We start from the raw sequence: 269,219 nt of genomic DNA on the forward strand, positions 1-269,219 counted from the left end.
CCTGTTCCCAGATTATAAACACATTTCCCTGTGGTTTCATTTGGTTTTACATTTAAATTTCTGATTCATGTGGATTTTGTTCTCTTGTATGGTGTGAAATGAATGCAGCTGGTGCCCCATTGATTAAAAAGTTCATATTTTCCACTTCTGATTTGAATGCCACCTCTTTTTATGTTGTATTCCCATGTAGACTTAAATTTATATCTTGATTTTCTGTCTAGTCTTTTTATGCCCACTACCACACTCTTTAAATTATAAGGAGACTTTAGGAGAGTTTCAAAGTTTCCCTCATAGAGGTTTTACACATTTCTTGATAAATTTATGCTTAGGTATTTTGGTTTTTTTCTTGGTAATATACTGGGGCTGCCAAAAACATGTATACAAGTGGACACTTTGGTCAGTGTTGCCCAAGCAGTAGTTTGCTGTAATCAGAAATGTCTGGACACTGATGGTAACCATTTGAGCACCTCTTGTAATTGCAGACGCCAAACGTGACTTGTGTTCATCTTTTGTTTTCGGTATATATTGAGTATTACAATTTTAATAGGTTTTTCCTTTCTTAAAATGTGTATACATTTTTTTTGTACCCTCTGTATATGGGATCTTTGATTCTCTTTTCTAATTGATTATTGTTTGCATGTATGAAGATAATTGATTTCTGTATGTTAATTACTGTGTTTTTGTTTGTAGTGTTTTCCAGACATCTCCTGAAAACCAAGCTATCTTTACCTCTTGTTGTCCCCCAATTCTTATGTCACTCTTTGCTTTCTCTTGTCTAATTGCGTGGCTGCTGCCTTAAGTAAAATATTAAATTGTAGGAATAGTAGATATCTTTGTCTTGTTCCTGATTTTCATGGGAATGCCTCTGGTTTTACCCTATTAAATAAGATGCTGGGTTTTGAGCTGGTGATGTACGAGGTCGGACAATTAAGTTCAAGAACTCATCCTAGAAAAAGTGATACATACTTCATTGCTGAATATCACTACCGTCACCTTTGAACTACTCCCCTTGGGAAGCTATGCCATGACGCCAGTGCCTAGTCCACCCTTCAAAGCAATTTTGGAACTCTTTATCTGGAATGGCCATCAGAGCTGTCATCGTAATTACCCTTGAAGTACTGAATGTCATCAAACTGTCTTCCTTTCAATATTTCCTTTATCTTCAGATAAAGAAAGAAGTCATTGGGGGTCAGATCAGGTGAGTAGGGAGGGTGTTCCAATACAGTTATTTGTTTACTGGCTAAAAACTCCCTCACAGACAGTGCCATGTGAGCTGGTGCACTGTCGTGATGCAAGAGCCATGAATTGTTGGCAAAAAGTTCAGGTCATCTAACTTTTTCATGCAGCCTTTTCAGCGCTTCCAAATAGTAAACTTGTTTAACTGTCCAGTTGATAGAAATTCATAATGAATAATCCCTCTGATACCAAAAAAGATTAATAACATCGTTGCAACAAGTTCGTGAACTTAATTGTCTGACCTGGTATGATTACAGTAAAGTATTATCTATATATCTAATTAAAATTATTTTATTGAGTGCTTTTTAAAAAAATCATGAATGAGTGTTTAATTTTGTCAAGTGACTTTTGGTATTGATGGAGATTGTGTTAGGGTCCAGCCAAGGGACAGAAACCACAATTATTTTATAAATTGTTAACCATGTAATAAAGAACTGACAACAACAGAAAAGGCAAAAGGGGCCAGTGGAATATAGAGGAAGTAACTATAGGAAGCACCCACCACCTCTGAGGCTGAGGGAACAAAAAGAAAGGATGGAATTGAAATTTAAAGACTTAAAAGAAGAGTCCCAGGAACCTTGGTTGGTGTTGTTTCCATGAAGGGCTATGACAACATTGTTCTGATAACGTGTAAAGCTGGGAACTGGAGCCATCTGTTGCTACTGAAATAATTGCTCCTGCCGGGTGAACCATTTCTGTGGTGATGCTGACAGGAACAGGAAGCAAGCAAGAAGTTGGAAATTTCTCCTTTCTCCTGGAAGTCTGGAAAATAATTAGTTTCGTTCCATTTGAATTTTTTAAAAAGAGTTATAGCACAGATTTCAAAAATGTAAAGGTAGACCCAAAAAGTTAACAGTGGTAAATTCTTAAGTTGTAGACTTACAAGTGGTTTTTATTTTTATGCTTTTCAGCATTTTCCAAGCTTTAATTTTCAAAAGTTTTCCAAGATGTTTTATATTTCTGTTGATATTTACCAGATAAACTTGGTAGTTATTTCCTGGATAAACTGAATAGTGATAAACTTTAAAGTTTATCTCCCTTTCAAGGTAGCTCTTGATTTTAAAAATAAACGAGTAATTATTTCTAAAACTGTGAGATAAAGTTGTAAACCATTCGTTGTCCTTAAGGTCCTTTCCTGCAAAGTTGAAATAAATGTGATTGTATATTAACTACGAAGGTTACAGAACTGCTGCAGGCGTTGTGGGAGGAGAAGTACAAAACAAACAAAAAAAGTTCCTGGACTTAGAATCTAGCTGGAAAGCCCCTTCAAATATGTAATACTACAAGGCGTCCATAGAGGTCGACATAGGCCCTGCAGGCCCAGCTAAGAGGCTGGAGAGGCACGGACGCCAGTTATTTCTGTCCAGCTGTCGCGCTGCAGTCACGTCCTGACATCCTGGGGAAGAGTTCGTGGAAGCCGCTAGCCGAACTTTGGGTCTTCATCAGGACTTCTTCCACCCGGCTCGGTTGAACTGTAGGCTCCAGCCGTCCGCTCTCACTTGCCGGGTCAGCGTCGCTAGGTCCCGCGTGCCAACACTCCTCAGAGCCCTGGGACCCCAAGTCCCCGCCGTGGGACGCGCGGCTCGCCACCATGGACGGGGCGACCGAGCTGCTCTTCTACGTGAACCGCTGCAAGGTGAGTGCGTCCGCGGGCGGACCGGGCGCCTGGCCCCCGCGTGGAGCTGCAAGGAGGGTCTCCTGCTGGGTCGCCCTCAGACTTAGAGCTCTAATGCTGGCATCAGCGCTTCCGGTTTGCGAGCAGGTTTGCTCGTGCGTCCCCACCTGCACCCCCAGGGCTGGGAAAGCATGAGTATTCGGGGACTGGCCGGGATCTTTGTGCCCCCACCTTCCTGATGTTCCTTTCCCCTCTCTGTCCAGAACGTGTAGGCTAACTACAAACCCCGCCCCATCCCCATAAACAAGAGAAGTAGCTATTACTCATCAAGGTCGGCACTCCAAATCTTCCCTCCCTCAAAATCCGCCCAAGAGGAGAACGTCTTTCAATAGACTGAGTGCAGTTTAGACCTCTGAGCCTCAGCTTCTCGGGGTGTGTTTGGATGAGCAGGGAGCAATTTAGAGTTGGGACAGAACCATAGAGTTAAACTAATTGAGGCCACGCCCATCATTCCTGGGATAACGAAATAGTAACTTTCCATAGTCCCAGGCAGTTCCTGGTAGAGCTGAACCAATGCCAGGCTCTGGGGAATTGAAAGTCCTTACTGGGTCCATTGCTAGAGTGGCGTCCTGTCTTCTCAGAAGCCTAGGTCGCTCTGCAGCATCTCGGACAGATCTAGGCAATGTGGACATTTGGGGGAAGCAGAGCCCCTGGGCATTTTTAAAACAGGTGGGGGGGAGGGAGGGAGGGAGGGAGCTCAGCATATTGGCCCCACTTTGCAAGAGGGAAACTGAGGCAGGAAGGTTAAGGGGCTTCCTTAAGAGCTGACAACCAAGCAAGGGCCATGCTACCTGCCTTTCCACAGTGCCAGGGCCTTCAGAGCCACCTGTGATCCCTGCTTCTGGCTCACAGAAGCCATAGCACTTTCCCCAATTGTTGCAAGAGACTCACCAGGAAGCTAAGGAAAGACTAGCCTCAGGGTCTCCCACTGTGAGACCTGTTCTAAAGCTTAATTTTGCATGTATGGTTTTGTATTCTTCTTAAAGGGGACCATGTCCACCCCTGCCCCCACTGTACAAGTTCTAGGCTCCATAAAACCTTCTGCCCCCTGCTGCCTGGTTTTCAAACTGGATGAGTTTCATTTTCCTGATCTGTAATGAGGTCTATTATGATCCCCTGACAGGACTGCTGTGAGAATGACATAGGGCAGTGGGGCAAAATGTTATTATGTCACTTTTTCATTGTTTGCATAACTGAATGGTACAGCAAACACAACCTTGGCCTTTTTATTTAGACCAACAAGGGTTCAATCCCTGCTCTAACCCTTCTTGAGATGCCCTAACCTCTCAGAGCCTCAACCTCTCTATTAAAAGGGGATAATACTAATTCGCAAAGACTGATAATGAGTATTTAATCAGTATTTTTGTTAAGGATCTTCTCTACGCCAGGCCGTGTTCCCAGCTCAAGGATTTACAGCAGAGCACGGAAATGACAAAGGCAGTTTTAAGGACTAGGATAAAAAATAAAGCAAAATAAGGGGACAGACAGTGGTCAGGAGCTGATACTTTAGGTGGGATGGATGTTGTGGCCTCTCTGAGAAGGTGACATGTGAGCAGTGACTGGTATGAAGTAAGGAGCAAGCCATGCAAATATCTGGTGAGAGAGCATTTTCTTATTTAGTTTTTAAAAAATTTTATAGTAAGAGCAGCAAGAATAGCACACTTGTAGAAAATTTGAAAGGTATACAGTAGAATATACATTAAAATCTGAGTTTTCCCCAATAAGTCTAGTACCCACCTGACACCATACATAGTTATAAAACACCATGACCACCTAGCAACCACCAATTTGTACTTCCCAATCCCTCGACATTTTTCATCCAGCTCCCCAAACCCCTCCTATCTGGCAACCATCAGTGTGTTCTCTGTATCTATGCATCTGTTTCTGTTTTGTTTGTTCGATTATTTTGTTTTTTAGATTCCACATGTAAATGAAATTATGTGGCATTTGTCTTTCTCTGAGTTATTTCACTTAGCATAATATCCTTTTGGTCCATCCATGTCGCAAATGGTAACATTTCATTTTTTGTGTGTGGCCAAGTAATATTCCATTGTATATATGCACCACAATTTCTTTATCCAGTCTTTTATTGATGGGCTCTGGTTGCTTCCATATCTTGGCTATTGTAAATAATGCTGCATTGAACATAAGGGTGCGTATATGTTTTCAAATTAGTGTATTGGGTTTATTCAGATAAATACCCAGAAGTGGAATTGCTGGGTCATAAAGTAGTTCTGTTTTTAATTTTTTGAGGAACATCCACACTGTTTTCCATAGTGGCTACACCAATTTGCAATCCCACCAACAATGCACAAGGGTTCCACTTTCTCCACATCCTCGTCAGCACTTGTTTGTTGAGTTATTGATGATAGCTATGCTGACATGTGTGAGGTGATATCTCGTTGTTTTAATTTGCATTTCTCTGGTGATTAGTGCCGTGAGATTGAGCATCTTTTCATATGTCTACTGGCCATCTGTATGTCCTCTTTGGAGAAATGTTCATTCAGGTCCCCCGCCCATTTTTTAATTGATTGTTTGGGGGTTTGGAGGTATTAATTTGTATGCATCCTTATAAATTTTGGATATTAACCCCTTTTCAGATGTATCATTGGCCAATATCTTCTCCCATTCAGTAGGCTATCTTTTAGTTTTGTTGATGGTTTCCTTTGCTATACAAAAACTTCTTAGTTTGATGTATTCCCATTTCTTCGTTTTTTCTTTTGTTTCCCTTGCCCGAGGAGATAGATTAGAAAAAATATTACTGAGAGCAATGTCAGAGTGTTTATTGCCTATGTTTTCCTTTAGGAGTTTTAAGTTTTGGGTCTTATATTTAAGTCTTTAATCCATTTTGAGTTTATTCTTGAATACGGTGTAAGAAGGTGGTCTAGTTTCATTTTTTTTGCATGCATGTGTCCATTTTTCCTAACACCATTTATTAAATGGACTATCTTTACCCCACTCTATGTCCTGCCTCCCTTGTCATGCATTGAATGACCATGTAGGCGTAGGTTTATTTCTGGGCTCTCTATTCTGTTCCACTGATCTATGTGTCTGTTTTTATGCCAGTACCATGCTGTTTTGATTGCTATAGCCTTGTAGTATAATTTGATATTAGGTAGTGTGATACCTCCAATTTTGTTCTTTTTTCTCAAGATTGTTATGGCTATTTTGTGTCTTTTGTGGTTCCATATATATTTTAGGATTATTTGTTCTAGTTCTGTGAAAAATGCCATTGGTATTTTGATAGGGATTGCATTGAAGCTATAGACTGCTTTGGATAGTATGGACAATTTAACTATGTTAATTAATTCTTCCTGTCTGAGAGCATGGAGCATGGTGTATGCTTCCATTTATTTGTATCTTCTTCCGTTTCTTTCTTTAGTGTCTTATAGTTTTCTGAGTACAGGTCTTTTACCTCCTTGGTTAAATTTATTCTTAGGTATTTTTTTCTTGATGCATTTGTAAATCCAAATTTTGTAAATCCAAAATTCCAACAATTTTGGCATCAGGGATTGTTTTCTTAATTTGTTTTTTCTGATAGTTCATTATTGATGTATAAAAATGCAACTGATTTCTGAATATTAATTTTGTATCCTGATACTTTACTAAATTCATTTATCAGTTCTAATAGTTTTTTTGGTGGAATCTTTAGGGTTTTCTATATATCATATCATGTCATCTGCAAATAATCATAGTTTTACTTCTTCCTTTTTAATTTGGATGCCTTTTGTTGCTTTTTCTTGTTTGATTACTGTGGCTAGGACTCCAATACTATGCTGGATAAAAGTGATGAAAGTGAATATCCTTGTCATGTTCCATATCTTAAAGAAAAGCTTTTAGCTTTTCACCATTAAATATGTTAGCTGTGGGTTTGCCATACATGGCTTTTAATAATTGAAGTATGTTCTCTCTATTTCCACTTTCCCAGTTTTTATCATAAATGGATGCTGGATTTTGTCAAATGCTTTTTCTGCATCTAGTGATATGATCATATGATGTTTATCTTTCATTTTGTTTATGTGGTGTAGCACATTAATTTATTTGTGGATATTGAACCAAACTTGCATTCCAGGAATAAATCGCACTTGATCGTGGTGTATGATCTTTCTAATGTATTACTAAAGTCAGTTTGCTAATATTTTGTTGAGGATTTTTGCATCATTGTTCATCAGGGATATTGACCTATAATTTTCTCTTTCTAAAATGTCTTTGGTTTTGGAATCAGGGTAATGTTGGCCTCATAAAATGAGCTTGGGAGCCTTCCCTCCTCTGTAATTTTTTTTTAACATTGAGAGGAATAGGTGTTAATTCTTCCTTGAATGTTTGGTAAAATTCACCCATGAAGCCATCTGGTCCAGGACTTTTGTTTGTTGGGAGTTTTTTAATTACAGATTCGATTTCATTAGTAGTTATTAATCTGTTCGTTTATTTTCTGTTTCTTCTTGACTCATCTTGGAAGATGGTATGTTTCTAGGAATTTATCCATTTTTTCCAGTTTGTCCAATTTGTTGTCATATAATTGTTCATAGTATTTTCTTATAATTCTTTGTATTTTTGTGGTGTCAGTTGTCACTTCTTTCATTTCTGATTTTATTTATTTGGGTTGTCTCTCTTTTTTTCTTAATGAGTCTGGTTAAAGGTTTATCAATTTTGTTTATCTTATCAAAGAACCAGCTTTTTGTTTCATTGATCTTTTGTATTTCTTTTTAGATTCTATTTTGTTTATTTCTGCTCTGATCTTTATTTTCTCCTTATACTCACTTTGGGCTTTGTTTGTTGTTCTTTTTCCAATTCCTTTAGGTGTGAAGTTAGATTATTTATTTGAGATTTTTCTTGTTTTCTTGTTTCTTGTTTAGATTATTTATTTGAGACTTTTCTTGTTTGTTTCTATGTATTAAGTAAATTTGCTTCATCTCCCAGTCTTAGCAGTATGGCCTTATGTAGTAGGTGTCCTGTAGGGCCCCAGTGGTGCAATCTCCATGGTCACCTGAGTCGGATGTTCCCAGAGTGTCCTGTGTGTGGGTTGTGTGTGCCCTCTTGTTGTAGTTGAGACTTGATTGCTGTTGAAATATGTGTCAATGCGTGAAGTTGACCCTTAAGCTGACTGGCTATGAAGATTGGCCATAACCACAGCAGGGGCTCACCCTATGGAGCAGGATTCACCACAGCTGGGCTCTGGTGCCTGACTAGACCACTCTTTGTGTGTTTTGTTTATGGAGTTAACTGAGTGTGACTGTGTTGTGGTCTGAAACTGGCCACTGTTTGTGTTGCTTCTGGGGCCTCTTGGGAGGGGATACAGTTCAGGCCGAGGTCACCTGCTGCCTATGCATAGCTCGTGGATACCGGCTTGATGCCACAGAGCAATCTGCAGTTTGCAGCTTCCTGTGCTGGGCCTGGAGGCCCATAGAAAAGTCTATGCTGCAACCAGAGGCTGGCTGCCACCTGTGCCAGGCCTGGGACCACTCAACTGGAGGCACAGGGCACACCATTGCCAGCTACTGCCTGCCTGGGGCCTGCAGAGAGTTTTTAAGAAAATTTGCAGTGCAGGCCAAGGCCAGCTGCCTACGATGAGGCACAGCCACTGGAAGAGCTAAGGGCTGTGTATGAGTTGGGCGGAGTGGGTTTCAGGGCGTCACCAAGGTGAGATGAGTGGTGTTCCCCATGTTAATGCACATTCAGATTTGGTGCCCACCTGTTCTTGCAGGTTGTGTGGGGGGAGGGCTCAACACAGGGACAATGGCAGCCCTCTCTCATCCTAAGGCCACACAAATCAGTTTCTCCCTGTATGTCTCTGGTGCCTTTTGAGCTGCTGTGCCTTCACTGGAGCATAGGGTGAGTGTTTGTGAGCAAGTCAATCTGTGCTCAAGCCCTTTAAGAGGATGCCTGGGTTTCCAGCAGCCCTTCATCTCACTGGGACAGAATCCTCACTGATTTTCAGAACCAGCTATTGTGGGGATTCCTCTTCTCAGCACTGGAGATCTGGGCTCGGGAGCCTGGTGTGGAGCTGGGAACCCTTATTCCTCAGGAGGGACCTCTGCTACTGACATATCCCTCCCAGTTTTCAACCACCACATGTGAGTGTGGGACCCTCCCATTTTATATCTCCATCCTTCCTACCAGTCTCAACATGGGTTCTTTTGTATATTCATTCAGCTAGTTTTCAGATGGTTCTCCAGGTTGATTGTTCTATAATTTGGTTGTAATTTTGATGTGGTCATAAAAGGCAGTGAGCACAGCATTTACCTACTCTGCTATCTTCACCGGGACTTTCCGGGGGAAGAGCATTTTAGATGGAATGGAGGTACTCAGACATGAGGATTTTTATATACTCAGGGGTTGGCAAAGAGATTGGAGGTTGGTGAGGCTGGAGATGTAGCCAGGGTGAGATTACTAAGTCTTTGTAGGCAATGGTAGGGGTTTTGGTTGAACGAGGAAACAGGTTTTGAGTCTAGCTTCTTTTCTGCCACCCCCATTCCCAAACAAACTTCAGTGGGATTTTTAATATAATGGCTAACAATAGTTTCCACTCTATTGATTTTTAAAAATAGATAAGCTGGGCCAGCCCAGTGGCTCAGGTTGTTGGAGCGCCGTGCTCCTAATGCCAAGGTTGCCAGTTCGATTCCCACATGGGCCAGTGGGCTGCGCCCTCTACAGCTAAGATTGTGAACAACAGCTCTTCCTGGAGCTGGGCTGCCATGAGCAGGGGAGGTTGGCATGAGCTACCGGCAGCCAGTGAGAGCTACCATGAGCTGCTGTGAGCGGCCAACCCATGATAGGCAACCAACTGCCTCAGCCAAAAGGGGGGTTAGGGGTGCTCAAGGCTCATAATATCAGCATGGGCCAGGGAGCTGTGTCCTACACAACTAGACTGCGAAACAATGGCTTGAACCGGCAAGGGGAGGGAGGGGTGGTGGTAGGGAGGCAGAAGAGGGGGGAAAAATAGATAAGCTGATTCTAAACTATGGGCTTGATTTATAAGTCAAATACCCTGTGATTGATAACGAAGTACACTAGATATGTTGATTCAGCTTTTGCAATTATCTTGTTAAAGTAAATCATGTCACCCTTTCCTTTTCCTTTTCCCATCCAAATTCTGTTAGGTGTGTGCTTCAATCCTAGCAGGCAAGCCTGATTGCTATTTGGATAGAATTAGAATACGGTTTCTGGTGCAGAGGTGAGGGTCTGTTGAAAAAAGTGAGAGAGAGAAACCGCCAGGGAAGAGGGGTCTTGAAGTGAAACATAACCTCAAGAATTAAAAACTTGCATTGGAAAGGAAGCTTAGAAGCCAGTTAGGATACTGTATGTGACATGACTGGCCTGTGGTCTGTGCTTTTTGTGAAATCCTCTCAAGTCTTCAAGAAGTGTGGTTGGGCAGGGGCTGAAGCCATCCAGAGGGGAGGCCAATGCCCATTGGTCAGATATCTGGTTGCAGAGATATTTCTGAAGTCTGACTGGCTCCATCAGGGGCCCCCAGAACAGGTGACCCAGTTAACATGGAGTTTGAGGGGGAAGGAATAAAGCCCATGAATAAATTATACCCTAGATGCCACTCTCTAATATAACTCAGGAACTGAAGCATATTGGTCTATGAGGCAGTGAGGTGTAGCGATCAAAGGTGTGGCTTTGGAACCAGTTAGACATGGGTTGGAATCCCATGCCATCTGCTCTGCCACTCCACAGCTCTTGGACTGTGGGCAAGTTGCTTAATATCTCTGAATCGCAGTTTCCCCCCTTTGCAAAATGGGGCTGATAACAGTACATTCTCCCAAGGAATTGAAGATTAAATTCCATGAAGAGTGGTGAGCAAGGTGCTTGGCACACAGTAAACGATTAAAACTAATTTTAAAGCAACCCGAAGCTCAGGCAGAAGTATCCTCATGGCTGTCCCCCTGGGCCTCCTTTTCTGTTCTAAGGCTGTGGTGGGTTATTGTTCTTCTCTACTAACCATGTCCCACAATACACATGTCTTCCTTCTTTCTTCTACCTCTCAGCCATGTCCTTTCACACGTACCTCTCTCCCTTCCTCATTTGCATTTTCACCCCCTTTTTCTCTCCTCCTAATCTCTTTTCTCTTTCCTCTTTCTGTCCCTGTCTTCGATGTGGCAAGGCCCCCTCGGGTACTAGTCACCAGCCCTGCACAGAGGAAAGTAATTTCTCAGCCCTGTGAAACGTGAACTTGAAATCTTTCAATGGGCTGATGGAGATACAGAGGGACGGACTCTGCCCTTGCAGCACCCAAGACTGTCCTAAGACAGGAATATACAATGACCCTGACCCAAGAACTAGCCTCATCTCTCCAAACCAGAGTTAGTGAGAATAACTCTGTTCCTCACTCCCTCTCCACCCCCACCCCCCAGCCACTATCTTGGTCATGACCGTCCTGATTCAGTCCAAGACCTGCCAGACTATATCCCTCCTCCTGCATCCCTCCTCCAAATATGCCATCTACCAAATCAAGAAAAAACATATTTCAAGCCAGTAGCACTTTGAGCTAGACTCTAATCCATCTCCTGGAACAAATAAGGCCTGCTGCTTCTATTAATTCCTTCCAAAAGATACAGATATCTCTCAAATCTAAAATGCTGTTCTTTGCTATCTAGGCTGCCCAGATCCTGTCGCTCCATTACAACAGAGCTTCTGTGGATTTGCTATTATCTGTATTAATTAGGATTCTTTTCAGCTACACGTAGGACAAACTCAAACCTAACAGTGGTTCAAACAAAATACAAGCCATTTTTACTTTTAAATAAAGAATATCCAGGGATAGACATTGCGAAGCTGATCCAGAGGCTTTATAGTATCATCTAGGACCCAGATTTCTTCTTTCTTTTTCCTCTGATGTCGTTAATGTGTTGCCTTGGTATACAGTGGCTATTGGAATTTTAGCCATTTCATCCCTATTTCTGGCAGCAGGAAGGAAGAAAGGGAGAATGCATGCTGGGATAGACAACCAACAGTTCTGCCACCATTATTGGCACAGCCTGTGAGAAATCATCCCTTCCTCTTTAGCAAGTTCTCATAGCAAATTGTACATATCATGTTCAGGCTAGTCATTAAATTAATTAACATTTATTATCCCCCTATGATATATCACCAGCACCTAGCTCAGTGTTTGACACAAAGAAGAACAGCAGAAAATGGTTTCTCTCAGGGATTAGGAGACACTATACATACACAGGGTAAGACATTCTGTGAAAGGTATTGGCATGGAGCACAAAGGAGGATGGCTACTTGGAGCAGTGTAGGAAGGGTATATTAGATGGTAGCACCCCCCCAACAGGAGAGGATATTGAGCAGGGCTTTGAATGACATACAAAATTCTGTCAAACTAGAAGAAAGGGAAGACTTTCAGGACAGACGGAATCCTGTATGTAAATGTGGCGAAAGATAAAGGTCCATGCACTGCTGTGCTTGGCCAGTTCTCTAATGTGACTGGAGTTCAGATACATGGGTTGAGAGGCAGGAGATGATGGGCTGTTGATCAAAGAGGCCTTGTGAGCTATGCTGAGTTTGAACTTCTTGTGTTCCAGGAACTCTTTAATATAAATGTACCTGAGGCCCACTCAGTTTGCTCATTAACGATGCACATTTTCTGGTTCCCTGTCCCAGATATTCTGATTCCACAGGGTTTCACTTTAACAAGTACCCTGAGTGGTTCAGGAATTCCCAGCATGGTGGTTTGGCAGCCAGGAGCTCATGCTGAATTTAGGCAGATACAGGAGATGATCAGACTTGGATTTTAGAGAGGTAGCTCTGGTAGTAGTGTAGTATAGAGGGTAGGTGGCATGTGGGTGCCGAGAATGGAGGCAGGAGACCTGTTCGGCCGCTGTTACAATTGCTCAGGCAAAAGATAATAAGGGTTGATTTTGGAGAGTGGCAGTAGAAATGAAGGGTGTTTAGAGAATCATTTTGGATGTGTAAGTGGCAGGACTTGGTGAAACTGATTATGACAGGTTGAAAAAAAGAAAAAGTTGAAAATAGTTCAGATTTTTAATCTTAGATGACCTAGCAGATGGCAAGGCTATTAAACAAGTTAGGGGAAAGAAAGGAAGAAGTTTGGGAAAGAAAATGAAGAATTCCACAGTTCTCCTTGTACACACACACACACACACGCACACACACACACACACGCGCACACACACACACACACACACACACGCACAAAACGACATCTTTCTTAGTACTATATTGCAGACTCCTTTAGGGCACAGACCTGACCTTAGGGCACCTAAAGGTAATTGGCACATGCCTCACTTTGCCCAGCATGCGGCCACTTAGAATTGAGGGTAAGGAGGCAGCCTTAGAATAGGCATATGTTCCCCACCACCATCTACTTCCCAGAATGTGAAAGAGGAACTCTCCTGAAATCATGAAGCAAATCATGCTTTTATTTATGAATCTAAAAGAAATCCACATTTTTAACCAAAAAAAGAGAAAAAGTGATCACTTTGGAAGACAGCCAGTCATGACATTTCATTCATGCCCCCTCACGTATGCTCTTTTCTGCTGTGCTGCTGGGCTGCCCACACAAACTTGCTTCTTAGGGGTGTCCTTGCTTACCTATCTTTGTATCACTTGGCATATCTGTTTTCTCTTCTCCTTTGTTTCTTTGATTTGGGGGCCATGGTTGGTTGTGATCTCTTTCTGGAAACTGTATTTCTTTGAAGATGATAGGCAAATGAGTCTTTAAAGAAAAAAACTATATCAATTTCTCAGAGGCTATTCTATTCCAGCAGTTCTCTCTCTCTCTCTCTCTCTCTCTCTCTCTCTCTCTCTCTCTCTCTCTCTGTCGCTCTCTCTGTCTCTCTCTGTCTCTCTCCCTCTCCCTCTTCTTCTCTCTCTCCGTCTTCCTCTTCCTCTCTCTCTCCCTCCCCATTCTGTTCTACTTATTATCTTTTCCTTCACCTGCTTCAGACTTTCTACAAGAAGCTGGACAGGAGTCACTCGTGTTTCTATTAGGAGAAAGAACCACTGCCTTAGACAACGGTTAATGGTGATGATTCAGGAGCAAGGACAGTGACAAAGTGGTGGTGGGGTCATTTTAAACTACATTAAGAGAGGTGATTTGTGTATCACAGATGTTCCTTCAACATTAAATCAAGTTGCAAATATGAGTAGAATAGTTAAGTAATATGCATTGCCATCAAGTTAACATAAGCCTACCAATGCGAAAATGACACTAGCTCTCAGATTTGTGTGCATAACTCTTATTTTTCCTTCTGGTACAGGTGACAGAAAACAATGTCGATCCTGAAACAATGCTATTACCATATCTGAGGAAGAAGCGTATCCTTTTTTATGGTTTTATATTCTCCTTTGAGAAAGCCCTACATCTTAGTTTTGTAGGCAGTGCATAATTGCGGCTGTCGGAAGAACCAAGTTCTTTACAGTCTCTGTTTTGGCACTTGATATATTGTGTAAATGGAAAAACTAGCAATGGGAATGAAAACAATGGATGTTAAAAAGGTTTAATTAAACACTCTGTAGAATTAAGAGTCACAATATTGACACTCTGTATTCGAGGACTAATTATGCTCATTAAGAAAGAGAGAACAGAAATCTGAAATGAAAATAAGAACAATGAAGAAATGGAACGTGATAAGGTTGCCTCAGAAAAACTTTCTAAACCAAAGTCATTTAAGGAAGGAATTCTTAGCCTGCTATGCATGAACTCTATGGGCTTCTAGAGTTCTGTAGACCCACTAAGTTATATGCAAAATTATATGACCATGGGAGTTTGCACACTTTTTCCCCTGGAGAGAGTAAAATGCCAAGAAAGTACACATCTCAAAACATCAATGAATATCTTCTGGAAGTCATTCAAGATCTTTGGACATAAAAACAATGAACACTGATTTCGTGGTTATCCATGGCACCAATGTGTAATATTTAAGATTTGGTTCACTTGTGAGTGACAGAAAATCCCAAATAGCAATAAATGGCATGCAGCTTTCTCCTCAAGTTCAGAGATGACTAACTGAGGTCGAGCGATCATAGCTGAATTCCAGAAAGTAGGAAGAAGTAAAGGATGAAGACGCAGGAACCCTTCTCTTTTTGAGGCTATTTCCCTCCGGGAAGTCATGTATACAACACTTCTGCTTACATCCCATTGACTAGCATTGTTAATGGCCCCATCTAGCTACAGAGGAGGCTTTTAAAATGTATTTTTAATTCTTGGCAACCATGTTTGTAACTAAAAATTGGGGTTTCTATTACCAAGGAAGAATGAGACGACAGATATTGGGGAACAACTAGCAGTTTCTGCCACCAAGAAGCAGAGAGAGATATGGCAAATGTGCATAGTATGGCACAAATATTCTAAGAATTGTTTATGATTTGACATTTTACTGTGTATGTCATCAGAGACACAGATAAGTTGAGAACAAATGTAGAAGGTACTCATGCTTTCAAATACTCAAGCCCTTATATGTACAGACTCTTCCTTTTCTTAGTTTGGCCCAATTTTTGGCAACCTGAGGTCCAGTTGTTTTGAAACGGAGGAGACTAGATATAACATACACATGAAAATCAAGAATTTACAAGATTCTAAATAATAGCAGCTAAGACATACATACATCATTTGATATGTATTGAACTTATTTCTATATTTAAGAGTCTTTGATACTGTTGTTTCTGAAGATCAGCGCTATTCTGGAAAGAGAATTATGGAAAATGCATTATCCTTAATTGTGCTTCTTCCAGTCCGACTCACAGGAACTAAGTATGGCTGTGGAGGGGGAGGCTGTGGTGCCTGCACAGTGATGATATCACGATACAACCCCATCACCAAGAAGATAAGGTACTTACTGTGCAGCAAAATCCAGATATGATTGAATTTTTGTACTTTTGAACTTTGTTTTGTTCCTTTATTTGGTAAATATGCATTGAACACCTACTATGTGACTGGAACTATGCTAGGTACTGGGGGTACAATGATGAAAAAGACAGACATGATCCCAGAACTGTGAATGGATTAGAAAACAGTGTACCATCAATGAGGATAACATATGGTCAGAGAATCCCCTGGTGAAGTTGAAAGGCTGTCTGACTCCCTGTGCTGACTGGGGAGGAAAGAAAAGGCTGACAAGGCAGTGAAGAATGACGCCATCATCACTCTCTTATATTACAGCCTACTAACTGATCTCCATGCGCCCACCCTTGCCCCATGTAGTGCATTCTCCATACATGAGTCAGAGAGATGTGTTTCAAGTATAAATCAGATCACGATACTCTCCTACTTAAAAAAAATCACCAATGCTGTCCAATGACATGTAATGTCTCTTTCATGTTTGCTATTTATCTTTCTTCAGGTTTGCCAAGTTTCTTGATCTGTGGATTTATATCTTTTATCAGCTTTGGAAACTTCTCAAGCCATTATCTCTTCAAATATTTATTCTCTCTCTCTCTCTCTCTCTCTCTCTCTCTCTCTCTCTCTCTCTCTCTCTCTCTCCTCTCCTCTCCTCTCCTCTCCTCTCCTCTCCTCTCCTCTCCTCTCCTCTCCTCTCCCCCTCCCTTATTCTTTCCTGGGACTCCAATTATGCATATGTTAGACAATTTTACATCATTCTACAGATCTCAGAGGAGGGCAAAAGATCTGAGCTCTGGTGAGATTTCAGAGATCTGCCTGTGTTCCACAGCCAAGCCACCTGCTTCCTGAACCCTGGGACATACCTCCCTGCTTTACAGTCTGGCTGCCCCCCACCTTTTTTTTTTTTTTTCGTCTCACTAGGGAGTTCTCTGTGCTCTCCTGTCTCATTTTCTATGCTTTGGGCGATCTCTTGCAGCCATGCCACCTGCCGTTAGCCTCTGGAGGGTGGCAACTGCCCTACGCTTCTATGAAGCCTGAGTGCTTACAGTTTTCTCTTGGTTTTCCTGCTCTCTCTCAAACAGCCTTGTCTAAGAGCCAATGTGCCTAGAGAGTTTCTTTCAGCCCCAGTATTCAGCCTCCCTGCCCTTATATTTAGGGCATTACCCTCAGCACTCAGTGAAGTCTGCGGAGGGGAGAGTTTGGGGATAGTGAGCCCAGCTTTGTATTTTAATTTTTTACATCAGCCCACGTGTAGCTATGAAACGTTTGGTGAAAGTTGGTCTGGTTTCCCCGTACTCCTCTCTAACTAAGGCAGATTTCTTCTCTCTGTCCATTTCAATTGGAGATGTGAACAGTTTTATCTCTTCTGTCTTATGAAGGGCTTGTACTTGATGGAGTCTAGTTCACTTACGTTTCTTCACATACTCAGTATTTCATGATTTTTAAAAAAAAACTATATTATGAAGCTTATATGGCTTATTTTGGTTTTTTGAATGAGAGTAAAGGCCTCTTACAACTTTCTACATCTGAACTGAAGGATTTATTATTGCCTTTGGATCAATATTCAGACACCTGTCCTTTACTATCACCTACCTTGTTCCTGCCTGTCTCTCAGCTTTGAATCCCCCGTATTCACTATGCTCCGGCCTCACTGGCTTTCTTTCTGTCCCTCTTTCTGCCCCTAAACATCCCAAACTTATTTCTGCCTCAGGGCCTGAGTGTGTGTTGTCCCTCTGCCTAGAATGTTTCCTCCTACAACCTTTCATGTCTGACTCCTTCATACGATTCATGTTTCAGCAATTCTCATCCCTCCCTGCTCACCCCTTAATAGCAATCCCCCTCCTCACCTCTGCAATTCCCTATTCCTTTAGCCTATATGAATTTATTTATAGCACTTCTCACCATCTCAATTTATGCATGTCAGTATGTATTGTCTGTGTACATAAGTATTATCTACCTTCCTTCCACTAGAATATACACTCTACAAGGGAAGGGATTTTACCCAATGAATCCTAGCATCTGGGACTCTGCCTGCCACATGTAGGCACACGAGAACTATTTACATATATTTATAAGTGAATACTATCCTTTTGATCTTTCTTTTGCATGTGGACATATGGAAGCATACTGCATAACTGTTTAGAACCTGTATATCTTGCTTAACTTCTCATGAATATTTTTTGAAAATAATAAATATTTAATTGTTGTATACATTCCATTGTTTGGGTATACCAAAACCAACCCCCAAATAGTGATCACTTAAATTACTTTTAGTTCATTATCATAAGCAATGTGGCAGTGGTGTGTGTGTGTGTGTGTGTGTGTGTGTGTGTGTGTGTCTATTTATGATACATCCATAGAGGTGGAATTGCAAGGTAAAAGAGTATATGCGTCTTAAAGATTTTTATGCCTTCCAGCAAAGGGTCTCCCAGAAGAGCTCTGTCAATTTACATTCTCATCCAACAATACATGAGTTTTTTTCCCAAAGCTTTGCTAATAATGCATACTACAACTTTTAAAAATATTTGTCCTTTTCTTTGATAAAAGTTGTGTTTCTCATTGCTTCATTTGAATTACTCTTTATTATTTTGAAGTTGAACATATGTTTCATGTATTTATTGGTCATTTATAGTTCTATTTGGTGGATGAGAACATTTTAGAAGTCATTTTGCGTTGGACATTTTCTGTAGGTTGTGGGATTGAAGAGTTCTGTATCCCACATCCTATTTCTTCTTCTGAAGCACAATTTCAAGTTCACTTTATTCTCCAATGAACCCCTGGCTCAGCACCTGCCTGGATGATAGAATATGCCCTAGGTGATTAACCACAGGTGACAAGAGAGGAGAATGTCAGCCCCTCCTCATTCAAGAGAAAACACAAAGTTAGTGGAACCTGTTCTGGAGTTAGAATTTAGAGGTCTAATTTGAATCCTGTCTCTGACACTCCAGCTGTGTCCCTGAGCAAATCACTCTGACCTTCATATTCTACTTTTATAAAATGGGCAGGAGCTAAGGATACAAATATATATTCAAAGTCTGAGACAGTATACAAAACCTGTCATAGTAAAGGTGCTCAGTGAATACTCCGTCCTCTTCCCCACTGTACACAATATAATTTATGCTTCTCTTTTGCATTCTGAAGACATTATCCAGCCAATGCCTGTCTGACCCCTGTCTGTTCTCTGTATGGTGCTGCCGTCACAACAATAGAAGGCATAGGAAGCACCAAGACCAGGATTCATGCTGTTCAGGTGAGGGTGGGCCTCTGCTTCATAGGATTTCTGTGCTCTGAAAACCATTAATGACATAATGAGCCCCTGAGATACATACAAGAGTGCATTCTAGGCCCCGCTGCTTGGCCAACAGATGAAACCAAGTGGGGACCAGGAGTAAAACCTGGGCCGTGTGGGTATTTTGTGACTGACTTCTTGGTAAGATACTTTCAGAAAACTAGAGAACTTCCTCTTTTTAAAGAAAGCCCTGACATCATTGGGTTTGTTTTCTATGTTCTAATTAGATAGGACCTATCCATCTTACATCTTCCAAACTTATAAAGAAATGAGAGCCATGTGCATTGAGGGATATAATTTTCTTCTTTTTAATAATAAAGTGGAAAATAATATGATTTTAAAACTGAATGAGAACCTCAGCTACCAAAAACATTTGTTAAATTTAGGATTTGTTCAGAAGACAGACGATAGGAGTTGTCAATGAATTTTGAGGCTTTTCTCTTAAGGCAGCATCTTGTTAGAACTTTGCCTCAAGTGAAAGGCACCTCAGACGCCTGTCTCAATTATTTACACATTGTCCATAAAAATGCTGTGGCTACTTGTTTTTATCTAAGTTGATGAGCGTCAACTACCTTATGGAGAGAGTAAAAGAGGGAAAAGACAGGGATGACTGAAAATGGCCAAACTTCAAATTTCCTGGAGTTAAAGGAATCTTGGGTTCTGTTTATTTTCTATGAAACCCCATTACCTAGAAGGAGTGGATTCTGCTTGATACCCTTGTGAAACTTGACTATTTAGAGGCGTGAAAACACCCTTTCATTTAGCAACTGCTGCTGAGTTCCTGGTTATGATGCAGCCAGAAGACAGCTTCCAAAATGGGGTTGCACTTTTGAAGTTAGACTCCAAATAGAACATGTTTGGGGAGAGGGGGGAAAGGTTCTGAAGTGAAATGCCTGTAAAGACAATGTTTCCTTCTTGATTGTTCTCTGGATTAATGATGGCACTTTGTAAACAAACTTCTAGGTGTTAAAGCTTTATGGCAGTAGTGGGCAGATAAAAGCACTCAGGAAATATTTGGAGCTTTTTTTGTGTGTGTTGTTTTTTTGTTTTGTTTTGTTTTAAAAAAAAAAAAAAATATATATATATATATATATATATATATATATATATATATATTAAAATAAAATAAAATAAAAAATAAATAAATGAAAAGCTTGGAGCTTTTTTTGTTTTTGTTTTTCCCTCAACTTGAGTGTAATTTAGTTCATTTCTCTGTAGAATTTCCAGGGACCAACCTTTTATCTCAGTGATTCCCATTTGGGACTACAAATTGAAACTCCCTGGGAATCTTTATAAAATATACGTCTGCGCCCAAGCCCCAAAGAGTCTCAGTCAATTGATCATGGGTACTACTTGAGCCTTGGAAATTGTACAGCTCCCCTGGGGATTCTGAAGGCTGAGAACTTTCTTTTCTTTTCTTTTTCTAAATTTATTGGGGTGACAATTGTTAGTAAAGTGACACAGATTTCAGGTGCACAAGTCTGTAAGAGAACTTTCAGTGGAGCTCAAAGTTTGGTGAGGACTAGTCATCACAGCCTCCCAGACCAAGACAGGGAGAAGCCGAGGATGAGAAGGATTTTCTGGGGCCTCTCCTCCAACTTGAATGTGCATATGAATTGTCTGGGAATCTTGTTAAAATGCAGGTTCTGATTCGATAGGTCTGGGTTGGGGCCCAACATTCTGCATTTCTATCGTTTCTGTGCTTCTAGGAAAGGATTGCCAAGTGTCATGGCACCCAATGTGGGTTCTGCACCCCTGGGATGGTGATGTCCATCTACACGCTGCTCAGGAACCATCCAGAGCCCTCTCTGGATCAATTAACTGATGCCCTTGGTGGTAAGTTACGTGTGTGTGTGCTTTTATTTTCAGATGAGGATGACGACAGCAACAAGCACTGATATTGGACATACCATGTGCCACACACTGGATTCAATGCTGTATAAAGATTATCTCATTTACCATTTGCAATGGCTTTGTATATCCACCAAATATCCCAAGTTGCTGATAAGAAAAATCTGGCTTTGTAGGTTTTAGGTGGACTGACATGTCAAATAGGGCTGCCTTCTAGGATGAGGTCCTTATTTCCATCATGCATTTGGCAGTCTGTGCCTCTCTCTGGGTTTCTTGATTAACAGAGCTGGGTTTTTCTCCTTTAGGTAACCTGTGCCGTTGCACTGGATACAGGCCCATAATTGATGTATGCAAGACTTTCTGTAAAGTGAGTAGAAAAGAACATAATGTTGAGTATATTGATGAAACAGAACAGTAAGGATTGTCAGATGTGATGTGAGTAATAGCCATTGTTACTGATACAGGGCTACTTTTTTCTCAAAGTCTGTAATAGTTGTTTGTTGTTTGATCTTGGGCAGGGTGCTTATCTTCATTCTCTAAGCTTGCCCTGGTGGTGACATAATGGTCACTAAGCCCTTTGATATTGGCTGTGGGTTCCAAGGGGTCTTTCCTGATCTGTTTGTCTGAGCCAGGTACCCCGGTGCTCCTGCAGCCTTCTGTGCCAGCCCCCGTCACGGCGTGGGCCACACCAGATGTCACTGCCCATTTGCTCTTCTGTCTATTCACCAGACAGCAGTCTGCTTAGCAGTAAGGGCTGTGCATCTCCAGAGCTGGGCACCATTCACTGATTGAGTGGGTACCACTCAATCAATATTTGTTGAATGAATAGATTAACAAACAACCTTGAATTGAGGGACATGAGATTTTCCTTTGGAAGTTAAACTATGAAATCAGTGCATCATAAATAAGAACAGTGATAATAATACTTGTTAACATTCATTGTTAGTAAGCTATTAATATTAACCATAAACCATTGTTAATATTTATTGCTATGTGCCAGACTTTGTTATAAGATTTTTACTATGGTGATAATAGTTAATAATGCTGTGTTGTATACTTGAAATTGATTAAGAGAATAGATCTTAAGTGTTCTTACCACACACATACACAGTGGTAACTATGTGAGGTGATCAATTGTTAATTAACCTGATGGTCGTAATCGTTTAACAAAATATCATGTGTGAAAGCATCACATTGTATACTTCAAATACATACAATTGTATTTATCAGTTACACCTCAGTAAAGCTATAAAATTCTTAGTAGAATCAGCAATAAAGTCCTGGTTATTTGTTTCTTTTTTCACCCACTAGACTTCTGGCTGCTGTCAAAGTAAAGAAAATGGGGTTTGCTGTTTGAATCAAGGGATAAATGGATCACCAGAATTTGAGGAAGGAGATGAGGTTGGTGAAATGTAAATTTTTAATAAGAGTTTCTCAGGCATGAGCAGAGACCAACTTACTTTCAGGAAGAATAAATGACTGCCCACATTGATTAACTTGAGGTGTCCCCTCTCCCATTCTCACTCCATCTGTTAAAAAATAAAATAAAAATCTAATAGCTTCATCCCTCCTTCCAGATATTCCTCTTGTTCAAGTCCAGCTATCTATAGGAGAGAAAACACATCGGTATCTGAGTTTCTCTTAGTTTAAAAAACAAACAAACGAACAAACAAAAAACTTCCCTCAAGTCTTTTATCGAGGGCCAGAAGCAAAGTGGAAAGATATTAGGGAGAGGGAACAACAGGTAGTGATAAGAAGAGGTGGCAGTTCCAGGAAATGTTTTTGTTCTCTGCCGTGTCTGGTGTTGCTCCCTGCCTCCTCTGCTTTCCCCAGACTCCAGAGAAAATGTTCAGGATGTGCAGAGCTTCGGAGGCTCACTGACATCTGTCAGAGCCCTGCCTTGACTTAGAGCCCAGGGATTGTGGCCGGGCCGCTGATTTGTTGTCTCTCTTCTTCTGACCTCATTCCACAAAGAACTTAAAGTACTGTAGTTAGAGTTGCCTGATGACAATAACTTCTGGTACTTTCTATTTTTAAGACAAGTCTAAAACTCGTCTCAGAAGAGGAGTTTCTGCCATTGGATCCAACGCAGGAATTGATATTTCCTCCCGAGCTAATGGTAAGTAAGACAAAGGTGAGCTCGTCCTAGAAGAATTCATGGTGAAATAACAGGAAGGGTATTTGTTTATGGATCCTCTCAAAAGCTGATTGACAAGTAGGCCATCTGTCATCCTTAGCCCAAGGTCTAAAGAGTAGGACCGAGGCAGAGATGAGGGAGTGAGGGTAGTGTCACCCCCAAGGAGACAGTTGAATGCAGTAAGTATCAGGGAGGACCTATAAAAAATGTTATGAAATGACATCATAACATTTGTAGATTCAGACATGTTTTCTATTATACTTCCAGTTTTGCTGAGTTTTATTCTTCCATAGAATGTTTTGACAAAAATTAAGCATGTTAAAATATTTTTAAACATTGAAATGAATTCCTTTGAGATATAAAAGCACCAAAAGGAGACATATTACTAGAACAGTCTCCAGAAGGAGTAAAATATTGTCATATTTTTATTCTGAACTCTGATTCCTAGTGAAGCAGCTTTACTTTTAGGTCACTTTTATTTTAGTTTTAAAAATGATCTGTATTTCCTGCCTCTGTTCCTACAAAGATAGAGCAGAAACAGGTAGAAATGTTATCATGAGATGGGCTCGAATCCCTGTTGCTTTTTCAATAGATAATGGCTGAGAAGCAACCACAAAAGACCAGGGTTTTTGTTGGCGATAGAATGATGTGGATTTCTCCAGTGACCCTGAAGGAACTTCTAGAAGCTAAAGTCAAGTATCCCCAGGCCCCTATTCTCATGGGGAACACCTCTGTGGGTATGTAGAACCCCAGGGACTTCTTTTGAGGAAAAACACTTTGGGGGAGAGAACCTCATATATGCATTTCTAAGGAAAAACAGTCTGAGATACTATGTTTATTCATGGAGACTTGACTTCCTCAGCATTGCTCAAGAGACTTGCACGATTTCCATTATGAAAGTGAATTCCTATTGCCCCTAATCTGAGCAGTGCACAGTTACACCCAGGAGGCCTGTTCCATAACAGATTAGGAGCCAGAGAGATTTGGCAGTGAACAGACCAATAGAAACATGCAGTTTTTATATAAAGACATCAATTTTCATCACAATCTCAAAACTTAAAAGACAGTTAGTCCCCTTTATCCTAGTCTTATTTTTTTCTTTTCTAACCCTTTAGGGCCTGAAGTGAAATTCAAAGGTGTCTTTCACCCAGTTATAATTTCTCCGGATAGAATTGAAGAACTGAATGTTGTAAAGTATGCGGGTGATGGTGAGTTCTTAAAGACCATGCTTTCTTAGTTAAAAGCATTGATCAATTTATTTCCTTTGCCCCGCAGATAAGCAGAAAAAGAATTATTTCTAATTATGATATACAGAGATTCTCTTCTTACCAGCATAAGAATGATAACATTGTGGAGGCAGCTCAGGGAAGAATTCTCTATAATTATACGAGCTACTAATTGTCTGAATAGTCAGATTTTTACTGAAGAACTTTCTATGTCTGCCGTATCCTAGAAATGTCACTGTTCAGTGAAGGGTACTGTACTAAGTGCTGGATAAAAGATAAAGATGAATAGATCACGGGCTTTGCTCTCCAGGAACACAGTAATATGCAAAGCAAGTTTATGTGTTAAGCAGCTTACAGACTGTTTTTTCTTTTTTTTTTTTCATTCTGATAAAGGAAGTTGATTTAATGACAATGATGAGAAGCAATATAAATGTGGCTTTGGAGTTTGGCTGTGAGGTCTAATTCTTGACTGTACAAACTTAGCCAAGTTTCTTAACCGAACCTCAGTTTCGTCATCTGTGAAATAGGGCTAAAAATATCTCAAAGGCTAGTTAGGATTCAAGGAGAGTCTGTGGAGTGTTCAATATAGTGCTTGATACAGTGAATGTTCCAAACATTTAGCCCCCATCACCTCTATCACCGTCACCACCACCTCCATCGCCGCCATCACCACCATATCCACCAACAAGCAGGGCAGCATGTATCCAGCATAAAGATCCCATATCTGTAATCTGAAATCTAATGGACATTTCCAGGTCACCAGTGATCGCATCGCATTATTTACAAATGATTTCATTTCAGGGCTGACCTTAGGTGCCGGCCTCAGCCTGGCGCAGGTGAAGGACGCCCTGGCTGACGCAAGCCTAAAGCTCCCAGAGGAGAAGACGCAAACGTACCATGCTCTCTTGAAGCACCTAAGGACTCTGGCTGGATCCCAGATTAGGAACATGGCTGTATGTATTTGATGACAGTAAACTCGGGTGTGTGTCCCTTGAATGACTCTATCCCTGACGAATCATAACATTTTCATTCTTTTGGAACAGGCAAAAAGAGTAGTTCTCCAAAGGCTTGCTTAATTCTTATTTTATCACTTGTGTTTTCATAATTATACAACTGGACGGAAAATAACTCATTATTGTAAACAGTCTCTAGGGGGCCACATTGTGAGCAGGCATCTAGATTCAGATCTAAATCCCCTCCTGGCTGTGGGCAACTGTACCCTCAACTTGCTATCAAAAGGTAAGTGATAGCTCCTTCTTGGGGGTAATTAAACCTACTTCTCCTATGCTTTGTCTCACTGGAGATGCAGGAAGTCCAGTTTTGACTGTGACTATTCTTTATAATATTAGTAATTCTCTCTATTGTTCTGACTCGTGGAAAGTTAGTCAGTCTGGTCCTAATTCCGCACACTCCCAATGTCTTCATCTCTTTCTTGTTGAGGACTTGTGCTGGATAATTTTCCCTACTGGTCACCAAACATTGAACATGCTTGTGGTGGTAGTATCCTCGATGTAATCTGACGAGTGGAGAGAACTACAGGCTGTTGAGATGATCGGGTCCCTTGGTTGAAGACTTTCTCCAGGTGGTGCAAGAGGGTGGTGGCACCCACATCATGTTGTGTGCTCATGCTTAAGTTGTCTTTGATGGAAGCCTACAAACTTTTTTCTGTTGAACAATGGTTGGGCTTCATTTTATATTTATTATCTTGAGTTTTGTTTTTGAAACTAAGTTCAGGACTTTTAATTTATTTCTCTTATTCCAACTTGGTCAACAATTATTGGGAATTTCTAATTGATCCTCTATAAATCTGTTTTCATTTAAAAATATGGACTAGATTTCTATTACCTGCATTGTTAAATACCTACTCTGCATATCATCTAAACCACAAAATTATCTTAAAGAGGAAGATTTGCATTCATAGTTATTAATTTAATTAACATCTCTTTTAAAAATCATATAATGAGAAAGAGGTTTTGTGATGTGAATATAAAAATAAAAAAATTCTTAGTTTTCATCTCAAAGTCTTATTTCTGTTTCTCCCTCCAATATATTGATTAAGGAACAGAAATTCTTTAGGTACTAGAAAAAGATGTAAGCAAAATGATATCACCTCACTAGTAGAAAACTTCATTAAAGACAATTGAGTTATTCACTACTGTACCTAATAAGGGTCCCAGTTATAAACTATAAATGTTTGTTGAATGACTTCATCAGAATATCAACAGGGATATTACTACTTACTCCCTATTCACAAAGCTCGAGATTAATTGTGCTGTTCAGGAAGAGGACTGCTAAGGTCCTGTTCTTCCTGACCTCTGGGCTACTCTGCTAGATATTTTTACGTATAAGCAAAGAAGGCAAAACAAACAAACAAACAAAAATGGAACCCAGATGGGAAGAAACCTTGCACAGTACCATTATGGGGTGAAAGATTTGTTAAGCACAGAAAGAACAGTTCTTTTCCCAGTGTTTCCCTGGGGTTTTGGTAGAATTATTTCCCAAGTTTTGGAGATTTGATTGCTTAATAGAACATATTCCAGGGAAAGTGTCATTTCTTTCCACAGAAGGAGAACGACAGATTCCTTTAAATGAGCAGTTTCTCAGAAAGTGCCCCAGTGCAGATCTTAAGCCTGAAGAAATCTTGATCTCAGTGAATATCCCCTACTCAAGGAAGGTGAGAATGTCCTATCAATTTCTTGTTTTTACCTGTGAGCCTACAGCTTGTTAATTCCCACATATAGTAGGTTACATAAAGGTATTGAGTGTTTACAGGGGAGATTTATGAGGACCAGTATTCCCTGCCTTATCTATGGTTTCACTTTCTGCAGTTTCAGTTACCCGTGATCAACCATGGTCCAAAAAGACTCAATGGAAAATTGAAAAAAACAATAACAATTCATAAGTTTTAAATTGCTGTTGTTCTGAGTAGCATGATGAAATCTCGCGCTGTCCAGCTTTGTCCCTACTGGGCTGTGAATCATCTCTTTGTCCAGTATATCCACACTGTATATGCTCCGGTACATTAGTCACTTCATAGCCATCTCAGTTATCAGATTGACTATCATGGTCTCAGAGCTTCTGCTCAATAACTCCTGATTTTATATACGAACAGCCTGAAGCACAAGAGTAGTAATGCTGGCATTTCGGATATGCCAAAAAGAAGCCGGCTAGTGCTTCCATTAAATGAAATGGTAGAAGCTCTTGACTTAATAAGGAAAGAAAATAAATCATGCGCTGAGGTTACTAAGATCTACAGTAACTACAGCATTACTTTTTAATGTATGTTACACACTCTTCTGTCATTTCTGGAATCTGGAGACCTCTGTCTCTGCCCCCCCTCCTCACTCTTCATCGCACCCCCCCCAACTCTAAAGTTACTTTCTTACTGATTTTTAAAAATTCTTTGTGCCATGAGGCTAAATATTTTTCCCTAAATAAGACTTGAAAATATATCTCTCTACCTTATATCTTGGCGTTTGAAAGAGGCTAAAACTAACACATTTGCAATAGAACTTAGTGGGAAAAAGGTCTTTGGAGTTAGACTCAAAATTGAATCCTAGTTTCCAAATCTGTTGTGACCCTGAACTAACTGCTGACACACTCTGAGCCTTTGATTCCTTATCAATGAAATGGGAATAATCAAGCCTGCCTTGGCGGGTATATTAGTCCACTAGGGCTGCCATAACCAAGAACCACAGACTGGGTGGCTAAGCAACAGACATTCATTTTTTCATGGTTCCGGAGTGTAGAAATCTGATATCAAGATGTCAGCATGGTAGGTTTCTTCTGAGGCCTCTCTCCTTGGTTTGTGGATGACCATCTTCTCCCTGTGTCTTCACATGACTTCCCTCTGTTCATATTTTCTCTTCTTATGAGGACACCGCCATGTTGGGTTAGTGACCATCCTAATGACCTTATTTTAACTTAATTGCTTCTTTAAATATCTCTATCTCCAAATGCAGTCACATTCTGAGGTACTGGGAATTAGGACTTTAACGTATCAATTTTGGGGGGACACAATTCAACCCATAACAGAGAGTATGACCAGGATGTATGAGGCAACATAAATAAACTCCCTAGAAACTCAGTGCGTTTCTACTTAACTTGTGCTTTCAGTGGGAATTTGTGTCAGCCTTCCGACAAGCTCAGAGGCAACAGAATGCACTTGCAGTCGTCAATTCAGGAATGAGAGTCTTTTTTGGAGAAGGGGATGGCATCATTAGAGAGTTGTCCATCTCGTACGGAGGCGTTGGTCCAACCACCATCTGTGCAGAGAATTCCTGCCAGAAACTCATCGGAAGGTATGGCGTCCTGTCCTTAGACTCCAAGTAATGGAGTAGTTCTTTTAGTGATGACATGCTATTACAAGGAAAATCCTTGCTACGTTTTTGTTTAATGGCATGGAATTCCAATAAGATTTCATCATTACTTCGATATGCCTTGGTTTTAGTAAATTCTGAAGTTGGAATCATATAGTCTGTGTATACGTGCATGTGTGTATATGTGTGTGTGAGAGAGAGAGCCTATATCCCAATGGCACATAGAGACAGTAAGCAAAATGAGTAGACTTGCCTTGTTGTGAGCAAATAATTTGCCACGATGAAAAACAGATTATGGGAATTTGTTTTATAATAAATTGCTAAATGCATTTGCTTACCTGACTTTTCATTTCTAGAGGTAATGCTGATGGCCAGTATTTCTTGAGTATATACTAGGTACCAGTTACTATATCATAAAGAGTAGAGAGTAATGGTTAAAAACACAAACTCCGTTGAGCCAGGCTGCCTGGGTCCAAATATCAGTTCAAGCCCTATTAATTATGTGATCTCAGCTTGCTTAACATTATGACACCTCTGTTTCCTTATCTATCAAAGGGGGATAGTCATCCTCACTTTACAGGGCAGTTGAGAGGATTAAATGAGTGAATACATATAAGGAGTTTAAAACAAAACCTGGCTTGCAGTAAACATTCTAGTGATATAAGGGTCAGTTACTCCTGGGCTAAGGACTTAATACAGGTTGTCATTTCTTTTTTGTGACCATTCCATGGGGGGAGTGCCACTATTATTCCCCATTTACAGATGAGGAAGTGGTAGCACTGGGCCGGGCACCTTGAGAGTGGTGGACACTCTGGAGCTTGTACATCTAATGTCCTGCATAAGCTGTAGCTATTTGTCTCACACACTAGCCGAGCCTATGAGTTCGTGAGTCCTGTCAGGCTAGGAGTCTTCTGTTTTGACTCTCACAGGCCCTGGAATGAAGAGATGCTGGATGCAGCTTGCAGGCTGGTTCTGCAGGAAGTCTCCCTTCCAGGCTCAGCTCCGGGTGGGAAGGTGGAGTTCAAGAGGACTCTCATCATCAGCTTCCTCTTCAAGTTTTACCTGGAAGTGTCACAGATTTTGAAGAGGATGGTAAATGGAACTGACCATGTATTACCTTTCCCAGTCTTAGGAGTTATGGGGAGACCCACAATGGAGGTGACAACCCCCTGCCAAATAGCTATAGAATAGAAAAGAAAACCCAAATTAGAAACACGTGGGCTTGCCGGGAATACTTCAGGCTGTCTGTTGATGGCTTGTAAGTTTGGGGAAGGATTGCAAGTAGAGCACAGAGTAGTACAGGACTTTGTTGAACACCCCTCAGTTATTTTGTTTCTGACCCAATGTTTGTCCAGGCAGTGTGCAGAAAACTTGGTAAGGGTTTGAATGTATTTTCTCTCCGTAAAGCACTTCCGCCCCTGGTTGAGGGTTACCTTCGTGCATTTGGCTTGCTTCTCTGATTCAGCTTCATTTCTCTCACCTATGAGATGAGGATGGCAGCCACTCCAGAAGGTTATTGGAAATGGGCTATTGTAGGAGAAGGGCTTAGTACGGTGCCCAGTGCTACAAAGGAACATGATAAAGAGTGCCTAACGCTAGTCTTAATAATAGTAGTCATCATCCAGCCATTTTTATTTATTTATTTATTTTTTTGCCTATTCTCCCTTATGACAGACAATTAGTTACAAGATTGTTGGCTAGGGAGGACCCAACTAAAAGAATGTCTCTGAATAAATGTGCTAAGGGAACTTGAGCCATATTGGCCTGGTTCATCCCATGCTACAACCAACTGACCAAACCAGAAGCCAAGACCATTCATCACATGGTATAGAAATTAGTGTGATCACTGCCAGTAAGAGGCACAAAGTTCTCTCCTATTGCTTCTGAGGGTATCTTCTCATTACACGTGGGGAAAACTAAGAACCAGAACAGTTGTATCGAATTTTGAGACTAGAAACTTGAAATCATGTATAAGTGACATATTGTCACCAGGTGAAAAAAAGAGAGAAAAGATAACGCCCATTGTAGACTCCTCCAAGTAATAGTAAACTAATACAATTTCTTGGGTGACTCAAGTGATATAACTTAAAGCTTCCACTTTGTCATCTCATACTTTCAATTCAACTTCCTCTGTTCAATATCCCTCTACTCTTAAAAATAATAGCCTTAGTTGGCTTTAATTTTGTATTACAATTTTTTTAAATATAAAAGATAACCATCAAGTGTATTATTTAAAGCATTGTATAAATTACCCATTTTCCTACATTCTAAGACGTGTGCTTCCTCCTATGGGGCTGCGGTCGGGATACGGCCTCTGCATTTTCCTTTCTCCCAGGTTGGCCAGGTGGTACAGCACAGAGTTTTAATCACATGCACAATGGTGTGCTTTTGACTTTTTCCTGGCTTCAACAATTCTGTTCCTTTCCATTTTATTTATTTAGCTTCCCTCTTCCTGTTTTATTGGTTTGTAAGTCCTCAATGATTTAGGAAAGCATGTGAGAGAATCCTAAGAACACAGAGATGCTGGAAGTCAGTGATCTGCTACATTCACTAGGCTCTTCCTAATGTGTAGACCTTCCAGAGCGTGTGTCCCAGGGGTCCGGGAGCTGCTTGTACCTCCAGAGTTCTGAACAAGACGAGTGCTTAATAAATGTTAGGCTGCAGAATACAGCTGCGTGTTAAGAACCGTGCTAGTAGCCTCCCTTCCAAGACCACTCGGGCATATTTAAACATCTGCTATGGTTCTACTTTTCAGGACCCTGTTCACTATCCTAGCCTTGCAGACAAGTATGAGAGCGCAGTAGAAGATCTTCATTCCAGACATCACTGGAGTACATTTAAGTACCAGGTTAGTGGCTGCTTTTTTTTTTTTTTTTTTTTTAATTCAAAGGGCCTGGGCTCTAACTCCTTCCCCTGGACATTCCCAGTCTTTTCTCAGTGATTCTCAGTGAGCTCCCGTTCTGGTGAACTCACAGCTTCCTTTAGTGTTAAACTTCAAAATCAAAGAATTGTGACTAAAAACTAAGTTAACAATGGTAATTTCTTTTTTTAACATCTGTTTTGATCCTCAAGGCCCCGTGTTTTGTTCTGTGGTCTTGTACCATCCACATGAATACGCGGGCAAGCTTGCCACATACTTCTGCCCTTGGCAGCATCAGTCAGAGCACAGGGCTCAGATGACCCATGAACTACAGTGTGGGGCAACAGATGGGGCAGGAAGGGGAGACCTCCATAGCTTTTTCCAGGCCTCACCTTGGCTGACCCACTGTATGCCTCTCACCCCAAGTCTTCCAGAGAAAGCCACCGGCAGCCTGGCCTCAGCCCTAGTATCAAACGTTGACCCCATGACTTGTGGATGGGGCCGCCTGCACAACGTAGCAGGCAGCCAGCCCCTCAACCAGGGCTCCAGACCCAGAGCCTCCTTCTTCTTTTAGAGAGTAGTCAGATGGCTGCTTGGCTGGCAGTTTTCCTGGAATTTCCATTTCCCACACTCCCTTAGCAGCCACAGCCTTCACCTGAGACTCTGAGCTTGGCTTATCATGTCTCTTAACCCCTTCTTTCTGCATGCCTCCAGTTCTTCTTCCACCAATAAACAACCAACTAGGAAAACTAACAAATCTCTCATTTGAAATACTGAGGGTGATGTCATGTTTCTTAATTTCTACTTTGGTTAATGAAACATATTTAAGGTATTTACAGAACCAATAGCAAGAAATTCTACCCCATGGGTCTCTAAGAAAGAATAACATTAGTGAATCATTATTCAAAATGCATCTCCCTTAGGCTTCATTCTTTATCAGGAGTATCTAAGTTAAGAGTTTTACCAATTATTTCTTAGACTTCTTCACTCAAAATAGAAAAAAAAAAAAAAATGGGCTCCCTGGTTGAATACATGCTCCCAATAGTTTCTATAAACAGTCATGATATCATCATGCTCTTCTGCAAAAATATTTGTGCCACTCTTAGATACAAACAGTAAAATAATTTAGAACTAAAATTTAGAGAAATACATGAGCATTAGCAAGAAGACATAATTTCACATTACCAGAAAGAAAGATTTATATTCATTTACTTTTACAAATGGAATTTGCATTTGAAATGTTTGTGGTCTATATTTTTAAAAGTGGGAAAAAATAGGGACAGCATCATGCCTATACATTCATCCCCGTTTCCCTGTTGACTTATTGAAATAGGCTAATTGTCCTCGTGTTCGTATCAATAGTGACAGTTTCCATTTTCAAAAGGGTTCTGGTTTGGATGTACGTTATATAGCTACCCTCTTATGGGGGATGTCCATACAATGATTATAAACATGGTGTGTTGGTTATTGATTAAACAGAATGGAGAACCAAAGAAGCTTTCTCAAGACCCGATTGGCCGGCCCATCATGCATCTGTCTGGTATTAAGCATGCCACGGGCGAAGCCATCTACTGTGACGACATGCCTGCCGTACACGGGGAACTTTTCTTGGCTTTTGTAACAAGTTCAAGAGCTCATGCTAAGATTGTGTAAGTGGTAATGTTCTTACCCAAGAGACGTTAGCGATTGCCTTTTCATCTAAGTCCCATTAGCGAAAAGTAACGGTATGAGGAGGGTAAGCTCTCTGTTGGCGATATTCAATGCAGATGAGAGGTGAAATGGGATCACAATGTGGGATTTACTACAGTTTGTGCCTCCATCTAATAACTTCATTGTCCCAGGAATTTCTTCCCAATTGTGTATCGGAGAACTATGGAAGGATTCTTGGACGTATCTTTCTTCTCTCATATCTGATTCTTCAGTTAAGCCCATTCTCCTGGGCCTTTGGGCTGTGGGGCTGCTCTGAGGAGCCCTGCTCTGTGTGTTCTCATCCAGGTCTATTGAACTGTCAGAAGCTCTCAGCCTGCCAGGCGTGGTGGACATCATGACTGAGGAACATCTTCATGGCGTAAACTCCTACTGCTTTATAACCCAAACTGAGAAAATTCTGGACTCAGCTGAGGTACTGCATTTTTGCATTCTGTTCCTCCATTAATGGCACTTCATATTTTCTTAAAGATAAGATCGCATTTGGAACATTTTAAAGGATTCCAATATTCTATGAATGCTTAATATAAAACATTATATTCTAAGGGTGAATGAATTCAAATATATTCATTTTCCACATAAGTAAAAAAGTTGACCAGTTGTATGAAAGATACTTGATTGTTTTACATTTTCCTGTAGTAAGATACTGTGCTACTAACAGTATGCAACCACAAAGGAGAACAGAATTATAACTTTTATTTACTAATATCTCTCCTGAGACTCTCTTGCCGTTGCCTCAGTCAGTGCTTCCAAAGTCCAAGTCCAGGTTCAAGTAGGTCTCCACCATGAAGCCTCTCCATATTCTTTAATCCAGGAGTTCTCTCTCCCTCTCTGAACTCACCTTTACTCATCCATTCATACTGCCATGTATTCCACAGATATTTTTAAGTCAGCACTTACGATGGCCGGTCGCTGTAGCTGAACAAGACCCATGTGGTCTTTCCCCTCAAAGAGCTTCAAGTCTAGAGGAAAAGGCAAAATGGACCTTTAATGCGCTTTCTACCTTGTATTAAGCTTACTTATTTTTATGTCTTACGTATTTCCCCTACGTAGTAAAAGTCCTTGAGTGAGGCCCCATGTCTGATTCATCAGTATATTCCATACGCTGCTTCCCATGGAGCAGGATAAATGAATAGAGGAACAGCTGGCATTGTTGCCATTTACAAGTTTCAAATGATTAAGACTTTGGCTACTGTATCCTCAGTTATCAGAAAATGCTGCAAAGGCAATGCAACAGGTTCTGTGCAGAACTCAGGCTTCTCGGTTCAGTGTTCACCCAAAAGAGCTTCATCATTTGAAACAGTCCCTACCTCTGGCTCTTGCTGGCAGATTTAGTGGATAAACATGAAAATTTGATGATTGAGAGTCTCAAGTCAAGTTTGAAACTTCCCCAAGGCATCTCGGGGAGGCATTGGCAAAAGACAATGAGAATTATGGCCTTTGCATACATGTTAACTAAACAAGCAAACCCATTCCTGTTTGTACGATAGTACCTGCTCTCTGAGGTGTGGGTATGTGGATTACGAGCTTCTGGGCGCCGTGCCTGTGTGCCAGGTCACGGGCAAAACCAGCAAGAATGGAGAACAGGGGCGATGTGAATGATTGCCTTTGTGAGTTTAATTCCTTTTTTTAACATTTGTGCATAACATGTTGTGCCTTTTAAAATTCTTTCCACTGTAGAAATTTTAAGCATACACAAAAATAGAGATTCAACAATTACGAATGTTTTGCCATTCTTGTTTCATTTATCTCCCCACTGCCCCCATCGACCCACACCCAACAAAAACCCTTGCGTGAGTGTGTGTGAATGTGAGTGTGAGTGTGAGTGTGTGTGTGTGTGCCAGTTTTAACATTTTTTACTACTATATTTTCCTAATGATAAAACTACTATATGCTCATTGTAAAAAAGACCCAATAGTCCAATGTAGATTTTCAAAATGAGTGGTTACGTTTTAACTGTGATCAAGGTATAAGGTGGGAGAGAACTAAACAGTCATGGTGACTTTTTCCAGTCCTGATTATTTTACCTTTCTGGAGCCTTCATTTCATTCTTCTCCCATCAACTTTCTGCCCTGGTCCCTCTGTGAACTCCTTGGGTCGCCTACCTGCCTGCAGGTGAAACACAAATGCTCTGTGTTTGGTCACACCTTGGCTGGCACAGTTTCTTGTCCGTCCCTGAGAGCCTGTGCTCCACCACAGTGGGGGCACAGATTTGCTCACTGGCAGGGTTGTGTTATTCCTCCCTCTCTCCTTCATCTCTGGCTGAGCTGGGCTGTGACTTCCGGGCCTTCCCAGTCCATGAAAGCAGAAGCCACCTGTCAGAATGGCCCTGCTCATGGTGTGGCAGCCACAGGCCAAGCTGTGGGACTGGCTCTGTGAGGCTACTTGGCCTTCAAGCAATCCTGTCTATTGGGCCTGGAGCCCCAGTCTGCTGTGCAGGAGGCAGCATAACTCCTGCCCCTCTCCCGCGACCACTGCCAGTGATGCAGCAAAAAGACCTGAATTTCCACAGTGAAATTCCACAGGCCGACTCTGACAAATGCACTTGCCTCCCGAAGCCTTTGTTACCCACAGCACTGCAGTGGGGACACATGTGAAGGGCTTGTTTATTGTGTGTCTAGCTCTGTGCTAAGAGGGAGGAGAAAAATGGACGAGAGGAGAGGACCTGGTACCTGCTTTCCTTGAAAACAAAGGCCTTTGCTGTGTTGTAGGTATTTTGCGTGGGTCAGATCGTCTGTGCCGTGATTGCGGATTCTGAGATTCATGCAAAGCGAGCTGCAAAGCGAGTGAAGATTGTTTACCAGGATTTGGAGCCCGTGATCCTAACAATTGAGGTAATGAGTTCAACGGTGGTACCAGAAAAGCAGATGTCAGTGGTGTCGTCATAAAATGCTTTAGACTACAATAACAGGAAAGAAAACCTGACTCGAAGTGACTTCCAAAGCACAGGGGCTTTATTGGCCCAAAACCTTTATCAGTGTTAGCAAGAAACCTGATTTCCTGCCTCACCTCTCTGCTGCTCACAGTACAGGCTTTATTTCCTGTAGTCACAGGCTGGCAGCCAGGAGCTTCTAGTTCATATCCAAGAAGCAAAAGAGAACAGCATTGTCCCTACATTCCATGAGTCCTGAAATCCACCTGCATCAGACCACTCAGTCATATCCAATTCTGCATTAATGACTGGCCAGAGGAATGGGGGAGCTGTTGGTTACTGCTGGGGTGTCAGATTACTTTGAAGTACATGGGCTGTATGGGGGAGTGGTGGAGACCCAAACAGAAATCTGAGAATTGTTTGGAAGGGGACAGGTGAGAAGAATGATGGATGGGCAACCAACAATGTCCAGCAGAGGGGACACACCCTATAACCCTGTATAGCAGGTGCTTGAATAACATCATTCTGTTCAACGTCACTTGTTATAACGTTGATGGGATGCTTAGGAACTTAACCCTTGTTTCTGTCAATTAGCCTATAGTAAAATTGGTTTTATTATTTGTCATTTGGCCACAGGTCCAAGAACCTGTCCATGTTAGGTGAGGACTTACTGTATTCACCTTCACCCAGACTCTCTCAGGCACATAGTGAGAACCAACAAGATGTTCTGGGAAGCAAATATTGGAGACGCCATTTTTACATAGATCCTTTAATGCATTTCGTAAATGAGTATGAGAAATCAATCCTATGATGCCTACAGATATTTCAGCAACTTAAACAAGTTGGAGAATTGCATTTCCTATCCCGTTGTTTAAAAAGGAGTTTGAAATGTATGAAAGTTTTAAGATTCATCTCCATGTAAGGACAGAGTCTTCTTCTGCATATCATTGGTTCTTATAATTTATGAAGTAGTAAAAGCATAAAAGTTGGGAAAGCAGCAATGAGGCAGAAGATGAGGCAGTGACTCAGCCAAGGTTAGTGCCCCCTGGAGAACTGGGCCTCTAGTGTGTCTCCTCTCATGATGCTTTATACCCAGGAGCTCAGCGTTTGTTTCTGGACCATGTCCTCAGTGTTCTAAAATTAAAATAAAATCATGTCAAGAAGACAAAAATATAGGAGTCCGGTTGGAGTCAGAGGGGGATTAGGCCTTCTAAATTTTCCTGGCCAGTTTCAGATTCAAATATTCTGTTCCCTTCTCAGACCCTTTCATTCCTATGTTGCCTGCTGTGCTTCCTTACTGTAATATATTCCTTCTCTAACATTTTGTTTTAGAGTTAGAATTACTTCTTTATAAGAAATCATTTAGGTGATGTTTCATCAAAAATTCTGTTTGTAATCCTTTGCCCAATACCAGTGATTAGATAGCATCCCTTCCTTGGCTCTACCTTCCAGCCAAATAAAATTCCTAATAAGCAAATTGATACGACTCGCTTCCCACCCTCCGCAGCTGCTCTCAGTGGATCTCTAATTGTCTGCCAGAGAATACCAGCATCAAATGCCAAACTTTGACGTTGTGGAGTAGAACTGCCTCATGTTTTTATCAGGTTAAGCTCTCCAAGCTCAATCAACTAGATCAAAGTAGATTGAATCCATTTATTTATAGCAAGGACATATGCCAGCCCCCTACACACTGACATTCTTGTATCACTTCCCTGACCAGGAAATTAGCCCAGAGTCACTCAAAGACAAAGCAGCAAGTGAAGCAGAAAAAGATTAAACTTTTTAAAACAAGGTTTGTGAAACTTAACTTCTGTTTCCTACCTGGAATATCTGAGTCTTGGATTAATAATAAAATCACCTGAATTGATTCCAGTAGAAAGTGTGTCACCAGTCAAAATAGGATAAGAACAAATGTATCTCTGTCACTACTCTCTGAGGTTTAACCTAGCTTATGCTTTTTAGAGTTTTTAATACATAGTTTGAATAGGAAAGCTCTTGGTTCAAGGGGTCAAGCTGATGACCACGGGGAGAGAAATACGCTCTCGACCAGAATCTCTCATCTATCATCATGACCAAAGTGACCATAGCCAATACCTACACAGAGCTCACTGAATAGTTGCATAGTCCTAAGCAGGTTTCATACATCAACTCACTAAATCCTCACAACAGTCCTATGAAATAAAAAATAGTTATTATCCCCATTCTAATGAGGAAACTGAAAGATGGGGTTACCCAAGGTCACACAGCTGGTCAGTAATAGAGCAAGTCAACAAACACTCTATAAAGAACCTGGGCCCCACAATGGCTAAAAACAAACCAGCCCACTTTCTGAATGGAGAAAATGGCAGGGACACCACAGAACATCCCTGTAAGGTATGTGGACAGGTCTAGACCCTACTGCTGGTCAGAGGGAACCAGGGTTAGGAGAATTCCCAACTGCCAACAAGCTGGAACTTCATGGACAGACAATAACCCATGGTAGATAGTGCTGGCAGGAGCTGGCATGTCACACTGGCCAGTGAACACAGGGATCACAGCAAGATAAATTCTGAAGGATAGGTAAGACAACCAGCCTAGATCATTATAGCTGCATCCCTGATTCTGTGTTCCCACTAGTGTACCCCTCTGCTGGGCACAGGGAAAGCCAGTAAGAGCCGGTGTACAAGTGGATTTGTGGTGCCCACACTGGACTTGTAATGGAATCTGAGACCAGGAGTGGACGTCCCAAGGGCTCATCCCCCCAAAGCAGAAGCGTGGGGCTGATGGGCAGGGCCTTCACAATCCTCATTATTAGAGTCTTCTCATTGACCCGGCACTGATTACATGTCATGTAAGCTCTTTATGCGCCTCGTTTCCTTTTATACTCTCCACAACCCTATCAGAGCTATGTGTCCAACTACACCTCCATTTGACAAATGAAGCTCAGAGAGGTGAAGTCATAGACCCACAGTCAAACAGCTAGTAAGTGGAGTAAATGGACACAACTCCAACTGGGTCCAGAGTTCAAGCTCTGCGTGACCCTGGCTGCATAAAATGGGTTGTGGAATGAAAGGAACAATCTGCCTGGAAAATAGTAGTGCCATTCTGGGACCACCTAGGTGCCAGGTTTTTTCTGAGCATACTGTTTCTTTTGACTCAATGAGGACGTGTGTATTTGCTCTGTGGGGAGTCTCTGAGGCCTGGTTCTTAGCTCAACTCATGGGGTTGTGCCGAAAGCGCCTGGGATGCCAGAGAAAAGGAGACATGCTGCCCAGACTCAAACGATGCCCCCACTGACCCACGGCCCACGGCGTGTGTCTGCTGCCGTAGGGCTGGATGGTATGCCCCAGTGACCTCACTTTTCTGTTTTCTTTCTAGGAAGCCATACAACACAATTCCTTCTATGAGCCAGAAAGGAAACTGGAATGTGGAAATATTGATGAAGCATTTAAAGTGGTTGATCAAATTCTTGAAGGTAAACTATCTGGACAAAAGAATAATGATGAGAGGGGAAGCAGCCCTGGAAGTCTTCTAAGCCTGTCTAGTTTTATGCTGCCTTTGCCTTCTAGAAATCAGCCTAGGTGGGTGTGCTCCTCGGGGCAGGCCCCTCATTCACAGATGTGTTTTCCTCTGTGTCGTGTGTGTGTGTGTGTGTGTGTGTGTGTGTGTGTGTGTGCGTGTGTGTGTGTTGTAAAGAGCACAGCAGCAAGCCAAAGTGGTCAGGGCCGTGACCACTTGCCCTGAGAGGAAACTGGAATATGGAAGTGTTGATGAAGCATTTAAATTGGCTGATCAAATTCTTGAAGGTAAAACTATCTGGAAAAAATGATGACAGGGGAAGCAGTTGCGGCCCTAGTCATTATATAGAGGTTGTCTTTTTCCTGCTCACAACCACCCTGCAGGTTGGGAAACTGAGGCCCAGAGGGGTTAAGGAACATGACCACGGTCATACAACAGTTCCATATGTTTATGGCGTCACTCAGACGTGTTGCAGGTTTGCTTCCAGGCCATCGCACTAAAGCGAGTCATCATCTTTTTGCTGGTGGAGGGTCTTGCCTTCAATCTGTAGAACAACACAACCTCTGTGAAGGGCAGTAAAGTGAAACGCACAAAAAGGAGGTGTGCCTGTACATGGATAAAATAATACCGGTCTCGAAGGGCCTCTGTGAACATTATAAGAGATAATATACGTGTACTTGGCCCATAGTAACAGGTCCACAACTGTGAGCAATAATTATTATTAGGTTTAGATGTTTCTGTTGTTCTTCTCTAGAATAGGTTGTCTGTTACTGAGCTAATGCACTGGCAGGCGTGCATTTATCGAACCCAGTGTTTCCCAGTTTTTCACACTGTAAGATGCTTAGGAAAGCAGCCTGGAGATTCCTGTGCCCCTTTCTTGGGATTCTGGAGTTGGAGGATCCAGGGTACCCCAGGAATCTGTTTGTTTGACCAGTTTTAAGAGTGCTCCACGTGATTCGTAGGATTAATAAAATGTGGCAAACACTCGAAAGTTGAGTTTGTTTTGGGGAACGAGGAAGAGGGAGCATTTTTATCATAGAGAATGAATCCATGGTGTGAAAATCTTGAAATTATCAAGATTTAGGGAGAGTTCTTCCATTTGTGCCATAATATGTCCTAGGCTCTGTTCTTGCCACAATATGTTTTTATATGAGAATTTAATTATGGTATTTTTCCCTTCACATCTTAATGAATTATTTAATTCAGTTTGGTAGTTTATTCAGTCTGTCTCTTACTTGAATTTTAACTGGCTACTTGCATCAGACCCTGTTAAAAAGGATAAAACCTATTAATTAACAGGAAGCTTTAAAAGAGACACATATACTACTTTTAAGTTTCATTCTCTTAACTCACTGGTTTGAGGGTTTTTTTTCTTACTCTGCAATTGTCATTTTGATTAAGATTTTTTGACTACTTGTTTCACTGTGAGATAATTGGAGTTAAGAATTATAATACTTTATCTGCCTGTTAGGATAATAAGTGCTCCAAAAAAATTTTTTTTTAAAGATACAGTATGTGGAGCATTACACCAAGTCTTAGACTGCGTTCTGGAAGGGAGTGGTGTTATTGGTTGTTTTCTGGGCTGGGAAGATTTCAGCCCTACCCAAGCCTGGTGTCATAGCTCTAGATGGGCGTTAGAGAACACTGTTTACAAATGAGCCAGCTGAAGCCAGAGAGGCCTGTGGTTGACCAGGAATCACATCTGTCCAAGTTTCCCAACTCTGAAGTTAGCACATTCTCTCCTCTACATGAAGCTGCTTCTCATTTATCTCTTTAAAATTCCATTAGCTGGGATGGGCTTTACACTGGAGAAGTAGCTGGCAATCTGTCTAGTGGGATTTGCAAGAGACCTGGAACTGAGATTTTCCTCCCACAACCTGTCCTGTTGGGCATAGTACAGATAAACTGCTTCATGTCTTAATGGCTTTACTATCTTTAAGGGCCTCTTCTTTTTTTTTCTAAAGATTTTTTTTTTTTTTTTTTATTGGGGAAGGGGAACAGGACTTTGGGGAACAGTGTGTACTTCCAGGCCTTTTTTCCAAGTCAAGTTGTTGTCCTTTCAATCTTAGTTGTGGAGGGTGCTGTTCAGCTTAAGTTGTCCTTTCAGTCTAGTTGTGGAGGGCACAGCTTGGTTGAGAGCCCGCGCTCCAACCAACTGAGCCATCCGGGAGGCAGCTCAGCTCAAGGTGCCGTGTTCAATCTTAGTTTCAGGGGATGGAGCCCACCATCCCTTGCGGGACTCGAGGAGTTGAACGGGCAACCTTGTGGTTGAGAGCCCACTGGCCCATGTGGGAATCGAACTGGCAGCCTTCGGAGTTAGGAACATGGAGCTCTAACCGCCTGAGCCACCGGGCGGAAGGGCCTCTTCTTAAAATGTAAATATGCCGGGAGGAATCACTCCTACACCCTCACTGGGATAACACTTTTATCTCAAGGATTAGTTCCAGCTTAGAGAGCTGAGAGCGCCACCCTCGGGTGAGCAGAGGGCAGTGTGGTGCAGGGCTGTGGGGTGGGCAGCACGAGGGGACAGGGCTCTGGAGCTTTGTCTTCCGCACGGGTTTAAACAGAAACAGCTGTCTCACATGTTTTAGCTCTGTGTTTTTTAAATGAAGTAGATGTTTAACCAAATAAATTCTTAGGGGTAATCATTAATACTAATAATATTAATGTAATAGTTGTATTCTAGTTTTTTTTTTTAGCCTCTGTTTTTATTTTTTTTTCTGCCTTGCAATGGGTTACTTGAACATTTTTTTAGAATTCCATTTTGATTTATCTGTAGTGGGTTTTTTTCTGGGGGGGGTAGGGGAGGGAACAGTTTTATACGTTTATTTGGCAATCAGAAGTTAGTTCGCATCCACATTAACTGTTTGTAGATTTCTGAAAGTGGTGACAAGTACATACATAGGTAACCAACATACAGAGCTTATTTGGTGAATCTTCATCCTCATTATATTTTCTGGACAACTTCACCCAAATGCAGCATGGGGCATTTTTTATTCCTTTGGCCCAGACATACTCTCCCTCATTTCTAATTGTCTTTAAAATGCTCTTTGCATACATTGAAAACCACATAAAGCAATGCTGTAATTTTGCTTCAAACAGAATTTGGAAAACTCAAGGGGAAAAGAAAGTCTATTGTGTTTGCCTGTATTTTTATTCTCTCCATTGCTCTCTTGCCTTCCTGATGTTCCAAGGTCTTTTTTAAATCATTTCCTATCTGTTTCAAGAACTTCCCTTAGCCATTCATTATTTTAGGATAGATTTGTTGACGACAAATTCTCTTACTTTTCCTTCATCTGAGAATGTATTGATTTCTTTTTCATTCTTGAAGGATATTTTCACTGGGTATATAGAATTCTGAGTTGACAGGTCTTTTAGCACTTGAAGAAAGATGTACCGGTTCCTCTGGCTTTCATGACTTCTGACAAGAAATCTGCCGCCATCTGAATGAAGTATTTTCCTGTATAAATGAGGTAGTGTTTTTCTCTCTCTACTTTCAATATGTTTTCTTTGTGTTTAGTTTTCAGCAGTTTGACTGTGATGTGTCTTGGCATGGAATTCTTTGGTTTATCCTCTTTGGGATTTACTCTGCTTCTTGAATCTGTAGGTTTATGTGTTTTACTAAGTTGGAGAATTTTTCAACTATTATTTCTTTAAGTACGTGACTTCAATGATGCAAATTTTAAGTCTTTTATTTTAGTCACATAGGTCTTGAGGTTCTGTTCATTTTCTTTCAGTCTATGTTCTCCTGTTGTTCAGGTTGGGAAATTTCTGTTGTTCTTTATTCTTGTTCTTGGATAATTTCCTCTGTTTTCTCTATTATGTTGTTGAGCTCGTCCATTGAGCCTCTTGTATTTTAGCTATTGTATTTCTTAATTCTAAAATTTCCATTTGCTTCTCTTTATATCTTCTGCTTCTTTGTTGAGATTGTCTATTTTTTTCATTTATTTTAAGTATTTATGTCAACGCTCATTGAAGCATTTTTTATGATGGCTACTTTAAAATCCTTGTCAGATAATTTCAGGATCTGTGTCATCTCAGGGTTGGCTTCTGTTGATTGTCTTTCCTCATTCAAGTTGAGTTCTTGGTATGATGAGTGATTTCCGGTTGTATCCTGGTCATTTGGGGTTTTATGTTGTAAGACTCTGGATCTTATTTAAATCTTCTACTTTGCCAAAGCTCCTCTGACCCTGTGTTGGTGGGGGGAAACAGGGTGATGCTTCATTATTGCCAAGTGGAGGGCGGAAGCCCAGGTTTCTGCATGATCTCCACTGACGCCACCCCAGGAGAGGGTTTGGGGTACCTCATTATAACCTGATCATGGCAGAAGTCTAGGCTCGCCACTCAACTTTTGCAGATAAAGATTGTTCTGCAGTTTTTTCTCTATTGTTTGGCTGGAGTGCAATCGTTTTTATATAACAGCTTTCTGTCTTGCTAGGCTTCTTCTTTCCTCATCATTTATCTAGAGAAAGTAGGTTTTTCTTGGGGTTTTTTTTCTGTTTTTTCCTGCTAGTGGTTTTGGGTTTCTGGTATCTCTGGCATCCAGTATGGGCTCTATGAAGCAAACAACAGCAACAAAACCCGCTGAACTCACCACTGTGTCTTTCCTTAAGTCCCAGAGTCCCTAGCTGGTCTGCCTTCTCCTCTTTACCTTTCAGAGTCTTCTTATGTTTCTTTTATGTATAATGCCCAGGGTTTTTAAATATACTTAGCAGAAGGACAGGGAGAAAGGTATCAATACCATCTCGTCTTGGAACTAGAAGTCTCCCTGCCATACTATTTTGATTCTAGAGAGTTACACACCTTTCCTTAGGACTCTGATCTATTGTATTGGTAGACATGACAGATTCCTCTACAGAACTCTACTTCAAATCTGCAGGTATAATGAAAGCTAAAGATGGTTGTTTCTGGCTCTTCACCATACAGCCTGCTGCCCCAGCAGAAGCATTGTCAGTGGAATGTCTCCATAATGAGATAACAGCTGAAGCATGCTACCTGTGCTATGTGACAGCCTTCTTGATTCTCATGTATTTTCCTCTAACAGGTGAAACACATATGGGAGGTCAAGAACATTTTTATATGGAAACCCAAAGCATGCTTGCTGTTCCCAGAGCAGAGGATCAAGAAATGGATATTTATGTGTCTGCACAGGGTCCCACATTCATCCAGGTAACACCGGACCATTGTGGAGGGGATGTGGCTAAGTGGTTTCTACCAGAAAACTATACCAAGAATAATTAGAGACAAAAATGTCATTTTAGAAACTGAAGGAATTTGGAATACTAATAGCCATGTCCATTTGGTTATTAATAGGCATACAATTTTAAAGCTTTTAAGTTAGTATTATAAAAGTAGAGCTCTGTTTGTGGATGTATAACTTTAAAACAGTTATGAAATTAGCAGGTCTTTTTTTGCTATACTCTTGATACTGTTAAGAATACAAAAGAAGTGATGACCAGCACTTAAACTGTTGAATGATAATAAAGGAAAGTTGTTAAGAGAATAATCCTAAGAGTTCTCATCACAAGGAGAAATTTTTTTTCTTTCTACTGTACCTGTATGAGATGATGGATGTTAACTAAACATGTTATGGTAATCATTTCACAATATATGTAAATCAAACCATATGCTTTCTTTACACCTTGAACTTATACAGTGATAAAGGACCAGGAAAATGGAGGCTAGCAAGACAGAAAGCTTTTGTACAAAAACTGCTCTACTCTAGCCAAATGCTACACACAAAAAAATCGCAGACCAATATATTTATTTCTCAATAAAACTGGAAAAAGAAAAGAAGCCTATAAGACCCAAATCACATGAAGCAGTTAGGAAACCGTATTGGGCAGAATGCAACCTAGTAGAAATCAGCTAAGTCAGAATTTACACATGTGGGAAAATTAAAAGAACATAGGGCTACTAAGAGCTAGAATCATCCAGAAAGAGCCATGAAAATGAAGTCTTAAGTTTGGATTTATACTGAGAGTGAGGTTTGTCTAGATGGTGAGAAGAGATGCCATTTCCAGACAATTCCACACAAAGATCAAATGCACTCCTTCCTTCCTCCCTCCCTCTCTCCCTTCCTTCCTTCATCTGTCCCTTCTGCAAACACTCATTGCCTGTGTCATATACCAGGTAGCATGCATGTAGGAAAGGAGAGATGGTACAGGACTACCCAAGCTGGGATAGAGGATGCACTTAGGGGTGGCTAGTTTAAGCATCAGGGTGAAAGTAAGAGAAACAAAGCAGATAGGTCTTGATTCAGTAGGTCACGAGGAGCCAGTATTGCTGCCAGAGCAAGTAGGAATGTGGAAATGTAGAGAGTGAGGACTTTAGAAGGTGGAACACTAAGGAGGGTCACATAAACTTTATTCCAGTCCTGTTTTGCTCCTCACTTCATCTCTCTTGGGCTCCCCATCTATAAAAATGAGTTGTTAAGACTAAATGACCTCTTAACATTAGGATGACAAGAAAGAGCATGACCTACCACCAGGGAAGACCCACTGGCCAACTGTAGCAGTAATCCAAATGGGAGGTGAGATGTATGCATTCTCCAGTGGAGAACAGGAGAGTGCAGAGGAAAAACCCAATCTGAGAGAGGTTTGGAAGGCCACAGTACCTCACTGCTTCAGGAAACAATCCCCAGGGATTCGTGTGGAAAGGATATTTTGGGTATAGCTCATGATGAAATTTTTTTTTAATTATTAGCACAGAAATGCCTCAATGCTATTGAAAGGATTACTCAACATTAATGAGTTTTGGCAATGTCATTATAACCAAATACCACTGAGATCAGCGTGGATGCATGCCCAGGTTATTGGAAATCATCCCATTAAACTGTGTAAAACCACACAGTTTGTGTATCATGTACAACATTATGGAATCAAAATGTGTAAGGGCTGTCCCACTCCCTTGCGGCTTATGGGTCAAATTAATAAGAACTGTCATCATTCACAGGACATAGTTGCTTCAGTCTTGAAGCTCCCAGCTAACAAGGTCATGTGTCATGTAAAGCGTGCTGGCGGGTCGTTTGGGGGGAAGACGTTAAAAACTGGCATCATGGCAGCCATCACCGCATTTGCCGCTAACAAGTAAGTGAAGAAAATCTCCTAAATAGGTTAAAAATAAAATGAGGTTGTGCTGAATATTAGCAATATTGGAATTAAGGACGAAGACGCTGGGTCAAGATTATTTAAAGTCACACGTAACATAAACATATAATATAAATGCAAACAAGTTACCAGCTTATTACAACTTTTTTATCTTATCTTGTCAACCTATATACTATAAGAACCAAAATGAGAATCAGTGACTGAAAAGAATTTAAAAACAGTGAAAATACTATAGTACTTGGAGTAGACAGAAACAGGTCTTGAAAGGGTGGAGGTTACTTGTCCTTAGCGTGTGCGTGTGTGTGTGTGTGTGTGTGTGTGTGTGTGTGTGTATTCCCTTGATTTACATGGAGATTTTGCTTTTGTTATGCTTACCTTTATTTATATTACCATTTTCCTTCTAGAATCTCAAAATATTACCATAGGAAATTGTCTTTGGAGCAGGTACACCCATAAGGCTTCATTTCTTTGCTCAGTAATATAGGTCAGTTCCTCTATCCCATGGTACAAAAAGCCCTTGATTCCAGACCTGTCCTATCTGGGAGCACTTGACAGTCACACCCCACCTGAGTTCCTCCATTTGTAACCAGTCTATAATGTGGCATTTGGACTATCTGCCTGTAGCAGAGGTTGTTATTACAGTGGGAAATACCCAGAAAACAATACTCTGGAGACTCTGGCACCCATGAGCCTCTCTCCCATAAGTAGAGAATGCCAGGCATTGTGCCAAAGGGAGGGGAGGCCACTGTATATGCTTCAGATTCACACAGCCTGGACTCAGGAGGTAGTTGTGTTGTTCTCTAATGTGTATGGATGCCACTCAAGCTGTCACTAGGGGTTACATAAACCCCAGATAAGACTTACTTGGTAAAAGAGTTTACTTACAGCTCTTGCTTTTTTTCTGTCTTAGACATGGCCGTGCAGTCCGCTGCATTCTGGAACGAGGAGAAGACATGTTGATAACTGGAGGTCGCCACCCTTATCTTGGAAAGTACAAAGTGAGTCAAAGGAGGGCAGAGGAGGATTCATGTTGTAAATATAACATTCCATAAATGCAGAGGGCAGCATTTGGCTACTCTCTAGTGGGGAATAACAATGAGCACATCAACAAACTGCATCTGTTTAACTTTCTATTTCTTGTGCTAATTGTTTGATTACTGTCTGGTTTAATTAGGCTTTTCTGCTTTGCTCAAAAATGTCAGTTTGTGAAAACGTGCTACTGGTATTAGCTGCTACACAGTGAATAACCAGAAAACACATGAGTATATAGGTCCATGAAAATAGATCTGATAACCATACTGTCCCACATATAAAAGAGGTGAAAATAGAATAATTCCTATAACAACAGCGTTATGTGAAATTATAATTATTTGACAACAGTTTCCTTATTTTTAAGTGTACCAAGTGTATTTTTATAAAACTCTGTCACAAAAATCCCTGGAAAATTTTCCATAGCTGAAAGTAATTATTCTTTTGCTTTCTAAGAAATAAGTTTACTTGTCAGAGTGGGCTAGAGACTCTAACAAACAACTGAAAACTCTCAAGGACTTAAACCTTTATTGTGTTCATTTTTGCTCAAGTAACAGCCCAGTGTAATCTGGCTGGGAGACGGGGGGAGGAAAGGGGCGTAAGAGGAGAGGACTGCCCCACAAAATCATTCAGGGACTCGGGCTTTTTCCATCTTAGGGCCACCATCGTCTCCTCGGACTGTACTGTCAAATATGGAAGCCAGTAGGTACATATGGCTATATTTAAATTTAAATGTACTAAATTAAATACAATTAAAAATTCAGTTTTACAGTTGCGTTAGCTGTATTTTAAGTGCTCAGTAATCACATGCAGCTAGTGACTGCCTGCCATATTCTATATCCAGACATAGAACAGCACAGAAGTTTCTATTGGATAGTACTGCCCTACGTACTCTGACTCCTCCACTGGGTCTTTTGCAGTGGGCAGCAGACAAGGGAAGAAAGGGAGCACAGAGTGTCATGTGGGTAGTGTTTTAGGTACCAGGCCTGTAAGTGGTGAACCTCACTTCTATCTGCCTATTATTGGCCAGAACTTTGCCACCTAACTGCAAGGGAGGCTGGGAAATGTAGTCTTCCTGTGTGCCTAAGATGAAGGACAACAGGATTTGTTGAACACATAGTATGGTTTCCACTACAAGTGGTGTACCAGCATACATATTTTTAGAAGATAATGAATGTATCTACTTCAATTCACATTCACCCTAGGCTATTATTTGAATTTAGTTTAGTTCAACAAAGATTTATTAGAGTGAACTTTGTCCTGAAGGAGATTACATTTTAGTGGTTGAGGACGAAATAAGACTTACACGTATGAAGTCATTATGAAAACATAATAATTTCAGGTTAAAAGATGAGGCACACATAGTAAACTATAGGGAGAGAGATGAACATGAGTTGAAGTGTTTGCAGGAGGCTTCTTAGAAAAGGTGAAACGTAAACAACCTTCAAGAATGAATAGGCAGAAAGAAGGTATACCAAGTTGTGGGAATAGTAAGAGCAAAAATGCAGAGGTGGGATGAACATTGCATGTTTGATGGGGGCAGGAATAAAGGGAGAAGGGGAATTAGAGCACAGAGTGGAAAATAAGATTGTTTGGATTAGGTGATGCCAGGCTGAGAGGGGCCTGAGAATCCCAGGATGGAGGTTTAAACTTGATCTCATCAGAAAGAGTGAGACTGAGTAGATCCTTGAGCAGTCAAGTGTCATAACCAAACATGGGTTCATTGGGGAGAGTGTTATCATGGCACTGGGCAGGATGGCCGAGGAAAGCGAGAGGATGGAGGCAAACGGACCACCAGGAGGCAGCTGATACATTCAAATATGAAGCAGTTGAGGTCTGAGCTATGATAGTAGGATATAGAAAAAGAGATGAGTCCAGGAGCCATTATTAAAATTTGGTGACAAACTTGGCAAAATACAATGCAGAATAAAACCACACACATGACTTGGAGTTTTCTAGTAGAAAGAGCCAAGTTGGGAGAAGGAACCAATCTAGAGGGGCAGTGATGAGTTTGTTTGTGTAAGTGTTGGGGAGGAAGTGACAACAGGACATTTAAGTAGAAATGTCCTTCACCAATGAGACTTCATTGAAAGGACTGACTTATAGTTACAGAAGCCATCAGCATAGTGGAGATTAAAACTATGAGAAAGTAATGTTTTCTGATGGAGGGTAGTGTGAGGACAGAAGATGATATTAACAATATTTATAATAGTAATATCAATAATTTACATTTAGAGTACTTGCTATGTTTCAATCACTTGCCTATGATTTTCCATGCATTACCTTACTTCCTGCTGTTTCACAGATAGGTTATAGAGCTTGCCTAAGATTCCAGAGCAGGTTGGGTGGCAGAATCAGGACTCAAAGTCAAATGGCTGGAATTCATAGTCCATGCCCTTTACTACTAACTACTTTGGTTTGAATTTGCTTCTATTCAACAAAAATCATTAAAGTGAACTTTAATGAGTTCAGAGATATTGAAAAGTGTGCAGACCGAAAACAGTAATATTGGATACGTCTTAAAAACATTAAAAGGTATTTATTTACAATACTTCCAACAGCACCAAATATGCCAAGGAGCTTTGACTGAATTGGGCCCTGTGAAAAAAATGTGCAGAGTACAGTATGAGCAGGCCACCAGATCTGAAGATTAGGAGAAGATCAGTGGCTTTAGGGGAGAAGGTTTTGGTAGAGATGTAAGAGGATAGGAGGCAGAATTCAAGGACTTACGGCAAGAACAAGAGGTCAAGAAATACTCCTATACAGTTGATTTGCTTTAGGAGGAGACAAAATAATTGACTGGACAGTAGTGATGGATTAAATAGGAGTGTTTTTTGTTTGTTTGTTTTGCTTTCATATCTTCTCTATCCTTGCTTTTTTTTTCATTATTATCTTTAGTTGTGGCAAAATACACATAACATAAAATTTACCATCTTAACCATTTTTAAGTGTATATTTTGGTGGCATTAAGTATTCATATTATTGTGTAATCATCGCAACCATCCAACTCTGGAATTCTTTTCATCTTGTAAAACTGAAACCCTGCATCCATTAAGCAATAGTTCCTCATTCCTTCATCTACCAAACAACGCCTGGAGAAACCACCATTCTACTTTCTGTCTCTATGAATTTGACCACTCATATAAATGGAATCACATGGTATTTGTCCTTTTGTGACTGGCCTATGTCCCTTAACATAAAGTCCTCAAAGTTCATCCATATTATAACATGTGTCAGAAGTTTCTTCCTTTTAAAGGTGGAAGACTATTCCATAGTATGTATATGCCGAATTTTGTTTATCCACTCATCTGTTGATGGATATTACTACCCCGTGGCTATTGTGAATAATACTGCTATGAACATAGGTGTACAAATATCTCTTTGAGACCCTGCCTTCAATTCTTTTGGAAAAATACCCAGATGTGAGATTGCTGGATCATATGGTAGTTTTGGTTTTAATTTTTTGAGGAGCTGCCATAGTGTTTTCCATAGCAGCTACCCCATTTCACATTCCCACCAATGGGGCACAAAGGTTCCAATTTCTCCACATCCTCACCAACATTTATTATTTTCTGTTTCTGTTGTTGTTTTTTTTATAGCAACCATCCTAATGGATGTGAGGTCATATCTTGTGCTTTTGATTTGTATTTCCCTAATGATTAGTGATGTTGAACATCTTTTCATGTGCTTTTGGACATTTGTACATCTTCTTTGAAGAAATGTCTATTCAAGTCCTATGTCTACATTTATAAAAAATTTTTTTATTAGTTTCAGGTGCACAAAACAATGTAATAGATAGACATTTATCATTTATATCCCTCACACTGTGTCAACTCCCCTCCCCCATCTACTATCCCTCTGACATCGCACACAGCCATTACATTTCCACTGTCTCTATTCCTAATGCTGTACTCCGCTTCTTGTAACTATATACATTATATATATGTATATATATAGAGAGGTATATATATATGTGTGTGTATATATATATATATATATATATATATGTCTACTTTTTAGCATGTTGTTTGTTTTTTGTTGTTGTTGAGTTGAAGGAGTTCTTTATACATTTTGTATATTAACCCCTTAACAGATCTATGATTTGCAAATATTTTATGCCATTCTCTGGGTTGTCTTTTCACTCTGTTGATTGTGTCTTTTGATACATGGAAGTTTCAAATTTTGATGGAGTCCAATTTATCTATTCTTTCTTTTATTGCTTGTGCTTTTTGGGTGTCATATCCGAGAAATCATGGCCAAACCCAATGCCATGAAGCATTTTGGCTATGTGTGAAGGATTCACAAGTGAGAAAGCAAACTTTGGAGAGACTTGGCCCCCAGCACCAGAATCAAAGGTCAATCTCTTTCCCCAGGTTGGTTTCATGAACGATGGCAGAATCTTGGCCCTGGATATGCAGTATTATAGCAATGGAGGCAGCACGCTGGATGAGTCAGCACTTGTAAGTGTTTTAAGAAACAAGTTCCTATTCCGGAAAGTGAGGCATAAAATGATTTAATTAAGAAAATTTTCAGTAGTTCAATACATTTAATAATAAAAGCATAAAGGCCCTCATTGTAGGGATAACCACATGTTACTTGTGCCCCCAAAGTGAACCCAAAGATATTGGCTAAGTCTGCATCTGTGTGTTATCTCCATGTTTCCTATACTTACAGCTTTTTTCCCAGATGTAAGCATTAGACACAACCTCAGACCTATTGCTATTTTGGGTTGGATAGTTCTTTGTTATAGTTCTCCCATGCGTTGTAGGATATTTGGCAGTATTCTTGGCCTCTACCCAGCAGATGTCAGTACTGCCCTCCAGTCTTAACAACCAAAAATGTCTCCAAACATTGCTAAATGTCCCAGCAGCAAAGAGGGCAAAATTGCCCCTGGATGAGAACCAATGCATTAGACCAAATGACGAAACATTTTTTTTCTGTTTTCTAGTATATTATATTCATTACATTTGGTGTTTGGGGCCTATGAATGCTTCAGAGGCTTTTAGAAATGCTTGAAACCTGGAAAAAATGCATTAGCTTTAAAATGTGAAAATAAAAAAATGATTTCAAAAGAAAAATTATTCAAATCCTTAAATATTATTTTATAGTAAAAATACATTGAACTTGAGATCTGGGTCTATTTTAGCATGTTCGATGTGATGCAGCGGGGGCAGTCACTTCTGGCCTGGTTTTAGTCTGAGGTCTCAGGATGGGAACACAGGTACAGAAGGACGAGGGTCTCATGACATCAACTCTGGATTTCCCCAGGTGTTAGAAACAGGAGTTCTGAAAATGGAAAATGCTTACCAGTTTCCCAACCTGCGCTGCCGGGCGAAGGTGTGCAGAACCAACCTTCCATCCAACACGGCTCTGCGTGGGTTTGGCTTTCCTCAGACGGGGCTGATCACCGAATCCTGTATCACGAAAGTTGCAGCCAAGTGTGGGTTGTCCCCTGAGAAGGTAACAGTAAATTAGTCTCGTATACAAAAGATGCAGAATGTTAGAGGTGGGCAGGCCACTGGGAGTCATTCATGTTGAGGAATTTGAGATCCATCGGGGCTAAATGCTGTGCCCGAAGTAACCCAGTGAACTAGTTAATATAGGGCCTAGACTCCAAAGTTCAGTGACCCTTGTCTTACTCAGGCTCCTGGTGACACGAAGATATTGAAGAGTGAGCAGAGGATTCTGACTTGTTTAGTGGGAGTCTCCATTGGTTGGGGGTACACCTGCTCCTCACAAGTTCTGTCACACCTTTCTTTCCCCTGCTTCCTTAACATCTCAGGCAGCTGCCCTAAAATTTCTGTCACTTTAGTCACTAAAATTGTCTCCTTTCAGTTAAGTCTCAGTCCCAACTTCATCATTAACAAGCTCTGTTCCCTTCCTGTGCCTCTTCTGCCTCGGACCCTGCGGTGGAATTAGGGTGGGGGGACTCTGTGCTCTCTTACCCCTTCTCCTCCCCTGTGCCTTCTGCTGGCAGGAAGTGTTGGGAGGAAGTGGAGGGCCAGAAGAAACAGACGGTATCTCCCCATGTGACTTTTCCCAGTGAACACTCTGTCATCCACTTGGTTAGATGTAACCACTTTTCAAGTATGTTGTCGGTGGGCTCCGTTTCTGCCAGCTGTCTCAGAAATCAACAGTCCCCTGTAAGGGGGGTTAAACCTCCAACTGACCCTCAGCTGGCACCTCATGCAGCCAGTCCCCTTATGTCCACACCTCTTCGCCCCATGCTGCAGCAGTCCATGGAAAGCCCCAGGCCCCAATTCATCTACCTTCTTTCCCCTCAGCATGAAAATCTGTGGCCACAGGCAGGAGCCATCTTCTGCGTCTCTTGAACTTGTGGGTGGTCCTTGTGCCTCCTTTCCTGGCCATCTCACCACAGCCTCTCTCCCAGATGCTCAGTCACATTTGGTAGCACTAGGGAGGAGAATCAGACAGTCACCTCCTTTCATCCCCAGGGAAGTTGGAGGAGAGAATAGCCACCCTTAAAAACACCGCCTTCCTCAAAATGGCACAGCTTTCTAATCTCTAGTCATCTTTTTATAACGATCTGGGGATTCTTTTCTCAGGTGGGTGAGGAGAGTATATGTCTGTAATGGCCTCGGTCAGCTTGAGGAAATGGGCTGGCCTCAACTGCCGAGTTTTCTCAAGTTAGAATGTGAGGTATTTGACCTTTTGTTCTCAGCCGGGGACCTTAGTTGCCAATTTGGGGAATACAAGAAGAATTCTACTCAGTACTTCAGACATCCTGGGCTGGAATCCTTTAATTTGTTCTTCATCTTAGTTTTGAGTTCTATTTAAACACAGTTTCATTTTTTTCTTGTTTGGAAGTAAGCAACCTTATCTTGCCATAGCATCTGAATAATCCAAATCGTGTAGCCTGGAAATTAAATTCAGGATTACCTTTCAATAGTATTCACAAAGACATCTAGAATTAAGTCTGCAGTGTACCTGGGCTGTGTTGAGTTATATAAGAAACATGAGGAACGGATTCCTTCCTTTGAACTTACACAAGAGCAGCATGAAAAGCATGTGAGTATGAATGTTTGACAGAAGCTCCCAGTAGAAGAGTGTTATGCATTGGGAAAGGCTTCCACAAGGAATAAGTTGAACTCAGTTTGGGCCTTACAGGATGAGCAAATTTTGACTAGTACAGAGGATGGAAGAGACTGTCTGCCGAGTACCCCCAACACCCTTTTCATCTCCTTTCCTTTTATAGGTCCGAATGATAAACATGTACAAGGAAGTTGCCCAAACACCCTGCAAACAAGAGTTTAGTGCCAAGAATCTGATCCAGTGTTGGAAAGAATGTATGGCCATGTCTTCCTACTCCCTGAGGAAAGCGGCCGTGGAAAAATTCAACTCGGAGAATTACTGGAAGAAAAAGGGGTTGGCCATGGTGCCCCTGAAGTATCCCATTGGCCTTGACTCACGTGCTGCTGCTCAGGTCAGTTCTCCAAACAGACAAGTCAAAAGGTGTTGAGGAAACTTTCCAGGAAGGTGAATTAGCCATATGGTTGCAATACCTGATTGTTCAACTTCACCCAAGTTTGTACCCAGCCAAACTAACTTTTCTTCAGAGGAGACAAGAGCTGCTTTGCCCGTGTCCCCAGGTTGCTGACAAACATTCTTTCTGAGAAATTAGGAGGCCCTACGTCTACTCCTGTTCCTGGCATTAAGCGGATGAGTCAACTCACTCTGGGCCCCAAATTGCTCAAGTATATAGTAAGAGGGTGGCACCCATGGCCACCAAGACTCCTCTTCCTGCTATTGTATGATTCTGTGTGCCTGGACTATGACATAGAAATGAGAGGCTGGAAGACATTTGCAGGTACCCCTCCCCTTCATGGTGGGTTTGGGTAAGCTAAATCCAGACAAGTAAATCATTTAAACAATTTTTTAAAACACAATTTTAGGAGCTTGTTCATTTCATAGCTATTAAAAGTGTGAAGGGGGAACTTAAAAATCTGTTCTTGCAGTTTAATTTCTTTAATTAATTACATAAATTGCCTAATTGGTTGCTAAATCCTACTTGCTGTTTCTACCTCTTCATTCTTGAATGAAACTTACCCCGAACAGCTAGTGAAGGACTGCTCTCTTCTAGCTCATTTACAGCAGTGAAATGGGCCCCCTATTATCTATGTTCTTCCATATGTATACGTCTTATATATATGCACATATGTGGATAAGATGGCAGAGCCCTCAAAACGGTTGCCACTCTCCTTTGCAGAATTCACACCTTCAGCTGAGCCATGATGAAGGTGTAGCAGGTGTGTTGACAGAATAGGGATAGATGGGGGTGAAGCTGTGAAGGGCATTAGTGTGTAAGCTGGCTGTTGAGGGAGCAGAGGAAGCCAGGAAAAGCAGATATGAAAGTCCACCCCTCGTTCCCATAGCCATTCCTTCACCTAACCATCCTGGTTCAGTTTGGTGTAATCATTAGAACATTTTCATATAGTTACGATTGCGGGTGGATTAGCTCAGAGGAGAATTTTAACAATACAATTGGAGATCTTATTGTAGCCTTCCCACCCCTTGCCTGTTTATGATGGCAAAAACAACACAGAACCGTTTAGTCATCTGCACACAATTTACCCAGATGAGGGAGACAGTCAAGAGGCTATAGTTGAGGAATAAAGGCAAAAATAAGATTATTCAAAAAGAAAAAAGGGGGGGAAAATACCACTAGAAAAAAGGACAATATACAGTTTTGGGGTAAAGTGATTCACTGGCAGCTAGCGAAGAGGTCGGTCTGGGCCGTCTGTCCTTGAGCACACTGACCAGGCTCATGAGAAAAACAATCTCCACTGTTTATGGGTCATCTGGAAACCCCTGGGCATTAGGCTGTGGTAGACATGGCAACTGCCTCTATTTAATGGTTACCGTTACTTAATATCTGGTCTCCAGTAGACCAAGTCTTTCCCATTTCCTTCATCAGAAATTTCTCAAAAAGTAGGTAAAAAATAACGATGATTATTGAGCACCTACTATGTTATAAGTTATTTTAGGTTTTACCTAATTCAACCCTCAGGGCAACCTAGAGCATTTGTAGCCGTATTAACTTAGTGTGAGAAACTGAGGCTGGAGAGCTTAGATAACTTGCCCCCAAATCCCACAGTTGGTGAGAGGAGGGGCTGGAGCTAGAACTCAGGTCTGAGAGTTCCCAGAAACCGTGCTTTCTCAACTACATCAAGCTGCCCCTTCACGGAGCCTTTCAGTGGGAACTGAGGTGGGATCCAGCTCAGCTGGGAAGAAACCAGCCAGCAGCCAGCAGTACTTTGTTTTCAAAGGCTCCTGAGAAGCTCCCCCCATACCACTTCCTCCCACCCTCCCCCAGAAACTAACCAGCTTCTGTGCTTAGAACATTTGCTTCGGGCTGAATCAAGGACTTTGAGATCAATCAAGATGCTTCCTGGACGCCATATGCTGAAAGACTATTCTAAAGCAAACCAAATAGAGGAGGGAACTAGAAATGACATTTAAGTACCTTCTATGCGTGAGGCCCTAGGCTGGGTGATTTGTCATTTCCCACTTGATTGAACCCCTATCTGTTGGGTAGATGTGATTCAATTTTATAGACGGGGAAATGGAAGGCCATAGAGGTCTGCTGTCTTGCGAAGGACATCCAGCTAGTGAATGACAGAACAAGGATTTCACTTCAGGACTGTCTGGACACAGATCCCATGTGCCTTTATCCTTCCATGCTGCCTCCCAGAGCAGAAGGAGCCCCTGTGCTCCCAATAGCTAAGGGATCAAACATACCTCACCTGCATTATATTTAATTCCTGAACTGTGAACACTGAAGGACATACAGTCTCTAATTAACCTCTGTATCCCCAGTGTCTTAGTATGGAACCTGGCACAGAGTAGGAACTCAAGTGTTTGAATGGCTGAGACATTTTGGGAATCTGTGGGACCAAAGTAAGTTTCTTACCAAAACCGGTAGTCATTGCTTGAAGATTTAAATTTCAGAGACCGAGTCCCCAGTTTATTATTGGAGAACCATCTGTTCTAATGCTCCAGTTGTGCCGATTTCATAGATGAAGCTTTGTGGAATTAACTTTTGTGGTGCTAACGATGAACCATCCTGTGGTGCCCCTTAACTGAACCACATTTGACATTTTGAATGGCGCAAGTAGATTGCAGCAGCATATGGAACAAATTACTCAGCAGTCTCTGCTAGAAATGTCTCCCTGGACACACAGGGAGAGTGACACTGACAGCTGGGCCATATGATGTAAGAAATGCACAATTCACTGTAATTGTTGCTCAATTATATATGCCAGCTAATAATTTAATTCACAAGCAACTTCTGAAATGCTTGCTGAGCCAAGGAGACCAAATACAGTGTCGACAAGCTTAAGAAACAGATTTAAGGGCTATGCTGTTGCAAATTCATCTATCAAACTTTTATTGAGCATTTACTCTATGTGAGATACTATGCTGCATTCCAAAGGATGCCTTAGGAGAGGGTCCTGCCTTTCAGGGGGCTCACATTCTAGAAGCATGCAATTAAGGGCCATAGAATAGAGTCCAGGAGCAACCACTGCTGCTGGCATCAGCTGGCATCTGATGTGCAGCCCCAGGGCAGCCATCTCTGGACTATCTGTAGAGAACGCCATTCCTTATCGTTATTGTTTTGAGAATAAATGGCCAAGAGCACAAGACAGTATTTCCAGGAGTGATGTGTCAACAGACGGTTAAATACTCTCTGCTACATCTTCCCAAGGCCGTTGGGCTATCATTATGGCTATGATGCCTTTCTTAAGGTTCTAAAAATCTCTCTTGCTCTGTGAACATCTGCCTTTGTCCTTGGAGAAAGGGAACCTCTATGTCCCTATTTTCCTAATACATCCCTAGTTTACACCTGCTGACCATGTAAATAGAGCCCATTTTCACTGTCAAAAGTGTCTCACTAGAAATGATAGAGGTTTTAGCTTGCCATTAGCTGGAGTAATGTGAGCCTTTGGGCACCAGTAAAGAAGCAAGTCTCCAGGTGTGGCCCAGGGAGTTCCTTCTGGTGGCCTGAGCATCCAGCTAGGAATGCAGTCCTTTCCTTGGCTGTGTCTGATGATTGACATACAAGTCCGTTGACTTCCCTTATTACCAGGGTTGTTTATAAGTAATCTCAGTGAGTGATAAAGGCTTACTAAAATTTGAGCTTTATTCAATGGAAATGAGCTTGTTACCAGCATTTCTGAAGACCCTGTCATAAGTACTAAATAATTACGCCACTCTGCATCAAAGCGTAGATGATAAGAAACTAGTCAACAGCTTAATGACCTCTGCCTGGCCCAGACCCTATCTCTGGGGCTGGCATTGCTCAGCTGAGCAGCTGCAAAAAGGTGTGCCTTGCAGGCCTTCTGGAACTGCAGTGTTAGAAGCGTTTTCTTAAGACCATATGCTGTTACTATTGCTCTTACTCTGGAGACGCAAAGTGAAGAAGCCATCCTTGTTTCCCACAGTTTCCCGAGCTACCTCCATACCCACTAGTTTAGCATGAGCAGGCTTGCAATATGGCATGTTCTTGTTAATCGTAAAACATGTTTAGCTTAGAGTTGGGATGTTTCTGATTACAGCAGCCCTTAATTCTGTGAGCAGTTTGGTTCCTTCTGGATCCTTGTGGGGAGCTGTACAGTTAGATAAGATTGCTTCCAAGTTCCCTTCCTACTAAAGCTCTGTAATTCTGTGCCAAGATGATTAAGAATGAGCTTAGCTCTTTTTGCAGCAAAAAAATTAATGCCTGTTTCATATTACTTAGATTTTCCTTTTTGCTTCTCTATAACACACCTACAACCATGGGAATATGTATTCACATAAACAGTTCTTCTGCCTATTCCCTAAACTATCTACTCTAAACTTTGCTTGTTAAAACTGATGCCCCCCCCCCAGCCCCAAAACAAACCCAAACCTGAATTGTTGCCCTACCCGTGTCAGGGGATCCTTGAAGGTACCAGTGCTCTCACATGTCCTACTGAGGAAATAGTAGCTTAAGGAGCATAGTCCTGCCCCAGACTCAAAGCTATCCAGTGACAATCGGGCCTCTCCTGGGTGGTCACGGAATGCCCTAGCATTGCCCTGTCTCTGCTGCATGCGCTCGGGGTGACGGGAAAAGTGTCCTTGGATATTATGGCAGGAGATGGAAAGGAGGGGATCATTTCCAGGACAAATGTTTTAATTGACAAGACATGATAATATTAGTCAAAAAATCATGGGAACTGTTTTCATCTTTTGTGCTTAGGCTGCTGCCCTCGTTCACATTTATCTAGATGGATCTGTGCTGGTGACTCATGGTGGAATTGAAATGGGGCAGGGGGTCCACACTAAAATGATTCAGGTAAGAATGCAAATACTTGCATGATTTTGGATGTGTGCTTATAGATATGTGTACGAGGGAGAAATCATGACTGTACATTCTCTGTTTCAAAATAAGAAGGATAGGAGACTGCAGCTTTGACCACATAAACTGTTAAGCTAGTAGCAGAAACTGAGTTGACAAGCCAGTTTGTAACTGTCCTTCTTAAACAAATGTGGCGGAAGAGCCTCAGGTTGTCTTGTTGATGTACAAGGATGTGTGGTTATTTGCTGCTTTCCTTTGGATACATGAATGAGTTGTCTTTTTGTTGCTGAGCAACAAAAAGATATGTAAATTCTGACATACTGCGCTATTTCTTGCTTTTTTTATAGTCAGGACTCTGAACAATTGCTAATGTAAATCACATCTGATATTTCTAACCAAACTTTACCAGTTTTCTTTTGGCTCTTTTACTTTAGATTTAATTTTTAGCTACCGTTTCTATTTTGCTAATCATATTAGTAATAATACAGATTATAAAGCATTTGTAAGAGGCAAATAATTTTTTTAAGAAGACCCTACACAATTCCACCACTTAGCGATAATCACTGTTTTGGGTTCTTTCCATCTTGACTTTTTCTTTTTCCAAAAAATTACCAACATGCTGTTATATAATTTTGTCTTCTGTTTGTTTCTTACATAGAGTGAGCACTTCTTCCATCGTTAAGAATTCTTTGCAATAGTGATTTGTAATGGCTGCATGTTGATATGTATCATTTATTTAACCTTCCCCAATTGTTGAACACTTCAATGAATATTTTTACATAAACCTGTGATCAAATCAATGAATATTTTCTTAAAATAGATTCCCAGAAATGGAATTACTGGTCACAGAATGTATCTTAAATCATTTGGCACATATTACCAATTGTTTTTCAGAAAGTAGCCATCTCAGTACACTACCAACCGACATTGTATATTATGGATTGTTTTAAAAATCTTCGAAAAATTGATAGGTGAATGATTGTACTTCATTATTGCTTTAATTTGCATTTTTTCTGATTAGAGAGATGTTGAATATATATTTTCTTTCATAGTATCAGTCACTTGAGAATTCTGTGGTTATAGCTCCCCATTTTGGAGACTTCATTGTTTCCCTTACTGGGCCACCAGAGACTTTCTTTTTCTTTTCTTTTTTTTTTTTTTTTTTTTTGCTATTGCCATCTTCTTTTAGTTTTATTAGTTTTTTTTATTAGTTTCATGTGTACAAAACACTTAGACATTTAGCATTTACACCCCTCACAAAGTGATAACCCCCTCCCCCAATCTACTACCCCTCTGACATCACATACAGCCATTGCATTTCCACTGTCTCTATTCCTTATGCTGTGCTCCACTTCTTGTGAATATATTTATATATATATAAAATTATAGTTGACATTCATTATTATTCAGCTTCAGGTGTACAGTGCAGTGATGAGGCATCTACACCATCCCTGAAGTGGTCTCCCTAATAAGACAAGTGTCCATCGGATACCTGAAAAAATCTTTACAACATTATTGCTTATATTTCCCCAATTGACTTTCTTGTGGTTACCGATTGTGCTTTCTAATCCCCTCACCTTCTCCCTCATCCCCACCCCACCCCCATCTAGCAACCTTCAGTTTTTCCTATATGTCTCTGAGACTGTTTCTGATTAGTTCGTTCATTTAGTCTATTCTTTAAATTCCACATAAAAGTGAGATCATATGGTATTTGTCTTTCTCTGTCTGACTTATTTCACTTAGCACTATGTTCTCTAGGTCCATCCATTGTGAATGGTAAGATTTCATTCTTCTTTATGGCTGCATAATACTCCATGTATAAATGTACCACAGTTTCTTAATCCAGTCGGCTACTGATGGGCATTTCGGTTGTTTCCATGTCTTGGCTATTGTGAATACTGCTTCAATAAACACAGGGGTGCATAGATTTTTTTCGAATTAGCATTTTGGAATTCTCTGGATAGATACCCAAGAGTAGAATAGCTCTCCATAAGGTAGTTCCATTTTCAATTTTTTGAGATGCCTCTGTACTGTTTTCCATAGTGGCTGCACTAATTTGCAATCCAACCAACAGTGCTCGAAGGTTCCCTTTTCTCCACATCCTCGCCAGCACTTGTTGTTTGTTTATTTATTGATGACAGCCATTTTGACTGGGGTGAGGTGGTATCTCATTGTGGTTTTTATTTGCATTTCTCTAATGATTAGTGAGGTTGAGCATTTTTTCATAGGTCTGTTTGCCATCTGTATGTCCTCTTTAGCAAAATGTCTCTTCATGTCCTCTGCACATTTTTTAATTGGATTGTTTGTTTTTTTAGTATTGAGTTGAATGAGTTTTTTTTAAATAAATTTTGGATATTAACCCCTTGTCAGATATGTCATTGACAAATATCTTCTCCCATTCAGTAGGCTCCCTTTTTGTTTTACTGATGGTTTCCTTAGCTGTGAAAAAACTTTTTTAGTTTGACGTAATCTCATATGTTTATTTTTTTCTCTTATTTCCCTTGCCCAATGGGATATATCAGTAAAAATATTACTCCAGGTAATGTCTGTAAAATTTTTTTTCCTATATTTTCTTCTAGGAGTTTTATGGCTTCAGGTCTTTAATCCCTTTTGAATTTATTCTTGTATATTGTATAAGGAGGTGGTCCAGCTTTGTTTTTTTGCATGTGTCTGTCCAGGTTTCCCAGCACCATTTATTGAATAGACTGTCTTTACCACAGTGTAAATTCTTGCTTCCATTGCCGTAGATTAAATGACCATATAGGCATGGATTTATTTCTGGGCTCTCTATTCTGTTCCATGATCTATGTGTCTGTTTTTTATGCCAGTACCATGCTGTTTTGATTACTGTGTAGCCTTGTAGTATAATTTGATGTCAGGTATCATAATACCTCCTACTTTGTTCTTATTTCTCAAGATTGCCAAGGCTATCCGGGTCTTTTATGGTTCCATATAAATTTTAGGATTATATGTTCTATTTCTGTGAAAAATGTCCTTGGCAGTTTGATAGGAATTGCGTTGAATCTGTATATTGCCTTAGGCAGTATGGACATTTTAACGATATTAATTCTTCCTATCCATGAGCATGGTATGTGTGTCCATCGATTTTTATCTTCTTTAATTTCTCTCTTTAGTGTCTTAGAATTTTCTGAGTACAGGTCTTTTACTTCTTTGGTTAAATTTATTCCTAGGTATTTCATAGCCTTTGAAGCAATTGTAAATGGGACTGTTTTCTTAATTTCTCCTTCTGATATTTTATTATTGGTATATACAAATACAACTGATTTCTGAATATTAATTTTGTATCCTGCTACTTTACTAAATTCATTTATCAGTTCTAACAGTCTTTTGGTGGAGTCTTTGGGGTTCTCTATATATAGTATCATGTCATTTGCATATAATGAAAAGTTTACTTCCTCTTTACCAATTTGGATGCCTTTTATTTCTTTTTCTTGTCTGGTTGCTGTGGCTAGAACTTCCAGAACTATGTTGAATAGAAGTGGAAAAAGTGGACAACCTTGCCTTGCTCCTGATCTTAAGGGGAATGGTTTTAGCTTTTTCCCATTGAGTATGATGTTAGCTGTGGGTTTATCATATATGGCTTTTATTATGTTGAAATATGGTCCCTCTATTCCCACTTTCTTAATAGTTTTTATCATAAATGGCTGCTGGATTTTCTCAAATTCTTTTTCTGCATCTATTGATATGATCATATGATTTTTAATTTTCATTTTGTTAATATGGTAAATCACATTAATTGGTTTTTGGATGTTGAACCACCATTGCATACCAGAAATGAATCCCAATTGATCATGGTGTATGATCTTTTTAATATATTGCTGAATTTTTTTCACTAATATTTTGTTGAGGATTTTTGCATCTATGTTCATTAAGGATATCGGCCTGAAGTTTTCTTTTTCTGTAATGTCTTCATCTGATTTTGAGATCAGGGTGATAGTGGCCTCATAAAAAGTATTTGGGAGCCTTCTCTCCTTCTGGATTTTTTGGAAGTTTGAGGAGAATAGGTGATAATTCTTTTTTGAGTGTTTTGTAAAATTCTGCTGTAAAGCCATCTGGTCCAGGGCTTTTGTTTGTTGGGAGCTTGTTGATTTCTGATTCAATTTCCCTGGTAGTAGTCAATCTATTCAGGTTTTCGATTTCTTCTTGAGTTAGCGTTGGAAGGTTGTACGCTTCTAGAAAATTGTCCATTTCTTCCAGATTGTCTAATTTGTTGGCATATAGTTGCTCATAGTAATTTCTTAAAATTTTTTGTATTTCTGTGGTGTCTATTGTCACTTCTCCTCTTTCATTTCTGATTTTATTAATTTGGGTTCTCTCTCTCTCTCTCTCTCTCTCTCTCTCTCTCTCTCTCTCTCTCTTTTTGAGACCTTTATGTTCTAAGCCTATGCATTTTGTGTAGACAATCTTTTGAAAGTCGAAGACACAGAAGGACTCCATATGCCCATGTCCTTGTCCCAGCTATGAGCAAACTCTGTTAAGCTATACTGCTTGCAGGAAAGCAGAGAATTTGGGAAGAGCTGAAGTTAGTAATATGATTTTGCTCCCCAGCACTAAAAACAAAGGAAGAACAAAGCAGCCAGTAAGTGCTCATGTTGGCCAGCGGCACTGGCACCATCTCCTTTTGTGATCTCACGTTGGTGCTGCTTCTTTAACAAGGCCATTGTCCTTTCTCACAACCAGAACTCTTTTCCTGGAGCATGTCGAAAAATGTGGAAAAGGCATGTCTTCTCTGCCGAGGTCGACTTTGCTAGAATTTTGCACAGTATGGGATAGGAGAGGCCTCAGAGATATTGATTTCATGATGATAAAGACACGAAGTATTGCTTCCTGCCTCGCCATGGGCCTTGCTTTCTCTACCTGATGCTACGGCACATAAGAAACTCAAAGAAAAGAAAAGTGTGCTCAGGGCTCAGGGTCCAGACTAGCTACAGGGATTTTAGAAGGAGGGACATTTTGTGGCTGGAGGAATTCATGACTCTGCCCACTAGCCCCCATTGTGCACATGAGGGCTTCACAGTCGTGCTGCCACGTGGCCATGTGCATGGGTCTGTGACTAACCAAAGTTTTGGGGGGGAAAAACCTCTCTTCTAAAATTCAGGTGGCCAGTCGTGAATTAAAAATGCCATTGTCCAGTGTCCACCTGCGTGAAACAAGCACAGAAACCGTCCCTAATACCAACTTCTCTGGAGCTTCTCTGGTGGCAGACCTGAATGGGTTGGCAATAAAGGTAAGAATCATTGCAGTGGCATCCAAATCACTAACCCCGTCAGGACCAAATACGTGGGTGGCACTCAGAAGATGCTGAGAATTAACCCAGCATTTATCTCCTTCCCACACCCTCTCAGTGAAAGCTGCCCTTCCCCGGGTCTCCTCAGTCAGTGGTACAGCACTCAACTGCTCTCCTGGCTGAAATAGCCATCTATTTTTCTCCCTCATTCCTGACACCTCCCTGGTCAGCTAGTCATTTCAATTCTACTCAGAAGTGTCTCTGTGTCATTCCACTTCCATGTTGCAGTAATATATGTGGCTGCCGTGATGCAGACTCTCACCTGCTGCCAGCGCCGTTGCAAGGCTGTCTCTCCACCCCAGTTCCATTGTTCATGCTGACTTCATGCAGCCAGAGCAAGCTTTCCCACAAAATAAATCTGACCATGCTATGATTAAAAACAGTGGCCAGTGGCTTGCCAACAGGATTTCCGTTAAGTCCGACCTCTTAGTGTGGCTTATAAGGCCCCTGTCCTAGGTGGTCCCGCTTCAGCCCCATCCCCATTGAACCTGTGACATCAGTTATTACAGGGGCGCTCTCTTCCTGGTCCATGTTCCTTGGGCCTCTTAAATAAGTCCATATAATGGCACATATCATGTGGTTTTGAAATTGATGTTTGTGTGAAATTATGATTATAATTTTAATTTAAAAAAATAATTCCTAGGATGCTTGTCAAACTCTCCTAAAGCGCCTTGAACCCATCATCAGCAAGAATCCTCAAGGCACTTGGAAGGAGTGGGTGAGAATCACTGTTACTTCGTATTTTGTGTTTGGCGGGGGGGAAAAGAAGAGGGAGAATGAGATGTATGTGTGAATTAAATATCAGTAGAAAGGGCACTTTAGCAGGCACTATAGTTACGTAGTGATAAATAGAGGCCCTTTGGCTGTGGCATTTGGAAATCTTATCATAGTATGATGGAGGAGCTCTTACATCTGGGAAAATTCTCTATTAGAGAAAAAAATGGTCTTCTGTCCAGGATTCTTGTTTTAAGCAAGAATTAATTGATGTTTCTTCCTATGAAACTTAGGTATTTTCTAGATAATAGCTGTAAATCTGTTTATTCTCCTTCTTTGGGTTCCACTGTTTTTAAATGGGAAGAAAACACTAGAATCCTTCTATGCAAGGAAAAATCATATAAGCACTTATTTAGAAATAGGAAAGCAACCAGAGGGTAAAGGGGGTGGGGGTGGGAGATGAGGGTAAGGGGGATCAAATATATGGTGATGGAAGGAGAACTGACTCTGGGTGGTGAACACACAATGGGATTTACAGATGATGTAATACAGAATTGTACACCTGAAATCTCTATGTAATTTTACTAACAATTGTCACCCCAATAAATTAAAAAAAAAAAAAAAAGAAAGAAATAGGAAGGCAAGCCATTGGGTATATATTCAACCAATAATAGGCACCAAATGTAATGGAAATATTCAATTGCTTCCTTTGATCTACTTATGATCTAGTTGGAAGAGAAAACACCCATTCTAAAGTCAACTAGCAAATTTTTCAAAGTAATAGGTTCTAAAGTATCAGATCATATGGAATGGCTATCAGTAAAGGCTGGGAATATGTGTCATGCTGACTGTTCTAGAATGTCACATTAAAAGCATTGGTCTGGAGGAAGTAACATTTGGGAAGTCTCACTTAGAAATGGTCCCTGATAGTCCAGAGTTAGGACTTATTCTGTAATTCATATTTATGGGCGCTCTCAATCCTTTCTGGGTATATTTTTTTCTCCCTTCTGCCCTGTGCTTCTCGGGCTCAGGAAGGTTGAGAGAATCTGGTTGGAAAAAGCTGGGGTGAGATACAGTGCAAGAGAGTCAGGCCCCCTCATTATGAAATGCTGCCATTCAGCCCACTTTCTTCTGTAATGGTTGCACTTCTCACCTTTTTCTTTCTCAGACCTGGGGACTTGGACTTGACCCCCATTTTTCCATTTATTAGTCAATGTGTGCACTGAAGAGTCAGGAGAACTTTGGGTTTAAAGGGTACAACTTAGCAAAATTTTACTCCTCTCCTAAAACTGTTATAGGTACATGATATTAGAGTTACACCTCCAACCACCCATGTTTTTCTGAAACGTTCCACGTTAATAGGCTTAGTCTTTCCAGATGACTTAGTGAAAATCTTCATAAGCAGAATATGCATTGTCCACCATAGTGCAGACTGTAAGTGTAACATTCCGTGACATCATTGATTATGGTAATATGCATTTGAAGAACTAATGCTGTTGCTACAAGCACTGATGCACACAATTGCCTGTGGAGATGGAAAATGCTGAAAGGAACAAAGTAATCTTGGTCCTTCCTGGTTATTATTAGGGAGTTACTACTAGTTATTACTACTGATAATTATTTAACACATAGTAAAATTAAAATTGAAGTTTCAAATGATTCTTATTTTAAATATTCTTATTGTATCATGTGACACTCTTCTTTCACAGGCACATGCTGCTTTTGATGAAAGCATTTCTCTCTCAGCTACTGGATACTTCAGGTAAATAGTCCTTTCAGTGGCATGCTATGGAAAATAGCTGTGGTATCCTGGGGAAGAGTTTCACTTCTGTTTGCAATTTTGGTCAAAATTAATGTTGTACCTTCTATTAACCCACTGTTATAAAGAACATGTAGCTGCTGCTTAATCCAAATGTCCAGAAAGGCTTTTGTTGGGGGGAAAAATGGGCATGAAAATAAATACATCTGAATTGATGATTCAGATCATACTGGGTAATTCCAGAGGGTTCTTTGGGGCTTAGTACAGAGCACTAATGGTACAGAGCAGTTGACCTTTTGTTGAACACTCAGTGTATCCCTTAAGTTAAGAAACAAAGGTAAGGAAATGCAAATTAAACCCATAATAAGATAAACACCATTTACACTTTCTAGATGGGCAAAAAATAAGAAATCTGTCGATAACTATGTGTTGTCAAAATGTGGAAGAACCAGAACTCACGTACTCTGGAAAACAATTTATCAAATTATTTTAATGGAGCGTGAAAGCCATCAGAGAGCAGGGTGACACAGAGAGTGTTCCCTGATATTGGCACTTTGACAGTTGTCATGGGGGTTCCAGGGCACTGGCTGACTATGAGGAATAATCACTGGAAGCATTTTTAATGGCCACCTCTGGGCCGGGGGGGAGTAGAGGAGAAAAGGGTAGAAAGTGCTGGTAAGCTGCTGGCCTGTGCTTCTCTTTTACCATGACATTCATTTGGTGTCCTTACAGAGGAGCTGGACACAGAGCAGGTCATGGAGCCTGAGGTGGGGAGACCAGAGTATTCACAAAGCCCCACAGCCAGGGGGCTTGATCCCTCACACAGGAGGCTGAATCCTAGAGGCAGAAAGACAAATAAACAGGCCATTATGGACCTTTAAAGTAGTATTTGGTGTAAAATGCAGGTGGAAGTCCCCAAATCTGATGACAATAGGATTACATGAGCCCATATTAACCCATGGCAATTGGATGGATAATCATACAGTCAGCAATTAACTTCCAGGCATAAGGAGTCATTGGTAGGGAGCAATTGGATGTTTTTATCAGACAAAGCAAGTGTAATAAGAAAGAAGTAAATATTTATTCACCACATGTATTGCATGATTATGTGCTGGCACATCACTGTACAAATCGAGCACAGCTCCTAATGGGTGTGTTTAATCATCACAGTCTGCAATTAGGAGATGATCTCATAACAACATTCCTCAATAATTCTGTTTTCCAGGGGTTATGAGTCAAGCATGAACTGGGAGACAGGCGAAGGCCATCCTTTCGAATACTTTGTTTTTGGAGCTGCCTGTTCCGAGGTTGAAATAGATTGCCTGACAGGTGCTCATAAGGTCAGTACCAGTTGGGAGGGTCTTCACGTTGCGCTCTTAGATACACTTAGATTCCACATACTCCATCTGTGTGAGCACCGCGGAAGCACCATGGATTCAGCCTAAGGATGATTTCTCTGCATTATCAGAACGAAATAGAAGCTTGGTAATTGCCTCGGTGCTATGGTTGCTTCCATGGAAAATGACCAATGGCCTTTCTTCTTTATTTCCCTGGCCCTTTTAAATGGAATCAGGAAAGGAACCACTTCAAGGAAATAACACAGCGTAAAGGGGGCTTCCATGTAGAGTGTTGGTATAACCGGCAAGCCTGGCTGTTTATGTGAAATGTCATCATATGACATTCTTGAAGGATTTCATAGGTATCCACAACCCGCTAACAAGACAGAGCCACAGTCTTTTATAATATAACCTAGTATTGGGGTGACATATTATCACTTCTGCCATGTCCTATTGGTCACATAAACCAACCTTGGTAAGATGTAGGAGGGAACTGCATAAGGCTTCAACCTTATGTGACCAGCAGGTGGCGATCATTGAGGGCCACCTGGGAGGCTGGCAAATACAACCTAAAACCACTCTTAGCAGCCCTATCAAAAGGCAATGAGAAACAGTAGTAAAACCACAGCTTTGAAAGCAAAACCTTCACTCACTTCCAGTTGAGGCCAGTTGTCTCGTGGAAGGCCAGCCTTGCTATCTAGTGTCAAAGAGAACTTTACATTTCATTGTGTCTTTACATAAGAGAGGTGAGTACCTGAAGTAGAGCATTCTGGATCACTATCTAATTTTTATTAGGAAAATGTTAGATGAAAGTCCCTCATCAAATGAGGACACTCTTGGGTTTCCTTTGTTCCGTTAATAATTATAAATAGAATCTGTTTGTCATGGCTCTCATGAGACCATTAATGTCACATAAAAAAAGGGACAGGCCTGCCAGAGAACAAACATGTTATCACCAGCCTGGCTGGGCCTGCTGTAAGCCTCCTCTTTGGTAGGTTATCAGAGAACTTTTTAGTCACCAACTTGTAATGTTAGATTTATTCTCTCTCCTGCTCTAAAAATGAAAAATCTAGAACAGTGGATAACAATTGAAAGACTTTTGCCGTTGCACCCTGAGTTCTGTGGTTCAGTAAATATCACTTGGCCAGTTGGACTCTGGATGTTGGGTTGGGTGGTGGCCACAAAGTTTTGCAACAAGGGTCATGAAGGCCATAGACATTTCCTGTTTTCTGTGTCCTATCTTATATCCGTTGTACTGGCTAAAAGTCCGTGTGTTACATCACTCAGCTGGGATTAAAGTCAAGTAAATATTTTCCTCTCCTAATATTTCCAGTAAAAAATGATCAGTGCTTAAGCTGGTTAAGAGTATTTGTATAACTCTGAAGTTTATACATAATAAACTTTGCAACATAATAAAATATTGTTCCTTTCTCCTGAAATACAGTGTGGCCCAAAGAAAGATTCTATACCAATGCCTCCTGGCAGGAACTGTTTCTCAACTTTCTCTCCCTCAGCTTGATTCATCACAGTAAATATTTTCACTTCTTTTATTACTAGAATATCAGAACAGACATTGTCATGGATATCGGCTACAGTATAAATCCAGCCCTTGACAGAGGCCAGGTATGTATAACTGATTTGCCTCACTTCCTATTTGTAAAAGTCAAAACTGCTGTGGGGATATGCAGGCAAAACATTCCATCCAGCTTATTCATCATCTTATTTTTCTACCCTTTCAGTCAGAATCCTTCTGTACAGGCCAGCTGCGGAACCGCAATCTCTTATTGCTTAAAAGAGGGAAGGAAACAAAGGCGTTTTAGGTCGTTTGGGAAGAAACATACAGCCAGTGCCTGGGGAGTTTGAATGAGGCAAGACTAAGCTTAGAGGTGAAAAAATGAGCCCCACATGTCTGGGAAAGAAGTAGAATGTAGTGCTAAATGCTGAGCCCTGGGCACATGCCAGGCTCTGGTTTCAAGGAGTTTGAAGTTGGGCTGGGATAACAAACGTTAATAACTGCAGCGGTAGTGATTGGTAGTAGCCTATTTTGCCCACAGACTTTTTCAATTTAAATTTGAAATAATTGACCAGATTGAAAAATCACAAGCTGTTTTACATAAATATTCAAATGTCTAGCACATCTAAGAACTGGAGCATTTTTAAGCTGTCCAGGAAGCATAGAGAACACATAGTTCAAACCCCTTATGTTAGATGCAAGGAAACTGAATTCAGAGACGTGAGGCCAGCCAGCTCGTGAGCAAGGATGGTCAGATGAGATGAAGGGATTCTAAAGCCCTGAGATCCTTTTCTCGTGTCCTGGGGTCTGTGGACACACCAGGCAGAGAGGGTTTCATCTGCCTCACAGGAAGAAAAAAAAGAGAGCATTTGGGCTATAGGCTCTGTGCGGCCTCTTCTAGACCTACGATTCTAATGCCACGCTGAGATTCACACTGAAGGCCTTTGACTTTGAACTTAGTGCCCAATAAGATGTTTAGAAATGCTTTTAGGTAAACTTTTAAGTAAACTTTCAGAGACATGCTCCAAGACATGCTGAGAAACCTCTCAACACTGTATTTTAAAAATTCCGACAAACAGCATGAAGTTGAAATGCTACTGTTAGTCAACAGTATGTGTTTTTCTCACATATGGAAATTCTAATTTTTTGAAATTTTTTTATTTTTTTGCCTCAGATTGAAGGTGCATTTATTCAAGGCATGGGACTTTATACAATCGAGGAACTGAATTATTCTCCTCAGGGTGTACTATACACTCGTGGTCCAGACCAGTATAAAATCCCTGCCATCTGTGACGTACCCGCAGAGCTACACATCTCTTTGTTGCCTCCGACACAAAACTCGAATACCCTGTATTCGTCTAAGGTAAGCGGTGCTCCACGAATAAATGCATGCTGTGTGACACCGTGCAGGGAGGGAGAGGTTACATTCATCTCTTAGGGTTTTACCAGGATTGGGGGAGGGGGGGAAGCTCTATTAAACATTTGCATTATAAAATTAACATTATAAATTTTTTTAAAGAAATACTCCAGATCCTGGAGCCTGACACAAGCTACTGTTGCCATCAGGTTGCATCTGATTTTTCATCTTGCAGTAATCATCATCATGCCTAAATCTCCTTTCTCCATTTGGGATCATTTCCTTAGGCTGGAAACCTAAGAATGAGAACATTGGATTTCAATAATAAATTACTTTTTAAAAAGGAAGAGTCACATATGTTTTATGTTTTATACATGCACATACTGACCTGTAGATGTACATACGCATATATACAGAGAGAGCGCCATAATCTAATTGACTTGTCTCCCTTCAAGGGCCTGGGAGAGCCTGGCGTCTTCCTGGGGTGTTCCGTGTTTTTTGCCATTCATGATGCGGTGAATGCAGCACGACAGGAGAGAGGCTTGTTTGGACCTTTGAAGCTCAATAGTCCACTGACCCCAGAGAAGATTAGAATGGCATGTGAAGATAAGTTCACAAAAATGGTACGTTCTGTTATTAAATTCTGAGATTTTGTCCCCTGTCCTTGTGGTCAAGTTTCCTTAACTCACCGTGGAAGAAAGAAACCCACCTTTCTTCCATGGTTTTCCATGCAAGAAAGGTGACAAGAATCCCAAAGGCATTTGAGCAGAAGAGCACAGTGGCCCGCGAACTGCATTTTTCCATCAGCCTGGCCCGCCTGGCCTGCAGTGGGGCTCAGTTCTACACCACTTGAAAAAAGAAGATTTATTTTTTATCATCAGTCGTATGTTCCTCCTTTGTTTTGTCATCGCCACCCCCCCTCCACCGCCCTCCCCTCCTAAACCCAACACACATTGGTCAGGAATAGAAGTTCAGAAACTGTTACCTGAACCCAAGACACCCAGGCCAAGAATACGGGCCACTCCAACAGTCTTATCTCAGTGCACCCCAACCAGGCACTGGGAATGTGTGCAATTCCTGATTTGAACCAGAGCGGGAAGGGCCCTTTCCCAACGGCCACTGGAGGGAATTCCTCCTGCATCCACACCCCTGCCAAGCAAACACTTTAGCTCTTTGTAGTCATTTCCAGTGACGAGATTTTTAATTATAGAACTCATATCATTCACAGTGATTCTTCTGATTATAAACAAGTTATTCCTTGTATATTCCTATAAGGAGGGGCGAGCCGCCTCCTATACCTCCTCTTATGCTGGCTCTTTGTGGAACCCCGTATAGCTTTTCCTAAGCCCTGTGAATCACCGCTTCACTCTGGAGAAACACAGACTGATTCTGCTTTTCATTTGTGGGTCTTCAAGCCCACATGGGATTCATGGGATGATGACTCTGTACCTGCCCTGCCCCACCCGACCCTTAGTCCCCTCCTGGATTCCTCCACATTTCTCACTCTGTCATTGCCTGTCTTCTCATTGGCCTGGTGGCCCTCTGGGTAGTTTTTATCATATGAGTATTTTGTATTCTGCTGTTTTCCATTTGTCACAAACATTTTCCAAGTGCAAACATACAAATTTGTCCTTTTATTCTAGATTCCAAGAGATAAGCCTGGATCCTATGTTCCTTGGAATATACGCATATGAATCAAGTACAAGCTTATGGAGGAAAAAGGAGTGACTCTTCTAACACAGCAATCTATCCAGTCTCTACGCTCTATGAGGCTAGGCCTGAAAGACGAAGTTTCACACTTCAGAAATCATTTCACAGAGTATTGCTTTTATATGATTTTATATGCTTTTATATGATGCTGATTTTAAATGTTCCATTTAGGTCTCGATAGATATGCTTAAGCAATTTAGAAATCATATTTGAAATGGTACAAATACTAACTGGTTTCCTCTAGAATGATATTCTCCATTACTCTGTCCCTTCAACCCAACCAGCTGAATGGAATAGAGGTGATGACTTGTGTATGATTCACATTTGGCTTATATCCACTAACAGAAATTTACTGTCTAGTGAAAGGCAATTTTGTATAATTTTATTAGTAGTTTGAACTGTAAAGGATATTCACGTTTTGCTTTACACACTTTTGTAATTTTCAGTTTTTTAAAAAATATGCATTTTCAACATAGTTTTGGAAGTCCTCGCCAGAGCAATCAGGCAAGAGAAAGAAATAAAAGGCACCAAATTTGGAATGAAGTTAAGTTGTCACTCTTTGCAGATGACATGATGCTATGTATAGAAAAACCTAAAGACTCCACCAAAACACTACTAGAAACAATAAACGAATACAGTCAAGTTGCCAGCTACAAAATCAACGAGATATATACTAACTGAGATATATACTAACAATGAAATCTCAGAAAAAGAAAAAAAAAAACAAAAAAAACAATTTCTTTTGCAATTGCAACAAAAGGAATAAAATATCTAGGAATAAACTTAACCAAGGATGTGAAGGACTTATAGGCTGAAAACTATAAGACATTTTTAAAAGAAATTGAAGAAGACATAAAGAAATGGAAAGACATTTCATGCTTATGGATTGAAAGAATCAACATAGTTAAAATGGCCATATTACCCAAAGCAATGTACAGATTTAATGCAATCCCCATCAAAATCCCAATGGCATTTTTTAAAGAAATAGAACAAAAAATTATCAGATTTGTTTGGACCCACAAAAGACCCTGAATAGCCAAAGCAATCCTAAGAAAAAAGAACAATACTGGAGGTATCACACTCCCTGACTTTAGCTTGTACTACAGGGCAACAATAATCAAAACAGCATGGTATTGGCAGAAAAACAGACACACAGACCACTGGAATAGAATTGAGAACCCAGAAATCCACATAAATATGGACAGATAATCTTTGACAAAGAGGCCAAAAACATACAATGGAGAAAAGACAGCCTCTTCAATAAATGGTGCTGGGAGAATTGGATAGCCATGGGCAAAAGAATGAAACTGGACTGCTATCTGTCACCGTGTACCAAAATTAATTCAAAATGGATCAAAAACCTAAGCATAAGACCTGAAACAATAAACTGTGTAGAAGAAAACATAGGTACTAAATTTATGGACCTTGGGTTCAAAGAGCGTTTTATGAATTCGACTCCAAAAGCAAGGGAAGTAAAAGCTAAAATAAATGAATGGGACTATATCAAACTTAAAAGCTTCTGCACAGCAAAAGAAACCATCGACAAAATAAATAGGCAACCAACTGAGTGGGAGAAGATTTTTACAAACAACACCTCTGATAATATCCAAGATGTACAAGGAACTCATACAACTCAACAACAACAAAAAACAAGCAACCCAATTGAAAAATGGGCAGAGGACCTGAAGAAACTTTTCTCCAAAGAGGACAAACAAATGGCCAATAGACATATGAAAAAATGCTCAACATCACTAATCATCAGAGAAATGCAAATCAAAACCACAATGAGATATCACCTCACCCCAGTTAGAATGGCTATCATCAACAAGACAAATAGTAACAAGTGTTGGAGAGGCTGTGAAGAAAAAGGAACCCTCATACACTGTTGGTGGGAACGCAGACTGGTGCAGCCGTTATGGAAGGCAGTGTGGAGGTTCCTTCAAAAAATTACGAATAGAATTACCATATGATCCAGCAATCCCTCTCCTGGGTATCTACCAAAAAAATCTGAAAACATTTATCTATAAAGACACATGTGCTCCAATGTTCATTGCAGTTTTGTTTACGGTGGCCAAGACATGGAAACAACCAAAATGTCCTCCGATAGATGAATGGATAAAGAAGTTGTGGTATATATACACAATGGAATACTATTCGGCAGTAAGAAAAGATGAAATAGTACCATTTGTGACAACATGGATGGATCTTGGGATTATAATGCTAAGTGAAATAAGTCAGACAGAAAAAGTAGAGAAACATATGATTTCACTGATATGTGGTATATAAAAGTATATAAAACTGAAAACAATAGAAGGTCAAGACAAATGAAGGGACAAAAACTCATAGACATAAACAAGAGTTTAGGGGTTACCAGAGGGGAAGAGGGAGGGGCGCTCTAGAGGGTAAACGGGGTCTAATATATGGTGATGGAAGGAGAACTGACTCTGTATGGTGAACGCACAATATAAGATGTAGATGATGTATTACATAATTGTACACCTGAAATCTATGTAACTTTACTAACAATTGTCACCCCAATAAACTTTAATTAAAAAAAAGACCCAACTAAAAAAATATTATGTATTAGTTTTGTTTTTAAAACAAATTAATAAACAAATACATTTAACACCTAGAAATGCATCTGAATTCATGACATTTACATTGTTTAGTTCCGTTTCACTGATTTTTGTTGCTGGCTATAAAAAGAAATTTTATTCCAGCGGGTCACCACTGGACAGGGAGAAAGAAGTGTGCATTCTGTAAGAACTCGATTGAGACTGAAGTTCCAAATTGGCTTAAGGGAGGAGGAAAGTTTGGGTAGCAGAGGAAGGTGGGGAAATAAGAGGGTTGGGAGCATAGACAGACAGGATTTGATTGGAGGAACACTCAGAGAGCAGGCCAAGATCACCCCCTGACCCCTGGGCTGCCCTCCATCCTCCTGTCCACCCTCCCACAGATGCACCTCAGCAGGTCTCAGGTGGACACAGCAGCAGCTGCTCTCCACAACTTCACAACTTCCAGCCAGTTATTTTAGTATAACGTTTATTCTAAGTCAAATGAAGTTGTTTCTTTGTGAACAGAAGAAAGTAAGTTTTCCACATTGTATTGCTAAATTTATGTAGAGAAAGAAACCATGGTGGAAAGTAGGTGTTAGGTTTAAGTGACCGCTGTGTGAGTGGTGATTTGCTCTATGTCTATGAAAAACCTGTATCAATCTGTATCTGTAGTTTTCTGGAGGTTGGGGAGAGAATACGCAAGAGAAAACCTACTTGTAAAAGGTATTAGGATTGCTAGATGAAAAGCATTTGATCAGATTGATGTTTTCAGACATTTTGTAATTGCACTTGTTTTCATTTAAGTGTTAGGCATTAACAACTCTTCATTACAGTTTTTTCATCGCTCCCTCCCTATTTCCTTCCTCCTCTCCACCTCCTTAAACCACCATCACCACCCCGCCACACAAACACACACAAATTAAGAGTGTAAAATCTTCATGTCATTTACAAATAATTATAAAATTTTGACCAGCAAAAACAGAAGAGAAATCATACTAGAAAGTTCGGAATAAACTTCACAGTTAGTTTACATTTTAATATGTTGCTCCTTTAAGCAGAGATTCTTAAACCACTGAAGCGAAGCGGCAAAATAATTTTCTGGTCCCAGTTTTGTTTTGAGTTCTTGAGATTTCTCTAACATGTAATCCACGAACGGAATGTGCTCTTTGCTTTTCACGGTCTTTGACAGGGCACCTCAAGGGCAACCCAGTATCAGTGTTTTCAGCACCACTGGCAAAGAGGAAGAGTTAGTCAAGGCTGAAACTGAGCCTGTGTCTCCACATGGGGCTGTGCAAAGAAATGGAGGCTCCCACACTGTGTAACGTGCCCAAGATCACTGAGCTAGCAGGCATTAGAGGGACTTGCCTTTCATCTGTCTGCTCACAAAGTTGTGTTCTTTCCTCCACACCATGTTTCCTCTCCTGCGGAGATGGCAAGTCTTCCAGAATCCTTTCACTAATAGGAAGTGGCAGAGGGTTGTGCCAACGTTTTCCTGTGGGTGCGAAAATAATGCTATTTGTCTACTGCTGCCAAGGTCTTAACTTTACAAATACGAATAACTTTACAAATATGGGTAAAGAACAAAGGATATGTTTTGCAGGCAGCAGTGAGAATCAAAACCTTTTTATTCAACTGTGTGAACTCAAGAATTTTTAAAGTTTATAGCTATTCCATGTTTCACCACCTTTTATTATTTATCCGTAACCACTGTTGTGTTAGAATGCAAATCCTTGTGGATTATCCTCCAAAACAAAGCCAAATATTTGTCCCGCCAAAATAAAACCAAAAACAATACAGTGTTACATAATTTTATAATTGCAAGGAGTGATGTTTGATCAACTCAGGGAAACAAGATCAACAAATATATCCTAAATGACTTAATATTCAGAAATAACGGGCTACAGAAAAACCACCATAACCTATATGGTCATTTCCTCTGCACGGCCAATAAGAGGAATTCAGACCCTGAAGTAAATTTATTGTTCTACCAAAGGAAAAAAAAAAAAGCATATCCTTTTGTTTGTTTGGGAAAGCGACACAAATAAGAAACTAGAAACTTTGCAATCTCTGTTGCATTTGTAGAACTTCTTGTTCTATTACACTTCATTACAAACATTTTGATATGTGTCCTGTGCACAGACATGGAAAAAGGGGCAATTCATAATTATGTTGGTTCCTACATAATAAAATGAGAAAAACAAGGCTACATAGTCTATGTTTTATCTGTGTAAATAGGCATGCCACTATTTCTAACCAGAAAAAATACCTTTGTGACTTGGATATTTGAACTTGGCATGCTATGTAATTGTCTTTAATCAAGACTATAGATGTTGACTATCCCCAAACTAAGTTACCCACCCTTTGGGGGCAAGGATTATGTATCAGTCTAAAAATACCTCCCACACCGTAAGGAACTGGAACACCATAGAGATTGCTGGGGGTGAAGGAGCATCACCAACCTGTTTGTCCTTTTGCCCCACGAAGCCCTTCACACCATCAGAGGCACACAGCTGGGTACGTTAGTCTCAGGTATTTGTGTGGGATTTTTTTAGCTCATGTACTGAAGATTCATTAGTAAAAATGTCCCAACGTGAATGAAACACCAGATAACCCTCCAACGTCAGAACAGGAAATGAGAAGTGTAAATGCTGGAGCTCTCTTAATGGACAGAAGATTTTACAATAAATCCCTACTCTTCAAATTTGTTTTCTTTTCCCTCAAGTAGAAACAGAATGAGGGAGAGAACAAAATCAAAGCAGATAATCTGTGTCTGTGGTCTTGGTTGAATCCAAGCCGTGCCCTTGAAGTCAAGCTCTGGGATGACCGTAAAGACTGCTTCTCCCAACTACCTCAAAGCAATCTCTTTCCCCAGAGCTTCCCTTGACATTTCCAGTGTGAACAAATCAGAGCACTTCCAGTTGGTACGTGATAGGTCTGTGCCTACCTTCAGCTGTGCCAATCAGAAGCCTCTTTGTCATCTGAGAGCTGCCTACGCCTCAGCTTTCAGGCTGGATCCTCTGTGTTCTGTGCTTTTAGGAAAGGAATGCTAAAGGCCAAGAAACCCAGGCAGGTTCTGCACCCCAGGTGTGGTGAGGGACATCTACACTCTCCTAAGGAGGCTCCTGGAGCCCCCCACGAAACAGTCAGTGGAAAACTTGGGTGGTGAGTCATGACTCTCTGATACTATAGAATGGGTATTGTCTTTAACAAGAGGAGCAAGGATTTGTGAGCATTTTCCTCCAAGGAATTAAACACAATGGTTTGACAAAGATTGATTCGTTGATCTTTATGATCCACGCCCCTCAAGCAGGGTTGGTAAGTGTTATCCATCCATATTTAGCAGGAGGGGAAACTGTGGCAGCAAGCCAGAAAATAAAGTGAATTTTCCATATGACTATGAGTCTTGGCACTGTATCAATTGTTTCTGATCATTTTAGGGTAATGTATGTTTGGGTAGCATAAGCTTATTGAAATAGTCTTTGCTTCGGTGACTTGATGCAACTGAAATGTTACTGGAATGGTGTTTGGAAATATTAGGACCTTAAAAATCTTTTAATGATGTACTTAGAGCTAGCCAAAAGACACAAGGACTTTTTGGGTTGTTTTTACTTTTTGTTGTGGCTGTTGCTGCTACAGTTGCTAGTTAAGTACTATTAATGCTTATGAAATCGCAGACTCTTAGGAATCAGGGGAAAAACAACCACTTATGACTCATAATTTTGCAATCATTTGAAATGCCTTAAGACTTTTAAAGTGATGTTTCCCCTTTCTGTCCTTTTGGAAATTTTTAAATTCTTATTAAATTTCATCTATTCATTCTATCCTATCAAGATAGTTTTTAACTTTTTTGCCATTACTTGCAAATCTGATCAACATTACCTTCTCTCTCTTTGTAAGCTGTTGGTTAAAATATTGACAAGTAAGCCAAGTGCAGAACTATGAGAAAAATACTCTACACCGTTCACACTTGCTCAATCAAGTATAAACCCTGCTGTGGTATCATGCATTTACCTTTCTCTGGCTTCTCCACAGAGGGAGTGCAGACACTGCCAAATGCCTGTGAAACCCCCAAGCCCTGTGTCTGTGACACTGATCACTTGCTCAGTCTAGAAATCTAATCTCAAAAGAAGATGTTGCTAGTTTTCTTGAGTACCCAGCCTCCTCTTAGGGACCAGCGTTGTGGGTCCTCTCATCAGCAATTCATTCCAGAGTAAACCCAGGAAGTTGTCTGACAGCAAAGTTGACCACATCTAAATCCATCTTTTTGAAAACCAGGATCAATGGTCGCCTGTCTCCAGGTTCTAGCATTGCTCTGGTTTTCTGTGATGTCTCAAAAAGATTACTGATTATGGTTTCACAAACTCATCTACAAATAATTTCAAAGTCATAGTCCATAATTAGCCTTGATTGATCTGACCACTTGAATGAATTTAAGAGGCTAAGTGCTCTCTTAAAATCACGTACCTTGAGCTTCATTTCCTTCTTAACTGTGCTCGTCTGATGCTTTTAGTGTACCAAGCATTTCTTCGGTGAGAAATATGGAATCAAAAGTTAGAATAAGATGGTTTTGTTTTTCTCTTGCATCTGTTACTATCACTCTATCTTCATTGAGCAAGATATTTGTTTTCTGCATGATATAGTTTATGGTTGACAATACTTTCCACAAAACATATCTCTCTCCGGTGCCTTAGACAACTTGACACTGCTCTGTGCCACACTTGCTTTCACATCAGTTTGCCCCATTGTTTCCATCATTTGTTCATATCCTTTCTTTGTCTTCACTGATCAGAGAACAGTCTGGTTACAGTGCCCTGCCCCACTCCTTATTTCTTCCTTATTTACAATTCTGTCCTCCAATTTTAATTTCTGAGTGCTTTGTATGCAGTTTATGCTGTATTTCCTTTTTCCAGTTTCTGATAAGTGGGAGAAGTTTCATCATTGCTGTGTACTTCCTGAAACTGTAGCTTTCATAAGCCTACAGCCCTAAATAAAAGCACCCAGCATTCTTCTCTTTCTCTTGTTATGAACCCAAAGATGTTCTCCCCAAACATTCTCTGACTTTCATATCACAGGCTCTCTGATTAGCTTGACAGCCATTCCCCTCATTTATTCCTTTCACTTTTGAGCCATGTTAGAACATTTTAGCCCCTCTTCTGTAGAAGAGACCGAATTTCTCAAAACCTGGGTAATTGAAGGATCCCTTCCCAGCTATGTCCTTCCCCGGTTATCAGTTTTATCGTTTGTTTTAGGGAAACCCCATCCTTTTTGTTGGAGTAAGTGGCCTGTGTTGTTCAAATCCCTTGGGAGCTAGATGTTGGTTTAACTGGTAGGACAGGGTTGGAGACTTGACGACATCCCATATTGGGACTGCAAAGGATGCTGAAACTAGGAGTCCGGACAGAGGAAGTTGGGTTCAATAAGCCAGAAGTAGAAGTTTCAACATTTTGCCCAAAACTTGAGGGGCTAAAGGCAGATATCAAAAGCCAACAAAGGCCAAGGATCAGAGGGTCAGGGATAAAAACAGTAAGTTTGGAGAGAAGAAGTGAGGCAGGATGGTTACCTTCAGGCAGCCCGTGGTGTGAGGCATGAGAGAGTCACAGCCACATTCCTGTTCGTTCCTCTGTAAGCTCTCCCTGAAATGGTCTTTACCCCCTTCTTTCCTGTGAGATCTCTGGATTGCCACTCAAGTTTATATGTTAGGATCATATGGTCCCTGTCTCCTTTGTTAGTTTTCTTCCTAACATTGCCAGGTCCCATGAGTGGGTCTCATCCCTGTAGGTTTGGGTGGCCAATGTTAGACGACAGTAGCATGATTGCACCAAAATTGCAAGTCTTCTTTATCACCCACAGTCTGTGCTTTAGTATCTAGACATCATCACAAAGCTGACTTTTAATGAGTACTTTCTATGTATCAGGCACTATGCTATCTATGGTAGGTACTATGTGCCGATTGTACAGATGACAAAACTGAAGTACAGATTGGTTAAGTTACGGACAAGATCACATCAGTAGCAGATGGAAGAGTCAGGATTTCAACCCAGGTAATTTGGTTGTAGAATCCGTGTTCTTAACCATCTTACCGTCTGAATCTGTTTGTTTTCTTGAGATCATTTTCCTGTTATTTTTCCTAGAGAATTATCAGGAGCTTCCTTTATTATGATTACTTTTCCCCCCAAGACTAAAGTTTTGTTGAGTTTCATATTTTGGAGTATCATCGGTGTAAGTGTCTAGTCTTCTAATTTACTTGTTTCATTCTCACATTTCTTCATGCGCCCATCTATAAACATCAGTTGAGTGTCTACTGTGTTATGAGCAGTATGCTATGGTTCTTACTCGTAGGGAGAATCAGTCCAAACAAGGGGTTCTGATTCAGGGATAATTCATGTCTTTAAGGAGCCCATGAATGTGCAAAATTTTTTCACATGTGATTTGGAGGAAATAGTCACAAAAGAGAACTCTCCTCATATTCTCAGAGTCTATGACTGCCTCCATAAAGGTGAGAATCACTGATCTAAAGAGACACAGAAATAATTATAACACAGTGGCCTCCTGATTAAATCTAGGAACCACGCCCTCAAACATGCTTTCCTAACCTTTGTAAGAGATACTTCCTCTGTGTCAGTGTTAGTCCTTCCAATGTTATAAGATCTTTTAATACCATCAAGTGATTATCAAGAACAATAAAGCGTTTGATATTTTACCCTACCAAGTTAGCCTGACACAGTCTGACAAATGTTGGCAGAAGACACAACACTCCTGGCTCAGAGACAAAGGACTTTATTATTCACAACAACGGCACAGCTAGAGTAGTGACACTTATGCCAGCTTCCCGAGCCCTGATTCCCACAAGACAATGTGCAGAGGGGCCAACTGACAGCTGGATATGCAATGGGTTGTGTGTGTTACAGGAGAGGAGCCCTGAGATCAGGGAACCCAAATGTTTTGTAATAAGCCTCCCAGGAGGTGACCTTATTTTTATTATACTGGGCAGTAAGAAGTCTTGACAATTCTTCCGCAGGGCCACATAGTCTTTATCTTCCAAGGTTGTTCACTCTACCAACATCCTTGAAAACACAGTCTGGAACAAAAGCAGTCAGTGCCTCTGCTCATGAGATGCGCACATCTCTGGCTTGTGACCTGTGCCCCTTGTAGGGGTTTCCTCCATCCCTCGTCCTTTCTCTTCACTGATTTCTTGCTCTGCACCCTTCCCCAGAAATGTATCCTGAATGAGGACACTGGTTCAATCAAGAAAAACTACTGGGATTTTTGTCTATGATTCTTATTGGAGAAGAGGGAAGTCCTAGTTATGAACAAGGGAGACAAAGGGCAGAAAAGTGTCCTTTGTGTTGAAACATTGTATATTTATGTCTATGGGGTAATTTATGCCACTGTACTGGACACAGACCTTTTGTGGAAAGGGGAGAAAGTTTTAGTCCTATGAGTATGCAGCAACTGATAGCTGCTGTACCAGCACTTCTGGATTTAATAGCAAAGCATCACACCCATTACGCGGAATTGGTTTTCAAGGAAAGGACAGAATTGTGCATTACAGACTCAGAGGTTTACCATTCTGGCCCTCTCAGTGAGTGTACTAGATATTTTTCTCAGAAATACAGACAGGTAGCAGCTTAATGGCCTTTTTGAAGGTGAAGTTTGTAGAATAGCATATTCTAAGTGAAAACTGATGAGGCCATCTTCCTAACATCTAGCTTTGTGATAGGAAAAAACAGAGAAGAGTCTATTTCTCACACTGTGATTTCAGCAGCACATTTTGTGGAGTTATAGCCAAAGTGAAACATGTTGTGAAATAAATGCCTATGTCCTCTCTCAATGTGATAACATCTTTGATTAGTACTAATGGTCTATGGGGAAGAGAGGAGAAACCATTTCCATCTTTCATGTTGCATGGAATCAATAGCAATCTATAACATCCATAGAGAATTTGTTTCAGACCTTCCTCTGCCCACTCCCTACAATTCAACCCCCCCCCCAAAAAAAAAAAACCTATGGTAAATAGCTAAAAAAGAATACATGGAATCATTAATTTAAAAAGTACAATCTTTTTTCTGCAAAGCTATATCTTATAAACTGCAGAAGTTATATATCCAGAGATGTTTTGATTTCTAAATTGTAAAAAAAAGGGGGGGGGGAGTGAGAAAGAGTTAAGATGGTGCCAAAAGGGACATGCAAGAAAATATGTCTAAAGGAAAAATTTAAGACTGGAAACTAGAAAGCCATGTAAACAAAATATTCACGTAAAACATTTGTTTTGGTGCCTAGCAGTTATAAATATTAGTATTACTATTTGCCTGAGCTGGAGAAGCAAGACAAGTCACAATAATATCTATCTATCTATTTATTTATTTATTTATCCATTTATTTTTCAATTTATTCATTATTTATTGAATTTATGTGTTATAGAAACTAGGTACCTTCCATTGTCACCTGTATTTCATTTTCGGTTTCCTCAGGAATATAAAGATTATTTAATCAGCTAGAACACGGGTTCAAATAAGTGCAGAGAAAAGGCCTACGCCAGATTCCTAGGCTGATCTGGATGGAGGGGCCACAGATCCAGCAGAAGGGAGACTCCGACCATGGAGCCAACCCCTGGTTCTCGGTGGTAGCTGGGAGGGTGTTGTTCTAACTCAGGAGGCTGCAGGGCCTGCAGGCATTTCTGTCCTCTCTCTGGAGGGTTGTTCTGAGGATGAAATGCCTTAGTGGATGGGAAGCACGGACTGTGGTGGACACTAGTTGTTAATAGTTATAGGCACTACAAAGCTGTGTTTTACAAGCGTGAACTCCATTATCAGGATACATAGCTTTCAGTTCTGATTCTGCTATTCTTTAGGTATATAATTTGATAAATTACTTAACCTTTCTGGGCCCCTGTTTCCTTACATGTAAAAGAAGATTATGATTATCAGGATTAAATTATATCATGTCTGTAAAGTAGAAAATATCAGGTTGAGCACATACTGAGCATATAAGTGCTCAATAAAACCTCTAGTATAATTAATCAATAAAGCTACTACCATTGGTACTACTACCACCATCATTAATATTATTATTATCATCATCAAATACCTCCTATGCTATTTTACAGCTCTAGGATTCCCTGATTTTGCATTCCTTGTTTTCTTCCTTCGAGTTCATCTTGCTGCCAAATGAATGGGGACAAGAAATTTGCTTAGATCAAGAGGAAAAGAAGCGTGAGAACAAAACTAGTATAAGCCCTTCTTTTTCTCTCCTCTTTTATCTGCAACTTTTCCTGTTTGGTCTTAGTGCACCTTATTGATCTAGCATATTGAACCTAACTAACAGGGATTGGGGTGCTAGTAGAAGGACTTATGGAAGTCCCCAAAGCACTTCTTTTCTGCCACTCCTTCTATCCCTTTCCCTCCATTGACATTCAGCCACTGCAAACCCAAGTCTTCCTGGGAGAAAGGGATGTTACGTGCTGGGCCTGCAGGAAGTAGTAACTACTCAAAGATGGTACCAGCATGGTGACACCAACTTTGGCAAGAGCAGACACAACTTGAGTCCCAGCTCTGAAACTTCCAGCTCAAGATTAATTTCCTCCTCGGTATAATTGGGATACTTCAAGGAAGTTGTTGGAAAGACTAAATGATAGACATAAATGATATACATAAAGTCCCAAGCACCGTGATAAGCACATAGCAGTTACTTAGTAAATGCCAATTTTTCCTAATAATTAATGTTCGAAATTGCCGTTAGGACCAATCTTGGCAAGAGATGACTCACAAAAACAATAGAAATTAGAGAGTATTCAGGACATTAAAAATGTCTACGTTTATACTTTTTGACTCAGTAATTCCACTGCCAGGAATCTACCCCAGGAAATTAGAGGTAGGTCAAATATTTATTATATACGGGGATGCTTGTCATAATGTCATTTATAATAACAAAACTTAGAAATAACTTAAGTGTTCAACAATAGGAGATCACTTAAATAAATCATGGTATACCCACATGACTGAAACTTAAGCTATCTTTAAAAATCTTTTTTGTGTAATATTGGAAGAATTTGAAAATAAAATTGTTTCCAGTTAAATTTTTTTTTTAATTGAGCACCTGACACCAAATTTTTAGGGGGGGGGGAATATATATATATATATATATATATATATATATATATATATATATATATATATATATAGAGAGAGAGAGAGAGAGAGAGAGAGAGAGAGAGAGAGAGAGAGAGAGAGAATAAAAATGGGAGGAAATACGCATAACGTTAATGGTAGTTATCTCCACACAATTGGATTATGAATTTTATTTTCTAGATTTTACAGCAACTCTACATGATCTTTTTTACATGAACATGCTTAATTTTGTAATTGCACATACAGAAAATGTTTTAAAAAAGAAATTCCTATGGATGGTATAGTAGTCACAGCAGAAATAGAATTCCCTCTAAAAACCAAATTCATTTGGTATCTAGCTTAGATTGAAAAGGGGAGGAGGAAGCTTTAAAGATTGGCATAGCTTCTTACCTAGTGGTAATTAAATAACCTGCTTACCAAATACCACTGCCTGGCCTGGAAGGAAAGGGCAGACCTGCCCCTAACATTTGCAAGACCCAAAGCAAGAGTACAAATGGAAGATGCCCAATGCTCTTCTCTCCCCTCCCCCAGCTCTGTCTTGCATTGATGCCATCACAGACTGATACCCAGCTCACATGTCCAAGCTCTGTCCATCCCCCAAACAGCTGCTCCTTGGCAGCTTCAAAGGCCTATGGGTGAACTCCACGTTGCCCATCTGCTCTCTCTGGGAAGCAGGACTAGAGCAGAGGCCCATATGGGCCTTGGAAGTAGGTTTGGTGCCACTGGGGAAGGGAATCCTGAGGTCATGGGTGCCCACAACTTGTGGTTAGAAGATGAGGTATTGGCTGTGAGTGGAATGTCCCTTTTATGCCAAGGACTCCTTGCCCCTTGAGATGGAGTGTGGCAAGAGGAGACCAGAATTGGGACCCAGAGCAGAGTCCCGGTGATCTGAGGCCTAAGGACAATGTGGGTAATGGACTCCTTGAAGCTACATTTGATGCTTCTGACCTCAATGAAAATATAAATAAGAATGAACTCTAAGATGGTGTTTCATATGCATAAAAAACAACATTGCAGAAAATCTAATGAAGTGCTTAATTTAACCATTACTCATTTGTCAGCAATAATTTCCCCCACATCACCTCCCTGCAAAGTGTCAACTAACCATGTTTAGTTTCTGTGAGAACTGGAAACTCAATGGTGAACTTCGCTGGAACTGTAACCACCAACAACGGTTCCCTGGGCCAGTTCTGCATTAGAAAGCCATTTCTTAATTGATCTGAGATCTGCTTTCCTGTAATTTCTACTTATGGGATAATATTGGGCAAGTCTGTACCTCATCTGAGACAGCCTTTCTCACAGAAGCAGCCACCTCTCACACATACCCTCTTCCCTTCTGCATTAATCTTCCTTGTCTCCTGTTTAGTTCTTTTTTATGCACTTTCTCCACTTTAATGCCTCATCCATTCCTGAGATTCCAGGAAAGAACTCCATAAATGATTCCCAGATCTTTTCCTATTGCTCTCTCTTGACCCTTCCTTCACATACCGAATCCTGAGTCCATTGTAATTCCCACTCAGACTCCATCCACTAAACCAGTGTCTCTCCTGACTTCCATACTCAGGTTATAGGTATCACCATTTTTTGTTTTTTTCTCCCCCATAACCAAGGCCTGATGAATGTAACATGCACCAGCCCTTAAGCTTCTCTACTGCTTTTCGTCTGTATCCATACTGCCCTGGTCCAGACCATCTTCATGTACACTGAGATTATCGCAAGTTCCTCACCTGGTCTCCTTCCTGCCTCCCCGTACAACCCAACTCATGGCAGGGTTCCCAAATTTCCCAGAATTCCTTAGGAAGCTTTTAAAAATGTAATTAGCTGGGATTTCCCTCGGTTTTACGGCACTGGAACCTCCTGTGTTATGATCTAGGAATACCTTGAATTTTTACAAAGTTCCCTAGGTGACATATCCAACCAGCCTGCAGGTCTGGAATTGGGAACCACTGCATATCACAGTCAAATTAATCTCCCAGAAATATCGACTAAGAAAATGCTGAGTGTCTCCCACTGGCTCCAAATACCATCTCAAGCCTGAAGACTGCCTTTTAAAACTTTCTACAGTCTGGTCTGAACTGCTTCTGACACTGTCTCCTTCTAGTCTCTCTTCTGTAGTCAAGGTCATCTTTTTTATTTCTTCCTAACACCTCTTGACTAGCCTCCCATATGAATCTGTGCTGGTTCTATTCCCCCCGCCCCCGACCCCTCTTCCAGGAAGCCTCTACGTTGGCTTGCTCCCTGACTTCCCGGGGAGCATGCTGTTTGTATCACTCTTTTGTCACTTAGCTTCTGCTAACCCTAATTAGAGTTCATCTTTCTCCAGCTGAGCCCAGAGTTGGGCACAACAGAGCAAGTGTTTAACAGCTGCCGGCTTCCTTCTGCTCCCCCTTCCCCCAGGTTTCTCCAGTCAGAGTAAAACTGAAAGGCTGGTCTGTCTCTCACCGCCTTGTGTCCCTCTCTGCAGTCCAGGGCCTTTCAAACAAGAGAAACTCAGTATTTGCCTGTTAATGACCATCATGCTTATCAACCCTTGATGTTGTTCTTGCCAACAGATTAAAATGTTATTATTTTTTTCTTAAGGTTTGTACCAAGTCGTATAGAAAAGAAGAATTTCAGCCTTTGGACCCAACCGAGGAACATATATTTCCACCTGAATGAACGGTATGTTCCTTTTCCTCCAATTTATTTCTCTTTTTATGCTGATGGTGAGGGAATAAGTTTCCCAGTTGATACTTTCTATCTTTTATTCAGATATCTTAACCTGAATGTCAAAAGGAAAATGTGAAACATCTTTAAGGCAAAACACTTTCTTCCTTTCAACTTATTTCTTTAGTTTTTTACATTAAAAATAAAGCCAACCTGAGACAGGGTTCAGTATCTATCACAGGAAATTTTACTTACTCGAAATATTAATTGGCTTAGTATTAATTTGCCCCCGTGGGCACCTTTGCACTACTGTCATCCTCAGGAAACTGTGAAAGGCATTTCCCCCCCAGACCTGTCCCCTGGGTCAACCTACCTGGTCCCTAATCTTTCATCTAATGGAACTCCTCTCCCTCTGTGTCTAGGGCGGACAGTCACAGATCATCTTTATTAAAACCCAAGGAAAACTCAGGGTTCAATCCATAAGCAGGTGAGGGCAGTTACCAGTTCCTTACTTACCTGACAGCTTGGCACAGCTTAAAAGCATCTAATTGCCCCCTTTTGTTTTGTTTTAATTCTTCATCCAGGCATCCCTCCCAAATGTCAGCACTGAACTAGGCACTTAAGACACAGAAAAGACACCCCACCTGTCCCTCAGCAGCTCACAGTCAAATGGTGGAGTCAGACAGATGTGCCAGTGATAATTAACAACAGAATGTAAATGAATATGAATATGACCTATGAACCAAGGTCTGGGAGTAGAGAAGAGAGCAAGAGGTAGGATAAGGCAGACATACAGAGAGACTTCTCCAAAGAGCCAAGCTTGAGCTACAACTTGAATTATAAATAGAAGTGATCAGGAAGTGGGAAGGAGGATAAACGAGACGTGGAGAGGGAGTTCCAGGTGAAGCAAAAATCATGGGCATTGGCCTGTGGCTTTGCAGAATGTGGGTCTTTCAGGGAAAACAAACAATTTCAAATAACTAGGGCATGGCATGTTGGAGGGTTCAATGATACTCCCACACCTACCCCACAGTGTGAGGCTAGAAAGGGAAGAGGAGGAGTCCAGATCATGATGGACCTTTAATACAGATCTAAAAAATACGAATTTTTTTATACAGGTAATGGAGACACATTAAAGAATTTTGATAAAGGATATTTACAATTTTGAAAGGTCACTCTGGCTGTTGTATGGAGGAAAAAATGGAAGCGGTTACAAATGAATGCAGGGTAGCAGATAGGTATCACAACAAACCAGGAGAGGGACAATATCATCTGGGAATAGGGTGCTGGTGTGGAAGGGGATAGATGTGGGAAATGTTTGAGACAAAATTAGTAGGGCGTGGCAGTGGACTAGATATAGGAGGGTTACAGAAGAGAAGGGCAGGAGTAACTCCTAGGCTTTCAATTTGCACAACGAGATGTTAAATTAGGGAACTGGAGTAGAAGTACCTTTCATAGGACAGATCAGAAATTTGGATTTCCAATACTAGTTTGAAATCCTTTTAAGAAATCCAAGGGGAGTGTCCAATAAGTAGTTGGAAGTTCAGGGAGAGGTGAGGGTTATGTGCATACATTTACAAGTTATTTAAATCAAAACCACAGGTACTGATGAGAGCATAGCTGAGAAGTAGCCCTGGATCTAAGCCCCTTAGGGAATTCCAACAGCTAATGAGTAGATGGAAGGATGAGTAGAGCCAAGAGATTGAGAACAAGAGCTAGAGAGGGGACAGAAACATCAGAAGACTGGGGTATTCCAGAAGCAGTGGAAGAGAATGTTTTGATGAGGAGAGAATGGTGAAATGCAGCAAGTATTATTGAGACATGAAGCAGGATGAGAACTGAGATTAGTGACAGAGATGACAGCACTCTTCACCTTCACAAAAGCAGAAAGGAGTATGTAGAGGAGAAACTGGGAAGGGAAAAAATGGAGGCAGTGAGGCAAAAGAGTGCTTTACAAACTTGGCTGAGGGAGAGAATAGAGAGGGCAGTAGCAAGGATTGGAGAATTTAAGTTTTGTCTTCTTTGTTAGTGGAAGAAACATGAATGCTGATGGGAAGAATACAAGTAAAAGGAAGATGTTGAATACTTAAGAGATGAAAGGGGTGAGGCCCAAAGTGTTGATTGAGGAACCCCTTTTCTATTTCTTTCAGAAAACTTTCATTAAAACACTGCTTCCAAGTCTGGGGAAGAATCTCCCTGGACCCCCCTAAGCCTCTGTCCTTCCCCTGTAGGGTATTTTCTGCTGGATATTGATCACCTATTTACTCACTGGGTTGCGAGCTCAAGTTGGCTCTGAGAAGGAAAGTGTGGTGTTCACCACTGTGTCACCGTTGCCTGGCACAGCAATACTCAATTTTTTTTTTTTGGGGGGGGGGGCTCAAGACCATGTATACCCTTAAAAATCATTGAGGACCTAAAGAGCTTTGTTTATGTGGGTTTAGCTATTGTTAAAGAGAAATCCCCAGACCGAAAATGGCATCACTTGTCCTAAAAGAACTGATACCATGATACCAAACCTAAAGTTAATACTTGTTCTAAATTGCAGTTTCAACCTCTCCCAGAAATATAATCTTAATCAGTCTGGAATTTTCCAGACAAGCACCAGTAAGGTAATCTGTCACAAGGGCCTTCTCTATCCCCCATAGAAAGAAACAGCAATCTGCATGATAAAAAAGAAAAGAAAAGGAAAGAAAAGAAACACACACACAGAAAACCCTTCTCCTTTTCTTTCCCCAAGAAAAGATGTCCGGCCCAAAAATAACCCTTTCTTTTCCTTAGTCAATAGCTTCCTTGCCCCACCCTTCTTCCTATAAAAACCTTCCATTTTGTACAACCATTCAGAGCTCCCTTCAAGTTGCTTGATGAGATGCTGCTCAATTCATGAGTTACTTAGTAAAGCCAATCTTCACATTTACTTGGTTAAATTTTGTTTATTAACATTATTCCCATTTGTAGTATTTGAAATTAAAACTGGAAACTATTTTAAGCATTTGTATTATTTATTTGAAAAAGACATGAGTAAACCCATTGCACATTAACATAAAGAACACATGGTTCATGAAGAATACCTATATTTTCCAAAGAAACATCAATGAGAATGGCATTGTTTTACAATATTTGCAAATCTTTTTAATACTGGCTTACAAGAAAATGTCTGGATTTGCATATCTGCTTCTATATGCAGCTAGTCACAATACCACACATAATTCAAAGGTCTTAGAAAGATTTACTATACACTCATAAGAGAATGAGAACGAAGAAGGCAAATAACATCTTTCATTATAAAACAGTTTTGACCTTCAGATCCCTGAAATGGTTTGAGGGACCCCCAGGAATCTATACTCAGAACCACTGGCCTAACCTGATGAGAGAAACATATGAATTACTTCATTAACTGGATTTTTTAATCGATTCTCAATATCTTCCATCTCTCTGTCATCCTTTCCAACAAAACGCATAACTTAAGGCAACATTTACAGGATCCTTATGATAAAGAAATTCTCATTTAGCCAATCTGCTTACTTGTTCAATTCCCATCGCTTTAGTCAGTTAAGCAGCTTCCACTATGATTTTTGTTCAATGTTGAAATTATTCAGTTGTTACTGAACCCCAGTTCGTATGCCTGATGTTTCAAAAAGACAAAACTCAAAACAGCAGAGTTTGGAGTAAGAAAAGGTTTATTGATCGAGAAGTTGCCAACAAAGAAGAAGATGGGAGACCTAATGGTACCTCAAATCAATCTAGCTCACTGGACTGGGTTAAGGGTTTTTTAAGGGGCTAGGGAGAACACATATGTGGAAGTACGGGTGGGGCAAGTTTTCATTGGAGGACCTTGGAATTTGATCATCTATGATAAGGGGTTCTTCCTGGAAACTTTGCTTCTAAAAGCGTTCCAGTGTTCAACTTCCAGTTATATCCAATTGTTTTGTTCCATGTGGAGGGGAGAGGGGAACGAGACTTTGATGCTGGGTGCAACTGGAGGTCAAAGTTCTCTCCTCTGTTCATGCTTTATCTGCATGACATGAGGATTTGGTCTGTTGTCTCTGAAGAGTAACTCAGTATCTTGTTAAAAGGATAGGACCATTTTGAGCTAGTTTTGTGCTTACACATATGAGATGATTTGTTGTAAAGTCCACCAAAAGTTCTGCCCTTTTGATGGTTCTCACAAAGAACAAAATAATGTCGCATAAAACATTTTTACAAGGGTATTTTCGTGCGGGGTGGCCTGCGGGGTCTCAGCTCCCGCTCCCCACACAAGAACACAGTATGTGGTGAGGCCAAAACGGAACACCCACAGAGCCATAAATAGGGGAGTCATACCACTATAGTCTCACTGGAGGCTAGATTCACACGACGTGCGACCTGCTGTCCGCTTTTCTGCCAACCGAGCAACCTTCCTCGACTCGACTGCCCAATGTAGTCGCGGCAGTTATATTAGTGACCAATGACTCAAGGGTTACAGCTGACGGCCAACTAGCCACAGCTGGTGGCCATCTAAGACCCGAGCCAGCACCTTTCAACGAGAGGCCGAGAGCCTGGAAACTGTTCTCTGGGGCTCTGTCCCCACAGGTATCATAAAATTTAATTTCATACAAATGAAACAGTTCAATTCCCTTGAGAAATGGTCCCCTTATTTATTATTAACAAGCAGAAGTTGTTTAAACTATGCTTTTTCCAGATGCATGGAACCATTTCAGTTCCAGAGGACTCAGGTCAGGGAACTTGGTGCCCTCGGGTTCATGGTCCTGTTCCCATTAACTATGTGTGTCATCTTGACCGGGTCACTTCCCCTCTTTGGGCCTTATTGTTATTTTCTTCTATAAAACTAGACCCGTGACTCTCAGATTTACTCATGTGAAGGAGCAATCAGAAGTCAAGGGCTTTTCCTTGAATACCATATTCTTTACTGAACACCATAAAATAACAGCAAATTTAGCTGGACTAAAAGGAATAGAAACAATTTTAGACTTAGAAAACTGTGGGGACAGAGCCAGGAGTGCAATTTCCAGGCTCTCGGCCTCACATGGAAACCTGCTGGCTCAGGTAGTAAATGGCCATCAGCTGTGGCGAGTTGGCTGTCAGCTGTAACCAGTGAGCCATTGGCCACTAATATAACTGCTGTGGCTACGCTAGCAGAAAATGGGGGCTAGCAAGAAGATGGTGGCTGAGCTAGCACGGCGTGTTGCATCTAACAAGTGGGGTTGGTTGGTTGGCAGAAAAGCTGACGGCAGGTTGCAGATCGTGTGGCTCCTGCTTCTTGTGTCTCCAACCCAGCCGCCAGTGAGACTATAGTGGTATGACTCCTCTATCCATGGCTCCGTGGGTCTTCCTTTTTGGCCTCACCATGTCCTGCGTTCTTATGTGGGGAGCAGGAGCTGAGACCCCGCATGACACCCTGCATGACAAAAACGTAACTGTATTATAATATCCCTGTACCGGATCGAAATTAGGATCACAGAAGCCCATTAAAAAGAAGAGAAAGGAAAAGAAAAAGGTCACCCAGTTAAACATGGTCAACTATTTGCAAATTACCCTCATAAGTATTTGTTTTCTACTTGTTCATTCCATCTTATTGTCAGCCTTCACTTTCGGTGCCATTAGTTTTAGAGAAATGGATGGGAGAAAAACTTTAAAGAAATTCTGCCCATTAACGACTTCTGCTAATTGAGAAAAGTCTGATTTTTAACTGTAGCTGTGAAACCCTTCAATCATGCTGGGGAAACAGCGATGGCCTGTGAAAAGAAGGTCCCCACTACTTTAAAAAGTCTCACATTCTATGCTTTACCATATTTCTGTGGTTCAACAAAACAGCCCGCCTTGCCTCACATAAATATGGTGTCTGAGAGCCCAAAGAGTTTCTAGTCAAATCCCTAATTTGCAGATGAAGTCACGCCAGGAGCGGTTCTGAGGTTTCTGGAATTCACCAGGCTGCTTAGTGGTCAGGCGGGGCTTAGAACCGCGGTCTCCTGTTTCCCGGTGTTTTTCTACTCAGTGAGCTTGCCTCATGATTAATAACACACACACACCCCAGTGCACATGTAGTTAATTCTTTGTTAATGTTCTATCACCATTTGTGACTTAGTCAAAAATTATTTCTTCACATGAGAATTTGACATTAGAAATCTCATCCCTGGGGAAAGAAACTTCTACCTAATCCACCTTTTTCTGTCATTACTATAGTCCTTTAGATAACTGAAAAATCGTTGTTTACAGACCAAACCCCATCTGTTAGTGTTGCTGATTTTCACCCACGATTTGAATGCTGCTGAGTCAACTTCATGGCACCGTTTCTTTATCTGAGAGATTAATTCATTCTCTCAATCTTTATTTACTTTGCCTTTGAACTTAGATCATGTCATAATAAACATCCTTTGAAGTTTTACTTAAATAGCTGTTTCATAATCTCAAAGAGCAGAGACCTCTGCAAGCAAGTATTCAATGTCAAATCATAGTCATATTAAAACAAGTCAAATACGTTTATGTTCTGAGTTCACAATGTAACATAAAAAGCCCCAGAAAGGTGGGCATGTGGACAGTTATCATCTGTCTAGATGAATCCTTAGACTCCTGAGCTGGGATATCTGTTCTAAGTTAGCCTGTTTAGTAGCAAAACAGAACTTTATTGAAGAAAATCCTGCCCCAAAAGAATTCATCAGTCACATCTATTTAAGGAGATAAAAATCAAACAAACCTTAATCAAATAGTCTTAGCTCCAAGAGCACTAAAAGGAAACCTTATTTAAAATGAGAGTCACATGGCTTATTTTAGGTTCTTTTTACAAGAGCCTGCTTTCTGTCCACCTTCCCAAAATTAAAGCGTGAGCTCCCTCTGCTGAGTGAATTAGTCTTGTGTTGATGAAACACAATCTAAAACATTTGTGCATTGCTTATTACTTCCATTTACAAAAAAACCTCATGACTATAATATGGAGTGGAAAGGAAAGGTAGAGAAAAGTAATTTATTAAGGTAGAGATTCTTGAGGGTATTTTTTTTTTTCTGAAGCACTGACCCCTGGCATGGCAATTCTTTGTAACCACCGATGTAATTACCAGGAAGTGTTTACAAGCCCGTTCTCACACCCACCCTATTACCTGGCTTCAATTCTTCATAGCACTTATATCTGTAATTATATTACCTATTTATTCATTGATCTGGTTATGGCTGTCACCCCTACTAGAATGTTGACTTCCTGATAGCAGAGATGTTGTCTGTGCTTTCAGCACCTAGAAGAGTGCCTGGCACACAGTAGGTACAGAGCAATATTTGTTTAATAAATGGAGGGAGAGAGGGAAGCAGGCAGGCCAGCATTTACTTATAGTGTCACTTAGGATTATGATTCAATTAGAGAACGATTCAGTGCCAATCATGGAACTAGATACAAATTTAGTAGGAAATGAAAAAATGAGAAAATTAATGAAGCACAGTGAAAGGTTGGCATTCAAGCTCAACCTGAAAGATGGAAACGGTTTAGTCAAGTTAGACAAAGAAACAAGCATTGTGCTAGGCACTAGGGATACAATCTTTAAAAAAAAAAAAAAAAAAAACAGGCATGGACCCTGCCCTCATGAAGCCTACAGCCTGATGGTGAAGACAGATGTCAAACAAATAATCACACAAATAAACGGTAAATTTGCAACTGGGCCAAGAGCTGCAAAGGAGAGATAGATGATGTTAGAAGAGCAGATAACAGGGTGCTCCAACTTTAATGGGGCATCAGGGAAGGCTTCTCCTACCTAACATCAGAAGGTAAGGGGCAATGACCAGGTAAAGAGTGTAGACGCAGCATGTACCAAGTGCCAGAGACCGAAAATAGTGCTGTGGCTGCAGAGTGAGGGGAGAAGGCAGGTGAGGGACCACACAGCACCTGGTGAGGGAGCGTCGTCTTTGTCCCAAGAGCAATAAATGGTCCTGGTTGTTTTAGCAACTTTTCAAGGATTCTAAGTTCTTTTTACTCTCTGTTCCCTACGTTTCTGTATTTATAAGATGGTCTACAACAAGTATGTGTTATTTCAGTAATCAGAAAAACAAGGGCACATTTATGAAAGAGAAAAGTGTAGTCTTCTTTCCCTAATTGCCTTATTCTTTTCCAGGCTTGCAGAATATTAATGAAGGTATTTAATTTTCAGGGATGACCCTAATGCCGGCCCAGGCGCAGGACATCCTAGGAGATAACACCCAAAGTCTCTGAAGAGAAGACGCGTCAATCATCTGAGAGCTGGACAACAGGTCAGGAATCTGGTGTATATTCTCTTCACGACCATCTGAATGTGGCGACCTTAGTGAGGAAAGTTTGTATCATCTAATATTCCTACTGTTTCCTGCTATGTCCATCTGTGTTTTTCACATGACTGAGTCAGATAGAATGCCTAATTTCAGATCATTCTGGTATAAGTCACTTACATGACCAGGTTTTAAGGGGGGTGGCGGGACTGCCTTCCTGGTCCTCCCACCCACGACCCGAATCGTGTCTGCAATTTTCTGTTGAGGATCTATCTGGTCCAGAATGGTCTATATTTCACGACTTCCAAAAGTGTTCTTTAACTTGTTACCTAATAAATACAACTAACGGATTCTTTCATAATAATTGACCAGGTAAGAAATACAAATGAGAACAACACAATTTACTCAACCTTTGAGGGAAATTCTTTATTATAACAACTATGATATATAACAAATAGCTATATAATATGTACTTAAATAAACATATACATAACTATAAATAACACAGCAGAGTTATTCTGGTTAACCCTCAATCTCTTTGTATAAAAGAATTGTTGGGTTGTCTGTGTCCCAGTCTAAATCCTCTGTTTTGAACACTGTGGCTTTGCGTTCCTGCTGGTCTCTTCTGGATCCTGTGCTGTTCACGTTCTAGGCTTCCTGCACTAGAATGGTTGCATTTCTTATGACGGCCTTTAACCAGAGTGGGTAACCTCCATCATCCTGTCTGCAATCCATGCTCACGGTGAACTCTTCAAAGATGGAATCCTCAGCAATGGCCTCCTTGGGAGGCAGCTTCCCCAGACCGAAGGTTGTGACAGTGTGTTGTCCACAGTCCATCTCTCTTCCACCCCCTCCCACCTCTCTCCGTGCTTATCAGCTCTGTTCTACTTGTATCTGTACTGCAAGGGTTTTCATAGTGCCTGGCTGGGAAGATAAACATTTATCCTGTTGCAGATGTCACTGTTTCAGGAACGCTGCCTGGTCCTCTCTTTCAAACACGCTCTACCTCAGCAACTGCCTCACCCCACAACTCACTCTTTGCCTCTTGTCCCCCCTTCTCTACCTTCCTCCATATCGTAGTCCGTTTGGGCTGTTATAACAAAATGCCACAGACTGGTAGTTTATTTTTCATAGTTCTGGAGGCTGGAAATCCAAGATCATGACACCAGCTAGGTTACATTCTGGTGAAAACTTTCTTCCTGGTTCCAACCTGGTGCCTTCTTCCTGTGTCTACACATGGTAGAATGGACGGGGAACTCTCTGGAGACTCTTTTATTAGGCACTAATCCCATTCATGAAGGCTCTGCCCTCATGACCAAAGCACTTCCCAAAGGTCCCTCCTCCTAACCCCCTTATCTTTGTGGGTTAGGATTTCAACATATGAATTTGGGGAGTGCACATTCAGACTATAACACACACACACAGACACACACACACACACACACACACACACACACACACACACACTACCCACCCTGCTAGTCCCAACCGGCTGCAGGCACCCAAGGTGACGCTGCTTAACCATTTCTTGTCTATCATGCAAGCTACACATCCATAGTTTTTCGAATAACTTCTTCATGCATAAGTCATAATTTGAGTCCCTCCAAGTTAGAAATTAGGAGTAACATTCAAGCGATTTCCCCTATTTGTCTTCAGTTTCTGTTTTGTAAAAAAAAAAAAAAAAAAAAAAAAAAAAAAGGCAGGGAGGGATACATGACTCCTGTAAACCATTTTAGGATTTGCAAGAAAATCTTTCATTCATGATGGCAATTTTGATTCCATTTACCTAGTTAGATAGAAAAGCAATGTCATTCTGTATTTAAATCAGCATTCACAATAAAAGCCCTAAGGTTGCTGACAAATCTTTCTTTTAGTCCTTAGGAGGTCATATTATGAGCAGACTTTCAACTTCAGACCCCAACCCCATTTGGTAATTGTATCAAAAGGTGATCTGCCAAATCCCCTTACAAATACTGATGTCAGTTTTACAAACATAATTGAATACAGAATTGTGGGATACTATGAACCGCTCATTTATGTCATTGGATACAGAGCTAGTTTTTCATTTTGCTGTGATTAGAACTGAAAGCACACATGTCATGAGGATAGTATGTAGAAATGAGACAATTTGTTTTATTATTAGTAGTATTTTTTAAAAGATTTTATTGGGGAAGGGGAACAGGACTTTATTTGGGAACAGTGTGTTCTTCCAGGATTTTTCCAAGTCAAGTTGTTGTCCTTTCAATCTTAGTTGCAGGGGGCGCAGCCACCATGCTTTGCGGGACTCCAGGAGTTGAACCGGCAACCTTGTGGTTGAGAACCACTGGCGCATGTGGGAATCGAACTGGCAGCCTTCGGAGTTAGGAGCATGGAGCTCCAACCACCTGAGCCACATGGCAGGCCCGAAATGAGACACTTTAGGTAATCAGGAAGCACCAGTGACAGCATCTCAACTTGTCTGTCTTCTTACCTACTCATTATTAAGAGATAAAATATTTGCAGTTGAAATAAGTTTATGATTAGTGTTATTTATATTCTTATAGCAAGACTATGATGTAACGTAGCATAGAGTTTTAGTTTAGTAGCTAATTTATTTTAACAGCTTTATGACTTATGTCTATCCTGAACTTATATGTTTAGGTTATAAAGAGATCATTTACTTTTTAAAAAAGTTTATACATTGGTATCTTTTATGGGAAAATTTATTTAACTGTAGTGGAATCCTCAGAAAAGGATTCATGAGGATCGTAAGACATATTTCATGGTGTCAAGAGCCTATTGAATGTAAAATATCTAATTTTATCTTGACCTTATCAGGTAAATTAATTGGAAAGGGAAGTTTCAAAAGACCAGCCTGGGGGCAGTGCCCCTATGTGGTGAAACAGAAGACAAAACAGAACACTTCTTGGTTTACAAACTATACAAGAAAAATCAGTCTCTTTTTCACTTGACTTTTGACAAAAAAAAGTGTGTTAGCCAATCTGACCCACAGCCTTATCCATCAAGCTGGCTTCTGAATGTCTTTTACCTCTTACCACAAGCAAACCTACCTTCAAAGGGTAAAGATTTATTGCCATGGAGACCACAGGCTTTCCAAGAACATCCCTCCAAAGAATTCCCAACGTGTCTTGAGACAGATAGCACTATTGAGATAAATGTGTCATCTCTCCCAAGATAACTACTTCAAGGGGAGTAACAGCTGTTTGCGTGTCCATCTTTCAAGATTTGGGGTTTAAAATAATCCCATGACTTTATGGCTGTCTTTCATGTACTGATGTTACTGCTGTCATTTGTATTTCGTTTGTCAACGTCACTGTTCTCATGAGCAATACACCCGTGACTACCATCGACCCTCTAGAGACATTTCAACCTTTCAAACTCACTGCGTGCTCTCTCCCACAACATGCCTATCTGTCATTGTCACCACATGTACCCACAGACTCAGATCCTTCTGCCCTACAAATCACACATTATAACCTTGGCAGTGTGCATCCCATTAGGTGGAGGGCTTCTGCTCTGTCGGCACAGGCAAAAGTCTAGCTTTTCCAAGGCAGGGTCCCAAGATATTTCTGGATATAACCAGATCATGGGAGAGTCATGGTACGTGTAGCTACTTTTCAATTTCATTTTAACTTTAAAATGCTTTTTTATAATAAGAACACTACTGGACTTAATAAGATATAAAGTAGTTTCAGTAGTATATGATACCTTTAAATGAAATGCTTTTTAATTCTTAACAGAAGGAACACAACAATTTTTTTTTTCAACTGGAGCAACAAATACAAACCTTAAGCCAGAACAAGTCCTAGTTTCTGTTTTCATTCCTGTCTCCGGAAATGTACAAGAATATGAAACGTATGATGTTCACTTTCATCTGTTTGATTTTAGTTGCTTTATTTTTATCTTGAATTAAATTCCAATCATAAAAATAGAATTTGCAACGAACATTTTATACATTCCAAGGTGAAAACAATAATAACAGAGTAAATGTTGATCTGCTTTATTAGAGAACTTCAGGAGAGTGCATGATTTCCTTATCCTTCTTTTTCAAATGCTCTGAAAACCTAGGTTCTTTGGAATCACAAATCATATCATTTAAAGAGACTAATAAGCTTATTGTACAGGTAAGGAGATTGAGATCCAAAGAATTGTAATTATTTCAACACAGTTTCACAGTGAATGGGTGCCAGAACCAGGACCAAAATACGGAAATCAAATAGCATATTCTTATATGCCACCAACAGGGGGCAGCAGAGGCCTTCTGTCCTGCTTCCATGTATTTTATGTTCGTTTTTCAAAGTGGCGTTTTCTATGATGCTGTTTATGAAGTTTCAGAATGCAGCAAGAAAACATACGTTATCAGTTCTTATAACAATGAGTAATCAGGCAGTGGCTGGCTAGGTGGTATCTCTGGGGCCTTCTCTCCAGCCTAGAATATGCACGTCCAACATGGCGGGAGTCTTGCTGTCGCACCCCTCAGAGCCCAGTGGATGGCAGCACCTCTGTTCCTAGGTTATTACTGAGTCTGGCCGCTGTCTCTGCAGGAAGCTGGCATTGAAAGCACTGGGGCTCAAATCTGGATTTTTCCGTGAGAATCTTTTCCAGTAGTCAATAAATTAAGCGACTAGAAACTAGTTAAGCAACTGAAACTAGAAAACTGCTGGAAATTATTTACATTTCTAAGCAACTACCAGCACAGTCATATTATTTGCATGGCTTTGGGGTTGGAAATGAGGAGTGGTTGGGAGGGGAAGATGAAAGATAAAATCAGAGTGTGAGTGCAAAGACCTAGCCTGAACCAGCTCCCTCCCGTTTGGGGAAACTGAGGTTTAGGGAGTCTCCCTCTCTAGTCCGAGGCCCTCAGGCTCCCTGCCCAGGCTGTGGCCTCAGGCTCCTTTCCCTGCTGCCGCCCGGTTCCTCCTGTGGTCCTCTCTGCCTGCCCTCTCCTGGTCCACCCTTCCCAGTCCCTCACCTGGGACTCAGACTCCAGTTTCCATCAGTGAAGGGGCATTGTGGGGAGGAGTGCATTCTTATATTCTTATCCTTGTCCTCACCTCCCACTGAAAAGGCAATCCTGTGCCCAACTCAGCATGGTGGAAATGGATTTTATCAGCCTTAACCTCTTCTTATCCAGCAATGCAGATTAGTTTTGAGGGAGCATAATAACACCTTTTTCTATGTGTCCCATGGAGTAAGTATCTGCCCTGTCAACTGCAAAGCCACTTTTAGAAGTCCAAGGGGAGGTAGGCTTTTCACTGGGTACAGGGTCAGGGAAAGCATGGACTGAGAATCAATATAGGACGTGTAGGTGTCCTATACACATATAAACATACACACAGAGGGTGCCAAAAAAATGAGTACACAATTTAAGAAAGAAAAAAACTATTAAAATTGTAATACTCAGTATATACCAATAACAATAGATGAATACAAGTCGTGTATACATTTTTTGGAACCCCTGGTATTCACACTTTCTCATGAGAAAAGTAAGACATGTCCTTCAATGAACATTTGACCAATACAGAACAATATAAAGATGAAAAGAAAAATCTCCTGTAAACCTACCACCCATATACGTCAAAGTATTTTGAAAATATTAAAAACTTGATTCTCATGTCAACCTAAAGTAAGCGCATGTCAAAGATTTATTTAACTCACTAATGAGGGAACCAGCGAGATGATAAAACTGAATGAAAGTGAACTTGAGAGACAAGTAAACAGGCATTGCAAGAACAATGAAAGAATATTTTTAGTTTAGATACAAAACTGGTTAATATCTTACAGAGAATAAAACTGGAAACTTTGAGGGCAGAAATAATTTAATTCACAACTGGAAAAAGATCCACATGTCATCATGTAACTTCGCAGACTCTAGGCTGTAATCAATAACAAATAATAACTTAAAGAAATGTTCTCCTAGGTAATCAGATTATCATTGAGTGGACCTGCTAGACTGTTCCAATAAGACATGTAAGGACAATAAGCATTCTTTGGCCTTTTTTCCAAGTCTCGGAATTTCTTAACATACCATTATAATTTTAATAGATTTCCTTCCAACCTTAGAGTTGTTAGTGTATATACAAATATGTGAATAAATAAAACATATTTTTTACAAAGTGAGGATTATGTTGTATACATAATCATACATATTTCTCTTTTCACTTAACCATGAACATTTTCTCATGTCACTAAATAGTTTTCAATAACAGGGTTTCTAATGGCTATTTATTTATTCAAATGAATGTGCTGTAACTTATTAAAGCCAATCCCCACTGTTGGGGGAAAAATCAACAGTGAATATTCTAGTGCATAAATCTTTGCACACATTTCCAATTATGTCCAATTCGAATTGATTCCTAGAAGTGAAGTTTCTTCATTTTTGCATACTTAATACTAATAGCCTTTAGAAAGATTGTTTAAATTTACCCTCTCAGCAACTGGTATGATTATACCCATTTCATTACACTCTTACCAACATCGGATATTATATATTTCTAATCTGTGATATTAGAGAAAAATGGTATCTTGTTATTTTTCATCAAAATTACTTTATCAATGAAGTTATACTTTTTTCAGATGTTTATTGACCATTTATAGTTCTATCTTGTTTTCATGCCATTGATATCTCAGAAAAATGAACACTACTGACAGACTTAAAGAACAGAAATGTAACAAAAGGGCAGCTGGAAGCCTGAGGGAAATGTAGGGGGAAAGGATTTTAAAGCTGACCCCTGTGGCTGAAGCAGAAGGACTTATGTAACACACAATCATATGCACATGACCTTCAGGATCCGAGGCTAACCCACCACTGTACACCCAGACCACCAGGGCAGAGAGGACAGAGAAGTGGTCAAATTTGTTTCCCAGATTACAGAGCCTCTTTCTACCACTGGCACCGACTGATCTGCTGTAGCTGGGGTGATTATTGGTCCATGTAGTTTTACCAGATCGCAGAAGAGAAACTTTTATTTGAAGAACGGCCTAGGAGTCATACCCAGGATCAGCGGAAGACATCTGCGAGGGTCGGGAGTGCTCACTACCTACCTGGTTACACAGAGTCACAGAATGTAAGAACCGACACCCCTGAAAAATCTTTTTTCACATAATGTCCCCTTGCCTGATGGGGCTTTATCCTCACTCCACCTCCAAATTTTGAATTCCAGATGAGGTGACGCTATGACAATAGTGTGTAGGACGATTAGTAGCGGCAGCTGCTATTTTCCAGGCACTTTTATACACATGACCACATGTAGTCCTCTTAACAACCTTAGATTATTTATTTGTACTAAGCCTTGCTTCAGAACGAATTTGAGGCACCTATGGACCCTGGTAAGTTGGCATGGATGTCTCCATCTTAAGATGAGGATACTGAGGCTTCCAGAATGCTTGTAAACTTCCTGAGGTCATGTAGCTAGTGGTGGCAGAGCCAGTATTCAAACCCAAGCCTGTGCTCTGCCCTACAAATAACCCCACAAATATAATCCAAGAGTATGTCACCCCCAGCTGACAGGGATCTTGCTGATGTATGTTTTGTTCCCTTCTGGCATATAACGGTGAAGATTGTGTATCAAAAGGTGGAGCCTGTGATGGTGGGCATTTAGTCAGAATCCAATTGGTCTTTTGATCACGAATCTTTACAGAAATTTCCAAAGCATGTTGTTACCACAGTACTTGAGAAACCACTTTATCTTGTGTGGCATTTCCCAGCTGTTGCAGAGATAACAGACTAGAAAGCACATTTAATCCTAAAAATTTCAGTCTGCTTTTCTTTCTCTTACTACTGTCTGGGAATGCATCCTCTCAGCAATAGCAGGTCTCTACTTGTGCTCACTGCCCCTAAGTGGAAAAATGTGGAAAAATATTTGTGCAAAGAAAGGTCATAAATATATATATATATATATATATATATATATATATATATATATACATATATATATGTAAATTTGCTTGTATTTGCATATAAGAACTCTAGAAGAACATACAAGAAACTAACAATGGTGGTCACCTTTGGTAGGAGTAAGTTGGAACTAGACAGAGAGACAGGGATAAGAACAAGACTCTTCATCAAATATATTTTAATTGTTTCATTTTTAAATCATTTGCATTGCCTAGTTTTGAAATATAAATTTAAAATATAGCCTTGAAAAGTCTCTGAAATTGCCCATAAAGTCTAGAACATAAGATTTTCTACATGCGCTCCTACTCTGTAATGTTTATGCAGACTAAAGTTTGAAAACAACTTGACTAAAATAAGGAACAAAGGTTAAGATGCTATGCAGGTGTCTGGGTAGTGAAATCATTCTCCTTCAACACACCTACCAAGTCCCTGGTTGGGAGTGGGTGGGAAATTCTAAAGAACATGTGCTTGCCTGCAGGGCTTAGGCTAAACCAATTATTAAGCCTCCAGAACAGGTGAATTTGTTCTTGTGAGGATTAAAGGAGTCCCAATTCCAGAGAAGGTTGAAATTCGTAGGTAAATTAAATATGCATGTAATGGGATCCTATTACACGGTGGTCATCTTTCCTAAAGTGTGCCAGGTCAGGGTACATGGTCTGAGAAGGGCAGCTGTCCCATTGAGGCACTGGATGTACTGTCTGAAACCTGTGCTGTCCTAGCAAATTCTAGGAGTGATTATGAACATCACATGTGGTTTTCAGTGTGAGGGATACGTAGGTGACCAAAGTCAGAAAACTTGAATGCACTACCTGGGTAAAAACCCTTTTCTTTGTTACCTCCCACAGGATGCAAAATAACACAAATCATTCACTGGACCTGCAAAAAAAAAAAAAGGAGAGCGAGAGAGAAAAAAACAAGGAAACATTGAGGAGGCATTTGATTCTATTGATCAAATCATTGATAGTGAATTCTTAAGTCCCTTTTTATCATAAGACTTTTTAACATACTGATGCAATTTTAATCGATGACGTGGCTTCTGTAGAACTTGTATGCTATCACCCGTTTTACGTTGTCATGCAGGGTATCAGGCGGGGTCTCTGTTCCCGCTCCCCATAGAAGAACGCAGGATATGGTGAGGCCAAAAAGGAACACCCACGGAGCCATAGGTAGGGGAGTCATACCACTATATTCTCTCTGGCGGCACTATACTCTCACTGGAGGCTGGATCCACACTGTCCGCAAACCGCCATCCGCGCTTGCCAGCCCAGCCGCCATCTTCTTGCTAGCCCCCATTCTTTCTCTCTCTGCTAGCGTAGCCACAGCAGTTATATTAGTGGCCAATGGCTCACTGGTTACAGCTGACGGCCAACTAGCCACAGCTGATGGCCATCCAATCAGTTGATGGCCATTTACTACCTGAGCCAGCAACTGTCTATGTGAGGCCGAGAGCCTGGAAACTGCTTTTTGGGGTTTGGCCCCACATACGTTTTCTCATGGAAATTAGTAAGGAAATGGACCATCCAGAACATCAGACTCAGAGAGGAGAGGTGGTTTTTATGAAGGACCTTGATTCCTTGGCCAAAAAATTAGTACTGGTGCCGTAGACTGTGGAAGACATTTGAGATTTTGAATAGGAACGTGTGTGGGGACAGAGCCCCAGAAAGCAGTTTCCAGGCTCTCGGCCTCACATAGAAAAGTGCTGGCTCAGGTAGTAAATGGCCATCAACTGTGATGGGACGGCCATCAGCTGTGGCTAGTTCGCCGTCAGCTGTAACCAGTGAGCCATTGGCCACTAATATAACTGCTGTGGCTATGCTAGCAGGAAAAAATGGGGGCTAGCAAGAAGATGGTGGCTGAGCCTGCAAGCGGTGCAGTGAGGGTTGCGAACAGTGTGACTCCTGTTTCCTGTTTCTCCAACCCAGCCGCCAGCGAGAATATAGTAATATGACTCCCCTACCTATGGCTCCGTGGGTGTTCCTGTTTGGCCTCACCATATCCTGCATTCTTATGTGGGGAGCGGGAGCAGAGACCCCGCAGGCCACCCCGCACGACAGGTGGGGAGCGGGAGCAGAGACCCCGCCGGACTCCCCGCATGACACATGGCGTAGGCGGCAGGATCCCCTGCGTGACAACGTGGTAAGAGCAAAATTTCCCTCTGGTGAACCTGGCAGTGCAGTTTAGATTGACGTGGGAAGAGACTGTCCACTGGAAACAAGGGTGAAGGTCACTACAGTATGCCACGTAGGAGATGATTGTATACTGTTTTGGGATACCCTTGGCTGTTGGCAGAATATGAAAGAATTCACGAGACTCAGAAAAATAGGAAAGCAAATTAAGAAAGGATGCCCATGGCAGAGAAGACAGCTGCCGTGGGTTTCTGTTTAGCTGGGGTTTTGTATTTTTCTGTGCAGGATGTAGGGTGCTTCTCAGTTTGCAGGGGGTTGCTGTTACAATTGGCTTCTTCTGGGAACTATTCTGTTCCCATCTATGATGGATGTAGGGTGCTTGTCAGCTTGTAGGTGCAGTGCTAGTGGGGGATTCAGAGCCAATTGGTTAATTTTTAAGCTCATTCCTGCTAACTCACAAGCTTGCTCCTGTTAACTCTTTACCTGTATCATCACAAGCTTGTTCCTGTTGCTCATTACCTGTCTCATCAGAGATGACTGGTGCGTTGAAGAAAAGAGGAGAATTTAAGTACAAGTCACCAACTAGGTGTGAAGAGCAAAGTAGAATCAAAGGAAACCTTGAAATAAGAGATTGGTTGGCTGAGGGAAAGATACATCATTAATGACATGGGAGACATATGACATGTTTGGAGGCAAGCAGATGAGGGATTTAAGGGACCAGCAGGGCATTCAAAGGGCACTGTCCACAGATGATCAGAAGGGAATTCTGGTGCTTTGAGAAATGCTGAGGCTGGAGATGGGTTGGGAGAAACCATGAGAGTGAATGAAGTCACCAAAGGCAAGGATAATATCTAAAAATCTTTTGTGTGTGTGTGTGACATTGCACTTTCTTTATTTTATTAATGAATCAATACATCTTAAATGTTTAATTACTTATTTGAAAGCCCATTCAATGAGGTCCCAGAACTATTCTAATGGTGTATAGTTTGCATGCATTTGTAGAGAGTCTAAAAATCTATTTTAAAAATATGTATCTTACCTAGTTCCACAGAGGTTGTTATGTGGCCTTCAAATTAAAAAAAACACACAAATACTTTAAGACAAAAATCTGAAGTATTAATAAAAGGGGTGGAAAGAGAAGGAATCTGATGAAAATTATAGCCACCAAACACAGAAGCTGAGGGAAAGGAGACCAAGACGAGATAGAGAACGAGAGAAAAGCCCTAAAGATAGACTCTTCAGCAACACTTTCAGTTGGAGTTATTACTAAATTCCCAGACTCCTGTCACCTAAATCACTAAAACTGGATGAACCCGATAATTCCACGATGCCCATCCTAGACACTTAAGGGTATGAATTCAAATGCTGCTCATATATAAATATTTTCTAATGCCAGGTCAGTATAAATCTGTATTGATGGGTTGATCACTAAATACTTCACCAAGTCATCCCAGTTGCCCTGATACTTTTCCTGTGCCATCTGTAGCTTCTTGAATGCAAGCAAACTTTATTTTTTAATGCCTACGATTCATTACAGATTTCTGAACATTCTACATCCTACTTGGGTAAAATTTAGAACAAAAGATCCATCCTCCCTCCTTCCTCCTCTTCTCCCCTCACAGGCAACTATTTCTTCACAGCTAAGGTCCCTGTGGGGTTTAAAGAGGCCTGTTTCAGTGGTGCCAAATGGTGGTTTGGGTTTAATGTTTATAATAAATAGAAAAAGAAAGAAAAACAATGTTGGGTTTCACTGTTGAAGTACAAATTTCTATATGCCATATAAAATCATCCTTCGCGACGTCAGGCTGTTTCATTACAAAAATGGATTCACCCTTAGGTAAGAACATCTTATCTGATGATTGAGTTGTTGCTCACATGAGTGATAATCAGTTTCTAGTTCTTGGGAATGTGGGCAGGTAAGGACACGGAGCCAAAAGTGTAAGAGGTTTTAGTCATTGCACATAATTGCTCAATTATCTTGTGTAAAATAATAAGCATCTGTGTAAACTTTGTCATATTATATTCTTTGAAATCAAGACTGGAAAGCACATATTATACCCATGACCTGAAAGAAAATAATATTAACATTTAGTAAAATGCAGTACATTCTGTCTTGAATATATTTAAATTAAGTACAATGGTACCTTGGTTTTCGAATGGTAATCCATTCCGGAAGTCCGTTTGTGTTCTGAAACGTTCAAAAACCGAGGCACCGTTTCCCCATAGAAAGTAATGCAAAATGGATTAATCCATTCCAGACCTTTAAAAGCAACCCCTAAAACTGCAAATTTAGCATGAACTTTACTATCTGATAATACCATAGATCCATAAAATTTACCGCGTTTGTAAACCGAAATGTTCGTCAACACAGACAACTGAGGTACTATTACATCTCTAAAAATAAGACCCCCACCTGTTTGCTGTGTTTAACAGGGGAAGTACACCTTGGAGGACAGGAACATTTTTATGGGGAAATTCAAGGCAAAGGATAAAGAAATGGACATACATGTGTCAAGCCAGGATGCAGCATTCACACAGGTTGGTTCCTATCCAGTCATGATTTTGGGGCCATGTTGATGCATTTCTAAATGAGATGTTGTGGGGACAGAGTCCCAGAGACAAGTTTCCAAGCTCTCAGCCTTACGTGGAAGGGCGCTGGCTCGGCTATTAGATGTCATTAGCTGTAATCAGATGGCCATCCACTATGGCTGGGTGGCCATCAGCTGTTACCGGTTAGCCATTAGCCACTAATATAACTGCCGTGGCTATGCTAGGGGTTGGTTGATTGGTTGGTTGGCAGAGAAGCAGACAGGCAGATTGTGGATCGTGTGGCTCCTGCTTCCTGTGTCTCCAACCCAGCCGCCAGCGAGAATATAGTGGTATGAATCCCCTACCTATGGCTCCATGGGTGTTCCTTTTTGGCCTCACCATGTCCTACATTCTTGTGTGGGGAGTGGGAGCAGAGACCCCACATGACAGATGTCATTTTCTTGATTGATAGCTGTGGAACCCTGTATAAGACATAATGTTTAATCAAACATTGAACATCAAGATAGAAGCACAGCCCAGTCCCAATTTTTATTAGTCTTCTCCCCCTCCCCCTACTTCACTAATAATAATAATAATAATAATAATAATAATTGAGGCCATCAGGTATGAACTGCCCCGATCCCCATTTCCACTTCTCACTCCCACCACACACACAGTTTCAGAGGGTGAGGGGTCCTCCCTCCTTTCCAAGGCCAATCTTTATACCCTCATCTTTGATTCCACTCAGTGTCCACAACTGACTCACTTACAGGTGAGGTGGCTTGTATCTTGGGCATTCCCAGAGCACTCAACTATCCCGTGAAAAGTGTTGGAGGAGCCTTCAGAGGGAAATCGAGCAGGTCTCCTGAGGGGTGGGAGTGGCAAACAAGTATCGGAGAGCCACACACTCACAGAGACTTAGGGGCCCCTATATTCCAGTTATTAGCCCTTCACTCCTACTATGTCTATGACGTCTCTCAAAAGACACTCCAGGTTAACAGCCAAGGGACTGCCATTACCATCAGGCCTCATTAATGAGGCCCAGCTTTGGGCATTCCTCCATTTGTGCTTGTACCTGAGTCGGCAGTGGTGGTTGCATGCTATTTCAATATTCTTACTGCTATTAGCTTAAAGTCATTTTTATTTTCTAACAGCAAAAAAAAGAAAGAGTAAGTAAAACGTGATATGATTTGTCGAAAGAATTTATTTGGCTTAGAAGATAAGATAAGAAAGTACATTCATATTAGATAAGATAAGAAAGTACACACCTGCTTATAGCTGTGCTTCCTGGAAGAGCTATGGAGCTGCAGGACGGAAAAGTGGGAGCCTCTACAATGAATACCTTTAGAATGTTTTGGATTGTGTAATATGTACATATATTACCTAGTCAACAAAATTATTATTTTTCTTAAATATGTAACCATCACTGGTGCACATAGCCCGTAAAGGAATGCTGATATGATGCTGGTGGGACCAGATCATAAATTTTGCCTCTTTAAAGCAGACCAGACATGTTCTTATGTAGTCCAGCTTCTAGTTAGAGTATCCAGGTATTCAGGGGCCATGAACCGTTACACAGACACACACACGCACACACACACACCATTTTTCAGAAAAGAACATACATGTAATTAAAAAGGCATGGGGCATATGTTCAATTTTAGTACTCTAACCAAAATTAGGTAGACTGTGATCTTAAGAGCTTCATCCAGGAGGTAATATTACCTGAAATATTGAATGAAGAAAAGAGTGGGATTCAGTATTCTAAAGGGAAACCACTAGGTTTCTGTTATGGAAGTCACAATCCAAGTGATGTTTTCTGAGGTTGCTCCTGCTATTTTTATGGAGTAGACTGAAGATGGACATGGTCAGAGAAGACTCTAGAAATTGAACAACTGCAGTAGTCTGGATGTAAGGAGCTGAAGGCCCAAACAAGGGAATGGCTGTTGAAAGAGGAGAATTGGATCCTAGAAATGATGTGAGAAGAAATGAATGGCAGGGTTTGAACATGGTTTAATATTTGGATGAAGAATGTGAGAAATCAAGACTTTAAACCTTGCAGGACAGTTAAATGTTGATGCCATTAATATAAATGGAGAATCTGGCCAAAAGGTAGTAATAAAAGAATCAGAAAAATCACACTACACAGAGGCAATCCAATGAAGAGCTGTTGATAACCAATCTTAAAAACTGAGAGTTATGCACAAAAACAATCACAAAAAGTGGTCTATTGTGACTCCTAAAAAAGAGCAACAGAATAGGAACTTCTTAAACATAAAGATAACTTCCTTAGCTGCCTCATTTGTTAGAAAGAACCCAGAAATGTATACTCTTTCCTGGAAGTAATTCTAATCTTTGTCTCTTAACTCGTATAGGCAAGAGGATGACAAGGTTTATGGAACGTTCCACAAACCCGAACTTGCAATCTCAAATCACTTAAATTTGTGATTCTATTTTTTTTCTCTCTGGGACCAATCCGTTTTATTCTAGAGTGTGGTGATGACATATTAATAACTGGAGGATGCCACCCCTACTTAGGAAATGTATGGTGAGAGTAAGTCATTAGACCCAATTCAAATTCAGTGATTCACTAACTTGCAACTTCAAGTATCTGCAGAGCCTGTGCTCACCCTTATGTCTCTCAGATAATGCGAGTGCTACACTAGATGACAATCTAGTGTATTGCTGCACTAGGTGACAGCTGAGTCAATCCACATAAAAGAAAAGGGGACATTAATGCAGGGAATGAGAGAAAGGCTAAAAGCAAGATGAAGCTATGACATTTTCAGATCTCCCTGTTTCTGGGGGTCTCAGGAATACAGACATATTGGATTTGGGGTGACCCTAGTCCAAGCCTGATTCATACTATGCATTTGTTACCTAGTTGTAAAAGTGCTCCCACCTCGCTGACGGATATTCTTCTGGCAACTTCAGCACTGTGGAATATAGCCTTGAGTCCAGAAAGACGCAGAAAATGCTGCTAAGAATCTGATAGCCATTGAAAAGCTCAAGTTCTAAACCCCAGAGGTTTCAGCCTGTAAGTGGGATATTCGGTTCTCAGAGCCCTATCAAGCCTAATTTATAATCATGGATGGTTTGCACTCCACCATGGAATAGGAAGAAATCCTTGCTCACAAATCACCTCCTCTAGGAAATCCCTGAGTGAACCTGGATTCCCTACACAGTTAGTTCATTTAGCTTCATAATTAGTAAGTGCTTCCCAATGCCGAGTGCTGTCTTTCCCTCCTGGTACCTGTGCAGACTGCCAGCCTTGAACATGTCATTCTGAATCAAATGGCTGGTCACAAGCCCATCTCCCTCCAGACCACTGGCTTCTTGTGGGAGGCAGGTTTCTGTCTTTGCATCTCTGTTTTCTTGGTATCTAGTACACAAAATACACATAAGGAGGCTCACTAAGTATGTGCTGAAATGCAGTGTGTGATAGCAGAGTATACCGGAGTCGGGGAGTCAGGCAGGAAGAGGCCCCAGATGCCTGCTCTCTTTGGAGTGGTCATTCATTCAACAGATGGATAACCAGTTCGGGGTCTTTTCATAGGACTTGCCAAAGAGTACCAATAAGTCAGCCAGAACAGTGATTGAGAACTACATCACTGAAAATCATGGAAGAAACTCAGAACATTTAGTTTGAAGAAGAAAACTGAGGAGAGAGTGTGGGTGCTCCCATCAAGAGACAGGAATAACTCCAGGGAGGAAAGACTGCACATATGGATGCTCAAAACAGAACAAAACACAGAAACTTATCAGCCAGGACAGAATTCCCACACTTCCAGTCTCACCCCATCCTCTCCCTACAGTCTCTAAGGTGGGGCTCACTGGATTTGGTTGTCACACCCCTCTGGCAGCTACTGTTGTACATAAGAGCTCCTAACACTGACCCTCTGCAATCCCATCTTCAGCTGATTGGGCAGCTGGGATGAGGACACGGCCCCGCCCAGCCAAAATGCTGTCCCTTCTCAAAGTTCCGCAGGGCTGTGGCAGGAGGGGTAGAGCCATTCATTTCTCTGAGGGAAGGTGCAGCCAGAAATAGTTAGGTCACTGGTTCTCAAAGTGTGGTCCGTGGACCAGCAGCAACAGTGTCACCTGGGAATTTGTTAGAAATGCACACACTCATGCCCAGGCCTGCTGGATCAGAAACTCTGTGTGGGGGCCCAGACATTTGTTTTCATAGGCCCGCGTTTATAATTTTAATGCAAATTAAGTTTTGAGAGCCATCAGGTCAGGTACAGATTAGAGCCTGTCCCAGGAAAATCTCTCCACTGCTTATAACAAGGGGAACCACTTATCTCTCTCCTGTCACTTGGCCTAGATGGTGTGGTATTGGGTGAGGAGGAAGAGGAAACTGGGCGACAATGGTGGATGTGGTGCTGGGTCAAGATGTTTCTTGTAACCTATATATGTCTTGGTTGAAAAATGCACACCTTAAAAAAGCAAACCACAGAAAGAGAATTGTGATACATCATTATGGCTTTTTCCTTGTGTACTTCTGAAACTGGACAAGGTGACGCTCTCCCCAGTTACTGCCAAACAGATAGATTATCCTAGAATTTGAAAGGGTCACAATTGTTGGAAAGGAGATTCTTCTACCAGTTATACCCTGTGTTTAGCCAAGGTGATGGCATTGTTGGGTACATTAGAAAGGGCTCCTTCCTCCTGGTAGGTGCCCCTCACAGGTCGGGGCCTGGTGGGAGGGGAGTGGAGGCTGGATTTCACCCCATTGCCCGGAAGCCCATGTGCAGGAGCCAGCCTGCACAGCCAGGCAGGATGGGATGACAGGGCCTTCTGCAGAGGACAGGCCGAGTGAGTGTCCCTGACACAGCTGAGCAGGGCTCACGTTCCAGGCTGCTTGGATGACTGGAGAAGGAGATGTGTACAGATATTAGGAGGGAGGGACCAGGACTCAGGATTGTGCATGTGGAGGGGGTGGGATTCAGGCGGCAGGTGGACCCTACTCACCATGGTGGGGGTAGGCAGAGAGGAGAAGACTAAAGGATAGGAGAAGGATGGTAAGCAACACCCTTTTGCAGGAGGAAGAAGGTAGGGTTGGGGGTGTCAGTGGCAACTGGCAATTGAAAAGGATATGGAAACATACACCCTCAGAATAGGCCCCAGGGCACATCTAACCCAGAGACCCTCCCTGGCAGGCAGCGCTCACCAAGAGGACACATTGGAATCTCCAAAAAGGAACATGTATTCCTTGAAAGAGGATTGACTCATTGATGGAGTACTCTAAGTTTATACTTTGGGGGAAAAAGCCGATTATTTACTTAATTTGAAGTAGAGAGGATAAACATTTGGCACAGGCCTGACTACGAGTGTCAGTCAAAAAGTAAGATATTTTGAAACTTTTCTCATGTAAAAGCTGGGATGGTGTGGATAATGCCTGAAACTGCAGCCAGCCTCACCCATCCCACCGACACAGTGCCCTCGGGCCTGTGCCCTCCAGGCCTTGCCAGTCTCCCTCACTGGTTGGCAAGCTGGGCCAGCTACTGGATTACTGCCTGGGCCTACCTTCCTGCAGAACAGAGCTCCTTCAGGGTCTATAGTTCCTTGCACAAATAGAAACCAAGATCTGCAACCGAGCTCAGAGTAGCCCTGGAACTGGTCATAAGGGTCAGTTGAAAACACCATCACGTTAAAAAAAAAAAAAAAAAAAAAAAAAGCCCAGGCAGGCATTTATTTGGAAGAGGCTAGGGAGTGTCAGCCAGGACTGACACATGTTTAATCGGTGGTGTATTTATTCAACAAGCATTCTCTGAGCCCCTGCTTGGTCAGTAACTGGGTCAGGCTGGAGAATACAGCAGTGAACAAGACAGAAGTCTCACTTCATCTTTTGCTTCCCAGTGGCCTTCCAGCTGCATGTTCCAGGAATGCAAGGGAGGGGACCCGTTCAGATGTTTTTCTAAGTCACCTAGGCAGGTGGTCACTTTGGTCACTCCCCATGGGCTAGGTGTCCTAAGACATGTTTATTAAAAATCTTCCCTTTTGATTTTATCTCCTCTACCCCCAAGGACTAGGTAAGTCAGGAATGTTTCTAGGGTTTTCTGTGTTCTTTACCATAACAGACCCTGTGGCTGCAGCTGGCAGGGCGAGGGGCCTGGCTCCAACTTTGCAATGGACAGCCCAGCCACGCCAGGGCTGGTTCAAATGGCCTATGTGAATCAGTTTGCACACCTGGTATGCGGTCCCTCCTCCCTATCTGGGAATTCTCACAACTCCTTCCTGATGCCTGATGCACATGGGGGCGGGGACATATGTCAATTTAAAGGTGAACTTGTAAGTTCAACAAATAGAATGCTTTCATTTGGAAAATAAGAGTTACCCGTTTTTAAGTTTCAAATAGAAAGCTGTAAGATGTTTGTATTTATCAAAAGGAAATATGGATTTTAAAGGATTGTGACTTGGTGCTTACTGTCTGTCTAGGCTCGCAATGGCTTATAGGCAGACTATTGATCCTTTGAGCTGTGCGGCAACCTTCAGCCACAGTCAACCTCCTCCACTTACCCCAGGTGTGCTGCACAATATTATCATTTCCAAAGAGTGCCATGGCCTGGAAAATGTTGGGAAGTCCCACCTACAGCTCCAGACCTGCGTTGTCCAATACCACAAACATGAGACACATGGGGTTACTGAGCCCATGAAATGAGGCCAGGTCAGATGGGGACATGCTGTGAGTGCGAAACCCACAGCAGATTTTGAAGACATGTTACCAAAAGAGAAAAATGTCAAATGCTTCATTAATAATTTTATAATGATTAGATGTTGAAATACTATTTTGGCTATATTGGGTTAAGTAAAACATATAATTAAAATTAATTTCACCTGTTTTATTTTTCTTACTCTGGCTGCTAGAAAATCTTTAATTATATATGTGGCTCTCCCCTCTATGGCTTCCATTACATTTCTATTGGACAGCACTGATCTGGCTATCCCTACTGCAACCTGACCTGAGAAAAAAAGACAAGACTTAGAGGCACTGGCAGTTAGGAGATATTTAGTGGCTGTAGGGGGCCGTGGAAGGAGATCAACCCTTTAATTGTTTAAAAAATAAACTTCATAAGATTCAGAATGAAAATGCACATACCAAGAAATAAGAGAGGGAGGGGAGTGGAAGGGGGAGGAAGGCAGGACAGAGGAGAGGAAGGAAAGAGAGAGAGGAGTGAAAAAGCAGCAAAGGCAAAGGACCTCTGTCTCAGTCAGTTCCAGCTGCTGTAACAAAGTACCATAGACTGGGCGTCTCAAACAACATTTATTTCTCACAGTTCTGGAGGCTGGGAAGGTCAACGTGTCAGCAGATTTTGTGTCAGCTGAGTGTCGCTTCCTGCTTCACACATGGCCATCTTCTCACTGTGTCATCACATGGTGGAAGGAGCAAAATTGCTCTCTGGGGTCTTTTGTATAAGAGCAATAATCCACTCGTGAGAGCTCCACTCTGGTGACCTAATCACCTTTCAACGGCCCTGCCTCCCAAAACCATCACCTTGGGAGTTAGAATTTCAACACATGAATTTTTATTCGGGGGTGGGGGTGGCAGGCCACAAACATTGTCTATAACAACCTCCAAACTGTATTCATCTCTCAAGTCTCCTCCCTGAACCCCCCAATGACCCCACTCAGACTGACCGGCTCACATCTGTCCTGTTATTACATTTGTCTTCCGAACAACAACACTACTTAGTAGTTTGGTTTAGTTCCACAAGCACATTTTATGTACCTGCTCTGTGTGAGACATTGTTCTGGGCCAAGGGAGAGCTATCGTAAGGACACATGCTCCTGCCCCAAGGCGACCAGAGTCTGCAGAGGAACAGACATGGAAGCAAGCGATTGACACACAAACCTCCCAGTACTGGTGTCTGACCACTGAGGGAGCCGAGAACTGAGAGCGCTTTGCTCATCCCCAGTGTTTTCTGATTCTCTCTTTGTCCCCAGCTGCATTGCAAGCTTTAGAGCAGGAAGCTTGTCTTATTTCTTCTGCCTCCAGGACTGAGCTCCAATATTCAGAAAATGCTGAGTGATTACAAAATTTCAAATGACACGGGGACTTTAAAACCAGATTAACTTGATTCGTATCCCAGCTCTGCCACTTAAACCAGCTGTAAGCGTGACCTTGAGCAAGTTTTGACCTACCTGTGCCTCAGCTTCCACACCTGTCAAATAGAGAAAATATGGTACCTACCTAGTAGGGTCCCTGTGCTAATGAGCTTGGATGTAAAAGTGTTTAACCCAGTGCCAGCACACATTAACAGCTAAATTAATGCTACCAGTGATTATTATAATAATGATCATTACTACTCGCCAGCCAGCCCTCTACACTTCCAGCCTTGTGTTTTCTGATTTTTCTAACCCACAACACCATAATGGAGAACTGGTCAAAGGAAGACTTTCTGAGTCACAGTGGCAAAGAAGATAGGTGTTTAAGGTTTGGCAGGGCTGCTATAAACATTAACCCATTATTCTAACTTAGTGTCAGTTGATAACTACTTTAAGCCACCGAATATGTGCAAACCTGATCTGATTAAACATTTTAAGATGCATGTGAAAAAATGTAGCTCAGTTCTACATTTTTGATCTGTAAATCAGGCAACAGATCAATTATTCTATGGCAGTGGCAGTAGTTTTTGTGGGTTAAACTGTTAGTCATTTCTCTCCAGGAGCTAAGGCAAGAGAGGGAGGAGAGAGCAGACTGAGATGCATAGTCATTCATATATTTATTCACCACATTTTTACGGAACACCTAAAAAGTTGTGGCCAGGCATTTAAGAAATGGCAAAAATAAATCTCAGATATCCCACCTCATGGAGTTTATAATTTAATTGTATATGGTCTTATAATGAAAGCAGCCCAAAGTAGAAAGTGTTGTGCCAGATGCAGTCCATAGACAGTAAGGAGGAGGAGGCGACATGATCTAGAGGAGTAGACACAAGGAAAAGCAATTCCAGGTGGAGGCAAATAGAGCTGCAAAGGCTGGGGGTCAGAAAAGTACCAGGCATGGATCAGAACATAGATAATTTCGTTTGGCTAGAGGATAGAGAATGAATGGGGGAAATCTGGAGAGAAAACTGGAAAACTATATTTTCATGGATCAGGCATGTATCGGATCATGGCTTAAATACAAGTTAAAAGTCCAGGTTTTATTCTGTGAACAATGCAGACCTTTGAAGATTTATTAACAATGAAATTACATAATCGCATTTAATTGTATAACATGACAGATTGTATAACATGAATTAGCATGGGACATAAAGTTGGAAATCTACTGGAATAGTCAGAAGGTAACAAAGGCTTGAGGGAGAACAGTGCCGTTGGTAATAGAGATTCCAGCCCCTGTCATCTGATAAGACAGAGTGGACAGAGGAGTCAAAGATAAATCTAAGGTCTGCTCAGGTGAGTGGGAGGACATGGTAGCAATAGGCAGCACAGGAGGAGGAGCTGCTTTCTAAGGGAACAAGGTGAATTTTAGATTTATATACCCTGGTAGTCAGCCAAGGGATTTATCCAACAGTTAATCCTCGGTTGGCAAAGGTTCTCGGATGCAGATTTATGAGGCACGAGTGCACTGAGCACTTCGAGCCCTGACTGGAGAAAAGTCACTAGTGGGTGAAACTTCAGAGAAGGAAGAGCGAAAAATGTAGATGGCGAGGAGTGAGAGGGAAAGAAAAGAAGGAAAACAGGGAAGCGAGAGGGGAAGGATTGAGCCAGGGAAGGCTCCACAGGAAGGCAGAGCTGCGAGGTGGGTGTAGAAGGGAAGCACTAAGCACCTTGAAACTAAGGGTGGAGTGCTGAGGCTCCGTTCTTACTTATCGCAGGAGCCCCCATTCAGAAAGAGCCGACCTCCCACCCGCAAGGAGGTTGCTATTAGCCAGCAAGACGTTAAAGGCCCTGAAGAGTCCCCCACTATATGCCTCACCCCCCTATCCCCATGCACACCTCCTTGAAAAACAAAACCCTCTCCTCTGTTGGCCTGAAAACACACACACACACACACACACACACACACACACACACACACACACCCTCAGATGGAGGCAGCCGGAGCACCAGGAAGCCTCTGTTCATGTGCCCCCCAAATCCCAGGGTGTTGAGGGCCTGGGTGAAGTATGAAAGCCCTGTCTCCTGCCTCACGGCTGTCCCGTGCTCCTACCACACCCACGAGACTCCAGTGAGGAGCCATGGATTCCTCTGTACAGACTGCTGGGCAAGTGTCATTTGGTAGTGGCACAGATGAAGCCACTTAATGCCAAGGGAGCTCACAGTAGGACAGGACCGGGAGGGAGAAGCCCTTCCGGAACATGAGGGAGCGGAAGTCACCAGAAATGGGTGTGTGGGCCGCGGGGACCTCCGGGTGACCTGTAGGGGGAGACGTGCAGACTCAGTTTGCCTGCCTCTGTGGCCGCTGCGCGGGAACTTGGTGGTTTGCAGTTAAGCCAGCCCTGGCCAGAAGCCAACAGGCTGTTCTGAGCCAGGTTCTCCCGCTGCCCAAACTCTCGGCTTTGCCAATAATCTGAGCCAATAAAGGTGTGGCGAGGTCCCCGCGGGGACGCGGAGCTCCTCGTGATGAGCGCAGAATTATGGTTGGGCCTGAAACGTTACTGCTTAGCTCAACCGACATTGTGCGCTGCATCGCGGATACACCAACAGTCAACAGACTGTGGCCCTCCCTCCACCACACCCGGATTCTGGGGTGTAAAGACCCCCGGGAGGGGGGTCATCAGGACCTGGGACTGAGACTGGGCAGCCGGGTAGGGTTTCGTAGCCTCTCACCTGGGGGCCCACAGGTGTCAACGTCCGCCCCGCCCCACTGTAGGCGCAGAAACATGCGGTGGTTGTGCACGCGGCGGGCGCCGTTGCCCCAGTGGTGTTGTGCACGCGGCGGGCGCCGTTGCCCCAGTGGTGTTGCCGCGGCTCTCAGTGCTGGGGGCCAGGATCTGGACCCTGCCAGTCTGGGCTTTGCTCAAGACCACAATCTCAGGGGCTTGGTGACAGCGACCAGGCCAAGCAGCAGCCACTCCTCAGTACTGCCCCCAGGACATGCCTGTAAAGAGCACACCCAGTGCACTTGAGGACCCTAAAGCACAAGGTGAAAGTGGTGGCGTTTATCCTTGTGCTCTGGAGCAAAGAGAATTTAAGCAGAGCATGTTAAGTCATTCTGGCCTTTTCTGCAGTAGATTCAGTGGTTCTTGAAAAACATCTTGGTAAGAAACAGAAACTGAAAACTACTTGGCAGAGGCTGAAGGAATCCATTCTATAAAGAGAAGTGTCTTAAATAGATACCTTGAATGTTTCTTAAACCCAGTCTTAAACCCGTGTGTCGAACTTTTCAAAAACTCAGTAGACTATCATTATACATTTGTGTTTTAACGATGCAAGTGCAAATGCATGTACAAGTATATTTGGCTTCCAACAAATGGATGTTTCTTCATCTAGTGCCTTCTGGATACAGGTAAAAGAGTTTACCTGAAGCAGGTACCTGGCTTCCCAAGTGTAGGAAAGATGTAATTCCTCCCTTGAAGCTAAGCAAGGACAAAAACGTGCCAGCATTAATTTGAGGATTTTATCACCAGTGGTCTGTCCTCCCTGGGAATATTGGACAAAGCATTTCACTATTGCAGGGCTGTCCTCATTTTCAGGGTATTGGTTTGCTATGCTCTGGACCTAGGAAACAAGTGAAGAAGAACTGGAAGGAAAAGCCTGAAATGCCAGAGGAGCTGCCCAGGCTGGTGAGTACAGCTGGTGTGCACTGGTTGAGCTAAGTTGTCACTTAAATTGTTAGAAGTATTTTTGTAGCTCAAGACACTGAATGCGTTATATGGTAGATCTGTATGCTTATCACTTTGACGAGTCAGTATTCAGGTTACATTCACCCACTTTCCATAGCATTGGGTGTTGAACTTGGACAGTAAAATTCTTCTTTGTGTGTCTGCTTATAATTTCCTGTGTACGTAACTTCCTGTATATATATCAGAAAACTGCAAATGACAAAACTGCTGACAAAGCTATAAAATGCAGAAAGATGACTGTTTCATCAGCTGGGACTTTGCAAACTTGTTCGCCTGCTTTAAATTTAATGACAACACTTCTAAGGTGACTAACAGTGAAAAAAGCCCTCTTTTAATGATTTTTCTGATTTTTTAATTTTTCAGTTACAGTTGACATTCAGTATTACATTAGCTTCAGGTGTACAGCTGTAATGATGAGCAGGGAAAAGAAAAGGGGAGGAGAACACTAGAGAGGGCCTAATATTTATTTATTTAGCTATTTATTTATTTAGCAATATCTAATTTATTTAGCAATATGCAATAGCAAAAGACAAAGGCAATTAATTGAATATGCTAATGACAGGAAGTAAAGGTGGTTAAGACCAAACTATTTATATTGATAACAATTTCATGTCGAAGGAGTGCACATACATATAAGTTTAAGAGATCCCAACATATGTTTACTATTGATCAAAAATCACTTGGCTAAATACACAAATAACATCGATAAGGAGTATCCAAAAGCAGTAATAAACTCTACACAATAGTAACTATTACAGTAGATGCCAAAAGCTCACCAAACCATAGGAACAACAACATGGAACAGTCAGGAATCAAAACCTTGCCAGGTCTGCAGCTGAGAGAAACTCAGGCGTCTCCCACTGCTGCTTGCTGGTTCCCAAGAATGCTGCTTCTGTTGCTGCTGTTGTTGTTAGAAGTTAGGGAGTCTTCTGATACTGCAAACTGCAAGCTGTATACAAGTTCCCAAAGATGCTAGAATGATGACAATTCACCAACAAAAGAAGTCTCTACTGTCCATTGAGGCAAGTTCCGATCTCTTACTCTGAAACAATCCAATCCTGAAAGGCAGTCCTGGAACAACAAGTCTTCTGAATAGCAATCTCTTGAAATAGCAATCAATCAATCCTTATGCCACCTAAGGTCTGTCATATATTTTCTCACATGTACCTTAGAGCCAAGCTCCTTGTTCCTGCCTCCCCCTCTGGAAATGGCCAGTTCCGGGAGGGTCCGGCAGTCGATGATAAAAATATTGCTTATTCGGCTGAAGGTCTAGTTCATCCAGACAAACAACATCTACTGTTCCTGCTTGGGACCATCGGCCCAAGGTCTTCCAAAACCTGGCAACATGCCTGTCACATCATCCTGCTATAACTTAGCTACTTCTTTACTTCATCTGCTGATGTGGGCGAAACAGACAGAAAGCAACATTATCTCGTATATAGAAAAGCAGCCTCATCCCATATCTCGCCTGCTCTGGAGATTGAGACCCAGAAAGCAATATCATCTCGTACCTCCCCTACTCGGGAGAATGAGACCAAAGGGGGAATGTACTCAACCCCTAATCACAGCACAGACTTCTTTTAACCCTAAGCTAACCATTACCTCATATGTAGTAACAGACAAAAGCGAATAGACAAAAGCTCACATCAACCAATGAAGGCAAATTTTCTCCAACATCTTCTCTATAATTCAGCCTCAAAATTTCTGTTCATTGGTAATCACATGCAGTCTCTTATGTGAGAAAACAAAGAGTCAACAGACAAAATTTAACCATCACCTTACATGCAGTCTCTAATGTGAGGGAGCAAAAAAACTAACCAACATGTAGTTTCTCATGTGAGGGAACAAAGAAACAAACAAAACTAACCTCAATGGGGGAGAAAAACAACATCACCTCAATGAGGGAGAAAACAGATAAAAAGAAACAATGGAGTTACATCAGGAGACGTGAGGGAGGTGTTTATGGGGTTCATACCTGTGGTTAACGCTGTATCAAGAACATTGGTACAGATACTAGCGTGAGACCACCCTACCGTAACATTTGCCCAACCATGATTTTGAACACACCAATGACCAAGATCAGAAGGGCCACACTGCCAAGTCTAATTTTTAATAACGTCCAGTCCAAATCTTTAAAGTCCAGTTTGTGATGAAGTCCAGTTTTTCATAATGTCCAGTCCAAACCTTTGAAGTCCTGTGATGCGGGCCAAGAGGGAGGCTCAGCTGCACCAAGCTCACTGCCCGCTCGGCCTCTGGCAGTTCCATTTATCAACATGGGTGGGGTAAAAGGGTTGAGCAGGGCTGGTCCATGCAGTCCAATACGCTTGACTGTGCCCTTCCAAGACTTCCACGTGGAGGGCTAGGTAGTACTGTTTCACATCATTGTCCGTTCGGATTGACTTGCCATATAGATACTCCAGGGAGGTCTTCCTCCAGCAGATGTTGGCAATTGTGCATGGATCCAGCACTGGGACTGAGTCTTGGCTTTAGCTGTGGAGGTAGTCCAGTCTACAGAGGTGTTCCCTGGACAAGGAACAAAAAGAAGCCATCCTACAACAACAGCATAGAGGTTCAACATTTATATAATTTACAAAACAATCCCCCCAATCAGTCTAGTATCCACTTGGCACAATACATAGTTATTACAATATTATTGACTATATTCCTTAAGCTGTCCCCATGACGTTAATTACTTTTATTTATCATGCTCCTTTGCACATATAAAGATTTAAAGCCAAAAAAATGTCTTTTAAACTAATTATGCTGTGAAGATGTCATCTTGTGCTTTGGGTTTCTCATAAACAAGTACTGAAAAAAATTCGAATTCCTATTCTGTGTGATAAATACAAATTTACTTTTTTAGATAAAATTTGACCCTACTGAATATTGGTGAATTCCGGTTATCCATCTGTAAATCTTTTCTTTATTTAGATAAGAGGTTGTTTAGAGAAGAATTTGATAGCCTAATATAAATTCTGTTTTACTTATGTGTTTAGCTTTTGGCTTTTATTACATACTGACTCCTTCAGTTCCCATATCCCTCCAGTGGGTACTTGCTTTTAAAAGTTGCATAACTCTTTGGTTTGTTGGAAACTAAAGAGATGGCCTTTTTTAACTTAAGATAACTTTATGCTAATTTGACTTCGCTTTTACTTAATTTGAGCTTCCCTTATAGGAAAAAAAACAAAAACCCTCAATTTTAAACTTGCAAACAAGCTCACAAGGGAAAAAAAAAATCCCTAGATTTTTATGAGGCCATTCCTTTGTTTTATGTGCTGTTTCTTAAACAAGTTCTATACATTTTTAAAAATAATTATGCATAAATATGATGCACCTAAAGAGCATTTTCTGCCTTTCATAATTTTTTCTTTGTTTCAATTTTGATAAAAGTCTAGTTCCCACTTAAACTGAAGAATGTGAGCTTCTGAACTGACTGCAGTTTACTCATGCTGATAGGAACTTCATATAAAATGATACTAATGTCGCAAGATCTAACATAGAAGATTAAACATAAAACATTTTTACATAAAGTACTAGTTTATCTTTAGCTAAGTAAGTACTGTGTACATTTAGTCTCTGCTTTGCTATGTCAAAGAATTAGGAATCCTTTCAATATATCCACAAAAATAATGACTACCAACATGTTTGGAAGAGAAAATAAGCTTATACAAGTTCAACAAATCATTTTTGAAAGATACATAGATGAAATGTTTAAAAACAGAAACTATTTTCCTGCTAATTAATTATAGTGGTTGTTTCAATTTTTTTATTTACTGTTTTTAAACCTTGTCTTCCAAATTTTTGTCTTAGATTCCATGATTGATTTTAAATGCTGTTGCCTAATGTTCAGAGCTCAAGAACAAAAGTTGATTTTCTGAATAAGTTAAAGACTTGGCAGCTCATTAGTATAAAAATCTATATCTAAAGTATATATAAAATAAGGGCAACTCAAATTTGTAATTCTTATTTACAGAATTTTCACATTTAACCGTGTTTGCCCAAAAATAAGACCTAGCTGAACAATCAGCTCTAAGGCGTCTTTTGGAGCAAAAATTAATATAAGACATATTATATTATATAAGACCATGTCTTATGTTATAGTAAAATAAGACCGGGTCTTATTTTAATTTTTGCTCCAAAAGATGCATTAGAGCTGATTGTCCAGCTAGGTCTTATTTTCGGGGAAATAGGGTAATACTTTTAAAATATCATGTAATCTCCAATTATGTGTATAAGCAATTATGTTCCTGGAGCTTCAACAAAAATGGGGTGTTTAAGTAAATATACCATTTTTTTTCAATTGTATGCATTACTTCCATGCTGATTTTATAAAGAAAATAAAAGCCTACACCAAAATATTTCTGTTCTTTGGAAAAATGGGAGAACAGAAGGCTTTTATGGTTGTTTGCTTCGTATTTGTAAACTTTCTTATTTAAGATGCTATGCCTAAAACATATTTTTCTTTAGCTCTTATCATTAGTCTGTGTTAAATATTGGAGTATAATGAGTGATAATCTATGGTGACTGTAAAAGTAAATACTCATTTATTTTAATGCACAATTCACTTGAATTTCTAAGGCTCTCAGTTATCAAACATCATTAATTCACTCAATTCACTGCATAAAGCATAGTCAGTACCTAAGGTGATTTATTGAGGGCAATTTAAGAGAACCGTAGAGAAAAACCTATGGAAATATTTGTCACCATAACTTCAACAGAGTAACATTTAGCCTAATTCTATTCATTGAATACTTTCCCTATGTGTAAGCTCAAAAGGAAGATTGGTTGTATTTCCTACTGAAATAGTTCTACTGTGTTAAGTTGAGAAAAGCCAAATAATTGCAGCCAATGTACTTTAGGTCATGTTCAAAAGGCATAAACACTCAGTAGTTTTAGTATCCAAAGCATACTCAAAAGTTGTCCAGTCTGAGGGTTGCTAGATGGGAGGGGTTCTGGGGATAAGGGGGAAGGTGAGGGGATTAGAAAGCACAGTTAGTAACCACAAGATTGCCACGGGGTTACGAAAGTCAATTTTGGGAATGTAATCAATAATGTTGTAAAGATTTTGTAGGGTATCCAATGGACACTTGTCTCGTTAAGAGACCACCCCAGGGATGGTGTAGATGCCTGATCACTGAACTGTACACCTGAAGTTGAAGCTGAACAATAATGAATGTTAACTACAATTATATATATTTAGAGAAGCGGAGTACAGCATTAGGAACAAACAGTGGAAATGTAATAGCTGTATGCGATATCAGAGTGGTAGTAGATGGGGGAGGGGGGTTGTCACTGTGTGAGGGATATAAATGATAAATGTCTATTACATTGTTTTGTTTACCTGAAACTAATAAAAAAATGTTATTAAAAAAAGAAAGGGATCAAAATGGCAGCGTGAGGTGAGCCTCTGTAAAGCTCCCCTGGAATTTACAAATAATTGAACAACAATAACTCCGCAAAGGACTCCCTGCACAGCAGACAGGCAAGATGAAGAGGCCCACTACTAAATTCACCTAAAGGTGGGCGAATCGCGCGAGCGGGGGAGGAGGGAAGGGAGAAGTGCGGAGACAGAGCTGTGCGGGCACAGGATGCAGACCTAGCTCAGTGCTCGGAGCTCGCTGCATCCCGGAACTACAGCAGCTGCGGGAGAGGGAAGAACTCGGACTGCTAGGGCTCCGCTTATGGCCCACAGGGCTGAGGGGGCAGCATATAACACAGCTGAACCCAACGCTCATGGCAGAGACCTCGGAGAAAAGACTGACGGAAGAAGGCTGAACACGGTGGTTTAAGCCCTCACTGCCGAGCAGAGAACAAAAGCCTTAGGCACTGAGACTAGCCGCCCCCTACTGACCCTCCCAGAGCTCGCCCGCCCCCACCTGCCCAGTGCTAGAAGCAGAACAGTAGCAGTGTCAGATCAGAAGAACAGAATATTTGCTGTTCTGAGAACTGTGGACCACAGACACAGATTCGCAGCCCAACTAGTTCCGGCAAAGGGGAGGGAGCTGTGGAAATAGGACCGGCTGTGGTGGTGGTCGCCACCGTTGCTCTGGGCCACCTCTCACACCTCACCCCGCCCCACGCCCCACCTAGCTGAGTGGATCCCTGCAGGAGTGAACAGAACTGCTGAAACATACAGGCTCTGAATCTGGTGCAGGAAGAGCTTTGGAACTTCAAAAGCTCTCCGCATACCCACATGGACATGGCGCCCTGTGACCCAGGCGAACTATTAACAGAGGAGAAGCCCATATCCCCGGGACTCCCCCCATTTTGTGAGAGCTGGTATAGTGCAGAGAAAACATAGCACTGCCGTGTGAAAGAGAGAAAAAAGGCTGCAGTCGGAGAGAAAATAAAACATCCTACCAACAAGTACTGGAAAACAAAAGAAAGACTTCTTCCTAGCAACCTGTTGCAGAAGCCACTCATGTAGATGTCTAGGAAGAGAAATAATAAATCAGTAATTGCCATGAATAACCAAGGCAACAAGACAGCTCAGAAAGCAAGTGAAAAGTCTCCAGAAAAGGAACTTAGGATGGATCTTGAAAGTGTAATGCTGAGCGAAATAAGTCAGACAGAAAAAGCAGAGAACCATGTGATTTCACTGATATGTGGTATATAAACCAAAAGCAACAAAAGAACAAGACAAACAAATGAGAAACAGAAACTCATAGACACAGACAATAGTTTAGTGGTTACCAGAGGGTAAGGGGGGTGGAGGGTGGGAGATGAGGGTAAGGGGGATCAAATATATGGTGATGGAAGGAGAACCAACTCTGGGTGGTGAACATACAATGGGATTTATAGATGATGTAATACAGAATTGTACACCTGAAATCTATGTAATTTTACTAACAAATGTCACCCCAATAAATTTAATAAAATAAAATTTTAAAAAATAAAAAAAATAATTTCAGTAGTAGTTGGGGGTGGATTATCACTTTGTGAGGTGTATAAATGTCTAACTATTACGTTGCTTTGTACACCTGAAACTAATAAATGATCATAATAATAAAAAGAAAAAAAATTCTCTCCAGATGAGGCATTACAGGATATTTTTAATCAAAAGAACAAACAAACAAAACAAAAACAAAAAAAAACACGTACCTAATCATGGCACATATTTAAAGCCATGAAATATTTACTATGCAATGCCTAAGGTAGACGATGTATAGTTTATTCATTCTACAGCTCAGTAAACTCTGAATACAAAGACTCAAATTGATGCTCTCAAGTGAGCGTGTCAGCGCAAAAAACAACAACAACAAAAAACAACAATCCTTACAAAAACAGTTCTTCATCTCCAGAATTTGATTTTCATACTGAAAGATGGTGTTTTCTAGATATGTCTTAGATGACATAAATATAGGTAGGCTATAACTCTTTCCTACAGCCATCAAAGTACATTCTGCCTTGTGACTGAATTATTTCTGAGCAGGTGACACTCTTCCTGCTGTTCCTAACATGTTAGAGCTACCACATAAAAGGCTACATCTAAGTCCATGTCTGCCAAATGCAATAAAACACCTCAGTTGAATTTTCCACAGCTCTGAACAAATCCCACGACTGTTTTGATGTCTCATAGAAAGTGCTGGCTACATCAATGAGTTTGTAATCCTGGGAAACCACAAGGACCTGGTAGTAGATGTGTTTTGAAGTGTGACATGCCAAGAACCTTTCTTCATCAGAGACTGAGAAACTGTTTCACTAACTTCTATATTTTATTCATTTGCCTCTTTAAATCATGTTGCCTCTGCAACTTTCCTTTCTCCAGTGATTCTACAGCCATTATCTTTTGGGCTTTTTATTCCTCTCTCACTTTGTACAATAGTCACTAGGATCAGTTCATGAGTACTCAATAAATATTTGTTGAATGAATAGAAAAAAACAAGTTGTCCAGTCTGGAGTATTCTAACATAAATGTTCAAACACTGAAAAACACATAATATCAAATTTCTTTTTGTCCAATTTTTATATACACAAACAAACTGATTTTGCAGATAGCACCACCATAAACCCACTCAACACAGTAAATCCTGTCTAAATTCCCACTCATTCCTTCTCACTTTTTCCTTTGGGGTGCTCTCCTTCTGCAGCTGTCATCTTCCACACTGAAGCACCTCGTATGAGGATGATGTGAAGAGTGAAAAGGGAGGCTGACTACAGGAAGCAGGAGTTTGAAATTAGGGAGGTAATTTACATTCTCTTCAGGTCATGAGAAATTTCTGTTGGAACTCTGGCAACAAAAATAACAACAACAAAAGTAACCAATGTTTGCATGCCACTTTTCCAGCCCTGCAAGTTTGACTCTGGGTACTTAACAAAATCTTGCTTTGTAATTTTTACTGAATCATTATATGCAGCTGCCAGTTTCTTGAGGGTGGGAGCTATGTCTTGAATTTCTTAAACACCATATATATATATATATATATATATATATATATATATATATACACACATACATACATATATATACACACACATATATATAATTTCTTTTTTGATATACAAATCAAATATATATATTTATATTATATATATGTATATATATATAGCCCTTAGAAATAAACATTCTTAAACTTACTGCCAAGCAGTTAAGAGCTTCAAGTACGAGATTTGCTGCATTTGATGATTGGAGAGCTTTCAAGCCTTCAGGAGATGAAAGACATAATCAGAGGACTGCAGGAAAACGTGTGGTGAATGGGCAGAAGGAAGGGGGTGGAACAGAGTGGAGGGACTGGGGAGAGAAGACTCTAGGAATCCCCCTTTGGAAGGATTAATACTGGGCCATGGCCCTTCACATCCTGCACATAGAAATCTTTATTCTTTTTAATGGCTAAAAATTTTTTCCATGGTATCTCTATATCGTATAGATATATAGTTAGTATCTCTATATCAATTTTTTTTTTTACATTTCTCTTATTACAAATGTTTGGTACCATAAGCAATGCAAACTTATAGGCATAAAGTTGAACATAATGGTTATATCCTAGTTCTTATTCCTAATTTTGTTTGAATTTTCTCATTTTTCCCTTAAGCAGACTTGTTAGATATTTAATTATTAGATTTTCCTAAAAAGTTTTGGTTTTATTCATCGATTCTAGTCAACCTATTTTCTAAATATTTTTTCTGCTTGTATCTTTGTTATACACTTATTCCTAGTTTCTCTTCATTTGTTTTTCTACTTTTTTAAGTTGAACATTCAGGGTTTTTTAAATTTTCAATCATTCTAGGTTAAACATAAAAACATTTGAAGTTATGAAATTTCCCCCTGAATATAGTGTTAGTTGCATCTCATAGATTTTGATAGAAAACGTTTTCGTTGTCATTTTTGTGGCTTTATTTTCTGTTTTTATTCTTTCTTTGAACCGAAATATTTCTAATTTTATTTTAAAATTGATCCATGGTTAGATATCTTTTTGTCATTAATTGCCAATTTGATTGCATTATGATCACAAGTGATTGCTTAAAGGGAAAATGAGTAGAAAATAAAATAAGGAATAAACTGGGGTGGGAGGAAATAAGCATGAGACATAGCATTAAAGAGTAAAAAAACATAATAAAGACCAGGCACAAATAAAAGGAGAAAGCAAAAGAGCCCAAGTGGCTAGACAGAGCAGAGGACTTGCTTGTCAGTTATGGGCATGACAGTAGGCTTGGATTGTTGAATAGGGTGCATGATGTGAGATAGTGTTAGAGATCAGAAGGTCATGAGGAGAGAGTATCAGAAGAAACGTCCAGGAAAAACAGTCCTCAGAGAAAATCCAACTGCTCCTGGGTTGTGATGGGGTTTTGAAGCCCAGCAAGGAATGTCTTACTTGATCTGCTCTTGATCTGCCCTGATAGTGTAAATGTTAAGACTTAAGACTAAATGATCTTTTTCCCGCATCTTTCTTTGGCTGTATTAATTAGTAGACTATGACCTTGGGTAAGTTACTTAAACTCTATGGCCTCAGTTTTTCTGATCTCCAAATGGGGATGGTAACAGTGCTTGCCTCATTCGTTTTGTTTGAGGATTAAATGAGCTAATGTTTAGAACAGTACCTGGCATATAGAAAGCACTCAGTAAAAATAAACTCATATTATTGTTATTCCAGAATGCAGGTACCTTGCCCACTGCACAGTCATGGAGACAATGCCAGTCTTGCAGAGAGAATGAAGCTACCAAAGAGAACACAGATACAGAACACAGATACTCAACTTAAGCCAAGCCACAGCATCCCCCCATCCTTTTCATTAAAACATTAAACAGCCATCCAGGAAGATGCCAAGCAAATTGGAGGGAGGCCAAGACTTCAGTAGAAATCAACTGATAGAGATTTTGTACTAAAAGACTTTTCTTTGAGCAAGTTAAAAACTGTCTGTGATGAACATTAAGTGCCCTGAAATGGCGGGACTCGTAGTGGGACAAGAAAAACAGATCAGCCAGTAGGGGGTCTAAAAAGAACATAGATTATTCTCTCAGCCACACTGTGCAGGCTTATTATCAATTCTTTAGAGAGAAAGAACAGGAAACCCATAGCAGACTCACTCTAAAATCTTACTGTAAACATCTCATTTTAGTATGACTTCATTCTTCTAAAAAAAACCATCCTTTTGTCTTTATAAAGTCTTAAGTGAACTAGGCTTTGTGCTAGACGCTGGAGACACATGGTGAACAAGACAGAGCAGCCCCAGTGGAGTTCACGATCCAATAGAACAGACAGACATTAAACAAGTAATCACACACGTCATTGTAAGCTTTGATGGTGCTCAGAATAGGAAGTAGTCAGTGAAGATAATATCAGGGGCTTTTAGATTTCGGGGTCAGAGACAACTTTTAGAGAGAGTGATCGTAATGCCATTCCCTGAAAAATAATGGAACATTAATTAGCTAGAGAAAGTACTGCAATAATTCACGAGAGGGAAATCCACTAAAAGGCTCTAGAGTGGGAAATGTGGGTGTGGTCCAAGAAGCGGGAGAAGGCCTGTGCTGTGAGCATCAGCAGTGGGATGAAGAGCCTGTGGCGGGTGAGGCCACTCCCTCAGACTGTGTGGATGCATTAGCATCTAGTTTTCTCCCAAAATAGGTCAAGTCACTGAGGGGTTTTAGGCATACACACCTGACATGTTCAGATTTGTGTTTTTAATCCATCATTCCAATTGCAGTGTTGAAAATGAGTTTGAGGGCCCACAATAGAAAAGAGAAGTCCATGTGCGAAGCTTGCAACCTGGCCATGAGAGTCAAGGTTATGGTGACCATGACGACATACGTAGACCCCTTTGCTGTAGCAGGTCCTTAAGACCTCCTGTCTTCCTGGGTGCTCCATGCTACAGAGTGGCATCCACCATAGGAGAAATAACTGAGGTTCCTCAAGCAGTAAAACTTGTATCTGCATTAAATTTAGTTGAATCAAAGCCAGGGAAAGAACTGCAGTAGTTCATGCCAGGGAATTCCACTGGAAGTGTCGAAAATAACTTTAGCCATATGGAAGGCTGTGAAAGAATGGATTTGACACACTGAAATAAGTAGCTGGAATGTGAGACTGACTGAGACTGTGAAATGATTAGTTTCGCTGATGTGCGAAGGTTTGAAGAGGCCACCGGAATTCAGGACAGTTGAGCAAGAGAGGAATTAAACAGATGAAAATCAAATTATCATACTGAATTTATTAAAAGCAAAGTTGAAGCATTTGGCGTCGGTCTGTTGACAAGCATTGCCACAAATGTTTCACCCCTGAGTTCAACCTGCCCCAATGGTAGTGGGCCCTGCAACTGGGGATGCAGTGCAGGGTTGGGCCTGTTTGGGGGGCTTTTGCCGTTATGGGCTCCTTCATAAACATTAAAAATTATATTTTCCAGCTGTATTGATACAAAAACAAATACAGTTGAGGCTGGTTTATATTCCTTTTATTATGATTGTGATTTTAAAAGAAAGGAAAACATTTTCATGAACCCCTGAACTGGGCTACATCAGCCCAGCAGAGGGCAGAATCCAGGAAGGCAGGCGGGTGAGTCCTGAGATAGAGGAGACTTGAGCTGAAAGTAAGAAGCAATATTACTGTCATAGAATCCTCCCCAGAGAATATGACTGGCTGTCCCTCCAACAAAGTACACTAGGATCCAAATAAATGTTTTGGTCCTGGGTGGACAGAATCGTGTACCAACAGATTCCTGTTCCCACGGGTCCGTGTACCAAACAGCACTAAAAAATAGTCTGATAACCAAAAATAATGCTAATATGTTGCCAATATTTGTGTATTTGAAGAATGTTAACTGAGATTGATAACTCATCATAACACTTTTAGGAAGCCTGTTTCCTCCTAATTCTCCAAAGCCCTGCGAACGCTCTTTCTCCAAAACCCACCAAATTCTGACCCTAGTCTGGCTTGTCTGTCTTCCAGCTCTGTCTTCCTTTCGTTTCCTCCCCACCATCAGAGACCAGTGGGGAGGAACAAAAGACCTTAAGGAGGCGAAGAGAGGAGGAAGGAGGGCTAGGGACACACCTACTTTGTCAGTCTTTGCCTTGTCCTAGTTGCAAAAGACAAAAGCCTTTAAAAATAACTAATTTTGTTACAATGACAATATGGAATGCACTAATAGAACTGCCCTCTGTGGAGACCAGTTGTCTACGTGGAGGTAAGAGAGGCAGTGAGCAGAGGGGTAGGTAGGAAGGGGAGTTGTTCACTGTTTCTCAGGTCCGATACACCCATGGAGAATTGCTTCAAAAAGAGCCCATTCTTGACTGAAGAAGAAAAAGGCAATGTTATCCTGCCGTCATATGGAAGTTTGCTTGAGCTCCTGGGGTAGGTAGCAACTGTATGGCCGAAGAATGCTAAGGGATTCTTGGCCAGCCTCTCAGTAGCAGAAACAAGGGCTCCATATTATAGATGAACCAGAACGCAGAAACACCAAAATCAAGTACAGATTGTAAATTATAGACAAAAGCTGTGGAAATGTTTGAGGAAAACTGTATGCTTTAGACAATTCTGTCCCAAGGAGCCTTATTTCTGCCTGGGTGTTTGATTTGCTACATATGGACACATGGTAAGTGTGTGTTTCAACATCTGGTGCTTTTAGACTTGAGAGGGTAGTCCCTTGTTGAGGTCTCCAGGCCTACGAAGCAGCCAAGCTCCCAACATGGCCTGCATTTTCAGGGTGGTTGAGACTTCCCACTGTAACAAGGAAAAATCTGTAGTTTCACATCTTTGAACAAACATGTTCCAAACCTACTGACAAAGCAGAAACTCAAGAAATACCTAAAACTCCCTCACATATTAGGAGGGAACACATCACTGTATTACCACACACTTAAAGAGCCTTAGGGCTCTGAAGCATCTTTGTGCTATTACATCTTAAAGGACAGTCGCTGTTCTGTATATACACATTTCTACTCACCAGGGAGACACTGCAGCTTCATCTGCTTGAAAAAGGACATCAAAATAGCCTGGACCTGGAATTGTCAACACATTTCAGGAGAACCGTGCTGGGTCTTCCTACCAAGCACATCCCAGCAATGGTAAAACTAAGCCAACTCAGCCCGTGGCTACAAGACACCCAGAGTCAGGTCTTGGAATTTTTGAAAACTTGAGGGATGAAAGCTAGCGGATGAATTGCCCTGACATTTAAACCTGCAATAGTTTCTATTTCACATGTAGCGAAAACTTTATTACTCAGTTAGGGGATACTACCCAGCATTCCCAGGGAAATAGAATTATTTACTGTCTCACCAGGTGGTTAAGGAAACAAGCATGTGAGATTATAAACGAGAATTTTGTAGGACACAAACAAAACATGTAACTATCTTTCTGTGGTGCCTCAGATCCTTCGTTTGTAAAATAGAGATTATATTCCCACCTCTAAGGTTGTCATGAAGATTAAAATGAGCTAATTTAGGGGAGCATTTCACTTGGCATTTTCTTGGATACTGAATAAAGAGGTTAGCTATTACACTAATGTAAATACACACGCGCACACACACACACACACACACACACACAAGGTGTGACAATTAATTTCATGAATTCATCCTAAAAAAAGTACCACATACCTCATTGCTGAACATCACTACTGTCACCTTCAAAGTGCTCCCCTTGGGAAGCTATGTGCCTACACCAGCGCCTAGTCCATCCTTCAAAGCAATGTTGGAACTCTTTTTCAGAGCTGTTGTATTACCCTTGATGTCCTGAATGTCATCAAAATGTCTTCCTTTCAATATTTCCTTTATCTTCAGGTAAAGAAGTCATTGGGGGCCAGATCAGGTGAGTAGGGAGGGTGTTCCAGTACAGTTGTTTGTTTACTGGCTAAAAACTCCATCACAGACAGTGCCGTGTGAGCTGGTGCATTGTCATGATGCAAGAGCCATGAATTGTTGGTGAAAAGTTCAGGCCATCTAACTTTTTCACGCAGCCTTTTCAATACTTCCAAATAGTAAACTTGGTTAACTGTTTGTGCAGTTGGTGCAAATTCATAATGAATAATCCCTCTGATGTTAAAAACGGTTAGCAACATCGTTGCAATAAGTTCGCGAACTTAATTGTTTGACAGCACGCGCGTGCATGCATGTGTGTGTGTGTGTGTGTGTGTGTGTGTGTGTGTACAGAGCGTGCCAAAAAATGTATACGCATTTTAAGAAAGGAAAAAACTACTAAAATTGTAATGCTCAATATATACCGATAACAAAAGATGAATACAAGTCATGTTTGACTTCTGCAATTACAAGAGGTGCTCAAAGTAGTTTCACTATGGTTACATCAGCGTCCACACACTTCTGATTACTGAGAACTACTGCTTGAGCAACGTTGATCAAAGTGTCCATTTGTATACATTTCTTGGCACCCCTTTTATAAATTATATACTTGCTTGATCAAATATATATATATATATATATATATATATATATATATATATATATATATATATATTTAAATTCTATCTCAAGCCCCATTCCACTGGCAGCAGAAACTCAATAAGAGGACAAAGTTCCTATAGCAGATTAAGGACAGTTTGGCATATCTGTCCAGTGTCACCTGTCTTTGTTCCTGATGTCTCTGCCAAGAGTTTCGAGGCCTGTTTCAAAGCTCAGTCTGAGCCTTCATTAGATTCTTCTTGCACTCCTATTCCTAACATAAGAATGCCACGCTGAAGGCCAGGAGTGTTTAATGCCCTCACTGATACCTGAAAAGTGGGGAAAGGAATGGTAAGCGGGAAGCACATCAGATAATGTTTCAAAATATCCTGCCACAGTAGAAGTGTGAGATTTTCTGCCATACATTACAATCCCCACAGGGTTTTTGCTTATATCATCCCTGAGCTGATGACTCTTAGGTTTGCACCCCAGTCTAGGTTCTTCCCCTGACCTCCGGATTCCTATGTCCAACTGACACGTGCACTTGAAGTCAAACAGGCAACTCAAATTGAACAGACCCAAGAGAGGATATTGGTTCCCTTGGCTCCATCCCTAATGTCATGTCCCCACTCTTCTTATCTCCAAAAATGGCTCCACCGTTCACCCAATTTCTCAACCCAGAAACCCAGGCCTCATCCTTGAGTCCTCTTTCCATTACCCTGACCCTCATCTAACCTATTAACTGAGCCAGTGGGTTCTACCTCCGAAATTCATACTAAATCTTTCCCCTTCTCGCCATCCAACATTTTTATTCATTACTCCCTGGCTTTAAACACATTCCCCTGGAAAAGAAACAATCTTGGACTTCAAAGGGGAATGGCAAAGACTCTGATTTGGCTCACTCATGGGAAAGAAAACAGGGCGTTGCTAAGAGTTATTTGCAATGCTTATAGGTGGGGTGAGCAGAGAGCCCTGGCTGGTGCTCCTGTCTGGCAGTGTGGCTATAAATCATCCTGTATCAGCTGCTGCTGCAGCTTGGGCTTCCCCAAGACTGATTGACATCCAGGCTTTGGCCCTCACATATCGGCTGTTTAGCAGAAAAAAACTTCTATTGTGGAAGCATTTTTTTCTGTCATAATGCCTTCTCTTCCTAATTCTGATGAGCTGATTTTTTTTGTGAATGGAAGAAAGGTAAGTTTGTGAATGATTATATGAACTTTTGGATACCAGGAACAAAAGCCAAGCTAATATTTACACTATCATGCCATTTCTTATTTCTTCAACCTCTCAATTCTCTCTTTTTCAAGTCATATACACTGGGGGTGCCAAAAAATGTATACACATGACTTGTATTCATCTTTTGTTATAGGTATATATTAAATATTACAATTTTAATACAGTTTTTCCTTTCTTAAAATATGTATACATTTTTTGGCACCCCCTGTATATAGTGGTATGAAATTGAACATGGGTTGTTAGTTCAAGGTTTACTGCAAAATTATTAAAGCATGGGGGCCTTTGATTGCTCTTCACTTTTCTTTTGGAATCAGTAAGGAACTCTCATTTTTACTTATTAGATTACAATGGGAGTGAATTCTGACACAGGTATGAAAGACTATGTCTTTCCCCTCTTTATTTGGCTATTAGCCATACTCAAGTTCGCCAATGCTATTTTAATAGGAGGCATGTATGACATTGAGGATGCAAATAGGAAAGAACGATTTTGTTTTGCCTTAATAAATCCCCTCAGGCTGATCAATTGACCTAGAGGCTGAAGCACCTCTGCTCAATGGAATAAGTAACCTATTTTTTCCACTGCAGAAGAAATGTGGCAACGCTAATGCTCAGTTGTTCTCCACCCTGGACTTTAATGAGCAAGATGAGTAAACGAAAACTTTGAGGTGCTTTGAGGAAAAATCTAGTAAAATATTAAACTAGGAAATTATTTGGGGAAGAAATTTTGTGTTAGTGATTTTTCTTCTCAAGCCTCAGTTATACTGGATTATGGGTGCTCTTCCCTAAACGAGGAAACACAACTTCAATCAAGGAAAAATTTCTTGGCAATTTTGCCTGTCAAAGAGCAGGGAAACATCATTGTTAGGAAACCTTCTGAACTGAAAAACAAAAAGTGGAAACAAAAGAAGAAAAAGTCTGGTTTTAGTGGTAATGTTTACCCATAGGTGAGGATCTTGAGTGACCAGAAGCCAAATAGAATAGCAGAAAAATAATTGCTGAGTGACAATTTGTAATAATTCAAAAGTGAAGAACTTTTCTGAGTGCAAGGAAAGTGAGTTTTGCTACCTTACCTTTGTTGGTGAATAAAACCACTTATCACATTAGAATATTCCCTCTCCAGGTCTCTAATCTTGAATTCACATCTGGTATTTTGATGTTTTTACTACTTTTCTCTGTTTTACAAATTTCTAAGACAAGTTACAGATGGCAAAAAAAAAAAAAAAAAAAAAAAAAAAAATGTAGGGTGGGGCCAGAAATACATACACCTCTTCAAAGAAATTGGTTTTGTTGTTATCTTTGTGGTTGTATTTCCTTCCTTTAGACCCAGTGACACAAAATTGAGCAAAGCATACTCCTTCAATGATGCATCATTCTCAGTCTAGATAAGGCTCTTCTTTTGCTTTTCATTATTTTATTGTTTTTGTTTTGATTTCCTGTCTTTTCTTTATTTCTTTCCCCCCATGTGCATAGACTCTGGTGCGTTTTAAATATATATTCTTCCCTTACACTTTCCATATAGTTATTTAGAAATATACCTGTATCCTTGAAATTTATACAGTTGATCTTTGAATAACAGGTTTGAACTGCACAGGTCTACATATAGGCAGGGTGTTTTCAATAAATCCTATAAATGTATATTTTATATACTTTTCTTTTTTTTGAAGTTTTCTTTTTCTTTATTAAAGTTTATTGGGGGTGACAATGGTTAGTAAAGTTACATAGGTTTCAAGTGTGCGATTCTGTAACACATCATCTATATATTACATTGTGTGTTCACTACCCAGAGTCAGTTCTCCTTCTATCATCATATATTTAATCTGTTTACCCTCATCTACTAAGCCCCTCCCTCCTTACCCTCTGGAAACCACTAAACTGTTGTGTATGTCTATGAGTTTTTGTTTCTTTATTTGTTTGTCTTGTTCCTTTGTTGCTTTAAGTTTTATACCCCACATATCAGTGAATATGTGTGCTCTGATGGTCATTGCAGATTTATAAATTTTTTTATTAGTTTCAGGTGTACAAAACAATTTAATAGTTAGACATCATTTAAATCTCTCCCCCCATCTACTACCCCTCTGACATCACACACAGCCATTACATTACCACTGCCTCTATTTCTAATGCTGTACTCCACTTCTTGTAAATATATATATATATATATATAATTGTAGTTGAGCTTCATTATTGTTCAGCTTCAGCTTATAATTTTTTTAATAGCATTTTTTCTAGCTTACTTCATTGTAAGAATACAGTATATAATACATGTAACATACAAAATATGTGTTAATCGACTGTCTGTTATCGGTGAGGTTTCCAGTCAACAGTAGGCTACTAATAGTTAAGTTTTGGGTGAGCTAAAATTTATACACAGATTTTCAACGTTGCACGGGGGGATAGGTCGGTGCCCCTAAACCCTGTGTTGTTCAAAGGTCAACTGTACAGTGTTTGGCTGTGCATGAGCGTGTGTATATTCTTAACTTATACAAGTGGCACTGTGATTTATGAATCTCCTTTTGTTTTGTTTTTTGTGACTCACCACTGTGTTTGCGATCTATCCATGTTGCTCCTTGAACACCTGGCTCATTGGTTCTGCATGCATAGTTCTCCAGCCTGTGAACATCTTTCATTCCACTTATCCAGTCCTCTAGTGATAGACATACGGGATGCTTCCAGTTCCCCACCATCCCAAGAAATGCCACAGTGAACATCCTACCATGTGTCTCCTTACCGACACTGGCAAGAGACTCTCTAAGTGAAATTGTAGCATGCTGATTTCATAGGTCCTGCCAGGGGGCTTTCCAGAATCCTGCACAAGATACATTTCCCACAGTTCACACTGCATGATGGGTGCCACTTCTTGGCCAATATATAATTTGCCAATCTGTGAGTACCAATACTTCATATAAACAGATTTTCTGAGATTTGCTAATCTGATGGGTGTAAAGTGTTATCTCATTGTGGGTTTCATTTGCATATCTCTGGTTACCAGTGAGGTTGCTCCTGCTTTCATGTACTTACTAAACAAGGATTTATTTCCTAAGTGTCTGCAATTATTGAAAAAAACAGATGGTACCAGTACAATTTTGTGAGTGCAACTAATGTTATGACCAGCATTTCATATGATTCCTGAAATATTTATTTTAAACGGCTGGGAATACTATGGATTTGATACGTCAGAATTGCAGTTAGCAGCTTTTAATTAATTTCTCAGAGTCTAATCTAGCTTTCTCCATGTTCAGCATTGATTCTTCAATTCCATAATGGGTGCTGTGCTATCTCTGGCTACTCAGATCCTCTGAGGGCTCGGAAGGAGGCTTAGAAATAGGAGGCAGTTATGGAAAATAAAGTCATTTTTTGCTTTTTCAGGGGTAAAAACAATAAAAACAGTTTTAGTGGAATGATACCCTCTTTTTTTGGGTTCAGTGTTACCCTTCCAGGTAAGTTTCTCTCCATTCTCCTCTCTAATCTTGCTTAACTATACCCAGCAGAGGAACTGCTTGGGCCAGGGAGGGCAGGTAGCTTTCATCTCATGTGCCAGCTTGATCTATTGGCAGCTGCAGCCTAAAGTACAACATGAGAGACACAGTGGAGACTCATGCTCCCTTCTGCACTTCCTTCACCTACTGGCACCTCTAGTTCATTGGGGAGGACAACGTGGGGACACAGGAGTGGATCCCCTATAATACACTGCCTTATGACCTTAGGAAATTATTTCTGGCTAACCTTTTTTTATGACTTTCTTGGCCACGAGTTACCTTGAATCAATTTTGGAATCTTTGCATCCATTTCCCCATCTGGGTCCTTTCCAGGTAACTGTAAGGATAAAACAACCCAGAATTTATAATTGTCATATATATTACAAAATTCAGAGGCACTGAAATAATGCTCCATAATTTCTTCAAAATTCTGGTTCCAGGTGTTAAAAAAGATTTCTTTTGTGTTTTGTTTTCTCCCTGTGAAGCCACCACCTATCAGAAACATGCCCCCACACAATGGATTGTCATAACATGTTGCTATTGTCTTCCTAAATTCCTTCTCTCATTTCACAATCTAGGTCATAGAGAAGAGTGCTGATCCGGAACAAAATCTACTGTTCTACCTGAGGAAAGTCCATATCCTTACGTTTTACTGTCGTCAGTCTGGATTGGGTGGTAAAAAGTGAACATGCTAAGGCTTCTGAAGAAAGTCACTTGGTATTGGCTCTGGGTAAATAACCTTGTGTTCAATTTATAGAGTCCAATTGTATCTAAAAGTGATAGATTTGTACTTTCGTTGTTGTGGTTTTCACCTAAGCAAAACCAAAAGACCCCCTCCAGTGAACCACGAGTGTGACAACTTGAGAAATAGCTTTAGACTTTTGAGCCCCGTAGTCACCCTGGTGATGGTTTCGTATTCAGGAGTGTGAATGTAAAATTGTCCAGTCAATTGCTCGAGGGTGCATATATCATTGACAAGAGTTTCCCACAAGGGCATTTCATTGACTTGTCGCCTATTCCTTTCATAATCCTTATTACAGAAAACAAAGTTTTAGAAAAATATTTCAGAATTGCAAAGTAGAGTGAATGCACTCCCAGATCTCCATCTCGGATCGGGACCTCAAAAAGATCTTCTTGGGTTTGGGTGCAACCATAAAGACGTACCACGAAGGAGTGATTGTGGCAGTGATTACACAGATCTATTTATGAGATAAAATTGCACACATGGTGTGAGTGCACGGATAAGTGGTAAAACCTGAATAAGCTCTGTTGTGTGGTTATCAGTGTAGTGCTGACGCATTTCCCAGTTTTGATGTTGTACTAGAGCTATGTGGGATGTCCTCATTGAGGGAAGCTGTGACACAGGCACATGGGACTACTGTCTGTACTATTTTTGTAACTTCCTGTGAGACGATAAGTATTTCAAAATATATAATGTATAAAAAATGTGTATTTAGTATATATTTATTATATAAGTTTAAAAAATGTATGTTTGTTATATAAGTTAAAAAAATGTATATTTATTGAGTACCTGTTAGGAGCCAGGCACTGTGTGGGGCTCTAGGGATTCAGTGATATACAAGACAATATCACCCCCCTTTCTCCAGGATCTTCACTTTCTTCCCCACTCTGTCTTTTTGCCTCCAAACATACACACCCCAAAACACTACTTCATTTCTCCCTGTTTTTCCTTGCCAAAAGTACCTAACATATTATGTGTGCCTGATGCCTCATTTTCTATTTAAGCCCTTTCAATCTGGTTTCCTACCCCATCATTTACTACTCTAGCCAATACTATCCCTACTGTCCTTATTCCACTCACTATTCCAGGAACTGGGCTTATAGCTAGAAAACAAAGAAAACCAGAACACAGGCCAAATCCTCCCTCACTGATTCCACCATCTCCCACTTACCCATCTCCCAAATCTCACTGTTAGTCAGTACACCCTATCACTTCCCTTTTGTTCCGCTTCTAAATCCACCACACACTTCACCATGCTTTCTCTGCACACCCTAAAATAAAGAAATTCATCTATATTAGGAGCAAGCTGAAAATTCATGGGCTGCCAAGTAAACATGGCCAAAAGCAGCTCTAGGCAGAACCACCCTACACTCCTAATTCCCCATCTCCCCAGTATCCTCCTCTGTTCATTCCTTTCTGGTGCCTATCATCATAAACAACTTGCTCTGAGTAAATAGGACTCACCTGAGACTTCTAGGACCCACCCTCTGATTACAGAGTCAACAGTTATGAGATGGCATCAGAGGCTTTATTGTTAACGTGTTCCTCAAGCAGGTGATTCTCATGAACATTTGTGAACAACCACACAGATTTTCTGCCAGAGTCAGCCCCTCTTGTGCACATACAAGCACCAGCCTACTTCACTTTTCATGGGACTCCAAGGCCCTGTACCTAATTTATATTCATAATTTTTAAATTTTTTCCTAAAGGCAGGTGTCGTGCGGGAGACCCTGCTCGCTGCGCCATTTGTTGTGCGGGGCGGCCTGTGGGGTCTCTGCTCCCGCTCCCCATACAAGAACGCAGGATATGGTGAGGCCAAAAAGGAACACCCACGGAGCCATAGATGGGGGAGTCATACCACTATATTCTCTCTGGCGGCACTATACTCTCACTGGAGGCTGGATCCACACTGTCCGCAAACTGCCATCCACACTTGCCAGCCCAGCCGCCATCTTCTTGCTAGCCCCATTCTCTCTCTCTTCTCCTTCTCTCTGCTAGCGTAGCCACAGCAGTTATATTGGCGGCTAATTGGCTAACTGGCTACAGCTGATGGCCAATCAGCCACAGCTGACGGACATCTACTACCCGAGCCAGCACTCCTCCACGTGAGGCCGAGAGCCTGTAAACTACTTTCTGAGGCTCTGTCCCCACAGCAGGTCTCCAATACTATAAAAACTTTAGGCACCAAGAAAACCCCAATTGGCTACTGACTTGGAGCCTGGCTTGGATGTCATTCCCAAAATGGGACACAGTTACACAAGGAGCCAAATTTATTTAAGGGTCTCCCCACTCCCTTTTACCATTCCACTCTTTCCCAAGGTCATGGCCTCCCACAGAGTCACCCCACCTATCCCAGCTGCCCAGCCCAGACCTGCTGGGGAGAGATCCTGTATCACTTTTCCCTCTTCTCCCTCCCTACCTCCGGGCCTGGTTTGAAGCAATCTAACCTGTGGAACCAGGTAATACACTGCTAAGAGTGAATGGTCCACAGCTAGTACTAGGGGCAAAGAGGGTATGTCATTTGAAAGCTGCTAAATCTCCGTAAGATCCTGGCTCTACGATAGAACTGGGAAACAGGATGTCTCAGAGGCTCCCTAAACATGTGTGCTTGTTTCCCACACCCTTCTCATGCCTGCCACTGAGGCACTAACACGTCTTGCAGTTCTCAGAACAAGTCCTCATTCAGCTAACAAATTATGCTAAGCACCTAGTGTTCAGATGTAAGCTAGAAGACACAGCCTCTGCCCTCAGTCTAGGGAGGGAGACAGTCAGTGAAGAGGCAACAGCAAGTGTGATGAGTGCTATGATGTGGGGACACAGGCAGGGCACTCACACCGGGTTTGGGGAGGAAACGAAGGAGTTTGACTAGGAGTTTGCTGGATAAATGGAAGGCTTGGGGGCAAGGATATTCCAGTCAGCAGTGCAGGGGGTGAAGGTGGGCGTGGAGGCAGAGGCAAGAGAATACAGTGCTTTTGAAGAACTGAAAAAAATTTATTCTAATGAATGTAAAGAGTTGTCAGTAGGAGGTTGAGGCAAGAGATGAAGGAGGAGTGAGATCCTTGAGGCAAAAGATCAAGTTTGACCCCAATGTCACATTCCCTGCCTGGCATGGTGGGACACGATAACTCACTTTTGAATGACCAGATCCCATTGGAAATTCTAGGGTCAACTGCATACATTGGCTGCCAGCACTTAGTCTCAGGTTCGCTTCTGGATATGCTTTAAGGCTGTGTATCTTGGGGAAACTGAGAAAGCTCTTCTCTTTAAAGACCAAATAGTAAACTTTGATATTAATATATTACCATTTGCATTTGACTTAAGTAGGGTTGCCAGCTTTAACATATAAAAATACAGTACATTCAGCTAAATTTGAATGCATGAGAAATACTTATCTTAAAATAGTATTCATTATCTGAAATTCAGATTTAACTGAATTAAATCTGAATTTATTTTATCTGGCGTCCTAGATTTTATCTGGCAAGCCTATGTAATGATGATCTTTAGGATGAGCCAACAAATATGGAAGTAACTGAGTCAGGCAGTTTTGGTGGGAGTGGAGGAGGTAGACATCAAACTAGTTGTTTGGTGATCAGAGGGCAAAACAGTTAGTTGAATTTTTCACCCAAGGCCACTGTCATGCAGGGTCTCTGGTCTCACTCCCCGTATAAGAACGCAGGATATTGTGAGGCCAAAAAGGAACACCAACGGAGCCATAGATAGGGGAATCATGCCACTATATTCTCACTGGTGTCTGGGTTGCAGACACAGGAAGCAGGAGTCAATCAATGCGTAATCCACTGCCTGCTTCTCTGCCAACCAACCAACAAACCCCACTTGCTAACTGCAATCCACTTGCTAGCTTAGTTACAGCAGTTATATCAGTGGCCAATGGCTAACTGATGGCCATCCACTGCCCAAGCCAGCACCTTTCCACGTGAGGCCGAGAGCCTGGAAAGTGCTCTTCTGGCTCTGTCCCCACAGCCTCATTAAAATGTGCATCACAAAGCTGTCTGACAAAGTGAAAAGTGAAAAGTGGCCTCTATTCATCTTTGAACCAGAAAGCTCTGGATTCCTTTACTTGGAAATTTTAGGACACCAAAAGCAGGAGGACGGGTTTCTGTGGGGACAGAATCCCAGAGAGCAGTTTCCAGGCTCTTGACCTCACATGGAAAGGTTCTGGCTCTGGTAGTACATGGCCATCAGCTGTGACTAGTTGGCCATCAGCAGTTACCGGTTAGCCATTAGCCACTGATATAACTGCCGTGGTTACATTGGTTGGTTGGTTGGTTGGTTGGTTGACAGAGAAGTGGACAGTGGATTGCGGGTTATGTGTATCCTTCTTCCTGTGTCTCTCCTGCCCGCCAGTGAGACTAGGGTACAGTAAGACCCCTTGTTGGGGCTCAGGCGTATGTTTACTTCCTGTGTCTCGCCCAGCCAATATAGTGGTATGACTCCCCTATCTATGGCTCCGTTGGTGTTCCTTTTTGGCCTCACTATATCCTGCATTCTAATGTGGGGAGCAGCACCAGAGACCCTGCATGCCAATTTCTTTGCTTTTTCTGCCCTGTTCAATGGGGCACTCTAATTAAGGTATTACCCACATGACTTTAGGCCCTCTGCCTTACAAGTGGGAAACTTGACCTGCATAAGCAGGGATAGCTATCTCAGACAGGGGACTAAAGAACAGAGAAGGGGGTGTGAACCCCTCTGGACCTCTGCAGAGACTCTCTCAGCTCTTTACTCCAGGGGAGTCCTGACCCAGTATTACATCTCCGTGGCAGCAATTTCTATGGTGAAGTTGGTTTTAACCTCCACCAAAGCCAATTATTACCACGCATGAAATCCTTTTTAAACCTCACTCAGAAAAGGCCTCGAGCAAATTCCATATTCTTTTTTTTTTTTTTTTAAACTTATGAATTGTTTATTTCTGGAATTTTCCATTTAATATTTTCGGACTGGGTTGACTACAGGTAACTGAAAGCATGAAAAGCAAAATCACAAATAATGTGTGACTACTACTGTTCAGCATTTCAAAATTTGTAGAATACAACTAATGCAGTGCTTCAGGAAAAATTTTTTTTTTCTTATTTTATTTATTTATTTATTTTTAATTAGTTTCAGGTGCACAAGACAGAGCAAAACTTAGACGTTTATCATTTACATCCCTCACACTGTGTGAACCGCCCTCCCCCCATCCACCATCCCCCCGTACGTTCCCAAAACCTCTCACCTTCCCCTTGTCCCCAACCCCCGGCCCCTCTAGCAACCCTCTGTTTTTCCTCCATGTTTCCAAAACTGTCTCTGATTAGTTCATTCACTTATTATTTTCTTTAGATTCCGCATATAAGTGAGATCATATGGTATTTGTCTTTCTCTTTCTGACTTATTTCACTTAACATAATGTTCTCTAGGTCCATCCATGTTGTTGCAAATGGTAAGATTTCTTTCTTCTTTATGGCTGCATAATACTCCATTGTATAAATGTACCACAGTTTCTTAATCCAGTCGTCTACTGATGGGCATTTCGGTTGTTTCCATGTCTTGGCTATTGTGTATAGTGCTGCAATAAACATAGGAGTGCATAAAGATTTTTGAATTGGAGTTTTGGATTTCTCCGGATAGATACCTAGGAGTGGGATTGCTGGATCATAAGGTAGTTCCATTTTCAGATTTTTGAGATATCTCCAAACTGTTTTCCATAGTGGCTGCACCAATCTGCATTCCCACCAACAGTGCACCAGCGTTCCCTTTTCTCCGCATCCACGCCAGCACTTGTTGTTTGTTGATTTATTGATGATAGCCATCCTGACTGGGGTGAGGTGGTATCTCATTGTGGTTTTTATTTGCATTTCTCTAATGGTTAGTGAGGTTGAACATTTCTTCATATGTCTGTTTGCCATCTGTGTGTCCTTTTTAGAAAAATGTCTCTTCATGTCCTCTGCCCATTTTTTAATTGGGTTGTTTGTTTTTTTGGAGTTGAGTTGAGTGAGTTTTTTATAAATTTGTGATATTAACCCCTTATCAGATATATCATTGGCAAATATCTTTTCCCAATCAGTAGGATCCCTTTTTGTTTTATTGATGGTTTCCTTTGCTGTGAAAAAGCTTTTTAGTGTGATGTAATCCCACATGTTTATTTTTTCTCTTACTTCCCTCGCGCGAGGGGATATATCAGTAAAAATCTTACTCCGGGTAATGTCTGTGAAGTTTCTTCCTATATTTTCTTCTAGGAATTTTATGGTTTCAGATCTTACATTTAAATCTTTAAGCCATTTTGAATTTATTTTTGTATGTGGTGTAAGGAGGTGATCCAGCTTCATCTTTTTGCATGTGTCTGTCCAAGTTTCCCAGCACCATTTATTGAATAGACTGTCTTTACCCCACCGTACATTCTTGCTTCCATTGTCATAGATTAAATGGCCATATAGGCATGGATTTATTTCTGGACTCTCTATTCTGTTCCATTGATCTATGGGTCTGTTTTTATGCCAGTACCATGCTGTTTTGATTACTGTAGCCTTGTAGTATAATTTGAAGTCAGGTATTGTTATACCTCCCACTTTGTTCTTATTTCTCAAGATTGTTGAAGATATCCGGGGTCTTTTGTTATCCCATATAAATTTTAGGATTATATGTTCTATTTCTGTGAAAAATGTCGTTGGTAGTTTGATAGGAATTGCGTTGAATATATATATTGCCTTAGGCAGTATGGATATTTTAACTATATTAATTCTTCCTATCCATGAACATGGTATGTGTTTCCATCTATTTGTATCTTCTTTCATTTCTTTCTTCAGTGTCTTATAATTTTCTGAGTACAGATCTTTTACTTCTTTGGTTAAATTTATTCCCAGGTATTTTATAGTCTTTGGAGCAATTGTAAATGGAATTGCTTTTTTAATTTCTCCTTCTGATGTTTTATTATTGGTATATACAAATGCAACTGATTTCTGAATATTAATTTTGCATCCTGCTACTTTACTAAATTCATCTATCAGCTCTAATAGTTTCTTGGTGGAGTCTTTAGGGTTCTCTAAATATAGTATCATATCATCTACATATAATGACAGTTTTACTTCCTCCTTACCGATTTGGATGCCTTTTATTTCTTTTTCTTGTCTGATTGCTGTGGCTAGAACTTCCAGCACTATGTTGAATAGAAGTGGAGAAAGTGGGCAGCCTTGCCTTGTTCCTGATTTTAAGGGGAATGGTTTTAGTTTTTCCCCATTGAGTATGATGTTAGCTGTGGGTCTATCATATATGGCCTTTATTATGTTGAGATATGATCCCTCTATTCCCACTTTCTTAAGGGTTTTTATCATGAATGGCTGCTGAATTTTATCAAATGCTTTTTCTGCGTCAATTTATATGATCATATGATTTTTATTTTTCATTTTGTTAATGTGGTGTATCACATTAATTGATTTGCGGATGTTGAACCACCCCTGCATACCAGGGATGAATCCCACTTGATCATGGTGTATAATCTTTTTAATATATTGCTGAATTCTGTTTGCTAGTATTTTGTTGAGGATTTTTGCATCTATGTTCATTAGCGATATCGGCCTGTAGTTTTCTTTTTTTGTGGTGTCTTTGTCTGATTTTGGGATCAGGGTTATAGTGGCTTCGTAAAAAGTGTTTGGGAGTCTTCCCTCCCTCTGGATTTTTTGGAAGAGTTTGAGGAGAATAGGTGACAATTCTTTTTTGAACGTTCTGTAAAATTCGCCTGTAAAGCCATCTGGTCCAGGGCTTTTGTTTGTTGGGAGATTGTTTATTACTGATTCAATTTCCTTGGTGGTAATCAGTCTATTCAGGTTTTCTGTCTCCTCTTGAGTTAGCCCTGGAAGGTTGTATGCATCTAGGAAATTGTCCATTTCTTCCAGGTTGTCAAATTTGTTGGCATACAGTTGCTCATAGTAATTTCTTAGGATTTTTTGTATCTCAGCGGTGTCTGTTGTCACTTCTCCTCTTTCATTACTGATTTTATTAATTTGGGTCCTCTCTCTCTTTTTTTTTAATGAGTCTGGCTAAAGGTTTGTCAATTTTGTTTATCTTCTCTAAGAACCAACTCTTGGATTCATTGATCTTTTGTATTGTTTTTCTGGTTTCTATTTCATTTATTTCCTCTCTGATCTTTATTATCTCCTTCCTTGTACTCCCTTTGGGCTTATTTTGTTGTTTTTTTTTCCAGATCCCTTAAGTGTGAAGATAAACTGTTGATTAGTGATGTTTCTTGTTTCTTTAGGTAGGCCTGCAGTGCTATGAACTTCCCTCTTAGGACTGCTTTCGCGGCATCCCATAGATTTTGGGTCGTTGTATTTTCATTTTTGTTTGTCTCGAGATATCTTTTGATTTCTTCCTTGATCTCCTGTTTGACCCATTCATTATTTAGTAACATATTATTCAGCCTCCATGAATTTGTGTGTCTTCCAGTCTTTTTCCTGTAGTTCATTTCTAATTTCATAGCACTGTGGTCAGAGAAGACAATTGGTATGATTCCAATTTTCTTAACTTTATCCAGACTTGCTTTGTGGCCTAACTTATGGTCTATCTTGGAGAATGTTCCATGTGCGCTTGAGAAGAACGTGTATTCTGCAGCATTGGGGTGGAATGGTCTGAAAATATCGGTTAAATCCAAGTGGTCCAATGTGTCATTTAAGGCTGTTGTTTCCATATTGATTTTCTGTCTGGAAGACCTGTCCCTTGTTGTCAGAGGTGTGTTGAAGTCCCCTACTATGATAGTGTTACTGTTTATCTCCGTCTTTATGTCAGTCAATATTTGTTTTATATATTTAGGTGCTCCTATGTTGGGTGCATAGATGTTTACTAGGGTTATATCCTCTTGTCGAATTGATCCCTTTATTATTATATATTGTCCATCTTTGTCTTTTAATATTTTCTTCATTTTAAAGTCTATTTTGTCAGAGATAAGTATTGCAACTCCAGCTTTTTTCTCATTTCCATTTGCATGGAATATCTTACTCCAACCCTTCACTTTTAGCCTGTGTGTGTCTTTTGATCTGAGGTGAGTCTCTTGTATACAGCATATACAAGGGTCTTGCTTTCTTATCCATTCAGCCACCCTATGTCTCTTGATTGGAGCATTTAAACCATTTACATTTAAAGTGATTATTGATAGGTACATAGTTATTGCCATTTTTAAATTTGTAGTTAGATTGTTTTCATCTTTCTTCTATTTACAGACGTCCTTTTAGTATTTCTTGCAATACTGGCCTGGTGGTAATGAATTCCTTTAGCTTATTCTTTTCTGGGAAGCTCTTTATCTCCCCGTCAATTTTAAATGATAGCCTTGCTGGATAAAGCAACCTAGGTTGTAGGCCTTTGTTTTCCATCACTTTGAGTATCTCCTGCCACTCCCTCCTGGCCTTCAACGTTTCTGCAGAAAAGTCATTTGATAGTCTTATGGGAGTTCCCTTGTATGTAACCCTCTGTCTTTCTCTTGCTGCTTTTAGGATTCTCTCTTTGTCTTTAATCTTTGCCATTTTAACTATAATGTGTCTTGGAGTGGACCTGTTTGGGTTTATCCTGGTTGGAACTCTCTGCACTTCCTGGACTTGTATGTTGGTTTCCTTCATCAGGTTAGGGAAATTTTCAGACATTATTACTTCAAATATGTTCTCAATCCCTTGTTTCTTCTCTTCACCTTCTGGTATTCCTATGATGCGCATGTTGTTGCGCTTGATGTTATCCCATATGTCTCTTAAACCATCTTCATTGTTTTTTATTCTTTTTTCTTTCTGTTGTTCTGTTTGGGTGATCTCTGCTAACTTGTCTTCTAAGTCGCTGATTCGATCCTCTGCTTCATCTAACCTGCTGTTAATTCCTTCAAGTGAGTTCTTTATTTCGGTAACTGTGTTCTTTAGTTCTAACTGGTTGTTCGTTATGATTTCTACATCCTTCTTGATGTCCTCTCTAAGTTCCTTAAACATTCTTATCATCAGTATTCTGAACTCTGTCTCTGACAGTTTGGTTACCTCTGCTTCATTTAGTTCCATTTCTGAAGGTTTCTTCTGTTCTTTTATTTGGGATATGTTTCTTTGTTTCCTCATTCTGGCTGACTCTCTGTGTTTGCTTTGATGTATTAGGTAGATGCCCTGGAGTTCTTAGTTCTTGCTGGATTAGTATATAATAAATGTCCTTTATATTTGACTTGCACTACTTCGTTCTTCTCCCCTGCGTGTGCTCTAAAAGTGACTCTTGTGTTGTGTATATTGTCCTGTTAAAGAAGATCCTTAATTGCTTTTCGCTTGTGAGTAGGTGGAGTTAACTCCTAGGCTGACTAGTTTTGAGATTTGGCTTTGCCCACGCAGGGTATTCTGCTGCGTGAGGGTTGACCGCTTAGATGTGGTTTGCCCTTTGGCCTCTATGTGCCTGTAAAGAATCCCCTCTGGGTGTGTCACTTGTAGGTCAAACCCGGTAGTACTCTGGCTTGGTCTGGAGTTGGCCGCTGGGTATGTTGAATCTTGTGCCTCTTAAGCTGGGCACTGGTAGGGCAATTACAGAACAAAGCAAATCACCAAGCACAACAATAACAACAAGGAAAAAGTCAAATACATTCACATGTAAAAGAACAATCGACAACCCCCACTCGACACAGGCAAAGATGTCAAAAATATAAAGACAAATCAAAACAGAACAAAAAAAACACAGCGCCAGTTGTAGCTTAAGCCCACCAAGTAATCTCCAGGTTGTTCTCTGCTGTAGCACAGAGTCCTCACTCGACACAGGCAAAGATGTCAAAAATATAAAGACAAATCAAAACAGAACAAAAAAAAAAAAAAAAAAAAAAAAACAGCGCCAGTTGTGGCTTAAGCCCACCAAGTAATCTCCAGGTTGTTCTCTGCTGTAGCACAGAGTCCTCACTCGACACAGGCAAAGATGTCAAAAATATAAAGACATATCAAAACAGAACAAAAAAAACAGCGCCAGTTGTGGCTTAAGCCCACCAAGTAATCTCCAGGTTGTTCTCTGCTGTAGCACAGAGTCTCCACTCGACACAGGCAAAGATGTCAAAAATATAAAGACAAATCAAAACAGAACAACAACAACAAAAAAACAGACAGCGTCAGTTGTGGCTTAAGCCCACCAAGTAATCTCCAGGTTGTTCTCTGCTGTAGCACAGAGTCCCCTGCGTATTGTGCAGGTAGGGTCGGTCACCTGGTGCCCAGAGTGACGCTGAGGCTGCAGCTTTAGATGCGTGGGGCTGAGGGGTCTGGACAGTAGGTTTTACAAAGCCAGTGCAGTTTCTGCCCTTGCACACCGAGAATAGCACCACCAGCCCTGTGTCCACCTCTCCTGAGTCTTAGGGCACCTCTTCCCTGTGTGTGTGTGTGGCGGGCAGGGGATTCCTCAGCTGCTAAAAGCTGAGTGCTGCATCTGCCACTTACTGCTGATCCCTGGGAGTGCCTCCGCCGATGTAATTGCCCCGCCCTAGGCAGGCCAGAAAGGGTGGGGGCTGGGGATGGAAAGAGGGGTCTTCTCTTTCCCAGCCCAGCTGTGTCACACCCCACCCACAGGCCAGAAACGGTGGTATCTGGGGATGGATGAGTCTCCTGTCTCCTAGGCCAGGGCAAACCACACTCTTCTCAGCCTCTTCCCTGGGCCAGAGCCAGCGGCCAGTCTTCCCGTAGCCCAAACCCCAAGGCTCCTCTGTAATCTGACACTGCTCTTCAGAATAGGAGCCAGTTCAAGTCTCTGGAAGGGTGGGAGTAGGATTGGAAGAGTGGGGGGAGGGGCCCAGGTATGGAGTTAATTGCCTCAAATGCTAGATATCCTGCCTCTGCGGGGGGGAGAGGTCTGCTGTGGGACACAAAGTAGAGTCCGCCACCTGGCTTTTGTGTTCTCTCTTTTGTCCTGGGAACCCCTCCGTCTCTGCAGCTGGGGATGTGGTTGCCCCGCTCTAGGCTGGCTAGAAAGGGTGGGGGCTGGGGATGGAAGGAGGGGTCTTCTCTTTCCCAGCCCCGCTGTCTTAACACTCTTCCCGCAGGCCAGAAAAGGTGGTGGCTGGGGGCGGAAGATTCCCAGCTCCTAGCCTCCTCCCTGGGCCAGAGCCGCCTGCCTGTCTTCCCGGAGCCCGGGCTCCAAGGCGCCTCTGTAATCTGCCGCTGCTCCTTAGTGCAGGGGCTAGATCAAGTCTCTAGAAAGGCGGGGGTAGGGTCGGAAGAGCGGGGGGAGGGGCCCAGGTATGGAGTTTGTCCTTTGTCCAGCCTAAAACTTAATGGAGATAGCTGGAGTTATTGCCTCAAATGCTGGATTTGCTGCCTCTGCAGCGGAGAGGTCCGCTGTGGGACGCAGGGCAAAACGCCCACCTCCTGGCTTCCGGGCTCTCCTCCGTCCTGGGATATCCTGCGTATCTGTAGCCGTGGGTGTGGGCTGGAATTTCACAGGCACAGGTGCAGAGCAGATTTCCACAACCCAAGGGTGGGGGCCGAATTTCTACCGCCACAGGTGTGGACCGCGATTCCAACCCGCGTCCCCACCGCGGCCGCAGGTGCGACGTGTCTCCGCTCCGCTCCCTTCCTTCTTCCCCTGCTCGCCCAATTTTTCCCCACCTGCAAGAAATCCCTGCGCGAGTCTCTTCGCTGTTCTGCATGATGAGCAGAGAGTCCTTTGATGGGTTATACGCTTCCCGTTTCTGATAAGATCGGACGGAGAACTCAAAAAGTGCGCCCCGCTGCCGCCATTCCTATGACGTCACCCCCAAATTCCATATTCTTATAGAACATAAAGCAGGAGAGGATTTCTATATATTATTTGTTCTCCCTTTGTGAAAATATGCAAGCGTCTTACAGGGGGAAATTATGCAACGGTTGTTGACATTACTGGCTCAGGAACCATGGTTATTAAATCAATATCCTCTAATTCCATAAGAAGGTAAAAGCATTACCTTGCTGAACCAGGGAAAGGTAAATCTCCCAAGAGGATTGTGGGGACAGAGTCCCAGACAGCAGTTTCCAGGCTCTAGGCCTCATGTGGAAAGGTGCTGGCTCGGGTAGTAGATGGCCATCAGCAGTAACTAGTTGGCCATCACCTGTAACCAGTTAGCCAATTAGCCGCTGATATAACTGCCGGGGCTATGCTAGGGGGTTGGTTGGTTGGCAGAGAAGCGGACAGTGGATTGCGGCTAGCAAGTGGGGTAAGCAAGCACACATGGCAGATTGCGGATCATGTGGATCCTACTTCCTGTGTCTCGCCCAGCCGCCAGCGAGACTGGGGTGCAGGAAGACCCCTCATTGGGGTACTGGCAGATGTTTGTCTTTTGTGTCTCGACCAGCCGCCATAGAGAATATAGTGGTATGACTTCCCTATCTATGGCTCTGATGGTGTTCCTTTTTGACCTCACCATGTCCTGCGTGCTTGTGCAGGAAGCGGGAGCTGAGACCCTGCATTACAGGGATTTTTCTAAGTTTGTACATGCTCCACCTCCACAACTATAAGGTAACACGGATCCAGAATCCATTTCCACATCTCCGAATTCAACAGGCTTTTTCCACTCATTTGGATATAAATCCTGATCTAAGTAGTAGGACATTCTCTGTAGTCTTAAAGTATCCCACGTAGTGTGAATATGCAGATGGTGCACTGCAGAAATAGTAATGTGTTGTGTTACAAGGTGTTTCTCTAGCCCTGCTTGGGAACAAAAATATGGAAATTTTTACATTTAGAAATGCCTCTGGCTCTGAGGGTTTCAGATCAGGCAGTGTGGGTCTGTAAGGATTTCTTCTCACCTTGGCATTTACATGCAAAAAGTGGAATTCTCTGAGCAAGAAACCTTGGTACCTTCAACCCTAGAGAACGTGTTACTTGTTATCAGCATCCGAGGCAGAAAAGTGTGAGAAGCAGAGGGGCCCGAGCCCGTTTTCCTTGACTCTCTTCCTTCCAGTCCACCTCACAGGCACTAAGTACAGCTGTGGGGAAGGAGGCTGTGGCTCCTGCACCGTCATGGTGTCAAGATACAACACCAAGAACAAGAAGATCCAGTATCCTTTGCATTGGCCAGGGCCCTGCTCGGGCACATCTGGGAAGGATGCGAAGCCTCCCACTTCTCTGTCCCCATGTGCTCCTCCCCTCTCTCCCGGTGTCTGTCACTCTCTTGTTGCGTCCACGCCAACTCTCTCTGCAGCTTCCCAAGCTCCAGAGCTTTCCCACTGACTTTCTAACCATCAGAATATATTTAACTGGGCTAATGTGCAAACAGAGTACCTGTACTTTTAAAAGCTTCACATGGTTGAGAATTACTAGGCTTAACTACATCATGGTGCTTAATATAAGTCAATATATCATCTTATGAGTATAAAGCTTCCTTTCCCTACAATGAGGAGGGAAAAAAGGAGAATGAGGGTCTCTTGGTGATCCTACACAAAACTCTTTATTATTTTTTTTTTCCATTTCTCTCTACCATCCTACACCAGCCATATGTAAGCCCTTTCTTGGACTCTTCCAGAACTTTATAGTTTTATATCTGTGTTCTCTGTATTCTCAAAGAAATACAGTCTCATGACTCTCCTGGACTGAAATTACTCCCTGAATTATGTTACCCACTCCCTATGATTCCGGTGTGTTCTCTTTAATCCATCATAGCCATTATCCAGTTACTGCGTGCCTGGTGCCCATCTGCTCTCTGTATGGAGCTGCTGTCACCACGGTAGAAGGTGTAGGAAGCATCAAGACCAGGATTCACCCGGTGCAGGTAAGAGTGTGCTGTGATTGGCATCCCACATGGTATCCCACATAGTCTAAGGTACCCCGAATAGGCGACCCACCGTGAAATCCTTTGTGATTATAAATTCTCATTTTATGAGATTCAGTGCTTCATACCTAGGGATCTTCTCAGACATTGGTATATAAACCAAGATTCCTTCACTGATTTTAATATATCTTAACTTCTCAACCCTATCCTTGCCCGAAACTAAAACACGGACACCCCAGTGTGACAAGAAAAGAAAATTAGATGGGAAACCGAAAGTTTATAGAATATAGTGGCTCCCTGTTTCAATATTCCTGAACTCTTACTAGGAGGTAATTATGGGTGCACACACTCTCCAGATGCTCCCCAGATGTCTCGCTAGTAACTGAACACCACGCTACAATAAAACACAGCTAACATGACAGCATTTACTCAAGTTTAGAGGACTTTTTAGAGAAGTGGGAATGTTATTTTTATATACTAGAATAGGAACTTCTGCAGAGGTTAAGTTTTAAAAGCAATGCGTAGAAAGAAAACTATGAAGAGCCATCGTTTCCCTTGAAATTCCTTTTCATAGAAGATTGTGTTTAGAAAGTGGAGGCTAAGAGCTTTCTCTGACAGTGTGCTAATTGCTAAATTTTCAGGAATTTTGTGAGCCAGTCTTTAAACACAGCCAGTATTAACAATTAAACTATACAAACTTAAAATTAATAAGTAATATTCAAAAAAGGTAATAAATATCAACATTTATCATCTCCTAATTATTTTAATACATTTTACTATCTATGCTTTTGAGATTATTTGTCTATTGTGTCCACGTGGTGGAAATGCCATAGAATGGTATTCCCCTGTGCATGTCCTCCCTAATCCACATTGTGACCTCATGTTGGAAGCTTGCATCAGCAATAGTGGAAATAGTTGTACAAATAAAAATGTTAGAAATTATAAATCAGGGCTTTTCCCCTCAGATATCCAGTTGTTAAATATTTACCAGCACATTTATAGCGAGGTTTAAATACCACATCTCAAACAACTTGCCATCTGCTAGATAAATCCAACACAACCATATTTCCCTGTAACATTAGAAGAGTGTCTGTCCTTTCTTTTTTTTTTAATCTACATTATTTTTTATGGTTACATATGTCATTGTTGAATTAACATAATTAATTCTTTTTTAATTTTTTAAATTTTCAATTACAGCTGACTTCCAGTATTATATTAGCTTCAGGTTTACAGCATAGTGGTTAGACATTTATATAACTTATGAAGAGAACCCCCCGGTAAGTGTAGTACCCATCTGACACCATACACAGTTATTACAGTATTATTGAATGTCTGTCCTTTCAGTTAGGCCACAGATGAAGGAAGTATTTGGCTTTCATCTTAGGAGTCAAGCTGTTTGAAAAATGTTGAGCCAACCAGTTGAGCACACATCTAAGGACACATGGGACAAATACACACAGAGGAACCCACAGGGTCATGTCTCCCTTCTAGATCTTCATGGCACAGGGTCTTGAATAGAGTGGACAAAGTACATCGTCAATTCTCCTTCTCTTTTTATGGTTGTTGTATTTTTAAATCATTTATTGATTACACATGGTAATGGATAATATACAAGCTTCATTATCATCTATAATTTTATCCGGTACCATATTTCAATTTAGTTATATTACATAAAATGTGCCAATAATCATTAATAACGAAATAAACTCCATGACTTTGCTTGGGTGACTGACCCTTTTAACAGTGAGCTGCAGGTCACAGCACAGTAACTGTCAATTTAACTACACCAAGGTTTCTGAAGACAATGGCTTCTACACCCAAGCAGGTTGAAAATAAATTTCAAATGGTATCTGCCTTCACCCTGAAGGAATTCTAACTTCACACTGTTAGGGTTAAGTTACCAAGAAGGCTTCAGAGTAGACTAACTTTACACAGCACTTTTTAAAAAAGACACATTTATTAAGCGTCATGATCAGACTAGTACATTTAGTAATCAACAACATGGGTACAAAAAAAATTCTACATTAAAACCCTTTGTTGGGAAGGCTTTACACTTCCCACAGAACAGAACAGAAACTAAAATAACCTGTTATACAATTAGTCACAAATACAGTCCTCGAGTTCTTTGCCCATACATGAGTATTGTCTAAAACATGTCTTTTTTATAGCAGGTGGGCCTTGCCACCACTGTGCTCAGCTGAGTTCACAAGTCTGTTGTAACCTGGAGCTTCCCTGTCACTTCTCTGGCTCTCCTCTCCTGCTAAGCTTTGTTTCCTGACAGCAAGTAAAATCATCTGCCATTGCCATAGCTACTGCTGCTGCTGGAACTGCCACAGCCACCTTGGTTTCATGGCTTGGCAAAGGATTGGCCTCCACCACCATAGGGGCCAGAGCTTCTGCCTTCAAAGTTTGCTCCTTTCATGGGTCCACAATTTGAAGATTGATTGTTGTTTTAATTGCCAAAATCATTTTACCTTCAGCCCTCCAAATTGCCTCTATCGTTATCAAGTCCATTACAGCCATTCCCACTGCTACCATATCCTCCACCACCACGATTGCCACCAAAGCCACCTCAACCACAGAGCTTTCCTCCAGGACCAAAGTTGTCATTCCCACCAAAACCGCCTCCTTGAAGTTTCCAGAACCGACCCCTTTGGCTGGATGAAGCACTGGCCATCTCTTGCTTAGACAGGGCTTTCCTTACTTCACAGTTGTGGCCCTTCACAGCGTGGTATTTCTGAATGACAGTCTTGTCTACAGAGTCATGGTCATCAAAGGTCAGAAAAGCAAAGCCTCTCTGCTTGCCACCACCTCAGTCAGTCATGATTTCAATCACTTCAGTTTTCCCACACGCTTCAAAATCATCTCTTAGGGGATAGTCTTCAGTGTCTTCTTTAATACCACCCACAAAAATCTTTTTCCCAGTTAAGTGAGCAGCAGGTGTTTGAGAATCCTCTCTTGAGACAGCCCTCTTTGGTTCCACAATTCTTCATCCACCTTGTGTGGCCTTGCTTTCGTGGCTGCACCCACCTCCTCCATGGTGGCAACAGGTAACGAACCAAAAGTCTCTGGAGCACTCAGTGTTTGGGTCTCTCATCACCACACGCTCTGTGGGCATTCTCCATTGCTCAAAATGGCTCCTCAGACTCTCATCAGTCGTTTCAAAGCTCAGACCTCCCATGAAGAGCTTCCACAGCTGTTCAGGCTCTTTGGGAGACTGACTTAGGTAAAACAACAGATCGCAGGAGGGGAGACTTTAAGCCACTTAGTGGCGTCCACTAACAGAAAGGCTTGTTGTTGTACTTAAATGCGTAAAGTTGAATGTGCGTAAATTAAATATGTGAATGCAGCAATACTAAATAACACTTCACGATTTTCAAAGCATTTGTACAGATTTTGTCATTAATTCATCAAAAATTCTATAATATAGCTGGAGCAGAGGATGAAAATGACTTGTCAGAAATTGTTAAATGATTTGCATATGTTCATTCATTTATTCTCACAACCATCCTGTAAAGTAGATACCATTATTATCCTAATTTTAAAGATGAACAAAAGTCAAGTAAATCACCTAAGGTCGCACAATTAATGAGGTACAGTAAGCACTGAAAGTCACATGAGCGCGATTGCATAGTATTTTATCTGTTCCCTAAACTACACTGCCTATTTCACAGATAAAGGAAACAGAATCTAGAAAGCAAAGTGACTTAATTAATATCTGTCACTAGGCTTTTCTTGAGGGGGAAAAACAAGCATATGATTTCGAAAAAATAGAAACATGTTTCTTCCAGAGTGACATTTTTTCCCTGAAGTTATTTGTGGAAAGCCAGATATATAAGCTTCTCTCCTATCCAGTGTCGAAGGTAGGGAAACAAGAGGCTTAAAGCATAAATAATGTACCATTTTCTCCCAGGAAAGACTTGCCAAGTGTCATGGCACTCAGTGTGGCTTCTGCAGCCCAGGGATGGTGATGTCTATCTACACACTGCTGAGGAACCACCCAGAGCCGACCCCTGACCAGATAACCAAAGCTCTTGGAGGTGAGCCGTCTTCCCCCATTGCAGGCAGGAAACTACCCAAGCAACTAGGGAAGAAGGTCCCAACCCATGGACAGATGTCATGGCACAGCTTTGAGTTTCCTCCTTAGTACCTGTCTTTAGCCAAAAGTTTTCCAGGATGTGATGCCTTCATTTTGTCAGCAGTGATGACAAAAATTGGGGCAATACTGGTTTCATTACAAACCTTTCTTCCTTAATGGGGCCCATTGTCACTCTGTAAAGGCATTCAAATGGGCTGTTTCTAATACTTTCACTATAATCTTTTCCAACTGTGGAAATGTGGGTAGTATGGAAAAACGAGACCCTGGTGTTTTTTTTAATTAATCTGTTAGAATTATTTATTAACTCTGCTTACTAAAATTAATTTTACATAGAGGATAAACTTTCACATACTTTACATTTTTATATTCCGGTTGGGTTCATTATAAGATCAAGAAGATCGTAGGCAGCAATTATCACAAATAAGCCTGGTGAACAATTTAGTATACTATGACAAGCAGCTATCAAATTTAAATGAACAAACACAATTTTCTACCCAAAAAAGCATGTTAGCAAATGTCATTTTATGTAACAGACATATATAGTTTCAAGGTAACTGGTCACTAGTTCTTAAGAGAGAGCGTGTTATTATTTGCCTTGTTGATGATAGCCATTCTAACTGGTGTGAGATGATATCTCATTGTGGCTTTAATTTGCATTTCTCTGATGATTAGTGACATTGAGCATCTTTTCGTATGTCTGCTTAGGCCATCTCTTTGAAGAAATGTCTATTCAGGTCCTCTGCCCATTTTTTAAATTGGATTGTTTGTTTTTTCTTGTTTAGTTGTATGAGTTTGTTATATATTTTGGATATTAGCTCCTTATTGGAGATATTTGCAAATAACTTTTCCCATTCAGTTGGCTGCCTCCTTATTTTGTCAATGGTTTCTTTTGCTGTGCAGAAGCTTTCATATGGATGTTTGATATAGATCCCATTCATTTGTTTTTTAGCTTTTATTTCCTTTGCCTTTGAGGTCAAATTCATAAAATGATTTTTAAACCCAAGGTCCATAAGTTTCGTACCTATGTTTTTTTTCTATGCAGTTTATTATTTCAGGTCTTATGTTTAGGTCTTTGGTCCATTTTCAGTTAATTTAGGTACACAGTGACAGATAGCAGTCTAGTTTCATTCTTTTGCACGTGGGTTTCCAATTTTCCCAACACCATTTATTGAAGAGGCTGTCTTTTCTCCATTGTATGTTTTTGGCTCCTTTATTGAAAATTATCTGTCCATATTTATGTGGGTTTATTTCTGTGTTTTCAATTCTATTCCGTTGGTCTGTGTGTCTATTTTTCTGCCAATGCCATACTGCTCTGATTATTGTTGCTCTGTAGTACAACTGAAGTCAGGGAGTGTGATACCTCCAGCATTATTCTTTTTTCTTAGGATCACTTTGGCTATTTGAGGTCTTTTGTGATTCCACACAAATCTGATGATTTTTTTGTTGTATTTCTTTTTAAAATGCCATTGGGATTGTGATGGGGATTGCGTTAAATCTGTATATTGCTTTGTTGTTTGTCTCTTTGAATATGCACAGTCTTACAGAGATGGATTATTTCGAATCCCCGATTCAGTGCCTGTAATTCACATAATGACCACCAGGTGATGGTGTTGTAAAGGTTGGATAAAGTAATGAAGTAGATAACCTTATTCTACTAGGAGTGGATAACTTGAGGAGTATATTTTAGTTCGCAATCCATTTACTTGAGCTCTTTCTAAAATCATAATGCTCGACACACTGACAACCTTTATGTTCATATATTAAGAAAAACAACAATATAAAATAAAATTCAATAATGCTATTAGGTATGGCATGTACCTTTTAAAATGGTCAACTGATATAAATCACCATTCATTTCATCTTGTCTTTCCCTTCAAGACTAAGGAAGTAAATTTTTTGGAGTTTTATCCTTTTCCTTAGAATCAGAACAATTTTTGCAATGGGTGTTATTAGCACTCCCTTGGTGGGCCTTTAGTAGGGCTTAGCACTGATTATGTGGCCAAGAACAAAAACAAAATAGAAAACTCTGACATTAGCTGTCTCTATGCTTTACTGTTTGCTTATAGTGTATCAGAAAGTGTCCATTGCCACTTAAATACGCTATTTCATGCCACGTAGTTATGTTCCAGATATTTCAGCTCCTTTCCTTTACTCCAAAGAGATATTCTTAATTCATACATCTGTATATTCTTTCTTCCTAGCAAAAGGAAAGGCAGATTATGAATCTGAATCCGTCTTGTGCATGCAGTTTCTTCCTAAACTATTCCCATTGTATGACAAAAAGGAATATAACTATTAACCAAGTTTCCACATGACTCACTACCATCAAGTTTCCACACAACACTTTCTTTCTAGGTGTTTAAAGCTGCCCACTTGACACATATACATTTCTTCTGAAATATTTAAGTTGTATTTGAACGTAATAATTTGAAAATTATTTTGGGTATAAAAATAATATTTTCCTATTAATAAAATTAAAAGACGAGGAAAAAACTCATTCATGTGTCTGCCCCCAGGAGACAACCACAATCAAATACTTCTATTTTCTTTCAGCCTTTTTATGCTTAGTTTTCGTTTGCTTTCTTTAAATACTTGTGACTATTATATACAGAGGGTGCCAAAAAAATGTATACATATTTTAAGAAAGGAAAAAAACTGCATTAAGTGTAATACTCAATATATGCCAATAACAAAGGATGAATACGAGTCACGGTTGACCTCTGCAATTATAAGAGGTGCTCAAAGTGGTTACCATCAGGAGGCAGACACTTCTGATTACGGCGAACTACTGCTTGAGCATAGACGCTTAAAATGTGTAGACATTTTTCTGGCCCCGCCAGTATGTAATTTTATATTATAAACACAATTTTAACAGTATAACATAAGAATGTTCCCATGTTAGTAAAACATCTTCATAAATATTATACTGGCTGCAAAATTTGAATATACTTTTTAAAAAGATAGTGGTTTCCTCACCTTACCACCATGCTTTGGAAATGCTGACTGATTAAAATAATACCAGGTAGTTACTGAACACCTACTATGCTGTGCTGAGAGAGTTCAATAGCATCTAAGACAATCCTTGCCTTCCCTGGGAGCTTAAGATCCAATGAGGGAGGTAAGTCATGTACATAAACGACCCTGCTCCAGCATAGTCAATGATAGGCCTGCAGAAGGATCCAGGCAGTGAGTGGTACGGCTCTGACTGGGACATTGGAGCAGACGCCATGGAGAAGAGGGGCTGGGGCCCTGACAAATGGATACACTTTGTCTAAGAAGACATTGAGGGAGAAGAGACTACATGAGAAAAGCTTAACAAAGGACTACATCTGAGATGTTTTGGGGGGCGACAGGTAATATGAGTTAGGACAGGGGTGGGATTAAGGCATGAAGAGTTGGTTGGGAAAAATTGTAGAGATCTTTGTGCTATTTCAGAAACAAAATATAATCACAAGATCTATTTTTGAAGAGTATCTCTGTTCCAAAGAGCCATTTTGCTGGTTTGGGAAACAAAAAAGAATCTAATTACTAATACGGCCATCCACTGAAAACATGAAGCACAAATGTGCAATATATTTCTATATCATCCATCAAAAACTGATCTCTTCTCAATCAGGAAATTTGTGCCGCTGTACTGGATACCGACTAATTGTAGAAAGTGGAAAAACTTTCTGTGAGGTAAGTTAAAATGAAAAATACATATATAAATTTTTAGCTCCTTTAATACATTAATAAACCTATGCATAATCATCTATTGCATTTAATTATCTCTAAAATAACCCCATGTTGACCTTTTTAATCACTGAAAGTTAAATGCCACTGTTGATATTGTTTTTAATAAACATTTAGCATCAGTTTTGATTATAGCCTTAAATTAGGGAGTTATGTAAGAAGTAAGTATATGGTCCATACACAATGGGATTTATAGATGATGTAATACAGAATTGTACACCTGAAATCTATGTAATTTTACTAACAATTGTCACCCCAATAAATTTAATTTAAAAAAAAAAATTTTGAAAGATTGTAGATTAAAGAGAATTAATGAGCAGGAAGAGAAGACACAAAGGAAACTTATTGGAAAAGGGGAGTGTTGAACCAGATCTTAAAGCAACTGATAGAAGTGGATAGGTGAAGAGAAGGCACTAGAAAATTCCAAGTAAGACAATACATGGATGTAGGAAAAAGAAAGATGTCCAAGGTTCAGCTAAGACATTGATGTGGCTGAAGCATTAAAGAGTAAAAAGGTAATATTTGGGGCTAAGGAATTTAGACTTAACCAATGTATAGTCATCATCATCTGTTCTCAAGCTAGGAGTAGCACGAGAATAGTATTTCAAAAGAAAAATTCTTGGTACGTGCCTGTAGGAAGGATAAGCCGGGAGAGACATGGTGGGGATGAGGGCATGGACCAGTGCAGTATCCAATACATAAGAGAATGAGGACCTAGATCAATGTGAGAGTATGAGCCCAGAAAGAATACTTGCAGGAAGGAGATTGCCCAAATCATGACCTCCAGGTATAAAGATGAAATAATAAAAAAATCCAAATCACCTTCAAAGTTGAGAGATCTGGGAGTCAGATAGATGAAGGAAGTTGGAAAAGAATGATTTAGTGTATGGACGGGGGGATAGTTTGGAGATATATTAAATTTTCAGAAAGCTAAATGTTAAGAGGAGACACACTTTTGACACAGTTTCAGTTAGGGTGTTTTCTCGGCACTATTTTTTATGGAAAAAATAAATTGTGTATAATTTTGGTTGAAAAAAACAATTCAAGGTGCACAAGTTAATTCCAAATACTAATTTTTTGAAGGAAAAAAAAAACTACTTTTAGACCAATAACGAGGAATTCAAAAAGCTCTTACAAACTACACTAGTTTATTTTAAATCCTGAGTAAGATACTATATCAGTTGAACCATATGAATGGCCAATATGCCACTATTTTTGACACAGAAAAACAGCAACTTCATATGATTCAACCTAGTACTATGTAATCATTTTTCTGGAGACAACAATCTATGCAAAGATAGATATTTTTGTCTCATTCACTCTGGGTCCCCACATTCAGCCACTTGCAGTTAGTTCCAGTATAGTGCATAGCATTGTCATAAAATCCAAATCCATTCTTACTCTGTAAAAAATTACCTTAGAATAAAAATATCAGCCACCACTTCAGCACTTCCGATATGTCAGATACTATACATGTCTATTGCATATTTAAGTCTAAGAAATTTGTTTTATGTTTCTAATTTAACAAACTCAACCCAGCTAGTATGTGTTACAGTAAGACCTGGAACCCAGGTGTCCTTCAGGTCTCCTTGGCTCCAAGTATGAAGTCAAACTATAGGTGTGCAAATAGCCACAGACTCTTCGGCTGTGTCTGCACGTGAAAAGGGCAAACAAGAATGAAATAATTTCAGAGTTGTAATAACTAACTAGTGAATTCAGGCCAAATACACTATTTTGGGTCTGAATGGAATGTTCTGAAAATTAAGGTAAAATGGTTTGGGATTTGAATTATCCAAATAATTCAGAATAGCTCCAATAACATCCAAATAAATCCAAGTTTTCAGTGTATTTATATTTGTGGGTAGAAAGTCTTAAAGGCTGTTTGTCTTCCCAGGACTTCATTACAGATACATGCTGTTTCATCCTTACAGTAAAGAAGAGCCATCATTTTTGTTTTTTTAATTACCAACTATACTCCATTTATTTCACTTTAAGTAGGAAGCCTTAGCTGCTGACCCCATCCCTCCTTCTAACCACTTGGTCCTCCCCTGTTACTTGAGTGGCACCATCAAAAAGTCCCTATCATGAGCAGAGTGCACACTCCTTGTAATTTTCCCTAATTGTTCAGTGATGGAATAGCTCGTCTCCATCCCACCCTACCACAGAGTTTTTGAGGTCAGGACACACTCGATTACTTCTTCCATAACTCCTCTGGGGTCTGGGCACTGCCAGGTACTCAGCTTAGTATTTTAAAACTCGACCAATGAATTTGTTTTAAATGGCGTTACTTTCTAAGGAATCAACTGCGTGTCAAATGAAAGGATCAGGAAAATGTTGCATGGATCAAGAAGAGAAGTCTTTTGTGAACAGAGAGGAAAAAGTAAGTATCTGGTGTTCCACTTCAGTTGGGGATTGACTGGAAAACACCTACAAAGATCCAAATTTCTTCAAGCTTTCTATTCTTTTCAGTGAGTCAAGTACAAAGTTAGTGAATTCAGGGCATGAACAGCCTTTAAAAGTTCCAAAATTAGCAAGCCCTTGACTTTCATGAGGCCAGTCACCACAGAAGTCTGTTTTCCTTCAGAAACGTTACAACTTTCTCTGTCTTTCCAGGTTACCTACCCATCCACCCCCTACCCACCCCTTAATCAAGAACTTCAAGAGACATTAGCAATGGTGCATATTCATGCTCATGGCAAATAATTATCTGCAAATAGTATCTGACACCCAGTACAGAAAATTGAAACCCAATTCCTGACGCCAAAAGAGGAAGCCCAGTGTCCAGTAACTCTGCCAGGGAAACCCACTGTCTCTGAGGGGAGAAGAATTCCACTCAGGGATGCCCTGTGGCTCTGGTACCTCCATCTTGTGTCAGGGGTGTCAGAGGTTTAGGCCCTGACTCGGGAGTCTCTGAAGTAGAGATTCCTGTACATCTCTCAGAAACTCGGAAGTTGATTTGTATTTTGTTTTGTTTTGTCGAGATATGTACCAAACTGTATAATGAAGACGAATTCCAGCCCTTCGATCCATCCCAGGAACCTATATTTCCTCCTGAACTGATAGTAAGATACTTTACTTTTGTTGTTTCATAACATGATGTGGTATAAGCTTTTTTGTATTACACTGGAATCACTGAGTTTTAGACGTTAAATCTGGATTGTGTCCAACACGATAACCCGTTTATAGGCACTAGTTCGATTCCACTATAAATAATTAGAGAAAGACAGCCTAGAAGAGTGGTGCTGCCAGGACCTCAAAGATTCTTTGATTCACCCCTTCGTTAGAGAAGCTAAGCTCAGAGAATACAGGCAACTTACCCAAGGTCACACAGCTACACTGTGAGATATGTTTAAGGCATTTTGAAAAACTGGTAAAGTGAAAATTAAATGATACTTATTATAATGGGATTATATTACTCTTATTATTAACCTCTGTGATTTTCAACTCAGTAGGGAGAGTATAATATAAATAGTGTGATATGCCCATCATTCTATTCCATGACTCTGCTCTGAAGAGAGCCTGAGATGAGGGATATGATTCTACTGTCTTCTCAGAGGGTCTCAGACTCCACACACCCCTCAGAGTGTGAGAACTTGGACATACCTAGTATTTAAAGATTATATGTATGCATGTAGATATAGGTATAACGACATACGTGTGTGTCTACAGAGTTGTAAAAATAATCTATACTATACCTGGTGAATGATTTAAGAATTTTTTTTCAAGAATCATTTTGCCTTTACGCACTTTCTGTCCTACTGAAAAACCTAATCCCCAAAGATGAGGTCCCTGTGAGTCACTGTTAGAGCAGAACTAGAACAAGACACCTGGCCATTTTGCTCCAGGCTGAGACACTTTCACTATACCCTGCTGCCTCCTCTTCATATAGTTCACAAATGCAGATAGAGTTTGCTCTATTCTGTAACAAACTCAACCCAGCTAGCAGGTGTTAATGGACAAACACCTATTGTGATGTTTATTCACACGAAAATTATCAGTCTATTTTCAAACAAGGCCACCCTTTCCTACTCGCTATCAGTGAGGTCGCCTCAGAAAGCTAAGATGACCAGCAGGCCATTTGGACTCCCAGAACGGTAGATATATTCATACTATGTAGTTCAGCAGCCTTACTTGAAAGCCTGTTGGTTTTGCTTCTGTGCAGAGAATGGCAGAAGATCCAAACAAGAGACGGCTGACGTTCCAAGGGAAGAGGACTACCTGGATAACCTCCGTGACCCTCAGTGACCTTCTGGAGCTGAAAGTCAATTTCCCCCAAGCCCCCCTTGTCATGGGGAACACTGAAGTGGGTGGGTGGTTTTTAAGTATGTTCTTTAGGTAACCCAACATCTGTGTCTCTTCTTAAACTCTGTGTAAATACAATTCATTTTTATTCATGGATACCTATGATCTTTAAAATGCTTTGCTGTTTTCATTTGCAAATAAATCATTTGTGTCACATCAATCATTTGATGTCAGTAAGTGACATCTATTAGCAGCCATTGCCTTCCTGTTCTAATTACCTCTAATGCTTTTCCCCTGAAGGAACCAGAATTAAATTCGAAGATGAATTCTACCCAGTTTTCATAACTCCACTTGGGATTCCAGAACTATATTTTGTGGACAGCACAGATAATGGTACGTGCCTTCCTTTTCAAATAAGATGCAATGATTGGCTGTTGGTAAGCTGTTAATTATATTCCCTGGGCTGATTTAAGCACTTCATAGAAGATCTGACCTCATATATTCATTCAAAAATATTTATTGAGCATCTACTACGTGTTTTCCATGAGCTTTTTCAAACTGACCCTCTCAGTTGTGTCACTGAGTACTACATTCTCATAAGAGCCCTAATAGTGGGAAGATACTATGTGGCTGCCAGGTATGGAGAGAATGACTGAATAAATAGAAAGACAAGACATTAGCAAAACAGTAGGAAAGGGTCTTGCCAGACATTACTCCGTGATTCACAAATTTGCTCAAGGCTCAGTTACACCCCCACACAGTCGCAAAGAAAAAGAAAAAAATCTAGTCCACAAATTTGAAATTAACTGTGAACAATGTTATTTATTTTATACTCTTTTCACAATTTACCAAGTGCTTTCATATCTTCTTCTCCCTCTTATTTTCTTTTTCTTTTTTTTTTTTTTTTGATCCTCGTAACAACCCTGGGAGGTAGACCTAGCAGGTAGCTTTGGTATCTCCATTCTCCTGAAGAAGATATAGAAGCAAAGGGCTTAAGTAACGTCCCCAAGTTCACAGAGCTAACACATGGTCAAGTCAGGACTAGATCCTAGGTCTTCTTACTCCTAGCCAAGTACTCCTTCCACATCATGCACCAAATCAGGCTGTCTGAGAAATATATCCCACCGTCCACTACCCAAACTCAACATTTGCATAGATAACAGGATGTAGGAGCTAAAAATCCTACATAAAATAAGGTTTAGCCCAGTGAGTAAGCAGAAATCAAATGGAAAATTGTCTGCTTTCCCTTCTGACCTGCCAATATTAAACCAGTCTGCCCATTATTCTTTTTTCCCCTGTTGGAAAGTCCCTATCAAAGGACTCACAGGAAGAGATGGAGCCAGGGGAGGCCATGCTGGTACAATAGAGGGTTGGAAGGAAGGTGTGGAGGTACTTAGTTAGGGTTGGGTGGGTGTGGAGGAGCTGAGCTAGTAGATAGCGCTTGTAGAACTAAATCAGTGTTTCTCAGTCTTTTTTGTTGATTGGTTGCTTCTCTAAGAAACGACAGACGTTTCCTCTAATCATACCTCCATGAAATTTAAGACCACAGATAGACCATACATCTATTTATGATATACAGGATGTATATCAGAGCTTTACACATAAAAAGAATAAGAGATTTTTACCCCCACAGGGGTAGCACTGCCCCCTTGAGAATGCATGAACTAGATGATATCATAGCTACTCAAAACATTTCCTGTAAATGAAACTGAACCAAGGTACAGGCAGGTGTCAATTCTTATTGTTCTGATGAGGGAACAATGGGAACAGATGGCTGTGAAAGAAAGGCAAATGGGCAATGCGGATTTGCATGTCAATTCCCACTAAGGTTTAATGATCTTTTAAACATCTTATAGGATCTTGGCTGGAATTTTCACATTTGATCAATTTATTCAGGAAAACACTAAGTTAGGAATAAAGAAAGCAATCAATTTTAGATATCTGTGATTGGTGTTCCTAAAATGTATGGCATATTTGACTGTATACATGACTGAGAAGAAGATATTTGGGAATAACACAAATGGCCAGAAATATCTTTATCTTTAGTTTTTGTCATTCTAAATTAACACGAAAAGAGAAGACATATTTGAAAGATTGTTTCCATGCCACCCGTGCGTCTTGTTACAGTTGACTTTAAGTTTTTATTCCACTATCTTATTTTTAGGGGTGACCATAGGTGCAGGCTACAGCCTGGCCCAGCTGAATGATGCCTTAAGTAATATTGTTTCGGAGCAACCGAAGGAGAAGACTAAGACCTACCGTGCCCTCCTGAAGCATCTGAGGACACTTGCCGGACCCCAGATTAGGAATATGGCGGTATGTTTGTTGCAGGAGGCTGGTCAATGCCTTCGCCCAGGGAGGCCGGGAGGTGGGTCCACGACCCGTGGGTTCTTGGCCGCACACAGGAAACAATTCAAGCACGAGTCAAAATAAAAGCAAAGCAAGGATCAGTGTTTCAAGCAGAGAAAAAGGAAAAGTAGGCTACTCCATAGGCAGCACTCCTGCTGGGGTTTGAGCCTATTATTGATGTCCCTTTAATTAAGGGCTGAATTAGGAACTGCACATTCAAATTTGTAAGAGGAATATTCAGGAACTTTGTGGGAATGGGCAGAGATTTTTTCTTTTTTTCTGCAGCTGGTCTGGTGATAAGTTTCAAGCACAAGTTTCAAAATGGGCTGAGATTTCTTATTCTGCAGTTGGTCCTGCCTTTCATCTTCTGCAACAAGTCCTGCTTTTTATCTACCTCACTTTCTCTAGCATTATGGGAAATGAGCTGCAGTTATAGACAGTCATACAGTTCTGTTCAGTTTAGCAAACATTACTCTGAAGAGGAATCCCAAGTCGCTGTCGGATGAGTCTCTGCAACATGAGTGTGAGTGTGGTGTATGAGCCCAGAGTGAGAGGCATCACACTGTGTGTATGCGTTTGCCCAAAGTGAGAAGCATCATATTCTATTGCACGATGATGGTCCTGGAGTCTGAAGATGCCCAAATTCCAATCCCAGCCTGTCGCCTGTGAGTGGTGTGATCCTGGAGAAACCACTTGACCTCTTTAAGCCTCTGTTTTCTTCATTTTAAACATTAAGGCTCAATCAAATGGATTATCTCTAAAATCCTGTCCAGCTCTAACAGTGTGTGAAATATGTCTTACCCAAAGATTAGTAAACAAGAGCCTACATTTCCAAAATGTTCTTTTATGTCTGGTTCTCCTCTTAGACCTTCGTACTAAAGTCAGTTTCTAAACATGTGTATCCCATGTGTCTATTCTTGGATGTCCTCGTTATCTAGCTTAATGAGGTTTCCTTATTATTTAAGATTTCCTGAGAAATTGGGTCCAACCACTGGCCCATTCCACACATGATGGGTGTAGTTCAGCAGGGTCAGGGTGGAGGATATTTCTCCTCATTGACTCTGGCCCTATTTCTGCTGACTCTCAAAATCCGCCATATGTTTTCACCTTCTGCATCTTCTGTCCCTTTTTCTGGACCATGTTCTTCCTCTCAACACCATCTTGCCCCCTTGACTCCCAACAAAAGTCTTCATTCAAGGCTATGTCTGAAGCAGCTTTATTGACGGTTTGGCGCAATAGAGAAGAATTCTATGGCACAGCAGCGCAGCAAACATTTTGAACGTGAAGGCTACACATCCGGGTTCTCTGGAGTGCACTCAGGCTCCAGTCTCCACCTTCCCCTGTGCTACTGAACACTCATACTAGGGTCAGTTCTCAAGGAAATGTACCTCCTCATTGTACCTGGAAAAGAAATATTTTCTCAAGCAGTAAGTTCGAACTGAAGTCAGAGTGGGAGTCTTGCACAATATGTTGTTTAAATCTATTTAGTAGCCCTGAAACTCTGCCTGATCTTTCCATGAAGCAAAGAGGATTAAAAGCTTATACAACATCCCTGTATATATAATTGCTTATTTGTTGAAGAACTAAGTGTATCTTTAAAAAAAAAATCATCTCTGTTTTTATTTAGACTTTAGGAGGACATGTGGTGAGCAGGCCTAATTATTCTGACCTAAATCCCATTTTAGCAGCAGGAAATGCTATCATCAACCTCATATCTAAAGGTAAGAGATGAAGCTTTAGGCATTCTATTTTCTAGTTATCACTGTCAGTTAGGTAGTTCCTTCTATAAACCATGAACTAGGAACCCAAGTACATCTAACTTAGACTTACAAAATACACATCAGCTTTACCTGCACTACCTCAAATGTAAGGATGGAACAGATCAATTATTTTGTTCTCTAGATGCTCTCTGTCTTGTAGATCAGATAGTTACTGTACCTGACAATTTTTCTTAACTATTTGGCCACATTTTTGCACAGTTCAAATCATATCAAAGCAGTTAACCAAAAAATTAATGAGATGTATCTCTGTGGTTTTAAAGTTTTACGGCACATTTTATTTCAGAGTTTCATAAAGGTGGAAATTTTTCTTCTAGGACTTTTCATTTTAAACAAAATCAAGTTTTTGAGGCATATTACTTATGACTTCTCTCTTTATTCAAAGACAGTTTGAGCTTTGCCACGGAAAACGATTTAAACTTCAGGAAACAAAAACAACGCATATTATTTATAGGGCTATTGATGTAAGATACCCTCTCTTTGATTAAAATCACATTTTTCAAAATATGGTGGATAAAATAAAAGAGTATGGTAAACTGCTTAAAGAAAAAAAGCTGTATATCAGGCACCCCACAAATGCCACTAGTCCCACCTCTAGCACTTCGGATAGGTCACTTAACCTCTTTGGACATCTGGACCTCAATTTTCCCATTTGTGAAATACTTTGTACCCATTTTCCATTTGTGAACCTATGTTGTACTAAGTTGTTCCCACATAGCTTTAAAGTTCTTCAAGGCCAACATTTGTGAGTAGCATATAATGGGCTCTAAGAACCAGAAAAGACTCTTCAGCTTCTCTGGTCCAATCCTGTCATTCTGCAGATAAGGGACCAGGAACCCCAAAGCTTCTGTGACTTTCCTAGGGTGACTCAGCTTGGGAGCTGGAACTAGAAGCCACATCTTCTGGCTCCCAGTCTGCGCTCCCTCTTTCCACCACATACATCACATTTGTCCCATGCTGCATGGTCTCCAATTAGATATATTCATTCTAATCAAAGTCATTTTCTCTAATAGACGGAGAGCGGCAGATTCCTTTAGACAGCAAGTTCCTTGAGAGAGCACCAGAAGCCAACCTTAAATCGGAAGAGATTGTGTTATCTGTTTCTATTCCCCATTCTTCTAAGGTAAGGACTCCCTGACTCGCCACCCGCCCCGAGGGAGCCCCACTCATCCTGTGTCCTATGCAGGACCCCCAGAGAGGCTTCAAGGGGATGGTGTCCTCTCTATTTCCAACCACCTGCTGCAAGGACACTATTGGGGCTGCTCTCTGGAAGGAGCAAACTTCCAGATGACCATTTGATTTGCTTTTATATCTGCACTTTTGCCTTCATGGGTCCCTTTCTCCATAAATAATAGAACAAAATAAATGACTGTGTCAGTATAAAGATGAATACAATACAGACTGCATTAATGTTATATATTCATTATTGTATTCATTTTTTTAAAATTTTGTTTTTAAAAGAAATTGAAAGAAAAGCATATCTTTGAGCCCTATCTCTCTGTAAAAGGAGAGCCTTTTGTGTGAGGAGTTGAATTTTTGGTTTCAGAAAATATGCATCTTAGCCAAGACTGAGTACAACTATCATCAACATCATCTACAGCAAGTTCCTGGTAAACTCACAGTTCATTATCATAAAAATACTTCCAACTCAACCAACATTTATTAACCAAATACTTTTTTTCTGTTAATTGTTTATTTTTCTATTTAAGTGTAGTTGGTATACATAACCAAAGTTTTAAAACAAAATAATTTCTTTATTACCTGCCTACCACTCTACATGACAGATACGGTCCTAAACCCAGAAGACACTACACAGATTTTTAAGACATGGTGTCCTGTCCTCAAAGGTCTCTAAATCTAAGAAAAAGGGCTTAAATAGGAAACAGCTAATCATCTTAGACAGGAAATGAGTGGACGAATAGCGGAAGTAGTTCTGGTGATGGGGAGAGCCCTCCCCAGTGTTGTTCAAAGGGCAAGGCAAGCAGTTGAGATCAAGCGTAGATCAGTGGAGAGAAGGGGGTGGTCATTCCAGATGGGAGAACAGCGTGAAGGTGGGAGGTCGTGGGAGAATGGCAGGTTGAAGGCTAGGCAGCCGGGAAAGGTGGTTGGAGAGGCCACGAGGCTGGGGCTCCATAGCCATTGTTCCATCAAGGAGTTTGTATGTGTTCTAGCAAACAGCCACCTCTGGAACAGTTTAAGTCACTTGCCCGAGGCCATGTGCAGTGAATCTGAGATGAAAATAAAAAAGCATAGACTCTGGAGCCAGACTGCTTGGATTTGAACTCCAGCTCTACCACTTACTGTGTGACCTTGTGCAAGTTACTTAATTTCTCAGTTCCCTTGTCAGTAAATTGGAAATGAATAGAGTTGTTGTGAGGATTAAATATTAACACGTCTAAAGCACATAGCCCAGGACTCACATACAGTCCCCACTGTAGTCAATAACAGTACCTACGTGAGAACTCCTGTCCACTCACAGGATCCTTTTATCATTTATAATCATCTAAGTTATTTCTGTTCATCAGACAGTGGAGATAAACACTAAAGATTCTGAATGTGTTTCTATTTCCAGTGGCACTTTGTGTCAGGAATGCGGCTGGCCCAATGTCAGGAGAATGCCTTTGCCATTGTCAATGCCGGGATGAGTGTGAAGTTTGAAGATGGCACAGACACGATCAAGGATCTTCAAATGTTCTATGGAAGTGTTGGCCCCACCGTGGTCTCTGCAAGCCAAACCTGCAAGCAGCTCATTGGGAGGTATGTCATAGCACATCCGGAACGAGAAACTCAGACATTTCTATTTTACTATTTTAATGAAAATAAAACCTGGAAATTTTTTTCTGATTACAATATATGTATGTTCATTTTTAAATTTTAAAAAGCGATGCAGTGTAGAAAAGTGTAAAAAAAAAAAAATGAAAGTCACTCAAAAGCCAATCTCCTTCAAGATTCAAAAATTCTTTTATTATAGTTTCTATAATAACATTAATGCACAAATTAATCTAAGTAGATATTTTCAACATTTCACTTTTAGTTAACCTGCAAAATAAGTAAATGATTCCAGTACTGTGTCCTAAGACATCTGAAAATGTCCTTAAACCACATAAAGTAGATGAAATGTTCCAAAAGGTTAAATGGCCTTCCTCTTGTCACTCTCATTATTTCCAGCATTTGGAAGGTTAAGTGTTTAAAATTCTTCCAATTAGTGCTTTTATAATAATTTTTATCCACCCATCGTACTCATTATCAACAAGTAGAACTTAATGCAAGTTTTTTTCTCAGATACTAAAATAATTTGATGCTTTCACAGCTTTTATGTAGAAACTTTCATTTGTGAAATATTTTATAACCATCATCAATAATTTGGTCATTTACCAGTCATTACCTGTGGAGCATATGTGTCAGCTGTGGTCTAGTTGCTAGAGATACAGCATTGAACAAGATGAAGTCCCGGATCTCAGGAAACTTGCTTTTCATACTTTTGTTACCCAAGCTATTTGAGGTAAATCAACATTCCCAGGCCATGAAGTTAAAAATAATAAAAACAAACAGTCCAATTTTAAAATTGGCAGTGGATCTGAATAGACATTTTTCCAAAGGTGACACACAGATGGCCAATAGGTACATGAAAATGTGCTCAATATCACTAATTATCAGGACAATGCAAATCAAAACCATAATGAGATTATCACCTCATACCTGTTAGAATGGCTATTATCAAAAAGACAAGAAATAACCAGCATTGTCAAAGATGTGGAAAACAAGGAACCCTCGTGCACTGTTGGAGAAATTGTAAATTGGTACAGCCACTGTGGAAAACAGTATGGAGGCTCCTCAAAAAATTAAAAATAGTACTAACATATGATCCAGCAAGTCCACTTCTGGGTATTTATCCAAATAAAATGAAAAACCAACTCAGAAAGATACATGCACCCTCATATTCATAGCATCATTATGTAGAATATCCAAAATATAGAAGGAACCTGTGTCCATTGATGGATGGATGGACAAAGAAAATGTGATATATTTTATATATATATATATATATATATATATATATATATATATATATATATATATATATATGTATGGTGATATATGTATTGTCACTCACACATACACACACACTGGAATATTATTCAGCAATGAAAAGTAAGGAAATCTTGCCATTTGCAATAACATGTATAGACCCTGAGGGAATTATACTAAGTGAAATAAGTCAGAAAGAGAAGGAACGATACCATATGATGTCACTTATATGTGAAATACAAAACAAAACAGAACAAAAACCAAACGATGAATACAGAGAACAGATTGGTGGTTCCAGTGGGGGAGGGATAGAGGATGAAGGGGGTTAAAAAGTACAAACTTCCAGCTGTAAAATAAATAATGCATGGGAGTTTGTACAACATGATGACTATAGTTAATAATACTGTATTATATATTTGAAAGTTGTCAAGAGAGTAGATTTTTTTTTTTTTATTGGGGAATATTGAGGAACAGTGTGTTTTTCCAGGATGTCAAGTCGTTGTTTTTCAACTTAGTTGTGGAGGGTCCATGTGGGACTCAAACCAGTGACCTTGGTGTTATGAGCACTGCGTTCCAACCACTCAGACAACCGGCCATCCATTGGTGGCTCAGCTCAAAGCTCAAGCCATTGTTCTCAATCTAGTTGTAGAGGGCTCAGTTCACTGGCCCATGTGGGAATCAAACCGGCAACCTTGTTGTTAAGAGCTCGTGCCCTCTAACCACCTGAACCATCCAGCTGCCCCCAAGAGAGTAGATCTTAAAAGTTCTCATCGTAAGAAAAGAAATTTTCTAACTCTGGGGATGCATGTTAACTAGTCTTATTGTGGTGATCATTTCACAGTATAGTATTCAAATATTGGATCATTATATTGTACACCTGAAATTAATATGTTACATGCCAATTACATCTCAATGAAAAAGTAAAAATAATAAAAAGATTTTAAATAATAATAAAGGAGGACTTGGTACGGATAATTTGGGAACCACTGCATCAGATTCTAAAGAAAGCCAGTGAAATACGTGAGGTTATTTTGTGTAGACTTCAAAGATGGCTACAGATGGCATTCCGTCTTCCCTTGCCCTATCTGTTTAGTCTGTCTTTGCCTCTTCTGTGAAATGTTCACATTCTTTTCTACTAGACGATGGGATGACCAAATGCTGAGCGATGCATGCCGATTGGTCCTGGATGAGATCTACATTCCACCAGCAGCTGAGGGTGGCATGGTAGAATATAGGCGAACCCTCATCATCAGCTTACTCTTCAAATTCTACCTCAAAGTGAGGCGAGGACTGAATAAAATGGTAAATGACCTCTCTGTCTCTGGGTGCGTTGATATTCGGAGCATGTGTCTGCACATGAAAGACTTGCTTGGTTTTGATAATGCATTAAGGGTACCAGGGATGGAGCCCTCAGTGTGGTGCTCCAGCAGCTTCCTCCTGGCCCTTCTTTGTTCCTCTCCTTCCCTCGCCCTTTTCCTTCATCCCTGGGCTAATGTAGTTATTGACATTGAAAAATGCTCATGAAATACAGTTAAGTGAAAAAAATGGATTACAAGGGGACGACCTTATTATTCCATTTGCCCTATAATTTGTATGACAAATACTAATATGCAATATAAAATTGACCTATAGTTGCAAAAATCCTTCAATAAGTAAATTATAACATTTTTTTCCTATTTTAAAGAAAATTTTCTTGTCAATATAATACCTTCTTTAATATTTAGAAAATGTGAATAAGCCAAAAAGGAAGAGAAAAGCATTTGTAATCCCATCAGCATAGTTAGTCACTATTAGTACTTTGGTTTGTATCCTTCTAAACCCTTCTTTATGGATGTGTATGTATATTTGTCACACTCATACGTCTATAGAACTGTTTAGTATAGTTTGCTTATTTCACTTAGTAACAAACATCTTTCAGTGTCTTCAGTGACCTCATGACATAATGACTGTGTGGCATGTTTATGGAAAGATATACTATTATTTGATCTATTCCTCATTTTTAGACATTTAGATTGTTTCTGATTTTTTGTTAACTATTTCTTTCTTAAATAGCCTAGTTTTAAGTGACTTCCACAGCAGAGTTTCTCAAAATATGGCCCATGACTTTGAGTGTCCCCTTGATAAATTATGAACTGTCTCAAAAATAGTGGACAATGACTATACCACATTTTATGGCTGAGAGCTTTACTCTCTTAGTTCAACCAGTCCTTTTTTATATTACTTTATTAACATTATTGATTGTTAGTATTATCGTATTCTATTTTACTATTTACTGCATTATATATTACATAACATTTTCAGTATATTAATATATAATTAGTGTAGATCTAAGATACATAATCTATTAAATATGTTTTTTACTTTACGCCTTATATATTCTTTCACATATTACGTATTCTATTATGTTATGTATACTATCATTATAGAAGAATTCAAAATACAGAGAAGCAAAATTTTTAAAAATCAACTCTAATCCAGTAATCCTACTGTTAACATTTGAATACATTTATATTTTTAGATAAAGAATAGGACCATACTGTACACAAAGTTTTGTAATCCATTTTTTTCACTTAACTGTATTTCATGAGCATTTTTCAATGTCAATAACTACATTATTTTTGTGACTGCAGAATATTGTAGCTTGTGGATGTACTATAACTTGTTTTGCCATTTCCCTGTTGTTGGATATTTAGTTTAATTCTAGTTTCTTCACTATCAATTACAAATAATCTGTAATTGGACATCCTGGTAGATGACTCACAAGTCCATTCCTTCAATCGTTTCTTTGAGATACATGCCCAAAAGATTGGCCTGGGTTTGAAAGCACAGAGCCCATTTACAAGTGTACATATTTCCATTCATTCAAAAGGAGACCTTGCTGTGAAGGGAAGTCTCCACTTCCTGGAAATAACATTCACTTTTCTGTATACATAAGTAGACGTAGTTATTCCTCAAACAACTGCTACTAGTTTAGGGAACTTGAAGCCCAGGGCTTTTTCCCAGCAGAACTGACATCTAATATCTGGGAGAACATATTGGGTAATCGTATTTCTACATATGTTTTTCCAAGGTAGTCACTCAGATTGTAAAATTACATGTGAAATAATATTTTCAGGATCCCCAGAAATTTCCTGATATCCCAGAAAAGTTCATGAGCGCCCTGGAAGATTTCCCCATAGAAACACCCCAAGGAATTCAGATGTTTCAGGTTGGTGGGTAGGGTTTTTGTTTTTTAATCTGTTTATTCATTCGGATATATGTGTTATGACTTTATCTCCCTCCCGTCAACAGCTATATTTTGTATTGCTTGTAAAGATAAAGTCTGCTAAAGCCATTGTCACCCACACACTACTTGTTTGGTTCAGCTTCTATGATTTTACCCAAGACTACACAAAAAATTCAATTTTGAATCTCCCTTCTTTCACTGTTTTCAGTTTTGTAGCTTAAAATTTCCTCCTTTTCTTGGCCAATGTCAGTCCTTAACGTTAAAACCTCACTCAACATTTACTGCTTCTGGAAAGCCTTCCCTACTTTATTACAGTCACCTGGAATCTACCAGGACACCATGTATTTTCCTTGTACCATATTGGCTGTGCAAATGATTCTTTATTGCTATATGAATTTGATCACATTATTGTAATGTGTGTTTGTGTGTGTTCTGTTTCCTAAACAAGGTTGTAGAATCTTGAGGGCAGAAACAATGTCTTCTGTTTTTTTTTGTTGGGGCGGAGGGGGACGGTGCTATAACCAGCATATACTCTTTACCGTAATAATCCTCAATGAATATTTTTAACTTTGTTTCATGGGTACAGATACCCAATTGCCTCTAGTTTTCCTTGATTTGTGAGTAAACCAGATATATCAGACCCAATTCTCAGTGCCTGAGAATGTCTGGCAGTAAAATAATGTGCATTGTTCATTAACAGTGTGTGGATCCCCGCCAACCCCCACAAGATCCTGTTGGCCACCCGGTCATGCACCAGTCAGCCATTAAACACGCCACAGGGGAAGCTGTGTATGTAGATGACATGCCCCCCATCGCCCAAGAACTCTTCCTGGCTCCAGTCACCAGCACCAGAGCTCACGCAAAAATCATGTAAGGAAATAAAAGATGTTCTTATACATTACTGAACTGCATTAAACAATTTCATATTCAAATTGAGAGATTATTATATAATGAAGTGAATTAAGATAATTCCTTTCCTCTTCTGGATGGGAATCAGTCCTTTTTTAAGAATAGTTACGAGAGAATCTATGGCCAAGAGTCAGAACACCGACACAGAATATTGCCCGATTCAGTTATGAGGTCTTTGTAGTTTTTCCCTGTGCTTGAGGAATCGTTGCTATTGTACCCTGAACTTCCCCCTGCAACTTCATTGTGTACTGTTCAATTTTCCCTCCTAGATTAATCGATGTTTCAGAAGCCCTCGCACTTCCAGGTGTTGTTGATGTGATAACAGCAGAAGATGTTCCGGGAGATAATAACCCTCAAGAAGAGATTCTCTATGCACAAAATGAGGTGAGTGATTTGTGTGTGGCTTATTATTCAAATACTTTGCTGGAAATGCCAAAACAATTATTGGTTATGTGTTATAAATTGTTAATCTATTGTTAAACATCCATAAATACATTTTTACATCACAAAGACTTGCAGAGAACCAATGACGCCACCTCAGTGATGCTCAAAATCTCTCTTGAATTGTGGACCCTGTTGAGATTCTGATAAAAGCCATATACATAAGCCCTCTCAAGGGAGGCTTCTAAAAAGTCATAAAAGTCATAGAAGCAATATACAGCATAGGACATTAAAAGAACCAGCAGAATTTCAGGAATTTCAGGATGACTGAATTACTGTGTGTAATGTGGGAAATGGTGAGAAATGTGGCTGAAGACAATCATAGGCCAGATAATTAAGTTCTGCATCCCATTTCTGTACCCCCTAAATCCCACTCAATTTATCCTCGTAGGTAGAAAATAATCTTTCTTTTGGTCACAAGAACCAGTGGGTAAAGGTAAGAATTTGGGAACAGTAAATCCTTTTTGTGATTCATTTATGTGGTAGCTAATTACGTGCGGCTTTTCTGCAGGTCATTTGTGTGGGTCAGATAGTCTGCACCGTAGCTGCTGACACCCATGCTCACGCGAAAGAGGCCGCTAAAAAAGTGAAGATCACTTATGAAGACATAGAACCGAGGATTATCACAATAGAGGTATTCAGGCCGCTCTGGGTGTTCTAGAAGGACTAGGGTGATGTACTTTTGGTAGATTTGGCCCATGGAGTCACAAAATAGTATAATTTGGGCCTCATCCATACATTCTTACGAGTTATCTGTAGTTTTAGAGACCACGCTCTAGCAATCTGCACCTTGAGACATAATACTGAGAATTTCCCTGCCTGGAGCCTCCTTTCTTTCCTGTGTCCATTTCTCCTTGTGTGGCCTCTTGCCAAGGCATGGCCTGAGAATCTAGATAAGCAACACTAGAGGAAGGTCCTTATGGCCTCAATACAAAACTGGTCAGTGAGAAAAATCCAGAGTACTGTGAAACTCAGAATAGTTTAACATTTACTGAATCACAGCTTAGGTCCTCTGTCTCCCTGCCCACTTCCTGTTTAAGCACAAGTTCTGGAGATAGAATACTCAGATTCATATTCTGATTCTGCCACTTAATAGGCTAATAATAGCACTGAAAGCTGTGATGAATTACTTAAATTCCTCATACCTCAGCTTCCTTATCTGTAAAATGAGAACTATGAAAATACCTACAACCAAAGGTTATTGTGAGGTTTAAATGAGAGAATCCAAGTAAAATAGTTAGAAGAGTACCCAGGATGTAGAACACATTCAGTAAATATTAGCTGTCAATTTTGTGTTTGTTATTTGTTATTAATGAAGTCAAAAACATGTCCATGGTGCTTTATATCCCCAGGACCTAGTGCAGTGCTAAACCCACAGTAGGTGCTCAATAAATGTGTGTGATGGAGGTATAGACTGTTAACGTAGGCATGAGCAATATGAGATCAGCCAAGCAGGATGCAGTCTTTATCATCCTCTGATTCTCCCCTGTTCTTCCCAACAGTTGCCAAGTTCAACTCTTCCCCAGTTATCCTTTAAATGCCCCTTTCTTTTTTTTAGTTCAAACATTTTTTTCAACTTTTCAATTATAGTCGACATACAATATTAGTTTCAGGTGTACAACATAGTGATTAGACATTTATATAACTTATGATGTGATCACCCACATAAATCTAGTACCCATCCAACACCATTCTTTCTATTCTCACTTTCACCCCATCCCACCCTCCAGCCCACTCCTCACCACCTTCTTACCAGATTTACTACAATAACTACTTAAAGAGGCTCTTGTACTTTATCTCAATACATCTACCTATCACATTAACTTTTCTAAGCCACAAACGTTCATCGGATCACCTTTCCTAAACAGCAATGTACCCTTAGTTAAGGTTCTTAATATGGAACTCAAGATTCTGCATAGTCCAGTCGCAATCCACCTTTCAAGCTCATCCCAGTTTCCTTGATAATAAACAAACAAACAAACAAACAAACAAACAAACAAACAAACAAACAAATAAAACAACCTCTCCCCAGCCAGCCTGGCCTTGTCCTCATTTTGGCCCCTCGGCTTGGTTTCAACCTCAAACTATTGTTGTATGAGGTTTCCCTGACTTCAAGTGATTTCCCATCTCTTCTCTAACTGTCCTAATCCCATCCAATTTAGCACATAATTTAGGTCATCTACACAAGGCCACCACCACCAGCCTCCTCTTTCTTGGCCTTTCTTTATTATCTGCCTCCTCAGCACAAAGTTGGCACCTTAATACCAAACTGTCTAGAGGCTAGGACCATGTTTTATATATCCTCATCTCCCCTAAGCTTTTCCTCAGAACCCTGAACAAAACTAAGCCGTCACCAGTGCCTGTAATCCATTTTAACTTGATTTCTGCTGGCTCCACATTGCTCAGATAGTGTTGGTAGGTAAAGGTCTGACAGAGCAGGAGCCTGGGAGTTTGATGGGAGATGACTGGCTTATCAGAATGGAAAAAAAAACACGTTTTTTATTTGTTTGCTGTTGTTTGTTTGTTTTTCCCCTGCAGCAAGCCCTAGAGCACAATTCATTTCTTAGTGCTGAGAGAAAAATTGAGCAAGGAAATGTAGAGCAAGCCTTTAAACATGTTGATCAAATAATTGAAGGTAAGTGGTCTTGGGCCAGAAAAATGAAGCCTCTGAAGTTGAAGACTCTAAATTCAATCAGTTGGTTTGAGAAATACTGAAACTCTGAGTCAGAACTTCTCAACTCTAGTGTGATTTTTAAATCATAATTTAAATGAGCAAATAATAAATTTACAGCTTGATGAAATTTTACATAGGTAGAAATCCACATCAAAATAAAGAACATTTCCAGCACCCCAGAAAGTTTCCTTGTGCCCCCTTTAGTCAGTAACCTTCCAAAATGTCTTATTCTAACTTTTGTCACTATAGATTAGTTTTACCTGTTTTGAATTTCATATAAATGGAAGCTAGAGTGTAACTTATTTTGTTCCTACTTCTTTTGTTCAGCTTTATGTATGGAAAAATTCATCCATGTTGTTGCATAGATCAGTAGTTATTTTTGTTGTGTTTTTTTTCATTGTCCAGGAGTATTCCATTGTATAAATATAACACAATTTATCTATTCTTCTGTTGATGGACATTTGAGGTTGGTTTCAACTTGGGACTATTATGAATAAAGTTTCTAAAACACTACTGTGGATGAAAAATGGGGGCCATAATAAATGTAATTGAAAGTAAAATCTCAAGGTGATCTGATCATAAATTCCTGCCTGGGCAGGTCATGATGGGTAGTCACACCCCAGGCATATAATGTATTTTGCTGTATATTATGTGCACTTTTTTGCCCAAATTTGTGAGGGAAAAATAAGGATGCACATTATACATAGGTAGTACTAATTCTGTATCCATATAAATGTTTTTAATTATTTTATGCTTATGAGTTAAAAGTGTAACTCTAGAAATCAATACGATATCTGAATGCAAAATAATACCCTGGAATATGATAATTGGTTTTGTTGAATTTATGACAAACTCACAATGACAAAGAATTCTTGGCCTTCTATGATGCATAAATATCATAAATTTGTTACCAGTACGTAAAATTTCTTGTACCTTGTATCTGTTGTGTTTTGTAATTATTTGTTACATAACATTTCTTTTACCATAATATGTTAAGAAATAAATGCTTAAATTCCTTTATAATATAAAAAGCAAATACCTAAATGTAAACAAATAAAAATTTGAATTAAAAAATAAAACAAAAGATTTTCTCCCGTGGAAGTTTAGGCCAAAAATGTGGGTGCACATTAAACATGGGAGTGCATTATACACGGCAAAATACAGTAACTCCTTTAGTAAAAGGTTTCTCTTTGCCTTAAGCAAGCCCTGTCCATTGTTTCTGTGCATCTAGATTAATACACCTTTTTTTCTTAGTTTCATGTGTACAAAACACTGTACTAGTTAGACATTTATCATTTATACTCCTCACAAAGTGATAACCCCCTCACAAAGTGATAAGTACACCTTTGAAATGCCTTTTTTTTTTTCAAACCACCCTCAAGGAAATACATAAATGTTAACTATCCTGTAATCCAATCCTCCCACCTTCATGTACTCTTCCTGAGGTTCCCTTCTTAATTCCAAATGTATAAAAGAAACTACAAAACTGTTATTCTCTGAAGCATTTAAGATCTTGTTTCCCATCAATGTCGTCAGTTTGGCTTAAAAAAACTCATAAAAATCTCTATAGGTTTGGACGTTTTTACATCGACACTATTACACACATCTTTTGGTGAACTTGGGCACTCGTTTCCAATGGAATATACCCAGGAGGAGAATTGTCAAATAATAGTGTTTTTATATGTTTACCTTTATAAGTTAATGCCAAACATTTAAAGAATCATTTCAATTTTACTCCTATTAACAATTATGAAAGTTTCATTGTTCAGTTGTTATTGTTAGTCTTTTTAATTTTATGTAATTGATGGGTGTATAGTAGTATCTCATTGTGGATTTAACTGAATTTCTTTAATGACTAATGATGAAACTTTTTCATATGTACATTAGCTTTTTTAATGTGCTCTTTGGTGAATGTTTGTTCAATGCTATTGCCTGTTTTTTAATTAATTAAATTTAAAATGATCATTAATTATGATTATATGTTATTGATTTTGATATAATCTATAATATAATAGTTTATTTACTTACAGATTTATAGAAGATTTTGTTTTTGATATGAATTCTTTGTTGGTTATGGGTATTGCACATATCTTTTCTCAGCCTGCAAATTGCATTTTCATTGCCTTCGTGGTTTCTTTTCATGAACAAAACTTTATGATTTTAATGAAGTCCAATTTATGAGTCTTTTTATGGTTCGTGATTTGGTGCCATGAAGAAATTTTTGCCTATTCACAGATCATGAAGATGTTTTCCTATGGTTTCTCCTAGAAGCTTGATAAAATGTTTAGCTTTGACATTTACATCTATGATCCATCTCAAATTAATTTCTCTGTATGGTGTGAGACAGGGGTCAAGTTTCAATTTTTGTCAAATGGATGTCCAATTGACCTAGCACCATTCATTAAAGACTGTTTTTTCCCATATTGAATTGCAGTGCAGCTTTTCTTGTTTTCCAGGTGTATACATATTATATATATTGCTCTATTTCTGAACTCTCTATTATATTCTACTCATCTGCTTATCTGTCTTTGTGCTAATATCACACTATCTTACTTGCTGTAACTCTTGAAATCTGATCATGTAAGGCCCTTTTGCTACGTCTTCTTCAATATGACTTTCATTATTATGGGTTCTTGGCATTTCTGTATACATTTATCATCAGTTCATTAATATCCACTAATAATAATTTGCTTGGATTTTGAGGGGGATTGCACTGAAACAATATCAATTTGAGAGAATTGAAATCTTAACAACATTAAGTTCCAATCCATGAACATGGTAGACCCTGCCTTTTACTTAGGTTTACTTTAATTCCTCTTAGTAAATTTGTAGTTTTCACTATAGTTACCTTGCACATGCTCCCTAATGTTCATTCCTAGTATTTGATGTTTTTGATGCTACTATAAACGATATTTTTATTTAATTTTCTACTTATTTGTGTCTAATATATAAAAACACAATTAGTTTTTGTATATTTATCATATATCCAGGAACTTTGCTAAATTTACTTACTGCTTAATAGTCTTATAGAGTCTCTTGTATTTTCTATATATACAAATCATATCATAACAGTTTTATTTATCTTTTCTAATCTTGATAGTATTATTTGTTTGTTTGTTTGTTTGTTTGTTTGTTTTGTCTTACTGCACAGGCTAGACCTAGTTGGTATGATTTTTTAAAATACCAATATCCAGATCCCAATGAAATCAGAACCTTGTAGTACAGGGTCAGAGTATTAGTATTTTCTTTAAAGCTCCACAGGTGGGTGATTTTAAGGGGTGGCCAGAGTTGAGAACCACAGCTATCTCTACTAAGAGTATCACTACTGGTCTTAGGTAAGAGAAGAATAATGATTTTCACAGGATCTATTACCGACTTCTAAATAACTGGAAGGGCAAGTGCTATAAGCTTTTATCTTTTACTAAAACATCAGAAATACCTTTAGAATACTTTTTTCCCAACATCATTTTGTTTAAGCAGAAAATGTAGGCTGCCTTCCAATTATAAAAAGTATTCACTGCCTCAGAATAGTTAGATACAATGAGGAAAGTCATGAGAGATGCTCAGAGTTTTGACAGTATCTACTACTTGTGCCAAACATTCATTACTTCATAATGGATTTTATAAAACTAAATGAGATTTTACAAAGCCTATAAGCTAAAGGTTAGTTAGTAATAATAATAATAATATCAGATGACATTTATCAAATACTTGCTGTGCCAGACACCGTGCTAAGTCTTTTATGTGTATTATATTATTTAATTCTGACATCAACCCTAAGAAATGAGTATTATTAAACCTATATTAAGCTTCTTAGTGTTTACTGCTTACTATTTAATATGCAAGCAGAACAACTCTGAAAAGAAGCATATTGGTAGCTCTATTTTACAGATGAGGAAACTGAGGCTCAGAAAACTTAGGTAATTGGTTGAGGTCTCATATCTGATTAGCAATAGAACCAGGACTGGAGCCCAGGACTTGAAGACCCAAAGGTCCTTGCTCTTAACCACAATCGTATATTTTCTTTTAATTTTTATACTTACCCTAGGAGCATCAGAGTGACAGGGTGCTAGCTCTTTGTCATTCAGGATTTTGACCATTGTGGGAATTCAAAATTTTGGCACAAGTGGGAGATTTGAAATACAAAGGAAATTTAGAATTTGGGTAGAGTATGCCAACATAGAGAAACAGTGTAGTTAAGAGCATGGATCCTGAATTCAGGTTGCCTGGGTTTGAATCCCAGCTCTGTTATTTACTGGCTGTGTGGCATTGAACAGCTTAGCTTACTTAACTTTACCATGTCAGTTTCCTAGTAATACTTGCTTCATAAAGTTGGTATGGGGATTAAATGAATTCATTATCTGCAAAGAGCAATGCATAGCATATTGTAAAAATTGTAATTGTTAAATAAATTTGGGTGTAGATTAAATTCAGTCTATACATGCGAAGTTTTTTTCTTTTTTTTTTTTTTAGAGGGCTTTTTGCATGGCTCATATTCTGTTATACCAAGAAATAGTTTCAAGAAATCCTTTGACCCCTGGCAAAACAATTCACGTATTTTAACAACACAGGAGTCTTTTGGCTAGTTTTAAAGTTAAAATACTACCTTCGAAATGTTTAAAATAAGGCCAAACACCTCTCTTGTTACAGCTTGCAAAATGATAAGGATATATTAAATAGGCCAAAAAATCTCAGATAAAACAATAAGAACAGGCTAGTTTTAGTGTAGGGAAGAGTTCTGCCATTTTAAACCTTTGTGTCCTTTAGCAAGCTACTTATCCTTTCTGTGATTCAATAATCCTAATGCCACCTAATTGAGGTACATGTTATTATTACCCACCATTTTATAGATGAGGAAATGAGAGTTTAATAAATTGGCCAAATTTACTGAGCAAGGAGATGACAGCATGGATATGTGGTCAGGGTAATCTGTGCGCTCAGTACAACACACCGGAGATCTCACCATCCCACTAGACAGATGAGGATACTGAGGCCAGGAAAAGGGGAGTGAATTACCCAGGGTCATGCAGCTGGTTGGGCACAGTGAGGCTTAATTAGAAAACGTGGTTTAACCAAATGATACAAAGTTCAGTTCTCCATAAGCTGAAGCAACTCACTTTTGATATACCAAACACCACTGAGAGCCCGCAGGTTGGGACTTTCAAGTAAACATTGTCCTGTGTTTATGCTTTACAGGTGAGGTCCACGTGGAAGGACAGGAACATTTTTACATGGAAACGCAAACAATCTTGGCTATCCCAAAAGCAGAAGATAAAGAAATGGTATTACACCTTGGAATGCAGTATCCAACTCATGTACAGGTAACAAGGTATTTTTGGAAAATGAGACTCCAGATGATTATGTGACATGAGGCCCTTACAACCAGGCATTCTGCTCTAGGGGCCTTTTGACTCCTCACACTCCCACACCTCAAACTTGCTGCCCACTTGACATTAGCTAAAGTCTGGAATGAAGAAATGGGGTAAATGTTTCCCTAAGAAGCTAGACCTTTCAAAGAGATCTGAAATTTTTGCTGCCTTCCAAAATACAGGGCAAAGTTTATCTTTCTCTTATAACAATTGATAGTGTAAAACTTAATCTCAGGGGAGGTCAAAACCGTAGTATTATATTACATTTACATTTCCCTTTGTGGTTCATTCATCTGCATTGCTTTTCTTTTTCTTTCTTTCTTTTTTTTTTTATTAGTTTCAGGTGTATCAAGCAGTGTAATCGTTAGCTATTTACACCCCTCACAAAGTGATAACCCTCCTCCCCCAATCTATTACCTCTCTGACATCGTATATGGCTGGTACAGTTTCATTGACTGTTCCCTATGCTGTACTCTATATCCCGTGAATTGCTTTTTGGTACGAATGTTGTATTGGTGGTACACCAATTCATGTATTGTTGGTACACGTATATTTAAATTTCTCTTTGTGGTTCATTTGTGTTGCTTCTCTATATGAATGTTTTCGTGTATTGGTTGTGCATATGTAAAGCGATTGCATTTCCAAGACATTTCAGCCCGGCACAGTAGCATGTGAGTTACAGTCCTGTTCCAGTGGTTGGGATGTAAGGCATTGCCATCCCCAGGCAAGTAAAGAAAATCCTCTGACATTCCTTTCTTCTGAAATGTGGAGTTGTGGGTCCTAGAAGAGTACCAGACACAGGGGAATACTTAAACAATTATACTGGGAGGAGGCGTAATGACAGCATCACTGTGGGAAAAGCTGGGGGCTTCCTTGTGGAGCACAGTGAGTTGGTACCTTACAGTCCTAAGACAGTGGACAGGTTCGATGGGAGGATGAAGCTACCAGCTGCCATTCAAGGCAAAATGAAAGGGTAGGGGACTGATGTCGATCTGGGATTTGGCTGCGGCCTCCACAGTTGCAAGTTTTGAAGTGGACAAAGGAGTGAGGCGATATGGGCTTTGTCCCCAAGCAGCTACATGGTCTTCTACTAGTCATTGGGCAGCAATATCTTTTTCTGTAAATTGAAGAAGGTGACAAATATCACCTCTGAGGTCTCTTTTAGTAGACAGTATCTGGCTCTGGGCTCCAAAGGGATAACGTGTATGTGTCAATGTCATCCTTGCTGTCTACCATCAATACCTCTTAGGGTACAACCAGTCAGCTCCATGACAGAAGGCATTTCCCAGGGGTAACTAGGACACTGGGTACTCATAGCCCACAGGAACCTGAGGCAGTATCAAAAGCAGGCCCAGTAAGGATTTGAATAGACATTTCTCCAACGGTCTGTGAATGACTAATATGCACATGAAAAGATGTCCAGCATCATTAGTCACTAGGGAAATGCAAATCAAAACCACAAAAATACTACTCCATCTACACTAGAATATATAATCAAATGACAGACAATAACTAGTGTTGGCAAGGATGTGGAGAAACTAGAACTGCCATACATTGGTGATGGGGATGAAAAATGGCACAGTCACTTTGGAAAACAGTTTGGCATTTTCTCAGGATGTTAAAAATAGAGTGACCACATAACCCAGCAATCCCATGACTAGGTATCTATCTACCCAAGAGAAATGAAAACATCTGACCACACAAAAACTTCTACACAAGTGCTCATAGCAGCACTGTTCACAATATCCAAAATTGGGAACAATGCAAATGTTCATCAACTAATAAATGGGTTGTTTAGAAACTGATAATGCTATACAATGGAATATTATTCAGCCATTAAAAAATGGAGTACTGATATATGCTACAACATAGATGAACTTTGAAAACACAATGCTGAGTGAAAGAAGCCAGTCACAAAAGACCACATATGGTATTATTCACTTACATAAAATGTTTAGAACAGGCTAATCAATAGGAAAGCAGATTAGTGGTTGCCTCGTAGTGAGGGTGTTAGGGGGAGTTGAGGTTGGGAGAGATTAGGAGTGACTGCTCAACAGATCTAAGGTTTCTTTGAGGATGCTTAAAACTTTCTAAAATTAGATTGTGATGAGGGTTGCGTCGTTCTATAAATGTTGTATTTATTGAATTACTGAATTTCTTTTGTTAAGCAGAGGGGAAGTACATGAGTGAAGAAATATACTATTAAATTGCACTTATGTGCCTTCGGGGACTTACCTCTTGCAGGAATTTGTGGCTATAGCACTAAACGTCCCAAGAAGTAGAATCGCCTGCCACATGAGACGAGCTGGAGGAGCATTTGGGGGGAAAGTAACCAAGCCCGCATTGCTAGCCGCTATCACTGCTGTGGCCGCCAACAAGTAAGAGTCGCAGCAACAGCTATTGATGTCAGAAGTCCTAGCAGGGCAGATGCCACCCACACCCTTCCAGCCTTGCATCCCAGCTTTCATTCCATAGGCCATAGCCTTTGATTTCCAAAGGATATGTATGGTCAGCATGTGGGTGAAATGACATTGGACCTGGAGCCAGAGGATCTGTGTTCAAGTCCTGCTCTCCCCACTCGTTCACAAGGTCACATTAGCAAGTCACCTCAGTTTCCTCACCCATAAAGTGGGGAAAATAATATCTACCTGTTTCACAAGAAAGCTGTGTGGAATGAATGCAATCGTTGTAAATTTTGACTCATTGCACAGACATAACTATGTATTACTTTTTCGTGAACTGCATTGACTTTCACTCTTTAAAATGCTTGTTTTAAATCATTAAAATAAATCAAGCATGAGATGGCTGAGTGGAGGGATGGCCAAAGCCTCAAACTTACAAGGGACACGTTTTGTCATGAAATACACCAGAGTCTGCTGGTGCCTGGGAATGTTCACTTAGTCTCTGTATCATCCGGATGTAATAACCAGACACAAGAATAGCCATGACTTTTGTGAACCTGTACATACCAAAGTTCATTAAGAATGTTCAGGAAAAACTTAACTCATCCCAGTCTATAGCTGCAAAAAGAAAACTGTGAATATCTTAGTTGTGTGGTACTTCCAACGATAAAAGAACATTGTCCTAAAGTACAGGTGTGTAGTTACTGGAAGCATTCCCTTAGAAGCCAGAGGAGTCTTTAATGGGTACTTTAAGAAAGGGAGTCTGAATGCAGGGGGTTAAGCTGGATGGGGCATTGGTTTGCAAACCTTTCAGCCTCAACATTCCCCTTATGGAAAGTATTTAATGCCCCCTTGAATACCCAAATTGATAATAATATAACCTGATACACATAATTGCAAAATATTCATACAATGCCTTAATGTAATGTAAAAAACAAATAAAAGGAAGGTAACTTATAACAAAATAATGTATCATTTCAATAATTAAATTCTCAGATATGACTAAACTAGAATGATAATAGTAATAGGTTTTTGTTTGTTTCTTTGTTTTTATATTTTAATGCCCTCACAGCAACCACTATTGGTTTAAGTTATGTTACTGCCCCCATTGAAAGCCACTAACCTAGATTATCTCCAGACGCCTTTCATCATCTCTATGTTTCTACAACTTTATGAAGCATCCGGCATATTAACAGTCGTTTCCTATAGGACTGGCCGCCCAATCCGGTTTATTCTAGAGCGTGGTGATGACATGCTGATAACTGCTGGCCGTCACCCACTCCTCGGAAAATACAAAGTGAGTGAAAGCAAAATTTTCAGGAACCTACCTAAAACACTGTTCAGTGATACCTAGCCAATAGTAAAGACAATTACTAACTTCCACACCAATCGAAAGGGATATTTGGATGCTACCTAAAACTAATCAGAACTTGCTGTTGGAATCATGGTCAACTTAGTCACCATCTTCAGTGTTCCTCTGGTGACTGTCACATCAATTATGTGCAGAAGTTGGGTGAGGATTGGGAACTGTGATCAGACGTGTTTGTGTACAACATGGTCTGCTTTTAAAGGACGGTTAAAAAAATTGTTTTTACTTGTTATATGACTTTTCAGATTGGATTCATGAACAATGGTGTGATCAAATCTGCTGATGTTGAATATTATATCAATGGTGGATGCACTCCTGATGAATCTGAGTTGGTAAATGAGAAATACACCTTTCTGTAGGTTATCTCTTAGCTGTATGTGCCACCCTTTATCTGCAGGAATATTTGTCTTATAAATTAGATAGATTCTGTGAAAGATTCAAGTTAGAGATAAAATGTGAATAAGTGGTTTTGAATATTTGATAAATAAGAAGTTTTGTTTTGTTTGCTTTAATTCAGGTGATAGAGCTCATTGTGCTGAAATCTGAAAATGCATATTATATTCCTAATTTCCGGTGCCGGGGCAGGGCTTGCAAAACCAATTTGCCATCCAACACTGCCTTTCGAGGATTTGGCTTTCCCCAGAGTACAGTGGTAGTTGAAGCTTATATAACTGCTGTGGCATCTCAGTGCAACTTATCACCTGAAGAGGTAAGTAATCAGTCAGAACCCCCTAACAAAATTCTGACATCATTTGGTTCAAATGTATACGGAGCACCTACGTATAGCCTTATATCAGCTTCTAAGTAGATTTAAAGAAATAAAATATATTATCTATCAGTTAGCTTTTGCTGGGGAACAAATCAATCATAAATCTTAGCGTATTAAAACAACAAATAGTATTTTTTCCGACTCTGTAAGTCAGCTGCTGGGTAGCTCTTCTGCTCTGGGTGATAATTGTTGGTAACATTACATAGATTTCAAGTGTACAATTATATAAAACATTATCTATATCTTACATTGTGTGTTCACCATCCAGAGTCAGTTCTCTTTCCATCACCATATATTAGACTCCGTTTACCCTTTCCTAGAGCCCCTCTCCCCCTTAGCCCCTGTAACCCCTAAACTATTGTCTATATCTATGAGTTTTGGTTTCTTCATTTGTTTGTCCTGTTCTTTTATTGTTTTCAGTTTTGTATACCACACATCAATGAAATCATATGGTTCTCTATTTTTTCTGTCTGACTTATTTTGCTTAGCATTGTAATCTCAAGATCTATCCATGTTGTCATAAATGGTACTATTGCATCTTTTCTTGCCACCGAATAGTGTTCCATTGTGTATATATACCACAACTTCTTTATCCATTCATCTATTAGAGAACATTTGGGTTGTTTCCATGTCTTGGCCACTGTAAATAAAGCTGCAACAAACACTGGAGCACACATGCCTTTATGGATAAACGTTTTCAGATTTCTTTGGGTAGATACCCAGGAGAGGGATTGCTGGGTCATATGGCAATTCTATTCTTAATTTTTTGAGGAACCTCCACACTGCTTTCCATAGCGGCTGCACTAGTCTGCATTCCCACCAACAGTGTATGAGGGTTCCTTTTTCTCCACAGCCTCTCCAACACTTGTTACTATTTGTCTTGTTGATGATAGTCATTCTGACTGGGGTGAGGTGATATCTCATTGTGGTTTTTATTTGCATTTCTCTGATGATTAGTGATGTTGAGCATTTTTTCATATGTCTATTGGCCATTTGTATGTCCTCTTTGGAGAAATGTCCCTTCAGGTCCTCTGCCCATTTTTCAACTGGGTTGTTTGTTTTTTGTTGTTGTTGAGTTGTATGAGTTCCTTGTATATTTTGGATATTAGCCCCTTATCAGAGGCATTGTTTGCAAAAATCTTCTCCCATTCAGTTTGGTTGCCTCTTTATTTTGTCGATGGTTTCTTTTACTCTGCAGAAGCTTTTAAGTTTGATATAGTCTCATTCATTTATTTTAGCTTTTGCTTCCCTTGCCTTTGGAGTCAAATTCATAAAATGTTCGTTGAACCCGAGGTCCATAAGTTTAATACCTATGTTTTCTTTTATGCAGTTTATTGTTTCAGATCTTAAGCTTAGGTCTTTGATCCATTTTGAATTACTTTTAATACACGATGACAGATATCAGTCCAGTTTCATTCTTTTGCACGTGGCTTTCCAATTCTCGCAGTACCATTTATTGAAGAGGCTGTCTTTTCTCCATTGTATGTTTTTGGCTTCTTTGTCAAAAATTATCTCTCCATATTTATGTGTGTTTTTTTCTGAGTTCTCAATTCTATTCCATTGGTCTGTGTCTGTTTTTCTACCAATTCCATGCTGTTTTGATTATTGTTTCCCTGTAGTACAAGCTAACGTCAGGGAGTGTGATACCTCCAGCATTGTTCTTTTTTCTTAGCATTGCTTTGGCTCTTTGGGGTCTTTTGTATTCCATACAAATCTGATGAGTTTTTTTCTGTTTCTTTAAAAAATGCCATTGTGATTTTGATGGGGAATGCCTTAAATCTTTATACTGCTTTGGGTAATATGGCCATTTTTATCTATGTTGATTCTTCCAATCCATGAGCAAGGAATGTCTTTCCATTTCTTTGTGTCTTCTTCAATTTCTTTTAAAAATATGGTTTCAGCATATAGGTCTTTCACATCCTTGGTTAAGTTTATTCCAAGGTATTTTATTCTTTTTGTTGCAATTTGACAAGGAATTTTTTTTGTTTCTTTCTCTGAGATTTCATTATTAGTATATAGGAATGTAATGGACTTTCATACATTGATTTATAAATTTCCCTCTTAAAACTACTTTCGCTGCATCCCCAAAATTTTGGTAGATGTATTTTCATTCTCATTTGTTTCTATCTATCTTTTGATCTCTCCTCTAATTTCTTCTTTGACTAGGTTGTTCTTTATAAGTATGTTGTTTAATCTCCGCATGTTTGTGTTTTTTCCTCTTTTCTTTCTGCAGTTGATATCCAATTTCAAAGCCTTGTGATCAGAGAATACGCTTGGTATGATTCCAATGTTCTTAACTTTGCTGAGGCTAGTTTTATGTCCCAATATATGGTCTATCCTTGAAAATTTTCCATGTACAGTAGAGAAAAATGTGCAGTCTGATGTTCTAGGATGAAGTGCTCTATAAATGTCAATTATGTCCATTTCATCTAATGTGTCATTTAGGGATGACATTTCCTTATTTTCTGTTTGAATGATCTATCCATAGCTGTCAATGATGTATTTAGGTCCCCTACTATATTGTGTTTTGGTCAATTTCTCCATTTAGTTCTTTTAGTAGTTCCTTGGTATATTTCGATGCTCCCTGATTGGGGGCATAAATATCGATGACTGTTATGTCTTCTTGTTGTATAGTCCCCTGTATCATTATTAAATATCCATCTTTGTCTCTTGTTACCTTTTTATCCTGAAGTCTGTTTCATCTGATATCAGTATGCTTACACGTGATTTTTCTCTGGATACCATTTGCTTGGAGTGTCAATTTCCACCTTTTCACTTTGAGTCTGTGTTTGTCCTTGTAGCTGAGATGTGTCTCTTAGAGGCAGCATGTTGTTGGGTTTAGTTTTTTAATCCAGTCTGCTACTCTGTGCCTTTTTATTGGTGAGCTCAGTCCATTTACATTTAGGGTGATTATTGATATGTAAGGATTTCTTATCATTCTATCTTTGGTTTTCTGGTAAGACTGTGTTTCCATTGTTTCTTTGCCTTTTTGTTGTTGTCTATTATTTCTGTGTGGTGGTATTCTGTGATTTTTCCCTCTGTTTCTTCCTTTGTTACTTTATATATTTCAGTACTGGATATTTTTGAGTGGTTACCCTTAAGTTTATGTAAAAAGAAGTTTCATATTTAGCGTATCCCATTTCTTCAGCACGCTTACTTTCTCCATTCCCATATTCCAGTTCAGGCCTTTACTCTCCCCCCTTTTATGCTTTGGTTGTCACAAATTATCCCTATTTATGCTGGTCGAATAGCTTCCTTCAGTATTTCTTGTAGTGCAGGTTGTGTGTTAGAAAATTCCCTCAGCTTCTGTATGTCTGGAAAGGTCTTTATTCCTCCTATGTATCTAATGGATATGTTTGCTGGATATATTATTCTTGGCTCATAATTTCTCTCCTTCAATAGTTTGAATATTTGAATCCATTCCTTGCTGGCTTGTAGAGTTTCTGCTGAAAAATCTGATGATAATCTAATGGGCTTTCCTTTGTAGGTTACCGTCTTTTTTTCCCTGAATGCTTTGAGGATTCTTTCTTTGTCATTGATTTTTGACAGCTTCAATACAATGTGCCTTGGAGAAGGCCTGTTGGGAATGAGGTAATTAGGTGTTCTATTTGATTCTTGGATTCGAGGATCCAGTTCTTTCCATGAGTTTAGGAAGTTCTTGTCAACTGTTTGTTTGAATATACTCTTTGTTCCCTTCTCTCTTTCTTCTCCTTCTGGCATGCCCATTATATTTATATTGCTATTTCTGATGGTCAGAAAGTTCTTGTAGAGTTCTTGCAAGTCTCAAGTCTCTTTCTTCTTCCATCAGTGTCATTTCTAGATTTCTATCTTCAATGTCACTGATTCTTTCTTCCATCTGGTCAACTCTACTACCTAAGCTGGCTATTTCATTCTTCATTTCTTTTACTGAGTTCTTAATCTCCAGAAATTCTATTTGGTTCTTTTTTAAAATTTCAATCTCTTTGGTAAAATAATCATTTTGTTCTTTGATTGTGTTTCTGAGTTCATTAAACTGTCTGTCTGTGTTTTCTTGCATCTCGTTGAGTTTTTTTCAGAACTGCAATCTTGAATTCTCTGTCATTTAAGTCACATATTTCCATGTCTTTAAGTTCATTTTCTGGAGACTTTTCATTTTCTTTCTGATCTGTCTTGTTACCTTGGTTATTCATGGCTATTAACGATTTATTATTTCTCTTTCTAAACTTCTACAAGAGTGGGTTCTGCAACAGGTTGATAGAGGCCTTTCTTTTGTTTTCCAGTAGGTGTTGGTAGAATGTTTTACTTTCTCTCCGACTGCAGTCTTTTATTCTCTCTCAGGGTGTAGTGTTATATTTTCTCTGCACTATTCCAGCTTCTCACACAATGGGGGGATTCTCTGGAAGGTGGGCTTCTCCTCTGTTAACAGTTCTCCTGGGTCATAGGGCACCGTGTCCCTGTGGGGATGCAGAGAGCTGCTGAAGTTCCAAAGATCTTTCTACATGAGGTTCAGAGCCCGTGTTTTTCAGCAGTTCTATTTACTCCTGCAGGCATCCACCCAGATTGATGGGGACAAGGGCCAGGTGGGTTGTGAGAGGTAGCCCAGAGCAACGGTGGGGACCACCACCACAACCAGTCCTGCTTCTATGGCTCCCTCCCCTTTGTGGGAACTAGTTGGCCTGCGGACGACAGTTCTCAGAACTGCAAATATTCTGTTCTTTTGATCTGATGCTGCTACTGTTCCATTTCTAGCAATGGGCAGATGGGGGCGGGGTGAACTCTGGGAGGGTAGGGAGGGTGTGGCTAGTCTCAGTGCTAAGGCTTCTGTTCTCTGCTTGGCAGTGAGGGCTTAAACCACCGTATTCAGATTTCTTCCCTCAGTCTTTGCTCCAAGGTCTCTGCCGTGAGCGTTGGGTTCAGCCATGTAATATACTGTCCCCTCCTCCCTGTTGGCTATAAGTGGAGCCCCAGCAGTCCAAGTTCTGCCCTTTCTCACAGCTGCGGTAGTTCTGGGATGCAGCGAGCTTGGAGCACTGAGCTAGGTCTGCGTCCTGGGCCCGCATGGCCCCGTCTCTGCACTTCTCCATTCCCTCCTCCCCTGCACGCACAATTTGCCCCCCTTTAGGTGAATTCAGTAGTGAGCCTCTTCATCTTGCCTGTCTGCTGTGCAGGGAGTCCTTTGTGGAGTTATTTCTGTTTAATTTGTGTAAATTCCAGGGGAGATTTCCAGAGGCTCACCTCATGCCGCCATTTTTATGACATCTCACAAGCACTTTTCAAGTCTTTGCCTGCATTATCTATGTCTTGTTCCATTGGCCAAAGCAAGTCACATGGCCAGTCCCAGAATCAGTGTGAAGCCTCTCAGGGACATGAATAGGGGAGGTGGCATTATTACAGCCATTTATGCAAACATTCTACTGTAGTTCAGATTTGAGAAACTAATTTGAGGACAGATAAGAATAATGAAACATTATGTAAGAGTAAAAGAAGTTTGAGTCAGAAGAATTTTGTCTCACCACTAACAAAACTTGTCACAGGGCTCATAATAGTACCTACTATGTTTCAGGATTACTGTAAAGTTAATTGAGATCATACACTTAGCCTATATCCTGGAGCACATAAAGTATTCAATAGTAGTTTCTATCATTATGATTATTATTATTATCATTATGTTTATATATTTACATTTGCATTTACATATTTATAGCCATTTAAGTAGTTGTTTCTTTTTTCAGAAAGACTTTCTTCATGTCAGGTGTATAACAAAACACATCTTTACATATAGAATCAGGATATATCTTTGAAATCCTTTTCATTTTCTTGTCTTTCAGATTAGAGAAATAAACATGCATAAGAGAATTAGTAAAACAGCCTTTAAGGAGATGTTTAACCCAGAACCCTTGCGAAGATGCTGGAAAGAATGTCTGGAGAAATCTTCATTCTATGCTAGGAAACGGGCCGCCGAGGAATTTAACAAAAAGAATTACTGGAAGAAAAAGGGGCTCTCCGTGATCCCCATGAAATATGCCGTTGGGATGTCCCAGAGCTACTATAATCAGGTGAGGTTAGGAGATATGTTTTTCCACCAAAAACCCTACTCCACATGACTAGCTATCTGAAAAAGGCAATCGTGAGCAACAACATATAGTCCCCTCTCAGGTGAAAGAAGAAACTGGGGCAGTTTCCTATAGCAAGAAACAAAGTGTATTTAAGCAAGAACTTGGGGACAATGGGTATCCTCAGGGAAGACCTGGTGTGATGCACTACCTGAGACCTCAGAAAGCAATCAACTGATAAAGTCCAGCTCAAGGGGGTCTGGTCTTGGGCAGCGCTCCAAACATGAGTATTGAGGTATGAGGTCAAATTTCAAGTTCATGAAAGAATAGGGGGAAGCAAGAGGATCCCTTTCTCTCTTTCCTAATTTCTTAATGATGGCAGTAGGGTCATTTGAAGACAGAGCTTTCAAAAACAAATGAGAATAGGCGGAGCTTCCCCATTCACACAGAAATCCAGAGCTACCTTATTGAGGTTCCATGACTATTGTGCCTTCTGTTGAGTTTCACCTTAAACAGTTTTTTGTGGGGTTCTGTTACTGATTCTGCCTTTTATTTTATTATAATTATTATTATTATTATTATTATTATTATTTTGCTTGTATCCCCATCAATCTCTGAAATGTCCCCATAAGCAAATCTTTGCCAAGGAGAGAATATAGGCCTCCTCATGGTGTGGATGAGGGGTGCCCAAGCTGTCTCTTTGCCACAAGCTTCCTCAGAGTCCACTGACAAGGTAGCAAGCAAAATCAGAAGGAGGGAGGGGAAGGCCACGAGCCCTGAACACTTGGAGCAGACGTTCAGTCTTTCTCCCAGGGAGTACTCCTGAAACAAGAATAACAAACAGACTCCTTAAAATGGAAAAAACAAATTTTGTGGACTCTAAATGGTTGTTTAAATTATTTAATTTAATGTTATTTAACCGTGTATAACCACAAAGCAAAAATAAGCTTCTTATAGCTCTTATGCCTTTATAAAATACAAACAAATTTGGAAATTAAATAAAATAGTACTATAAGTGCCAGTAATATTCACAATAGTAACATTAACTTAATATGGTAGATGATGTTGCTTTTCCAAAACTAAATATTCACAAAGTGATGGTGGTTCTGGCTTTTGATGCACTTCAAGTCATTTTGAAGTCTTTATCCTAAATGTTTGTGTGGGGTGTCCCACCTTTTGTCTCTAATATGCCCCATCAATTAAAGTAGTCCTACTTGATGCTTGTATGATCATCAACATAAAATCTAACATGGGCTCTGAAAGCATGCGGTAATACCCTTTGATACATGGTCATCCATTACTCTTGTTAAATTGCCATGAGATGGAAGCACAAAGTTTAAAAGTTCCTACAGAGAACTTGATGGTCCTGAGACTACAGTCTCAGACCCAGGAGACTGGCTTAGCTAAATTAGTTGACATTTTGAATGTGTGATAGCAAGGACACTTGCGTATCCTTGTGGTATCAACATGGGGATAGAGGTCCCAAGGGGGTAGATGCAGGATGCTGGGGCACATATGTGAGCATATGATGAGGACTTCTCTAAAGAAAAAGTCTAATAATTTGCAGAACCGCCTGACATAGCCCAGCCTTCCCCCTTCATCCCTCCTTGGTCCAATTCCTGGAGCCACATGCCTAACCCCACAGAGGGACAAGAGCAGCTAGTTTGAAGGTGGCAGCATAGCATGGGTGTGGAAGATGCTGGGCTCAAGTTAGGTGTTGCGGATTCCATTCCTGACTTTACCATGAACTAGGCACTGGGTTTGGCCAAGCATTCTCCTCCCTAGGCTTCCATTCCCCCACATGCAAAGTGAAGAATTTGAATTAAATCAATCGATGCCAAACTTGGCCAATCATCAAAAACACCTGAGAGCTTAAAAAAAATATATGGGCATCTGGGCTCCACCTCCAACTTTCTAATGAATTGGAATTCCCAAAATTTGGCCATACCACACCCCCACCGTAATTCTAAAGGTCAGAAGTATTTGGAAACTATTAAAACATCCCACGGTTCTCCCCGCTCCTCTAGTATCCAGTGAAAGTTGTGCCTGGAAATTTACTCATACAGGTTCCACTTACTTTAAAATTAATATTTACGTGCAGGGAGGAAAGAATAATAAAATATTGTACAGGTTGGTGCTTTGGAGAGGCAGCTCCAAGGCAAACACACAAGTCCTCCAGGTGGGCAGGAGATGGTGGGTGTAGAGACAAGCCACCATTCACAAACCTACAGTGCTGGTTTTCAAGTCTGGGGGATATTGAAAGCGATTGTCTATGGCCACCAACCATAGCTTTCTTCTCCAATAAAAACAATGAGAGATTGGCTCAATGAAGCAAAACCATTCCCTTGCAGCCTCAGCTAAACTCACAGCAACATTTGGCCACATCAGTTTCCAAACTAGTATTATAATTATTCCCCACCAGGCTGCCGCTCTAGTCCACATCTATCTCGATGGTTCTGTCTTGGTGATTCATGGTGGCTGTGAACTTGGACAAGGCCTCTACACCAAAATGATACAGGTGAGATAAGTACCCATTTTCTCTATGGTGGAAGACGAGCCCTGTATAATCACTTTACCAGCTTTTTTCTGTTGAGCAGGAGAAATACTGTCACACTAAATGCACAGGTCAATTATAAGACTCATTTTGATATCAGGCACACAAGACTGCAGGGGGCTGATGGAAGTGGGGTGTTCAAATTGAGGAAATATGTTATATTATTCTGTCTGCATACTAAAGAACCAAGTCCATAGGTCCTCTGAAACATATGATTCAAATTTTCAAAATAAAATACTTTTCAGCTTTATGGCAACTGCTCAAAGCACTATGGTATTAATTCACATCTTCATTCGAAATGAAAGCATTGAATAGGATGAGAAATTATGTCCTTAGAATTCAGTCTCCTTAGGAACTCCACGTGATTGGCTGTTATGTGTGCTAATTCACAGAAGTCGTTGAAAGAGCAAGAGATTGTTTGCAGTAGGAAATTTTCTCTTCTAATATTAAATAAGAATTTGTTGAATATGAAATTTGAATAAAAATGTGGGTAGGTGGGGACGAAGCTTTTCTCTCAATTAGAAATATAGAGAAGACATGTTCTTTAAGGAAATAATGCCATTTAATAGTGTGTTTGGAATTAGGAAATCACAAAAATCCACAGGGCCTTCTTTGAACAGATCTGGCTTCTTTACAACAAAACCCTTATGCCTGCAAAATGTCGCACGAAGGAAACATAATCTGCTAAATGTCTATACACCGCAGAAGAAGATGAAGGCTAAACAATGAGACTGTATGTATCTTCTAGCTTGAAGGGACTTCAAAGTTGCCTGTATGTATATCATACTGTACTAGATGTCTCAGAGTGACATACTGCCACGTGGCTTCTATGAAACTGGTGAAAGCGCAAAAAGATTCTTCTATGAAAGCACAAGAAGATGCTTTAGTTGGCAACATAGCTGTAGAAAGCAATGTATCTTTTACAGTGCCATTTAAAATCTTCAAACTTATAATCTACATGTAAGACCCAAGATGCTATCTTAAATGTTTGTTCCTATAAGACAGCCAAGTTTGATACTCAGTTAAAAAAGAATTTTAAAGTTTTCGATTGGAGAGCAAGGGAGGCTTAGAGTCAGTGAAATAAATAATGTTTTTCTTCTGCTTCTGGCAGGTGGCTAGTCGAGAACTGAACATCCCCTCATCGTATATACACCAGTATGAAACGAGTACAATCACAGTCCCCAATGCTCTCCTCACAGTGGGGTCAATGGGGACAGACATCAACGGAAAGGCCGTGCAGGTGACTTTTCTTCCATTTCTCAGTCACCCAGGGACAATGCTGGAAGGATCCTTGTCCAACCCCTTCTTTTATGGAAGCTGAAACTGAGGCCAGGAGAGGTCAAGTGGCTAGTTCTAGGTCACTGAGCTAATTACTGGCAGAGCAGAGACTCCAAAAGTTTGGAGCTCCCTCTGTGGCCTTCTTCTGCTCTCCCCTTGCATAAAATCTACCTATAATTTTTCTAATCACTCTAAGATGACTAAAAAATCCCTTGATCACTTTTATTTGCAGAAAATATCCCATTTCAATAATTGAAGTGTACAGTTCGAAATTCAAAAATGCACTTCAAATTGCAGTGTCTCTGCTACTTCCCTGCTTGGACCTTCAGGTGGAAAGCAGGTGGAGTGTCTTCTCTCCATCCCTCCCTATACTTTGTCCCCTCTCCCCACCCAGCTTCCTAGCCTACATTTCATTAGTAAATAATAAATCATTAAATAATGAGAGAGAGACAGGAAGGAAGGAAGGAAGGAAGGAAGGAAGGAAGGAAGGAAGGAAGGAAGGAAGGAAGGAAGGAAGGAAGGAAGGAAGGGAGGAAGGAAGAAAAAAAAGAGAAACTGAAACAGTGACAGGTGTTATGAATCAAAATAAAGAAAGTTAGGAAAACAGAAAGTGCAAGAATTGGAGCTGCCCTCTTAGGCAGCAGGGAAACCAGACCAGGCACTGACTGGTCATCCGTGAGCCTGGTCCTGAATGCAGCAAGGAAAGAAGCCATGTTGGTACTTGGGAGCAGAGGGAGCTCGCCTACTGTGCTTAAGGAGCTGCAGGCAAGTGAGGGTAGCTGGAGCAGAAAGAGCAAAGGGGAGTGAGGTGGGAGAAGAGGTAAGACAGATAGCTGGGGGTGAGGTTGGGGTGTAAATGCTCATTGTTGAAGCTGGGTAAAGCATTTAAGGGGGAATTGTACTATATCCTCTCTACCTTTGTGTATTTTGAAATTTTCTATAATGCAAAGGAAACTGGACAAATTAGTATCTGGCATTTGGAGCTTCAATAGGGGGAGGCGACCCTACCAAGGAATGTAAGGTGAGAGAATTCTCCACACAAAGAAAGCAGTTCAGGACTTCACAAAAGAATTACAAATGTTCTCTGCAATACCTCACTTTCTTAAAGGAAAACTTACCTCAGGAGAGTGTCAGACTGTTGTGTGTAAAGCTGTGCACAGGAGTATTGTGGTCAGGGCACGATAAGGGGAAGAACATCTGATATTTGGACAGGCAGGAACTGTGCTACTTGAGTTTGCCTTGGACGTGGCCCTCTTTTGGAAGGCGTCCATTTGTAATGGGGTCAGTGATTGAAAACTGAATGTACCAGCAAAGATCGATTTATGAACACTGGGATCTCGCTAATGCATGAGAAGCCAGAGACCATAACCCAAAGAGGGGATGACAGAACAGAAGGAACAGAGATGAAGAGAGGGCATGAGGTGCGTTGTAAGGCTGCGATAAATAAGTCAGGGCACACATATAAACAGATTTGTATTTGAATTCAGAGAGGAAGCCAAGCTGGGGCCCACGGACACCCAGGGGTTGGCAGCTATAATCTCAGGGGATCAAGATGTCACAGCAATAATTGAAATTGAAATTTAATTGAATTTTCCATTTCAATTAAAACAAGCACCTTTTGCATCGTCAGCATGACGTTTTATAAGTGGAGTACTGCCATGAAATCTCTTTGCCTACATTTGGGACCAAGAAGTATATTTTGTATCAAGGCAACAAGGGCAAGACTTTATACGTGAATGATGTTGTCTTGAAGAGCAGATGATAGCAAGGTATAAATGCCAATGAAAATCGAATAGCAATTTAAATAAGAGGAGTGGAGAGAAAATTGATCCATTAGCTTATACGCTATAGGCACGGTGAACACCAAAGTATGAATGCCACAGCAGTCAAGACATCTTCTGTATTCCAGGCAGCAGTTTAGCTCCAGAAAACATGAATGACGATTAATGTTGTTATTTTGGTTTTTATTGATATATAGGTTGGTCTACACACTTTGTCATTTTTGTCTTGGCTTTATCGCTATTAAAGAGCTATAACTCTAAGAAGACTCAACCTAGATTTATGTCAGCATGTACTTAAACCACATTGCAATAAACATAATTTTAACACTGCAGGGTCCACAGGAATACTTGCTTCTTTCAAAGGTGTTCCATGTATTACTCGAGTATAAGAAACCCGGCCTTGAAGACTGGGAAGCAGGTTCTTCAACGGAACATCGAATTGATTGACATTTGACATTTGAATTGATTTTTAGCTATTTAGCATGTTGCTATTCCCCGTGGCTTTTATATCCTATGCCATTTGAAATATTTATTTTTAGAATGCCTGCCAAATTCTCATGGCCCGTCTTCAACCAATCATCAGGAAAAACCCTCAGGGAAGATGGGAGGACTGGGTGAGTGTTCCCCTCATCATCCCCACCAGGAAAAGGCAAGTACATCCTGTTGGGTCCATGCCCCAAGCGCATGGGCTGGCTGGTGGTGTCCATTCAGGAAACGAAGTATTTATTAACATGCACTTCTGCTTTTCCAGAAGAGTGAAAGCGATGTCGGTGTCCATTGACACTTGCCTTTATCTCAGAGCCTAATTTCTCACAGAGCCTGCTAACAGCATTGGCTTGAAAGTAAAAACATACTGGCCTTGCTGCCCCAGCTCTGTCACAAGTTCCTGTGGGATGAGTTCCTCCTCCGTGTCTCAGAGCCTTGGTGTTCTCACCAGAGCAATGGAGACAATAGCAGTCCTAATAGCAAAAGATTACTCTATTTTTTTTAATTTAGTTTTTAAATTTATTGGGGTGACAATTGTTAATAAAATTACATAGATTTTAGGTGTACAATTCTGTATTACATCATCTATAAATCCCATTGTGTGTTCACCACCCAGAGTCAGTTCTCCTTCTATTACCATATATTTGATGCCCCTTACCCTCATCTCCCACCCCCCACCCCCCCTTACCCTCTGGTAACCACTAAACTGTTGTCTGTGTCTATGAGTTTCTGTTTCTCATTTGTTTGTCTTGTTCTTTTGTTGTTTTTGGTTTATATACCACATATCAGTGAAATCACATGGTTCTCTGCTTTTTCTGTCTGCCTTATTTCGCTCAGCATTACATTCTCAAGATCCTTCTATGTTGTCACAAATGTTCCTATATCATCTTTTCTTACCGCCGAATAGTGTTCCATTGTGTATATATACCACAACTTCTTTATCCATTCATCCATCGAAGGACATTTTGGTTGTTTCCATGTCTTGGCCACCGTAAACAAAGCTGCAATGAACATTGGAGCACACGTGTCTTTATGTATAAATGTTTCCAGATTTTTTGGGGTAGATACCCAGGAGAGGGATTTCTGGGTCATATGGCAATTCTATTCTTAATTTTTTGAGGAACCTCCACACTGCCTTCCATAACGGCTGCACCAGTCTGCATTCCCACCAACAGTGTATGAAGGTTCCTTTTTCTCCACAGCCTCTCCAACACTTGTTACTATTTGTCTTGTTGATGATAGCCATTCTGACTGGGGTGAGGTGATATCTCATAGTGGTTTTGATTTGCATTTCTATGATGATTAGTGATGTTGAGCATTTTTTCATATGTCTATTTGCCATTCGTATGTCCTCTTTGGAGAAATATCTCTTCAAGTCCTCTGCCCATTTATCAATTGGGTTGTTTTTTGTTGTTGTTGTTGTTGAGTTGCATGAGTTCCTTGTACATTCTGGATATTAGCCCCTTATCGGAGGCACTATTTGCAAAAATCTTCTCCCATTCAGTTGGTGGCCTCTTTATTTTTTTGATGGTTTCTTTTGCTGTGCAGAAGCTTTTAAGTTTCATATAGTCCCATTCGTTTATTTTAGCTTTTACTTCCATTGCCTTTGGAGTCAAAATCATAAAATGCTCTTTGAACCCAAGGTCCATAAGTTTAGTACCTATGTTTTCTTCTATGCAGTTTATTGTGTCAGGTCTTATGCTTAAGTCTTTGATCCATTTTGAATTAACTTTGGTACAGGGTGACAAATAGCAGTCCAGTTTCATTCTTTTGCACCTGGCTATCCAATTCTCCCAGCACCATTTATTGAAGAGGCTGTCTTTCCTCCATTGTATGTTTTTAGCTTCTTTGTCAAAAATTATCTGTCCATATTTATGTGGTTTTATTTCTGGGTTCTCAATTCTATTGCATTGGTCTATGTGTCTGTTTTTCTGCCAATACCATGCTGTTTTGATTATTGTAGCCCTGTAGTACAAGCCAAAGTCAGGAAGTGTGATACCTCCATTATTGTTCTTTTTTCTTAAGATTGCTTTGGCTATTCGGGGTCTTTTGTGGTTCCAAACAAATATGATGATTTTTTGTTCTATTTCTTTAAAAAATGCCATTGGGATTTTGATGGGGAATGCATGAAATCTGTATATTGCTTTGGGTAATATGGCCATTTTAACTATGTTGATTCTTCCAATCCATGAGCACGGAATGTCTTTCTATTTCTTTATGTCTTCTTCAATTTCGTTCAAGAATGTCTTATAGTTTTCAGCATATAGGTCCTTCACATCCTTGGTTAAGTTTATTCCTAGGTATTTTATTCTTTTTGCTGTAATTGCAAAAGGAATTGTTTTTTGTATTTCTTTTTCTGAGATTTCATTGTTAGTATATAGGAAAGCAATGGACTTTTATACGTTGATTTTGTAGCCAGCAAGTTTACTGTGTTCGTTGATTGTTCTAATAGCTTTTTGGTGGAGTCTTTAGGGTTTTCTATATATAGCTTCATGTCATCTGCAAAGAGTGACAATTTAACTTCTTCAGTCCGAATTTGGATGCCGTTTATTTCTTTCTCTTGCCTGATTGCTCTGGCAAGGACTTCCAACACTATGTTGAAAAGCAGAGGTGATAGGGGACAGCCCTGTCGTGTTCCTGAACGTAGAGCAAAGGGCTTCAGTTTTTCACCATTAATTATGAGATTAGCTGAGGGCTTGTCATATATGGCCTTTATTATGTTAATGTATTTTCCTTCTATACCTATTTTATTAAGTGTTTTAATCATAAATGGATGTAGTATCTTGTCAAATGCTTTTTCTGCATCAATTGATATAATCATATGATTTTTGTCCTTTATTTTGTTTATGTGATGTATCACATTGATGGATTTGCGGATGTTGAACCATCCTTGTGCCCCGGGGATGAACCCCACTTGGTCATGATGAATAATCTTTTTAATGCATTGTTTTATTCGATTTGCTAGAATTTTATTTAGGATTTTTGCATCGGTATTCATCAGAGATATTGGTCTGTAGTTTTCTTTTTTTTGCTTTCCTTACCAGGTTTTGGTATCAGGGTAATGTTGGCCTCATAAAATGAATTAGGGAGTACTGTCTCTTCTTCAATTTTTTGGAAGAGTTTGAGTAGGGTTGGTATTAGATCCTCTTTGAAGGTTTGGTAGAATTCACTAGTGAAGCCATCTGGTCCCAGACTTTTGCTTTTGGGAAGGTTTTGGATGACTGATTCAATTTCGTTACTGGTGATCGGTCAGTTCAGATGTTCCAGCTCTTCATGGTTCAGCCTTGGAAGGCTATATGTTTCTAAGAACTTGTCCATTTCTTCTATGTTATTGAATTTGGTGGCATATAGTCATTCATAGTATTCTTGGATGATCCTTTGTATTTCTGTGGTGTCCATGATAACTTCCCCTTTCTCGTTTCTGATTTTGTTAATTAGTGTCTTCTCTCTTTTTATCTTAGTGAGTCTAGCCAAGGGTTTCTCAATTTTGTTAATCTTTTCAGAGAACCAGGTCTTTGTCACATTAATTTTTTTCTATTGTCTTTTTGTTCTCTATTAGATTAGTTCTGCTCTAATTTTTGTTTCCTTTCATCTGCTGACCTTGGGTTTTACTTCTTCTTGTTTTTCTAGTTCTTTAAGGTGTAACATGAGATTATTTATTTGGGAGTTTTCTTCTTTCTTGAGATAGGCCTGTAATGAGATAAATTTCCCTCTTAAAACTGCTTTCGCTGCATCCCAAAAATTTTGGTAGGATGTATTTTCATTGTCATTTGTTTCTATGTATCTTTTAAACTCTCCTCTAACTTCTTCTTTGACCCAGTCGTTCTTTAAAAGTATGTTGTTTAATCTCCATGTATTTGTGTTTTTCCCCGCTTTCTTTTTGCAGTTGATATCCAATTTCAAAGCCTTGTGATCAGAGAATATGCTTGGAATGATTTCAATCTTCTTAAATTTTGAGACTGATTTTATGTCCCAATATATGGTCTATCCTTGAGAATGTTCCGTGTACACTAGAAAAGAATGTATAGTCTGATGTTTAGGGATGAAGTGCTCTATAAACGTCAATTATATCCATTTCATCTAATGTGCCATTTAGGGCTGCTATATCGTTATTTATTTTCTGTTTGGATGATCTATCCATAGCTGTCAATGATGTATTTAAGTCCCCTAGTATAATTGTGTTTTGGTCAATTTCTCCCTTTAGTTCTGTTAGTAGTTGCTTGGTATATTTCGGTGCTCCCTGATTGGGGGGATAAATATTGATGACTGTTATGTCTCCTTGTTGTACAGTCCCCTTCACCATTATGAAATGTCCATCTTTGTCTCTTGTTATCTTTTTTACCCTGAAGTCTGTTTCATCTGATATCATTATGGCTACACCTGATTTTCTCTGGGTACCATTTGCTTGGAGTGTCAATTTCCACCCTTTCACTTTGAGTCTATGCTTGTCCTTGTAGCTGAGATGTGTCTCTCAGAGACAGCATATGATTGGGTTTAGTTTTTTGATCCAATCTGCTACTCTGTGCCTTTTTATTGGTGAGTTCAGTCCATTTACATTTAGGGTGATTATTGATATGTGAGGAATTCCTGTCATTCTATCTTTAGTTTTCTGGTAAGGCTGTGTCTCCATTGTTTCTTTGCCTTTTTGTTGTTGTCTATTATTTCTGTGTGGTGGTATTCTATGATGTTTCCCTCTGTTTCTTCTTTTATTACAGTATATATTTCAGTTCTGGATTTTTTTTGAGTGGTTACCCTTAAGTTTATATAAAAGAAAGTTTGATATTTAGAGTATTCCATTTTCTTCAGCACGCTTACTTTCCCCATTCCCGTATTCCGGTTCAGGCCTTTACTCTCCCCCTTTTTGAGTTTTGGTTGCCACAAATGGTCCCTGTTGATGGTGGTCGAATAGCCTCCTTTAGTATTTCTTGTAGTGCAGGTCGTGTATTAGAAAGTTCCCTCAGCTTCTGTATGGCTGGAAAGGTCTTTATTCCTCCCTCATATCTTAAGGATATCTTTGCTGGATATATTATTCTTGGCTCATAATTTCTCTCTTTCAATAGTTTGAATATTTGGTTCCACTCCCTACTGCCTTGTAGAGTTTCTGCTGAAAAATCTGATGATAATCTAATGGGCTTTCCTTTGTAAGTTACCGTCTTCTTTTCCCTGGCTGCCTTGAGGATTCTTTCTTTGTCATTGATTTTAGACAGCTTCAATACAATGTGCCTTGGAGTAGCCCTGTTGGGATTGAGGTAATTAGGTGTTCTATTTGCTTCTTGGATTTGAGGGTCCAGTTCTGTCCACAAGTTTGGGAAGTTCTCATCGACAATTTGTTTGAATATATTCTCTGTTCCCTTCTCTCTTTCTTCTCTTTCTGGTATGCCCATTATTCTTATATTGCTCTTTCTGATGGAGTCAGAAAGTTCTTGTAGAGTTCTTTCATTTCTTTTAAGTCTCAAGTCTCTTTCTTCTTCCATCTGTGTAATTTCCAGGTTTCTATCCTCGATGTCACTGATTCTTTCCTCCATCTGGTCAACTCTACTACCTAACCTGGTTATTTCATTCTTAATTTCTTCTATTGAGTTCTTAATCTCCAGAAATTCTATTTGGTTCTTTTTTAAAATTGCAATCTCTTTCGTAAAATGCTCATGCTGTTCTTTGATTGTGTTTATGAGTTCATTTAACTGCCTATCCGTGTTTTCTTGCATCTCGTTGAGTTTTTTCAGAACTGCAATCTTGAATTCTCTGTCATTTAAGTCACATATTTCTGTGTCTTTAAGTGCCTTTTCTGGAGATTTTTCACTTTCTTTCTGAGCTGTCTTGTTGCCTTGGTTATTCATGGTAATTACTGGTTTGCTATTTCTCTTCCTAGACAGCTACAGGAGTGGCTTCTGCAACAGGTTGATAGGAAGCGGTCTTTCTTTTGTTTTCCGGTACTTATTGGTAGAATGTTTTATTTTTTCTCCAACTGCAGCTTATTTTTCTTCTCCCACATTGTAGTGCTATGTTTTCTCTGCACTATTCCAGCTTCTCACATAATGGGGGCATTCCCTGGGAGAGAGGCTTCTCCTCTGTTAATAGTTCGTCTAGGTAACAGGGCGCAGTGTCCCGGTGGGTATGTGGAGAGCTTTTGATGTTCCAAAGCTATTCCAGCTCCAGATTCAGAGCCCCTATGTTTCAGCAGTTCTGTTTACTCCTGCAGGGATCCGCCCAGTAGGTGGGGTCAGGGGCGGGGTGAGTTGTGAGAGGGAGCCCAGAGCAATGGCGGCGACCCCACCACAGCAGATCCTGCTTCCACAACTCCCTTCCCTTTGCCGGAACTAGTTGGGCTACGAATTTGTGTCTGCAGTCCACAGTCCTCAGAACAGCAAATATTCTGTTCTTTTGATCTGACACTGCTACTGTTCCGCTTCTAGCACTGGGCAGGTGGGGGGGGCGAACTCTGGGAGGGTAGGGAGGGGGCGGCTAGTCTCAGTGCCTAAGACTTTAGTTCTCTGCTCAGCAGTCAGGGCTTAAACCACCATTTTCAGCCTTCTTCCCTCAGTCTTTTCTCCAAGGTCTCTGCCGTGAGCGTTGGGTTCAGGCGTGTTATATGCTGCCCCTTCAGCCCTGTGGGCCATAAGCGGAGCCCTAGCAGTCCGAGTCTTCCCTCTCCCACAGCTGCAGTAGTTCCAGGAAGCAGCGAGCTTGGAGCACTGAGCAAGTCTGCATCCTGTTCCTGCGCGGCTCCATCTCCGCACTTCTCCCTTTCTCCTCCCCCCGCTCGCGCGAATCTCCCACCCATAGGTGATTTCGGTAGTGGGCCTCTTCGTCTTGCCTGTCTGCTGTGCAGGGAGTCCTTTGTGGAAATATTGTTGTTCGATTCGTTGTAATTCCAGGGGAGACTTACAGAGGCTCACCTCACGCCGCCATTTTTCCTCCAAAGTCCAAGATTACTCTATTTTTAATAATTATTCCAATTATCACTAGTGTTATTATTCCCAGCCCTACCCAGTTTGCTCCAGCAGGAAAGCTGACACATTATATCTACTGAGACAGCCAATTGAATTCTGTGGGAAAAAGCAGGTGTCGTGCGGGGCGTCCTGCGGGGTCTCTGGTCCTGCTCCCCACATAAGAACGCAGGATATGGTGAGGCCAAAAAGGAACACCCACGGAGCCATAGGCAGGGGAGTCATACCATATGGTCTCACTGGAGGCAGGGCCCACCGGACGCGCGACCTGCCGTCCACCTTTCCACCAACCGACCGACGACTCTCCTTCACTCTCCTCGACTCTGTTTTTCTACTCTCTTTTGCTCTCCTCAGCTCTCCTCAGCTCTCCTCGGCAATCCTCGGCTCTCCTCGGCTCTCCTCCGTAGCTGCAGCAATTATACTAGCGGCCAATCGGCTAACCGGCCACAGCCGATGGCCAATCAGCCACAGCTGACGGCCATCCACTACCTGAGGCAGCACCTTTCCACGTGAGGCCAAGAGCCTGTAAACTACTTTCTGGGACTCCGTCCCCACAGCAGGTTAAAAAGGTACATATACATATATGCACACACATACATATGTATACATATGTGTGTTTATGTGTATATACATATACATCTTCCTGTGTACGTGCCTATGCACATAAGTACATGGCCTAGCCCCCTCCTTTATTTAAAAAGCCGAAAAGGGTGAAAAAATAATAACTTTTACACTGTGCAACTCCAAAAACTAGAGGGTCCCAGAGCACAGCTAGCAGCTGCCTTTAAGCACCTCCCTTGAAAAGCAAGACCTATGGCTTTTACAAGGTGTATTGTGCTCGAGATGAATGTGGCTGCAGTGAGCAAATAAGAGGAGGCAAGCTCAGCATGGAATTTTTCATTACCTTTCCTAAACTTATATTTCTTTGTAACCAATCATGCCTTCCAGATTGAAAAAGCCTTCGAAGAATCCATCAGCCTGTCAACGACTGGATATTTCAAGTAAAGGACGTTTTCACCTTGGTTTAGATCATACTTGGGCAGAGATGGTGTGCGCTCATTAATCGGAACAGTGCCTGGAGTGCACTGGAGCACTGCTGTGCCCGGTGTGAAACCTTCAGTCATGGGTCCTGGGGGTGGGGACGGGAATCCGGGGGTGGAGGGGCCAGGGACTGCTTGGGGCCTCAGCTGTTTACCAACCAGGAGGGACACACATCTGACCCATCCCAGTAACTGTATGTTGGACAGTAGGGCTCAGACAGTAGTGGACCTTCTCCCCGTGTCCACAGTGGTACTCTTGCCTCTCTGATCACCACAGTCCCCCTCACAGAAGGGGAGACAGGCCTTCACCCAGGGGGTAGGAGCTCTGTTCATCCCCAGGACCCAGAGCACCACAGGTGATCAGACCACTGGTGGGGAAGTGCCTTTTCTTTCACTCCTGATTTCTCTTCTCAGAGGCTACCAGACAAATATGGACTGGGAGAAGGAGGAAGGTCATGCTTTTCCGTATTTTACTTATGGAGTTTCCTGTTCTGAGGTTGAAGTCGACTGTCTGACCGGGGCTCACAAGGTAAGGAGCAACATTGGTGTTCACCATCTTTATAGTTGAATATGAACGTGGATGCATTTTCTATGCTGCGAACAATAACCGCCCTGATCCTGCCGGTGGGAGAACCAGGGACAGGTAGTAAAGATCTATTTTAAATCAATAATATTAACATTTTCAATGATGTCTTTTCTCTTGGCACAGCTCCTTAGGACTGACATCTTCATGGATGCTGCTTTCAGCATAAATCCAGCCGTGGACATTGGGCAGGTGCGTGATACCCGACCACCCCAAAGGGACTTTCGGTCAATTCCATTCAGAATATTATTTCCCAGAGTTCTCCAAATGGCATTTATACCTGGTGCAAGTGTTATGCAATATGTATTATATTACACACACCAAAAAAATAGATTAAAAATTGGAAGAAAATACAAGAAACAGTAAACAATGGTTGCCTTTGCGTGGAAGCTATATGTGTGTTATCCTGCTTTATAATTCTCCATGCCTTCAGGTAATTAATGTACAATTAATTAACATTTATAATTAGTAACATTATATAAATACATAATAAAATTACATTATAATTCAAATTAATATTGAATTTAAATAGACTGAACAATTTAGAGAAATATAAGGGTAAAAGAAATACTTAAACACAATTTTTCCCCTTTGCTGAATTTTTGACTTTTTATCTCACAGATAAATGAAATTCATGCATCCAAAGCCTTTTTTTTTAAGAGTGAAATCATTTTTGTTTGTTTGTTTGTTTTTAATTGGGGAATATTGGGGCACAGTGTGTTTCTCCAGGGCCTATCAGCTGCAAGTCATGTCCTTAATTCTAGTTGCGGAGGGCACAGCTCACTGGCCCATGTCAGAATCGACCGGCAACACTGTTTTTCAGAGCTCGCGCTCTAACCAACTGAGCCATCCCGCCGCACACACACAGCCTTTTTAAACTTTAAGTTACAATCTTTCCAGCTATTGGTGTAGCTTTGCTTTTTTTTTCTCTCTAGCCTTGTTACTCAAAGTGGGGCCAACGGACCTGCTGCATCACCCCACCCCACACCTGCCCACCAGCTCCCAGGTGAAGTGAGGCAGCTGGTCCACAGTCTAGACCTCAGTAGCTGGACAGGTTGAGCAGCTTGGCATTAACCCTGACAGACATGTGGTACTTTCGTCTACCAACAGCTCCCCGCCCTCCTAAATCCTAAGAGATTGGTTTACCTAGATTGGCCGTTGGGCTTTCTGAGGAAAAATTTAACTGTCCCCTTAGTTTTCCTCAAAATGTGGTCCTCAGACTGCAACAAAAGCACCTATAGTTTTTATTGGAAATGTGGATTCCTATGCCCACCCAGGCGCAGACTTCTCCATCATAACTTTGCTAAACTGGGACTTGTAATCTGCACATTTAATCCGTACCTGAAACTCATCTTAAGTCTGTAAAGTTTGAGAACCAAAGCTAGCCTCAGGCCCCAACTACCTTTCCCCTTTCTATCCCCTCCTCCCAGCTTGTTCCTGCCTCTTTATTGCTTAAGCAAAGGCAAAAATATAGATGTTATGATAGGGAAAACACTACGTTGGTCCCATTGGAAAAGGAAAGAAAACCAGAAGTGTGTTAGACTGGAACTCTTGGACCTCAGTCTTTTCCTTTAGGGGCAAGCATTTGGAAAGACCCACATGCAGCATCTAAATTTGTTTACAAATCAATAAAATGCAAACTGTGACTTTCCTTCAATTTGTTTAACCTCAAGGCAGACAACTCCTTTAAATAGGACCTTAAGCCTTTTTCCCTAAGATCATAATAGTTTGCAATTAAAACTCAACATGGCTTTTAATAAAAAAATATTTAATTTAATAGAAATATTTCTTCCAACCCACCTTGTTTAACATTGATCTACTCTCCATGGTAATTTATAAAAGGAAGTTAACAAATCCAAATATTATAATAAATGGTGTCTTGATTCCATTTATTCTAGTTCCTGGTCCTTTAATGTTAGCTTCTTTTTCATCTAATTCAACAAAATTTATTGAGTATTTATGCACCAGGCACCATGCTAAGTATACGATACAAGAAGGCCAGGACTCAGTATACTTATAAATTAGCAAGAGAGAGTGAAGCAAGAGCAAAAGTGAAAGAGTTGAGCAAGGAAAATTCCCTCTGAGTGCCACCCTGATGGGGGAATGGGTTCAAATGCAGTGAGCCCGGAAGAAGCAGTTTCTAAATCCATCCAGGAGATGGTGGCAGGATTCCAAAGGCTCCAAAGAGGCAGTTATCCTTCAGCTGGAAACTTGGAGGATGAATAGGAGTTTACCAGGTGGACAACCTGAGCTGGGGAGCAGTGGAGAGAGTCAGGGGCAACTACCTTTACAAAGACTTGGAGGTCTGAAGGAATCTGGTGAGCTTGGAGGGTTCCCTGGAATTTGACAAGTGTCGGGTCCCTGGAATGCGGGATAGCTGGGCAAGAAGAGCTAGGAATGAGGCCATGCAGGATGGCAGGCACCAGATCCTGAAGGACCTTTTGTAAAGTCTGTCATAGAGCTTTCCCAAATGGCTCACTATTGCTCAGAGCGCCATGTGCAGTCCCATGGGATTATTTATCCAATCAATATCTTTTGCTTATAAACTGGGAAAATTTTGTCTGTAGGTTGAAGGAGGATTTATTCAAGGCATGGGATTATATACCACAGAAGAACTGAAATATTCCCCAGAAGGTGTGCTTTATTCTCGGGGTACAAATGACTACAAAATCCCCGCTGTCGCTGAAATACCAGAAGAGTTCTATGTCACTTTGGTGCATTCCCAAAACCCCATAGCCATCTACTCATCCAAGGTAAGAACTTGAGATCTCTCTATTCGTTTGCTAGGGCTGCCATAGCAAAATATTTGACTGGATGAACTAAAAAACAGAGGTACTTTTTCTCACAGTTCTGGAGGCTGGAAGTCCAAGATCAAGGTTTGATTTCTTCTGAGGCCTCCCTTTAACTTGCAGATAGCCACCTTCCCACTGTGTCCTCACATAATCATCTTTCTGTGTGTGTACCTGTCTGATGTCACTCTCTCTGTATCCTAATTTCCTTTTCTTATAAGCAATCCCAAAGACCTCATTTTAACTTCATTGTCTCTCTAAAGACCTATCTCCAGGTATGGTCATGTATTGGGGTAGGACTTTAGCACATGAATGAAGGGGTGCTTAGTTGAGCCCATAATCCTTCAAGAAGTAATGAAACAGTCTCCTGAATTTGCTTACACCTTGGAATTGCAGATCCCAAAGGGAGATGGGAAAAGAAAAACAAACTCATGACAAAGTGGTGCTCACTGACGTTCAGAAACCCAAATAGAATCTTCACTCTTGAGAGATATCATGAAACTAATTTAAATCAAACAAGATGGTTAAAGGTGGAGTCAAACATCTTGATTCATTAGGCTAAGTGCCACCATGAGATAAAACTGAAGTTTTAGACAAATTTCACTAGCCCAGAGTTTTCTTTTGTGCACCCTTTCCACATGTCCTCCAGATTCAATTCTTCCTTTCTCACACCCTTCCCAAGTCAGCATGGGCTTTCAAACAAGTTTCTCCTTGACCATTGATTTTCTCTGAGGTTTTAATAGACACTGATACCAGAGGTGTTGACCCATGTTCCTTGTAGCCAAGGGGGGTCTCACTGGCCCATATAGACTTAAGGGAAAGGTTCTCGAACGCAAGTACACAAAAACACAACTTCTCCAAAGTAAGTGCTATTCTGAGCCCATAACTGCCCGTACAGATGGCATCTCTAACCTCAGGTTTACAGGGAATTCTCCCTCTTTCTCAGGAGTAGGTCAAAGTTGGAAGGAAGGTCAGACTTCCTGTATGAAAGGCCTCTATCTCCACTTGTGCACCAGACTTTGGCCAGGGACATCTCTAACGACTGTCCTGACTGACCCTGCCTCTTGAGGTCTAGCCACCTTCATGCCGGTTCTGCTCCAAATAGGGCACAAGACATCCCTTCCTCCTCACCTCAGAGGAAACCACTTCTTTCACCAGCTCCCCCTGTCCTTCCACATCTGCTTCAGAGCAAAAACCACAGCCTGGGGTAGTCTATTTACTTAGGGCACTTTGTCCCATCTCTCTTCTAAAGCCCTGGACATAGGCCAAAGACCAGACAACTTTGAAGGAAGAAAGAAGAAAAATCAGTACGAGAATTATTCAGAATACAATGGCCCCATACTGTTAATTCAAAAGCATCCAACCCACACCCAGGGAAGTGAGCACATGTGAAAACTCAGCAGTCCAGAGGCAACCATCTCACTGTCTTTCAAGCTCAGCCAAAAGATTGTGGTTTTGTTGTGGTCTTCGATTAAACACAAATGGTCTGAAACCAAAGTTGGAGTACCCTACAGGGCACCAAGGGCTTTGGTCTTCTTGACCAGGGTGGAGGAACAGGAGTTTTTAGTTGCCCTGCTACCCTGATGTCCTGGGGCATTTTCATGGGCTACTCTGAGGAGGACCCCACACACAAATCGGCATGAGAGGAATCAATTCTGGCAAGTCAGACACACTCTACTCTGAGGGTAATAAAGCCAGAAGAGGTGAGTGAGTGTGTGTGTGTGTGTGTGTGTGTGTGTGTGTGTGTGTGTGTGCGTGCACATGTGTGTGTGTGAACACAAATTATTGCTAAAACAACCATGCATTTCTGATGGCCTTTTGCACTCCTTCTCAGGGACTGGGTGAGGCTGGAATGTTCTTGGGATCCTCCGTGTTCTTTGCCATACAAGATGCAGTGACTGCTGCCCGAAGAGAAAGAGGGTTGACCACGACCTTCACCCTGAATAGCCCAGCAACTCCTGAGTTGATTAGAATGAATTGCATGGATCAGTTTACGGAGATGGTAAGGGTCGTGAGGAGAGGCTCCTGTTGTAATCTTTCAGGGTCTTGGCGTAAATTTGGTAACCATGACAAACTTTACAGGGCAGGTTCATCTCTTCCAATGAAAATTCTCATTTTTCCTCCACTTGCTTCTACTATATGCTTCAAAGCAACTGCAAAGTGAGTGAACCTCTCTAAATGATGGTTTAATTGTTTCTGACCCCAAAGAAAAACACACCCAGTTCAGTCAGTGTTAATAGCAAATAGAAGTAGTAGGTTATTTCTTTAAACATTTGGCTGAAATGCAGTTGATGTGATATTTTAATTAGCACAATAACCAAATTAGATTAAATAGACATCTGGTCAATTATTTGTAAAGTATGTGTTAAGCAAACTAATAAAAATAACTTAAATTAAAATATCAAGTCACTGGGTACACATTAATAGAATATAGTTCCATTTTCCAGCTGCTAAAAACATATTTGGAACTATCATCAGAGACTACTCCTGTATTCAGCTGCTTACTGCAGCCCTAAATGAGTTGCTGGCATAAAATTAGATTGTACTTTATGCCTTTGAAATTACAGGGCCTCCGAATAAGATGCATCTTATTCCAAACATAAGAAGTTTATGAGAAGTTCATCACCACCAAACCAGTATTACAAGGACTCTTAGAGGGACTTCTTTAAGATGGGAGGGGAGTTAAGGATGGGTGAAAGGGGAAGGGACTAAGAAGAACAAATTGGGTGTTACACAGTTGTCATGGGGATGTAGGGTATAGCATAAGGAATATAGTCAACAATATTGTAATAACTAGGCATGGTGCCAGATAGGTACTAGATCGATCAGGGTGACAGATGGGAATGGTGTTGGGGTCAGGGTGAAAAAGGTGAAGATATTAAGAAATACAAATTGATAGTTAATACAGTAGGGGGAATATAATCAACAATGTTGTAAAGATCAGGTAAGGTACCAGACGGGCACTGGACTTATCAGGGAGATCACATCATAAGACAGAGTAGATGCCTGACCAACACGCTACACACCTGAAGCTGAAGTAGAATAATATTGAATGTCGACTGTAAATATACAGGTATATATAGTCACAGGCTGTGGAGTACAGCATAGGGAAGACAGTCAATGGTACTGGAACAATTATATACGATGTTGGAGGAGTAGTAGCTTGGGGGTGGGTTATCACTTTATGAGGGGTTTAAATGTCTAACTATTACATTGCTTCGTACACTTGAAACTAGTAAAATAATAGTAATAATAATAATAATAATAGGGGCAATAAATCAATCCAAAAAAAAGATGTTTACAAGAATAAGGAGATTTATGACTCAAGGACTGAAAGAAACATGAAAATTATGATTTTGATAAGGATAAAGTGGATGTTGATTTGTTTTTTAAAAATAAAATTTTTCTTAAGTACAAGTTTTCTCATATAACAGCAATTTTTTAAAAAACAAGACAGAAATTTATTTTTCAGAAACAAAAAGAAGTTCTGGAGCCCAGGGCAGTCCAATAATGCCATCTGGGATGTAGGTTGCTTCCCTGTTCCTGTTCCACTCTCCTCAGAGTGTGGCTTTCATCTCACGATTACAAGATGCTGGCTGCACCGCTGATGTCATGACTGTGTTCCAGGCAGGAGAAAGGGATAGAGGCCAAAGGCTCCACGGGCACACCAGCAGAATTCAGACCCCTTTTATTTTTTAACAGCTGTGAATTTCAGAAGCTTTTATTTTGTTGCGATGATTAAACAGATTTTCTTCCTTGACCTGTTTATTAAGGTTTTTGTTTTGTTTTTTCATTTTTTCAATTACAGCTGACATTCAGTATTATATTAGTTTTAGGTGTATAGCATAGTGGTTAGACATTTATATAAATTACGGAGTGCTCTCCCCAATAAGTCTAGAACCCGCCTGATACCTTACATAGTTATTACAATATTATTGACTATATTCCCTATACTGTACTGTACACCCCCATGACTATGTCGTACTTCATAATCCCTTCCCTTTTTCACCCATCCTCCCTGGCAACCATCAGTTGGTTCTCTGTGTCTGTGAGTCTGTTTCTGTTTTGTTTGTTCACCATAACAATGTGTCATTAGTAACCATCTTCCTTCTGTTGATCTTTTTCAGATACCCAGAGATGATCCTTCAACATTTACACCTTGGTCCATCCGTGTGTCTTAATCCTACATTTTCCTTAGAAAATGAAAGAGTTCGTGATTGACCTTAACATTTTCAAACCAGAGCAAAATATAAGTTGGCTCCCATTGTCAAGGGTAATTTTTGCATGTTTTAATTATTCTCTGTAGTTTAGGTCACTGCATGATTATATTTTAGGATGCAAATTTTCACCAAAATGTATAATAAAGGATCAAAATTACTTTTACTTGCATTATCCTGAAGATCTACAACATCATGGGGGTTTGTCTCAGTCCATTTAGGACTAAAACATAATACCATAGACTAGGTGGCTTATAAAAAACAAACATTTATTTCTCACAGTTCTGGAAGCCAGGAAGTCCAAGATCTAGGTACCAGCAGATTTGGTGTCTGGTGAGCACAGACTGCTATCTTCCTACTGTGTCCTTATTTGGTGGAAGGGGAAAGGGCGCTCTCTGAGGTCTCTTTTATAAGGGCACTAGTTCCAAATAGGAAGGCTCTAACTCATGTCTTCTTCGCCTCCCAAAGGCTACACCTCCTACTAACATCACTTTGGGGGTTAGGATTCAACATATGAATTTGGGGGGACACAAACATTCAGACCATACTATTCCACACCTAAGCCCCCAAAATTCATGTCCTTCTCATATATAGGCAAACTGCTCTCCAGCTGTGAACCTAGGAAACCAAACATGTTATGTGCTTCCAAAATACATGGCGGGTAGGCATAGCATAGACATTAGCATTCCAAAGGGAGAAATAGGAAAGAAGAAAGGGACGGCAGGTCCCAAGCAAGCTGAAATTCTGAAGGCTTGAGAATACTCCTTTTTGGCCAGATGTTCTACCGTCCAGGCCCACTCCTCGTACTCATCCAGACCCAGGGGCAGGAAGGGTACGTGCGACTCATTTGGCAGGTGACCTCCTAGTCACACCAATGTCAAACTCTCTCTATGCCCCACTCATACTCCAAAGGAGCAAACTCTCCTCCAGATTCACAGTTCTCAAGGTGTGGATTTTCAGGACTCCCCTCGACTGTGGTGGAGAGAACCCCTCTCCCTCACAGCCTGAGGCCTCACTGGTACCCAGCTTCCCATAAGCCCCGCAGCCACCTGGTTCAGCCAATGCTGAACAATTGGAGCTGGGAGGGAAAGGGAAGAAGCCTCATAGTCAAAATGCTGAGAATGGACGGTCTGGAACATGGGCATTTAATGACCAACCCAAGCGTCCTAAAAAGTGTTCCACTGTTGATTTGCTCACATGTATTCCATCTTTGGCTTTTGAAGAGCTCACAACAGACGGCAGCACACCAGGGACACAGAAATAGTGGCCAGTACTTTTCCATTTACGTCAGCGAACAGCATTCATTACATTTTTTTCCCAGAAATAGATTTGTTTAAGTTATGGGGAAGGACAGAATCATTTCCAATATTAATTCTGTCATTGAGTAACATGATTCTTTGATGTAACTCGTAATACCTTTTCATAAGAAACATACAAGCACCTGAGTCAATAGATTTGAGTTTCTCTCACCCACCAGAACAATCCATTTAAAAGTGAAGAAATTTAGTCTTTCTTTTTCCTTTAAAGAGAAAAGAAAAGAAAAGGAAAGGAAAGGAAAGAAAGAAAAGAAGCAGTGGCTGCTTTTCCCATTGTCTTGGATGAGATCTGAGAGAAACACTTGGCAGAGAAATCATCCTACCTTGGTCAAGCCTGTCTTCACTCTGCAGTGAATGATTTTTAGACTGAGCTCCCAGAAACTGGGGTGTTTCTGAAGGAAGAGAAAACCAAAGAACTGCAGGCCTCACCCACAGCCCACTCAGCCAAGCAGTAAACTTTGTGTTTAATTTGTTCACACTTCATAAGATTTCATTCAAACAAAAGGTTCCCTGGCTGAAACAAGTTTGAAAATATTCAAGGTCAGTTTCCAGTTTCCCAGAAATTAACATATTTTGTTCCCTTAATCCGAAGTCCTTTTATATCTTCCAACCCTAATACCATAATCTGATTATAGTATTCTAAAGCTGTTCTTATACATTAAATGCTTGTATTTTATATCAACACTTAAGGATTTATCCCAAGCATTTTGAAACACAATGTTTTTCATTGGCAGCATTCCTGCTCCTATAAATGGGAATCTTGTGCTCTTTGTGTTCACTGGTTTCCCTTTTTTAAGGGACAAAGTAAGGTGGTGAACTAACTGTGGACCCCTAAAAGCAATCCCTGAGTCAGTTTTTCCCTAAGTGGAAGCAGCCATAAGAAGGGCCTCTGTCCAGTCTCTCTTTCCCCAGGCGGCCCCCCACCATTACCAATTCTCATTCAATTAACTCCTACTTATGTTTCAGGACTAGATGTCCCTTAGGGCCTTCACTGATCCCTCTCCCCAAAATAAAGCTAATCCCCCTGTTCTATGCTTCTCACAATGGTAAATATTTAATCACAGGTTAATTGTCTCTCCTCTTAACCATAAACTCCTTGGAGTAAGAAAGTTGTAGATCTTGTTTTCCACTGTGCCTCTACCACTTTGCATAAGGCCTGGTGCGAGATAGATGTTCAACATCTACTTGGTGAATGAATGAATGAATCACTAATGTTCATTTAAAGTAGTTTAGGTAATCAGTCAAGCATTTATTAACCCCTGCAAAGAACAAGTTGTCATTCATGCTGAGCATTGTGAGGGATACAACTAGCTATTCTAATCTCCAGAAGCTTATTACCTAATTAGAAAATTAGACACAAACATTGAAAAGATAGCCAACCATTAGTGGCAGATAAGAGACTAGTTTCCTGGTTCCTGGTTTGTTAAATGAAAAGTAAAGAAGCAATTGGTTGGATCTACTGGTGCTTTTGGAATTAAGAGAAAGGAGAGAAGGGAGGTTTGATGCTGCTTTTTGGTGTTAGATAAAGAGGGAGGGAGGGCAATCACAGTGGGACAGGAACCAGGTAGTTAGCATTGCAGACATAGAAGAACCTTCTTCAGTCATTCAACAAATACTCATGGGGCATTTACTCTAGGGTAGGCACCTTTCTAGGCCCAGGGATATAGTGGTGAGTTGAAAGTAATGTCCCTGACATCATGGAACTTACATTCCAATGTGCAAAGCAGCTAAAAAGGTGAACAAGAATCCATGTCAGGTAAACATGAGTGCTATAGATGGAATGAAATGGGGTGGTACAGAGAGCGTGAAGGAGGTGCTACTTCAGACTGGGTCATCAGAAAAGAACTCAGACTCAAATAAGAAGGCATCAGCCATGCCAATGTCTGAGAAAAGAGAAGTTGAGGCAGATTGCAGAACATACACCAATGCCTTGGGACAGAAAAGAATTCAGCACTGTCAACAAGCAGGGAAAGGGCCAATGTGGCAGAGATTACAAACAAGGGAGAAAGCGGTTGAAGATGTGCTCAGAGAGATGGGCGGGGCCGATCCCGTGAGGCCTCCATGGAAAGCATATCAGGTTTTGCTAAGTGTGATGGTAGCCATTGGAAGGTTTCAGGTAGAGAAATGCCAGGTTTAAGCAGAAGAATTATGATGAGAAGAGTAGTTTGATTGGGGCAGAAGATTATTTTTGAAGAGCAAGAGAGTCTAAGGCCAGAAGCAGGGACAGATTGTGGAGGGCTTTTCACACTGGGCCAGGAGTTTGCTCGTTATGTTTGAGACCTCAGAGAGCTGTTGGGGGTATTTTTAGCAAAGGTGGCATAATCCGATATCTGACTTGAAGGCCTTAATTCACAGCATCATCTCCAACTTCTCCTCTCATGACCTTGTTATGTATTTATTCAGCAACTATTTAACACATGTGAAACTGCCACATACACACCCAAGTACATGCACATGTTCGTAAACACTCATCTCCATAGGTGCATGAAGATGGGACCTAGGTATTAGAATTGTAAAGAAAGTTGGAAGCTGATCAAGGAAGAATCCAAGATGGAGGAATAGATAAACACTGTACTTGCCATCTCCAGTGACCACATTAAAATTACAGCCAAATTATAGAATAATCAACTTGGAGAACCATCTGAAGTCTTCCTGAACAGAAGTTTTATAACAAAGGATATAAAGAAGCCGCCATGTTGAGACTGTTAGGAGAGGCAGAGAGGCGGAACAGGTCAGCCCCACACCTCCACATGGCAGTTGAGAATTCGGAGGGATATCTCAGCCACGGAGGTTCCCCACAGAGGAGGAAGGGACCCCAGCCCCACACCAGGTTCCCCAGCCTAGAGTATTTATGCTGGGAAGAGGCCCCATGGCATCTGGCTGTAAAATAGAGTGGGGATTCCAACTGACAGGATTAGACACAAGGCTCCAGGAAACCCAGATGTACCCTTAAAGCTCCCACTCACAGACTCACTCACAGGAACTCACCCCGGGCTCTCGTGGAGGGATAATGACTTGGGAGGTGTCAGAGATATACAGGAAGAGACTGAGTTGTGTGATGTCAAGATGAGGACAGAGTGAGTCACCATTTTCCCTGTGTGGGGTCCTTTTCCTGTGTAACTAGCAGGTGAACACCATCTTTCCTGTGTTGAGCACTTCCCCACACAACCAAATGTAAATGTGTATTGGCCTGGTAAACTCCGCTCACTCCACCCTGGTGACTTCCTAGGACCCCACCAAATTTGAGCAATGCCAGAGGCATTTTCTCAGCTACTGTGTTTCCCCAAAAATAAGATGTAGCTGGGCAATCAGCTCTAATGTGTCTTTTGGAGCAAAAATTAATATAAGACCCGGTCTTATTTTACTATAATATAAGACCCGCTCTTATATAATATAATATAATATAATATAATATAATATAATATAATATAATATAATATAATATAATAAATACTGGGTCTTATATTAATTTTTGATCCAAAAGAAGTATTAGAGCTGGTTGTATGGCTAGGTGTTATTTTCAGGGAATGAGGGTAGCAGCCAGCCCTGCCCACATTGCACTCTTTTTTGGACAATGCTCAGGGATCCGTGGTCACCAGGTGGGCGGCAGCTGGCCTCGGTGTGCTTCGAGACTTTTGCTGAGTAACTCCAGGCTTAACACTGGCACCAAACCAGACCACAACAGAGCACCATCCAATTAGCCCCACAAGTGACACATGCAAAGAGCAGTCTCAGCAGGCAAATCCCACTGAGGCAAATCCCATTCCACAGGGTAAGCCTCCCTCACAGCAGTCCATAAGCTATGGATATGGCCAAAGCCCACAGCCAGTCAGTGTGAGGGTCAATCCCACCCACTAATATGCTAATAGAAATCAAGGTTCAAATACAATGGAAGGGCACACACAACCCATACAAGGGACATTCCTGGAGCACCCGGAGCAGGTGCCCAGGGAGTCTGTGCCACTGGGCCCCACAAGGGCACGTACTACATAAAATCATCCAGCCAAGACTTGGAGAATTAGCAGATCTACCTAATACAAAGAAACAAACATAGAGAAGCAGCTAAGACGAGGAAACAAAGAAATACATCCCAAAGAAAAAAACAGGAGATAACTCCAGAAAAAGAACTAAACAAAATGGAGACAAGCAACCCACCGAGACAGAGTTCAAAATAACGGTTATAAAGATGCTCAAGGAACTTAGTGAGAACTTCAACAAAGAGATAACAAGCAAGATAATAATAACAACGACAACAATAATAAATAAATAAATAAACCATAAAAAAGACCCAGTCACAAGTGAAGAATAAAATAATTGAAATGAAGAATGCACAAGAAGGAATCACCAACGGACTAGATAAAGCAGAGGATTTAATCAGCGACTTGGAAAATAAGGTAGCAGAATACACCCAATCAGAACAGCAAAAGAAAAAGAATCCAAAAAAATGAGGATAGATTAAGAGGCCTCTGGAGAACACCAAGCATAACAACAATGCATCACTAGAAGGAGAAGAGAGAAAGCAAGAAATTGAGAACCTATTTGAAGAAATAATGACTGAAAACTTTCTTCACCTGATGAAGGAAGTCCAGGAAGTGCAGCCAGTCCCAAACAAGATAAACCCTAACAATCCCGCATCAAGACACATTATAATTAAAATGGCAAATGTTAAAGACAAAAAGAGAATCTTAACAGAAGCAAGAGACAAGCAGTTAGTTACATACAAGGGAGTTCCCATGAGACTGCCAGCTGATTTCTCAACAGAAACTTTGCAGGCAAGAAGGGATTGGCACAAAATATTGAAAAATAAGGACCTACAACCAAGACTACTCTACCCAGCAAGGCTATCATTTAAAATTGAAGGAGAGATATACAGCTTCCCAGACAAGAAAACACGAAAGGAGTTCATCACCACCAAATCAGTATTACAAGAAATGTTAAATGGCCTTCTTGAAGAAGAAGTGTGTGTGTGGCAGGGGGGTGAGAGGAGTGGAGGGGGGGGAAGAACATAAAAATGAATAATAAAATGACAATAACTGTGTATCTATCAATAATCACTTTAAACGTAAATGAATTAAATGCTCCAGTCAAAAGACATAGGCTAACTGAATGGATATGAAAACAACACCCATACATATGCTGTCTACAAGAGACAAACTTCAGATTGAAAGACACACAGACTGAAAGTAAAGGGATGGAAAAAACTTCACATGAATGGAAACGAAAAGAAAGCTGGGGCAGCAATACTTATATTGACAAAATAGACTTTAAAACAAAGGCTATAACCAGAGAAAAAGAGGAATATTACATAATGATAAAGGGATCAATCCAAAAAGAGGATATACCCCTAAACATTTATGCATGCAACATAGGAGCACCTAAATGTATAATGCAAATATCGACCAACCACAAAGGGAGAGTGCAACAGTAATTCAGTCATAGTAGGGACTTGAACATCCATTGACACCAATGGACAGATCTACCAGACAGAAAGTCAACAAGGAAACAGTAGCCTTAAATTACACACTAGACCAGATGGATTTAATTGATGTTTTTAGAGCATTTCACCCCAAAGCAGCAGAATATACATTCTTTTCAAGTGCCTATGAAATGTTTTCCAGGATAGACCACATGTTAGGCCACAAAACAAGTCTCAATAAATTTAAGATTAGAGGAGTATCAAGCATCTTTTCTGACTACAATATTATGAAACTAGAAATCAATTACAAGAAAAGAACTGAAAACACACAAACATTGGAGGCTAAAAAACATGCTACTAAATAATGAATGGGTCAACAACAAGATCAAGGAAGAAATTAAAAGATACCTCGAGACAAATGAAAATGAAAATACAATGACCCAGAATCTAAAGGACACAGCAAAAACAGTCCTAAGAGGGAAAGGCATAGCAATATACGCCTACCTCAAGAACCAATAAAAATCTCCAATAAACAATCTAACCTTACACTTAAAAGACCTAGAAAAAGAACAGGAAGCAAAGGCTAAAGTCAATTGAAGGAAGGAAATAATAAAGATCAGAGCAGAAATAAATGAAACAGAGTCTTAAAAAACAATCCAAAAAATTAATGAAACCAAAAGCTAGTTTTTTGAAAAAGATAATCAAAATTGCTAAACCTTTAACCAGACTCATCAAGAAAAAAGAGAGGACTTAAATAAATAAAATCAGAAATGAAAGAAGAGAAGTGACAACTGACAACAGAGAAATACAAAGGATTATGAGAAAATATTATGAGCAATTATAAGCCAAAAAATTGGACAATCTGGAAGGAATGGATAAATTTTTAAAAACATACAATCTTCCAAGACTGAATCAAGAAGAAACAGAAAATCTGAATCAACCCATTACTACTAACAGAATTGAAGGAGTAATCAAAAAACTCCCAACAAACAAAAGTGCTGGACTATTATTGCTACATAGGTGAATTTTACCAAATATTCAAAGAAGAATTAACACCTGTCTTTCTCAAACTATTCCAAAAAATTACAGAGTAGGGAAAGCTCCCAAGCTCATTTTATGAGCCCACCATTACCCTCACTCCAAAATCAAACAAAGACATTACAAAAAAAGAAAATTATAAGCCAATATCTCTGATGAACATAGATGTAAAAATCCTCAACAACAAATTAGCAAATCGAATCCAGCAACGCATTGGAAAGATCATACACCATGATTAAGTGGGACTTATTCCTGGGATGCAAATTTGTCTCAATATTTGCAAATAAATTAATGTGATACACCACATAAACAAAATGAAAGGTAAAAATCATATGATCATATCAATAGATGCAGAAAAAACGTTTGACAAAATCCAGCATCCATTTATGATAAAAACTCTCAGCAAAGTGGAAATAGAAGGAAAATACCTCAATATAATAAGGCCATATATGATAAACCCACAGCTAACATCATACTCAATGAGAAAAAGCTAAAAGTGTTTTATTTAAGATCTATCTGGAACATGACAAAGATGTTCACTTTCACCACCTTTATTCAACATAGTGTTGGAAGTCCTAGCCACAGCAACCATATAAGAAAAAGAAATAAGAGGCATTCAAACTAAAAAGAAAGATGTAAAACTGTGATTATTTGCAGATGACATAATACTCTACAGGAAACCCTAACGATTCCACCAAACAACTTGAACTGATAAATAAATGTAACAAAGCAGCAGGATACAAAATTAATATTCAGAAATCAGTTGCATTTGTATACATCAATGATGAACTTCAGAAAGAGAAATTACGAAAACAACCCCAATTATAAATACATTAAAAAATAAATAAAATACCACAGTATAAATTTAACCAAGGAGGTAAAAGACCTATACTCAGAAAACTATAAGACACTGAAGAAAGAAACTGAAAAATAAACAAATAAATGGAAGCATATCCCATGCTTGTCAATAGGAAGAATTAACATCGTTAAAATGTCTCTATACCCGAAGGAATCTGTGTGTCTGTCTATAGATAGAGTCAACGCAATCCATATCAAAATACCAATGGCATTTTTCACAGAACTAGAACAAATAATCTTATAAGTTATATGAAACCACGAAACACCCTGAATAGCCACAGCAGTCTTGAGACAGAAGAACAAAATTGGAGGTATCATGTTACCTTATATCAAACTATACTAAAGGCTATAGTAATCAAAGCAGCATGGTACTGGCATAAAAACAGACACATAGATCAATGGAACAGAAGAGAGAGTCCAGAAATAAACCCACGCCAATATGGTCATTTAATCTATAACAAAGGAGGCAATAACGTAGAGTAGGATAAAGATAGTCCATTTAATAAACGGTGTAGGAAAAATGATAGATAAATGAAAGAAAAAAAAAAGAAACTGGACTACCTTCTTACAACATATACAGGAATAAACTCAAAATGGATTAAAGATTTAAATGTAAGACCTAAAACCATAAAACTCTAGAAGAAAACGTAGGCAGTAAACTCTCTGATATTGCTCTTGGTGATATTTTTTTCTAATCTCCTCCGGCAAGGAAAACAAAAGAAAATATGAACAACTGGGACCACAACAAACTAAAAAGTTTTTTGCACAGCAAAGGAAACCATCAACAAAATGAAAAGATGGGAGAGATAATTGCCAATGATACATCTGATAAGGAGCTAATATCCAAAATTTATAAAGAACTCATACAACTCAACACCAAAAGAAACCCAAACTATTCCATTTAAAAATGCACAGAGGACCTGTATAGACATTTTTCCAAGGAGGACATATAGATGGCCAATAGACATATGAAAAGATGTTCAACGGCACCAACCATCAGAGGAAGGCATAATAAAACCACAATGAGATATCACCTCACTCCTGTCAGAATGGCTGTCATCAATAAATCAACAAACAACAACTGTTGGGGAGGATGTGGAGAAAAGGCAACCCTTGTGCAGTGTTGGTGGGATTGCAAATTGATGCAGCCACCATGGAAAATGTTTTGGAATTTCCTTTAAAAATTAAAAATAGAACTACCTTATGACCCAGCAATTCCACTTCTGGGTATTTATCCAAAGAAATCCAAAACCCTAATTCGAAAAGATATATGTACCCTAGGTTCATTGCAGCATTATTTGCAATAGCCAAGATATGACACCAACCTAAGTGTCCATCAATAGATGACTGGGTAAAGAAGACGTGGTACATATGTGCAATGTGATTTTACTCTGCCATAAAAAAAGAATGAAATCTTACCATTTGCGACACCTTGGATGGACCTAGAAGATATTATGCTAAGTGAAATAAGTCAGGCTGAGAAAGACAAATACCATATGATCTCACTTACATGTGAAATCTAAAGAACAAAATTAAAAAAACAAAACAGAAACAGACTCATACAGAGAACCGATCATTGCCAGATGTGAGAGGGGTTGGAGGGCTGAGTAAAAGAAGTGAAGGGATTAAGAAATACAAATTGGTAGTTACAAATTAGTCATGCGGAGTAAAGTACAGCATAGGGAATAGAGTCAGAAATGTTGCCACAAGTATGTGTAGTGCCAGCTGGGTGCTAGATTAATGAGGGCATCACTGCATAAATTATATACATATCTGACCACTATGCTGTACACCTGAAATTAATATAAAATAATATTGAATGTCAACTGTAACTGAAATAAATAAATAAATAACCCCATCAGAAAAAAAAAAAAAAAATGAAAGAAAGTTGAAAGCTGCCAACTGCATTTAATTAGAAACGTTTCTGGACTAGCCACGGTGGGAAGGGTTCTGAAAGCACATCTAGACCAGTGGGGAAGAGAATCTTCCTCAGTTAACCAGGTCTAGGTGATGCCAGGTACTTGTGGTCTCTGGGCTGAGGCACTTGTCACACAGTGAGCTTGCCTTAAGGTAATGGGTTGACTCCAATGATAGCAAGCCAGGACTCCACACACTCATGAGGAAAGCATTGGGTAACAGAGGGTTTTTGCCTCCTCTCCTGAACTCAGACCACTTGAGCAGCTACCTGTTTCACCCATATGTGAGGCTAAGTCCTGCTCATTACTTTAGTTGAAAGAATAAGAACTGTTTAATTTTATCTACAGATAGCTAACTAGAGATAGAAAGATCAAATGATATTTTCCTTTTTATCAAGGAATCTGTCTATACACTTGCAGGTGTTTTAATCCAAGAGCTCTTGGTTTTAATTTATGCTTTGCCACTTACTTTCTACATGGCCCTGAGCTACTTATCTGACCTATCTGGGCCTCTATTTATCTGTAAAGTGGTTGCCTTGACTAGACCACTATTTTCCAATGTGTAGTTGGGGAGAATGTAGGAAGGGTAGAGAAGCACTGAGTGGATACAACACCTCACACCTCCATTTTAGGGCACAGAATGAACTTGTTCAAATGATTTCCTATGAGGAGACATTTCTTCAACTAAAATAAAAGTTGGGAAAAGTGGGATGTGTCAGAAAGCATACTTCCATCTCTCCTTGAGAAGAAGGAAATCCATCCACGATATATTCCTGGGGCTGAGGCAGTGCACCGGGTAGGTTTAAGCTTAGATGGTTGTTTATGGTTTTCACACTGAGATCCTCCAACTTCAGAGAAAGCAAGAAGAGGTGTGGACCATGCATGGAGCAGGCTTCAAAGCCAGGATTGATGGGAGGCAGAGTGAGGTATCAGGTAAGAGGCTGGGCCCCACAGGTGCCCTAGGCTTAAAGCGCCAGGAAACCAGAGACTCCACCTCCTGCCCTGCTCTCTGGGACTCGAAGCTGCCAGCTTCCACACAAGGAAGGATTTCAGTGCTTGGACCTAAATCCTTTGAGCTCAATTCCGTGGCTGGTGCCAAAGCACATTCCCACCTAAAGTTGTAAGGCAAAACCTATTTATAAGTACAATGCCTTGCCCATCGAGATCAGATGTGTTGGTTTTCTTTTGGGAAGGTTTTGGATGACTGATTCAATTTCGTTACTGGTGATTGGTCAGTTTAGATTTTCCAGTTCTTCATGGTTCAGCCTTGGAAGGCTATATCATTCAAAGAACTTGTCCATTTCTTCTAGGTTATTGAATTTGGTGGCATATAGTCATTCATAGTATTCTTGGATGATCCTTTGTATTTCTGTGGTGTCCGTGACAACTTCCTCTTTTTCATTTCTGATTTTGTTAATTACTGTCTTCTCTCTTTTTATCTTAGTGAGTCTAGCCGAGGGTTTCTCAATTTTGTTAATCTTTTCAAAGAACTAGCTCTTTGTCACATTAATTTTTTCTATTGTCTTTTTGTTCTCTACTTCATTTAATTCTGCTCTGATTTTTGCTATTTCCTTTCTTCTGCGGACCTTGGGTTTCATTTGTTCTTCTTTTTCTAGTTCTTTAGGTGTAACATGAGGTTATTTATTTGGGATTTTTCTTGTTTCCTGAGATAGGCCTGTAATGATATAAATTTCCCTCTTAAAACGGCTTTCGCTGCATCCCAATAATTTTGGTAGGATGTATTTTCATTGTCATTTGTTTCTATGTATCTTTTGATCTCTCCTCTAATTTCTTCTTTGACCCAGTCGTTCTTTGAAAGTATGTTGTTTAATCTCCATGTATTTGTGTTTTTTCCCACTTTCTTTTTGCAGTTGATATCCAATTTCAAAGCCTTGTGATCAGAGAATATGCTTGGTATGATTTCAATCTTCTTAAATTTGCTGAGGATAGTTTTATGTCCCAATATATGGTCTATCCTTGAGAATGTTCCATGTACACTAGAAAAGAATGTATAGTCTGATGTTTTAGGATGAAGTGCTCTATATATGACAATTATGTCCATTTCATCTAATGTGTCATTTAGGACTGCTGTTTCGTTACTTATTTTCTGTTTGGATGATCTATCCATAGCTGTCAATGATGTATTTAAGTCCCCTAGTATAATTGTGTTTTGGTCAATTTCTCCCTTTAGTTCTGTTAGTTAGTTCCTTGGTATATTTCGGTGCTCCCTGATTGGGGGCATAAATATTGATGACTGTTTTGTCTTCTTGTTGTACAGTCCCCTTCACCATTATGAAATGTCCATCTTTGTCTCTTGTTATCTTTTTCACCCTGAAGTCTGTTTCATCTGGTATCATTATGGCTACACCTGATTTTCTGTGGGTACCATTTGCTTGGAGTGTCAATTTCCACCCTTCCACTTTGAGTCTATGCTTGTCCTTGTAGCTGAGATGTGTCTCTCGGAGACAGCATATGGTTGGGTTTAGTTTTTTGATCCAATCTGCTACTCTGTGCCTTTTTCTTGGTGAGTTCAGTCCATTTACATTTAGGGTGATTATTGATATGTGAGGATTTCCTGTCTTTCTATCTTTAGTTTTCTGGTAAGGCTGTGTACTCCACTGCTTCTTTGCCTTTTTGTTGTTGTCTATTATTTCTGTGTGGTAGTATTCTATGATGTTTCCCTCTGTTTCTTCCTTTATTACAGTATACCATCTTCTTTTCTCTGGCTGCCTTCAGAATTCTTTCTTTGTCGTTGATTTGAGACAGCTTCAATACAATGTGCCTTGGAGAAGCCATTTGGGATGGAGGTAATTAGGTGTTCTATTTGCTTCTTGGATTCGAGGATCCAGTTCTGTCCACAAGTTTGGGAAGTTCTTATCAACAATTTGTTTTAATATTTTTCTCTCTTTCTTCTCCTTCTCGTATGTGCATTATTCTTCTATTACTCTTTCTGATGGAGTCAGAAAGTTCTTGTAGAGTTCTTTCATTTCTTTTAAGTCTCAAGTCTCTTTCTTCTTCCATCTGTGTAATTTCCATGTTTCTAGCTTCGATGTCAGTGATTCTTTCCTCCATCTGGTCAACTCTACTACCTAACCTAGTTATTTCACTCTTAATTTCTTTTATTGAGTTCTTAATCTCCAGAAATTCTATTTGGTTCTTTTTTAAAATTTCAATCTCTTTAGTAAAATGCTCATGTTGTTCTTTGATTGTGTTTCTGAGTTCATTAAACTGCCTTTCTGTGTTTTCTTGCATCTGTCATTTAAGTCACATATTTCCATATCTTTAAGTTCCTTTTCTGGAGACTTTTCACTTGCTTTCTGAGCTGTCTTGTTGCCTTGGTTATTCATGGCAATTACTGATTTATTATTTCTCTTCCTAGACATCTACACGAGTGGCTTCTACAACAGGTAGATAGGAAGAGGTCTTTCTTTTGTTTTCCAGTACTTGTTGGTAGAATGTTTTATTTTCTCTCCGACTGCAGCCTTTTTTTTCTCACATGGCAGTGCTATGTTTTCTCTGCATTATTCCAGCTTCTCACACAATGGGGGCATTCCCTGGGAGATGGGCTTCTCCTCTGTTAATAGTTCACCTGGGTCACAGGGCACACTGTCCCGGTGGGTATGCGGAGAGCTTTTGAAGTTCCAAAGCTCTTCCTGCACCAGATTCAGAGCCCGTATGTTTCAGCAGTTCTCTTCACTCCTGCAGGGATCCGCCCAGATAGGTGGGGTCGGGGAAGAGTTTTGAGAGGTGGCCCAGAGCAATGACTGCAACCACCACCACAGCCGGTCCTGCTTCCACAGCTCCCTCCCCCTTGCCAGAACTAGTTGGGCTGCGAATCTGTGTCTGCAGTCCACAGTTCTCAAAACAGCAAATATTCTGTTCTTTTGATCTGACACTGCTACTGTTCCGCTTCTAGCACCGGGCAGGTGGGGGGAGTGAGCTCTGGGAGGGTAGGGAGGGGGCGGCTAGTCTCAGTGCCTAAGGCTTCCGTTCTCTGCTCAGTAGTGAGGGCTTAAACCGCCGTTTTCAGCCTTCTTCCCTCAGTCTTTTCTCCGAGGTCTCTGCCATGAGCGTGGGGTTCAGGCATGTTATATGCTGCCCCCTCAGCCCTGTGGGCCGTAAGCGGAGCCCTAGCAGTCCGAATTCTTCCCTCTCCTGCAGCTGCGGTAGTTCCGGGATGCAGCGAGCTTGGAGCTCTGAGCTAGGTCTGCGTCCTGCGCCCGCACGGCTCCATCTCCGCACTCTCCCTTCCCTCCTCCCTGGCTCGCACGATTCGCCCACCTTTAGATGAATTTAGTAGTGGGCCTCTTCATCTTGCCTGTCTGCTGTGCAGGGAGTCCTTTGTGGAGTTTTTGTTGTTCGATTCTTTGTAAATTCCAGGGGAGCTTTACAGAGGCTCAACTCATGCCGCCTTTTTGATAATGTCTCCAGTCCTTTTTTTTTTATTGGGTGACAATTGTTAGTAAAATTACATAGATTTCAGGTGTACAATTCTGTATTATATCATCTATAAATCCCATTATGTGTTCACCACCCAGAGTCCCTCATTTTATAAATGAGGATGCCAAGAGGCAAAAGGAAAGTGGACTTGTCCAAGGTCTCTAAATTGGCTGGTGGCCGTCACCAAGCCACACATCTCCCAGAGCTCCTTTGTTATTGCCATTCTCTGTCCCCTAGGCCCACCCCAAGGCCTATCCAATTGGCTGTTTGAATGCACTGCTCGTTTTGGACTCTGCAGGCAAAGTAGAGCCAGATTCTGAAATGTGAGGAAATAAACTATGTGCCTTCCACCTGGCCTCTTAAAACTAAGGGGGGAGTTCCTTCTAATGGCCTCCAGGGATGTTTCCCAGGATTCTCAAACTTGCTAAAGCCCAAAAAAGTGAAGGAAACTGGTGGGGCAAAGGTACACTGGAGGAGCCAAATGTACACCCAACCCACCAGCAACCTCCAGGAAAGAAATTTCTGTGACGACTTATGTTTCTTTATATTTTGCATGCTAATCCATACCATATACATGTTTAGCTCAGTATACATTGTTTTTCCTTAAAGCCTTTAGTAAGTGCTCCAAGAAGTCACTATTGGACTTATCCCATAGGTTTATCCCACAGACCCATGAATCCTGAGAAGCATGGAATTAAAACAAAATCCATGTTCTGAGAATCAAACCAAGTTAAAGCTCTTTCTAATTCCATTGGAATAGACTTTTTGACCAAAGATGGAATAAAACATGAATAGAAGTACACTAAAAAGAATTTTCTCAGTACGTTGGTATCATAGCTAACACAAAGTGAGGGGGTAATGTGAGCAATGGCAATAGCTCAATGAAAGCCCCCAAACGGATTGTCTTGCCTCAACCTGATTTTGACATCTGTACTTAAGAGGACTCAGACAATAGAGCAGACAGCTGACATTTTACCTTACCCTGGGGCCTGAACCGCCCTTTTCTACTTATGTCAAATAAGAGATGGGCCTGTTGATCTATATGATGCTTCTGACCTTAAATAATAATAGTAATAATAATAATAATCTTTTTGTTTCTGATTTCTTCCCTACTAAGATGCTGGGTCTGTAGGGTAGGAAGAATTGTATGAAGTAAACTTGGTCTACTCAGCTCTCCTTTGGGCAAAGATAAGGCTAGGATTTTTCCAAAAGTTTAAGGCCAACCTCCATTGGAGCCTGTGGTGATAGGACCTGTGGTGAACAGACCATGACTGATGGGTCTGGGGTGGGGTACCCTGTTCCAGAGGAGTACCTTTTATGAGATGCTGAAAGAGAAACAGGGTAAGGCCTCTCAGTTGAGACATTCCAAGGAGGAGGAGCAGTTTAGTTGCTTTTTGGCGACATTTGCATAGCGTAAGGATAATAAGGGGCAGCTACTGGTTTCCATAATCAATTAGGTTAGCTGAGAGTATTGAAGTGGGCATGGGAGGGTGTTATGTGGGTATGTTGGCAGAGATGGGGGAAGTATTGTGCCAAGTACATGTTTAATGTTAATGAAAAGTAAAGCTACGTGGGAGGGTGAAACACTCTCAAAGATTAATCCACAAGAGAAAAATCAAAGACCCAGCTTGCAACCCAATAAAAAGAGACTAACTGCAATTAGAACTCATCCTGGAAGTGATCATATCACACTCTACGTGTTAGTGATTCATCCTACAAGCCCCAGAGAGATGAAGGATTAACTTTTTATGTTTTATGACCTAATAGACTTTCAGAAATATAAAGAAGATTTTACATTAGAAAATAATTTATCACATTAATATAGTAAATGAGAAAAATCTTGTGATCACCTAAATAGCTGGAGAAAAAGCATTTAATAAAAATTCAACACCCATTTATAATATAAATTCAGAGCAAATTAGGAATATAAGGAAACATTCTGAATCTCATATTAAAGGATTAACTTTAAATAGCCGACTAAGTTATCTCCTGATGGTTTGGTTGACTTCCTCAGAACCATTGGCCTAACCTGATGAGAAAAACATATGAATTACTTCATTAACTGGATTTTTTAATCGATTCTCAGAGTCTTCCATCTCTCTGTCATCCTTTCCAGCAAAACGCATAACTTAAGGCAACATTTACAGGATCCTTATGATAAAGAAATTCTCATTTAGCCAATCTGCTTACTTGTTCAATTTCCATCGCTTTAGTCAGTTAAGCAGCTTCCACTATGATTTTTGTTCAATGTTGAAATTATTCAGTTGTTACTGAACCCAAGTTCGTATGCCTGATGTTTCGAAAAGACAAAACTCAAAACAGCAGAGTTTGGAGTAAGAAAAGGTTTATTGATCGAGAAGTTGCCAACAAAGAAGATGGGAGACCTAATGGTACCTCAGATCTATCTTGCTCACTGGACTAGGTTAAGGGTTTTTAAGGGGCTAGGGAGAACACATATGTGGAAATACTGGTGGGGCAAGTTTTCATTGGAGGACCTTGGAATTTGGTCATTTATGACAAGGGGTTCTTCCTGGAAACTTTGCTTCTAAAAGCATTCTGGTGTTCAAGTTCCAGTTACATCCAATTGTTTTGTTCCATGTGGAGGGGAGAGGGGAACGAGACTTCGATGCTGGGTGCAACTGGAGGTCAAAGTTCTCTCCTCTGCTCATGCTTTATCTGCATGACATGAGGATTTGATCTGTTGTCTCTGAAAAGTAACTCAGTATCTTGTTAAAAGGATAGGACCATTTTGAGCTAGTTTTGTGCTTACACATGTGAGATGATTTGTTGGAAAGTCCACCAAAAGTTCTGCCCTTTTGATGGTTCTCACAAAGAACAAAATAATGTTGCATAAAACATTTTTACAAGGGTATCATAAAGTTTAATTTCATACAAATGAAACAGTTCAATTCCCTTGAGAAATGGTCCCCTTATTTATTATTAACAAGCAGAAGTTGTTTAAACTATGCTTTTTCCAGATGCATGGAACCATTTCAGTTCCAGAGGACTCAGGTCAGGGAACCTGGTGCCCTCGGGTTCATGGTCCTGTTCCCATTAACTATGTGTGTCACCTTGACTGGGTCACTTCCCCTCTTTGGGCCTTATTGTTATTTTCTTCTATAAAACTAGACCCGTGACTCTCAGATGTACTCATGTGAAGGAGCAATCAGAAGTCAAGGGCTTTTCCTTGAATACCATATTCTTTACTGACCACCATAAAATAACGGCAAATTTAGTTGGACTAAAAGGAATAGAAACAATGTTAGACTTAGAAAACTGTGGGGACAGAGCCAGGAGTGCAGTTTCCAGGCTCTCGGCCTCACATGGAAAGGTGCTGGCTCAGGTAGTAAATGGCCATCAGCTGTGGCTAGTTGACCATCAGCTGTAACCAGTGAGCTATTGGCCACTAATATAACTGTTGTGGCTATGCTAGCAGAAAATGGGGGCTAGCAAGAAGATGGTGGCTGAGCTAGCACGGCGGGTTGCAGCTAACAAGTGGGGTTGGTTGGTTGGCAGAAAAGTGGACGGCAGTTTACAGATCGTGTGGCTCCTGCTTCTTGTGTCTCCAACCCAGGCGCAAATGAGACTATAGTGGTATGACTCCCCTATCCATGGCTCCGTGGGTGTTCCTTTTTGGCCTCACCATGTCCTGTGTTCTTATGTGGGGAGCAGGAGCTGAGACCCCGCATGACACCCAGCATGACAAAAACGTAACTGTATTATAATATCCCTGTACCAGATCAAAACTAGGATCACAGAAGCCCATTAAAAAGAAGAGAAAGGAAAAGAAAAAGGTCACCCAATTAAACATGGTCAAATATTTGCAAATTACCCTCATAAGTATTTGTTTTCTACTTATTCATTCCATCTTATTGTCAGCCTTCACTTTCGGTGCCATTAGTTTTAGAGAAATGGATGGGAGAAAAACTTTAAAGAAATTCTGCCCACTAACGATTTCTGCTAATTGAGAAAAGTCTGATTTTCAACTGTAGCTGTGAAACCCCTCAATCTTGCTGGGGAAACAGCGATGGCCTGTGAAAAGAAGGTCCCCACTACTTTAAAAAGTCTCACATTCTATGCTTTACCATATTTCTGTAGTTCAACAAAACAGCCCGCCTTGCCTCACATGAATATGGTGTCTGAGAGCCCAAAGAGTTTCTAGTCAAATCCCTAATTTGCAGATGAAGTCACGCCAGGAGCGGTTCTGAGGTTTCCCTGAATTCACCGGGCTGCTTAGTGGTCAGGCGGGGCTTAGAACTGCGGTCTCCGGTTTCCCGGTGTTTTTCTACTCAGTGAGCTTGCCTCATGATAAATAACACACACACACCCCAGTGCACGTGTAGTTAATTCTTTGTTAATGTTCTATCATCATTTGTGACTTAGCCAAAAATTATTTCTTCACTTGAGAATTTGACATTAGAAATCTCATCCCTGGGGAAAGAAACTTCTACCTAATCCACCTTTTTCTGTCATTACTATAGTCCTTTAGATAACTGAAAAATCGTTGTTTACAGACCAAACCCCATCTGTTAGTGTTGCTGATTTTCACCCACGATTTGAATGCTGCTGAGTCAACTTCACGGCACCGTTTCTTTATCTGAGAGATTAATTCATTCTCTCAATCTTTATTTACTTTGCCTTTGAACTTAGATCATGTCATAATAAATATCCTTTGAAGTTTTACTTAAATAGCTGTTTCATAATCTCAAAGAACAGAGTCCTCTGTAAGCAAGTGTTCAATGTCAAATCATAGTCATATTAAAACAAGACAAATACGTTTATGTTCTGAGTTCACAGTGTAACATAAAAGGCCCCAGAAAGGTGAGCATGTGGACAGTTATCATCTGTCTAGATGAATCCTTAGACTCCTGAGCTGGGATATCTGTTCTAAGTTAGCCTGTTTAGTAGCAAAACAGAACTTTATTGAAGAAAATCCTGCCCCAAAAGAATTCATCAGTCACATCTATTTAAGGAGATAAAAATCAAACAAACCTTAATCAAATAGTCTTAGCTCCAAGAAGCACTAAAAGGAAACCTTATTTAAAATGAGAGTCGCATGGCTTATTTTAGGTTCTTTTTACAAGAGCCTGCTTTTTGTCCACCTTCCCAAAATTAAAGCATGAGCTCCCTCTGCTGAGTGAATTAGTCTTGTGTCGATGAAACACAATCTAAAACATTTGTGCATTGCTTATTACTTCCATTTAAAAAAAACCTCATGACTATAATATGGAGTGGAAAGGAAAGGTAGAGAAAAGTAATTTATTAAGGTAGAGAATCTTGAGGGTTTTTTTTTTTTTTTTTTTTTCTGTAAGCACTGACCCCTGGCATGGCAATTCTTTGTAACCACCAATGTAATTACCAGAAAGTGTTTACAAGCCCGTTCTCACACCCACCCTATTACCTGGCTTCAATTCTTCATAGCATTTATATCTGTAATTATATTACCTATTTATTCATTGATCTGGTTATGGCTGTCACACCTACTAGAATGTTGACTTCCTGATAGCAGAGATGTTGTCTGTGCTTTCAGCACTTAGAACAGTGCCTGGCACACAGTAGGTACAGAGCAATATTTGTTTAATAAATGGAGGGAGAGAGGGAAGCAGGCAGGCCAGCATTTACTTATAGTGTCACTTAGGATTATGATTCAATTAGAGAACGATTCAGTGTCAATCACGGAACTAGATACAAATTTAGTAGGAAATGAAAAAATGAGAAAATTAATGAAGCACAGTGAAAGGTTGGCATTCAAGCTCAACCTGAAAGATGGAAACGGTTTAGTCAAGTTAGACAAAGAAAAAGCATTGTGCTAGGCACTAGGGATACAATCTTTAAAAAAAAAAAAAAGGCGTGGACTCTGCCCTCATGAAGCCTACAGCCTGATGGTGAAGACAGACGTCAAACAAATAATCACACAAATAAACGGTAAATTTGCAACTGGGCCAAGAGCTGCAAAGGAGAGATAGATGATGTTGGAAGAGCAGATAACAGGGTGCTCCAACTTTAATGGGGGGTCAGGGAAGGCTTCTCCTACCTAAGATCAGAAGGTAAGGGGCAATGACCAGGTAAAGAGTGTAGACGCAGCATGTACCAAGTGCCAGAGACCGAAAATAGTGCTGTGGCTGCAGAGTGAGGGGAGAAGGCAGGTGAGGGACCACACAGCACCTGGTGAGGGAGCGTCGTCTTTGTCCCAAGAGCAATAAATGGTCCTGGTTGTTTTAGCAACTTTTCAAGGATTCTAAATTCTTTTTACTCTCTGTTCCCTACGTTTCTGTATTTATAAGATGGTCTACAACAAGTATGTGTTATTTCAGTAATCAGAAAAACAAGGGAACATTTATGAAAGAGAAAAGTGTAGTCTTCTTTCCCTAATTGCCTTATTCTTTTCCAGGCTTGCAGAATATTAATGAAGGTATTTAATTTTCAGGGATGACCCTAATGCCGGCCCAGGCGCAGGACATCCTAGGAGATAACACCCCAAAGTCTCTGAAGAGAAGACGCGTCAATCATCTGAGAGCTGGACAACAGGTCAGGAATCTGGTGTATATTCTCTTCACGACCATCTGAATGTGGCGACCTCAGTGAGGAAAGTTTGTATCATCTAATATTCCTACTGTTTCCTGCTATATCCTTCTGTGTTTTTCACATGACTGAGTCAGATAAAATGCCTAATTTAGGATCATTCTGGTATAAGCCACTTACATGACCAGGTTTTAAGGGGGGTGGCGGGACTGCCTTCCTGGTCCTCCCACCCATGACCCGAATCTTGTCTGCAATTTTCTGTTGAGGATCTATCTGGTCCAGAATGGTCTATATTTCACGACTTCCAAAAGTGTTCTTTAACTTGTTACCTAATAAATACAACTAACGGATTCTTTAAGAATAATTGACCTGGTAACAAATACAAATAAGAAAAACACAATTTACTCTACCTTTGAGGGGTATTCTTTATTATAACCACTATGATATATAACAAATAGCTATATAATATGTACTTAAATAAACATATACATAACTATAAATAACATAGTAGAGTTATTCTGGTTAACCCTCAATCTCTTTGTATAAAAGAATTGTTGGGTTGTCTGTGTCCCAGTCTAAATCCTCTGTTTTGAACACTGTGGCTTTGCGTTCCTGCTGGTCTCTTCTGGATCCTGTGCTGTTCACGTTCTAGGCTTCCTGCACTAGAATGGTTGCATTTCTTATGACGGCCTTTAACCAGAGAGGATAACCTCCATCATCCTGTCTGCAATCCATGCTCACGGTGAACTCTTCAAAGATGGAATCCTCAGCAATGGCCTCCTTGGGAGGCAGCTTCCCCAGACCGAAGGTTGTGACAGTGTGTTGTCCACAGTCCATCTCTCTTCCACCCCCTCCCACCTCTCTCCGTGCTTATCAGCTCTGTTCTACTAGTATCTGTACTGCAAGGGTTTTCATAGTGCCCGGCTGGGAAGATAAACATTTATCCTGTTGCAGATGTCACTGTTTCAGGAACGCTGCCTGGTCCTCTCTTTCAAACACGCTCTACCTCAGCAACTGCCTCACCCCACAACTCACTCTTTGCCTCTTGTCCCCCCTTCTCTACCTTCCTCCATATCGTAGTCAGTTTGGGCTGTTGTAACAAAATGCCACAGACTGGTAGTTTATTTTTCGTAGTTCTGGAGGCTGGAAATCCAAGATCATGACACCAGCTAGGTTACATTCTGGTGAAAACTTTCTTCCTGGTTCCAAGCTGGTGCCTTCTTCCTGTGTCTTCACATGGTAGAATGGATGGGGAACTCACTGGAGACTCTTTTATAAGGCACTAATCCCATTCATGAAGGCTCTGCCCTCATGACCAAAGCACTTCCCAAAGGTCCCTCCTCCTAACCCCCTTATCTTTGTGCGTTAGGATTTCAACATATGAATTTGGGGAGTACACATTCAGACTATAACACACACACACACACACACACACACACACACACACACACACACACACTACCCATCCTGCTAGTCCCAACCGGCTGCAGGCACCCAAGGTGACGCTGCTTAACCATTTCTTGTCTATCATGCAAGCTACACATCCATAGTTTTCCGAATAACTTCTTCATGCATAAGTGATAATTTGAGTCCTTTTTTAAACTTTTTTAAAAGTTTATACATTGGTATCTTTTATGGGAAAATTTATAACTGAAGTGGAATCCTCAGAAAAGGATTCATGAGGATTGTAAGACATATTTCCTAGTGTCAAGAGCCTAGTGAATGTAAACTATCTAATTTTATCTTGACTTATCAGGTAAATTAATTGAAAAGGGAAGTTTCAAAAGGACCAGCCTGGGGGCAGTGCCCCTATGTGGTGAAACAGAAGACAAGACAGAACACTTCTTGGTTTATAAACTACACAAGAAAAATCAGTCTCTTTTTCACTTGACTTTTGACAAAAAAAAGTGTGTTAGCCAATCTGACCCACGGCCTTATCCATCAAGCTGGCTTCTGAATGTCTTTTACCTCTTACCACGAATCAAACCCACCTTCAAAAGGTAAAGATTTCTTGCCATGGAGACCACAGGCTTTCCAAGAACATCCCTCCAAAGAATTCCCAACGTGTCTTGAGACAGATAGCACTATTGAGATAAATGTCATCTCTCCCAAGATAACTACTTCAAGGGGATTAACAGCTGTTTGCGTGTCCATCTTTCAAAATTTGGGGTTTAAATAATCCCATGACTTTATGGCTGTCTTTCATGTACTGATGTTACTGCTGTCATTTGTATTTCGTTTGTCAACGTCACTGTTCTCATGAGCAATACACCCGTGACTACCATCGAACCTCTAGAGACATTTCAAACTCACTGCATGCTCTCTCCCACAACATGCCCATCTATCATTGACACCACATGTACCCACAGACTCAGATCCTTCTGCCCTACAAATCTCACATTGTAACCTTGGCAGTGTGCATCCCATTAAGTGGAGGGCTTCTGCTCTGTCAGCACAGGAAAAAGTCTAGCTTTTCCAAGGCAGGGTCCCAAGATATTTCTGGATATAACCCGATCATGGGAGAGTCATGATACGTGTGGTTACTTTTCAATTTCATTTTAACTTTAAAATGCTTTTTTATAATAAGAACACTACTGGACTTAATAAGATATAAAGTAGTTTCAGTAGTATATGTTACCTTTAAGTGAAATGCTTTTTAATTCTTAACAGAAGGAACACAACAATTTTTTTTCAACTGGAGCAACAAATACAAACCTTAAGCCAGAACAAGTCCTGGTGTCTGTTTTCATTCCTGTCTCCGGAAATGTACAAGAATATGAAACGTATGATGTTCACTTTCATCTGTTTGATTTTAGTTGCTTTATTTTTATCTTGAATTAAATTCCAATCATAAAAATAGAATTTGCAACAAACATTTTATACATTCCAAGGTGAAAACAATAACAGAGTAAATGTTGATCTGCTTTATTAGAGAACTTCAGGAGAGTGCATGATTTCCTTATCCTTCTTTTCCAAATGCTCTGAAAACCTAGGTTCTTTGGAATCACAAATCATATCATTTAAAGAGACTAATAAGCTTATTGTACAGGTAAGGAGATTGAAATCCAAAGAATTGTGATTATTTCAACACAGTTTCACAGTGAATGGGTGGCAGAACCAGGACCAAAATACGGAAATCGATTAGCATATTCTTATATGCCACCAACAGGGGGCAGCAGAGGCCTTCTGTCCTGCTTCCATGTATTTTATGTTCGTTTTTCAAAGTGGCGTTTTCTCTGATGCTGTTTCTGAAGTTTCAGAATGCAGCAAGAAAACATATGTTATCAGTTCTTGTAACAATGAGTAATCAGGCAGTGGCTGGCTAGGTGGTATCTCTGGGGCCTTCTCTCCAGCCTAGAATACACACATCCAACATGGCAGGAGTCTTGCTGTCGCACCCCTCAGAGCCCAGTGGATGGCAGCACCTCTGTTCCTAGGTTATTACTGAGTCTGGCCACTGTCTCTGCAGGAAGCTGGCATTGAAAGCACTGGGGCTCAAATCTGGATTTTCAGTGAGAATCTTTTCCAGTAGTCAATAAATTAAGTGACTAGAAACTAGTTAAGCAACTGAAGCTAGAAAACTTCCGGAAAGTATTTACATTTCTAAGCAACCACTAGCAGAGTCATATTATTTGCTTGGCTTCCAGGTTGGAAATGAGGTGTGCTTGGGAGGGGAAGATGAAAGATAAAATCAGAGTGTGAGTGCAAAGACCTAGCCTGAACCAGCTCCCTCCCCTGTTTGGGGAAACTGAGGTTTAGGGAGTCTCCCTCTCTAGTCCGAGGCCCTCAGGCTCCTTGCCCAGGCTGTGGCCTCAGGCTCCTTTCCCTGCTGCCGCCCGGTTCCTCCTGTGGTCCTCTCTGCCTGCCCTCTCCTGGTCCACCCTTCCCAGTCCCTCACCTGGGACTCAGACTCCAGTTTCCATCAGTGAAGGGGCATTGTGGGGAGGAGTGCATTCTTATATTCTTATCCTTGTCCTCACCTCCCACTGAAAAGGCAATCCTGTGCCCAACTCAGCATGGTGGAAATGGATTTTATCAGCCTTAACCTCTTCTTATCCAGCAATGCAGATTAGTTTTCAGGGAGCATAATAACACTCATGCCCAGGCCTGCTGGATCAGAAACTCTGTGTGGGGGCCCAGACATTTGTTTTAATAGGCCCGCCATAATAATTGTAACGCAAATTAAGTTTTGAGAACCATCAGGTCAGCTACAGGTTGGAGCCTGTCCCAGGAAAGTCTCTCCACTGCTTATAACAAGGGGAACCACTTATCTCTCCTCTGTCACTTGGCCTAGATGGTGTGGTATTGGGTGAGGAGGAAGAGGAAACTGGGCGACAATGGTGGATGTGGTGCTGGGTCAAAATGTTTCTTGTAACCTATATATGTCTTGGTTGAAAAATACACACCTTGAAAAGCAAACCACAGAAAGAGAATTGTGATACATCATTATGGCTTTTTCCTTGTGTACTTCTGAAACTAGACAAGGTGACGCTCTCCCCAGTTACTGCCAAACAGATAGATTATCCTAGAATTTGAAAGGGTCACAATCATTGGAAAGGAGAATCTTCTACCAGTTATACCCTGTATTTAGCCAAGGTGATGGCATTGTTGGGTACATTAGAAAGGGCTCCTTCCTCCTGGTAGGTGCCCCTCACAGGTCAGGGCCTGGTGGGAGGGGAGTGGAGGCTGGATTTCACCCCATTGCCCAGAAGCCCATGTGCAGGAGCCAGCCTGCACAGCCAGGCAGGATGGGATGACAGGACCTTCTGCAGAGGACAGGGCGAGTGAGTGCCCCTGACATAGCTGAGCAGGGCCCACGTTCCAGGCTGCTTGGATTCGATTAGAGAGGGAGATATGTAAAGACATTAGAAGGGAGGGAACAGGACTCAGGATTGTGTGTGTGGAGGGGGTGGATTCAGGCGGCAGGTGGACCTTAGTCACCATGGTGGGGGTAGGCAGAGAGGAGAAGACTAAAGGATAGGAGAAGGATAGTAAACAATACCCTTTTGCAGGAGGAAGAAGGTAGGGTTCGGGGTGTCAGTGGCAATTGGCAATTGAAAAGGATATGGAAACATATACCCTCAGAATACGTCCCAGGGCACATCTAACCCCGAGACCCTCCCTGGCAGGCAGCGCTCACCAAGAGGACACATTGGAATCTCCAAAAAGGAACATGTATTCCTTGAAGGAGGATTGACTCATTGATGGCATACTCTAAGTTTATACTTTGGGGGATAAAGCCGATTATTTACTTAATTTGAAGTAGAGAGGATAAACATTTGGCACAGGCCTGACTACGAGTGTCAGTCAAAAAGTAAGATATTTCTAAAGTTTTCTCATGTAAAAGCTGGGATGGTATGGATAATGCCTGAAACTGCAGCCAGCCTCACCCATCCTACCGACACAGTGCCCTCGGGCCTGTGCCCTCCAGGTCTTGCCAGTCTCCCTCACTGGTTGGCAAGCTTGGCCAGCTACTGGATTACTGCCTGGGCCTACCTTCCTGCAGAACAGAGCTCCTTCAGGGTCCATAGTTCCTTGCACAAATAGAAATCAACAGTTTATCCAACAGTTAATCCTCGGTTGGCAAAGGTTCTCGGATGCAGATTTATGAGGCACGGGTGCACTGAGCACTTCGAGCCCTGACTGGAGAAAAGTCACTAGTGGGTGAAACTTCAGAGAAGGAAGAGCGAAAAATGTAGATGGCGAGGAGTGAGAGGGAAAGAAAAGAAGGAAAACAGGGAGGCGAGAGGGGAAGGATTGAGCCAGGGAAGGCTCCACAGGAAGGCAGAGCTGCGAGGTGGGTGTAGAAGGGAAGCACTAAGCACCTTGAAACTAAGGGTGGAGTGCTGAGGCTCCGTTCTTACTCATCGCAGGAGCCCCCCTTCAGAAAGAGCCGACCTCCCACCCGCAAGGAGGTTGCTATTAGCCAGCAAGACGTTAAAGGCCCTGAAGAGTCCCCCACTATATGCCTCACCCCCCCATCCCATGCACACCTCCTTGAAAAACAAAACCCTCTCCTCTGTTGGCCTGAAAACACACACACACACACACACACACACACACACACACACACACCCTCAGATGGAGGCAGCCGGAGCACCAGGAAGCCTCTGTTCATGTGCCCCCAAATCCCGGGGTGTTGAGGGCCTGGGTGAAGTATGAAAGCCCTGTCTCCTGCCTCACGGCTGTCCCGTGCTCCTACCACACCCACGAGACTCCGGTGAGGAGCCATGGATTCCTCTGTACAGACTGCTGGGCAAGTGTCATTTGGTAGTGGCACAGATGAAGCCACTTAATGCCAAGGGAGCTCACAGTAGGACAGGACCGGGAGGGAGAAGCCCTTCCGGAACATGAGGGAGCGGAAGTCACCAGAAATGGGTGTGTGGGCCGCGGGGACCTCCGGGTGACCTGTAGGGGGAGACGTGCAGACTCAGTTTGCCTGCCTCTGTGGCCGCTGCGCGGGAACTTGGTGGTTTGCAGTTAAGCCAGCCCTGGCCAGAAGCCAACAGGCCGTTCTGAGCCAGGTTCTCCCGCTGCCCAAACTCGGCTTTGCCAATAATCTGAGCCCGTAAAGGTGTGGCGAGGTCCCCGCGGGAACGCAGAGCTCCTCGTGATGAGCGCAGAATTATGGTTGGGCCTGAAACGTTACTGCTTAGCTCAACCGACATTGTGCGCTCCATCGCGGATACACCAACAGTCAACAGACTGTGGCCCTCCCTACACCACACCCGGATTCTGTGGTGTAAAGACCCCCGGGAGGGGGGTCATCAGGACCTGGGACTGAGACTGGGCAGCCGGGTAGGGTTTCATAGCCTCTCACCTGGGGGCCCACAGGTGCCAACGTCCGCCCCGCCCCCCTGTAGGGGCAGAAACATGCGGTGGTTGTGCACGCGGCGGGCGCCCTTGTCCTGGTGGTGCCGCGGCTCTCAGTGCTGGGGGCCAGGATCTGGACCCCGCCAGTCGGGGCTTCTTAGCTCAAGACCACAATCTCAGGGGCTTGGTGACAGCGACCAGGCCAAGCAGCAGCCACTCCTCAGTACTGCCCCCAGGACATGCCTGTAAAGAGCACACCCAGTGCACTTGAGGACCCTAAAGGACAAGGTGAAAGGGGTGGCGTTTATCCTTGTGCTCTGGAGCAAAGAGAATTTAAGCAGAACATGTTTAAGTTATTCTGGCCTTTTTTCTGCAGTAGATTCAGTGGTTCTTGAAAAACATCTTGGTAGGAAACAGAAACTGAAAACTACTTGGCAGAGGCTGAAGGAATCCATTCTATAAAGAGAAGAGTCTTAAATAGATACCTTGAATGTTTCTTAAACCCAGTCTTAAACCCGAGTGTCGAACTTCTCAAAAACTCAGTAAAATATTATACAATTCATTTGTGTTTTACCAATGCAAGTACAAATGGATGTACAAGTATATTTGGCTTCCAACAAATGGATGTTTCTTCATCTAGTGCCTTCTGGATACAGGTAAGAGAGTTTACCTGAAGCAGGTACCTGGCTTCCCAAGTGTAGGAAAGGTCTAATTCCTCCCTTGAAGCTAAGCAAAGACAAAAACGTGCCAGCATTAATTTGAGGATTTTATCACCAGTGGTCTGTCCTCCCTGGGAATATTGGACAAAGCATTTCACTATTGCAGGGCTGTCCTCATTTTCAGGGTATTGGTTTGCTATGCTTTGGACCTAGGAAACGAGTGAAGAAGAGCTGGAAGGAAAAGCCTGAAATGCCAGAGGAGCTGCCCAGGCTGGTGAGTACAGCTGGTGTGCACTGGTTGAGCTAAGTTGTCACTTAAATTGTTAGAAGTATTTTTGTAGCTCAAGACACTGAATGCGTTATATGGTAGATCTGTATGCTTATCACTTTGCAGAACCAGTATTCAGATTACATTCACCCACTTTCCATAGTGTTGAACTTGAACAGTAAAATTCTTCTTTGTGTGTCTGCTTATACTTTCCTGTGTACGTAACTTCCTGTATATATATCAGAAAACTGCAATTGACAAAACTGCTGACAAAGCTATAAAATGCAGAAAGATGACTGTTTCATCAGCTGGAACTTTGCAAACTTGTTCGCCTGCTTTAAATTTAATGACAACACTTCTAAGGTGACTAACAGTGAAAAAAGCCCTCTTTTAATAATTTTTCTGATTTTTTAATTTTTCAGTTACAGTTGACATTCAATATTACATTAGCTTCAGGTGTACAGCTGTAATGATGAGCAGGGAAAAGAAAAGGGGAGGAGAACACTAGAGAGGGCCTAATATTTATTTATTTAGCTATTTATTTATTTAGCAATATCTAATTTATTTAGCAATATGCAATAGCAAAAGACAAAGGCAATTAATTGAATATGCTAATGATAGGAAGTAAAGATGGTTAAGACCAAACTATTTATATTGATAACAATTTCATGTCGAAGGAATGCACATACATATAAGTTTAAGAGATCCCAACATATGTTTACTATTGATCAAAAATCACCTGGCTAAATACAAAAATAACATCGATAAGGAGTATCCAAAAGCAGTAATAAACTGTATAGAATAGTAACTATTACAGTAGATGACAAAAGCTCACCAAACCATAGGAACAACAACATGGAACAGTCAGGAATCAAAACCTTGCCAGGTCTGCAGCTGAGAGAAACTCAGGCGTCTCCCACTGCTGCTTGCTGGTTCCCAAGAATGCTGCTGCTGTTGCTGCTGTTGTTGTTAGAAGTTAGGGAGTCTTCTGATACTGCAAACTGCAAGCTGCATACAAGTTCCCAAAGATGCTAGAATGATGACAATTCACCAACAAAAGAAGTCTCTACTGTCCATTGAGGCAAGTTCCGATCTCTTACTCTGAAACAATCCAATCCTGAAAGGCAGTCCTGAAACAACAAGTCTTCTGAATAGCAATCTCTTGGAATAGCAATCAATCAATCCTTATGCCACCTAAGGTCTGTCATATATTTTCTCAGATGTACCTTAGAGCTAAGCTCCTTGTTCCTGCCTCCCCCTCTGGAAATGGCCAGTTCCGGGAGGGTCCGGCAGTTGATGATAAAAATATTGCTTAACCGGCTGAAGGGCTAGTTCATCCGAACAAACAACATCTGCTGTTCCTGCTTGGGGCCATTGGCCCAACGTCTTCCAAAACCTGGCAACATGCCTGTCACATTATCCTGATATAACTTAGCTACTTCTTTACTTCATCTGCTGATGTGGGCGAAACAGACAGAAAGCAACATTATCTCGTATATAGAAAAGCAGCCTCATCCCATATCTCCCCTGCTCTGGAGATTGAGACCCAGAAAGCAATATCATCTCGTACCTCCCCTACTCGGGAGAATGAGACTAAAGGGGGAATTTACTCAACCCCTAATCAGAGCACAGAATTCTTTTAACCCTAAGCTAACCATTACCTCACATGCAGTAACAGACAAAAGCGAATAGACAAAAGCTCACATCAACCAATGAAGGCAAATTTTCTTCAACATCTTCTCTATAATTCAGCCTCAAAATTTCTGTTCATTGGTAATCACATGCAGTCTCTTATGTGAGAAAACAAAGAGTCAACAGACAAAATTTAACCCCACCTTACATGCAGTCTCTCATGTGAGGTAGCATAAAAACTAACCAACATGTAATCTCTCATGTGAGGGAACAAAGAAACAGACAAAAGCTAACCATCACCTCACATGCAGTCTCTCACGTGAGGGAGCAAAGAAACAAACAAAAACTAACCATTGTCTCACATGCAGTCTTTCACGTGTGGGAACAAAGAAACAGACAAAAACTAACCACTGTCTCACATGCAGTCTCTCATGTGAGGGAACAAAGAAACAGACAGATAATAGAACCCTAACCATCACCTCATGAGGAAACAATCCTAACCTCAATGGGGGAGAAAAACAACATCACCTCAATGAGGGAGAAAACAGATAAAAAGAAACAATGGAGTTACATCAGGAGACGTGAGGGAGGTGTTTATGGGGTTCATACCTGTGGTTAACGCTGCATCAAGGACACTGGTACGGATACTAGTGTGAGCCCACCCTACTGTAACATTTGCCCAACCATGATTTTGAACACACCAATGACCAAGATCAGAAGGGCCACACTGCCAAGTCTAATTTTTAATAAAATTAAACATAAAGCATTTTTACATAAATTATTAGTTTATCTTTAGCTAAGTAAGTACTGTGTACATTTAGTCTCTGCTTTGGTATGTGAAAGAATTAGGAATCCTTTTAATTTATCCACAAAAATAATGTCTACCAACATGTTTGGAAAGAGAAAATAAGCTTATACAAGTTCAACAAATCATTTTTGAAAGATACATAGATGAAATGTTTAAAAACAGAAACTATTTTCCTGCTAATTAATTATAGTGTTTGTTTTAATTTTTTTATTTACTGTTTGTAAACCTTTCTTCCAAATTTTTGTCTTAGATTCCATGATTGATTTTAAATGCTATGGCCTAATGTTCAGAGTTCAAGAACAAAAGTTGATTTTCTGAATAAGTTAAAGACTTGGCAGGTCATTAGTATAAAAATCTTTATCTAAAGTACATGTAAAATAAGGGCAACTCAAAATCTGTAATTCTTATTTACAGAATTTTCACATTTAACCATGTTTGCCTGAAAAATAAGACCTAGCCGAAAAATCAGCTCTAAGGCGTCTTTTGGAGCAAAAATTAATATGAGCCCTTATATAATATAAGACCATGTCTTATATTATAGTAAAATAAGACTGGGTCTTATTTTAATTTTTGCTCCAAAAGACACCTTAGAGCTGATTGTCCGGCTAGGTATTATTTTCGGGGAAGCATGGTAATACTTTTAAAATATCATGTAATCTCCAATTATGTGTATAAGCAATTATGTTCCTGGAGCTTCAACAAAAATAGAGTGTGTAAGTCAATATAGCATTTATTTTCAATTGTATGCATTACTTCCATGCTGATTTTATAAAGAAAATAAAAGCCTACACCAAAACATTTCTGTTCTTTGGAAAAATGGGAGAACAGAAGGCTTTTATGGTTGTTTGCTTGGTATTTGTAAAGTTTCTTATTTAAGATGCTATGCCTAAAAAATATTTTTGTTTAGCTTTTATCATTAGTCTGTGTTAAATACTGGAGTATAATGAGTGATAATCTATGGTGACTGTAAAAGTAAATACTCATTTATTTTAATGCACAATTCACTTGACTTTCTAAGGCTCTCAGTTATCAAAGATCATTAATCCACTCAATTCACTGGATAAAGCATAGTCACCACCTAAGATGATTTAGTGAGGGCAATTTAAGAGAACCGTAGAGAAAAACCTATCCTATGGAAATATTTGCCACCATAACATCAACACAGTAACATTTAGCCTAATTCTATTCATTGAATACTTTCCCTATGTGTAGGCTCAAAAGGAAGATTGGTAGTATTTCCTACTGAAATAGTTCTACTGTGTTAAGTTGAGAAAAGGCAAATAATTGCAGCCAATGTACTTTAGGTCATGTTCAAAAGGCATAAACACTCAGTAGTTTTAGTATCCAAAGCATACTCAAAAGTTGTCCAGTCTGAGGGTTGCTAGATGGGAGGGGGGGGTGGGGATTAGGGGGAAGGTGAGGGGATTAGAAAGCACAGTTAGTAACCACAAGATTGCCACGGGGTTACGAAAGTCAATTTTGGGAATGTAATCAATAATGTTGTAAAGATTTTGTAGGGTATCCAATGGACACTCGTCTCGTTAAGGAAACCACCCCAGGGATGGTGTAGATGCCGATCACTGCACTGTACACCTGAAGCTGAAGCTGAACAATAATGAATGTCAGCTATAATTTTATATATATACATATATATATATATATATATATATATGCATAGCTATACATAAATATGTATAGATATGTATATATGTGTATATATATATATATATATATATATATATATATATATATATATTTACAAGAAGCAGAGTACAGAATTAGGAATAGAGACAGTGGAAATGTAATAGCTATGTGCGATGCCAGAGGGGTAGTAGATGGGGGAGGGGGCTTCTCACTGTGTGAGGGACATAAATCATAAATGTCTATTACATTGTTTTGTACACCTGAAACTAATGAAAAAAAGTTATTAAAAAAAGAAAGGAAGACAGGAATTGCAGGTTAAAATAGTAACCAAAAACACGCTTTTTTTTTTTTGTATTTTACAAAGTAATAAAAAGAGCTTACAATAAAAAAGAAAAAAGTTTAATTCTCTCCAGATGAGGCATTACAGGATATTTTTAATCAAAAGAACAAACAAACAAGCAAACAAAAAAACACGTACCTAATCATGGCACATATTTAAAGCCTTGAAATATTTACAATGCAATGCCTAAAGTAGACGATGTATAGTTTATTCATTCTACAGCTCAGTAAATTCTGTATACAAAGACTCAAATTGATGCTCTCAAGTGAGTGTGTCAGTGCAAACCAACAACAACAACAACAAAAACAGTTTTTCATCTCCAGAATTTTATTTTCATACTGAAAGATGGTGTTTTCTAGATATGTCTTCAATGACATAAATATAGGTAGGCTATATCTCTTTCCTACAGCCATCAAAGTACCTTCTGCCTTGTGACTGAATCATTTCTGAGCAGGTGACACTCTTCCTGCTGTTCCTAACATGTTAGAGCTACCACATAAAAGGCTACATCTAAGTCCATGTCTGCCAAATGCAATAAAACACCTCAGTTGAATTTTCCACAGCTCTGAACAAATCCCACGACTGTTTTGATGTCTCATAGAAAGTGCTGGCTACATCAGTGAGTTTGTAATCCTGGGAAACCACGAGGACCTGGTAGTAGGCGTGTTTTGAAGTGTGACATGCCAAGAGCCTTTCTTCATCAGAGACTGAGAAACTGTTTTACTAACTTCTACATTTTATTCATTTGCCTCTTTAAATCATGTTGCCTCTGCAACTTTCCTTTCTCCAGTGATTCTACAGCCATTATCTTTTGAGCTTTTTATTCCTCTCTCACTTAGTACAATAGTCACTAGGATCAGTTCATGAGTACTCAATAAATATTTGTTGAATGAATAGAAAAAAACAAGTTGTCCAGTCTGGAGTATTCTAACATAAATGTTCAAACACTGAAAAACACATAATATCAAATTTATTTTTGTCCAATTTTTATATACGCAAACAAACTGATTTTGCAGATAGCACCACCATAAACCCACTCAACACAGTAAATCCTGTCTAAATTCCCACTCATTCCTTCACACTTTTTCCTTTGGGGTGCTCTCCTTCTGCAGCTGTCATCTTCCACACTGAAGCACCTCGTATGAGGATGATGTGAAGGGTGAAAAGGGAGGCTGACTACAGGAAGCAGGAGTTTGAAATTAGGGAGGTAATTTACATTCTCTGCAGGTCTTGAGAAATTTCTGTTGGAACTCTGGCAACGAAAATAACAACAACAAAAGTAACCAATGTTTGCATGCCACTTTTCCAGCCCTGCAAGTTTGACTCTGGGTACTTAACAAAATCTTGCTTTGTAATTTTTACTGAATCATTATATGCAGCTGCCAATTTCTTGAGGGTGGGAGCTATGTCTTGAATTTCATAAACACTATATATATATATATATATATATGTAATTTCTTTTTTGATATATATATATATATATCATATATATATTATATATATACGCCTCAGAAATAAACATTCTTAAACTTACTGCCAAGCGGTTAAGAGCTTCAAGTACGAGATTTGCTGCATTTGATGATAGGAGAGCTTTCAAGCCTTCAGGAGATGAATGACATAATCAGAGGACTGCAGGAAAACGTGTGGTGAATGGGCAGAAGGAAGGGGGTGGAACAGAGTGGAGGGACTGGGGAGAGAAGACTCTAGGAATCCCCCTTTGGAAGGATTAATACTGGGCCATGGCCCTTCACATCCTGCACATAGAAATCTTTATTCTTTTTAATGGCTAAAAATTTTTTCCATGGTATCTCTATCATATAGATATATAGTTAGTACCTCTATGTCAATTATTTTTTACATTTCTCTTATTACAAATGTTTGGTAACATAAGCAATGCAAACTTATAGGAATAAAGTTGAACATACTGGTTATATCCTAGTTCTTATTCCTAATTTTGTTTGAATTTTCTCATTTTTTTTCCTTAAACAGACTTGTTAGATATTTATTAGATTTTCCAAAAAGTTTTGGTTTTCTTTATCAATTCTACTCTTCCCATTTTCGAAATATTTTTTCTGCTTGTATCTTTGTTATACACTTATTCCTAGTTTCTCTTGATTTGTTTTCTACTTTTTTAAGTTGAACATTCAGGGTTTTTTAAATTTTCAATCATTCTAGGTTAAACATAAAAACATTTGAAGTTATGAAATGTCCCCCTGAACATAGTTTTAGTTGCGTCTCATAGATTTTTATATATAACCTTTTCGTTGTCATTTTTGTGGCTTTATTTCTGTGTTTATTCTTTCTTTGAACCGAAATATTTCTAATTTTATTTTAAAATTGATCCATGGTTAGATGTCTTTTCGTCATTAATTGCCAATTTGATCACAAGTGATTGCTTAAAGGGAATATGAGTAGAAAATAAAATAAGGAATAAACTGGAGTGGAAGGACATAAGCATGAGATATAGCATTAAAGAGTAAAAAAACATAATAAAGACCAGGCACAAATAAGAGGAGAAAGTAAAAGAGCCCAAGTGGCTGGACAGAGCAGAGGACTTGCTTGTCAGTTATGGGCATGACAGTAGACTTGGATTGTTGAATAGGGTACATGATGTGAGATAGTGTTAGAGATCAGAAGGTCATGAGGAGAGAGTATCAGAAGAAATGTCCAGGAAAAACAGTCCTCAGAGAAAATCCAACTGCTCCTGGGTTGTGATGGGGTTTTGAAGCCCAGCAAGGAATGTCTTACTTGATCTGCTCTTGATCTGCCCTGATAGTGTAAATGTTAAGACTTAAGACTAAATGATCTTTATCCCACATCTTTCTTTGGCTGTATTAATTAGTAGAGTATGACCTTGGGTAAGTTACTTAAACTCTACGGCCTCAGTTTTTCTGATCTCCAAATGGGGATGGTAATAGTCCCTGCCTCATTCGTTTTGTTTGAGGATTAAATGAGCTAATGTTTAGAACAGTACCTGCACATAGAAAGCACTCAGTAAAAATAAACTCTTATTATTGTTATTCCAGAATGCAGGTACCCTGCCCACTGCACAGTCATGGAGACAATGCCGGTCTTGCAGAGAGAATGAAGCTACCAAAGAGAACACAGATACAGAACACAGATGCTCAAGTTAAGCCAAGCCACAGCATCCCCCTGTCCTTTTCATTAAAAAATTAAACAGCCATCCAGGAAGATGCCAAGCAAATTGGAGGGAGGCCAAGACTTCAGTAGAAATCAACTGATAGAGATTTTGTGCTAAAAGGCTTTTCTTTTGTTTCTCTATCAACTGATAGAGATTTTGTACTAAAAGGCACAGAACAAGTTAAAAACTGTCTGTGAAAACTGAGGGTTACCAGATAGGCGGGGTGTGGGGATAAGGGGAAAGGTAAGGGGATTAGAAAACAGTCGGTAACCACAAGATGGCCACGGGGTTTTGAAAATTAATTTGAGGAATCTAATCAATAATGTTGTAAAGATTTTGTAGGGTATCCAATGGACACTTGTCCCATTTGGGAGACCACCTCAGGAATGATGTAGATGCCTGATCACTGCACTGTACACCTGAAGCTGAAGCTGAACAATAATGAATGTTAACTACAATTTTATATATATACATATATATATATATGGTTGCAATATACATATATATATATGGTTACAAGAAGCGGAGTACAGCATTAGGAACAGAGACAGTGGAAATGGAATGGCTCTGTGCGATGTCAGAGGGATAGAGGATTGGGGTAGGGGGTTCACACAGTGTGAAGGATATAAATGATAAACGTCTATAAAAAATAAATGAAAAATAAAAATTAAAAAAACAAACAAAAAAAACTGTCTGTGATGAACACTTAGTGCCCTGAAATAGCGGGACTCATAGTGGGACAAGAAAAACAGATCACCCAGTAGGGGGTCTAAAAAGAACGTAGATTATTCTCTCAGCCACACTGTGTAGGCTTATTATCAATTCTTTAGAGAGAAAGAACAAGAAACCCATAGCAGACTCACTCTAAAATCTTTGCTGTAAACATCTCATTATAGTATGACTTCAGTCATTCTTCTAAAAAAAAAAAAAAAAAAAAAAAAAAAACATCGTTTTGTCTTTATAAAGTCTTAAGTGAAGTAGGCTTTGTGCTAGACGTTGGAGACACATAGTGAACAAGACAGAGCAGCCCCCGTGGAATTCACTATCTAATAGAAGAGACAGACGTTAAACAAGTAATCACACACGTCATTGTAAGCTTTGATGGTGCTCAGAATAGGAAGTAGTCAGTGAAGATAATATCAGGGGCTTTTAGATTTGGGGGTCAGAGACAACTTTTAGAGAGTGATCGTAATGTCATTCCCTGAAAAATAATGAAGCATTAATTACCCAGTGAAAGAACTGCAGTAGTTCACGCCAGGGAAATCCACTGAAAGGCTCTGGAGTGGGAAATGTGGGTGTGGTCTAGGAAGAGGGAGAAGACCTGTGCTGTGAGCATCAGCATTAGGATGAAGAGACTGTGGGGGGTGAGGCCACTCCCTCAGACTGTGTGGCTGCATTAGCATCTAGTTTTCTCTCAAAATAGGTCAAGTCACTACAGGGTTTTAGGCATACACAACTGACATGTTCAGATTTGTGTTTTTAATCCATCATTCCAATTGCAGTGTTGAAAATGAGTTTGAGGGCCCACAATAGAAAAGAGAAGTCCATGTGCGAAGCTTGCAACCTGGCCATGAGAGTCAAGGTTATGGTGAGCACAACCAAATATGAAGACTCCTTTGCTGTAGCAGGTCCTTAAGACCTCCTGTCTTCCTGGGTGCTCCATGCTACAGAGTGGCATCCACCATAGGAGAAATAACTGAGGTTCCTCAAGCAGTAAAACTTGTATTTGCATTAAATTTAGTTGAATCAAAGCCAGGGAAAGAACTGCAGTAGTTCACGCCAGGGAATTCCACTGGAAGTGTCGAAAATAACTTTAGCCATATGGAAGGCTGTGAAAAAATGGATTTGACACACTGAAATAAGTAGCTGGAATGTGAGACTGACTGAGACTGTGAAATGATTAGTTTCGCTGATGTGCGAGGGTTTGAAGAGGCCACCGGAATCAGGACAGTTGAGCAAGAGAGGAATTAAACAGATGAAAATCAAATTATCATGCTGAATTTATTAAAAGCAAAGTTGAAACATTTGGCGTCGGTCTGTTGACAAGCATTGCCGCAAATGTTTCACCCCTGAGTTCAACTTGCCCCAATAGTAGTGGGCCCTGCAACTGGGGATGCAGTGCAGGGTTGGGCCTGTTTGGGGGGGCTTTTGCCATTATGGGTTCCTTCATAAACATTAAAAATTATATTTTCCAGCTGTATTGATACAAAAACAAATACAATCAAGGCTGGTTTATATTCCTTTTATTATTATTGTGATTTTTTAAAAAAGGAAAACATTTTCATGAACCCCTGAATCCAGGAAGGCAGGCGGGTGAGTCCTGAGATAGAGGAGACCTGAGCTGAAAGTAAGAAGCAATATTACTCTCATAGAATCCTCCCCAGAGAACATGACTGGCTGTCCCTCCAACAAAGTACACTAGGATCCAAATAAACGTTTTGGTCCTGGGTGGACAGAATTGTGTACCAATAGATTCCTGTTCCCACGGGTCCGTGTACCAAGCAGCACTAAAAAATAGTCTGATAACCAAAAATAATGCTAATATGTTGCCAATATTTGTGTATTTGAAGAATGTTAACTGAGATTAATAACTCATCATAACACTTTTAGGAAGCCTGTTTCCTCCTAATTCTCCAAAGCCCTGCAAATGCTCTTTCTCCAAAACCCACCAAATTCTGACCCTAGTCTGGCTTGTCTGTCTTCCAGCTCTGTCTTCCTTTTGTTTCCTCCCCACCATCAGAGACCAGTGGGGAGGAATGAAGGCCTTAAGGAGGCGAAGCGAGGAGGAAGGAGGGCTAGGGACACACCTATTTTGTCAGTCTTTGCCTTGTCCTAATTGCAAAAGACAAAAGCCCTTAAAAATAACTAATTTTGTTACAATGACAATATGGAATGCACTAATAGAACTGCCCTCTGTGGAGACCAGTTGTCTACGTGGAAGCAGGAGAGGCAGTGAGCACAGGGGTAGGTAGGAGCGAGAGTTCACTGTTTCTCAGGTCCGATACACTCATGGAGAATTGCTTCAAAAAGAGCCCATTCTTGACTAAAGAAGAAAAGGGCAATGTTATCTTGCCGTCATATGGAAGTTTGCTTGAGCTCCTGGGGTAGGTAGCAACTGTATGGCCGAAGAATGCTAAGGGATTCTTAGCCAGCCTCTCGGTAGCAGAAACAAGGGCTCCATATTATAGATGAACCAGAACGCAGAAACACCAAAATCAAGTACAGATTGTAAATTATAGACAAAAGCTTGTGGAAATGTTTGAGGAAAACTGTATGCTTTAGACAATTCTGTCCCAAGGAGCCTTATTTCTGCCTGGGTGTTTCATTTGCTACATATGGACATGTGGTAAGTGTGTGTTTCAACATCTGGTGCTTTTAGACTTGAGAGGGTAGTCCCTTGTTGAGGTCTCTAGGCCTGCGAGGCAGCCAAGCTCCCAACATGGCCTGCATTTTCCGGGTGGTTGAGACTTCCCACTGTGACAAGGAAAAATCTGTAGTTTCACATCTTTGAACAAACAAGTTCCAAGCCTACTGACAAAGCAGAAGCTCAAGATATACCTAAAACTCCAGGGTGTAATTTCTGATTTTCACATATTAGGAGGGAACACATCACTGTATTACCACACACTTAAAGAGCCTTAGGGTTTTGAAAGGATCTTTGTGCTGTTACGTCTTCAAGGACAGTCACTGTTCTGTATATACACATTTCTACTCACCAGGGAGACACTGCAACTTCATCTGCTTGAAAAAGGACATCAAAATAGTCTAGACCTGGAATTGTCAACACATTTCAGGAGAACTGTGCTGGGTCTTCCTACCAAGCACATCCCAGCAATGGTAAAACTAAGCCAACTCAGCCCGTGGCTACAAGACACCCAGAGTCAGGTCTTGGAATTTTTGAAAACTTGAGGGATAAAAGCTAGCGGATGAATTGCCCTGACAAATTTAACCTGTAATAGTTTCTATTTCACATGCAGCAAAAACTTTATTACTCTTGTTATGGTAGACCTCTCAACATGCCCAGGAAAACAGAATTATTTTCTGTCTCACCAGGTGGTTAAGGAAACAAGCATGTGAGATTATAAACAAGAATTCCATAGGACACAAACAAAACATGTAACTATCTTTCTGTGGTGCCTCAGATCCTTCGTTTGTAAAATGGAGATTATATTCCCACCTCTAAGGTTGTCATGAAGATTAAAATGAACTAATTCAGGGTAGCATTTCACTTGGCATTTTCTTGGATACTGAATAAAGAGGTTAGCTATTACACTAATGTAAACACACACACACACACACACAAACACAAGGTGTGACAAGTTGACGAATTCATCCTAAAAATAGTGCTACACACCTCATTGCTGAATATCACTACGGTCACCTTCAAAGTACTCCCCTGGGGAAGCTATGTGCCTACACCAGTGCCCAGTCCACCCTTCAAAGCAACTTTGGAACTCTTTTCCTGGAATGGCCATCAGAGCTGTTGTCGTATTACCCTTGATGTCCTGACTGTCATCGAAATGTCTTCCTTTCAATATTTCCTTCATCTTCAGGTAAAGGAAGAAGTCATTGAGGGCCAGATCAGGTGAGTAGGGAGGGTGTTCCAATAGAGTTGTTTGTTTACTGGCTAAAAACTCCCTCACAGACAGTGCCCTGTGAGCTGGTGCATTGTGGTGATGCAAGAGCCATGAACTGTTGGCGAAAAGTTCAGTTTGTGTAACATTTTCAAGCAGCCTTTTCAAATAGTAAACTTGGTTAACTGTTTGTCCAGTTGGTACAAATTCATAATGAATAATCCCTCTGATGTTAAAAACTGTTAGCAACATCGTTGCAACAAGTTCGTGAATTTAATGGTCCGACAACACGCACGTGCATGCATGCGTGTGTGTGTGTGTGTGTGTGTGTGTACAGAGGGTGCCAAAAAAAAGTATACACATTTTAAGAAAGGAAAAAACTATTAAAGTTGTAATACTCAATATATACCGATAACAAAAAATGAATACACGTTTGACTTCTGCAATTACAAGAGGTGCTCAAAGTGGTTACACTATGGTTATATCAGTGTCCACACACTTCTGATTACTGCGAACTGCTGCTTGAGCAACGTTGATCAAAGTGTCCATTTGTATACATTTCTTGGCACCACTTTTATATATTATGTACTTGCTTGATTAAATATATATGTGTATTTAAATTCTATCTCAAGCCCCATTCCACTGGCAGCAGAAACTCAATAAGAGGACAAAGTTCCTATAGCAGATTAAGGACAGTTTGGCATGTCTGTCCAGTGTCACCTGTCTTTGTTCCTGATGTCTCTGCCAAGAGTTTCGAGGCCTGTTTCAAAGCTCAGTCTGAGCCTTCATTAGATTCTTCTTGCAGTCCTATTCCTAACATAAGAATGCCACGCTGAAGGCCAGGAGTGTTTAAATGCCCTCACTGATACCTGAAAAGTGGGGAAAGGAATGGCAAGCGGGAAGCACATCAGATAATGTTTCAAAATATCCTGCCACAGTAGAAGTGTGAGATTTTCCGCCATACATTACAATCCCCACAGGGTTTTTGCTTATATCATCCCTGAGCTGATGACTCTTAGGTTTGCACCCCAGTCTAGGTTCCTCCCCTGACCTCCGGATTCCTATGTCCAACTGACACGTGCACTTGAAGTCAAGCAGGCAACTCAAATTGAACAGACCCAAGAGAGGATCTTGGTTCCCTTGGCTCCATCCCTAATGTCATGTCCCCACTCTTCTTATCTCCAAAAATGGCTCCACCGTTCACCCAATTTCTCAACCCAGAAACCCAGGCCTCATCCTTGAGTCCTCTTTCCCTTACCCTGACCCTCATCTAACCTATTAACTGAGCCAGTGGGTTCTACCTCCGAAATTCATACTAAATCTTTCCCCTTCTCGCCATCCAACATTTTTATTCATTACTCCCTGGCTTTAAACACATTCCCCTGGGAAAGAAAACAATCTTGGACTTCAAAGGGGAATGGCAAAGACTCTGATCTGGCTCACTCATGGGAAAGAAAACAGGGTGTTGCCAAGAGCTGTTTGAAATGCTCATAGATGGGGTGAGCAGAGAGCCCTGGCTGGTGCTCCTGTCTGGCAGTGTGGCTATAAATCATCCTGTATCAGCCTGCTGCTGCAGCTTGGGCTTCCCCAAGACTGATTGACATCCAGGCTTTGGCCCTCACATATCGGCTGTTTAGGAGAAAAAAACTTCTATTGTGGAAGCATTTTTTTTCTGCCATAATGACTTCTCTTCCTAATTCTGATGAGCTGATTTTTTTTGTGAATGGAAGAAAGGTAAGTGTGTGAATAATTATATGAACTTTTGGATACCAGGAACAAGCTAATTTTTACACTATCATGCCATTTCTTATTTCTTTAACCTCTCAATTCTGACTTTTTCAAGGCATACACACTAGGGGTACCAAATAATGTACACACATGCCTTGTATTCATCTTTTGTTATCAGTATATATTGAATATTAAAATTTTAATACAGTTTTTTTCCTTTCTTAAAATATGTATACATTTTTGCCACCCTCTGTATATAGTGGTATGAACTTGAACATGTGTTGTTAGTTCAAGATTTACTGCAAAATTATTAAAGCATGGGGGCCTTTGATTGCTCTTCACTTTTCTTTTGGAATCAGTAAGGAACTCTCATTGTTATTTGTTAGATTACAATGGGAGTGAATTCTGACACAGGTATGAAAGACTATGTCTTTCCCCTCTTTATTTGGCTATTAGCCATACTCAAGTTCGCCAATGCTATTTTAATAGGAGGCATGTATGACATTGAGGATGCAAATAGGAAAGAATGATTTTGTTTTGCCTTAATAAATCCCCTCAGGCTGATCAATTGACCTAGAGGCTGAAGCACCTCTGCTCAATGGAATAAGTAACCTATTTTTTCCACTGCAGAAGAAATGTGGCAACGCTAATGCTCAGTTGTTCTCCACCCTGGACTTTAATGAGCAAGATGAGTAAACGAAAACTTTGAGGTGCTTTGAGGAAAAATCTAGTAAAATATTAAACTAGGAAATTATTTGGGGAAGAAATTTTGTGTTAGTGATTTTTCTTCTCAAGCCTCAGTTATACTGGATTATGGGTGCTCTTCCCTAAACGAGGAAACACAACTTCAATCAAGGAAAAATTTCTTGGCAATTTTGCCTGTCAAAGAGCAGGGAAACATCATTGTTAGGAAACCTTCTGAACTGAAAAACAAAAAGTGGAAACAAAAGAAGAAAAAGTCTGGTTTTAGTGGTAATGTTTACCCATAGGTGAGGATCTTGAGTGACCAGAAGCCAACTAGAATAGCAGAAAAATAATTGCTGAGTGACAATTTGTAATAATTCAAAAGTGAAGAACTTTTCTGAGTGCAAGGAAAGTGAGTTTTGCTACCTTACCTTTGTTGGTGAATAAAACCACTTATCACATTAGAATATTCCCTCTCCAGGTCTCTAATCTTGAATTCACATCTGGTATTTTGATGTTTTTACTACTTTTCTCTGTTTTACAAATTTCTAAGACAAGTTACAGATGGCAAAAAAAAAAGAAAAGAAAAGAAAAGAAATCTGGGGGTGTGGAAGAAATATATACACCTCTTCAAGGAAATTGGTTTTGTTGTTATTTTTGTGGTTGTATTTCCTTCCTTTAGACCCAGTGGCACAAAATTGAGCAAAGCACACTCCTTCAATGACGCATCATTCTCAGTCTAGATAAGGCTCTTCTTTTGCTTTTCATTATTTTATTGTTTTTCTTTGATTTCCTGTCTTCTCTTTATTTCCTTCTCCCCATGTGAATAGACTCTGGTGAATTTTAAATATATATTCTTCCCTTACACTTTCCATATAGTTATTTAGAAATATACCTGTATCCTTGAAATTTATACAGTTGATCTTTGAATAACACAGGTTTGAACTGCACAGGTCCACATATAGGCAGGGTTTTTTCAATAAATCCTGTAAATGTATATTTTATATACTTTTCTCTTTGTTTTTGAAGTTTTCTTTTTCTTTATTAAAGTTTATTGGGGGTGACAATGGTTAGTAAAATTACATAGGTTTCAAGTGTGCGATTCTGTAATACATCATCTATATATCACATTGTGTGTTCACTACCCAGAGTCAGTTCTCCTTCTATCATCATATATTTGATCCTGTTTACCCTCATCTACTAACCCCCTCCTTCCTTACCCTCTGGAAACCACTAAACTGTTGTGTACGTCTATGAGTTTTTGTTTCTTTATTTGTTTGTCTTGTTCCTTTGTTCTTTAAGTTTTATATCCCACATGTCAGTGAATATGTGTGCTGTGATGGTCATTGCAGCTTTATAAATTTTTTTATTAGTTTCAGGTGTACAAAACAATGCAATAGTTAGACATTTATCATTTACATCCCTCACACAGTGATAACCCCCCATCCCACATCTACTACCCCTCTGCCATCACGCACAGCCATTACAATTCCACTGCCTCTATTCCTAATGCTGTACTCTACTTCTTGTAAATATATATGTATAGACATATATATATATATATGTCTATATATATAAAATTGTAGTTGAGATTCATTATTGTTCAGCTTCAGCTTACTATTTTCTTAATAGCATTTTTTCTAGCTTACTTCATTGTAAGAATACAGTATATAATACATGTAACATACAAAATATGCGTTAATCGACTGTCTACTATCGGTGAGGTTTCCAGTCAACAGTAGGCTACTAATAGTTAAGTTTTGGGGGAGCTAAAAGTTATACACAGATTTTCAACGTTGCAGGGGGGAATAGGTCGGTGCCCCTAAACCCCGTGTTGTTCAAAGGTCAACTGTACAGTGTTTGGCTGTGCATGAGCGTGTGTATATTCTTAACTCATACAAGTGGCACTGTGATTTATGAATCTCCTTTTGTGTTTTTTTGACTCACCACTGTGTTTGCGATCTATCCATGTTGCTCCTTGAACACCTGGCTCATTGGTTCTGCATGCATAGTTCTCCAGCCTGTGAACATCTTTCATTCCACTTATCCAGTCCTCTAGTGATAGACATACGGGATGCTTCCAGTTCCCCACCATCCCAAGAAATGCCACAGTGAACATCCTACCATGTGTCTCCTTACCGACACTGGCAAGAGACTCTCTAAGTGAAATTGTAGCATGCTGATTTCATAGGTCCTGCCAGGGGGCTATCCAGAATCCTGCACAAGTTACATTTCCCACAGTTCACACTGCATGATGGGTGCCACTTCTTGGCCAATATAAAATTTGCCAATCTGTGATGTACCAATACTTCATATGAACAGATTTCCTGAGATTTGCTAATCTGATGGGTGCAAAGTGGTATCTCATTGTGGGTTTCACTTGCATGTCTCTGGTTACCAGTGAGGTTGCTCCTGCTTTCATGTACTTACTAAACAAGGATTTATTTCCTAAGTGTCTACAATTATTGGAAAAAACAGATGGTACCAGTACAATTTTGTGAGTGCAACTAATGTTATGACCAGCATTTCATATGATTCCTTAAAGATTTATTTTAAATGGCTGGGAATACTATGTATTTGATACGTCAGAATTGCAGTTAGCAGCTTTTAATTAATTTCTCAGAGTCTAATCTAGCTTTCTCCATGTTCAGCATTGATTCTTCAATTCCATAATGGGTGCTGTGCTATCTCTGGCTACTCAGATCCTCTGAGGGCTCGGAAGGAGGCTTAGAAATAGGAGGCTATTATGGAAAATAAAGTCATTTTTTGCTTTTTCAGGGGTAGAATGATACCCTCTTTTTCTGGGTTCAGTGTTACCCTTCCAGGTAAGTTTCTCTCCGTTCTCCTCTCTAATCTTGCTTAACTATACCCAGCAGAGGAACTGCTTGGGCCAGGGAGGGCAGGTAGCTTTCATCTCATGTGCCAGCTTGATCTATTGGCAGCTGCAGCCTAAAGTACAACATGAGAGACACAGTGGAGGCTCATGCTCCCTTCTGCACTTCCTTCACCTACTGGCCCCTCTAGTTCATTGGGGAGGACAAGTTGGGGACGCAGGAGTGGATCACCTATAATATACTCCCTTATGACCTTAAGAAATCATCTCTGGCTAACCTTTTTTTATGACTTTCTATGGCCACGAGTTATCTTGACTCAAATTTGGAATCTGTGCATCCATTTCCCCATCTGGGTCCTTTCAGGGTAACTCCAAGGATAAAACAACCCAGAATTTATAATTGTCATATATATTAGAAAATTCAGAGGCACTGAAATAATGCTCCACAATTTCTTCAAAATTCTGGTTCCACGTGTTAAAAAAGGTTTCTTTTGTGTGTGTTTTTTTCTCCCTGTGAAGCCACCACCTATCAGAAACATGCCCCCAAACAATGGATTGTCATAACATGTTGCTATTATCTTCCTAAATTCCTTCTCTCATTTCACAATCTAGGTCATAGAGAAGTGTGCTGATCCGGAACAAAATCTACTGTTCTACCTGAGGAAAGTCCATATCCTTACGTTTTACTGTCGTCAGTCTGGATTGGGTGGTAAAAAGTGAACATGCTAAGGCTTCTGAAGAAAGTCACTTGGTATTGGCTCTGGGTAAATAACCTTGTGTTCAATTTATAGAGTCTAATTGCATCTAAAAGTGATAGATTTGTACTTTCGTTGTTGTGGTTTTCACCTAAGCAAAACCAAAAAACCCCCTCCAGTGAACCACGAGTGTGACAACTTGAGAAATAACTTTAGACTTTTGAGCCCCGTAGTCACCCTGGTGATGGTTTCATATTCAGGAGTGTG

General features: G+C 40.4%; 2 protein-coding genes, 1 long non-coding RNA gene and 1 pseudogene across 8 annotated transcripts; 3 read left to right on the forward strand and 1 right to left on the reverse strand.

The window, feature by feature from the left end:
• Nucleotides 1-2,509: 2,509 nt before the first annotated feature.
• Nucleotides 2,510-76,287, forward strand: AOX1 (aldehyde oxidase 1). The gene is made up of 35 exons (XM_019746480.3): nt 2,510-2,872; nt 14,140-14,197; nt 15,614-15,710; nt 18,861-18,969; nt 20,718-20,844; nt 21,165-21,226; nt 22,171-22,260; nt 22,898-22,978; nt 23,589-23,733; nt 24,112-24,204; nt 25,024-25,175; nt 25,368-25,461; nt 26,787-26,896; nt 28,339-28,523; nt 29,471-29,633; nt 31,297-31,389; nt 32,881-33,050; nt 33,397-33,523; nt 35,820-35,942; nt 39,338-39,434; nt 44,523-44,647; nt 46,433-46,566; nt 47,498-47,585; nt 51,990-52,076; nt 52,885-53,076; nt 54,833-55,060; nt 59,855-59,950; nt 65,073-65,201; nt 65,905-65,979; nt 67,685-67,737; nt 68,960-69,074; nt 70,629-70,694; nt 71,759-71,947; nt 72,397-72,564; nt 73,585-76,287. The coding sequence occupies exons 1-35, from the start codon at nt 2,828-2,830 to the stop codon at nt 73,633-73,635; spliced, it is 4,017 nt and encodes a 1,338-aa protein (XP_019602039.3). The 5' UTR covers nt 2,510-2,827; the 3' UTR covers nt 73,636-76,287.
• Nucleotides 76,288-78,206: 1,919 nt separating this feature from the next.
• LOC141568058 (aldehyde oxidase 4-like) lies at nt 78,207-221,780 on the forward strand. 5 transcript variants are annotated; one of them, XM_088793998.1, is made up of 41 exons: nt 78,207-79,368; nt 88,914-88,994; nt 97,106-97,205; nt 99,451-101,054; nt 103,120-103,169; nt 109,656-109,760; nt 121,397-121,486; nt 141,658-141,736; nt 155,725-155,821; nt 156,423-156,531; nt 160,445-160,571; nt 164,247-164,308; nt 166,659-166,742; nt 167,344-167,424; nt 168,525-168,669; nt 168,905-168,997; nt 170,769-170,920; nt 172,581-172,674; nt 173,745-173,854; nt 175,304-175,488; nt 177,900-178,062; nt 179,876-179,968; nt 180,687-180,856; nt 181,165-181,279; nt 181,848-181,970; nt 183,875-183,971; nt 189,207-189,331; nt 191,624-191,757; nt 192,991-193,078; nt 193,396-193,482; nt 193,668-193,859; nt 199,727-199,954; nt 202,374-202,469; nt 203,617-203,745; nt 206,104-206,178; nt 213,946-213,998; nt 214,452-214,566; nt 214,747-214,812; nt 217,188-217,373; nt 219,244-219,411; nt 221,537-221,780. In XM_088793998.1, exons 6-41 carry the CDS (start codon nt 109,689-109,691, stop codon nt 221,588-221,590), a joined length of 4,137 nt encoding a protein of 1,378 aa, XP_088650124.1. In that variant the 5' UTR covers nt 78,207-79,368; nt 88,914-88,994; nt 97,106-97,205; nt 99,451-101,054; nt 103,120-103,169; nt 109,656-109,688; the 3' UTR covers nt 221,591-221,780. The 5 variants fall into 5 exon arrangements, 3 of the variants coding, with proteins under 3 accessions (XP_088650124.1, XP_088650122.1, XP_088650123.1); XM_088793996.1 differs by lacking the exons at nt 78,207-79,368; nt 88,914-88,994; nt 97,106-97,205; ... (4 more) ...; nt 141,658-141,736; nt 203,617-203,745 and having other exon boundaries at nt 155,731-155,821; XR_016019621.1 differs by lacking the exons at nt 78,207-79,368; nt 88,914-88,994; nt 97,106-97,205; ... (7 more) ...; nt 219,244-219,411; nt 221,537-221,780 and adding an exon at nt 213,352-213,566 and having other exon boundaries at nt 155,731-155,821; nt 214,452-214,526.
• Nucleotides 158,822-159,748, reverse strand: LOC148754890 (heterogeneous nuclear ribonucleoprotein A1-like; annotated as a pseudogene).
• A 20,786-nt stretch (nt 221,781-242,566) lies between the features above and the next one.
• Nucleotides 242,567-258,643, forward strand: LOC148754891 (uncharacterized). Of its 2 annotated transcripts, none has more exons than XR_016019631.1 (4): nt 242,567-242,675; nt 243,038-243,138; nt 250,789-250,878; nt 258,323-258,643. It is a non-coding gene; the product is annotated as an uncharacterized LOC148754891 (long non-coding RNA). The 2 variants fall into 2 exon arrangements; XR_016019630.1 differs by having other exon boundaries at nt 242,581-242,657.
• Nucleotides 258,644-269,219: the final 10,576 nt, after the last annotated feature.

Source organism: Rhinolophus sinicus, chromosome 17 (genome assembly GCF_057876585.1).
Source record: "Rhinolophus sinicus isolate RSI-liver-muscle chromosome 17, RSI-T2T, whole genome shotgun sequence".
NCBI classification, from domain to species: domain Eukaryota; kingdom Metazoa; phylum Chordata; class Mammalia; order Chiroptera; family Rhinolophidae; genus Rhinolophus; species Rhinolophus sinicus.

Coding starts and splice junctions, on each gene's coding strand:
- AOX1 (XM_019746480.3), top strand. CDS start 2,828: ATGGACGGGGCGACCGAGCTGCTCTTCTACGTGAACCGCTGCAAG. Junction 53,077..54,832: donor GTGGGTTGTCCCCTGAGAAG/GTAACAGTAAAT, acceptor TTCCTTTTATAG/GTCCGAATGATAAACATGTA. Junction 71,948..72,396: donor ATACCCTGTATTCGTCTAAG/GTAAGCGGTGCT, acceptor TCTCCCTTCAAG/GGCCTGGGAGAGCCTGGCGT.
- LOC141568058 (XM_088793998.1), top strand. CDS start 109,689: ATGGGGAAATTCAAGGCAAAGGATAAAGAAATGGACATACATGTGTCA. Junction 168,670..168,904: donor CATGGGGAACACTGAAGTGG/GTGGGTGGTTTT, acceptor TTTCCCCTGAAG/GAACCAGAATTAAATTCGAA. Junction 181,971..183,874: donor CGAGGATTATCACAATAGAG/GTATTCAGGCCG, acceptor TTTCCCCTGCAG/CAAGCCCTAGAGCACAATTC.